The sequence below is a fragment of the Chiloscyllium plagiosum genome, unplaced genomic scaffold, assembly GCF_037043375.1.
Source record: "Chiloscyllium plagiosum isolate Xiang-an unplaced genomic scaffold, Cpla_swu_hap1 HiC_scaffold_5, whole genome shotgun sequence".
NCBI classification, from domain to species: domain Eukaryota; kingdom Metazoa; phylum Chordata; class Chondrichthyes; order Orectolobiformes; family Hemiscylliidae; genus Chiloscyllium; species Chiloscyllium plagiosum.
In genome coordinates, this window is record NW_028270143.1 from 70,267,939 (window position 1) to 70,556,296 (window position 288,358).

At 40.4% G+C, this 288,358-nt stretch overlaps 1 protein-coding gene across 6 annotated transcripts; it reads right to left on the bottom strand.

The window, feature by feature from the left end:
• Positions 1-17,591: 17,591 nt before the first annotated feature.
• Positions 17,592-150,043, bottom strand: satb1b (SATB homeobox 1b). Of its 6 annotated transcripts, none has more exons than XM_087987291.1 (12): positions 149,232-150,043; positions 135,901-136,134; positions 134,297-134,473; positions 133,021-133,147; positions 132,525-132,648; positions 130,033-130,056; positions 113,607-113,718; positions 103,140-103,603; positions 86,042-86,251; positions 78,869-79,024; positions 22,681-22,884; positions 17,592-19,390 (listed from the first exon to the last, which is right to left on the bottom strand). In XM_087987291.1, exons 2-12 carry the CDS (start codon positions 136,109-136,111, stop codon positions 18,932-18,934), a joined length of 2,268 nt encoding a protein of 755 aa, XP_087843417.1. In that variant the 5' UTR covers positions 136,112-136,134; positions 149,232-150,043; the 3' UTR covers positions 17,592-18,931. The 6 variants fall into 6 exon arrangements, with proteins under 6 accessions (XP_087843417.1, XP_087843416.1, XP_087843419.1 ...); XM_087987290.1 differs by lacking the exon at positions 149,232-150,043 and adding an exon at positions 136,958-137,706; XM_087987293.1 differs by lacking the exon at positions 149,232-150,043 and adding an exon at positions 136,958-137,701 and having other exon boundaries at positions 135,901-136,038.
• Between the last annotated feature and the right edge of the window lie 138,315 nt (positions 150,044-288,358).

A 288,358-nucleotide genomic window follows, 5' to 3' on the forward strand; every position in this document is an offset into this window, starting at 1 on the left:
ATGATGCATGAGTGATGAATAAGTTTAAAATTTTTATTGTAATTTCAATGCTTTAATATGTTTCTTTTACAATTGACTTTGGGGTAATACTGGAGACAGAGGCCCAGATATTTAAAAGAAGATAAGAAAGGTCCCATTGAGCTGTTTGGGAGTCAGAATCACTGGCTGGAGGCTGGAGATTGGGAATGGTGAGATAAACAATTAGTAGATAGAGCTGCAAAAAGAAGACGTATCTGAGGAAGTTTAGTTCTTTGACCCACAATGGGAGCCTGCAGCTCCAACCGTCATTTCATGGTAGGACACCCAAGAGTGGGCAGCTGTGTGGCAGATAGGAGTCATGTTCTGCACATTTCAATTTTCAACATCCCTCTCCCCATTAATACACCCCCATCCATAATAGACATGTTGTGTGACTTGTTTCTATTTTTGATTTTATAAAACTCTGAATTATAAAACATGAAAATTTGGAAAAGGAAAAATCACTATTTGAGAAATGAATTATGTTCTCCAAAAAGACTGTGCTCCCTTTATAGATCCCTTCCACACACACATACACACACACTTACAAATGTGACCAGTGTATAAAATATATTTACGCTAGCATCGATTGTGTAAACCTAAAGGGATGCATGAGTCAAATATATCCTGAATAAACTTGTGTGTCTCCATTAATTACTGCTTAACAAGCTTTTAACAAGCAAAATAATGCTAACATCAGATCAGCATGTTAACATGCGATTACTCTCAGGAGCACTTTTAGAAGAGTGGGCAAAGGTTAGTGCCCACTCGATTAATACTAACAAAATTACCACACCTTAACACACAATTAGTGTGTGCAGTAGCTTTAACATTCAGAATAGAAAGCAGTCCTTTGAGGTGAAATGAGATCCCTTAATAGACAAATTAAATTAAAAATCATTATAATAAACTTGTTATTTGATAAATCATTCTTAATCTCTTCGTTTGGTTACCATGCATCATTCACATAAAACAGAGATAGCCTATTTCAGTTCTACAGTTCTGGTCTTAATTTTGCAACAGTATAGAGGTACAGCAGAAACAATAATAATGACTTACAAGGAATTTATTCAAACTGTGAGGCTGTCATCTTCAGGAAGGATTGAAAGGCTAGGGTTCTTTCTATCAGAAAGAGAAGTCTGACAGTTAACATATTACTTCAGAGGCATTTAAAATTATGAAGGGGTTCAATACAATAGATGAGTGTTTCTAGTTGAGCAAAGAGTCCAAACCAAGGACTATCTATATAAGACAGCCACTAATAATTCCAATGCAAAGATCAGGAAAAACATCCTTGACTGAAATATGAGAATATGGAATTTGCTTTCACATAAAATGGATCAAGTAAAAGTAATAGGAAATCTGGGTAAGTGTATGAAGGAGAAAAAGTTAGATTAGTTACATAGAGTTGGATAAGTAAGGGCAGGGGGAGGCCATTTCAAGCATAACCACCAGCACATATCAGATGACCTGTTTATATCCTGGAAAGTCTTGAGAAATCCATTTCTGGTCTTTAACTGATGATTAAGTACAGACATTTAGGAAGATATGTTGACTTATTTCCCCTGTTTCTTATATTTAATGCCTAATTCCAATCCTGCACCTCACCTAGAAAACAGCCGCATTTACTTCATCATGAAGAGTCACCAGACTGGAAACGTTACCTCTGCTTTCAGGCCTGCTGAGTTTCATCAGCAATTCCTAATTTTGTTTCAGATCTCCAATATTGCAGTTCTTTATTTTAGTTTCAGTTGGTTTTGGCAATGCAGTAAATTGTAGGTGTGAATTACATCTGATATTTACCAGAGTTCTAGAGTTTTACAGATTTTATTTGCCCATCCATATCAGTATTTCTGAGTATTAACACTTAAAATTTAATTCCAATGTCCAAAGGTAGTTGTTGAATTGGCTAGAAATGTTAGTTTAAAATGTTCAGCGGAAAGAAAACTACTAGTTCTAAAAGAATGGTTTTATAAATTCATTTTCTCAGCATTCTTTCGCCCACAGATTCTGGCACTATCAGATTTCAATCTTGGAAATGTGTAAAATTGACTTCTTCATATTGACTTAATTGAGAAAGAAGAAGAATAACAGTTGTGCAATATCAGGCACATGAGGTTTTAGCGCAAGAAGTCTGGAAACCTTGTCAATTACTACAGTTTCAGAGAGCCACATTCAGCCTACACATGGCCTGCCGTTCATTACTGAGGACTTGAGAGCATTTTGTAATCTGATCTACCCACACGTTCCACTATAATCATGGAAGTGGTAATGGCCAAGAAGTCTGAGAACTAGATGGCTTTAGGGAAGGAGCTTCAGAATATGATGTTCAGGTGGATAAATATACAACTAATAATCATGGTCAGAGAAGCAGGCTTCTCCATCCTGGCATTATTTACACGTAGTAGCATGGTGAAGGACTGGGCGGCTATCTAATCCGTTGGCGCATTTGGCATTTGCCTCTGGCTGTTTTCGAATCTAAGATGCAGAAACAAATGAGTGAAAGCAAACATTGGACTCAAGGTGGAATTGAACTAAAAACATAATAACTAGGAGCAGGAGTAGGCAATTCAGCCCTCAGAGCCTGTAACACCATTGAATACAATCCTCATTAATCTCATCTTGACTTCAACTCCAGTTATCTCTCTGCTCACCATAACCCTTTAATCCATTAGTAATTGAAGATGAATTCAACACAGAGATGAACTTGTAGCATAGACCTGGAAGAGAAATTGTCTTCAAATGCTTAATTGATGCCTCATTATCCTGTTCTGATAGTTCAATTGGATTTTAATAATCACATTAATAATTTGAAGAAGAGTGCTGATGGAAGTTGTGAGAAAAAATATACTAGTCATTACTTTTTTGTAGGATTATGCTTTGTGCAAAATGGATGTGATATTTGGCTGCAAACAACAGCTGTTATGTCTCAGAGTAGTGCCTTGTTTCTGAAGTGCTTTGAGACATTACTGAGAGATGTCATAATGCACTGTGAAAAAGTGTTTTATTTCTAATTAAACCAATGAACTTTGGATTTTTAATTAAATCAAAATACCAATTCAAAGAATGACACAGACCCTGAAATTTTCATGATTTCAACCAACAGATACAAATTTTCAGTATATGTGGGCTGGTATGGTGGCTCAGTAGTTAGCACTGCTGCCTTACAGCACTAAGGACCTAGGTTCAATTCTAGCCTCAGGTGACTGTCAGTACAGAGTTTGTATATTCTGCATGGGTTTCCTTTGTGTTCTCTGGTTTCCTCCTCCAGTCCAAAGATGTGCAGGTTAGATGGATTGGCCATGGTAAATGTGGGAATAGGTAAGGGGATAAATGTCTTCAGAGGATCAATGCAGTCTTGATGAGCTGAATGGCCTCTTTCTGCACTGGAGAGATTCAATGTCATGCCCAGACACTGGGTGAGATTTACACAGCGGTTATTTTGTCGCTATAGCATTGGCCTTTAAAAAAGAACACATTTTGAAATCAAGGTGCAAAAGTGCCTGTAGTATTTTGGCCTTCTGACCTGCTGTCATAACACACATCATTGAAAACATCTATAGTTGGAACACAGGAGCATAGGAGCATGAGTGGACCAATCAGCTCTTCTCAGTCATTCAGTTACTCGATGAATGCTGAGAGAGTTGATGCTGATGATATGGATGCTGAGGATGCCATTGTAGCAGTGAGACAAGGCAGACAGGTCTGAGAGAACCTGACAGTGGCTGAATTTGGGAATGAAAGATTTTGTCTTAACATACCTCAAAACTAAGATCCAAAAGTAAATATCAATGCTTGGTTTCTAACTTTAAAATATAAAACCACATTGTCATCAATTCAAAGTATTTTTGTTTGCTTTGCAACAAAAACCACCTGCTCAGATTTCTGGCCAGACGATCAGTACGGAGTCATGCAGGATTACATGGGGACTGTACTTATATGATAGAAAGGTTCGTTTGCAAGGGGCATTCATCTATCACCAAGATTTAGAGGTGCTACACCATGCTGATTGATCTGTAAAACGTAACCATTGAACTTCAGTTCTCCCTTCCCAGAGGTTATGTTCCTCCCAGAAGAAAGCAGAGAATGAGGGTCTCAGTGCTCTTCAATCTGCTGCACATGACACTGACAAGAATATCCAGGGTGATTGGTGCCCATCAAGATGGTCAACATGGAAAACATAAATAATCATAAGCATTAACAGGTGGAAAGAGACCATGAGAGAGTGGTACAATATGTCAAGTGGAGTTGCACCCAGATTGACTTTGCTGTCCTTTCATCTTTCTATGCCTACCACATCATGCCACCTTAGCAGCCACAAGCTAAGTTTGAGAAACCCGTTGACTGCCTTGGCATCTTGCCTCAAATGGCTTTGTCAGGCATCCCCTGGAAGTCTGGGGCCTGGACTCCTCTGGCCTTCTGGGGCTCTCCTTCACAGGAGTGGGTGCAACCTCTTTAACTTTACTTGAAGGAAGCATTTGGGTCTCTGGTGGATTGGAACCCATGTGGTACGGCACTTCTGTAGTGTTGTGACCTGACATTTCCTGGTTTCTTTCTGTTACTCCTCCTTCCTGTCCATGCACAAATCCACCTCCCTCAACCCTCTGGAAAAGATGGGTGACATGGAGGGAGGTCAAGGTGCCTTGGCTCATTCTTGCCAAGTCAATGATTGAACACTCACATGTTGGAGTGAAGGGCTCCAGGCATTTCAGAAACATAACATTTTCCCTGCTGGACCTGTCTTTCCACAATGATTGATGCCAGTAACATGGAGGCAGCTGGAAACATGCACGCCAGAGTCACAACATCAGACAGAACTTGGGCAGACTCCTCTGACCTTCACCCTAGTCTCTGTTTGATCCCAGGCACCTTACTCTGGCATTCACCCATTTGCCACTACATCACTATTAGCTCACTATTGACTGAATCCATAGGCTCATCATCTGAATTGGGTTCATCAGGAGCCCTTTCTCCAGTGAATCTGTCACTGTCAACAACCTTGGCTTCTTCCTCTTCTAGCAACAGTCCCATGTCAGTGCTGTCTCATTAGCGTGTGACCATAACCTACTAATGATTGGCTAATGCACTGGTGGAGGGTGAGGAGAAAGGCCTTGACAATGCATAGCCTATGGCTCATTCCTTCTCTGTGGTGTGTTGTGAGGTGCTGCTGGAGATATGCTTTGAAAGTTGAGGTCTTATTCGCTTGTTCCTGACTTGGAAGTGGGATTCAGAGGTTGCATAGAAAAACATAAAAACTTGTTGATGTCATGAACCACCCTAACCCAAGGTTCTGTTAAAATATTTGATGGGCAGCTGGAAATCATTGCTTGAAGGCTTTCTCAATTTTTAGCTGTAGATATCCAACTCTCCATCAAGCCAAGGACATTTGCATTGCCCTCCTGCCAGTTCAGTGGTCTGCTCTTCAGAGTGGATGAAGAATCTGAAATCAGACATCCCCTCAAACCAGCTATGAATATTGTATGGATGGTGAATATTCTTCTCCTGTAGAAGTATCAAGAGACATCAACACTGGTACATGAATACTTTACCTACATTTAAAGATACAGGTAGATATCAACCTTGAGAACTCAGATCTTTACCAGTAAGAAGAGTGTGGTATGGAGGATGTTAAGTGTTAAAGGGCTGTGACTGAAAGGAGGTTCAGCACAGATGAAGAGTTTGTTGTGAAACATTACATAATGTGTGTGCCTGAGGTAGCTATGAGGTGTTCAGTCTGAAGTTATGTTTTGTCCGGGTGTCCTCGTCTCATGGAAGCAATTAGAGTCATAGAGTTATACAGATGTACAGCATGGAAACAGACCCTTTGGTTCAACTCATCCATGCCAACCAGATATCCTAAATTAATCTAGTCCCATTTGCCAGTACTTGGCCCATATCCTTCTAACCCCTACCTATTCATGTACCCGTCCAGATGTCTTTTAAATGCTGTAATTATACCAGCCTCCATCACTTTCTCTGGCAGCTCATTTCATATATGTACCACCCTTTGCATGAAAATGTTCCCCCTTAGGTCCCTTTTAAATCTTTCCCCTCTCACCCTAAACCTATGTCCTCTAGTTCTGGACTCCCCCACCTCAGGGAAAAGACTTTGTCTATTTATCCTATCCATGCCCCTCATGATTTTATAAACCTCTCAGTCTCTGATGCTCCAGGGAAAACAGCCCCAGCCTATTCAGCCTCTTCCTATAACTCAAGCCCTCCAACTCTGGCAATATCCTTGTAAATCTTTTCTGAACCCTTTCAAGCTTTACAACATCCGTCCTATAGGAGGGAGACCAGAATTGCACACAATCTTCCAAAAGTGGCCTAACCCATGTCCTGTACAGCCACAACATGATCTCCCTACTCTTATACTCAATGCTCAATGCAAAGGAAAACACCTTCTTCACTATACTATCTACCTACTCCGCTTCCAAGGAGCCAGGAACCTGCATTATGAGGTCTCTTTGTTCAGCAACACTCCAGAGGACCTTACCATTAAGTGTATAAGTCCAGCCTGATGTGCCTTTCCAAAAGGCAGCAGCTGACAATTATCTACATTAACCTCCATCTGCCACTCCTCAGCCCATCGTCCCATCTGATCAAGGTCCTATTGTAATCTGAAGTAACCTTCACTGTCCACTACATCTCCAATTTTGGTGTCATCTTACTAGGCATGCACATTCTCCAATTTTTGACAGAAAACCAATGATCGAACGATGCATGAACTGCTGAGTATCCCTGTTCCTTTTATGTTTTAAGTGTGAATCCTGGCAAATGTGTAAGAGGTAATAGTGAGTTTCAGTAAGGCTACATCAGCAGTTACAACGTAATGCGAAACCTTGATCGTGCATGAAGCATTGAACGGAGTTGCCTGGTACCTAATCATGTTTGTGACTATTCTGTGCAGCGGTAAGCTTCAAAGCCAACTCACACTCATAGGGGCATGAAGCTATGAGTAGAGGCTGGTACATGCCCTTATACAGTGCAGCAGATCATCATCCTCTTGTGGCACTGGAAACCAGTTTCTCTTGAGGCCACTCACGGGTGCTCATTGTTGTAGCCACCACTGTCCAGACTGCCTTTTGTCAGTCTTTTGCTGCAATTGTTAGGAAGAACTTCCCTTCTCTTCTGGCTAGATATCTTGAGGAAGGGTTTGCTGATCCACAGTACTGTTTTTTGTTAGATTTCTGACAGAGATGTGGAGGTTAATCTTCCTGGAAAAGGCAAATTGCTATCTGGGTGCCTTTTAAATAAAGCCTCTAGAAGTTGGAGCTCACAATGTCTTGGGCAGGGGAGCCAGAACATCCTGCCTGCTATCAAATTTGGCATTTTGCCAGGCATGAATATGCAATGATCTGGAAAGAATGTAATCACGCAAGAAATCCTAATACTGTGCCCAAGCAGATGTACATTGTGCTTTTAGGCCCACCTCCAAACTCGGGCTCAGAAAAAATACGATTTTGCACATCTTTTCTGCATCTACCCTGTCAAACTGTTTATGAATTTTGTATTTTTCAATGGATTGCCTTTCAATCTTTGAAACTCTAGAGAATACAAGCCTAATCCTGTTAAGCTTTCTCGTGGGATAGTCTTATCATCCCACTGATTTGTCTCGAAAACCCTCACTGTACTCCCTCTGTGGCAAGTATATCCCTCCTTATGTATAGGGCACACCGTGGTCCAGTTGTGGTCTCACTAAGGTTTTATACAATTGAAGCAAGTACTCAAGATCTCTTGTGATAAAGGCGAATGTACCATTTGCCTTCCTAATTGCTTGCTGCACCCATTTGCTAGCTACTAACACCCATGAACAAGGAAACCCTTAGTCACTTTAGTCTTCAACACTTCCCAATCTCTTGTCATTTAAGAATATCCTGCATATTCTGGAACACAAAATCACACTTATCCATATTATAGTCCAACAATCATGTTCTTATTCACTGACTCAATCTCTCCAAATCCTCTTGAAATCACTTTGCATCAGAAATATTTAACTTGAGGCCCACCTCCAAATCAATGATACAGATCATTAACAGATTTCACACTCAGTTCTTCTGATCTATAATACTCTTTCACCAATGCACTGATGTACACTAGAACGTAAGAACGTAAGAGATGGCAGCAAGAGTAGGCCTTCAGCCTCTCAAGTCTGTGTTCTGTAAGATCACGGTAGATCTGCCCCAAGTTTCAACTCTTCTTACATTGGTAGTTCATCATAGCCCTCAATTCCTCAATATTTCAAAAATCCACCTCTTCTTTAAATACTATTGGTGATCCATCCTCCACATTTCTCGAAGGTACAGAAAGAGAAATCAAGACATTACACTCCTAAAAGAGAAGAAATTTGCTTACATTTCTGTTGTAAATGAGTGCTCCCTTATTCTGTAACTCTGTCCCGTAGGTTTAAAATTCCCTTGTAGCGGAAACAGTTTCTCACATTTTTCCTACCAAGCCCCCTCAGAATCTTTTTATGTTTCCAAAAGATGGCCCCTTATTCTTTTAAACTCTATAATAAATATAGGCTTAACCTGCTTGCCATATTGTGCCTTGACTCCTTGTCTAGGCCTTAAAAGACTTACAGTACTCTGTCTTGCCTTACCTTTTAGTACAGACACAAAGCCAGGCTACTTGTCATGTTTACCAGCAATGATTAGTCAAGGGAATAGACATTTGTTGTGCAACACCATGCTCTATCAACGTCACATATGCAGCATGTGTCAACAACTTAAACTGCATGTACTACAACCAAATAGACACATCTGAAAGTGCAAGGGGAGTAGCCGTCTTGAGTTAATGGGGGACTGTTGTCAATCAGAAGGTATCAGCACAATAAGTCAAAAGCATTATCCAATAGCAGTCCAAGGACTTGAACATGGTCAATTGGACATTTGGGGTGACGAGACTGAGGAGTCAGTTGCTTAGTCCAAGGAGTAGGCCAATGTCAGTTCTGAAATTCCACTGCATCCAGTCAGGGGAATAATGATAATGAATGAAATCTGGCTATGCTCCCAAATTAACCTGCCCGCCTGCAGCTCAGAGAGTAAAAAGAAGTGATAAGGAATTAAATGAAAGAGTTGCATAGCAATATGAGGAAAATCAAAGCCATTGAGGTTGACAGGGAGAGCAAAGCAGAAAGGAGCATAAAGGTTTCAGGGGTCACCTAAACTGGAAGGCTGTACCTGCATCTCATTCGACATGTATTACCTTCCATCCCTTATCCAAATCAAAAGTGTGGAAATGAAACTAAAAATGGCTGCCACCACAATGGAGTGGGTGGATTAAGTGTTTTTTTTAAACTGAATCACATCCAGTTACAGGTTAATGACATCTGTTATGACAGAACTCTGGATGTGAACCTCATTCATTGACTTTTTGATGTTGACTGTCAATTCTGGCCATAAGCAATATTGACCATGTCATTAGACATTACAAATTAATCCTTGCCAATGGCTGTGAAGCTAAAGTAATGTCAGGCAAAAGCAAAGTTTCATCTAAGTCCAACAATTCACCAACACATTCCAAGGTTCAAGTAGCTGCTCACCTCACAACTTGGACTATAAAATGTGCACACTTTACCCAAGAGTCAATACTGCCCCCAGTGGGAAAGCAAGTTCTCATTCTTGCTCCCACATTTACAATCTCCTGATTTTTAAAAAGTTCATTCATAGGCTTTGGGTGTCACTGGCTAGGCCAGTATTTATTGCCGATAGGGCAGCTAACAGTCAACCACATTACTGCAGGTTTATTGTCATATGTGGGCCAGATCAGGCACAGATGGCAGATTTCTTCTCAAAAGGATATTAGTGAATCAGATGGGTTTTTCCTGACAATTGACAGTGGTCTCATTGTTATCATTAGAATCTTAATTTCAGATTCATAATTGAATCCAATTCTATTATGTGTCATGGCAGGATTCAAACCCTAGTTTCCAGATTATTACCAGGGTCTCTGGATTAATAATCTGGCTATAATATCACTCAGCCATTGTCATCCACATAAATGCTCTGGATTACAAGGCTAGTGACATTACCATGACACCACCATCTCCAGAGTCTCTGAGCTGCTCTTGCAGACACTGCATGAATATGACCAGTCCAGTTCACCTCTGTTTAATGGTAACACCTGAAATGTTGACAGTGAGGGATTCAGTTAAGGTATTTCCATTGAATGTCAAGGGTCGATGATTAGATTCTTCTTTGTTGAAGATGATTATTGTTTGGCACTTGCGCAGTGCAAATGATATTTGCCACTTGTCAGATCAAACCCTTATTTAGTCCAGGTCTTGCAGAATTTGAATATAATCTGCTTCAGCAACTAAATATTCATGAATAGGGCTAAACATTTTGCAATCTTTAATGAACATAGCTACTTCCTTTTTAGGATGGAAGGAAGCTCATTGTTAAAGCAGATAAAGATGGATGGGCCAAGGACACACTCCTGAGGAACCTAGCCTCTTATGACACTGTGGTAGTGTTCCACCTTTGAACTAGGTGAACTGGGTTCAAGTCCTACTTGCTCAAGAGGCGTGCAATAATATCTCTGAACAGGTTGATTAAAAGAATGTCTATTTTGAGGAACCCCTGCAGAGATGACCTGGAGGTGTATTGACGAAAATACAACAGTCACAAGCAATGTTTTTCTACAACCTCTACCATCGGGGAGAAGATACAGAAGCCTAAACACATGCACCAGCTGGTTTTGAAACAATTTCTACCCTACTGTTGTTAGAATACTGAATGGACTCACAAAATCATAACCTTCGCCTGTACCTGTGTTTTTGTTTTGCTGCTGTTTACCTATTATTTACTTATCTATGCTACTTAACTCTGTGATCTGCCTGCATTGCTCGCAAGACAAAGCTTTTCACTGTACCTTGGTACACATGACAATGAATTCAATTCAATTCAATTCCTTTGTGCCAGATATGACTCCAATCAGCGGAGAGTTTTCCCACTGATTCCAGTTTTGTAGAGCTCCTTAATGCCAACCTCGGTCAAATGCAGCCTTGATGCCAAGGACTGTCACTCTCAGCTCCCCTCTGGAATTCAGCCCTCTTGTCCATGTTTGAACCAAGGCTGCAAAGAGGTAATTGGCTGAGTGGCCCTGATAGAACCTAAACTGGGCATCACTGAGCAGGTTATTGTTGATGATGATACAAGAGATATATGGATGTCCCTATCAGAAAAGGATTGAGACACTGATCACTTTTCTCTTGGAAAAAGGTTGAGGGTGGCCTAATAGATATCATTTAAATTATGGAAGGTTTTGCTAGAGTGGATACAGAAAGAACGTTTCCTCTTGTGGGGATGGCTATCAATACAAAATGGCCACCATAAAATTAATAGGAAATTTCAATATCCAAAGAGTGGTAAGAATATTGAACTCGCTATCACCGCCAATTATTGAAGTGAATAATACTGATGTATTTAACAGGAAGCTTGACAAGCATTTCATGGAGAAAGGAATAGACGTGTCAGATGGTAGATTTAGATGAGAACAGGCATGAGTAGACCAGTATGCACTGTAAGGGCCAAATAGCCCATTCCTATGCTGCTTATTCTTTGTAGGTAACCTGTTATCACATCAATGGTAATGAATTTTAGCTTTGGTTTTGCGACTGGTATTGGCTAAATGTCTATTGTCCTCTGTTTACTATCTTCCTGCTTTGTTAAATTGACATGCTCTTTTTGTTGCCCTCTGTGGAAAGTTTTCTTGAATGTGAAGAACTCTGCAAGATCAAACCTGTAAATCCACTGTCTCTGCAGATACTTCCTTTAATGTTTTTAACAGATGCAGGTCATAAGAATGTCAGGATTTGTAGCTTCTTCTTCCTATTCTCTTTACTAAATATCTTTTTCTAAAACATTGGCAAAAATTGTGTCTTTAGGCAGCCACATCTATCAAGCTCTGTCACTGTCCAAAGCACCCTTCATTGAGCTTAACAGAAAGGATACTGAGGTTCTGCATTGATAACAATGGGCATAATCTACCTGTACAAAGCTTATTGTGCACATTCCTAGAAAGGCGTTGTCCGTCCCCATCCTCAATAATGTCTGGTGGAAAACAGATGGATGCACAATCATCATTATGGTTAGTGCCGTGAATTCGACAAAATATTTCAGGAAGATTTTGGAATGTTTAAATGAACACAGAAGAAAGAATGTGTCAGAAGAAATATTTTCATGTGTATACACACTGAATTGACAGCACTGCTATATATTATCTGGAGCTTAGAAGGAGAGCCTATATGAATGAAACATACAAGATTCTGAAGGAGCTATGTCAGTTAGATGTTGAGATAATGTTTCTACTGTTTGGGGAATCTGAGGCTATGGGTCCAATCAGTTAGGACTGAAATTACAAATACTTACTCAAAGAGCTGTGAATCTTTAGAATTGTCTGGCCCAGAGCTTTATGAAATTTCTTATATTGAATACATTTAAGGATGGGATAGGTAGAACAGGTGATGAGGGTGGTGCTGAGTTGGAAGGTTGGATCTGGGATAAGGTGCGGGGAGGGGAAATGAGGAAACTGGTGAAATCCACATTGATGCTGTGGGGTTGGAGGGTCCCAAGGCAAAAGATGAGGCATTCTCCCTTCAAGAATCGGGTGGTTAGGGAGTGGCGATGGAGGAGGCCCAGGACCTACATGTTCTTGGCGAAGTGGAAGGGGGAGTTAAAGTGTTCGTCCATGGGGCGGTGGGGTTGGTTGGTGCGGGTGTCCCGGAGATGTTCTCTGAAGTGTTCTGCAAGTAAGCGTCCTGTTTCCCTGATGTAGAGGAGACCAAATTGGGAGCAAAGGATCCAGTAAATGATGTGTGAGGGTGCAGGTAAAACTCTGATGGATGTGGAAGGCTCCTTTGGGGCCTTGGATAGAGGTGACAAGGTGCAGTGGCAGGGGAAGGTGCCAGGAGGGGAGGGTGGGTTGGTGGGGGGTGTGGACCTGACAAGAGAGTCGCGAAGGGAATGGTCTTTATGGAACGCAGATAGGGGTGGGGAGGGATATATATCTCTGGTGGTGGAGTCCATGTGTAGGTGCCAGAAGTGGCGGAGGATGATATGATGTATACGAAGGTTGGTGAGGTGGAAGGTGAGGACCAGGGGGGTTCTGTCCTTGTTGCAGTTGGAGGGGTGGGGTTTGAGAGCGGAGGTGCTGGAAGTGAATATGACACTGGGCCTTGTGTAACTATTAAGTGTTTTCTAAAGTTTACTGCTCCGTTCAGAACCTAATTTTTGCACATTAACTGTGCAAGTTTTGAATTAGATCTGTATAACATAGCACAGATCTTGATCCCTTTCCTCATGCTGGATCTTACATTAGTGTGATGTAGTTGTGCATTCTGGAAGCCACATATATTCACACATAGAACTCTGTTCTTTGCAGACAGAAAGAACATTTACATTTATTTGGTGATAAAAGATTCACCTAAGATTAACAAGCTTGGAAAGACAATGGGACCAGGTTGAGAGATATATATACTGAGTAAGTTTTGAGCAGCAGAGTAGAATAATTGATATGTGCTATCATATTACATGTATATTAATCACTTGATGGCTAGATAACAGCAAAACCTGGAATGTTTTCTCTCTCTCTCTCTCTAACTCCCACCCCCCGATTCATCCTCATCCTCCTGTCAGTTAGTGCCCTACATAATGCAAACTGGGCAAACAACAACTCACCAAGACCTCAAAGGCATATTATATATTTGTTGCTGCTCTGGATAAGGGATAACAATTAAACTAAACTTGGTCCCAGGTTAAACATTTAACAAGTCAAAGACTCTAAGGATTTTTAAATTGCATAGCCTTTGTTTATCCTGTCTGTATTACACTATCATTTTTAAATGTTTTGCAAAATTATGCATTGTTCTTAACTCTTTGGAACAAAATTTCAGCAGGCCAAATATGACTGACAAACATTAAGATGAAACTTAAATCTTGTTTTGATTTTTATGTTTTTTCTGGAACTTGCATTCACCTTTATATTAAACATAACCAATTTGACTGACCACCTATGTCAGACACTCTTCACCACCCACTACAGTCCATCAATCACGAACATTCTGAATCATGCCAAAATAGCCCTCACTATCCTCTGTCAATTACAAGATTCATTATTCATCACGTATTAGTCAAACTGTATTGAGATTTTGGACACAGGTAAGAAGACTATATTGTGATGCCTATGGTGGAGTCAAAATTAATTCTCCAGCGCCAGCACTCCAGGATGAGGTTCTGGTGATACGCAAAGGTTATGTGTACAGCTTTTAACAAATCACAAAAAGATCCTAGGTGAATATCTTACCTCAGCAAATCCCATTCCATGTAACTCATCCTTTATTAATCCCTTTCATCTTAGATACCAGTTTTGCAAATCACTCTGTGTATAGAACAGCGCAGAACAGGCCCTTCGGCCCTCGATGTATACTTCTTCAGAAATAAAAACTTTTAAGGTGTTATTGGATGGACTTCATAGCAGACTTCAATCAACTCTTAAATCAATAACAACTTAAATTTTCTGATTTAAACTCAATTTTTTTAGCACCAAATTCCCGCTTTGCTGTGTATTGCTTTCTTAAAGCAATTCGCTAATTCAATAAAACATGACAGATTTAAAAGGGATAGATTAGTTTCAGGAGCTCATCACCTAGTAATAAGTATCAAAATTATGTGCAGTAGTCACTTCTCAGTAGTTCCTCTGCTGGGAAGATAGCTTCCTCTGCTGGGAAAATAGCTTCTCTAATGTAAATACACCACCAGAAGAAGGGCAATGTGGAGTACATCAACATAGAAGTTCAAGTGTTTACCAAAAGTTGAAGTGGTCTTTCTCTCCAAGTGAGCAATAAGAGATTCATTTTAAAAGCAGCTTGCAATGCAGCTTTGGAATTAAAGACACTGCTGGATTCAAAATGAATGAAGAATTCTGTCAGTTTGACCCCTATTATTCCATTCATCCATACTGGGCCTAATCCATTAATATATGGGTAGGTAGCAAGTGGGAAACTATTTTATTTGGATACTGTATTATTGTCAGGTCAAGCATAAATGATTTTAAAACTATTATTTACTTCAGCAGGAACAAAAGATGAACTCATCATTAGCAATATGGTTAATACCATTTTGATGCTTATTTCAATGGTTCTGCTTTTAGGGGAAGTGGGGTAGGGGTAATATCACTGGATTGTTAATCTGGAGGTCCATGGGTGACCATGAAACGATTGTGAACTATAAAAAGAACTGGTTCACTAATGCACCTTAGGCAATAAAATGTGATGTCAGTTCAGAGTCAAATAGATCATTGCTGACTCTTCACTGGCCTCTGAAAGTATGCTGAGAAGCTACTCAGTTGTATCTAATTGCTAAAACACCAAAGTGAAAACTTAAATTGAAGGACAAGCTGGTCAACCTTCGCATCAATAATGCACAGTCATTCCTGTTAACCTTTCAAATGCCTCCTAACATCTAGGTACTTGTGACAAAATTGGTAGAGTTGCCCCACAGACTAGTTTGACATATGCATACCTTGCAGACACCACCATTACAATATCAGAGGTAGCAGTGCAGTGTTATATAATTGGAAGGGAGATGCCCTGGGAATCCTCAACATTAATTTGGATCCCATGATTTCTCATGACATCAGGTTAAACATGCACAAATAAATCTCCTGCTCAATATAATCTACCTCTGCTTGGCTAATGAATCAGCATTCCTCCATGTTGAAAATCAGTTGAAGGGAACAGAGGGTGATGGGTTACAGAATACAGTCTGGGAACTTCAATGTCCATTACCAAGAGTGACTCAGTAGCACTGCTAGTGACCAGGTTTGTTGTGTCCTAAGGGTCATAACTGCTAGACGAGGGGTCTGCAGCACATAATGAGGGAAGCACTTACTTGATGTTGCCCTCTCTAAATTACCTTTCATAGGTGCACCTCTCCATGCCAATACTGGTAGAAGAGAGAGCACTGCACAGTCCTTGTGTAGGCAAGGACCGGTCTTCACTTTTCAAATACCCTCCACTATTTTATGTCTTATTCACACCATGGTAAATGGGATAATTTCTGAACAGATCAGGCAGCTCAGGACTGAGCATCCATGAGGTGCTGGCCACCAGCAGCAGCATCTGAATTGTATTCGATTACAATCTGTAACCACGTATCTCTTGAAATCTATCAGTGCTGACAAAATTCCAGTTGAAGACTTGTGCTTCAGAATTAGCTGCACCTCCAACCAAACTATTCCAGGAAAATGATAATACTTGCAACTATCTTGTAATGTAGAAAATTGCCTGTGCACAAAAAGCAGGATGGTTACAATCAAGCCAATTACCATCCTATCATTCCACTCTCGCTCATCAGTAAAATAATGGAAGGGGTGGTCAACTGTGCCATCAAGCAACGTCTGTTCAATAATTATCTATTCTGAAGCTTAGTTTGAATTCTACCAGTGCCACTAAGTTCCTGACCTCATTATAGCCTTGGTTCAAGATGGACAAGTGGAACTGAACTCCAGAGGTAAGATAGAAGTGACTGCTCTTTACATCAAGACAGAATTTGACTGAAAATGGCATCAAGAAGCCCAAGCAAAAGTGGAGTTAATAGCAATTTGGGAAAACTTTCCACTTGTTGGAATCATACCTAGTAAAAAGGAAGATGGTTGCAGTTGTTGGAGGTCAATTATCTCTATCCCAGGACATCACTTCAGGAGTTCCTCAGGATAGTGCCCTAGGTCCAAACATCTTCAGCTGCTCTACCAATGACTTTCCTTCCCCACTACTGATGGCTTGGGGTTATCATTGACCCAAAACTAAATTAGACTAGATATCTAAATACTGTGGTTACAAGAGTAGATCAGAGGCTAGGAATTATATGGTAATTAACTCACTCGCTGTTTCACCAAGACCTGTCCACTATCTACAAAGCACAAGTTGGGAGCATGATGGAATGCTCTTCCCCTGCCTGGATGGGTGTAGCTCCAACAACACACAATAGGCTCAACAGTTCCCGGACAAATCAGCTCACTTAACTGGCATTTGATCCACAATCTTCAAAATTCACTCACTTCACCACCATCGCATGGCGACAGCAGTGTGTTCCATCTATGAAGTGCACTGCAGCAAATCAAGGCTCATCAATGAGTACCTTTTATTCCCAAGGCCTCTACCATCTTGAAGGACAAGGGCAGAAGAGGCTTTGGAACACCACTACTTGACAATTACGCTCTAAGCAATATATCTTCCTAACTTTTTCTATATTGCTGTTCCTTGGAATTGGTGTTACAGTGGATAAACTTCCAGTTCTTTTACTTCTGGGAGCTGGGCAAAGAACTGATCTGAATTAATTCACTGTATGGAGAATATTCAAAGTAAAGTCGGTTCATGTCAAGTCAGTGCTCTAAAATATGATTAATTACTGCTTTAGGTTAATCTACAATCTCACTTAAAAAGACCACAAGCACTTCAATTATAAGTAATGTGTTAAGTATCTGCACATCAAAAATAGCCACAAATAAGCAATGTATTGGCTAACAATTATACTTCAATAATAATGAAGATAGAAACAAACAAGTATTATCATATTATACAAAGATAGTTTAATTGTGCGATTAACAATTAATAACCATCCCCATTTGAACATTTTTGCATAAAGAAAACCTGTGATGCTTTAAAAAAAAGTCTAACATGGTCAGGTTTAACAAAATAATTTGTGATCTCATAGTTCCACATTGCAATATAACTCAGAAAAACAGGTACACTTGTGATCTTCATACAGAAATTTATACTGAAAAAAGCTTCAATCCATTGTAAACTGAAGGAAGACACATTGCAACACATCTATTTTTCTGTGAAGTTTATAAGTTATCTAATGTATTTTATTTTTTATTGACCTATATTCATTTGCATGATGGTTTAACATTAATATAGAAAATTGCATACACCATAAAGAGTGAAGCCCATGGTATGAATTGCTTTGATAACATACAGCAGTTTTTAGGCAAATTTTAAAGCACAATTTTTCAATTGAAACTTTTAAGACACTTTGTATCACTGCCCATCAAAATACATTTATAAATAGAAAAAGTCAGTATGAAAAAGCACTATGTTACATGTAACAGAAAATTCAAAAAATTAATTACATCATGAGGCTAACTTTTCTGAAAATAAATAATCTAGACTACACAAAGTTTAAAAAAAAATTGTGTTTCACATTTTAAAATCAGGTAATGACAAGACTCAAAGTTACAGTGATTGCTCTCTTGCAGAATAATTGAATGATGGCAGTGCCATATTACACAAGGCAATTATTGGCATATTTTCCATTAACGCTGCGTTTTACAGCGAGCAGTTTCTTCATTTTTTTTGCAACTTTAACAATATATAGCTAAGCACAAAGTATTCTCATTTGTAATTTTGTTAATTTTGAAAAGGCCAGATTTTCCTTTTAAGTTGCAAGAAACATACTGGTTTGGGTGGAGAATTGAAACTGGAGTGTTTGATCCATTCAGAACTGGCTATCCTGTGATCAGTTGTGGAAAGCTTCTGAATGAGCATTTTAAGTTTGACAGCTAATACAGTCAAACATCATACAGTGTCAGTTTCCTCTGTTGATGTGCCGTACAAAAACTGTCATTAATCAGTAAACAGCAGTTACAAAAAATGTTCAAGGCAATCCCAAATACTTCATATGTAGCTGCTTGTTTGCTTGAAAGAAAAAATGAAAAACTTCTAGTGCAGTCTGCATTATCCACAGGAGATTTGTTCAGTCTTTTACTGGGACTCTTTATATTTATTTGTGCAAGTTTGTAAAGACAAATTGGTCTTTCTGATGAATAATGCAGGAAACAAGACGGGTTTTCATGTAATTATACATCTGTGGCACAGTTACAAAAAGAAAATGTTCATATGATATCAGGGTCAGTCTTTTGGTTCCTGATCAGGATCTAAGTTATTTGTAGTCCCTTCTCCAGACAATGTCTCTTCCACTTTAACTGAATATATTTCTTTTGAACTTTTGCCTTCCTCGCTTTCCTCTGAGTCCTCCGAGTCTTCCAGCAATTCCTCTTTTTCATACTCAGCCACATCCACCTCCAAACCTGCATGGTCCTTCAGCTTACCATGATGCTTTAGATGGTAACGTTGGTTTTGAAAAAACTTTATGATGGTATACTTGGGCAGGTCAAGTTGAGCTGAGAGTGTCTGAATTGCTTCTTCATCTGGGTACAAACCCACATCTTGAATAAAGCTCTGTAAGATCCCCAGGGCTTCGACAGAAATTTTAGTGCGAGATCTGGGCTTATGCCGGCTCTCATCTTCTGATTCTGCTGGTGTTGATGTTGGTTGTTTAGGTGCAAGTCGGGGTGCTGCTGGCTGTTGCTATAAGCAAAGATAACTAATCATTAGACTGTTCATCACACATTAACATGTTAGCATCATTGAAATGCTGAAATAAGCTAAAACAACTTATATACATGATTGGAACTAATGACATAGGAAGAGAAAAGGATGAGATTCTGAAGGGAGAATATAGAAAGTTAGGAAGGAATTTAAAAAGGAGGTCCTCGAGGGTAGTAATATCTGAATTACTCATGGTGCTGCGAGTTAATGAGAGTAGGAATAGGACAATACAGCAGATGAATGCGTGGCTGAGGAGCTGGTGCAGGGAGAAGGGTTCACATTTTTGGATCATTGAAATATCTTCTGGGGTGGAGGTGACCTGTACAAGAAGGACAGATTGTGCCTGAATTGGAAAGGACTAATACACTGGCAGGGAGATTTGCTCGAGCTGCTCAGGAGGATTTAAACTAGTAAGGTTGTTGGGGGGGTTGGGACCCAGGGGGATAGCGAGGAAAGAGATCAATCTGAGACTAGTACAGCTGGGAAAAGGAGCAAGTCAAACAATCAGGACAGGCAGAAACAAAGCAGAGAACAAGGTAGGACTGATAAATTAAACTGCATTTACTTCAATGCAAAAGGCCTAACAGGGAAGGCAGATGAACTCAGGGCACTCAGGGAATATGGGACTGGGGTATTACAGCAATTACAGAAGAGTGACTCAGGGATGGACAGGACTGGCAGCTTAATGTTCCAGCATACAAATGCTACAGTAAGGGGAGAGCAAGAGAGGAGGGGAGTGGTATTTTTGATAAGGGATAGCATTACAATTGTACCTAGGGAGGATATTCCTGGGAATACATCCAGGAAAGGTATTTAGGTGGAACTGAGAAATAGGAAAGGGATAGTCACCTTATTGAGATTGAATTATAGACCTCCTAATAGTCAGCAGAAAATTGAGAAACAAATTTGTAAGGAGATTTCAAGTATCAGTGAAGGAAAGGCTGGTAGGTGTAGGGAAAGCAGGATTACTAAAGAAATTGAGGGCTTGGTTAACAAAAAGAAGGAAGCATATGTCAGGTATAGACAAGATAGATCAAATGAATTAATAGAAAATATGAAGGCAGTAGGAGTATACTAATAATAGAAATTAGGAGGGCAAAAAGGGGACATGAGATAGTTTTGGCAAATGGGGTTAAGGAGAATCCAAATGGTTTTTACAAATACATTAAGGACAAAAGGGTAACTAGGGAGAGAATAACGCCCCTTAAAGATCAACAAGGCGGCCTATGTGTTGAGCCGCAGGAGTGAGGGAGATACTAAAAGTGTATTTTGCATCAGTGTTTACTGTGGAGAAGGACATGGAAGATGCAGAATGTGGGGAAACAGATGATATCTTGAAAAATGTCCATATCACAGAGGAGGTGGTGTTGGATATCTTGAAACGTATAAAAGTGAATAAATCTCCAGGACCTGATCAGGTGTATTCTTGCATTCTGTGGGAAGCTAGGGAAATGATTGCTGGGCCCCTTCCTGAGATATTTGTATCATTGAAAATCACAGGTTAGGTGCCAGAAGACTGGAGGTTGGCTAACATGGTGCCACTTTTTAAGAAAGGTGGTAAAGGAAAGCCAGGGTACTATAGACCGGTGAGCTTGAAATCAGTGGTAGGCCAGTTGTTGGAGGGAATCTTGAGGGACAGCATTTACATATACTTGATTCCTGAAGAAGGGCTTATGCCCGAAACGTCGATTCTCCTGCTCCTTGAATGCTGCCTGACCTGTTGCGCTTTTCCAGCAACACATTTTTCAGCTCTGATCTCCAGCATCTGCAGTCCTCACTTTCTCCCATATACTTGGAAAGGCAAGGACTGATTAGAGATAGTCAGCACAGCTCAGTGCATGGGAAATCATGTCTCATGAACTTGATTGAGTTTTTTGAAGAAGTAACAAAGAGGATTGATAAAGGCAGAGCATTGGATGTGATCTATGTGGACTTCAGTAAGGCGTTTGACAAGGTTTCTCATGGGGAAACTGGTTAGCAAGGTTAGACCTCATGGAATACAGAGGAGACTAGCCATTTGATACAGAATTGGCTCAAAGGTAGAAGACAGAGGGTGGTGGTGGAGGGCTGCTTTTCAGACTGACCAGTGGTGTGCCACAAGGATCAGTGCTGGGTCCACTGCTTTTCGTCATTTACATAAATTATTTGGATGTAAACATAGGAGGTATAGTTAGTAAGTTTGCAGATGGCACCAAAATTGGAGACGTACTGGACAGTGAAGAAGGTTACCTCGCAGTATAATGGGATCTTGATCAGATGGGGTCAATGGGCTGAGGCATGGCAGGTGGAGTTTAATTTAGATAAATGCAAGGTGCTGCATTTTGTAAAGGCAAATTTAGCAGCACTTATAAACTTAATGATAAGGTCCTAGGGAGTGTTGCTGAACAAAGAGACCTTGCAGCGCAAGTTAATAGTTCCTTGAAAGTAGAGTTGCAGGTAGACAGGATAGTGAAGAAGGCGTTCAGTAGGCTTTCCCTTATTGGTCAAAGAATTGAATATCGGTATTGGGAGGTCATTTTGCAGCTGTACAGGACATTGGTTAGGTCACTTTTGGAATATTATATGCAATTCTGGTCTCCTTTGTATCGGAAAGATGTTGTGAAACTTGAAAGGGTTCAGAATGGATTTACGAGGATGTTGCCAGGGTTGGAGGATTTGAGCTATGTGGAGAGGCTGAACAGGCTGGGTCTTTTTCCCTGGAATGTCAGAGGCTGATGAGTGACCTTATAGAGGTTTATAAAATCATGAAGAGCATGGATAGGCAAGGTCTTTTCCCTGTGGTAGTGAAGTCCAGAACTAAAGGGCAAACGTTTAGGATGAGAGGGGAAAGATATAAAAGTGACCTATGGGGCAGCTTTTTCACACAGAGGGTGGTGCGTGTATGGAATGAGCTGCCAGAGGAAGTGGTAGAGGCTAGTACATTAGCAACATTTAAAAGGCATATGGATGGGTATATGAATAGGAAGGGTTTAGAAGGATATGGGCCAAGTTCTGACAAATGGGACTAGAATAGTTCAGGATATCTGGTTGGCATGGATGAGTTGGAACCAAAGGGTCTGTTTCCATGCTGTACATCTCTATGACTCAATGACTCCAGGTGTTTTAATCCCATTGTTTTGGCCTTAGTTCAATGCAGAAGACACAGGAGTACTTATTTATTTGACAGGTTTCATGTTAAAACAGCAATTCATCAAACTGTTATCAATTAGCAGTAGGCTAAAACCTTTCCTAGGGATTGTCTTGTAGATTACTCAGTAAGGTATACTAACCTGAATTGGCTCTGCAGAAACATGAAGGATGTGGGATGGTCGGTCTCCATGGTGATGGATCATGTTGCTTTCTTGCTCATAAATGGCATCTCTCTCAGCCTGAGGAAGGCTCAAGAACCTCCTGATCATTGATAAGTTTTCCCAAAGAGTCCTATTCTCTGGGGAGGGGTCTTCTTTCCAACGTAGCAGTTCACATAACCACCCCTTGGTAGAAGAATGTGAATAGAGCAAGACACATTAGTTTCCCACCATATTCTCGGCACAATTTATCAAAATATCCCAAAGAGTAAGTAACCATTGAAAGTAACACACGAACAAAAGGAAAAATCCTGCATTTATATAATAAATTTCAATGTTTCAGGGAGTTCCTAAGCATCTTCCAACTCTTCAAATTCTTTTGGAGATTACAGTCCCGGTTGTAATGTGGGGAACTGTGACAGCCAAAAAACCCCACAAAACAGCAGTCAAATAGTGACCAGATAGCCTGCTTTAACTGATTTTGGTTGAGAAATCACTACTGGTCAGAACACAAGGGTGGACTCCTTTGTTCACCTTCTAAATACTGCCATGGGATATTAAATGTCGTCTTAAGAGGGCAACTTGTGCCTTGGTTTAACGTGTCATATAAAAGTAGCAACTCGGACAGAGCAGCACGCCATTGGTATTTTGTGTTCAAGTGCATTGCAGTGGGACTTGAGCCTACAACTTTCTGACTGAGATGTAAGGGTCTACAAGTCAAAACATCTGTTTGGGTGCAAATTGAAATGCTGTTGGCAGGAGACCAACCAGCAACTGAACTGCTCACAGCCTGCAACTGTGCAGAAAACATTATGGTTAAAATTGGAACTTTGCTAACAAAGCAACAATAAATTCATAACAAAATAATATTTAAAAATTCCCAGTAAAAATCAAAATCATTAACAATGGCAGAGTGACTCAGTAGTTAGGAGGCCTCACAACACCAGGGACCCATGTTCGATTCTAGCCTTGGGTGACTTTCTGTGTGGAGTTTGCATGCTCTCCCCCTGTCGGCATGGGTTTCCTCCCACAGTCCAAAGTTATGCAGGTTAGGCAGTTTAGCCATGCTAACTTGCCCCGTAGTGATTAGGTATGCACAGGCTAGCCATGGGAAATCTGGGGTTATGGAAATGAGGTGGGGGACTGAGCCTGGGTGGGAAGCTTTATTGAGGGCCGGTGCAGACTCGTAGGGATTCTTTGATTCTAATGGGAAGAAGTGGTATAGTGGTAATGTCATTGGATTAACAATTCAGAAGCCCAGGCTAATGCTCTGAGGACACTGGTTCAAATCATGCAATGACAGCTGGTAGAATTTAAACTCAATCAATAATTTTAAAATGAACTCCCTTCCTAACAGCACAGTAGGTATCCCTACACCCCATGGGGTACATTGGTTCAAGACATCAGTTCAAAACAATGGACTCAAATCACTGAGCAATGAGAGATGGGCAATTAATGCTGGCTTACCCAGCATCACCTATGTTCTGTGAACTGATAAAAAAAATGCTGTACACTATTTGATTCATAGATGTAACCTTATCTTAAGAAGAATGCATTACAACATAGAACGTAGAACAGTACATGACATACGGTCGTTTGGCCATCGATGTTGTGCCGACCTTTTATACTACTCTAAGATCAAACTAACTTACATACTCTTCATTTGCCTATCCACTTAAATGTCCCTAATGTATCTGACTTTACTACCACTGCTGGCAGTGCATTCCACGCATCCACTACTCTCTGTGTAAAGAACCTACCTCTGACATCTCCCCTAAACCTTCCTCCAACTGCCTTAAAATTATGACCCCTCATGGTATTAATTCAGGCAAAAGTATTCGGTCTATTGAGCCTATTTGTACCACATAACCCAGATACGGTTATAATGTAATTTTCATTGCCCTGAAAGGCAATTCCAGAATAGGTGTTGTACTTCTTAGGTCAATTGTCCTTCATACCATAGCTGAAGCACCTGAACAACGATTACTGTTGCAGACAGCATTTGATAACAACAATCTACATTCTCTGGAACAGATTCTCTTACAATCCTGCACTATTACCTGCAAAGTCTCTCAAAATCCCCTGCATCAATCTGTTACCCTCTCCTTAGATTTATATGTTACCCCTTTGTAATGTTATTAGCAGCTGGATTTCCTCTATCAAGGCAGGAAACTGTAGTTAGAACTCCTTCCAGATCCCGAACCCATCCCCATTTGAAAACTGTCTCTCTTTGCAATTTTGATTGGGAACCTCTTAACAGAGATGGAAGCATGTTCCTTGTCCAAATATGGGTCATGAAAAGACTCTGAATTGTAGAATGATACAACACTGGAGGCAGCCATTTCGTCACATGTGAGCATGACATGCCTCATTTACCTCATCCAACTTTCCTGTAGCCCTGCAGATGTCCACTTTTTAAAACATTTTCATCAACAATATTGACCTTTAGGAATGTTGAAGGGACCCACACTGATTCCAGCATCCTTTTTATTACAATAGAATTGTAAAAATTGTTCATGTTGATTTTGACATCCTTTACAAGATTCATATTTTTTGGTAGTTCCAGTTATTTGTTGGGGCACTATTTGTGGTTCTTCGTATTGTCCTAGTTACCAGACTTATGCTCTTTTTAACTCACGCAAATTCTTTCTCTCAGTCTCTCAATAACTTGGTTCGACTGGGCCTGTATTCATTAGAGTTTAGAAGGATGACAGGGAATCTGACTGAAATGCATAAAATTCTAACAGTACTGGACTGACCAGGTAGAACCAGGGGTCACAGTCTCAGGATACAGAGTGGATGATTTAGGACTGAGATTGAGTAAAACTTCTTCACTCAAATATAGTGAATCTGTGCAATTCTCTCCCAAAGGCTGTGGATGCCAAGCCACCAAATATATTCAAGAAAGAGACAGATAATATTTCAGATATTAAAGGCAATAAGGGGTACGGGAAGGAAGTGAGAATATGGCATTGACACAGAAAATCAGTCATGATCATATTGAATAGTGGAGCAGTCTTTAAGGGCTGAATAGCCTAATGTTGTTCCTAGTTTCCATGTTTTAAAGGTAATCACATCCCCAATTAGCTGAATGTTGCGCTCTCCACCACCTACCTTGGTCTTTTTTGCCTTTTTTGTGGACCATCTTCTCTTAGAATGAAGCAAAGGGAGGGATTAAATGAGGTGGAAATGGCTGGCATCACTATGAATGCTAGTGCAGGTGCCGGAAATGTGAGGTGTCCCGAGTGATTGAATAGGTGGTGCAGAGGCCATGTGAGTTTAGTGGTGTGGGCTAGCGTTAGGTTTAGGGGTTATTGGGTGGGTCAGAGCAAGTGAGGGAAGTTGTTGCGTGGCATAGTAAGACCATGAGCCTTGGTGAAGATGGGTGTTGTAGTAGAGATAGTGTGACTGTGAGGTAGCAAAAAGAAGAAAGTGGCACTTAGTCTCATAGAGCAGTGAAAGTAACTGAGCTTCTCCCTGCATAGCTGGGTATTCCTCAAACTACACTGACCTGGCTGGCAATCTCAGACTAGGCTGGCAGGATATGGTGGCATGGTCTCCTCTACTGGTCCTGAGGGAGACGGATAGCTGTCCCTTGTAACGCTCAGTCCACCATGAGGTCTGTGTTCCCTCTAAGTTTTGTGTCTGCACATTCTGTGCATTGACTTCCGGTTTCAGTAGCAGCTGCTGTGCATGGACCTCGTAGATCTGCACAGCAGGAAAAAGATATACAAAGAACATCGCTTGAACAAACTGAAGTGTCAACTTCTCTTGTCCAAAACATCTGTATCAATTGTTAGGAAATGTTCAGGGCTGCCCAGACTGACATTGTTCACAGCCTGACATGGTGCGTGGCTGAGCTGTAAAGATGCTGCCAACACTGGAATCTTGAAGGTCTTGTTAGTGGTGAGCACTGCTGCCTATGGCCAGTGGTAGGAAATGACAAATGCGATACCGAAGGGATGTGGTGCATAGGTAATAAAGTTAGCTTGGGGAGATAGTGTGAGAATTCTTGTTAGGCCTCAGGGAGAGAAAACCTCCAACACAACTCACTAATATCAAAAGTTAGCCAATTTCTGATCAAATTCAGCCCCTTGAAATTTATACTATACTGAAGATTTTTTTGTTTATATACTATTATTCTATTTCTAAAACATTACTATTACAAGCAAACCTTCAATGTTATCATTGCATTCACGGTTAAAAGGAACTGACTGACTGGCTTTATTTTCTTGGTGTGTTCTGAAAGTTCACTGCCGAGCCAGTTAAAATAGTGGCTGTGGCATTTGCTGCTGTTTAAAGCTCAATGTTAATAGATCTAGTTGTAATTTTCCATCAACTGAAGTAAATAGCTGGAAATCTGTCGACAAGAGTGTAAGTTAAAATTTCCAGTCTCTCTGTTTATGCAATGTAAAGGCAATATGAAAGTTGAATGTTTAATAAAATATTTCTTCCAAAGCTTACAAAGCCTTCTTTTCTGATATTGGTAATGGTTTTTGATTGACATCACATTAAAGGGAAATCAAGCCATTGAGGTAGCTGAGTTAAATTCTATTACATAGTTAGGCCCTTGCTGGAGTATTATACCCAATTAAGGAAGGATATTGGGAAGTACATAATTCTAGTAAATAATTGCTGTATGCTCTTCAATTCCTTGACATCTTTCTTAAAGCTTGATGCCAGAATTAGACAGAATATTCTAGGTACAGTCTAGGGACTAATTGTAGCTAATTGTAGCTGCTGAGCTTAAGTCAGAAATTTCCCAACTCACTGGCCTACCTCAGTAAAATGAGCTAACAAGCCATCAGGTTTTTGCTCCAAGTTGGGGATCTGAGTACAGGATAGAGTTATACAGCATGGAAACAGACCCTTCTGTCCAACTAGTCCACGTCGACCATGTTCCCAAACCAAACTAGTCCCACTTTCCTGCATTTGGTCCATATCCCTCAAAACTTTTCCTTTTCGTCTACTTAAAAACCAGGGGAAATTCACAAAGAACGCCTGCAACTCAGGTTTAAGTTGCAAAATCCATGCTACTCTCATTCCATCATTTTTGTTAGTCACACTCATTGATCCTGGAAGCAATTGCTAGGAAGACACCAGAATTTGCGAGAGCTGGTTAATGGATTATAGGCCCTCTAGACTGCACATTCCCTCAGCTCCTTTCCACCCAACATGGATCTTAACAACCCATGTCAATTCAACATTCCCAGCATATCCCATGGCCTTCCAAACCAACTCAGTGATCCCACCCAACCCCAACACACCAAGTCTCAACCATGTGAAGATCTCACAAGCCAAGTGAAGAGGAAATAACATACAATCCAAATATCTATGAGAGCTCTCACTCTGCACATTTTCTGAAAAAGCTTCCATTCACGTAGCCAATTCAAAGTTTTAAAATCATAACTGGTTAATCTCTTGTAAAATCAAACTCTTATTCATTCCTCGCATAAAAAATCCTTTAGACACTTCTTTAAGCTTTCAATTTTCTTTTTCACTCATGGCACAGGTGCAATGCTGGCTGGACCATCCTTAGTTGCCCTTGAGAAGGTGGAGGTGAGCTGCCTTCTTGAACCACTGCAGACTATATGTTGTAGCTTGATCCACAATGTCCTGAGAAAGGGAATTCCAGGATATTAACCCAATGATATTGAAGGAATGGTGATATATTTAAGAAGGAATTATATGTTACGTATAGATAATTTGAGGTCAAGTGAATCTCTTGAAGAGTATAAGGGGTGTAAGGGAAATCAGAAGGGCAAAACAGGATATGAGATAGCCTTGGCAGGTAAGATTAAGGATAATCTAAAGAGATTCTGTAGGGATATTTAGGCAAATGAGTAACTAAGGAGAGAATCAGCCCCCTTAAGGATCAACAAGGTTGTCTACATGTGAAACTACAGGAGATGGGAGATATACTAAACAAATATTTCACATTAGTCTTTACTGTGGAGAAAAAAACTTGAGGCTAGGGAACATAGGGAATTAAATATTGATGTCTTAACAACAGTCCACATTACAGAAGAAAAGTGCTGGAATCTTAAAAAAACTTAAAGGTGGATAAATCTCTGGGATCCAGGATATGTATCCCATGACGTGGTGGGAAGTTAAGGAAGGAATTGCGGGGCCCCTAGTGGAGATATTTGTATCATCTACAGCCATAGGTGAAGTGCCAGTGGACTGGAGGGTGACTATGTTGTATCTCGGAACTACAGATACGTGAGTCTGACATCAGTCGTGCGTAAATTATAGAGTCATAGAGATGTACAGCACAGAAACAGACCCTTCAGTCCAACTTGTTAATGCCGACCAGATATCCCAATTCAATTTAGGCCCACCTGCCAGCACTTGGCTCATATCCCTCCAAACCATACCTATTCATATCCCCAATCAGATGCCTTTTCAATGTTGCAATTGTACTAGCCTCCACCACTTCTTACTCCGTACATGCACCACCCTCTGTGTGAAAAAGGTGCCCTTAGGTCTCTTTTATATCTTTACCCTCTCATCCTATACCTATGCCCTCTAGTTCTGGACTCCCCCACACCAGGGAAAAGACTTTGTCCATTTATCCTATCCATGCCCTTCATGATTTTATAAGCCTCATCCTCCGATGCTCCAGGGAAAACAGCCCCAGCCTATTCAACCTCTCCCTATAGCTCAAATGTCCATACAGCTGCAACATGCAATGGCGGCACGGTGGCACAGCGGTTAGCACTGCTGCCTCACAGCGCCAGAGACCCGGGTTCAATTCCCGCCTCAGGCGACTGACTGTGTGGAGTTTGCACGTTCTCCCCATGTCTGCGTGGGTTTCCTCCGGGTGCTCCGGTTTCCTCCAGTCCAAAGATGTGCAGGTTAGGTGAATTGGCCATGCTAAATTGCCTGTAGTGTTAGGTAAGAGGTAAATGTAGGGGTATGGGTGGGTTGCGCTTCGGCGGGTCGGTGTAGACTTGTTGGGCTGAAGGGCCTGTTTCCACACTGTAAAGTAATCTAATCTAAATCTAAATGACCTCCCAGTTCTGTACTCAATACTCTGACCAATAAAGGAAAACATACAAAATGCCTTCTTCACTATCCTATCTACCTGCAACTCTACGTTCAAGGAGCTATGAACCTGCACTCCAAGGTCTCTTTGTTCAGCAACACTCCCCAGGACCTTACCATTAATTGTATAAGTCCTGCTAAGATTTTCTTTTCCAAATTGTTGGAGGGAATTGTGGACATAGGATTTACATGCATTTGGAAAAGCAAAGACTGATTACGGATAGTCAGCATGGGTTTGTGTGTGGGAAATCATGTCTCACAAACTTAACTGAGTTTTTTGAGGGCATAACCAAAAAGATTATGAGGGCAGAGGGTAGACATTGTCTGCACAGACTTTAGTAAAACCTTTGACAAGGATCTGCACAGTAGAATAATTAGTAAAGTTAGATCACATGGGATTCAGGGAGAATTTGCCAATTGGATACAAAATTTGCTTGACAGTTGGAGACAGAGGCTGCTGTAGAGGGTTGCCTTTCAGATTGGAGGCCTGTAACCAGTGTGTTCTGCAGGGATCAATGCTGGGTTCACGTTTCTTTGTCATTTATATAAACAGTTTGGATGAGAATTTAGGAGACACACTTAGAAAGTTTGCAGACGACACCAGAGTTGTTGGTATAGTTGACAATGAAGAAGGCTGTCTAAGATTATAAAGGGATCTTGATCAATTGGGCCAATAGGCTGAGGAGTGACAGATGGAGTTTAATTTAGATAAATGCAAGGTATTGCATTTTGGTAAAATAGACAAGGCTGAGACTTGGAGTTAATGGTAGGGCCGGCAAGTCTGGTAGGTGTAGGGAATACTGGATGACAAGAGAAATTGAGGTTTTAGTCAAGTATAAGAAAGAAACATATGTCAGGTTACAGACAGTAGGGTCGACTGAATTCCCAGAACAGTATGAAGGCAGTAGGAGTATTCATAAGAGGGAAATCAGGAGGGCAAAAAGGGGGCATGAGATAGCTTTGGCAAATAGGGTTAAGGAGAGTCCAAGGGATTCTACAAATACATTAAGGACAAAAGGTTAACTCGGAAGAGAATAGGGCACCTTAAAGATCAGCAAGGGCATCTATGTGAGGAACCGCAGGAGATGGGGGAGATAGTCAATGAGTATTTTGCATCAATATTTACTGTGGAGAAGGATATGGAAAATAGAGAACGTAGAGAAATAAATAGTGCTATCTTTGTCCATATTAGAGAGGAGGAGATGCTGGATGTCTTGAAATGCATAAAAGTAGAAAAATCCCCAGAAACTGATCAGGTTTACCGTAGTACTCTGTAGGAAGTGAGGGAAATGATTGCTGGGCCCCTTGCTGAAATATTTGTATCATTGATAGTCACAGGTGAGGTGCCGGAAGACTGGAGGTTGTCTAACTTAGTGCCACTATTTAAGAAAGGTGGTAAGGAAAATCCAAGGAACTATAGACCGGTCAGCCTGACATCAGTGGTGGACAAGCTGTTGGAGGGAATCCTGAGGGACAGGATTTACATGTATTTGGAAAAGCAAGGACTGATTAGGGATAGTCAACATGGATTTGTGCGTGGGAAATCGTGTCTCATGAACTTGATTGAGCTTTTTGAATAAGTAACAAAGAGGATTGATGAGGGCAAAGTGGTGGTCGTGATCTGTATGGGCTTCAGTAAGGTGTTCAACAAGATTCCACATGGTTAGCTCACACGGAAGAGAGGAAGAACTAACTATTTGGATACAGAACTGGCTCAAAAGTAGAAGACAGAGGATGGTGGTGGAGGGTTGCCTTTCAGACTGGAGGCCTGTGACCAGTGGTGTGTGACAAGGATCGGTGCTGGGTCAACTGCTTTTCATCATTTACATAAATGATTTGGATGTGAGCATAGGAAGTATAGTTAGTAAGTTTGCAGATGACACCAAAATTGGAGGTGTAGTGGACAGCGAGGAATGTTACCTCAGATTACAACGGGATCTTGATCAGATGGGCCAGTGGGCTGAGAAGAGGCAGATGAGAATTTAGGAGACATGCTTAGAAAGTTTGCAGATGACACCAGAGTTGTTGGTATAGTTGACAATGAAGAAGGCTATCTAAGATGGAGTTTAATTTAGATAAATCTGAGGTGCTGAACTTTGGAAAGGCAAATCAGGACAAGACTTTTACACTTAATGGTAAGGTCCTGGGGAATGTCGCTGAACAAAGAGACCTTGGAGTGCAGGTTCAAAGCTCCTTGAAAGTGGAGTTGCAGGTAGATAGGATAGCGAAGAAGGTGTTTGTAATGCCTGCCTTTATTGGCAAAGCACTGAGTATAGGAGCTGGGAAGTCACATTGAGGTTGTACAGGACATTGGTTAGGCCACTTTTGGAATATTGCATGCAATTCTGGTCTCCAGAATTGGAAGGATATTGTAAAACTTGAAAGGGTTCAGAAAAGATTAACAAAGTTGTTGCCAGGACTGGAGGGTTTGAGCTATACGGGGTGTCCCTATAGAGGTTTATAAAAGCATGAAGGACATGGATTGGGTAAATAGACAAGGTCTTTTCCCCAGGGTAGGGGAAAACTAGAGGGCATAGGTTTAATATGAGAAGGGAATGACTTAAAAGGGATCTAAGGGGCAATATGTTTAGATTAGATTTCATACAGTGTGGAAACAGGCCCTTCAGCCCAACAAGTCCACATCGACCCGCTGAAGGGTAACCCACTCAGACCCTTTCCCCAGCCCTGTGTTTATCCCTGACTAATGCACCCAGCGTTATGGGCAATTAAGCATAGCCAATTCACCTGACCTGCACATCTTTGGATTGTGGGAGGAAACCGGAGCACCCAGAGGAAACCCACGCAGACATGGGGAGAATGTGCAAACTCCACACAGACAGTCGCCTAAGGTGGTAATCGAACGCGGGTCCCTGGTGCTGTGAGGCTGCAGTGCTAACCACTGAGCCACCGTGCTGCCCAGTTCCATACACGCATGTACGGTCCATGTATAGAATGAGCTGCCAGAGGATGGTTATATAAATAGGAAGGGTTAAGAGGGATATGGACCAAACTCTAGCAAATGGGTCTAGATTTATTTAGGATATCTGGTCGGCATGGATGAGTTGGATTGAAGGATCTGTTTTCGTGCTGTATATCTTTATGACTCTATGACTCTATATCAATTCAGTGGCAATTCGGTGGGCGGCACGGTGGCCCAGTGGTTAGCACTGCTGCCTCACAGCGCCTGAGACCTGGGTTCAATTCCTGCCTCAGGCGACTGACTGTTTGGAGTTTGCACGTTCTCCCCGTGTCTGCGTGGGTTTCCTCCGGGTGCTCCGGTTTCCTCCCACAGTCCAAAGATGTGCAGGGTCAGGTGAATTGGCCATACTAAAAAATTGCCCGTAGTGTTAGGTAAGGGGTAAATGTAGGGGTATGGGTGGGTTTCGCTTCGGCGGGTCGGTGTGGACTTGTTGGGCCGAAGGGCCTGTTTCCACACTGTAATGTAATCTAATCTAATCTAATGTAATCTAATCTAACAATAACAGGTCAGAGGCTAGGAATACTGTGGCGAGTAAGTCACCTCCTGACTCGCCTATGCCTGTGAAACACAATGTGAACTCAGCACCACCTGCTCAGATAATTTCAGCTTTCGAAACTCAGTCAGTCTTTTTGACATGATATTGTCTGAACTGGTTAAAGAGGTGAATGGATTTCTAGGTGCTCTATAGAAGATACTGATTGGGAAGGCAAAGAGATCAGGATTAATTTATAAAGATACTGAATACAGAGGAACCTCGATTATCCAAATATCAATCTCTGAATATCCAAAGGAGATTTCGAGGTCCCGATAGAAACATTACATCAAAGAGTGTTTCCAACACTGATCGCGTCTTTTGTTTACAATGATTAAAAACAAACTCGGTTACTGAAATGCTGCTGAGAACAGTCCTGGACATCGATGAGAGCCTAGGCACTGTCTCCAAATGATTGTCTTCCCGCTTTCTCTCTCTCCCCACACTTTCCCTGGGGTTCTACACAGGGATGTACCTAAACCACCCCTTCCTGGGTGGATGGTGGGTGGGACAGAGGCAGACGGGGCAGCGTGGTTACAGGTGTCGGGGGTGGGGGTGTTGAACTGGGCAGGATTGGGGGGATCACCAGGGGGCAGGGCTGTGGGGCTCAGATGGCGGCGGGGTTGGACGCGGTTGGGGGGCGGGCTGTCGGATGGGGTGAGGGGGCTTGCGCTCTGTGTGCTGCTGCCTAGTCTCCTGAACGGGTAACGGATTTAGCAAATTCTCGCTGTGTCAATCCCATTGACTTGATTGGAGCGGGGTGGGGGGATGGTGGTGGGGAAGCTTCAGCAATGCTGCAGGTCCCTTACACACAAGTGTGTGTCTCTGCTCAGAAACAAATCCTGAGACAGAGATAGGGAGCAAGGCAGGCAGACCGAGGAAAAAGGAAACTTCAGAGGACAGGCATTGAATCAATTAACCAAATGAAATTGTGCCCGCCCATCTCGTTCAAATAATCGAGGTTTCTTTGTATACTGGCCATACCAGCTATATTGCATTCTTCTTTACAGAAAGCATCTTGGAGTCATGGAAAAGATACAGAATAAACTTGCTAATATGATGTTGGAGGTAACAGGATGTGATTAGAATGACAATACTGAATAAATAATGTCTATTTACTGATGTAGAAAGAGTTAAGCAAAGATTCAATTGTAAAACCTAAATGCCTGGTTGGGTTGTCCTGTGGATGAATAATTCAAGCAATGAATTAGTAACAAGGGACAAAAAGATTTAGATTAATTAAAGTGTTATAGTGTTCTAATGTTCCCAATACCAAGGTTAATTGGAATACACCATGACCAATAAAATATCAGTTGAATCACACTTTTTAAGAGGAATAGGGCAAATACTTGAAGATAGATGTTTGATAGAGCAAAAACAGCTCTGTTATGGAATGTAATGGCCAAATGACATATTTATGCATCAAATATCTATATTATAAACATCGCATGCTTTTTCCTACTGTATCATTCACATTTTTACCCTTACGTTTTAAATCTCACGTCAAGCAAATATGCAGAATATGTACGAGTCATATTATTTAACAATTAGAGACATTTATCTCTTTTCTTAAGATTCTTGTTCCTTTCCATGTTGCATGTGAATAAAGTGCAACAGAATCACAAATGGAAATATCACACAGGTTGTACATTTTAATAAAAAGAGTCCATGGGACAACTGTTAGGCTATTAACAAACATGGTCTTAGTCCAAGTTCTATAACTCTCACAACAGGAGAACATCCAGTTCAATAGATGGTCTAATTACTATGTCAGTTCGTTGGTGCATTGTCTCTCCTATCTTGAGAATTTCCTACAAATAAACTGCAAAATATAGACTTTGACGTCAGCTGTGATTAGTGAAATAGAATTGTCAGAACAAGATTGGCAGGTGTAATGGTGATGATCAACTATTTCCTTTTACCCTTCTTTCTTACATTGGCTAGTACCATAATATCTGAATTACGGAAATATTAAGCCTTGATTTTAATTCAGGATGACAATTAGGCAGTATCTGAGGGCTCAGATCTGCAGTCCCGATTACTCTATTAGTGTGCAGCCTGGGCAGGTTTTTTTCTATTTTGTGTTTTCACTCAATACCTCTATCTGTGTATTAACCAGAGCATCATAGGATGAAGGGGCAGAAGAAAGCCAGTCAGCTCATTAAGTCTGCTCCACCATTCAATGAGATCACAGCTGACTGGAAAATCTTAACTCCACTTCTCTACTTTTCCCCATAATCCTTAATTCCCTTAATGATTGAAAAACTGTCTATATAATATATAATCGGTCTAGAAACAGACCCTTCGGCCCTACAAGTCCACACTGACCCTCCGCAGAGTAACTCACACAGACCCATTCCCCTACCCTATTACCCTACATTTCCCCTGACTAATGCTACACATCCCTGAACACTATGGGTGATTTAGCATGGTCAATTCACCTGACCCGGACATCTTTGGACTGTGGGAGAAAACCGGAGCACCCAGAGGAAACCCACTCAGACACAGGGAGAATGTGCAAACTTCACACAAACAGTCACCCGAGGCTGGAATTGAATCCGGGTCCCTGGCACTGTGAGGCAACAGTGCTAACCACTGAGCCACTGTGCCACCCCTCCTAATAAGCCAACTTCCACAGCCCTCTGTGGTCAAGAATTAAAAAGATTCACTACCCTCAGAGAAGAAATTCCTCATCTCATAAAAATATGTCAATAACGCCATCAGAAAAAACTTTCCTACTTTCAGCTAAGTGTTTTGTTGACCAAGGCAAAGATGAATTGATAATGATCATTAAACTTGCATCCAAACTGAACTGGGCAATTTCAAATTATGCTGGAAAGAGTACTAGCTCTAAACTAGCTCATTGAGGAAGGGCGTTTTGCTTCATGTCCCAATTCCAAATAAAGTATTTTGATTCATTTCACACAAAAACTTTTATGCTATACATAAACTATACCTCAATAAAGGTGATGCTTGAGTTGTCCCAGCCTTGCCCTGTACTAACATTCATCATAATCCAGTTGTTATTTGGGTCATACTGTTCTCGCTCCTTGCTAATGTTATTGTGTGAAATGTTCGTTTAGCAACAAAGCATCACAGGGCTAAAGAGAGAACTGACACAAATGTCATTAATTCATCTACAAGTCATTTGTCAGGCAGCATAAAGTTAGTTTTCAGTTTTTTCGGACTCACCACCTCAGTTTCTCTCACCAAATAAATTTGCCGTTTCCTTACTACTTATCAAAATTCTGTGGTTCCTCAGTGTCATTCATCAAATTCAAAACCACTGAAGTAATTATTTGTCCAACAAACCCAGAAATAAACACTATAGCCTACGGTTACTCCAATCTCATAAGTGATATTAATCAGCAGTTCTTGACCTTGTAACAAACAAGAGTGTATTTTTAATATGCCACAATTGCTCAAAAATGTGCAGTAAATGCAATCCAAATGATACAAATTAACCTTTTGAATTCAAGGCGTGCTTTTTGTTCAGTTGGATGAGTGGTGTTATTGACAAGTATACCCTTCCTTCTATGCAATGCAAATTTCTGTGATTAAAAAATGATTTAAAGTAACATATTTTTCATTATAAATCAATTTGACCACCCCAGAATCATAATGTATGACTACATCAAGATTAAAATGAACATTGGAGATGTATCATTAAGACATATAATTAGGTTTATAATTTAAGAGGTAAAACTAGATGTAGGTTTGCTTGCTGAGTTGGGAGGTTCATTTCCAGATGTTTCGTCACCCTACTAGATAACATTTTCAGTGGGCCGCATGCGAAGCAGTGTACATGATTCCTGCTTTCTATTTAAATGAATATATAAACATATATGAACATATAAATATAAAGCAGGAATCATGTACACTGCTTCGCCTGAGGCCCACTGAAGATGTTACCTAATAGGGTGACAAAACGTTTGGAAATGAACCTCTCAGCTCAGCGAGCAAACCTACATCCAGAACCTCAACCTGAGCTACAAATCTTCTCAAAACTCACTAAGGGTAAAACTAGTTAATGGCAGTTGAGCAAAAAGGTCTTGTGAAAGACAGAAGCTGAAGTGTGACCTTATAGAAGTTTTATAAATCATGAGGGGCATGGAAAGGGTGAATAATCAAGGTCTTTTCCCCAGGGTAAGAGAGTCAAAAACTAGAGGGCACAGGTTTAAGGTTTGAGGGAAAAGATTTAAAAGTGACCTAAGGGGCAACTTTTTCACGCAGTGGGTGGCGAATGTATGGAATGAGCTGCCAGGGAAGTGGTGGAGGCTGGTACAATTACACATTTAAAAGGCATCCGGATGGTTATATGAATAGGAAAGATTTTGAGGGGTATGGGCCAAATACTGGGAAATGGGACGACATTAATTTAGGATATCTCATTAGCATGGATGAGTTAGACCAAAGGATCTGTTTCCGTGCTTGACATCTCTGAGACTCTATGACTCTGCTTAATTTTTTTTAAACTTCGAAGAATATCAGACAGCATGCAAATGAAAAATTCCTTTTAACAAATTTATCAAATCTATTTTTTTTCAACCTTAAGTGCAATTTATCTTAATTACATTAGTTAGCTCATGACAAAATTATCTCTGAATAATGTCAATTGATAACGATTAATAGTATTTCACTTTGTTCCTCAGAATTGATTTGGTCAGAATTTTGCCATTTGTAAACTCATAATTGATATTACTGCACCGCTATTATATTTTGGTTGCGACTATGTAGTTCATTTCAGCTAAAAATTATTTTTATGACCTTTGAAATTCTGTTGAAATGATTAAATATAAAATTTGAATTGTCTTTGTTGACTGTTTATATGTTTGTGCATTTTTGAAGTGCCAGGCCATTGGTCTTATCATGTTTTTTATAAATTTAACTCGAGTACTAATACTCCTGCTCACTCTTATTCGTTAAATATTTTTCAATTTTATTTGACTACATTTGTTCCAATGAAGAGGACAGAAGACATGCTTATTTTTAAAAAATACCTTTGTCTTATTATTATTCTGTCACTCAGATGGACATAATGGAAGCTGGGCACTGAGCTATCGGGGTGGGTGAGGGGAGGCCATCATTCATCCTTTAGGAGTGTTGCAGACTGGGACATTTCAAGGTCAAGGACCATGTGCTGAGGGATGCACGAAAGCTCGGGGCAGCTACTGCCAGGTGCAGTGGGAAAGGACCACTGCTTGAGGTCTTCCTGCTGAAGTTAAATGGAGGCCCGTTCAGTCAGCAGATCTTCCTCATGCCTCAAATGCATGTAAATATAGTCTTGTACAAGGTTTGTTTGGATAGAGTCAAACTCCAATGTTTGATTGTTTCCTTCATATTCTACTGTACAGAACCGAATTGCGTTTGTGACTATGTATTTGTAAAGATATTTCTTATGAATAAAGTATATTTTTGAAATTTAAAAATTAGGAATAGGCAATCTTATGACTTATTTCACTGATGTTTTTGGGAGACTGTTATGGGCAAATGACTGCTCTGTTAATAAGTAACAGGTGTGGCTAGATTTCAAAAGCTTTGAATTTGTGGTCAAAGTACTTTGGGACCTCCTGAAATCATGAGAGTGCTATATAAGAGCAAGAGTTATTAAACAAATATGATTAGAAAATAATTATAATGTACTAATCACTATTAGATATAACACAGGCACATTTTTGAGAACAGGACTTGTGTTTTACTAAAAACAAATATTTTGTGGAAACTTCACATCTTATATTCAGTAGGAAAATTTACTGGAATAGAAATTCAAGGAGAAAATCAACATTTACGCTGCTTGAGAGTGCTGGTTGGTTGGAAAGCGAAAATTGCTAAAGGCATTCCCATTGAGAACTAAAGTCATGCACCTATATTCTTTTTTTCAAGTCTGAGTTCTTTCAGTACTCTCACATTACACATTTTGCATGAATCTAAAACTGCTGTAGTTTGCATCAGCTCAAAGTATATTCATTCATTTGGAAGTGAAACAGCCAAATTGGGGACTTTAGGTATACTTGAATTAATTTGGAAATCATTTTGAAAAGATTGGGTTGACACTGGCTTCAGTATAACTTTAATGGACTAACTATCTGTTTTAATGGACAGCTCAAGCATTTGAAACATACACTTTCTAAGCATTTTGACATGAACAAGGAACTGACTAGTTCTCAGCTTTTTAGAAATGGTAACCTGCATCAGAGTGCTGAAGCATGTGTTCTATTCATACATGTAACAATTCCTTGCATACCAATTCACTTTGCAGCACAATGGTGGGAGGGTGACTTGACAACAAAACCCTGCTCTGCTGTAGTACTGAATGTAGTGGTTTCACAATAACTATAACTGTATCCTTCTACTTTATGGTAATAGCAAAAACTACTTAAATAATCAGCTTGATGTCTTCAGTTAGTACTTCATGTTAAGACAAGTAAAAGTGTCTTAATGATTTCAAGTCCTTCCTATAATCATTGCTGCTGCAATTAGATTTCCTGAAGGTGAAGGATAAGATTGATGAGAAACAGAACAATATTCATGTTTTGCACTCAGTGTCAGGTTGAAACTCGACTCTAACAATACACTTTAAGGATGTTTTGAGGACAGCAACATTTATTGTGCCAGTGAAACATTTCTATTTCCTATATCAGCCACAATGTTGGCAGTAATATATTTTGGACTTTGCGTAGTATCTTCAGTCAACACCAACTCTTTTTTACTTATAAAAGAACAAATCAAAACAAGAATCCATCTATTTATACTGTTTTCAAAGGATTTCAGAAAAGTAAGGAAGTGAGGACACTATCTTTAGAGGATACTCTTTTGCACACTTATACAACCCCCAAGAAGATGGTACCCTTCCTTTCTGTTTTTCTGCACAGAAATTAAGAGCCATCTCTTCGCCTCTGCCTCACACTACCCAAGGTCACACAATCGGCCACCAGGTACTGCCCAAACTTACCTTGGTCCTGGGATTTATTGGGTCTTCAACCTGGGTCTGGCTGCAATCCTGGGCATTACCAAGATGGAGCTGGGGTGTTGATCAGACTGGCCAATCAGATTGGCTGGCAGTTCCAAAGGTTCGGACTTCTTCCTGCTGAGGACCAGAAGTCCCACTAACCACTAATTCAGTCTGGCTGTAGCACATGGCTACTGCCCCCATTGCTCTCTGCAACCCCTGTAACCTTCTATGAGAAAGTGAGGACTGCAGATGCTGGAGCTCAGAGTCGAGAGTGTAGTGCTGGTAAAGCACAGCATGTCAGGCAGCATATGAGGAGCAGGAGAATCAACATTTCAGGCATAATCCTGAATTCAGGCTTATGCCTGAAGTGTCAACTCTCCTGAAATCAGATGCTGCCTCACCTGCTGTGCTTTTCCAGCACTACACTGTCAACCCTGTAGCTTTCTGCCCAATGAAATGGTCTGTAGTTGCTTTGTCTGTCTTCATAACTACAACCTCCCGAAACTGTTAAAGAACAAGTGAAACTCTTTGCTATCCTTTCCATTACCTTGATATCTTTGATAGAGTATGGCAATAAAACCAAACACTACATGTGACCAACTGCAGCCTAACCAATCATTTATCTTGATTTAACATTAACTTGTTGCTTTGTACTTGATGTCCTATTTATAAGTTAGGAACTAATATATTTGTCTAACATCCTTTATTAATGTCTTCTCAGACTTTTAAAGGAGTAAAAACACCTAGAAAATTACCCTTGCAGCACAATAAAGACAGCAAAGAGGGACGACACAGATTCTTGGCTGAGACGTTTTTCACTGAAGTTTAAGAGGTTAAGTGGGGGGCTTATAGAGGTTTAGAAAATCATGAGGGCCATAGATAAGGTGAATAACGAAGGTCTTTTCCCTAGGGTAGGGGAGTTCAAAACTAGTGGGTATAATTTTATGTGAGAGGAAAAAGATTTAAAAAGGATACGATGAGCAACTTTTCTCCACAAACAGTGGTTCAAATGTAGAGTGAACAGCCAGATGAAGTGATGATACACGTACAACATTTAAAAGACATTGGGGTAAATACATGAATAAGAAATGTTTGGAGGGAAGTGGGCCAAATGCAGGCAAGTGGGACTAGTTTAGTTTGGGAACTAAATGGAGACATAGAGATGTACAGCATAGAAACATACCCTTCAGTCCAATCCGTCCATGCTGACCAGATCTCCCAAACCAATCAAGTCCCACCTGCCAGCACCCGGCCCATATCCCTCCAAACCCTTCCTATTCATATACCCATCCAAATGCCTCTTAAATGTTGCAATTGTACCAGCCTCCACCACATCCTCTGGCAGCTCATTCCATACACATACCACCCTCTGCATGAAAAAGTTGCCCTTTAGGTCTCTTTTATATCTTTCCCCTCTCACCCTGAACCTATGCCCTCTAGTTCTGGACTCCCCGACTCCAGGGAAAAGATTTTGTCTGTTTATCCTATCCATGCCCATCATAATTTTGTAAACTTCTATAAAGTCACCCCTCAGCTTCCGACGCTCCAGGGAAAACAGCCCCAGCCCGTTCAGCCTCTCCCTATAGTTCAAATTCCCCAACCCTGGCAACATCCTTGTAAATTTTTTCTGAATCCTTTGAAGTTTCACAACATCTTTCCGATAGGAAGGAGACCAGAATTGCATGCAATATTCCAACAGTGGCCTAATCAATGTCCCATACAGCCACAACATGATCTCCCAACTCCTGTACTCAATACTCTGACCAATAAAGGAAAGCATACCAAACACCTTCTTCATTATCCTATCTACCTGCGACTCCACTTTCAAGGAGCTATGAACTGCATGGACAAGTTGGACTGAAAGGTCTGTTTCTGTGCAATGACACTATGATTATGACTTTCTGACTTTTGTAGGACTAGAAGGAATTGGGGTTTTCCTGCAGATTCTGTAAGAATAAAATACACTACAAATCGGAACATTTTAACACCCAGCCTATTTGCCAGCACCCCCATTCTCTAGGGCCTACCTTCCTCTTAATTGGAATATACACAAAGGAAAACTGTAGATGCTGGAAATCTGAAACAAAAACAAGGTGTTGGAGAAACACAGCAGTTCTGGCAGTACCTGTAGACTGAAAAATAACTTAACATCCTGTGAATACTGAACCCCAATCGAGTTCTGACGAATGGTCACCAGACTTGAAACACTAACTCTGTCTTCTGTTTAAAGATGCTGCCAGACCTTCTGTGTTTCTCTAGCACTCTCTGTTTTTGGTCCTGTCAACTGGGTTGTCTCTGAGATAAGATCTCAAGTCAAAGGAACTGAAACAGCCCATGGAGTCTGCACTGCCAATCAATGAGATCCTGCCTTTTCCCCTTAAATCTGGATTTTCCTGTTAATCTCTGTGAATCTACATTAGTTACAAATTATCATCCTGAAAATACTAGTTAGCCAATCCTCTACGCATGCAAATATATGGCAACACTGTTGGGTTCCTATCAAGCAGCCCGACAGGTGGTACTTTACAAACATCTCTGGAAAGTCCAAATATATTAAACCCACTGCTTCCTCTTTATCTAGTCTACTTTTTACCTTTTCAAGAATTGGAATAAATTTGTTAGGTATGACTTCCCCTTTGGGAAGCCATTCTGACTTCCCCTTTGGGAAGCCATTCTGACTTCCTCTTTGGGAAGCCATTCTGACTCTGATCATATAATGCATTTCTAAATGCTCTAATAGAATATCATTTATAACAGATTGCTTAAATGACACAATCAGGAGTTATTTGGCTGCTGTGAGGAGTTAGCTTAAGGGTCTGTATCTTGCTGTTGCCCATTAAAAATGTCCTACCTTTAGATTAGACTGGATTTCCTTCTGGCTTCTGGTCAGCCAGTTGCTTTGCTGACCGTTAACCTTACGATAAAATTCACTCACTAATTTCCTTTTCACCGCCTTACTGAATTGCTGTCTCCATAAGCAAACCTTGCTGAATCATCAATATAATAGTGAATCTCATGCTGGGGGCAGGATTTCCCTGTCTGACTCTGCTAGAAGTCATCTTATAGAATCTTTCTGTACTTGGATTTGCTGAAAAGACTTTTGCAATTGTTTCAATCCCTGCTGAAATTGCAGAGTAAGTTTATAGATATGAAAGTTTGTGATCACAAACATTTCCTAGTCCCCTATCGAAATAGGATCCATGATTACTGCACTGGCAGAATTTTGGAGTTTTGGGCTCTAAAACCTTCATGTAATAAAGCCATTTCTAACTGTTTATTCAATTAGGTATAGTTCAGAAAATTGATTTTAAGATAGTAATCACATATAACCTGCCCAGCATTACTGGATATCTGGGTAGACTTTGGGTTACTACTTTTTATTAGAGAGAGGGGTTGTCTCCTGTTTCTGCAGCGAACCAGGAAGATTGAAAAGAGTCACCTAGTCATTACACTAACTTAACATAAACTGATTCTAGAAAGTTAGAATCAATTAAATACACTATCAGTTGCTGTCCAGTATACAATTTTAATTGTCATGACACTTAAATAATCATCATCACCTCGATACGATCTTTGGGTCGCAAGGCTAGTACATTCGAGTCCCACCTCAGGAATGTGATGGCCATGTAGATGTATCATAACATTTCCAAACAGGTTGTTTACATAAAATAAAACCTTGGGCAAGTTATTAGATAAGGTTACAAGAGGCTGAATGCCTACAGTCATCGAGGTAACACACGTGGTAACTCTCCTGGGAGTTCAATGACTGAAAGTAGGCCAAGAAAACTGGATTGTGCAGCTAGATTTCATTTAGAAAAAAGTAGCTCAAATGTACTTCACTCGCTGGATAAGATAAATTTAATTTAGTAAGTTGCAGTGCGTAAATATTTTACTAATGTCTATTTATAGGCTGGCTCTCTCTATTTATGTCACAGCACAAGCCATACCTATTCACCTGACAGTTGAGGACTTTTTCATCTTTAATAGCTAACAAGGCCATTACTAGACAAAATGTTCTTCACTTTTTTAGAGCATTCTGCACAATTACTAAGTATGCTATATTAGAATTTAGTCTCACAAACTCACTTAAGGTACACAGGACTGTTTGAACAACAACTGTAACTACACTCAAGCACTTGCTTTCTGATGAGTATCCAGCAATCAATTGCTAATTACGAGTGTGTAGATACTTTAGTTAACCAAAGAGCTAAAGCATCTCTTTAGTGCTTTTTCTGGGGATTTGAAAGCTACAAACACATACAGCTTTGTGATGTTACTGTTAAAGCACATATTGGTTGGCTTCATTTCAGATAGCATGGAACGTTTAGCACAAATAAAGAAATCATGAGGGAGTGACTTGATGGTTCAGACTGTGTTTTATTAAGGGGTGTATTCTGCATTAAAAACATTTTGAAAAACTTTATTTACAGTTCAAATATCAGGCATAATTTGTATTGAGAATAATTAGTCAATGCATAAAACAAAAGCCATTATTTGTCTTCTGTGCAAAGTCAATGCCACAAAAATGACACGCCGGCCGAAATTTTAATATCACAGTGGAGGCTGCTAAGATGAGCCGGACTGCAAAGGCAGACCCCATCCAGAGTCCAAACAGGAAGTTTCTCCTATGATCAGTGTAGATGGAGACTGCCAGGGTTTATCAATCTTGACATATGGTAAAGACCTCATCAATTGTAGGTAACTTGCATTGGTGACTGACAGAAACTCTTAAATGACCACTCATTGAGCTCTGAGTTAGAGGGCCATTCTCCATCTTCTCTGCTGCTAGTAAATTGCTGGGGCAGCAGAAAGACAATAGGCAAACCATTTCCCACTCCTCCTTCAATTTTATAGGCCACCAACATCCATCCACTATTCCCAATTCCCTACTATGGCAAAACAGTGCACCTTTAACATAATGCATCTGTGGATCATCTAACAGTTACCCTTTGTCAATACTAAATTTGATAAGTTTTCCACCACTGATCACATCCTCAGATTTTGGTCTAATTTTCAACTGATAATAATATAGGCATTTATATAACTTTACAATCTATTTCAAAGTATTACACAGAATCATGGAATCTCTACAGTGTGGAAGCAGGCCATTCAGCCCATTGAGTCCAAACCGATCCTCCGCAGAGCATTGCACCCAAACCCAGCTCCCTACCCTATCCCTATAATTCTGCATTTCCCATGGCTAACCCACCTAGCCTGCACATCCATGGACACTATGGGTGATTCAACATGGCCAATCCACTTAAACTGCATATCTCTGGACTATGGGAGGAAACTGGAGCACCAGGAGGAAACCCACACAGATGTAGGGTGAATGTGCAAACTCCACACAGTCGCCCAAAGCTAGAATTGAACCCGGACCTTTGGTGCTATGAGACAGCAATGTTTACCACTGCCACCATGCTGGCCCTAAATGATTAATTCTTTTGGAGCACAAGAACTATAGTTATGTAAACAAACTGGAGTTTTTACAATGTTGATAACATTGATGTAAGAGCACAGTAAATGACTAGCAAATCTGTTTGTCTCCTCAGTACTACATGCTCAGAACATGTTGTATAGGAGAGCAAGACACATCCTGGTCTTCTTGACTCTTCACTTGTTCAGATTAGAGTGGTGCTGGAAAAGCGCAGCAGGTCAGGCAGCATCCGAGGAGCAGGAAAATCGACATTTTTGGCAAAAGCCCTTCATCAGGAATGGAGGCAGGGAGCCTCGAGGGTGGAGAGATATCCATCTCCAGGGTGGGACAGGCCAATATTTTAATCGGTGTGCCAACATCCCGGTTCACTCCTTTTTTGGCAGCATTCAAAAGAAGAGCAGACTCAAGAAGCAACAACCATTCCTCTATTTCAGAGAAAATTACAAGTTGCTGTACTTCATCCAATCTCTGCTTCCGTTAAGCTTCGTCCACTGCGAATGTTCTATGTTTACCCAGATCTTGTGCAAAGTCTTTTGGATCTTTGAGCAACCTTGAGATTGTATCACAGAGCTGCTCCTCACTGGGCATGAATAGTACAGTGTGGGTGGAGTTAAGACAGAAAGGGAGAAACACATGGGTAACTGGACAGAAGTCTGAAGCTTAGCCATGTGAAGATTAGGAACACATGTGGAAAAGTATGTGAAGTGGACCTGAATAAACTGAGTAAACTGTGTGTATACCATGTGTTCAAGCATTTAGTCTTGATATGCAATGAACAGTCATAGAATTGTAGAGTCATACAGCATGAAATCAGATCATTCGGTCCAAGCAGTCCATGCCAAACATAATCCCAAACTAAACTAGTCCCATCTGCCTGCTCCTGGCCCATATCCTTCCAAACCTTTCCTATTCATGCATCCATCCAAATGCTTTTTAAACACTGTAATTGTACCCACATTCACCACTTCCTCAGGAAGTTTATTCCACATACAATTACCCTCTGTGTAAAAACATTTGCCTCTAATGACTTTTCTAAAGCTCTCTCTACTCACCTTAAAATATGCTCCCTCATCTTGAAATTCCCTATCTTAGGGAAAAGGCAAACACCACCAACTCTATCTACACCTCTCATTATTTTGTAAAATTTTATCAGGTCACCTCTCAACCTCCTATATTCCAGTGAAAGGAGTCCAGCCTATCAAGCCTTTCTTCTTAACTCAAACCTTCCAAACCCTGCAACATCATGGTAAATTTCTTCTAAACCCTCATTAGCTCAATAATATCCTTCCAATAACTGGGTGACCAGAACTGGACTTAGTATTCCAGAAAGGCCTCATCAATGTCCTGTACAACCTCAATGTAATGTCCCAACTCCTGTACTCAAAGGACTCAGCAATGAAGGCGAGTGTGCCAAATGCCTTTTTAACCATTCTGTCCAGATGTGATGCAAACTTTAAAGTCTTATAAAGGAGCCCATGCCTGAAGACAATTCATGATTTTGCCTTCTCCTTGACCAAACTTATAAATGTGAGCATAAAACTACAGAAGGTATCTCTAACCACATTTACAGCCAATAGTCTAGGGCATGGGGAAATGTTCATCTTAAAGTTCCATGAATGAGTACCAGGAGTCTTAAGAACAAAATAGCAAAGCTATTACTAGAGAGGGTCTCTATAATATCACAGATATCTCAGACACTTAATTCAATAATGTCATGGGCTCAGCAGCATAAATCACAACAAAGCTAATGTCATAACAAAGAACCAAAAAAAAACTAACTGAGGGTTTCGTCTTTTTACGTAAAAGAAATTTAAATATAAAAGAAGTTATTCAATGGTAAAAAATCCTGTGAATAGGAATAAAAGATATGAGAGGAAGTAAGCTTAAAATATGAACATACATCCGAACATACAAATCAGGAGCAGGATTCAATCATTCAGCCCCTTAAGCCTGTTCTGTCATTCAATATGATTGTAACCTCAAATCCATATTCTTGCTGACTTTGATAGCCTTTCACCCATTTGTTTAACAAGAATCTATATACCCCTTCCTTAAAAATATTGAAGGACTCTCTAAAACCCCCTTTTCAGGAAGAGTTCCAAAGATTCACAACCAAAGACAAGAGAAAATGAACAGACTCATCCCTGATTTAAATAGGTGACAGTTGATTTTTAAACAATGACCCTTAGTTCCTGATTGTCCCATAAAAGGAAACAATCTGTTCATACTACCCTGTCAAGGTCCCTCAGGATCTTATATATTTCAATCAAATCACCTCCTATTCTTTAAACTGCAATGGATACAAACCTGTCCTGTCCAACCTTTCCTCAGAAGACAGCCACTAACCCTATTAAAGGCATTAATTTAGAAAATATTCCCTGAACTGTCTGAAATAAATTTATATTCTTCTTTCAACAAAATGACCAATACTGCGCAAAATACCCCAGATGTAGTCTCACCAATGTCCTACATAACTGAACCATAACCTCCCTAATTTTGTGTTCACAAGGAACATTTGAAAGTATGAATGGGATGAGACAAAGCCAGCCTGAATTTATGAATGACAAATCAAACTAAACAACTCTAGTTGTGGTTTTTTGAGATTGTAACTGGTAGAACAGATAAGGAAGAACCGGTGGATGTGGAGCATTTGGATTTTCAGCAAGTTTTTGACAAGGTCACATGTAAGAGGTTATTTGGCAAAATTAAAGCACATGGCATTGGGCGAAATATATTAGCATGGATTGAGAATTGGTTGACAGACAGGAGGAAAAAAGGATGGGAATAAGTAGGTCTTCTTCTGAATGGCAGGCCATGACTAGTGGAGTAACACAAGGATTGCTGCTTAGGCTCCTGCTATTCATGATATACATAAATGGTCTGGATGAGGGAACCAAATGCAGCATTCACATATTTGCTAAGGACAAAACTGAGCGGGTTTGTGAATTATGAGGAGGATGCAAGGCACCAAGGTGATTTAGACAAGTTGAGTGAGTGGGCAAACACATTGCAGATGCAGTACAAAGTAAACAAATGTTAAGTTATACACCTTGGTGTGAAAAACAGAAAGGCAGAATATTATTTAGATGGTAATATATTGGAAAATATGGGTATACAAGGGGATTTGAATATCCTTGTGCACCAGTCAATGAAAGTAGATAGGCAGGTGTAGCAAACTATTAGGAAGGCAAATGGTATCCCCAACCCAATCTAGTCCCATCAGCCAGCACCCGGCCCATATCCCTCCAAACCCTTTCTATTCATATACCCATCCAAATGCCTCCTAAATGTTGCAATTGTACTAGCCTCCACCACATCCTCTGGCAGCTCATTCCATGTACATACCACCCTCTGCGTGAAAAAGTTGCCCCTTTCTTCTTGGGCTATTCCCTAACGGTAAAATGTTAATAGTCTATAGATGTTTTAAAAAATATTTTCATCTAATATCAATATTTTACTTCATGAAGAGGTAATTAATTTTTCACAAAACCCAATCTTTTTCAGGACATATGGATTCTTACTTCACATACTCAAATCTAATTACAGATTTCTGTTTGGAGCCTGATGACCAGGCTGGAAGAATCTACAATGTACTGGCTATTAGCTGGAGAGTATTGTCTTGGCTTTCTGTGATATATGCAAACTGGATAGCTGTTGTCCTCAGGCAGGCTGCCAGGGCAGAGCTTCTTTAATGGATGAATTTAAATTTTATATGCTGAAATAAAACTAAAATGGCACTGTGACAACTAATATTATGCTCCGGTATTTTCTCATGCAAAAAAACGGGATTATAAATAGGCATTTTTAGAGAGTTTGCGAAAAAGTATGCAGTTCAAGATGAAAATTGCCAGAGAAATTTGAAAATATAAGAATACATAACTGAAGAGAAGAGCAGAATTTTATACTCTTCCTGTCTGAAGCTACTGGGTGAACGAGTAAAATCCAGCAGGTGCAGTGACCATTGTGCAGCTGTCCACTCACTCCCAACCTGTCCCCTATTTAATAGGGAGCAGTGCTACATTCCTGCCCTTGGGCCCACTGAGATATTTAAATATCCAATTAGTGGTTACAAGGTGGACCTCATTTGGAATTTCCCTATCCCCACTGGGGTCAACAATTCCAATATCATGCAAGTCCATTTAACTCCCATCAGCCCACCCTGGCTTTTCAAACCTGGTCCTCCAAGTCCCCTTCACTGGAGCCTTCAGCCAAGTCCTGTAGATACCATGGACTGAACTTCAATCCAGCCTCCGTCAGCTCCTCTCCTTTGTGGACTGACTGTAGTTTCATCAGTGCCCATCACTTGTATCCAGTGCTGCTGAGATGACAGAGTTGCCAGCTATTTAATTGGCCAGTACTTCTCTAAGGAGAAAGTGAGGACTGCAGATGCTGGAGATCAGAGCTGAAAATGTGTTACTGGAAAAGCGCAGCAGGTCAGGCAGCATCCAAGAAGCAGGAGAATCGACGTTTCGGGCATGAGCCCTTCTTCAGGAATGAGGAAAGTGTGCCAAGCAGGCTAAGTTAAATGGTGGGGAGGAGGGACTTGGGGGAGGGGCGTTGGAAACATGATAGGTGGAAGGAGGTTAAGGTGAGGGTGATAGGCCAGAGTGAGGGTGAGGGCGGAGAGGTCAGGAAGAAGATTGCAGGTTACCTGCGTTTCCAACGCCCCTCCCCCAAGTCCCTCCTCCCTACCTTTTATCTTAGCCTCCTTGGCACACTTTCCTCATTCCTGAAGAAGGGCTCATGCCCGAAACATCGATTCTCCTGCTCCTTGGATGCTGCCTGACCTGCTGCGCTTTTCCAGCAACACATTTTCAGTACTTCTCTAAAGCAGGACTTCTTCCCCAGATTGAGGTAGAACTCTTGACCTAATAACCTGCTGGGGATGGGGAATGCTGACTCTTCAGGTGTGAGGTACAAATCTTCCCACACAAAAATCTTGCCCATGTGGGCAAATCTGTTTCCCAGTGCCTTTAGAACCTACATAAAAGTAAAAAGCTAATTTTGATGCGATACTTGCACTGACCATCAGCAATTACAAACAGTTCTTTTCAATGAGGAGAAAATATTGCGAAGTATCTCATTTCCATGAAATTAGAACAAATGAAGTAAAAATGATAACACTAAAAATTCAGGTGTCTGCTACCTATTCATATTCTGCAGCAACCTTGGTACAGATTTTGCAAACATATAAATGGTAAGGATATTAGTGTTCACCATTATAATCAAGAAAAATTAGATGGCAACCTCGAGACTTTGCACATGCACATTTCCACGTGGTAATCTGGAGCTGTCAAACAGAGACACCTCACTCCTCCAGAGAATGTGTAGCAACAGTTTTCACCAACAGACTTAGCACTGAAATCAATGCAAAGGTTGAGTTGGGATCATTGCTTACTAGTTCCCCACTAAGAACACAGAAATGTAACAACAAGTACACTCAGATGTCAATGAGTACCAAAGAAGCCTTTTCAACACCAGCACATTTAACTTTACAAGTCTGGACTTTTAGTCCATCAAACGTTAAAAATTTCCAATGCATTTTAAAAAATAGCCTGTTTTGTCGATGTCTACCTCTTTTTCATCTCTTTCCTAACTCCATCTTTCTACCTAACCTTTATTCCTCTTTCTGCATGGGTAAATTCTTCCTTGTTTGAATTCTGCACATCAAACTAATTAATAGCTGCAGAGTTAAGACAGAAGGCAATTTCCCAACACCAGCTTGCATGCAAATCTTCTGACATGGTCCCAACCCAGGCCATTTTCATTTCAAGAGGATCAAGATGGTGACAGCTACATATCATCCAGCAGTGGTAGTCTATTAGGCCAATTAAGTGGTCTTTCAAGACTACTCTGCAACTATGACTGGATTTGGAGATGCTGGTGTTGGACAGGGGGTGTACAAAGTTAAAAATCACACAACACCAGGTTATAGCCCAACAGGTTTAATTGGAAGCACTAGCTTTCAGAGCTAGTTGTGTGGAAGGTGGCACAACCACCTGATGAAGGAGCGGCACTCCGAAAGCTAGTGCTTCCAATTAAACCTGTTGGGCTATGACTGGAATATTCCAATGGGCATTTGGCTCTCTCCCTACTGAGACCAATTCACAGCCAAGGAATGGAGTTGGCATCAGGTGGTTGGCACAATGTACCATGACGTCATGACCCTAGTACAAAAGTCCAGCCCTGTGGATTCTTCAATCTGATTGATTAAAGATTCATGCTCTTCCTTGCCTTGTTCACAGGCATTGTACATGTCCCGTAGATTAAACATCAAAGACAGGAGTTTGTGTTTTGGTTTTGGACCAAAGGTTGTGAAAATCAAATGCAGCACTGGGAGCAACCTAACATGGATTTTGGTTTGTACTCTTGAAACTGGATGTCCAATAAGAGATCCTCCAGCACTGAAAGAATTGATGCCTACCATTACAGGTAAGGGAGCATTGGAACAGCCTTCATTGTGAGGTAACCCTTCTGCACTTTTAAAATCTTTGGATGATGGGTCACCAACGTGCAGGGGAATTCCAGTCAGCCTTTTATCAATGGTCTTAATAGGTCTTGTATTTGCCTTCACTAGATATCCACTGTTTGTAGCAGGGTAGATCTTCCAACACTGATCAAGTTTTCCCAAAAATGGTTTGGGAATGGTAAATGTTTCAGAGATGAGAAACTAGCAAACCAGTTGGCTATGTGGAATTAAGCAGCCACCAGCAAATTGAGCAAGATTCCTGCCCTAAATTTGACAGTCTGTGCTCAAAAACCCACGAAAATGTTGTGGCCAGCTTTCAGTGATTTGAATATGTGAACCAGTCCTTTATCACTAATCTCACAACTTAGGCCATTGGTACTTGTCTGCTCTGCATTCACAGCACAGAAAACACATTTTGGTCCCATGCCCACTATGAAAATCATACAAGGGACACAACTGATGGCTGCCTGTAACCTTTTGTAAGTTCGGACAATGTGGAAGAAGACGGAATAAACTCATTTCTGTATATGCATTCAGTGTATTTGTTTCAAAAAATTAAGAACACTGGGCTACTTCACTGTTCTGAGAATTTTGCTGGAGATTTTAAAAAATGTGGTCAGTGTCCAGATAAGTTATGTTTAAAAGACATGCTGTTCATTCATGCAAGGTAAAAAAAGATATGAGCTTGCCTTCTACTGAGAAAGAAATACGTAATTCATTTACCATGCATTGACAAATAAAAAAAACGAGGAAGATAAATAGAGCAAAATTATGCACAAATGAAGTGCTGTATGTGTAAATCATAATGGCCTACAAAAAGACAAATAAATAGATCCCTTCTGCAAGGGACCCAGGTGTTGAAGGTAAATAACTTCAGATTTGAAGTTTGGTCAATATCTTAATGGATTCTAAAGTTAGGTGTGATAAATAAGTAATTCCAGGGGATGGTTAGAATACCCTGATACAAATGGTGTGAGATTAAAAAACACCAGTTTTCTTATTATTTTATGCTGAAGGAACTGGGACCTGTCTACAGTGGGCTTGAGATAAATACCTACTCCTGTTTTTAATGAGGAGCATTATAAAACTAAGTGCATCAGCCTCAGTGTCTGGCTTAAGTGTATTTTTTAAAAGCTAGAACTTTAATTGCACAGGAAAATGCGTGCACCTGCAGAGAGATAGTTAATTAGCTGACAATAATTCTATCATTTTTAAACCAATATTATCAAGGTAATGTTACAGTAGATTTAAAATTAGATGAATATGCATCAAACTAAAAAAAAGCTTAATTTTTTTTCAGGGGAATGTGAGGAGGTTCAAATCTAATAATTCAAACATCTGTACTTTAAAATAAAAATGCAATCCAGATTTTAGAAAGCTAAAAGCAATATTTCATGAAGTCACAGATATAATTTTTCAAGCACAGTTCCTAAAAATTCTGTAATAACTATCTGTTAAAATTAATAAGTTGCCTTTAGAATCAGAACATTTATTACAATGCAGCTATACATAAAATTAACATGTCCCAAAGGTACGCTCTACAAACTATGATTTTAAAATTTTCAGGTATCACAACCTTTCAGGCTTTGAATTCTTATTGGATTATCAAATCCTGGATTTTCATGTCTTTAATGTTGAGGGTAATTTACTGTAGTTAGAGAAAAGTATTGTGGTTCTGAATGTTTCCACAGAATTCTAAAATGTCGATCACATTACATATGAGCCAAAATCATATGAGCCACCTACAAATGTTTGATTAAGAGTTGATTTATAAGCTCCACTGGGCCTCAGTTAATTTTTTATATCCTGAAAGCTAGTACTTCAATGAAATAATATTTATAGAGACCTGTATTTCTCCTGTGTAATTTTAACATGCACCTTGGGGGATACAGCAGGACCTGAAAAGACATGACTATTCATGTCACTGAATATTTCCTTCTTGTGCTTTGCTGTCATTTGGCATTGATAAAGAAGCAATATACAAAATTATGTATTTTTAAAAATAGAAAACTCCCAGCATTTTGGAAATGGAACCCAATTTTCACAGGACAAAATTACATGACTTAAAAAATGAGGCAAACACAGGACTAGCAGATCATCACGAAATGGGCAAGCTGAAATAAATTTATAATGTTCTGAACTAGATCGACTTTGATCTGTTCACATATGAAGCAGAATTTACATAAATCTGATTTGTTCAGATTTAGGTGACAACCACCAGCCTTTTCACATACGTGCTATCATGGCCAAAATCTGAAGTTATGTGCCTGTCAACTGGATTGTTATAAAAATTTGAAAACAAGTTATGTCTTAGATACACCTTGCACCCTTCCAGAATGAATCCAAATCTATATTTGGATTCAACTAGCTTTGCACACCTTACTTCACAGTATGTGATTTATTGCAGGACTATTGAAAATAGTGAAATTGAGGACGATCGATTTTTTTAACAGTATGCTTAAATTGTTTAATCCTTTCCAAGCTGCAAAATTAACTCTGAATTTCATCCAGGTTATTTGAGAGAAGGCACCAACAAGATCTTCTGTTTCTTAAATCCGTTAGGAATAAGAATTGCTGTTTAGGAATAGAAAAAGGCAACTTTCATATTCATGAAGCTGTGAGTTATTAGCAATAGGAAATAGAATACTTTCTAGTCTAGGTACAGAGGTGTCATCATCAAGAATTCCCTGGTCAGGTGTAGAACACACAGGTGCAAAAATGCCAACAGGCTGTAGCAATAAAGAAACTTAGCTTATAAAGGCTTTTAAAAATTGAACTGGATGTCAATGAAATATGCATAAATTGTCTTTGTCTTCTTTTATGCGGTATGGTTACAAAGAGAGCCATGGCTCCTGACAGGGTATAAAACAACTCCTCAGATGTGTGACAAAACATTTGCAAAGCTTATGTAATATCCTATGATGATTTGCCATCCCAATATTTATATACCGGTTACATAATCTATCCCAGCATTGGATTGAAAATCTTTGCCTCAATTTACAGAGTCCACTGAGAGCTTCTGATCTACCTTTCACTTGGTTAGTGTTAATAGAGCCTAAAGATAGGCCAACTCTGAATCTAGTGCCAGGTAAGACTCTGCCCACCTCATATTCCGTATGCTTTTGCCAGTTTGTCAGTCTCCATAATGCAGTTGAGTAAAAACATGGTGCCTTTGTCTCAAGTGTCAATTTTTAGCCAATGATCTCCTTTGCATGTACTTACAGTCATGTCAGATAATTGAAATTTTCTTGCTTTGAGAAAGCTACCCAATCAGTCATCATGATTCCTGAAATAAAGAAAAATTGAATGTATTGATTTAATGGGATGCATGGCAAAGAGGGGAGCAGTTCCTTCCCTTGACTGTTAGTGTGTGTGCTGTGGTTTCAGATAGCAGTAAAGTGGAGTCTTAGATCTGACACCAGTGAGTGGAGTTAGTTCTCACAGAAATAACAATAAGGCAGGCCCATGATCCCAGTGCTGTAAAGACCGCAAGAGAAATTATACCAAAAACTGGCTAAGTGTCAACTTTGGAGGAGTTGCATGAAGGGGTTCTCTCTGTGAGCTCTAGTGAGTTATTTGATTCAATTCTCTGGTGCTCACCCCAATGTGTGTACACCATCCTTCTGTGGCATCACGTTCATGCCATTGGGCGCATACCACCGGTGGGAATATTTGCCATGGCTAGAACTATCCAGGAATTTGGCTGTAGTGGCCACAGTTAAAAGCCATCTATGCATCAGGTTAATCACTGACAAGCACAGCTAGCTTTTCACAGTGCATTTAATGGGATGGGAAAAACAGAATACCTTCTGAGGACACATATGTGGTAGAGGCGACACTTTGCTACAAACAGTAGTTCACATTCGTAAATGTATTGCTATTTTATATCAGCACCTATCTGACTGATTGTCATTGTAACTGCAGCGACAAGAATCACACTGCATTACCTACCCGTCCTCAACATCATACCATCTTAGAACCCTGTCCAAGGGAGTGCTACACTTTCCCAAAGGCCCAGTGTAACATTATATCTTGTCAGTATCTCAATGTGGGAGCAATACATGTTGGAAAGCCTTCAAACAGTTGAAAACATTAACATGCAAAAGCAAAGAAAATAACAAACAATAAAATAACTGTATTTGTTTCTGGGAACGGGGCCACTTGCCTTTTGATCAACAACATATTTATAATCAATGAACAATCCACTACACCAAGCTCACATTTATTGGAACCTAATATCAATTGAGTCCAGTCCGGCACGTATTGCCCAATATTGCACTGGTCCGTCATGCAGAAGGTGATGTCCCTCCAGCGCAATGTCCTCTTCTTCCTCGTTGGAGGACTGCTGTGGCCTTCCCAGCTCCTCAGCCTTCATTACATCACCATTATGCCTGCTCAGGTTGTGCAGGACACAGCCATCAAGTATGGAGTATACACTGTCTGAACGCCACTGTAAAGTCTCCACTGACTTATCCAAGCATCAGAAATTCCTCTTCAGGCTTTTCTCTGCTCCATGATAGCCCTGGTGCAAGCATGAACTGCACTGTACTTATGCTCAACCTCAGGGGGTTGCATAATGAACTTGTCAGTCATGGTTGCAGAGAGTTGCCATTGACTCCCAGTAAGGTATCAAACCCTTGTAATGAAGCAAGAACATGAAAGTTCTCAAGGATCTAGGCATTGGAGCCAAGCTTCTAAGGTACCTGCTATAGATGTCTCAAATGTGACATCAATGATCACAGATGACTTGCATGCTGATGGAATGAAACACTTCTCAGTTGAAGAAGTCAGCTGCAATATGACACTGTACTCTCAATGTGATATGTGCCATGCCATGCACCTGAGGGAATCACTCATGTTAACAAAGCCTACAGTTCAGTCTACATCACTGACCTCATTGTGGGGAAACAAAACAAAGTGGTGTGATCTGGAAAAAATAGCATTGCTAAAAGCCTTGATAAACTTGTGGCTTGAGGACTGAGTGATCCTTTACAGGCCTCCATTGGAGAACTGATAGCTACTAGTTACATAACAAAATTAATGTAGCTGTCACTTTGACAGGATAGCCATCCAATCCTTCAAGCCACAAGTCATGGTCCAGCAGATGACACAGTTCTGTGACAGAGTACCGAGGCATCCTCACTCTGCAATGGATTGCATTCATCTGAAGGAAATGGCGCCAAGGATGAATGACTCCGGGCTTTCTGTACCTTCCCCATATCCTGATGGGTCCTTCATCAATCATTTATTCAATGCAGAGATTGTTTGGCCACTGGATATTATTGCTGTTTCTGGGCTTGCTGGTGCATCTGTTTCACCAGAACTTCTCTGCACATTTGAATCTTCAGCTGCAATCTCTTCATATCCACTTGGTCCTGGATTTGCTGCCACATTTATCCTGAGTCTTTGTTGCACTACTGCCACAATGAAAATGAGCCATGCTGTGGCTATTGGAGCATTGGATATGGCTCCAATGCACCTGTGTGGAGAATATCAGAAATAGAACAGGTACTTTGTAACATAAGCAGGGAGCATTCGCATCATATGCAAATGACAGTTTGGCATTGTCCTCCAGGCAGGTGCACACGGAGACGTCGACAAGGATGGATCTTTGTCGTAGTGGGTTTTAGTGCGATATATGCACAGCAAGGTCTTGCACTGCAAACATTGTAGGACATGGTAAGTGCCATAGGACTACTGAAACCTTGACCCTCCCCATTCCCATATCACTAAAGAAAGTCAGCAATGCATATAAGAACATGTTGTCAAATACATACAGTTCAAGATGAGAAGAGTTCAGTTCCGTGACCTTGTGAAGGCTATGAGACCTTGAATTGTTTTGGTGAATTGTGGCCCACTAGTGATATTTTTAAGGTTGTCAGTGATTATTTCTACTTCACAATGACCACGGTAATAGTCAATGTTTCTGGTGATCCGAATTTGTATCCCATATAGTGAGACACTTCATGCATATCCTATGCAGGTTACTACAGATGCATTCACATCTGTGGAGTGCCAGATTGATACATTTGCTCTTGAAGGACCTCACATTACTCACTCATAAGCCTGCATACTCAGACACAAAACAAATATTACTCCACCCACTGAAAGTGTTGTAGCAGTCATCTTCCATTCCCTTTGTGCATTTGCAATTCAGATGAAGATGAAACACAACACCAGCTGTTCTTCAGAAACAGTCATAGGCTCAGTCTGGTAACCTGGCACCCCATTCCCCCAAATCTTCATGTTCCTTTCTTCTTTGCACTCCTTATTGATCCCATTAGTTTTGGCCTTCCAAATGTTCCCATCCAACTCTTTCATTTGCAATATCATCTCTCTACACTACCCCAAGCCCCAGCCCTACATTTTAGCCATGCCAACCAGAATGCTGCACTGTGTCCAAGTTGAAGCTAGGGTGGTGGTGACCATCAATGAGACCTCTCCTGCAATAACTCATGTTCAACAACACCTTCTTCACTATTCTATCTAGCTGCAACTCCACTTTCAAGGAACTACGAACCTGCACCCCGAGGTCCCTTTGTTCAGCAACACTCCCCAGGGCCCCACCATTAAGTGCAAATGTCCTGTCCTGATTTACCATACCAAAATGCAACACCTCATATTTATCTAAAGTAAACTCCATCTGCCACTCCTCAGTCTATTGGCTCATCTACCAAGGTGCTGTCATACTCTGAGATAACCTTCTTCACTGTCCACTATACTGTGAATTTTGGTGTCATCTGCAAACTTACTGACCATTCCTCCTTTATTGACATCCAAATCATTTCTATAAATGATGAAAAGCAGTGGACTGAGCACCAAACCTTGTGGCACACCACTGGGTCACAGGCATCCAGAGGATCTCCTACCTTCAAACCAATTTTGTATCCAATTAGCTAGCATCCCCTGGGAAAGGAACATGATTCATTAAGGATTGCTGTCCAAGGTGAAAGCCCAGAGGAATGAGTGGTAAGCTGGAGCTGTCAGGTACCCACTCAGATTTCCAGGTCAGAAATTATCAATGTTTCTCTTTGCTGCATAGGAGCAGAGGAAATTACACATAAATGAGGTGAGATTAGGGAATGAGTTGTAAATGCATGCAGTTCGGCCTCTTGTCAATCAATAACATGATTTTAATCTCATCTTTCAAACCCTGGGAGTAAGATCAGACTTTGTTTCTCAATGGTGTTAATCATATTTTTCCAATCTCATCATGTCTATATTGTTCAGGTCACTAGGAAAATTCACCCTGCGATTCAGGGCAAATCTCACAGTTAACTTAGCTCACAGTATTAGAATAGAGGGTGAAGAGCATTAATTTTCTCCAGAAGGTAAAAGGATTTGTTAGGAACAAGTATGCCCTTGACTAGTACTGAATTATCCTTAAGACTATTTTAACTAGCAATACGGTGATCACAGGTTTTTTTAAATTGACACTGTTTAGGAACAACATCTTTAGGTACCAGCACAGTAAAAAAAGGACAGACCAAAGCATTAATGCATGTAGTGCAGTGTAAAGATTGCATCAAAAGAAAAAAAAATGGCCGTTTTGAAATACAGAAATATTACAGGTGCAGATAAGATGCCCTGAAATTGTTGTTGAGCTATATGGCTGGAGGAGAAAGTGAGGTCTGCAGACGCTGGAGATCAAAGCTGAAACTTTATTGCTGGAACAGCACAGCAGGTCAGGCAGCATCTAGGGAACAGAAGATTCGACGTTTCGGGCACATGCCCTTCTTCAGGAATGAGCAGAGAGTGTTCAGCAGGAGAAGATAAAAGGTAGGGAGGAGGGACTTGGAGGAGGGGCGTTGGAAATGTGATAGGTGGAAAGAGGTCAAGGTGAAGGTGATAGGTCGGAGTAGGGTGGAGGCGGAGAGGTCAAGAAGAAGACTGCAGGTCAGGAAGGCGGTGCCGGGCTGGAGGGATTCGGCTGAGACAAGGTGGGGGGAGGGGGGATGAAGAAACTGGTGAAGTCCAAGTTCATCCCCTGTGGTTGGAGGGTTCCCAGTCGGAAGATAAGACGCTCCTCCTCCGACCGTCGCGTTGTTGTGGTTTGGCGGTGGATGAGTCCAATGACCTGCATATCCTCGGTGGAGTGGGAGGGGGAGTTGAAATGCTGTGCTACAGGGTGATTGGGTTGGTTCGTCCGGGTGGTCCAGAGGTGCTCTCTGAATCGCTCCGCAAGTAGGCGGCCTGTCTCGCCAATATAGAGGAGGCCACACCGGCTGCAGCGGATGCAGTAGATAATGTGGGTGGAGGTGCAGGTGAATCTGTGGCGGATATGGAAGTTTCCTTTGGGGCCTTGGAGAGAAGTGAGGGGGGAGGTGTGGGCGCAAGTGTTGCACCTCCTGCGGTTGCAGGGGAAGGTGCCGGGAGTGGAGGTTGGGTTGGTGGGGGGTATGGATCTGACAAGGGAGTCGCGGAGGGAGTGGTCTCTACGGAAAGCTGATAGAGGAGGGGAGGGAAATATATCCTTGGTGGTGGGGTCCGTTTGGAGGTGGCGGAAGTGACGGCGGATGATGCGCTGTACATGGAGATTGGTGGGGTGGTAGGTGAGGACCAGTGGGGTTCTGTCCTGGTGGCGGTTGGAGGGGCGGGGCTCAAGGGCGGAGGAGCGGGAAGTGGAGGAGATGCGGTGGAGGGCATCGTCGATCACGTCGGGGGGGAAATTGCGGTCCTTGAAGAAGGAGGCCGTCTGTGTTGTGCGTATTTTGAACTGGTCCTCCTGGGAGCAGATGCGGCGGAGACGAAGGAATTGGGAGAATGGGATGGCGTTTTTACAGGGGGCGGGGTGGGAGGAGGTGTAGTCCAGGTAGCTGTGGGAGTCGGTCGGTTTGTAGTAGATGTCCGTGTTGATTCGGTCGTCTGAGATAGAAACAGAAAGGTCTAGGAAGGGGAGGGAGGAGTCCGAGACTGTCCAGGTGAATTTGAGGTTGGGGTGGAAGGTGTTAGTGTAGTGGATGAACTGTTCAACCTCCTCGTGAGAGCACGAGGCAGCGCCGATACAGTCATCAATGTAGCGGAGGAAAAGATGGGGGGTGGGACCAGTGTAGTTGCGGAAGATGGATTGTTCCACATACCCTACGAAGAGGCAGGCATAGCTGGGGCCCATGCGGGTGCCCATGGCTACTCCTTTTGTTTGGAGAAAGTGGGAGGATTGGAAAGAAAAGTTGTTCAGGGTGAGGACCAGTTCAGTCAGTCGAAGGAGGGTGTCGGTGGAAGGGTACTGGGTGGTACGGCGGGAAAGGAAGAAGCGGAGTGCTTTGAGTCCTTCGTGATGGGGGATGGAGGTGTACAGGGACTGGATGTCCATGGTGAAGATGAGGCGTTGGGGACCGGGGAAGCGGAAATCCTGGAGGAGGTGGAGGGCGTGGGTGGTGTCACGGACGTAGGTGGGGAGTTCTTGGACTAATGGGGACAGGACCGTGTCGAGGTAGGAGGAGATGAGTTCGGTCGTAGGTGGGGAGCTATATGGCTGGGATAATCGACAGTAAACTCCCCTTGCATTTAATCTGTGGATCAAACAGTGGATGGAATAAGCAGAAAATGTTTCACTACACTACAAAAGCATCAACTAGCTTGTTGAATTTATTAAACTGTCCAAAAAATGTAAGCAAGGTGAAATTTACTTTCAAAGATTTTTTTAAAGACGTTTTCAGATATTAACATAATTTTTAACAAAAAAATAGTAAAATCCTTTTCCTTTTCATAACTAGCTTTGGATGGTTAGCAAAGCATATTATGAAGCTGGTAATGTGGATTTCGACTCAATGGGCTGGATTTGATGGCCATGACTCAGTCAGGTCGCCATGCACTCCACCCCTCAACCACCAGTCTCAGACTATAACTACTGAGTTCGCTAAAAACACACTCAACTGCAACTGTTTTGCCATCCACTGCATTTTTTGGGCATCACACATGAAAAAGATTGGGAACGCTTTCCCTCAGGTATAATGAGGCAATAGAAAGGTGGAAGGGCAAACCTGTAGATGAGAGTATGGTAGATTATATCAGCAGATTCTGTGGGTGAAGGAGGCAGTGCCTGAATATTTTTCTTCTAACTCATTTCTTAATGGAACTGACTATCAGCAAAGTAATAAACATTGAGAGAGTAGGGGACCTTCAAAAGTATAGCCATGATCAGCTTCCCGTTTACGGAAAGTCCCCACTGCTGCATGAATCCTGATTGGGATCAAAGCAATACTTTGCCCACTAATTGGCAGTCTTCCCACTGGACAGCCACCATCTAACAATGCTTGTGCATTATCCCTTTTCACTTCATCTCCCTCAACCCAATAATGACGTAAAGGTGAAATATTGTACATTCAATTCATACTGTAAAGCATTGAGCAATTCCCATCTACTTTGGGAAATTTTCAAGTCTGCACTCAATCAGAAACTGCTGAGTTACTCTGTACATGCTGGATGTGATTTCCCTTCCTGACCCTCACCCTCTGGAGGAATCAGTCTCAGTCCCCAATATTCACAAGACAGACCAGTTACCAGCTGAAGGGTTCTCTGGGTACACCCCACTCTGGTGAGTCTTGCCAGTCTGGAACAGAAATGTGAAAGTGACGCTATGACAGTACTGAAATTTTCATTTCTCCAAGCTCTGTTCCCACTGCTGGCAGAAACTGTAAAATCCTATCATTTGTTGTTCTTGCCAATTTATCCATGTATATTAATTTTAAATATCCTACCACTTGATTTTCTTGCCAATTTATGCATATATATTAATTTAAATAATTTAATTATTTTATTTTATTCTGTAATTATGTTGTAATTATGCATTAATATAATGAAATAAAACACCCACAAATGTATTATATTGGGTGTAAAATAATCACAGTTGTAGGTTATATTGTGTCAAACAAAATGACATTCTTTGAAAGGATTAGTTTAAATGAAAAAAAGCCACATTAAGTGTTAAAATTTCGATTAAGAATTATATGTGAATCTCACACAAAGACAGAAAAAGAGCTTCGACAATACTTAGTTGTCCTTTTCTTGGCAAACGGATTGAGAAATATCACCATAAAGTAACATCTGAATTTAAAATTCAAAGTAATTTAGTGATAGTATATTATCGTAGAATCTTTCAGTTTTGTTTTTAAACTATAGCGGTATCCATTAATTTTAAATGAACTAACACAGGTTTTTACAATTTGAAAGCAAGTATGCAATAAGCTGCATTTGCAATAAATATATTTAAGATTTTAATAAATTCAAAGTCAATTATAAACCTATCCTTCATAAAACAACTAATGTAGTAATGCATTAGAACCTTATTTTGACTTTCAGTATCTCTGAGCATGTGTGGGCACATTCACTTTAGTGTGGCTCACTTGTCTGGGGGCGAGGTTTCTCTTTCATGTAATACACCTTCAGATACACAAGAAAAGAAAGTTACGACTCAGATGCATTTCCCACAAAGCCCACACAGTTTAGGCTTGGGATTTCTATCATTACAGATGTACTTTGCAACAATAATTGAGGACAACTATGAGTTTCTTTAGCACTTAGAATGGTTAAGATTCCTTTTGCTAATTTTCTTCAAAAATATACCTGATTTTGAAATTGTTTATCAGTGTTTTCAAATTAGCTGCCAGACACCTAGCCCCAGCACACCTTTGTTCCCAATCCATCCAAGGGTCTCCAGTCTGAAATGACTCTAAGCATCTTAGCATACTACTTTCTTTATTACTGTTCTCAGGAAGCTATGAGCTCTGACGTTACCTAATTTCAAGTATTCACAGCTAAACAGCCAGGCCAGTGCAAAGTAGTTTCAGAATTCATCATTGCAGGTATAGCACAAATACAGCCTTCTTCAAGATTCAGGGCTTGACTGAATACTGAAGTAAGTGAAATTCGGGTGTTGACATCCGCCTTGTACTACATAAATTTGGGTGTTGCCAAGAAACCAAAACGACTTCTCACAAATGTTAAATTTGTGGTGCAAATGCATTGGGGTGGATAAAGCAGGACATTTTACCTCCTCGTTTAATTAGATCTGTTCATGTACATTTATGTTTTAAAAGTGTTATCTCACAAACTTCCTGAGAGTGTGAGCTGATAATGGTGCAGTGAGGGCAACCGAACAGCTGGGACCTTGGTAAACACAGCGAAAAGCAGTGCATTTCTTTCACCAATGAAATTAATGCACTGAGAAATAAACAGAGCGAGGACTGAGAAGGAGGGGGAATTAATGAACTCAATGTGCAATGAGGTACTCAAAGACAAATGAAGAGACAGAACGTAAGATTGGATTAAGAAAGAAAAAAAAAGTCAGAAAAAATAAAGTTACCAGACTTAGCTTTCTGTGGCGTGTTTAACGTGCAATTAATGTGTGATTAATGTGCAAATTCAAAAAATTCATGAAATCACAAAGTGATTAAAGGTGATCATAGTGTTTTTGCAAAGCCAACAGTAGTGCAGCAAATCTGGCAAGCAACTTTTGGTAATTCCTTCCTACAGCTTTTGGGACAGTTTACATATTAACAGCAGTATGCCTCATTCAGGGGTAGTTACCTTTCCAGTCAAATGGGACCTAAAATTGTTAATAGCTTGCATTTCAGCAGTGCCTTCAATGTAAAAAAATGCACCAAAGCAGTTTACTAAAAAGTAAAGTGGTAAAGAAATAAGTGCCCTACCATGGAGGGAGAATTAGACTGAAAACAATTGTATTTTTCACATTCTTTATATTTTTGTAAAATTATTTTGTGACCAACAACTGGTGAGTGAAGATTGGTCTTTATATGGAGGAAGGATTATTGGAATGCTGCCACTGCAGGGGAAAAGGCTCTCATAACAAAATGAGTAACAATCATATTGGAATGATTATCCAAGCTCATACTCTTCTGAAAGAAGACTGTCGAATTCCTGCATTCTCCAAAATAAAAACAATTTTATACTAATATCTCAATGAATCTCTCCAAGATGCAGCAGGTTGCATCAGGAAGAATGTTCACATTTTGACTCACTTTGAAATCCCCAACTAAGCATGTCTAGCCAGTACTTCTTATTTTAAACTGCTCTAATTCTCCAAATCAAGGAAAATCTCTGATGCTGTAGGCCATATGATTGACTGAGAGCATTCTTATATCCACCTGCACACAGCTGATAACACTGAACAGCCTGGGAAAGTGAGCAATCAAGTAAAATTGTTGCTGTTTCTCTATTTCCCTGCATGCAATGGAAAGGGGTACAGATCCCAATATTTAATAGCCTCTAACTAAATATGGAGAAAGTGAGGGCTGCAGATGCTGGAGCTCAGAGTCAAGAGTGTGATGCTGAAAAAGCACAGCCGAAATGTCCGATTCTCCTGCTCCTCGGATGCTGCCTGACCTGCTGTGCTTTTCCAGTCCTACACTCTTGACTCTAACTAAACATGGGTGGATACAGTAACCTGTACAAAATAACTTACTGGTGACTTATGTGACAAGATTGTTGTTTCACTTTCATTGCCATGGTAAATGTAGTTAAATTGGTTTTCAATATTAGACCACAAATTTCTGACAGCCTACATCTGCACTATATCTTCTGACAAACTTAGATATCATATTTAAACTATTTCCCTTAGAAATAGTGCCCTCCTATCTGTTCAGCCTTTCTTTGCTCCAATGTAATAACTGCAATGTTTGTACCCTTCCTCAGGTTGGGGAGATTAGACCTGCTTTATATAATTCCAATGGAGTATATAGAATAAACAATTTGGAATTTATAGTGTCTATAAATTCACTTCAGCTTTCCTATCCTCCCAATAGTAGGCTAATTAGTAGCATTTACTTCAATTGTGTGAAATTTTATTATAGGAAATTGTGAACCACAATAAATACTGTCTGAATCCAACTTAATGTCTAGGCTCTGATAAGCTAGTGTTAAAATTACTGCCAGACTGGGAATTACCCCATTAAATCCGATAGTCAGTATCTAATTGGACTTAGCAGAAACCAATTTTGGAGAAATAAGGAAAAAAGTACCATTTGACTAATTTTCCAAATTAGAGAACAAATAAAATTCAGAGAACAAAAGAAACAAATTTTCTGACAAGCACTTACGATGTCGTTGACAGTTCACAAGTTGCACTGCAATTTTTGAAAGAACTGTAGTGTTTATGCATGTGCAAATTTACAAAATTCCAGTGTAAAATCTTTGGTGGCAAGTCAACAGAGTAGAGAACAAAGACAATTCTCCATTAGTCATATTCTATGAATAACCAAATTTACCTAATAGAAAGGGTGCGGAAAGTATACTTCACAAACTCAAAGGGTTAACCAAAGTCATCAGCTTTTATTCTATCCAAGAATTTTAAAAGATAAATGTAACACAAAAAAGGAGGAAGGAAAACAGTAGCATAGAAAGCAAAAGTAATAAAACTTATAAAAATACAGGAAATACAATTATTTGGAACATGTGGTTTGCATTTCTGAAAAATGAACAAGCTGTTTGTGGTTAAACTGTCTAATCGGCTGTTATCAACCCTACTCTGCTTTCAAGATCATAATTTACTGGATATTTCAGCTACTGTGGCACATTAACTACAGAGGAAAGGGAAAGCTTATCTTTAGGAATAATATTTCCAGTGCTGCCGTACTCATAGTACATCTGGTTCTTCTGTTAGCGGCAGTTAAATTGAAATATTTCACAGTATGTGTCAGAAACATGCATAATGGTAATTATGACAGATCTGATTAAACCCGAGTGCCACCAGCTCCCTGGTTGACTTGGGTTGTGCAGGTGTGACCTTCTGAGTCTGCGTGTGTAAATAAAATTAATTACAAGAAGGGGCTATGACTCTGTGACATCACAAAGCAGAGGAACTCCCAAGGGGGAGACCTAATGGAATATTTTCCCTCAGACTAATAATATAGTTCATATTGACTTGTGGTAATTAGTGGATCATTAAAGCAGTTTTCCCGAAGTATTTGGCTGACTGATCAGATTAGTGAAAATGTTCTTCAGAACAAGCCCCTGTGTGGTCTGCCAGAGGAAAAAAATATGCAACACAGCTTTTGCAAAGATGAAGATAAGCCATTGGTTCATCACACTCTAGTGAGCATGCTCAAGCCTATAATTTTAACATGCCAGGCCTGCACAGGACTTGTCACAGATGGCAGGCTTGACAGTTCCTGTCTGTGGCGTTGATACACAACAGTTCAGCACAGGATCAGTGACATTCTGTCTCATTAGACCCATGCTAATTATCACAGCTAGTTTCAAGGGAAACCATGTGTTGAAATGGTCAATTTAAAGGAGTTTTTGCATCAACAAACCAGTAATAAGGATTAGACACCTTATTATACAGCAAAATACTGCCTAAAAAGCTAACTTATTTTGCCAAAAGCACAGATTGTTACATCACAATGAAATTTATATTTTGAAAATTACAAAATGCAAAAACAATTTCCAACAATTTTATTTGTTTTATTAATTGCTCAGACTAGTCCCCCACTTTTTGTCTGTTGAAACAGCCACCATTTCAGCCTGGATGAGATAGTTCAACCAGTAATCTCTCCAAAGGAAAGGGCAAGATTTCAGTTACTGAAACAGGGTGGTCCATTTCCAAAACCAGAGACCATCATGACAAGTTCTTTATCCCACTTGATGCAATATACAGTTAAAGTTAATCTGAATCTCTTCACTGCTGGCTCAGTAGAGAATTGACTAAACTTTTCCAGACTATGTCAATTGATTTTGACGGAAAAGTTCTCTCGGGACCAGGACTCATGCTGCTGCTCTGGAGATCAGGAATGTGGTCTATTGGCAAACAGTTACCAGGTTTTGATTACTTTCAGCTAACACCAATTATGCAAAATAAACCCACAACTTTTACATTGGGGTGTTAATAGATGAATGGCAGCCGGAGTCTTCTTGTTACCTCCTACTTGGATGTTTCTGTTACTAATATCTATTAAGTCCCTCCCTCCCTGTAAAAACAGCAATATCAGTTTTATTCCTAGAAAAAAAACTGTGGGTGTTAGTAATATGTGGTTTATAAAAGGCAAAACTGTGCCACCCACACCATTAGAAATTTGAGTTATGAGAAGCCAGAAGTTGAGAGAATCCAGATTTCCTCTGCATTCATTGTACATTTCTGCTGAGTAACTTCAGTTTTTCATTGTAGAATTCAATTTGTGGAGTTGTAATAAAATTTTTCCTACAAGTTAAATGTCAGACCACATAGCAACAGATTTTCTATAGGCAATAACATTTAAGATGGTTAAGTGTTTTTTTAATGGCTTTTGAAAAACCTAATCTTTATTTCCACACCACATGACTGAACATTTCACACAACTGGTTTGCCAATCACCTTCACTGAAAGTTGATGTTGACAAGGTTCTCAGAAGTAACTGAAATCTTCAATAAGTATATCTGATTGTTGACCATGCCACATACATTTCCTTATTCCAATGATTCAAATATCTTGTTTTACCTTTATTTACATACTTTTAGGTTTTAATTTTCTACTCAGTAACATCTGCTTAGCATTCTAATTCTGTGTTGAGCTATTCTGCTCAGTACTTAGGGCAAACACTACCATCAATGACAGGAAACCCTGGATACATCACTTCAGAGTCCCACATTTGAAATTATACCATTCCTTGATCTCTCCAACAGTTCTTAGCAACCATATTTTAAAAATTCCAGTGAAGCAGAGCCAACATGACTGACCACTGACACGTTTTACTGGATGACTTCCATGTTCCATTATTGTGATGGTGTCTCACTAACTATCTAATGACAGTAATTCTTTTTTTTTCCCAACTTCCATTTACCAATAGTTGGTATCAGTGTGTAGTGTGCTGCACAGAGGAATAACAAAAAAAAACTGTTGGAGCACCTTGTACCGAATTAAGCTTTGCCATGGAACAGCAACATGAGCACAGTACTTGTGCATTTCTCAGAGCAGAGGAAATGACTGACTTAGCCAACATTCTATGCCAAGGTCACATGTTCTGCCCTCAGTAAATCTGACATCATCCAAACCCAGTAGCCATCACCTCTGTGCTCACTGATTCACTGTTAAGCAATGCCTCAATTTTAAAACTCATATCTTTTCCCAAGTTTCTCCATGGTCTGACACCTCATTATCTCAATAATCGCCTCCAACTCTACAACCTTCTAAGGTGCCTATGATCCTCCAACTGTAGCAACTTCAGCGTCCTTGATTTAAATTGCTCCACCAGTGGCAGCCATGCCTTCAGCTGACAAAGCTCTAAGCTTTCAAATTCACTCTGTTTATTCTCTGCCACTCTTTGTACTCTACTCTCTTAAGTAGTATCTTAAGATATTACTCAAAATCTGGCTCATCTACCCTGAATTCTTTCCATGTGGACATTTTTTATTCACTTGTGGGACATGGATGTCCCTGGCTGGCCAACATTTATTGCCAATCCCTACTTGCCCTTGAGAAGGTGGTGGTGAGCTGCCTTCTTGAATTGCTACAGTCCACCTGCTGTGGTTGACCCACAATGCCTTTAGAGACAGAATTCCAGGATTTTGATCCAGCATCACTGAAGAAATGGTGATGCATTTTTAAGTCAGGGAGGCAAGTGGCTTGGAGGGCACCTTGCAGGTAGTGGCATTCCCATGTATCTGCTGTCCTTGCCCTTCTAGATGGAAGCAGTCATGGGTTTGGAAGGTGTGATCCATGAATCTTTGGTAAACTTCTGTGGTGCATCTTGCAGACAGTACCCACTGCTGTTACCAAGTGTCAATGGTAGAGAGAGTGCATGTTTGAGGATGTAGTGCCAATCATGCTGTGCCCTGGATGGTGTCAAGCTTCTGGAATGTTGCTGGAGCTGCATCCATTCAGGCAAGTGGGAAGTATTTCATCACACTCCTGACTTGTGCCTTGTAGATGGCAGACAGACTTTGGAGAGTCAAGAGGTGAGTTTCTCACCACAGTATTCAAAGCCTCTTAACTGCTCCTGTAGCTGCTGTATATATATATTCAAAGTTTGGGAGAAGATTTGTGGCTCGGGTGCTCATTGTTGTGGTTCTGTTCGCCGAGCTGGGAATTTGTGTTGCAGACGTTTCATCCCGTCTAGGTGACATCCTCAGTGTTTGGGAGCCTCCTGTGAAGCGCTTCTGTGATGTTTCCTCCGGCATTTATAGTGATTTGTATCTGCCGCTTCCAGTTGTCAGTTCCAGCTATCTTCTGCAGTGGCCGGTATATTGGGTCCAGGTCGATGTGCTTATTGATTGAATCTGTGGATGAGTGCCATGCCTCCAGGAATTCCCTGGCTGTTCTCTGTTTGGCTTGTCCTATAATAGTGGTGTTGTCCCAGTCGAACTCATGTTGCTTGTCATCCGAGTGTGTGGCTACTAAGGATAGCTGGTCATGTCGTTTCGTGGCTAGTTGGTGTTCATGGATGCGGATCGTTAGCTGTCTTCCTGTTTGTCCTATATAGTGTTTTGTGCAGTCCTTGCATGGGATTTTGTACACTACATTGGTTTTGCTCATGCTGGGTATCGGGTCCTTCGTCCTGGTGAGTTGTTGTCTGAGAGTGGCTGTCGGTTTGTGTCATGTTATGAGTCCTAGTGGTCGCAGTAGTCTGGCTGTCAATTCGGAAATGTTTTTGATGTATGGTAGTGTGGCTAGTCCTTTGGGTTGTGGCATGTCCTCATTCCGTTGTCTTTCCATTAGGCATCTGTTGATGAAATTGCGGGGATATCCGTTTTTGGCGAATACCTTGTATACGTGTTCTTCTTCCTCTCTTTGCAGTTCTGGTGTACTGCAGTGTGTTGTGGCCCTTTTGAACAATGTCTTGACGCAACTTCTTTTGTGTGTGTTGGGGTGGTTGCTTTCGTAGTTTAGGACTTGGTCTGTGTGTGTGGCTTTCCTGTATACCTTTGTGGTGAATTCTCCGTTCGGTGTTCTCTGTACCATCACATCTAGGAATAGGAGTTGGTTGTCCTTTTCTTCCTCTCTAGTGAATCGGATTCCTGTGAGTGTGGCGTTGATGATCCGGTGTGTGTTCTCTATTTCTGTGTTTTTAATGATTACAAAGGTATCATCTACATATCTGACCCAGAGTTTGGGTTGAATTTGCGGTAAGACTGTCTTACTGTTGCTTGACGTGTGAGACAGCTCTCCCAAATTTGGCACTAGCCCCCAGATGTTAGTGAGGAGGACTTTGCAGGGTCGACAGGGCTGTTTCTGCCATTGTCTTCTGCCAAAGTCGATGCCAGGTGGTCCATCCAGTTTCATTTCTTTGTTGAGACTTCATAGCGATTGGTACAATGAATGGCTTGCTAAGCTATTTCAGAGGGCAGTTGGGATCGGGAGTCCCATGTAGGCCAGACCAGGTGAGGATGGAAGATTTCCTGCCCTGAAGGACATTAGTGGTTAGCACTGCTGCCTCACAGTGCCAAGGACCCAGATTCGATCCCGGTCTCGGGCGACTGTCTGTTTGGAGTTTGCACATTCTCCCCGTGTCTGCGTGGGTTTCCTTTGGGTGCACTGGTTTCCTCCCACAGTCCAAAGATGCGAAGGTTAGATAGATTGGCCATATTAAATTACCCACAGTGTTCAGGGATGTATGGGTTAGGTGCATTAGCCATGGGAAATGTAGTGTTACAAGGTTAGGGTAGAGGGATGGGTATGGGTAGGATGATCTTCGGAGGGTTGGTGTGGACTTGTTAGGCCGAATGGCTTGTTTCCATATCGAAGCAAATCTATTCTATAGTGAGCTAGATGGGATTTTCTGACAATCGACAATGGTGTCATGGTCAACAGTAGATTTTTAATTACAGATTTATGTGATGAGTTGAAATTCCACTATCTGCTGTGATGGGGTTTGGACCCAGGCCCCAGAACATTAGCTGAATTTCTGGATTAATACACTAGAGATAATACCAATTGGGCCATTCCTCTCCTTAACTGGTACTAACACTCAGTCGCACAAATAGTCATTTGGTGGCACAGAATGAGTATTCTAGAGAAGAAAAAATACTTTTTGGTAAAGTTTTCTGTCTTGCACGCAATAGGAAGGGAAAACAGCACATATTCAGTTTGAAAAGGGAGTGCTAGTTGATTGACAAGTGGATTCCGTTTGGCAGAGGTACTGCCATAGAGAATGTACCAGTTATTGATAACGAGCAGCTAACAACTTTGAATGTACCAATCGTTTGTTTAAGTGATGAGGTAGAATAGAAGAATAGTGTATTGAAATTAGCTGGTACTCCTGCATAATCTTGTTCCTTGATTAAAAAGCTGCATATTGCACTAGTAACACATTGCAATGAGGCCACAGGGCAGCAAGTCCTAATTCAACAATATTTTAGACTCCTTAAACTGCTAAAACGATTCTCAGTGGAGAGAAAAGGTTGATGTTTCAATACATTCCAAAACACATTGGAAAAATTGTTGGATTTTGCTGCATATTGCGAGAAATTGAGACTCCCCTTCCTGTCTAACCCTGTCACAAGAAGGCATGAGCAAAGAAAGAGATAGGTGAAAAAGCAGCTGCAGAACATGCTCAGGAAGCCTGGCAAGTCTGGCACCACCTGGAGAGAAAATCTGAGTTAACATTTCAGTTCCAATAATTTTTCTTCTTCTTCATCCTATTTTTCTGTCTCTGTCCACCGATACTGCCCAATCTGCTGAGTTTCTCCAGCATTTTGTTCTCCAGCATTTCTCCAGAATTTGAAATACTTTGAACAAAAGCAAACACAAATAGTTGTTTGGTAGCATGCAACTGGAGTTTTGCAAAAAAAAGACATCCTGTTGAAGTTTTTCAGCTTGTGCTCATCAGGGCAGCCTTAAAGAATATCAATCTTCAAAGGGAACAATAATTTGATACAAAATGAGAAGATTATACTGGTTAATTCAAGGATGTTTCAATATTTTATGATTAACATCCATTAAAAGAATTATTAGTTGCCAATATATAGAAAATATTGAGATTCAACACTTATGAAATTTCCATGTTTTATAATTAGTATACCTTTAAATACATGCTTGTACCATATTTGATATTCCTATTTTCTGAATAAGCACAATCCATTATAAACAAAAAACCAATCAATGTTCAGCTTATTTAATATAGTTTCACATGGTTATAGAAAACATAATGTGTCTCTCTTCCTGTTGAGTTATCACCATAAATATTTTCACTGCTTCGAAGGTTGAATAAGGCACTTTTTTTCTAATTCTACAACTCTGAAACCACAATACTTGGTTATAAGCATACCATAAAAATGGACTAAACTAGCATCTCAGTGCTAAATATACCTTCCAATCTTACAATGCACACAGCCTTGAATTTATTGATCATGTTATAAATGCCCAATTGTCCCCTTAAACTTCAGTGCCAAAACCAAGACATTGATTTGCCACTTTTAAATGATTTTCCAGAGAAACAGCTACTGAGGGAAGATTGCTCCGAAGTTTCCATTGATGGAAGTGCATCTCAAGCATGAATGCTAAATTTTCATTGGGACCAGGAGTATGCCTGTAATGGGAGTCACTGTATTGGCAGGGGGTTTCTGTTTGAACTTCAAAATTCTTGACTGCATTAAGAGGGCATGTTTTCATTTTTGCTTCAGGCTTTTGTCAAAAGCTAAGACTGATGAAGCACTAGATCTCTGCAAGCAGATTATTTTGACTTCTCGGTGAACTCTGAAACCCTTCATGATCTGTTGTCCTGCAAAAGATATATGTTTCCATCATGTCCACATTATTGGCAATTCAAGGCAAGATCTGACAGGTGGCACTGAATTTATCTAATGTTCCATGGCAGACATTTGAAAGACATGTTCCATTAAAGTGGACAAAAGACAGGCGATAAGGCTTTACCACAGTACTCTAATGGAAGGAAGTAAACCACACATAAATCTTCAATACGTAGAAACCTCCCTTTGATACTGGAGTTCTAACTCTGGGTGTGTTTTGTGGCAGACTGTATATTCATTCAGCAAGTGATACACATACCCTCCTTCCCCATGAAATATAATTCATTTATATAATGGCTCCCTTTCTGAACAGATATGTCTCCAAAGAAATATATCTGCGTTGCTATATAAACAGTTACAGGTAATGCCTGATGTTGTCAAATCCTTTACGAAGCAGTATCCTTGCTCTTAGCAAAAACAAAAATGATAATTTTACTTCTCTGCTGTGTACTCTGCTATATCACTGATTATGTGCTATATACCCCATGAGTGCTATAACTATGTTTACATTCACTGGTGATAAATAGTGCAGTCAATATACTGTAAATTGCCAGAATAATATAAAGTAGCAATTCATGCAGGATTTCAAGCTATGGTATCACCCATCCCTTCCGCAGATTCTATCAAAATACTATTCATATGGGCTTTCTTGAAGAGAATGAATAGTGTCGTTGGAGGCATTTTCCAAAACTCTCTTTTCATTCAAGAGTTACTGAGGCCTAACATCCACAATGTGTACAGTCATTGGTATTGAGTAACAATACTTAAACAATGGACAACTTGCAAATTCAGCTCACTTTATATTATTGGACACACACAAACACCATTACAGCCACATGTGTTTCTGTTATGCCTGTACCTTGATGGTTAACATTCCTGTGTTTATTGACATTATTTAATTGTTAGACAAATAACGAACAAAATATATTTTTATGAAGATCATTGTTCTGACTTATTCCTTTGTGTTTTTTTTTCAGTTTACTGTAGGTGCATTCTGACTCTAAAATAGCCTTATGCTATAGCCTGCATGACTTTTATGGTTACTATCTGACATGGACTTGAACTGAAGGAATACTCCAGCAGCTTGCATTCTTAGGTTTCATTCTTTTGCATCTGAAAATGGTCACCATAAGAAAAAATTCAATCACCAAACACTGCGAATTTTGTTTTTTACAGCCAAGTGCAGATAGGTTCAGGTGAAGGTGGGAAGTTAAATGGCCTGAAATTACCAGGACCGAAAGAACTGCAGATGCTGAAAATCAGAAACGAAAACAGAAGTTGCTGGAAAAGCTCAACAGGTCCTCTCTCCTCTCTCTGATGGGATTTCCAATCAAATCTTTTTTCTTGTCCACCAACATTAATTTCACTGTCGCTTCTGGTATTTGACCAGGTATTTGCTGGAACTCACTTCCACAGCCACATCACATTCCTCAGTGACTGCTGCCAGTTTGACTCACCCCACATGAATTCCAACTCAAGTTTCATCCCTCGTGCTTTGAATCCATCCAGGATGATGCTGACAGATGCTGACAGATGTTGCTGAGCTTTTCCAGCAACTTTTGTTTTTGTTTCTGAAATTATCAGGAACCCAACTTCATCCTTATGGGCGGAACGGTGGCACAGTGGTTAGCACTGCTACCTCACAGCGTCAGAGACCCAGGTTCAATTCCCGCCTCAGGCGACTGACTGTGTGGAGTTTGCACATTCTCCTCGTGTCTGCGTGGGTTTCCTCCTGGTGTTCCGGTTTCCTCCCACAGTCCAAAGATGTGCAGGTCAGGTGAATTGGCCATGCTAAATTGTCCGTAGTGTTAGGTAAGGGGTAAATGTAGGGGTATGGGTGGGTTGCGCTTCAGTGGGTCGGTGTGGACTTATTGGGCCGAAGGGCCTGTTTCCACACTGTAAAGTAATCTAATCTAATCTAATCCTACCTTCTTCAGGGCCTCACTAGGCTGGTACTGAAGCAAGCATAGAACTCATTTGGATCTCTCAGGAAAATAAGCTACTTACAAAGAAAGAAGAATTACTTTAACCTTTAGTTTTGGGGATTTTCCAAACAGAGTACTGGTGTCATGGTCTGTCAGAAACTCATCAGAGTGGTCAATAGGAAAAAACTCCTTCTGATGAAGTGGCAAATTGATCATTTACAATGAACAGTTCCCACGATGGCCATTAGAAAGACTGCTGTTTAAAGTTTTCTCTCAAACAATATCATCTGGGATTACCAACTCCTTGTCTCGAACTTCATTAACCTTTGGTTGCACTGCCCTGCTTTCAGTCTCCTTCAAGGCTTGCTGCCTATCTGTTGTATCTCTGTCACCTCTGATGAGGTGCAAAAGGGGCAAAGTCACTGTCAACAACATGAGCAGGGTCAATACCTGGAGTTGCTTACTCCTCTGCCACATCAAACAAGACAGGGCAAAGATCATGGACATCAAGCTTTACCTGGGGGGAGTTGAGACCTCTCAACACAGCGTAAATAAGCAGAGAATCAGTTTCCTCAACATGACTGAAAATGAACCAGTGCTTCAGCCTCTCAAGACAGATTACTGCAAACATGTGCAGTCTCCTGGAATTAGACCTTCTTATCCCAGGGGCAGGTAGTCTTTAATTAATGTGCTTGTCATGACAGAACTGCACCTCTACACCCTTCCCCAAAAAATCAAGATTTCTGCCTCTCACCAAGTTATGTCTTTTCTTAAAAGGTGAGAAAGTGGAGGGTTTGAGCTTGTTTGGAGAAGAGGGAAGGACACCATTTTTACAGAGTGGCTGTGAGGAATGGGTACAAGAAGGTAAAAGGGCAATATATAGTGAAAGTGTTTACTGCTCAGATGGGATGTGAGAAGTTGTCTGTAAAGAGAGGTAAAGATATATGTGCTGCATTGTCCTGAGGAAGGGTGGCAATGTCAAACTGCAGGGTTCTTAATGTATTTTGGAAATTATCTGCCATTCGGACCTAAGTTCCTGAGTCATGTTGGCACAGTGTCACCAGGTTAGAGGGACCACATTTTTGCTGGTGACATTCACCTTTCACAATGCCTACTTGTTTTGAGAGACTGAGGCTGGCCCTTTCTTCCTGTCCTTTGGATAGGTCACCTCCCTGCAGCACCTCAAATCTCCAAACAACAATACGCTGTAGAGTGAGAGATGCGGAAGACAGAATGCTCAGGTGGTCTGTACAATTCTGAAGCTGCTTCAGTCTCAAACATCCAAGAGCTGGTCAGCATTTATAACCCATGCCAGGAAATCCATCTGATCACAGAATGAACATGTCATCCCAACCACCCTGCCTAGTTGTTTGGGAACCCTGGAGGTGGGATTTAAAACTGTGATTGTGGGCAAGAGCCTTGACAAGACCTCCTCAGCATTCACTTTCCCAATCTGCAAATGGTTCTACCATTTTAGCTGGGACTGTTGATAATATTCTTTGCTATAATGCTTAAAACCTGTTCGCAACATATTCATTACCTTCAATTAATAAGTATCGCTGCTTGGTCATTGCCCTATCATACATACTGCAGAACAAATAAATATAAGATCAATAAATGAAGAAGGAGCAAATGTTGTGTGCTTTCAGTTATGTATTGGAAACAAACAATAATATGCTGAATATGTTAAAGCAAATTAATAATAACAATATCAACGAAGTATTACTGTTATATTTCTTATTGATCATGAAACGTAGGTTAAGTTTGCATTTACATAGCACCTTATTGTATGCTTAAGATGTCCCAAAGCACTTTACATCCACATAAGTTACTTTTAATTACTGTCAGTCATCATCATTCTTGATGATGCAGGAAATACCAAAAGCAGATTTGAAAGACGCTGCAATCATTCAAACAGATATGCTCTCCTGCACTAAACTAGCAGGCAGAAGACTGTCAGACAAAACCACTAAAATCTATATGATGTAACATTGAAAATGGTCATTTTTATAATCAAATGATAAAAATAAAAGTAACCCTTTAAAAAAAAATAGAAAACTACATTAAATTTGCTTTTTGATGAACGACTGGCAGCCACAAATGTAGCAAAACTACTTGGCTCGCAACTACTCTTTATAATATCCAAATCAAGCATTTTCTGCTCTGAAACAACCTTTCTTTTCATAATAGAAGTGACTACACAGTGTATGTTCTGCATGATGGTCAATTTGTTTGAGGATATCATAAAAACAAATGACTGACTGATTAACCTGTCTTTAGTGGGGCTAACTAAAGAAAGAAAGATATCTAGGACAACTTTGTACTCTCCTTCCAACATTTGCATCTATCTGAATAGACAGAAGGCCTTAGAATAAACATGTCCTCTAAAAGACAGCAGTCCAATACTCGCTCAGAATTGTGTAAAGGTATCAGTTTAAAAGACATTCCCAAGACTGAACTCAGAGATGAGTGCCACCAACTGAGCCAAACTAACAATTTCCTGCATTGAAGGTCCACATGTGGAACATAAAATAAAGAACTAACATGCAAGAGCTACTTCAGTGATTCTTGAACTCTTGACACTTTACCAGAAACTTTCAGTTCTGACTCCTAAGAGTGGTTTCCCTCAAAAAAACTGGATACCCTCAGTAAGTTTTGACACCCACCTAGATTGCTGGTCAGGTGAAAGTATTCCAACTAAAGAGAAGCACGAGCACAATCCTATTTTTCTCACTGATATTAACAATTAAAAAGCCATTAGCAAATCATGACCAAGTCCCTGAGCCGTATTAACCCATCTTCCCACTTGCAAAGATAATCTATAGTTCTCCTCTATCAAAATAGTGGACTGAAGAATATCGTACAAATCTATTAAAACTGTTTATGGTTACATTGCAAATTGTCATTTCTATAATCAAAGCAGTAAAAATAAATGTAACAATATAAAACATAAACTACATTAAATTTGCTTTTGACGAATAAGGCAAATATATTCCATTCACAATTACTTTCACCTATGAGCATTATGTGCCAAAAGACCTTTCTTATAATATAAATGACTAAACAGCAAAGGTTCTGTACGATGGTCAATTAGTCTGTGCATATCAGAAATGATCTTTGCAGTACAAGCAGACTGCACCTATTTCTTACCTGGCTCTTTGTTGCTGCAACCTTAGCAAATAATGCTTGGGACACTTTGGCCCTCTTCATTTCCTGCTGAATCTCATCGTAAATGGAAGCATTAATATTAAGTGCACAGCCTTCCGATTTACCATTCCATTCAGTTGTAATGGAGGACGTTTTGACCTAGATAAAGGTTTAATCTCAGTTAATAATATACTATAAGAAAGAAGTTTAAACAGAAAGGGGATATCTCCCTGCTGATAATGTGTTAATGGGATTCTTCCACTAATATAAAATACACATAACTTACAAAAAGCACAAGCTTGAGTGAATTATGGTGGTTATCTGGAACTCAGCATTACCAGTACATTTCTTCCTAAAGTCTGTGGGAGAGGACAATTCCTAAATACATTTAAGTACTTTCAGAATGAGACATCACTTCTCAAATTATGATTTGCATATGCTTTCTGTAATTCACTGATTACCGATTAATTATTGGTATACTGTGCAATGAAACCTATTTACTCTCACAGATTAAAAGGATACTTTGCATTCATATGTTGCCTTACTGAAATGCATTTGTTTACTGAAGTTCTCTTGACATTTTGCTGCTTAAACATTGACACTACTGCCACTGAAATTATCAGGTAATTCTTTGAAAGCTAAAACTAGGGCAAGGCATCTCTTCTAATTAATGATTACAAGATTAAGACTAAGTAAAGGATCAAAATCTTCTTTATAACATTGAACAGGAGCTACTACAGAAAACAATACAGCAGAGAACAGTTTAAAACAAAGCAAGATTTCTTAATAAGCATAAGAAGGTTCCTGATCACTGATCCAAGAATCAAGAACATTTTATAAGAATGTCAAAAATATTTCCCCTCCTCTTCCATTAAATCTCACATGAAACAAATCCGTGAACTAAATAATCAGTTTGATATGGACTACGGGGATCAATTAAATAAAAATTCACAAGGTGTTACTTGAACAGTCACCAACACTTTTACTTTTTGCCACACTGGCAATTTTGTTACCGTTTTCTTCCTCTGAACCTAATGAGGCCTAGCCAGGGCTTTCTGCATGCTGCCACTCTTTGAAAACTTGTGTATGGCCATATTTATTTATAAGTCTTGAAAGTGGGAACTAGCAGGTAACTTGACCAGGTAGATCCTGTCCCATTGATATCCATGTACCTTGAACAGGGATTAATGGAGAGTATTCAGGAACAGGAACACAGGTTTTATTTTTCGCTGCTTAATGAATGGGAATGAGATCAACTCCAGAGCCATCAGCTCTCAGTCATTTAAACTCCAATAAGGACTGGTTCAACCCACTCAATCCTTCCTCATAAAACAACCTCTTCAGTCTGGAAATCAGTCTCATGAATTTTATATAAATTGCTACCAATGCAGCAATAGAGTCATAGAGATCTATAGCACAGAAAAAGTCTTTTGGTCCATTGCATCAACGACAGTAAAAAAACCCAGCCATCTATTTCAATCCCATTTTCCAGAACTTAGCCCATAGCCTTGTATGCCTTAGCATTTCAAGTGTACATCTAAATACTTCTTAAATATTGTGAGAGTTTTTGCCTCTACATCCTGACTGATAGTGAGTTTCAGATTCGCACCACTCTCTGAATGAAGACTTTTTTTCTCATATCCCCTCTAAAGCTTCTGCCCCTTACCTTAAAGCTTTGTCCCCAGTCACTGATCCCTTCATCAAAGGGCAACGTTTCTTCCTGAGTATTCTATCAGTGCTCCGCATCATCTACTCTGCTTTAAAAAAATCAACCCCAGTCTGTCTAATCGCTCTTCATAAATGAAACTGTCCAGCACAGGTAACAGCCTGGTAAATTTCCTCTGCGTTCTCTCCAGTGCTAACACATCCCTCCTATAATGTGTATTCCAGAACTGCATCCAGTAACCTAGCTAAGATATACTAATGAGTATATCCTTTTTAAAGTAAGGAGACAAAGACTCGACATAGTACTCAAGATATGATCTCACCAATGCTCTATAGAGCTGTAATAAGGCGTCCCTAGTTTCATTCGTCCTTCTCTTGCAATAAAAGCCAATATTCCATTTGTCTTCATAAGTACTTGCATGCAAATATTTGTGATTAATGTAAAGAGACACCAAGAACCTCCTGTATTGCAGAATTCTGCAGTCTCTTTTCATTTAAATATTATTTTGCTTATCTAGTCCTGTCGAAGCAGATAATGTCACCTTTTCTAACATTATGCTCAATCTGTCAATATCTGTCTGCTCACTTACCTATCTAATTCCCTTTGTAGTCTCTTTCTGTCCTCCTCACAACTTGCTTTTCTATCTTTATATCATCAGCAACAAGAGTTTGTCCCTTCATCTAATCATTAATATTTTTCATAACTAGTTTAAGCCCAGCTCTGATCCTGTGGCACACTATTAGTTAGTTTGCCAGTTTGAAAATGATTAATTTATCCCAACTGTCTGTTTCTTGTTAGTTAATTACCAATCCTCTGTCCATAATAGGAGAGAGTGAGCACTGCAGATGCTGGAGATCAAAGTCGAAGAGTGTGTTGCTGGAAAGGCACACCAGGTCAGGCAGCAACGAAGGAGCAGGAGAATCAACGTTTCAAGCATAAGCTCTTCATCAGGACGGCTTATGCCTGAAACATTGATTCTCTTGCTCCTCGGATGCTGCCTGACCGGCTGTGCCTTTCCAGCACCACACTCTTTGACTCTTTCCATAATATACCACCCTCAATACCATGAGCACGTATCTTATGTAGCAACATGTTACGTGGCACTTTATCAAATGTCATTTACAATGCAGCCTGTCCTCCAACCACAGCACAAAAATAGATCCCAAAAATAATTTCATTGGTGCTACAAGCTAGTGAGGGTAGGAATAGGAGGATAGAGCAGATTAAAATGCATGGTTGAGGAGCTGGTGTATGGAAGAAGGATTCACATTTTTGGATCATTGGAATCTCTTCTAGGGTAGAAGTGACTTGTACAAGAAGGACGGATAGCACCTGAATTGGAAAGGGACTAACATATGAGCAGGGAAATTTGCTAGATCTGCTCGGGAGGATTTAAACTAGTAAGGTTGGGGGAGATAGTGAGGAAAGAGATCAATCTGAGGCTGGTACAGTTGAGAAAAGAAGCGAGTCAAACAGTCAGGGCAGGCAGGGACAAAGCAGAGAACACGGTAGGACTGATAAATTAAACTGCATTTATTTCAATGCAAGAGGCCTAACAGGAAAAGCAGATGAACTTAGGGCATGGTTAGGAACATGGGGATGGAAAATCATAGCAATTATAGAAACCTGGCTCACAGATGGACAGCACTGGCAGCTTAATGTTCCAGGATACAAATGCTACAGGAAGGACAGAAAGGGAGGCAAGAGAGGAGGGGGAGTGGCATTTTTCATAAGGGATAGCATTACAGCTGGGCTGAGGGAGGATATTCCCAGAAATACATCCAGGGAAGTTATTTGGGTGGAACTGAGAAATAAGAAAGGGATGATTACCTTACTAGGATTGTATTATAGACCCCCTAATAGTCAGTGCAAAATTGAGAAGCAAATTTGTAAAGAGATTTCAGTTATTTGTAAGAATAATAGGGTGGTTATGGTAGGAGATTTTAACTTTCCAAATTTAGAACTGGACTGCCATAGTGTTAAGGGTTTAGATGGAGAAGAATTTGTTAAGTGTGTATAAGACAATTTTCTGATTCAATATGTGAATGTACCTACTAGAGAAGGTGCAAAATTTGACCTACTCTTGGGAAATAAGGCAGGGCAGGTGACTGAGGTGTCAGTGGGAGAGCACTTTGGGGCCAGCGACCATAATTCTATTAGATTTAAAATAATGATAGAAAAGGATAGACCAGATCTAAAAGTTGAAGATCGAAATTGGAGAAAGGCTAATTTTGATGGTATTAGGCAAGAACTTTCAAAAGCTGATTGGGGGCAGATGTTCACAGGTAAAGGGATGGCTGGAAAATGGGAAGCCTTCAGAAATTAGGTAACATGAGTCCAGAGACATTATATTCCTGTCAGGGTGAAAGGAAAGGCTAGTAGGCATAGATAATGATGGATGACTGAAGAAATTGAGGGTTTGGTTAAGAAAAAGAAGGAAGTATACGTCAGGTATAGACAGGATAGATCGAGTGAATCCTTAGAAGAGTATAAAGGAAGTAGGAGTATACTTAAGAGGGAAATCAGGAGGGCAAAAAGGGGACATGAGATAGCTTTGGCAAATAGAATTAAGGAGAATCCGTAGGAGTAGGCGTAGGAGATGGGGGAGATACTGAACAAGTATTTTGCATCAGTGTTTACTGTGGAAAAGGATATGATAGGTATAGAATGTAGGGAAATAGACGGTGATAGCTTGAAAAATGTCCATATTACAGAAGAGAAAGTGCTGGATGTCTTGAAACGCATAAAAAGTGGATAAATCCCAAGGACCTCTAGAATTCTGTGGGGAAGCTAGGAAAGTGGTTGCTAGGCCCCCAGCTGAGATATTTGTTTCATCGATAGTCACAGGTGATGTGTCAGAAGAGCAGAGGTTGGCTAATGTGGTGCCACTGTTTACAAAAGGTGGTAAGGACACGCCAGGGAACTATAGACCGGTGAGTCTGATATTGGTGGTGGGCAAGTTGTTGGAGGTAATCCTGAGCAACAGGATTTACATATACTTGGAAAGGCAAGGACTGATTAGGGATAGTCAACATTGCTGTGTGTGTGGGAAATCATGTCTCACAAAATTGATTGAGTTTTTTGAAGAAGTAACAAAGAGGCTTGACGAGGGCAGAGTGGTAGACGTGATCGATATGGACGTCAGTGAGGCATTTGACAAGGTTCCCCATGGGAGACTAGTTAGCAAGGTTAGATCTCATGGAATACAGGGAGAATTAGCCCTTTGGATACAGAAGCTCAAAGGTAGAAGACAGAGGGTGGTGGTGGAGGGTTGTTTTTCAGACCGCAGGCCTGTGACAAGTGGAGAGCCACAAGGATTAGTGCTTGGCCGCTACTTTTCGTCATTCACATATATGATTTGGATGTGAACAAAGGAGGTATAGTTAGTAAGTTTGCAGATGACACCAAAATTGGAAGTGCAGTGGACAGCAAAGAAGGTTACCTCAGATTACAATGGGATCTTGAGCAGATGGGCCATTGAGCTGGGGAGTGGCAGATGGAATTTAATTTAGATAAATGTGAGGTGCTGCATTTTGGGAAAGCAAATCTTAGCAGGACTTATATACTTAATGGTAAGGTCCTATGGAGTGTTGCTGAACAAAAAGACCTTGGAGTCCAGGTTCATAGTTTCTTGAAAGTAAAGTCGCAGGTAAATAGTATAGTGAAGAAGGCATTTGGTATATTTTCCTTTATTGGTCAAAGTATTGAGTAAAGGTGTTGGGAGGTCATGTTGCAGCTGTACAGGACATTGGTTAGGCCACTTTTGGAATATTGCTTGCAAAGGGTTCCGAAAAGATTTACCAGCATGTTGCCAGGGTTGGAGGATTTCAGCTACAGGGAGAGGCTGAATAGGCTGGGGCTGTTTTCCCTGGAGCGTCAGAGGCTGAGGGACGACTTTATAGAGGTTTATAAAATCATGAGGAGCATAGATAGGATAGACAAAGTCTTTTTTTGGGGTGGGGGAGTCCAGACGTAGAGGGCATAAGTTTAGGATGAGAGAGGAAAGATATGAAAGAGACCTAAGGGACAAGTTTTTCACGCAGAGGGTGTTATGTACATGGAATGAGCTGCCAGAAGAAGTGGTGGAGGCTAATCCAATTGCAACATTTAAAAGGCATCTAGATGGGTATATGAACAGGAAGCACTTGGAGGGATATGGGTCGGGTGCTAGCTGGTGGGACTAGATTGGGTTGGAATATCTGGTTGGCATGGACGAGTTGGACGAAGAGTTTGTTTCCGTGCTGTACATCTCTATGACTCTATGACTGGATTTATTATGAACTGACAATGTGACTAATATTAACAATTTAGAATTGTTTCTAACACAGGTGTTTTAGACTGAACATTTGAAATGATAATAAACATTACAAATAGCATATCAATGTTATAAAAATGCAATCTTTTTAAGTTTCATGTATTAAGTACCATTCTGTGCTGACCATAATGAGTGTTCATGTTGCAAAGTGGAGCACCTTCACTCTTTTCGGCACCCAGAACTCAAAAAAAGAGGTGTAGCATGCTGCAGATTAAAAATACATTTTTTCTGTCTCCACAACAGTTTTACACCCAATCTCAGAATCTTAACCATAGCACTGTGATTTTGTCCCATTTTGTCTCTGAATGGATTAGTTTCATTCAGAGCTTGAAATTACACTGTGAAAATGTTAGCACTCAAACACTGAGTCTGTTAACATGAAATTCCATTTTCTTCAATTTTATGGAGGAATTATGTTGTGTTTCTAAACACATTACCGCTTTGATTTAAAATCGTGCTACTAACTGAACCACAACTTGTGGGTAGTTACGTGCTACAGATCCACGTTTACTATTAACTGGGCTGAGACTATTCTAGTTAATTTTACTGAAGGAACTTGTGGCCAGGAGATAAAGGAAATCTTTGTTCCATGCATGTCTGGTTCAGAAGTGAGTGAAACCTTTTGAAATCAAAGTGATTATTTTTCAATTTGCTCATTTCCCAAAATGTACTAAAAAGTAAATCTTTTGTGACTCCACCACCAAACAGAGCCTTCCACACAGAGCGTGGATTAAAGAATCAAGCATGAAGATGAGCACACCTGATCTACACCATTTCTGGTTATTCAGACACAGAAATGAATCACCAAAAAATTGAAAGCACTGCATATGAGGCACACTGACCTCCACACCTAATTTATACATCCATTTTCTGGTCAAACATGGTCGTGGTGAGAAAAGAAACAGAAATTTCCTTTTACAAAATGTGGGATGTTTTAGTCATTTGACTGTTTTCCTTTTAAAGTCATCAAATTGAGCAGCATTCCATAGAAAACATCTACGTAAATAATTATTATCACAAATTCCTTTCTTTAGCAATTATAAAATTGTAAAGTCTGAGCAACATATTGAGCTATAATATTATTTGCATGACACTATGTTCAAAAGAAAAGGTTGTCTTGAAAGAAAAAATATAGTAGAATTTCAAGACCAGCTTAAAGAATACACATAGTTGGACATCTTTGTTTGATGATTACCTGTTGGGTACGGTTAGGAGAACTTATCAAAGGTGTAGTTCCAATCCCTGAGGCTGCATTGAGACTTCTCTCCCTTTCATCCTGGTAAATACGGTCCCTTTCTGCTTCTGGCAGGTTTAGAAAATTCTGCATTGCCCTCAAGTTGACTAGCAAAGATTGTGAGGCGGTCTTTGGGTCCTCTTCTTTTCTGAGAATTTCAGACAATAGACCCTGTGTAAAAGAATAAGCAGAAACAATATAGTATTCTTGTGAACTGATCTTGACCAGGAACTGCTAATTATTCTCTCACTGGTGTGCTGGAGTTTCAGCAAGAACCTTCAATGGCAATAAGAATACATTAATGCTCAATTAGATTCGTTGAAAGAAAGCCACAATTGTAAGTCTGATGTTATAGCTGTCCTCTCTGGCAGTATACTGACATTCGTGACATAAACCAGAATATTGAAGATGATTACGTAGATCTTTAACAAAGCATATAGAGACAAAATCTACAATTGCACAATTGTGGACATTTAAATAGGAAAGATATTGCAGAAATAGTGGGTGAACAATATTGTAGTCTATACAATCATAGGAGTGTTAGAGTCACAGTAAGGGTATAGTTTTCCTTAAGTTGAACTTTCAGTACATTTTTGTCTATAAATTTCTTTTTAATAATTTTGAAACAGTACAGCTACCTCAAGAAAGTATTTAAAAATTGAAATATATGCGAACAAGAAAATATTGGGAACAAACAAAAATAAAGTCATAAGAAGACAAAATCGCACAGACCTTCTGCCTATGGAGTATTCGCTATGTAAATGTTAATGTGCATTTCGTTGCCATCTGTTAGCAGATGTTGTGCTAGCTGTAAAAATACCCACACATGAAAATGAATACAACTTATATTGGGTTAATATATATAAATGTTTGTAAACATCAGCTTTTCATGTTACACAAATCAGTTGTTCAGATTGATTCTAACTGAAATAAATATATCTTGAGCTTTCTTTCTAAGAGAATGTTTGTATCATTTTGACTTCTATCAACACATCAACTTTATTCATGCACAGGTAACATATTGTTGCATACTGATGCCAAGCTAATGTTAGAATACACTTCAGTGACTCCTAAGCAGATGCCAAATAAACCATAGAGTACTGATTCTGCAAAAAAAAAGATTTGCTCCCTGCAGACCTGACTGCATAAAATGGCTGACTACTTTTAATGTTCACTTTGAAACAGTCATGTGCTTTTAGCCACTTTATAGATGGCTGCAGCTGCATGTATGACCATTATCAGATTTACAATAACAGAAAGGTAAAGCACAAAATTTAGAGTATTAATCCCAAGTTCTTAAAAATATAATTCATACCCATTTGTTGCCTTGTCAATTTTAGTAATTTAAAAATGTATCAGTAGTGATTTCTTTGTGTATTCTGACTGATTTACAATTCAAGTAAAGACAGTGCATACAGTGCAATCAAATTTAAATTAAAGAAACCAAGATTCTTCACAAATTCAAATATCAGATAAGTTGTACTCCATGTGTATCAAAATAGCTGCAAGTTACCTACTCTCCCGCCTAAGGACAGAACCACCACTCGTTTCTCTAACTGCCGTGGTCTTGCATTTTCCTTTCAGGGACTCAGAGGAGTTACCCATTTTCAATTTCAAGTTGTCTAACATCATCATTCTCTTTCTTTCACTTGGTCTACATCTTTCTAACCTTCCTGCAATCATATACAAACATATAAATAGGTAATTACCTCCTTCAGCATCTCATTGCCTTAGAAAATAATTAATCCAACTTGTCTTTTTGTGAGGTTCACGAACAAGCTTTCCTCCTTTATCACTGAGAACTCTTCCAATGTAGTTGTGTTTTCTCCAACTAATCCTCTACATCCTGTTCCAGAATAACGTTTTGCAACTTTCTAGGGTTTGCATATCACTTTTCTCATTGTCCACATTTCAACTTTGTACAAGACTCTCTAAACTATTGTTTGATCCTTCCTTCCTGAAGATCTCTTCTCAATCCAATGCTGAGTAATTTATGTTTGGAGACTACATTCTTTGACGTGGTCACGCTCGCTCTGATTCCTTTATGGCAGTAACCATCTTCTAAGAAGGGAGTCAGACCGGCAAGTATGAAATGATGGGAAGAGCAGAATAGTGAGTTGGAAGAATGCATAAAAGAAAGAATGGATAACTTCAATGAGAAAATAAAGAACAGACTGAAGGAAGCAGAGATAAGCAAACACAAAGAGAAATTAATAGAATTATCAATATTTTCTCAACAACCTGTTCAGAGATGTTATTCTCCACCAGTGGAGCAGGTGGGACTTGAACTTAGGCCACCTGGCCCAAAGGTGGGGACGCTACCACTGCATCACAAGAACCTGCTGCAGAATTCTATACTTTTTACAGTATGTGAGGAGTAAAAAACAGATGGAAAGAGCACATTGAAGACCTATGAGTGTCTTGGTTGTGCATGCTACACTCTTGCAATGCCTCTTCCACTGTCCACAGCTGCATTCGTATGGTTCCATTCCTATCCCTCCAATCTTAACCAGAGAATCACTTCCAATGGTTTTCACTTCTGCCTCTGGGGTCTTCAAAGATCTATCCTTGACTCCATCCTGTTATTTCATCCACATACTGCAACTTGGCAACATCTTCCAGAGTCATGTGTTAGTTTTCACATGTAGTCTGCTGACATCCACTTGCTCTCACCATACCCCTCTCAACATCTCCAATGTTGCTAAATTATATAGACACCCTGCAGTGTGGAAACAGGCCATTTGGCCCAACAAGTGCACATCAACCCTCTGAGGAGTAACCCACCCAGATCCATTCCCCTACCCTATTTCTTTAGATTTACCCCTGACTAATGCACCTAACCTACACATCCCTGAACGCAATGGGCAATTTAGTACTGCCAATCCACCTGACCTACACATCTTTGGACTGTAGGAGAAAACCGGAGCACCCGGAGGAAACCCACTCAGACACAGGGAGAATGTGCAAACTCCACATAGACAGTTACCCGAGGTTGGAATCGAATCTGGATGCCTGGCACTGTGAGGGAGCAGTGCTCACAGCTGAGTCATCGTGTCACCCATAAGACAATTATCAGACAATTTATCTGACATCCACTACTGGAAACACAGAAACTTCCTCCTATTAAAGACAGGGAAGACTGGAGCAATTGTTTTTGCACCAATATTCAAACTGTGTTCCCAGCTTCCAAATGCAGTCTTCTTCCTGGCAACAGTCTAAGATTGAGCTGGTTTATTATCGTAGTAACCACCTTCTAAGAGGGAGTCTTGGTATTAGATTCAAGAACAGCTTCTTCCCTACTTTTATTAGATTCCTGAATGGACCTCTCAAATTTTAAATTTAATGTTGAACTTGTTCTTTGTGCACCTTCTCTGCAGCTGTAACATTGTATTCTTTGCTCTTTTCTATTATCCTAATATACTATTTTCTCCCTGTATTGCATGCAAAACAAAACTTTTCACTATAACTAGGTACATGTGACAATAATAAATCAAATCAAATCAACATTTGGTTCCAGATGAGCATTAGATCACATCTTCACACCACCTGCCTATTTCCACATCTGTAACAATATCCAATTTTGCCCGTGTTTCAGCTTTTGTTACCTGACCATAACAAGGCACTCTTGGCTGTCTTCCACATTTACCCTTGTCAAACTCAAGGCCATTCAAAGCCCTGCTGCATGGGTCTTAACATGTAGCAAGTCACGTTCCCTTATCTCACCATACTCACTGATCTACACTGGTCCCCACTCAAGCAATATTGTGATTTTAAAATTTTCATCTTTGTTTTTGATTTCCTCCATGGCCTTGACCCTCCCTGTCTCAGTAATCTCCAACTCCACAACTATGTGAGATACTATGCTGCTGAATTTTGTTTTTATGTAGTCTTAATCATAATTATGCTACTATTGCTGGCCATGCTTCAAATGCCTCGATCTGGTCTTCCATTACTACATCCCTCCATCTCCCTAACACACTTGCCACATTTAAGGCACTTCTTAAAATCTACTTATTTGCCAAGCATTTGGTGTAAGGTACTGACTTGGTGTCAAATTTTAGGTTATGCTTTGGAACAATTCATTATGTTAAAGGTTCTATATGAGTAGAAGTTGTTGTTCCTTTTTATTACAAAGATGGCAAGCCAACTGGCTTAGAACTCGGGAATAAGAGATTTGTCAGGGTAATTCAGGAACTCTTGATCTTCTTCCACAAAATAAATGAAGCTAGGAAAAGTGAAGGGTTTTGATGGAATCATGACAGAAATAATAAAACTACTTGTTGAAAAGGCAACAGAAGAATTGATCAACTTGTCTAAGGAGATATACAGTAATGGAGAATGGCTGGAATGTTTTATGAAAATCTCAATTATACCATGGGAGAAAAATGCAAACATGAGAAAAGATGTGAAAGCATCTTATCCCAGTTTTGATTTTATATGCACCCAAGCAATTGTTAAAAAAAAGCCTGGTAGGTAGATTAAAAGCTGAAACAAATCATGACACTGGCTGTGATCAATTCAGATTCAGGAAGGGACATGAATGAAAGACGATGTAGGAATGATGACTATGTTAATGGAAAGAAGTATGGAATACCTACAAGAGGTGTACACCTACTTTGTGGATTATGGGCATGTTTTTCATCAGATAAGCTGGCAAATAAATGAAGACAAATTTCATTTTAAGAGTTTAATATATGTTCTTCAATGTTTTAACTAGTTCAACTTCTTGATGTGTATATTGAGCAAACTTATTAATTGTTCTTTATCAATTTAATGAATTATTGTTAAAATCTTAATACCAAGAAACTCCTGCACTGATTTCCTACCACTTCTACTTTACAGTGGCAATATTATTGTCGGAATGTTTTCTAGAGGTACTATTTGGTAAATTGGTTGCGAGGAGTACATATTTAGGTAGTATTGTCACACAGACTTTATTCACTATAAAAGCTAAACATTTTATAATAAGCCTTGACAATATTATATTATTATGATCAGTGTATCAGTTCCAGACATTACTGTACAATGGTAATAAACAAAACTTTTCAGATTATTATATGGTATGCTGTTCGAAACCATCACCATCTATTAGGTTCACCATTAACAAAAGTCCCAGGCAATATGCTCAAATACCTACTTTAACAAAATTTATTGACACATCTAAACTAAGCATTTCATTCATTAAGACAGTTGTGTTCTAAAAGTAAATCACAAGGTAATATCCAAGTGCTTATATAGATCAATGACTTTCCTATAAGGATAGGTGATTTCCATTTCACAATTTAAAACAAATTACTGAATAAATTGTTAATTTTGAACAATGTAATACTGTTAAACATACTTTAAAAATTGTTGAAAGCACTCTTGGCCATTATTCCAAAATGATTTAGTGACCATATCCTAGTTAAAATAATGTCAATAGCTTAAAACTATGTGATGTAATTTGCAGAGTGTGGGATCAAAGGCAGGAGATACGCCGTTGAGGTGGGAAACTTCCTGACACAACAGACCTGACTTCATTATAATTGCTCTGCTGATGAAAATGTTGCTGTAGGGTAGAGGGGTTTAAGGAGGAATTGAGTCAGGCCCACAGAAGGTAACCATGGATATGGATGAATGTGAGGCAGGGTAGTTACAAACCCTCATCCCCCCATTCCAACACTACCTAAACCCCAATGCTTCCTCATACTCCCATGTCATTTCCATATTGTTATGCCCCTGATGCCTCAATGAAACCTTTGTAACTACTCACTTAATATTCCCTCCAAACAGACCTCAGATTTGGAGACAAATTAAGAATTTCCACAAATCTAAAGAGCTCTCACTTATACACATCTGAGCAGAAAATAAACTCTCATTTATGAAGACTAGGAGAAAGTGAGGACTGCAGATGCTGGAGTACCAGAGTTGAAAAATGTGGTGCTGGAAAAACACAGTAGGCCAGGCAGCATCTGAGGAGCAGGAGAATTGACGTTTCGGACATAAGCCCTGAAGAAAGGTTTATGTCCGAAATGTCGATTCTCCTGCTCCTCAGATGCTGCCTGGCCTACTGTGTTTTTCAAGCATCACATTTTTCAACTCTCATTTAGGAAGCCCAATTCCAATTTTTTAAATGCTTTAAGTAGTCAATCTCCTGAAAAAGCAAATAAGCTTCTATTCACTAAACGCATCAAAGACAGCTAATCCTTTTGCAGTCTCTTAAAATTCAATCAAAATGCAAATTAAACACTACCACTACTCAGAGAGACAAGTGGTTTGGAGCTTTTGAAACTTAATTAGGCATTCATAACGAGTTTAGCTGTGGTATCTGCCATGTCAACAATGAAGGTCAGCAATTGCAACTGCGAGATTTTTTTCATAGCTGAACCAGATGGCCTGTCAATAAATGCACTGTAACTGCAAATATTCACTTTTTAATTCTAAATGGCAGCTATAGCTTGTTTTACTCCATCTTGAAAGGCATGGATAATTAAATAACTTCAGATAATCACACGTAAATAGATTTCTTCCACAATTCATACGTGTTTATACCTCCTCCATAAATCAGTGATTTCTGTACTGCAGGTTAACATCCCTGGAAAAGCAAAACTGAACTCAGAACATTTTGAAAATGACCCTGTGGAATTTTGATTTACACATCACCTCTCCCCCATTAGCAAAAATAATGATCATTCATTAATTCCCAAAGATAGGTCCTTGGCAGTATTTTGTGTTAGTGGTGGTTTGCCATAGCTTTCCACTGTCACAGGCAGGATGAGTAGGCATGTTTTGAATCTACCTCAGCCAGAATGGAAATCAAACTCTCTTTGCTGGTGTTATTCTGAACCACCCACTAGCCATTTGCTGGAAATGGGGTAGGACATCTGCATCTATGTCCCACTCGTCATTTTTGAAGACCTCCAGAATTGGTCCAAATTTGTGAAAATCCAGCCACATGTCTCCAATTTTGGGTTACAGAGTTCCCTATCACAAGAACATACAGAGGAATAGAGAGTTATACTTTTAAGTTAAATAACATTGAGCACAGAATGGGCAAAAAAAAATCAGAAACCCGTAATGTAAGGAAGTGTGAGACCATTTGATTTTTAAATTAAATAAAATTGAAAATTTAGTTAGCCTCAGCCAATCTAGAACATTCCCATTTCACATAAGCACGGCAAAAAGATCTGGGAGCTGGTCATCAGTGTGAGCTATCAATAAAGGAACTAACAAAAAAGTTCATTTTCCAAACAGTGAACAGAGGGTTGTTTTATCTATGGTTAGATTGATTGTGCCTATTATGGAGAAATGCACAAACGCCCAACATTGCTGTGAGCATATGGACAAGAGTCAATTGAAAAGGGAAGTGTTCATGTGTTGAAGGATAAACATGATCGAGCAGACATTCCCTGGGCATTTATTTCTCCATGGAAAGTCAAGGAATACCAAAATGTTAACTAACAGAGCTTTGTGCATTGCACCCGAGGGAGAAATTGGCCCACATCTCCTCAATCAGCTCTGGATGCATGAATTTTGGTTTGGAATAAGTTGTTTTTGTTATTTCACTAACCCTGGCAACATCAGTCTACCCAAGGATGAACAAGAAACACATATCATAAATTCTGAATTGAAAACATTTAAAAACAAATCAGAAAAACAAACTCTTTGCTGTGAGCTTTACATTAAAGCTTTCAAAAGGGGGAGGGGAAACAAATGCCTGACTTAAACAACCAGTTAGTTTGCTTCTCCCAGGTTACATGTGACTGGCAGCAGGGTCTGTGCTAACTTTTAGATGCACATTAAAGAGGTTTAATTCAAAATAGCTGAAAATCAAAAGCATGAAAAATTGTTAATTGTTTGAAGGATAAAATTTACTAAGCATGTACAGCATACCATTGCTATAATGCACTACTTGGAAACTATCCAAATAATGCGTTATAGTAAGGTGCATGTTTTAACAAGAATCAGTAGAACACTGTGAGGGAGGGCAGAGGATACCTAATAGCAGTATAATACCTCTCGTGTTTTCCAAATCCATTCCTGTCCATGCTTTTCATCCACTGTTTAGCAGCAATAATTTTTTTTACATTAATTGTTCTTCATTCCAGCCCATGTGTACCCTGCCCACAGACGGGTCCTTGGTTCATTATCTTCCAATGCTTCATTCTGAACCATTTTAATGGCAGTGCTTTCGTCAGTAGTGGTTTGCTATAGTCTTCCACTCTTGGGGGGAGGTCAAGGAGGAAAATTGCAAGTCTACCTCAGGCAGAACTAGATTCAAACTCACTCTGCTGATGTTATCCTGAACCAAACAAGAGCCACCGAGTCAACTAAGCAGTTTTCCACATTCAGCCATGAATGGTGGTAGACAATTAAACAGCTCATTGAAGGAGACAGCTCCACAAATATGAAAATTACCAAATAGATTGCAGCCATTCAAGAAGGCACCTCAGCGTCCACTTCTCAAGGGCAACTAGGGGTGGGCAATAAACAACCCTGCTAGTAATGTGCACATCCCATGAGTGAATAAGAAGAAAAACCCCAACTTCAATGATTAGTGCAAAAGATAAGGCTAAAGCATTTGCAACAATTTTCTGTCATAAGTAGATTGTCCATTTTAGCCTCCTCTGGTGCTACCCAGAATCACAGATGCCAGTATTCAGTCAACTCAATTCGACATGATATCAAGAAATGGCTGAAGGCGCTGGTTATTGCAAAAGCTATGGGCCCTAATAATATTTCAGCAATGGTACTGAAGACTTGTGCTACAGAACTAGGCATGCCCCTAACTAATCTATTCCACTACAGCTACAACATTGGCATCTACCTGGACAATGTCAAAGATCACTAAGATATAATCCACAACAAAAAGCAGGACAAATCCAACCTGGTCAGTTATCATCCCATCCACCTGTTCTGGATCATCAGTAAAATGACCTAAGGGGTCATCAACAGAAGAGCTATCCAGCAGCACTAGATTTGCACTAACCTGCTCAATGACACTCAATTTGGATTCTGCCTGTGCCAACCAGCCCCTCACCTCATGTCAGCCTTGGTTCAAACATGGACAGAGGGGAGGGGAGACTGACAGCCCCTGTCTGATTTGACTGAGCCTCATTTGACTGATTGCAATGCCAAGGAGCTCTAGCAAACCTAGAGTCAATGGGAATCAGACAGATAACTCTCTTGGTTAGTGTCATACCAAGCACAGAAGAAAATGATTGTAAGTGCTGAATGTCAGTCATCTCAGCTCCAGGGCATCTCTGTAAGAGTTCCTGAGGGTAGTGTCTTACCACCAACTATTTCAAACTGTTTTACCAATGACCTTCCCTTCGTCATATGGTCAGAAATGGTGATGATTGCTCAATGTGCAGCATCATTCATGACTCTTCAGAGAGTGGCACAGTTCATGTCGATATAACCTTTTGGAAAATTGTACTGAATCTCAAGTCCCACTTCTCCTGGCTACAAAATGATTTAATAAAAGTCCGTAGAATCCCCAGTTTACCTCTCTGTTGGTATCAAGTTAATAGAAAACACTGACTAGGTACATGTAATTGAACAAAGCTACTATTTATTACAAATAAGTAATCTTTAATCAGAAGCGAACAGCAATGAACTATCAATATATGGCTCTACTAGTTAAAAATCCAACTCCCTTTTAAAACCCCTACATACATTCAGACAGAAAAAATAAAACAAATCATTTTATGGGTGGAGGAAAATAAAGCTGGGAAAACATAGTTCGCTAGCACCAGCCCAAAGGGTTCGTTGAGATATTTCCTTTACTTGCCAGGAACTCCTGTCCTTCGGATATCCTTTTTCCAGGTTCTTTCATTGCATTGCTGAAGGCACTGGGCAATTGGTAGACTTACTACATAGTCTCTTTGTTAATGGTTAAAGACTATAGCTTACAGCATCTGGAACAACAAAAACAGGAGCTGCTGGAGAAGCCCAACAGGTCTGGCAGCATCTATGAAGAGAAAACAGAACTAATGCTTCAGGTCCAGTGACCCTTCTTCAAAAGGAGCTCTATAGAATGGTTATGGGACTCAAGATATTAGCTCTGTTTTCTCTCCACAGATGCTGCTAGACCTGCTGAGTTTATCCAGCAGCTTCTGTTTTTGTTTGGGTCAGATCTCCAACATCTGCAATTCTTTGCTTTATGTGAGTTTACAGCAATTGGTGGGAGAAGATCACTGGCTTCCTTCAGACTTCAGCTTTTTATACTGTAGAGAAACCTGCCCTTCTAGCAGTCTGAAGGTTTCACACTGTATTGTTCACACCTACAAGCATTTAGCAAACCAGGAACCAATCAGAGCTATTATCAGGCTGCAATCCACAACTTGTCACAATTGCATAGACCATTTAATTACCTGCACATATGTACTTCGGTTTTGGGCCATCTACAAAGAATTTCCCCTGCTACTTGAACAAAGCAGCAGTGTCAACACCATCCGCACTGAGTTTCAGGTAGCTTGTTTTTAAAAAGTGCAGCAATCCTTTCCATCGCTTTGATTTTTCAACAATTATTTTCCCATTTTAGTCCATGATCAAAAATACAGAAGATGAACTGATGCAGTCTTTACAATGTCTATATGCAGCAAGACCTGCATTATGTCCAGGCTTGGGTTACAAGTGACGAGTAACATTCCTGCCAGGCCATGACCATATCCATAAAGAAAGATTACAACCACTGCCTCTTGACAATGACATGAGCACTGCTGAATACTACACCATCCACATTGCTGGGGGTTACCCCCACTGAGCAGAAACTGAACCGAAGTATTCAGTATAAATACCGTGTCTATGACAGGTAAGAGGCTAGGAGTCCTGCAGCAAGGAACTCACCTCCTGACTCCCCAAAGCCTAGCAACTATCTACAAGGCACAGGTCAGGATGGAATAATCTCCACCAATATTCAATAAGCATGACAAACCAATGAATTTCATTGCTACTACATCTACAAACCTTCACTCCCAATGCTCAGTAGCAGCAGTATGTACTTCAGAAATTTACCAAGGCTCCTCAGACAACACCTTCCAAATCAACAACCACTGCTATTTTGAAGGGCAAGTACAGCAGCTACATGGGAACGCCCATGCAAGTTCCCCTCCAAGCTGTTCCACAGTGTCAGAGGATCAAATTCCTCACAACAAAGAACAAACTGCAGCAGTTCAAGAGGGCAACTCACCACCACCTTGTCAAGTACAACTAGGGATAGGCAATAAAAGTGGGCCAGTGACGCCCATGTCCTCTGAAGGAATAAAATAAAGTCACATCACTAAAGGTCCTACAGTTGGTGAAAATTGAAAATGCTGCCGTCAGTGTCTCTATGAGTAAAAGGTAAATGGGCATCTACATCACTCAGAAACATGAACATAACAAAGCAATCCAACACTATTGCATCTTTGACCACTATCTGAGGGTCTGAATACCTATGCCTAGCATGACTACCAGAAAATAATGCCATAAGAGCACTGGTATACTGTCCATTTTAATATTTGATAGGAGAGGATTGCCTCTGTATGCAGTGTTAGAAAAATTCTGAAACATTTAAAAATATTGATCTTGCAATTTTGCTTACTACATATACAACAGTCACCACTGATAGGATTTGTGAAGAAAAATGTTGCCAGTGTTTTTCAGCCCTGAATTTCTGATCATTGGGTGGGGTGTGCAATGAATGGGAAGTGGTTTCATGGTTAAATCTATAAACTTGATTTTTTTTCTATTTGATATGGGGTGTTGGGAATCGAGCTCTGGAGAAGCACGGTGACCTCAAGTAACATAATCTAAGCTCTCCCTGCCTGCCTGGGTAGAGGACATCCTATAGAGGGGCTCCTCCTCCACTGTGGTAGTCAGACTGCAAAGTCCTTTTATAAATTCATGTTTAAAGTTGTGAGAGGGCAGCTTCATTTTGAGGCCCCTGTCCGTCACTTACTTTTACTGAAACTGCACCGGCTACTTAGCTGGAAGGCCTCTGAGCATGCTCCATTTTTGAGAGCCTGCCATTATCTTTACTAGGATGACAAGCACTATGGCCAACAATGGATAGACCCCTTGAAAAATCAGTGCACAGGATAGTTCCCAAACATGGTTCCAACCTCTCTTCATCACTCTTAGAGGGCAAACCTACTCCATATTTTAGCATTGTAATGGACAGCAAATCCCATTGTCTCAAAACAACAGATAGAAGGTTTTGCACAGAGTGTCACAGCACATGCATTGAACACTGTAACTGCCAATCACAGAGCCATCTACAGGTGTAACAGTACTGTCACAGTATTGAAATTACAAATTATACTCCCTCGATAGTTACCTTCTAAATAATAGATAGATATTAATTCAGGATAATAACACTTGAAGACCTAACGGACTATGGTTGGTTCTGCCTCATCCATGACATACTAAACCAAGCTCCATTTATATTCTCAAACAGATGTAAAAAAATTCCCAGACATGATTTGGAAAAGAGCAGAGAAGTTATCCTTGCATCCTGGTTATCTTTATCAATTAAGTAATATCTCTGATAGGTCAACTGATCATTTATCTCACTGCTGCTTTTTCGATTGTTACTTTTTTCATGTCGTTCACAGGATATGAAACATTATTGGTTGGAGCAGCATTTGTTGCCCATCATTAATTGCTATTGAGAAGGTGGGGGTGAGCTGGCTTCTTGAAAACCGCGTCCTGTTTGGAACAGAGCTCAAGGGTTTTGACAGAGCTACTATGAAGGAACATTTACATGATCCAAGTCAGAATCATGTGTAGCTTTGGAGGGAATTTGGCAGTATTCTCTTGGACTTACTGACCTTGTCTTTCTCAATATTAAAATTTGTCTATTTTGAATTTAGAGAAGCTTAATGACTATTGTATTGTTTTTTATAGATGGTACACACTACTCCACTGCAGATTGGTAGAGAACAGAGTGAATGTTAAGGCAGTGGTTTGGGTGCCAATCAAATGTGCTGCTTTGTCCCAGATGGTATCAAGCTTCTTGACAGTTGTTGAAGCTGGGCTCACCAAACCAGTGGAGAGTACTCTGTCACACTCCTGACTTGTGCCTTTTAAGCAGTGGACAGGCTTTGGGAAGAAAGGAGGTGAATTATGCACCACAGAATTCTCAGCCTTTCACTCGCTGTTACAGACACAGCACTTATGTGGCTGGTCCAGTTCATTTTCTGATTAGTGGCAACCCTTAGGATGTTGATAGTTTTCTGTATTCTGTTGTGGGATATGGCTGTCACTGGCTGGGCCAGAATGTTTTGCCCATCTCTAGTTGCCCTTGAGAAGGTGGTGATATGCTGCCTTCTTGAACTATTGCAGTCCACACACTGTAGCAGACCCAAAATGTTATTAGGGAGGGAATTCCAGGATTTTTACCAAGTGACAGTGAAAGAATGGTGACATGAAATGGACTATATAATTACAAAATTTTCTTCCCATTGTAAAACTGTTTTCCAATTTAAAATATGGAAATATGTGAAAATAATTATTTTAGAACACATTTTTGTATATTTATTTTGTCACTTTTTTGGTTTTATTACACAATTTATGATAATCTTCATTTGTTTGTTTAATTATCTTCACAGCAATGAAAGAAAATGGCTGTGCAGTGCCACAACTTGCTAACATTAAGCATGACAGACATCGAGAAACACAATAAATTATTACAAGCGTAAAGATGTAATTTATATAATATTGACTAATGATGTCAACTCCATACCTGCAGTCATATCCTTGAAACAACAAATGTCAGATAATACATGACAGTATCTTGTGGCAGAATTAAACATTCATGTTGAATTATGTTAAACAAAGATATGTCACAGGACATTTGAGGCCAATGTTGATGGGAACTGAGGTGTAACTGAGGAGTTGAATAAATACTTTTGCTTCAGTCTTCACATTAGATGCCACTAACATCACTCCAAAATTGCTAAATAGTCAAGGGGCAAAAGGAAGAGAGGAAATAAACCGAAATTAATTGGGCCAAGGACTGATAAGTCCCTTGGACATGAAGAGATGCGTCTTAGGACAATAAAGCAAGTAGCTACAGAGATAGTAAATGTACTGGTATTAATCTTCCAACAATCCTTAGATTCTGGAAAACTCCCAAAGGATTGGAAAGTGCCATTGTTTTGCCTTTATCTAGCAAGAGAAGACAAATAGGCAGGTAACTATAGGCCAGTTAGTTTACCATCAGTTATTGAAATAATGTCAGAGAATATTATAAAGAATGTAACGGCACAGCATTTAGAAATACATAAGATAATTAAGCAGAGCCAGCATGGCTTCATGAAGGGTAACTCATACTTGACAAATTTAATAGAACTATTTGAAGATAAATAAAGGGAAAGTAGTAAATGTAATATATTTGGATTTTCAGAAGGTATTTGATAAGACGCCAGATATTAGGCTTCTTGATAAGATATGACATGTTGGAAGTAGTATGTTAGCATCAATTGCGGATTAGCTAACTAATAAAAGCTAGAAAATTGGGATAAGAGGGCACTTTCAAGATGGAGAAAGTGAGGACTGCAAATGCTGGAGATCAGAGTCGAGAATGTGGCACTGGAAAAGCACAGCAGGTCAGGCAGCATCCGAGGAGCAGGGGAATCAACATTTGAGTATAAGCCCTTCATCAGACTGTGCTTTTCTAGCAGCACACTCTTGGCATTTTCAAGATGGTAACCCATAACTAGTGGTGTTCCAAGGCATCAATTTGACGGACACAATTATTTACAATATATGTTAATGACTTAGAGGAGGAAAGTTAATGTTCTATAGCCAAGTTTGTAGATAACACGAAAATACATGGCAAATCAACTGGTAAGTATGACACATAGAGTCTGCAGAGAGATACAGATGAGTTAAAGGAGTGAGAAAAAACTTGACAGGTGGAATATGTAAATGAAAATATCAAGTTGTACACTTTGGTAGGAGGAGTAGAGGAGCTGAATATTACCTAAATGGAGAAAAACTTTAGAAAGCAATGGAACAAAAGAAAGCTATGAATCACAAAAAAACTAGCATCCAAGCTCAGTGGGTATTAAGGAAGACAAATGGAATGTTGGCCTTTATTTCAAAGAGGATAGAGTATAAAAGTAGGAAGGTTTTTCTCAAACTATACAAGGCACTAATCAGACTACAGCTGGAATACTCTGAACAGTTTTGGGCCTCTTATCTGAGGAAAGATAAAGTGGCAATGGAAAAGGTTCACTAGGCCACTGCCAGATATGGAGGGTCTGTCTTATGAGGAAAGGTTGAGTACTTTGTGCCTGTACTCACTGTAGTTTAGAAGAATGGAAGCAATCTTACTGAAATATGGTTGAGCTTAGGGGATGTATGGAAGTTGAGAGATCTTGCCAAGAAAACTATTGGGACAGACACTGATCCTGGAGGCTCCTGAGGCATGCACCTGGGCCCAAAGGCAGGCACTTCTCTCCAGAATGTACCCAGTCTTTGCCTCATGCAAATTTCCACAGCTCGGGAAGGCAGACAACCGTAAAGGTCTAAAAGCTGCTCATAATGAGGTATGTATCAAATATGCTATTTAAGGCAGCTACCTGAAGTCTTGCTTTCAGGAAACTGGCATGTGGTTTGGACTGGGGAATAGATTTTTGTCACTTTAACTTGTTACATATCCCAAAGATGCCTCTGTTTTCAGTTAAGTTCAGCTCTATATCTCTCTCATTGTCACATTTGCTAAAATAATGTGAAACGATTTGCAAGACTGAGTTCATTTTCTGGTAATCAATTATAAAACATTACTCAACAAATTTTCACTAATATTATCACCATCATCAGTTCCTTAGTAAGGACATCATCACATAGTCACTGGAAAGGACAGAACCACGCATGTCCACCATGACATCAGCTTCAATGAAAACAAAAGGTACAAATGCAATAAACTTCCCTCATTCCATGATAGATATATCTGATATTTAAAATATCAGATACATGAAAATGATTTCAAAGTAATTCATCAATAGACTGCAATGGATGATATAAACTATGAGCTTTGCAATCAACATTTACAATGGTATCTGAAACATTCAATGAGATTACTTCCTTGTGACTACCCAGGTATCAGCATTTTCTACAATCCTAAACATAATGCAATCCCAAAATGTGAAATTCAGTGATATATTTTAAAAATATTTTTAAGTAGTTACACAAAACGAGACATTATCCTTTGTGAACATAAGCCGAAAAACAGAACTGATGCAGTTGCTCACCATTTTATGCCAAAAATATTCAGAAGTACGAGTTAAAGTGTGGATCATCAAAAGAATTTGCAATTGTCAACAGCTCTGAATTACTACCAAGGCTAAGAAAACATTTAAATCAAAACTACATATGAGAATAAATATCTGTGGATGTTATTTTTTGTAGGTTTCACAAGTTATTATTATGCTTTGTGAACATTTCCCACCAACATGTCCCAATTACTTTATTTGCAAATTTTGGTGTCACTAATAAAGTAACAAAAAATGGGAAGAAATGTTTATCTCTCAAAAGATGTATAAATTTTTCAGGCTTGTTAATGGATTACAAACAAATTAACAATATTAACTCAAACATGAAGTAAAAAGACATTTAAACAGATTAGTATGAGGAACTAGAAAACGTCTTCACTAATAACCAGGGCATTGTACATAAGAAGTATTTATTAGGTCTGTGCAGCACTACTAGAATAGCTCAAACTGATTTTAAAGTCTTTACTTATTCTAAGATGAATTTAAATAAATTGCAAAAGAAGGTGAAATAAATGTTGTTAGTCCTTCAGAAAGATATTCATGAATATCCTGTAATCAATACTTTAATGTTGTCTATTTATGTGCACGAGAACATGGGCTGCCAAGCTTTATATCTTCCAAAATAAGTACATCATATTCTGCAAATCAATGAATCCACAAAGATCTCTAGTCTGTTCTAACTTTTAGAAAAGTAAGGCATTTCTCTACATTAGCTCGTCAAGAATTTAATTGAATCAAACTGAACCATATCGATTCCGGCAATGGCAGCACCAGCAATGCTAAGTATACAACAGAGTAGAATGTTTTTGTCTTACCTGAGTTCGATTAAAAGCCACACGTGCAAACACAGCCTGGGAGATGCCTGCTCGCTTCAACTCATCACGAACCCACTGGTAGATTTCGGAAGACACTTCAGCATTTGATGAAGTTTGTTGTTCTAATGGTTTATTAATGGTCCGGTTGACAGGAGGGTGGTTCAGGTATTGCTGATTTAGGGATTGCTGTGCCAAGAGTCTGTTTACAGCAAATTGTTGATTTAATATCTGGGCCATAACCAGCTGCTGATTCACCAGCTGTGGGCTAAGAGGTGCCGAAACAAGTCCAGGATGCAAATTGGAAAGTTGGGGCCTGGTAGCAGGCTGACCACTATGCGGAAGCTGGGCAGGTGATGGTGGCTGGGGCAGTTCAGTACCATTCCCAGGAACTGTTTGTGATCCAAAGTTAACATGATTTGTCCCTTGCTGAGAAACAGACAGTTCAGACATAGTCTCCATTTCAGCTAGAGCAACAAAGAAAAGAAGTTTCAGAAATATGAATACCCTAAAAGTAAAAGTCTTGTATGTAATGCTCATTATGTTTTGCCATTAATTATAGTTTGGATTAATATTACAAACTTTACTGTAACTAATAGAACTATACTAAATTTTCTACAATTCTTTGAGGCAACCAATAAAAGAGGCCATGCATATGTATTATGTCACTGTTCTATAACTCTACGGGCACCTTCTTACAATGGGATATCTGCTATTTACTAACAATTGAATATTACATAAACAGGCAGAGTCTAATAATTTGTCCATCACAACCCGAGCATCAAGCTCACCCTTCAATGTCATATCTGCATATGTGCAAATGTCTTGTAACGGATTGGTTCATACCTCATATGAATAACACTCATACTGAACCCTATTTGAAAGGGCATAAAATATGTGAATCAAGCCAGAGGAAAATGGGTCAATTTACTTTCACTGAGGAACCACTAAGAAAGACAACTATACACAGTCAACAAAATGTTCGAATGATCACATAAAGAATGGGAAGGATTGAAATCATTTCAAATCTATCTCTTTGAATTTCTGTTATCATGTACTCTTTAACTTGAAGTAGAATCTCTCCTTTAAATGTAATTTGCAGTTCCAGTGCAAATTGAATCTAAAACTGCACCATGCTGGAGTGCTCCCCTTCCTCCACGTTTCTGCTCAGATGCATTAGCAAAACACCAAGCTGCCAAGAACCAGAGCTTAAAATTAAAATGTATTTTTAAAAATGTCTTTAATTAGCTTTAATTTATATATTTAAGAGCAATAACATGATAATGTTTGAATAACTCCGCTGAAGATTGGCTCATCACAAGAAATAAACATTTTATATCATTTAAAAAAAAACATTCATAACATTTTAAAACATTCCTATTGGCGTCTTTGAACCCAAAGGATTCAGCTAAATTTTCAGAGCCTATCCAAAAGTCTGCAAACAGGCACAATTAGTGGAGACTCCCAACGGTAATTAATTTACCCAGGCGGGAGGAGCTGTTTTGTGGGAGTCACCTACTTTTAGTCTGAATTCCTTTTTAACCAAGACAAAAAACCGTAGAATCGCAAGTTGCACTCAGCAGAATATGTTTTTAAAGTTTATTTTCAAATCTTTAAAATCTTTTGTGTTAGTTGTAACAAAACACAAACAAAGACAAGTGGAAATTCCAGGCCTTTGAATTCATTTATTGCCTTTAACAGTAATTGTGTGTGCTTTAAATTTCCAGATAATGGTACTTACTGTTCATCTCACAGGAACATTCTCTTCTCCTTGCCCCTCCCTAAGAGTGTCCCTGCTCAGCAGACACTGGAACAGAATTTATTTGAATTCCCCCAGGATTATTTTCAGGTTGCAAGGATTAAAAATAAACCATTTGTTTTAAAAAAGTGATGAAGACTGTACTGTCCTACTCTGGTAGTTATTCTGTATCAAACTCTCCCAGCTGTGTATTTTTGGTCCTGCTCCCTGCAGTGCAAGCTCCTCATGGGTCTTTGACCTTGATATTGCTAACTTGAGACCAAGCCATAGTCTTGACCCATATTCTCCCCAGTGTGACCAAAGCCTGAGTTCCATTGCCCCTGATGCAGCAAAGCTTTTATTCCATGGGCTTCCAACCTTGCAAGTTACTGACAGGTTAGCTAGCTCGCCGACCAGAACTTTGTTCTCACTGTAGAGGCGAAACATGTGGTGCTGGAAAAGCACAGCAGGTTAAGGCAGCAACCGAAGAGCAGGAGAATCAATGTTTCAGGCATAAGCCCTTCATCAGCACTTTGTCCTCTCACTGTAGGGACCCACATAGTGAGGACAGAGAGGTTGAAACCCTGTGCTGTTGACAAGGAGGTGGCAATTCCTTCTGTGGGTGAAAGCGTGCTCAAATAGAAAGCTTCCCCATCTCCCACGTAGCTACCAGGTACTGCCAGCAGTGAGGAAAGATGCAAATTGGCCATTTAAACAGTTCATTTGACTTTTGGACAGGAGGGGTGTCTACCACCTTCACTAGCACAATGGCAGGAAGATGGCTGGTACTCTTTCCGTTACTATCGTAAGACCCCCACCCCACCTTTCAGCCCATGCTCGGATGTTAATTCCATTAAACTCTCATTTCCCCACCAATTTTAGTTTCTAATATATCAGCAATCAAGAGCTTTCCCTGAGACTGACTGCATTTTGCAAAACTGGCATATTAAAATTTCCCTTGCTTTTCATTCCTTGTCCTCTTCCTCTTCTGTGTCTATTTTCCATTCTTTTCCCCTCACCTCTTTCTAATTTCCTCTGTGTCCTCTAAACCTCATTTCAAGTCCATCTAAACCTTGACCTGTCTGGACTAACTATACCGGAGTTACTACTTCCAACTATGATGTCCTCTGCAGTTCCCTTTGTCAAACTCTCTTGATTAAGCAAATGCTGTTCCCAAGACAACAACATCTATCTCACTGGCCGAATCTAGATACTTCCAGGCCAGACACTTGAATCCCTGACTTTCATCTGGCCTTTTATTATGCTCTCCTTACTCAACACACCTCACCTATCAAACCTGTTTCACTTACCAACTCCATCTGCTCTGTCAATATGCCTCCATCCCACTATTCTTCCTTCTCTAAACCTGCACTTGCTTAATTTCAGTTCCCTAGAACCTTATTCTACTGTCCCATATATCTGAAACTTTGAACCATATACAATTTCTTCCTTACTTTTCTGGCCTATGATTTTCACACTTTGCCACTGATCTTATTTTACATTTCACTCTAGCCCCTCACAACATAATTTCCATGTCTAATTAAAGCATGTCCTCTCGCCATCACCTTCCTAGGCAGTACTCCAGACCTAAGAATCACTTCCTTCTACTTCAGAGTTGTGGCTCCTGAGGTAACTATCCAGTCCAATGCTGAGTTCACAGATGGAGCAGGTGTTGTTTGAAGATAGGGTAAGTGGATCATCCGGGGTTTTGAATGTTCTTTCCACCGCTTGAAATAAACCTTCAGAAATGTAGTGAGGTCTAAATCTTCAGCTGATTCTTTGCATCTGTACAAGGGTGATAGGTTGCTTTTAAGATAAGTTTAGGAACTACTAAATTAATTGAAGGATTTCTTCCATTAAGTGTTCATTTGTTAGTGCAGTTTGTGAATGTCCTCCACCTGAGCTTGTCGGAGAAGCTCAAAATGGCTGACTCTTTTATAGCTATTCCTTCTCCAGTTCAGGCAATGTTCATCCAATGAGATGGTGGAAATATTGCATAAAGGGTTGATAAAAAATAAAGATAAAAGAAAGCCACTACATGGAGTTCATGTGGACTTCCAGAAGGTATTCAATAATGTGCCACATAAAGGTTATTGCACAAGGTCAGAGCTCATGGTATTGAGAGTAATGTATAGCATGAATTGGGAACTGAAGATAGAAAACAGAGTCAGGACAGCAACAAGGATCAGTTGTAGGGCCTCAATTGTTTACTCCCTATTCTAATGACTTGAGGAGAATCCAGAGTATAATGCATCCAACTTTGCTGAATATACAAATATAAGTGGGACAGCACGTTGCGATGAGGACACAAGAGGTCTGCAAGGGGATTTAGATAGGCGATGTAAGTGGGCAAAAACTTGGCAGATGGAGTTTAATGTATGAAAGTGTGGGGTCATGCACTTTGGAAGAAAGAACCAAAGACACACTATTATTTAAATTGAAACAGACTCCAATAAACAAAAGCACAGAGGGATCTGGGTTTTCTTATGCATGCTACACAAGTTAGCATGTAGGTGCAGCAAATGATTAAGACAAATGGAATTTTCGCCTTTGTAGCAGGTGGTTGGGGTTTAAAACACAAGAATGTCTTGTTACAACTGAACAGGGTGTTGGGATGGTTAATCAAGAATGACTAAACAAGTCAGGTTTTGTTTTTAATTCCTTCACAGGATGTTATAGAATTTTGTTTAAGACTGGGATGTGAAAGAATTTCTTTTCCCAGAGAGTAGCAAGTGTCTGGAATTCTCAACCACAGAATATTGGGAAAGCTAGATCACCAAGTATTTGAAGAAGAGGTAGATATATCTTTGAAGATAGTGAGGAGTTGAGGATTATGAGGAACCATGGAATGTCACTTTGCTGTGGTGGAGAGGCTTGAGTGTTCCTTTGATCCTGAGAGCAATACCAGCAGGGATTCTCGACTCCTAGCATGGCCAGCCATGACATTAGATGGGAGGGAAGGAACCAGACAAAGTGCAATACAAAATGGTGATCCAGGTAAAAGAAGCCTGTGTGATATCATCATTTGCAATGATGGATGAAGGCTGCAGCAGTAGTAGAGAGATCCCCAGTCATTAAGGTTTCCTTACCTGGAACTGGATCTTCCTTCTGTCAAGGATCGTGTGTCTGTTGATGTGCAACAGCAATCCCACATTAAAAGATTCCCTATGCAAGGTTAGAGATTAGACCTCCCCCCCCACCCCAGTGCGCGCGCGCGTACACACACACACACCCCAAGGCGACAGACACAGGATTGTGAAACCTGAAAGCCCCTAGCATCACGCTGGCTTGTAGGCAGAGTGTGACTCTGTCATTACGCCTTGAAATAGGAACAGCAGAATGTTTCAACAGTTTTCTTCATGACTGAGCAGTCCTCTTCAGGTCACCCCACATTCTGCTCACCCCACATGAGGAAGGGGATTGAAAAGGTGTTGTAAAAAATAGTCTGATTCCTCATCAACCTGGATGGTAAACCAAATCCAGCGGGTCTATCTACCTGCAGTCTGTAAACCAAAGTGATAATTAATCTTGAAAACAAGGAATGTATGATCCCTCATGGACAATGAGCAAAACAGTCATTCAGAAAGAAGAACTGCCCTATTTGCCTCAGGCACTTCAACATTGACACTACAGATGAAGGGCAGCTGAGGGAAGAAAGTGGTGGTTAGACCTTCACCTGGACAGGAAAACCTGAGGATCAGCCCAGGATGCATGGAATTTGATTTATTATCAAGAATGAACTTGCCAATTGACTGTGAGCTGCTGGTTGGCATCAATGATTGCCTCACAACTCTCGAACTCCAACTTGCCATTAACCAGCAGACAATGGTCCTGAATGCCTGCTGTCCAACTCTTGATGCTACAGATGAACATGAATAGGGGCTTCTATTCTACTCTGGACACCATAGTCACCAACATCCCTAAGGAAGAGAAAATGATCCTCCTTTGAGACATCAATGCCAAGGTTGGAAAGGAATCCCAACTCTGAAAATAAACTATTGGAAACGAAGAAGTTGGCAATTGCAGCACCAATTGGATTCTCCTGCTCACCAAATGTACAGAACACCAGCTGGTCATCACCAACACGCTGTTTAACCAAAAAGACAAGGTCAAGACTTCTTGGAGATATTCACAATCAAGACACTGGCACATGATTGACTACGTCATCATTTGACCCTGAGACCTAAAGGACATCTTCATTAACCAAAATGATGACCAGTGCAGACAGCTGTTGTACAGACCACTGGCTCATCTGCTCCTTAATGTCCATCAAATGTCACTGGAAGCAGCTGAAAACAAAGAAACAGTTCAGATAAATGCTCAACATTAAGTGGATTCAAGAGCCAAGCAGACTGTTGAACTTCCAACAATGTCTTCACAAAATTTAAATGGAGTGGAGGAAATATGGACAGAGCTGAAGACAGCCATCACCTCACATTGTGAATAAACCATTAGCTACAAGATCAGAAAACACCAAAACTGGCTCAACAAGAATTATCACATCATCTAAGATGTGATTGACAAGAAAGGGGGAAGATCTCCATGGCTGGCAAAGCAATATTACTAACGAGGCAGACAGGAGAGCTCATCAAACAGCAATGGTGGAGTTACAAAGAAAAGCAAGGGAAATCAAGAAGCAATGTTAGACTGAGAAAGCTAAGGAACTGTACATCCTTGCTAACAAGCATGACACCCAGGGCTTCTTCATTGCCTCCATGGTAATTCAAGGAGACAACACTCTTGGTTTCAAATTGGTGTGGAGTAAGGATGGAACCCTTTTAAGAGACAGAAGAATCATCAGCTTCCAATGGAGAGAATGCTTCAAAGAACTCCTAAACCAGAATAGAGTCATTGATGAAGATATGTTTGAGCAAGTCCTCAACTCCCCATCAAAGATGGCCCTAGATGCCCTTCTCATATGGTAGAATTTGAAGCCACCGTTAGACATACGAAGAATGGAAAAGCTGAAGAAGCAGACAGGATTCCAGTGAATTTAGGAGAGTAAAGCTTACCTCCCATCTTCACAGTTTAGATTAGATTAGATTACTTAGATTACTTACAGTGTGGAAACAGGCCCTTTGGCCCAACAAGTCCACACCACCCACCGAAGCGTAACCCACCAGACCCATTCTCCTACATTTACCCCTTCACCTAACACGACGGGCAATTCAGCATGGCCAATTCACCTAACCTGCACATTTTTGGACTGTGGGAGGAAACCGGAGCACCCGGAGGAAACCCACGCAGACGCGGGGCAGACACACAGAGAGTTACCTGAGGTGGGAATTGAACCCGGGTCTCTGGCGCTGTGAAGCAGCAGTGCTAACCACTGTGCCACCGTGCCACCCACATGCTCCATCAACTCTCCATCAACCCTCCATCAACTATTCTTGAAAATCTGGGACAAAGAGGAAATCACTGCTGATCTCAGGGATGCTGCCATTACCACCATCTTCAAAATAGCATACAAAGTGGACTGTGGGAACTACTGAGGAATCTGTGCATTTCCAAAACCTTTTGGTCTCCAGTTAGGTTTAACTATGAAATGTGGGTGGGCATCTCTGTCAGGGCAGGGATTGTAACGAGGTCTTACCTGGATTTACCAATCATATCAATTGTACCATTTGAGATCCAGCAAATTCAGAGGGTGGGGCTTTGCCAATACTGACAATGGACTGGAAGGGTATCTCATTTCTGTTCCCTTCCTTTTTTTTTTCATTTTCCACACCATTACAATTAAAATTAATGCATAAGCAGCATGTATGGGATACCCTTGCAATTCCACAATTGGAAAGCTTTTCTGTGGTGAAACATGCCATCAGTTTGCAATGCTGCAGCTGTGGGTGGGCTGTAAGTGTGGGCCTGAGGCTTTCTGCCCCACTCCATTGCTATTAGTATATGAATTGTAAGCATAAAGGTGACTCAAGTACTTTTTCAAATTTAAATTCCATTATAAATATTTCACATTATATGGGGTTTCACTTTATTCAGGTGTGCATCACTAGTATTTGTAGAGATCAATAAATTAAATCAATTGGCATGCCTCATGTTCGGCACTGATAGGGAAGTTAAGGACATCCTATATTGTGGAAGGAACAACCATTTGATTTGCATTCACTCTCAGATGTTCTTTTAAGTGTGCAGTGTTGTACTTTTCATTTTGTGGGACTTTGCTGAACTTGCAGGTTCAGCTGGTCTTCCCTTTGCAATATAAACAACATTGTCCAAGATCATACTCAGTCTGTGCTGAAAATATGTTGCTGGAAAAGCGCAGCAGGTCAGGCAGCATCCAGGGAACAGGAGAATCGACGTTTCGGGCATAAACCCTTCTTCAGGAATCTTCGGGCTTATGCCCAAAACGTCGATTCTCCTGTTCCCTGGATGCTGCCTGACCTGCTGCGCTTTTCCAGCAACACATTTTCAGCTCTGATCTCCAGCATCTGCAGACCTCACTTTCTCCCCATACTCAGTCTGTACCTGTTACAGGTAAATTCAAACCTCTTTAAGGATTCTGCCAGCTAACACCCTGAGATGGACCTACAATTGATCAGTGTTGACACCACTCATTTAGTTTTTCATTTATTTATATTGACTGATTAGCTCCAGCCATTCATAACCAGGATATTTCCACTTCACTTTTGTATGGCCCCCATCCCACGTTCTGGTGTCCCTTGGATCCCTCCCTAGAAGTCCCTGACCACACTCCACATGCCATCCCACCCGACCACTGATTCAACTTTGTTGGTCCTGAGCCTGCCATTTTCCTCCTCCCCTCCCTGTTCCAAAAAGTTCACCAAGGAAAACCATTGACCTCATTGTCAGCTGCACAATGCCAATTGATGCACAACACTCTTAAACAAACATGAACCAGGAATGACAAGGTTCCCATGAGCCACTTACTTTATTTTGCAGGCAGGACATGATTGGAAGTACATTTTAGGCAATGCATGTCATGTGAATGCATGTCCTGCTACATTGCAAGTGCAAACCCCACAGGCCGGTGTGAGGTCTGAAATGCCACAAACGTACTTCTGATTTTATCTCTGCATCTTAACTCATCATCAGAAAATTGAAATTCCATATCCCAATCACTCCACATGCTGCATTTCTTGCTATTACTGGCTTCATAAAATCCTCCCAGAATGGTGAAATTTAGAAATCCTGAATGAGAAGTCAGGATTTGGATTACATCAATATTTTCAAGCCACATTAGAACATTTTCAGGCAAAAGCCCAAAAGCCCTTTCTGTGAACTAAATGGTTAACGGTAAAAAGTACTACACATTATCATTCTAGATCCAGCAAAGAACTTCATCTTTTTTATGCCACCTTCACTTATTTATTAATCTGGAACTCCAAGCACAAACAATTACTGACAAAACATATGTGCATTACTTTCATAATGTCACTGTATTTATACAAAGGTCTTCCTGCAACCCCCATGAATTACTGATGAGCGATATTTTGGGTTTTAATATCCCTTTTAGGGTGCTAACTGTCAGAATATTTTCTCCCTTTTCCTGATAGCTTAAGCATAGCCAAAAGTACTTTCTCTTTTTTTAAATTAAAATACTGCTATTTTACTGAATTATCGGAAAATTCGCTGTTGCTTCACTTCAGATAGAAAATGTCCACATAATTTATTTACTGTGCGTTATGCAATACCCTTGGGGTTTGATTCTGAAAAAGCATCTGCAATCATTTTTTCATCATAATTGCTGATTCCAGTTGTTAACAATGATCATTTTGGCTGTGAATTATTCTGAAAAGTGTTGCTTCACCTCTTGGTCCTAATACGGTAATTTTCCTCTTGTAGTTCAGCACTCTGATGAATAATATTGAGGCTATGAGAAATAATTACTATAAAAATATCAGTTCTGAGTTGCTCAGAATAATACAAAAAATGGACAAAATTTACTACAGAGAAAATGTCATAATTTCTGGAGGGTTTTTCATTATCTCACCATAGTGTCTAAACCAGTGTTATTTTAGACCATGGAGCACTTGAACTAATGCCCCTTCAATTCACTATTCTGATGTTCCACTCTTTTGGTCTCAAGGGTGCAGGATTGACAATACTAGATAACAGAACTTCTACATTCACTTTCGTACAAGTGCTGACAATAAGCATTCTATAAGGTCAAGTGTGGTGCTGCTACCATCAAGGTTAGACATTGATACAGTCATGACAGTGGTTCTATAACACAACATCAGACAAATACCTTCATTTGTAGTGCATGTGATCTGCATTGTCTGAATCTGATCTCTCACATTTCTAAAGGGGAAAGAGCATTTTTCATGCTGGAATTTGCATTTCAGGCACTCATTCACAAACTTCAGGTGATGAATTAAAATGTTACTTAATTTTAAATAATGATCATGTTCTCAAGGTTAAAATTATATTCTACAGATTAAGACATCTCAATATCACTGTTGATACAAATAATTAGAACAGGAGTTTAGCTGATGGTTATCTGGAATCGCATATCTGTACACTATCACAAGTAGTTCACATTTTTGCAATTAAATTCCAAATCTCCTAATTTTTATTTTTAAGTAATTAGCATGTCATCTGTCTTCAACGATTCAGCTAAAAATATTTTGAGATAATTGTGCAAGTAATTAAAATTGCTTTATCTAAACAGACAAAGGCATGATGTTTGTCACTTACGGAAAAAGTATGTGCCCACTATTACCAACATAATGAACAGATTAGGAGTTTTCCTTGCTTACCAATCATATCTTTTGTCTTCTTAAAATGTTTATACCATCTTCCAAATTCTTGACATTTTGCTGCTGATACATTTGCATAGTAAGTGCTGTTTACAATGGAGGAAATCATACTCTGCATTATGAAAACAAAATCATCAGTCAGTAACAAAAAATTAAAGCTGATTTAAGTTTGAGGTATATATTTCCTCAAATTTTTAAGGCAATGAAAATAATAAAAGAAAATGCTTCCACTTGATGCTTTACTTCCAAAGTAAATCTAACTTAAAATCATTATTTAACTAAAAAAAACTTCTAATTTTTCTGTCTCCTTTTGAATAAATTTCTTTCTTCATAATTGATTTGATCATTGTAAAATCAGTTTCTCACAGTGGATTACAAAATATTTACAGAAATCGTAAAAAATGAGAAATCTAATATTATATAATTATTATATTTACAACTTTTTTGCAAATGTACATAACTTTTAGAAGAATCAGACACCACAAATCAAGCCCATTCTGATTGAAACAGTACATTCATATACAGTAATAATTTCAGGCTTAACAGATGGTATATCAATTAGCTGTGAGTTTCAATCAACTTCCAGGCTGTACTTACTCAGCCTTCAAGACAAAGAGTACATTTCCTTATAATATGATTAATTTCTACAAGACTATTTATTCAGGCTATGGGTTAATACAGAAGAATTCCATATTGCCATATTTGAACAATTTGCACAGAATTAATCTAAATGAGAACATATATTTCTTTATCAAATTAGATTAATTTTATATTGCTTCACTTTTCCTGTGAAATCAATTAAAGAACTGCCTTAAACAATAAGCTTTAAAAACTGTTTTTAAATTAAAACGAGATTACTCTCTATGTTTGACTGCGTTAAGTGTATGGGTGAAAGCTGGAAGTTGTATTTTACTCTGGGGTGAAAAAGTGTATATAAAAAAAGGTCAATTAAACAATATTCAACATTGTGAGCTCTCAGTTATTAACCTTGTCTCCAAGAGTTTTGTATTTTCATAACAGACCATTGTACTGTAATCCTCTTGTTTGAGAGAAGACACTATTTAAAATGATAGTGAAATGAAATGAAAAGCAGAGAAATACAAATATGAAAATCTTACAAAAATGTATTAAAAAACCCAAACTGTCACCAAGCAAAATATTGCAGATACTGGAAACTTGAAAGAAAGATGGAAAATGCTATAAAAAATACTCAAGGTCATGGAAGCATCTGTGCAGAGAAAAACAGAATTAACATTTCAGATCTGTGACCTTTCCTTTCATCAGAACTGTCCTGATGAGAGATCACGAGACCTGAAGCATTAACTCTGTTTTCTCACAAACATCTGAATTAGGAGCAGGTGTAGGCCAATTGGCCCCATGGGTCTGCTCTGCCACTGAATAAGATCATGGCTGATCTGATTACTCCAAGTTCTTGCCTATCCACAATAACCTTTCATTCCTTTGCTTATCAAAGGTCCTGAACGGCTTATGCCCAAAACATCTACTCTCCTGCTCCTTGGATGCTGCCTGACCTGCTGTACTTTTCCCCTGCCACACTTTTCGACTCTGACTCTCCAGCATCAGCAGTCCTCACTTTCTCCTTATCAAAGGTCTATATCTGCCTTTAACGTATTCAAAGATTCTGTTTCCACCGCCTTTTGAGGAACAGAGTTCCAACAGACAACCCCTTACAGTGACCCTTAGCTCTAGATTCTCTTACAAGAGGAAATATCTTTTGCACACGCACTCTGTCAAGACACCTCAGAATCTTATATGTTTCAATCAAGTCACTTCTGATTTTCTAAATTGCCCTATACAACCGTTCTTAATTTTATACACAAATCTTCTCACAATAAACACAAAACAATCTAATAGCTTTCCAAGTAATTAGCTAGATTTACATACTAACCTTTTATTATTTATATACTTGTACACCCAGATCCCACTATATCTCAGAGTTACGTAATCCCTCACTATTTCGATAATATGCTTCTTTTTTCTCCTTCCTGACAAAATGGAGAACTTGACATTTTCCCCACAATATACTCCATTTCCCAGATCTTTGCACACTCACTTTACCCATCTATGTCACTTTGTAACCTTCAATATTTCCTCTTGGCAACTTACATTGCCACCAACCTTTGTGTCATTAGCAAATATAACAATCATACCTTCATCCTCTTCAAGGCCATTTATATAAATTGCAAAAGATTGAGCCCCAGAATTGATCCTTGTGGCACACCATTCATACATCTTACCCACCAGAAAATTATCCAATTGGGTCTCTTCTCTATTTCCTATTTGGTAGTCAATCTTTTATCTCTGAGGAGAAAGTGAGGTCTGCAGATGCTGGAGATCAGAGATGGAAATGTGTTGCTGGAAAAGCGCAGCAGGTCAGGCAGCATCCAGGGAACAGGAGAATCGACGTTTCGGGCATTAGCCCTTCTTCAGGATGCTGCCTGACCTGCTGCGCTTTTCCAGCAACACATTTCCATCTCCAATCTTTTATCTCTGCCAAGTACAACACACCCTACACTGAGTTTTTACATTTCACAATAACCATTGATGTGGCACCTCAACAGATATTTCCAGAAACTCAGAAACAGCACATCCACCAGTCCCCCTTAACTACATCACATGTTACATCTGCAAGGAACTGTAATAAATGATCTAAACCAGATCTTCCTTTCACAAAACCATGTTGACTCTGCTTGATTACTTTCAACTTTTCTAAATTTTATAACTTTTCTAACGCTGCTATAGTCCAATCACAGGCTTTTGAAGCACTGCTTCTTCATCAGGTCTTCGGCACCTCTACATATCGCATTTAATAATAGGTTCTAACATCTTCCCTGTGACAGGGCGGAGCTAACTAGCCTATAGTTTCCTACTTTTAGATTCCTGACCTCTTTCAATAAAGGAGTTACATTAGCTATTTTCCTATCTAATAGAACTTAACTTTCCCTTGGTCAGTATTTCCAATATTTTCTGTTGTTATTTTGAAGGCTACTCAGTGCAAGAATTTTAAAAAGCATATAGTTTGAAAGTATTTCAGGATAAATTAATTTCAACAGGATAAATAATATACTTGACGGAAATGTCTAACATTGATATATTTTAATTGATCTGCAATTTCAAAGTTAATGAACGTGCAAAACGTCAAAAACATTTAAGTTCTTTTTGGTAGGTTCCTTATTATATGACCATGCAGCTGATTGAATATTAGCAGATCTTAAAACCTTACATGATTTCGAGTCCTAGGCTAAATTGCACTCATGCTCTGTCTACAATACACTGAAAATAAATTAATGATTAGATGCCAAATTTTATAAGATGACCTAAATAAGGGTCTTGAGGGACACAATATACTGCCTAATAGCCGAAATGAAATTTAATTAAACAAAACAGGCATCGAAGACACAACTGGTTATCAGGTACTGCATTTCTTTCCATTTCTGTCAAAAGAAAACAATTGTATTTTTCCTGCTGCCAGCTGTTCACCGTTACAACTGAATAGAGTTAGCAGATTGATCTATTCCCCGGGACAGGTGATCCAAATTCAGCACTGGAGTCCCGCTTATCAGAGATGAAGGGAGTTTAATTGTTACTCTTGAACATTTGAGTTAATCTGGGGATAAAACAGGACTCTACATGGAATTTCCTCCTCCCAGGTGTGCAATGATCAATGGCCAGAAATGTAAACATTGTGAAAAGGAGACTAGATGTTGAAGCCTTTTATCCTACTCTCATCAGAACTAGTATGCAAGAAACAGACTTGGGTAAAAAAGAGGACTTCTTCATATACAGCATAAGAAGTGGATGCTGATTGGTTGAGCTATTGATGGCATGGTGGTGCAACAAAAACTGTCAATCTTAATGCTTAATTAATTCGATAAGAATTGAAAGATTGACAGTTAGCACTACTTGCTGTTTCTCCATGCCAGTGTTGATCGAATCAATCGGCACCTTCTCACACTGCTACTTAGTGCCAAAGGAGAGATAGTGGTTTGTCATGATGGGCAGCACTGACCAGTCAAGGCATTTGACATATTTCTATGGGTCAATGTCACACCTGCAACATGTGTCAACAGTTTATGTGGTAAACGCTCTGCACGTGGTCCAAGGAAATAACGAATTATGAAAGGAAAAAGGTGAGCAATCTTTACTGGGGTCAAGGGGACGACAGTCAGATAAGAGGCTTATCCAATTGCACTGAGGGTTGGTTGGTGGTTGGTCTGATCTGTGTCTTAGTAGTCTGGAGATTGGGCCCCAGCCAGATCTTCAGGTCAAGTGAACCAGTCTAGAGATTACAGGATATCTGTTGGGGTATCATCAAGACAGTCCAGTGGCTGAGCTGCAGCAATCCTACCAAGTTGGTCTGGGGTGGGCCACATCTCATTAAGAAATTTGGTCAATAATGGGCAGGGACTGTATTAGGGGGCATTCCAAGGAGTCTTGGGGAAAGCAGGTAACTCATGTTTAGCTATGGGTTTTACTTTTCTGTTTCACTGAAGAAATACTGACAGCTGTAGGAGGCAATTGAGATCAGAAAGCGAAACAATAGGAATGGATAAGGAGTTCCAGAAGAGGTGATGGGATTTCAAATAGGGTATGGTATCTCTGGCATCTACATTGGGAGGTTCAAAGGCTGGTGAGGGCATACAAATTTCTAAATTCATTGGCTCCAGGAGTAAAGTAGGGGCATTAGTTATATAAATGGGGCTGACCTAGCCATCACCACCAAACTGTGTTAGTTGCTACAGTAGGATATGCATTCAGAAGGATTGGGTGGAAACCCTGTTCCAGTGGCTCTAAAGATTACAGCTGCCCTGAAATTTTATAGTTAAAAATCACAGAATACAGGTTATAATCCAATAGGTTTATTTGGAAGCACTAGCTTTCGGAGCACTGCTTCTTCATCAGGTAGCTGAAGGAGCAGTGCTCTGAAAGCTAGTGCTTCCAAATAAACTGGTTGGACCTGGTGTTGTGTGATTTTTTTTAACTTTGTACACCCCAGTCCAACAACCCCAGAGGCTCCTCCACATCATGGCTGAAATTTTATGGCAGCAGCTCACTTTAAGAAGCAAATGGGGATCTGTGTGGCGTCTTCCAATCTTTGACCCATAATTGCACCCGGGTTGTTACTGATGCCATTATCTTAAGCTTTTCACACCAATCACAAGAAGCGTCAAACAGCACAGGCTGTGGAAATTTCTTTATTCTCTCATGGGACATGAGCATTGCTGGCTGGTCAGCATTTATTGAGAAGGTGATGGTGTGCTGCCTTCATGAACCACTGCAGTCCATGTGCTCTGGGTAGTCCCACAACCTTTAGGGAGGGAATTCCAAGATTTTGACCAGCAACAGTGAAGGAATGGTGATTTATTTCCAAGTCAGGATGGTGAGTGGCTTGGAGAAGAACTTACATGTGGTAGTGTTCCAATGTATCTGCTGCCTTTGTCCTTCTAGATGGAAGTGGTCATGGTCTTGGAAGGTGCTGTCCAAGTATCTTTGGTGAATTTATGCAGTGCACCTTGTAGATAGTACACACTGCTTCTCCTGAGCTTTGACAGTGGAGGGAGTGGATGCTCGTAGATGTGGTGGGAATCAAGTGGGCTGCTTTGTCTTGGATGGCATCAAGCTTCTTGAGTGTTGTTGGAGTTGCATTTATCCAGACAAGTGGGGAGTATTCCATCACATGTTTGACTTGTGCAATGTAGATAGTGGACAGACATTGGGAAGTCAGGAGATGAGTTAGTTGCCACAGTATCCCTAATCTCTGACATGGTCTTGTAGCCTCTTTGTTTATATGGCCAGTCCTGTTGGGTTTCTGGCCAGTGAAACCACCAGGATGTTGATAGTGAGGAATTCTGTGATGGTAACACCATTGAATGTCAAGGGTCATGGGTAGATTGTCTCATATTGGAAATGGTAGTTGCCTGGCATTTGTGAGGTGCAAGTGTTACTTGCCAGTCTAACCCTAGATATTGTCCAGATCTTATTACATTTGAACATGGGCTGCTTTAGTATCTGAGGAGTGGGTATATTGGTTCTATACATTGAGGGCAAAAGATAGTGAATGGAGGATCATTAATTGGCATTATGATAGCTATAAGGGTTGTGGAGCTATGAGAAGTTATGGGATAGATGGGAGTACAGTGGCATCACACAGTGGTCAAATTCACCTCTAAAGTACACAAGATAAGTTAATCAATTGGGCAACCAATCAGGAAAAGGTCACCCCAAACACTGGGAGATATGGAATCGATGAGCAGCTGCTCCTCCATCACAGCTTCTACATCTCTCACAGTTATCCAATCACACATTCCCTCTCTCTTCTTCTTGCAGCTCATCATAAGAAAGAGTCTTAATTGAAGGAGCAGCAAGCTTGGGAGGGAGGGGTAAAAGGTTCAGGCAAGTAATCTGGCTGGTCCTGCAGCACATAGGAGACCTCAACAAGGCTACAGCTGCCCAGGCACACTGGCCTTCAGCCTGCTTGAAGGAGCTTTCAATTGGAGCTAAGCTTTGATTTTGCTGATAAGGGGAAGAGCAGTACTGAGCCTGCACTTCAGTGAATTATGCTTTGAAGGTGCTGGGCCCAAGTTTCACCAGTCGATGCAGATGGGGTCTCACTCCAGAATTCTGGATTATGGCTGACGAAAGAGGGGAGGCCTTTAAAAGCTGCCTGCCATCCTACTGTCATTTCATCAAATGTTCCAGAACCTTAATTTTTGCCATAGAGCTCCTTAGATAGAGCTAAAATAATATCTGGCTTGTTTCCTGTGACTGGAACATAAACTGGGCAAGCCTGGAGAAATGTGCATTGAATATTTAGCACCTGTCAAAATCAAACTACATTTATCTTCACTATCTGCAACCTGTTTCAATGCAGTAACAAATATTCTCTCATGCTCCAATTAGGCTGTAACTTAAAATCTGACCACTCTATTCCTGAACTTTTGTCTTTCTAATTTTGTAAAAAAAAATCATGTTTTGCTTTCTGATTATTTTATCTTGCACATTATTCAACACTAACATGACTATGCTTGTCAGATATTAAGGACAGCTTAATGTGTTTTACTATTTTGCATTTTATTCCAGGCCTGAGTTTTGACTGGGAGCGGGGTGAGTGTGACAACCATGTTACAGGGAGGGACATTCAGAAGAAGGACATATTTATGTATCCAGAGACGAGGTAATTTCATTATAAACTAAACATTTTATTTATGGATTTCAAGTTTAAATATTTCATATGTGTAAAATCACTGGTAATTATGCTTATCTGAAGAAGAAAACCCAAAAGCAATTCAACACAACTATAAGAGATAATGTTAGTGCACGATCACATCATCAAATAAATGAGCTTGTCAGTGTGAGAGTAGCCACCAAAAATTGGGAATAGGCCTTAAAAAAGGCTCTTTAAAAAATTTACAGCCCTGGAGCATGGGCTCGCATTTGTTAGCATTTAGTTGAGATGTACCAGGTAGAGTCATGAATTGTCATTACGTTGCATGTTTGCTACAAAAGTACAGGGAATAGGATGGTTAGTTTGTTGTGTGTTGTTCTGCAGCAGGAAAATGGCATAGTCAGGCCTGGGGGAGGGGGGTTTGGAGCAGGTATGTGGAGTGATGGATAAAACAGTTTAAAATTTAAAGGAACAAATGAGACAAAACCCCAGAGAACCATGGTGGGTCCTTTAATACAGCCCAGCTTGACACTTGGGAAACCTGTGCTTGCCTCAGAGCTGAATCTAGGGGTGACTGCACCCATAGCCTTGAAACTGCTCCCATTCCCGGGAATGGGAGCAGTGACTTGGCAAATTTCCCGATGCACTATCTGCCTTGTGAACAAAACAAAAAAGACCCTTTAGGCTCACTATAACCCCTGACAGTGCATCTAATGCAAATATAACCAGGTAGCTTGCCATTCACATGTTTGTTATTCTCAAAAACAATTACAGCACAGTTAAGTAATTGCTAAAGCAACTAGTACAATGTTACATCTTTCAAACTTAACATGGAGTCTTGTGTGTCACCAATGAGTCCATTAGCCTTGAGATCACTTTGCATATAAAAATCTGAAAGACTTGTTACCTCCAACATGCAAGCTTACAGTAATGCAAAGTGTTCCACAATTTATTAAAAGACAAGCTTCAACTTCATATAATCCTAGAAATGTTTTCAATCTGGAAATCGTTTTCAAAATAATTTCGAAAAAGTAACCTCCAACACATTGTTACTATTCAGGAAGAGTACAGGGAAGTTTGTTGTATTTATCATTAAAATGGTCAATCAGCCAACAATGTGGGTATGACTGGAATTACAAGTTTCTTAAAAAATGGAGTTGGTGATCTTATGTCACCCCCACACTGCTGACTTGCTGCTCTTAAATGTAGCAAACTTAACATTATATATGTTAGTAACTAAAAAGGAATTGAAACCTGATTGAGAAAAAAACGTATTTTGAGAAATATCTTAGAGTTCAATAAATAAATCGTAGCATTCAAGAGCATTAAAAACTCTACTTAGAGAGAGATATTACCAAATAATAAAGAGCAGCATGTTAGTTGTGATGAGTTTTCTCACAGGTGACAAGACCTTGTAAGTTTTGTAATTTTGTTGGGCTGCTTTTGCATCCTGGAAATGTCTGGAGTTTACTTCATAAGTGAGCACTCTTCCTTTTAATATTATGTAGAAGAACATAATATTAATAATTGGGCAGCACAGTGGCACAGTGGTTAGCACTGCTGCCTCACAGCACAAGAGACCCAGGTTCATTTCCCGCCTCAGGCAACTGTCTGTGTGGAGTTTGCACATTCTCCCCGTGTCTGCATGGATTTCCTCCGGGTGCTCCAGTTCACTCCCACAGTCCAAAAATGTACAAGTTAGGTAAATTGCCCGTAGTATTAGATGTAGGGAAATGGGTCTGGGTGGATTGCTCTTCAAAGGATCAGTGTGGACTTGTTGGACAGAAGGGCCTGTTTCCACACTGTAAGTAATCTAATCTAACAGGTCTCTACTTGAAAGTGATTTTTTTGTAAATTTATTCATGGGTTGTGAAAGTCACTGGGCTAGGCCAGCATTTATTGCCTGTTCCCAATTGCCCAGAGGGCAATTACCACATTGCTGTGGGTCTGGAATCACATGTAGGTCATACCAGGTAATCATGACAGATTTCCTTCCCTAAAGGGTGAACCTAATGGATTTTCACTACAATTGACAGTGGTACATGGTCACCATGAGACTAATCTTTAATTGCAGATTTTTAAAATCAAACTCACGTATCACCATCTGTCATGGTAGGATTCTGGATGGAAGTTTGCTCGCTGAGCTGGAAGGTTTGTTTACAGACGTTTCGTCACCATACTCGGTAATATCTTCAGTGAGCCTCCAGCGAAGCACTGGTGGCATGGACTACTTTTTATTTATGTGTTTAGGTTTCCTTGGATAGGATTCAAACCTCTGTCTCAGTTTGAGGCTCTGGATTACTGATCCTCTAAAATTATCACTGCCCCACCATCATCCTTAATCAATGGAACTGTATGTTCCTGAAGTTCCAAACATTATTTCAAGTATTTTTGATGTTTTTAATAAAATTTTATTTTCCCTTCAGAATTGATATTTAAGTTTCTATCTTAATCATGTGCAAACATCAGTGAATGCACAACCCATCACCTTCCTTGATTTAATCTGATAATATAAGGAGTGGGGAGATGACAAACTATATGTAATAAATAATTAAGGTTCAATTGAGCTTGTTAAAAGCTCAGTTGACCTCAATATTACCCTGTCCATACCATCATAAGGTGGACATGGGTAGGCATATGGCAGTAAGCAGTCCTTTCTTTTAAATATTTTTTAAAATGTGGGTACGAAACGGAGGGTATTATATTTTGGTGCGCTTTTTGCACAGCAGGTGAAACTCACAGAAAACTGTATCTCCTCACTTTTTCTCTTCAAACACATTAAAATCCACTCACAACTCATGTCTTTCCCATCCTAAGGTTGTCAAACCCTGCCTACCCAACTTCCCTTAATTATCTGGGCCTGTGGTTCCATTGGGCCTTCATCCTGGGATGGGTTGGAGCTACCAACAGTGTCCACCACCAAGCTCTGCCACTGCCGGACTGCTGGAATTGCCAGCCAACCTCACTGAATTGTTAATGTGCTGAGAGAGACCATTCGGCTCATTGAGTCTTCACCAGCTCTCTGAACATCCTGGCTTCATACCAGTCTCCTGTCTTCTCTTGGTAACCATGCGCATTTGGTTTATTTCAATAATCATCTATCATCCTCCTAAATTCCTCAACTGAAACTCTTTCCACCACAATTCAAAATGCAAACCACTCATGTGGAGAAGTTTTGTTTTCTCATCACAGACTTGCTTCCTTTGGAAAACGCTTTAAATCTGTGCTCTCTATTTCTTCATCCTCTTGTGAATGGGAACAATTTCTGATTTTGGAACCTTCTATCTGACCTCAAAGCTGATTGGCTGGCAGCTTGATAGCCCATCTTCTATCTAGTGGTTTAACTTGTTATAGTGGTCAGCAATCCTCAGACAAGGCTACGTCACTAAGTCAGTGTGGGGGTGCCAGCACAATAAGTTGAGGGCAGTGATAACAGTCCAGAAGCCTGGAATGGTCGGGGTGGTCAAGCTTTGGTGCCTTTCCTCAGAGAGGGTGAGAAACTTAATATTAGGCATCCCACCACCCATTTGGCTCTTGTTGCCTTTTTCTCTGGGCTGTTTTCTCTTGGAATGACAGATAGGGGAGGATGAGTGAGATGAAAGTGAGTAGCAGATCTGATAGTGCTAGTGGGAGAAAGGTGGTGAGGTGTCCCCAGTGAATGAGTATGCAGTTTAGCAACCTTGCAGGGTTAGGAGGGTTGGGAGTTGGGGTGGGTGACAGTGAATGAGGGAGAATATTGCATTGCATGCAATAGTGAGAGGGGAGTTTGGCACAGGCCTTACTGGGAGGTGGGCACAGGAGCAGAGATGAAGTGGGTGATAAGTAGCAGAGAGATAGTGACAGCGCTTACCCTGATCAAGTACAGAAGGTCATTGATCTTCTTTCCGCACTGCTGAGCAGTTGTGCAGATAGTTGAGACCACAAAGACCTGGGAGACAAACTCAGACCAAGTTGTCAAGGTCTGCTATTGTGGCCTCTTCTACCAATCATGGGGGGAAAGGGTGGCCTTCTTCCTTAAAGATGATGCAGACACTAGAGATTCCTGTCTGTTCCATAATATCTAGGCAGTGGTGATTTCTACCAGTTATGCTCAGTGGTAGAATCTAGAAGATGTGACTGAATGCCTTTACAGCATGGCAGGTAGCTGATGAGGTAAGTTAGGGTTGGTAACCTATGAAAATTTGCAAGGCCTCACAAACAGATGTGTTCCAAGGAAGTCAAAACAATTGACACTTGGCCAAAAAAAACCCCATTGTGTTTTACTTCCTGGTTTGCTGCCCCACGGAATTCTTCAATCAGACCGTCTGCTCAGCCAGCTTGATGACATCACTAATCCTGGACATCAGAGAGTTCCTATAACTGGTAGCAGAATGAAATCAGTTTTGTAATAAGGGAAATTGATGCTGCAAGAGCCAACCAATGACAATCCCCATCAAGAAAGAATCCAAATATATTCCTATGATATTCAAATACTATTACCCTTGATCCGTCCATCATCAATATTCTGAGGTTACCATTGACCAGCAACGTAACTGTACTAACTATGTAAATGCTAATATTACAGGAGGAAGCCAGAAGCTGAGAATTCTGTGTTGGAGCAACTCATCTCCTGACTCCCCAGTACTATCCACCATGGACATTACATCAGGCAGATGTATGATGAAATATTTCCCACTTGTCATATGAATACAGCTCTAGAAACTCAACATCATCCAGGACTAAACAATCAGCACAAATGGCACCCCTTTAACATTCACTTCCTCCACCAGTGGCACACGATGAGTGAGAACTGTTAATTTCTTGAAAGGCATAGAATCCCCAAGAAACTAAAGGAAAGGAAACTGCTGGACAAGATTTTACTTTTTGAAACTTTTACTGAAACAAACCAGACAAATCAACATAATTGAAACATAAGTTAATCAATAAAGGAGGTTTTAAATAAAAAACGGTAAATTCCACTTTAAATAGTCAATGCAACAAACATACACCTTCTGTAGCTGGAAGTATTTGCATTACATTCCACACAAATGGGGCAACAGGTGCAATATTAGTCTTTCCAACTCACCCTCCGCTATATTGGGTCTCTCATTTTTCACTTGATTGCTTTAGCTTTGAAACTGCATCTTCCATAGTTGTACCCAATCTGAACACAGTTAACTAGAACAAGGTACACAGCTCTCTGAACCCTCCCTCACTCAAGTTATAACAGTCCTGATGGTACAGACTGCCCAGAGATTCTGATCCCTTGAATCTGATGATGTCTGGCAATACTCAAGCAATAGCAATCCACAATCTTTTGCTCTTTTAGTCTTCGTTTTCTGTTGTCTCCAACTGTATGACAAACACTGAGTTTTAACATGCAGAATTTTATAATGCCATGCAGTGGGTTTAACGATGGAGGGAGGGTAAAGGCAGTGACTAGCCGTTCTGTCCACCAACAACCTCTCATTTTATGAGGTGCAGTGAAAATCTCAGACCATCTTTCTGCCCATCTTCCTTGCGGGATGGGAATCTCTCTGTATTTTCCCATCTCCCAAAAGGTCATACCTTGGTTTAAGTCTCCACACCAGTCTCTGAAACACAGCAGACCACTCCAACCTCCTCACCCCTTATTTTCCTGTCTAATACCCAGAGCCTTTTAAAGGAACAGGAGAATTGACGTTTCGGGCATGAGCCCTTCTTCTTCCTGAAGAAGGGCTCATGCCCGAAACGTCGATTCTCCTGTTCCTTTGATGCTGCCTGACCTGCTGCGTCTTTCCAGCAACACATTTTTAAGCTCTGATCTCCAGCATCTGCAGTCCTCACTTTTTCCAAAGCCTTTTAAAACTTGTTGAACAAAATATCTTACTTCACACTGACTTGGGATTATTATCACTCATTCCTTCTTCACTGTTGAGTCAAAATACTAGAATTCCCCATTTAATAGTGAGTGTACCTTCTTCACCCTAACTGCCAATGTTCTTCTCATGGGCAGTTAGAGATGTGCAAGAAATACTGTCCTTGCCAGTGACATACACATTCCATAGATGTATAATTTGAAAGAAAAAAAAGTAGAATCTGGTACAAGTAATAAAGAAACCTTTGTGAAAATTCTGCACTCTTCAAATGTCATCATCGATTCATAGTACTTCTGTTTTATGCAATCACATTAATTTTAATAAATGAGACTGAGAGGAATTTCAGTTATGAGACATCATATGATTAACAGTGAATGGGTTACAACTATTATTTCTTTTTTAAGCAGTTTAAAGATTCTACAGCCAGACATCTCTGCACTGCAAGCAAGATTACACCGTGGGTCAGGTATTGGTATCTAAGTCAATGGTACACAAATTGTAAAACATCTGCTAAATCTTTTTCAAAGATTAAATCATAGCTCACATGTCTACGTCTATTCAATTATTAAATTAAAAATATGGTAATCTTTATTGAACTTTGTCTTCATGCAAAGTTGAGTCAAAACTTTAGTGAACATTATTGCCCAAGTTTGTATGTTTTGTTCTGTACTGCAATAACATTGACTTGGCATGTTCTGTCCTAGGATTCCTCTAGACTAAACAATATTATGGGCCAAATTTGTTGAAACCCATGGCAACAACAAAAAGAGACCAATGTATTAATAACAGTGTGTTGATCCAGAAAAAGATTATTACAGCAATTTATAAAGTTTACTAATTGATTATTAGTAAATTGGATTTTCACATATCTTTTCACTTAATCATTACGGAGAAAACAGAATGGACATTTAAGTTCTTTGGATTCAAATTTCTGTATGAAAAGTTAATTATTGATGTATAGTAATTGAGTGACTCGTGATATTTTTTAATGAACTACTCTGATATTCTGATACTATCGACCTTCTAAAATGGCAGATATTAAAATATAGATAGTGATGTTCTAATGAACGTGAAATATTCATGACAAACAGTGAGTTAGTTTCTTGTATATTTTTTTCAACAGCACCTGAATAGCTCCTAATCCTTTTCTTTGCACTTTAAAGTCACTAAAAATCTTAATAATTCAGAAGTCTTTTGCCAAAGCTAACTGTGGTGTATTAATGGGACGGTTTTGCATCAAGCTCTGTAGTATTGCTCAGGAAGTAGAGATTTGCTATTTACATTTTTGGAGGAAGATAAGAGTAACAATGAATGATCAGTTGACAGGTTTAAATATTCACACGTACCTTGAAACAATAAAACCATGCAGAGGTTAAACAACAAAAAAAATGTACTGGTACTCACATGAGATGGTGAAGTAAATGAAGAATTATTAATGCTATTAGTTGCTAGGAATGTTATTTTCAACAAAGATTTGGGATATCATTAAAAGTTGGCAACACACTTGGTGAATGCAATAGAATTCATGAGTTTCATTTTATTTATCCTACTGTCACTGTATTTAAATATATTCAGGTTAGTAGATAATTTTTAATAAACATGTTCAGACATGTTATGACACACCTCGGAAACAGCTAAGACTTGAATCTGGGCCTTCTGGCACAAACACTACCATTGTGCCCCAAGAGCCTTAATATTAAGTTTAGCATCTGAAATAAATAGGAAGAGATGCTCACGTATGAAGGAAATTATTGCTGCATTTTTATACTATTATCAAATGGATGTTCCCTATCCATGAAGTAAAAAGAGATTGCTGAGGAAAACAGTCAAATTTAATTGACCAGTTTAAATTTAGCCAAAATATTATTTAATTTCTTAGTAGCGTAAGTTTTTCAAATGTAAGCACATTTTTGTTTTATTGCTGGGTTCCAACATATATGATTAGGGAACTATGAAGAAATGACAATCAAAGGTTTGATGGTCTTCTAATTAATAGCTTATGATTTGTTTATTTGGGTGCAAAGTTATCCTTCAGGTAAGGACATGCTTAAAAGCAATATTACACTACAGGTACAACAGACCTTTAACAAGAATTTACTCTCCAGTTACCAGTCTCAGACCAGGTTCCAGCTAGGCAGAACCATGTTTACGTTGCTTGGCTCCTGACTGGCTGGAACTTTAACCATCCTGTTCAGGACAGAACTCTGCACATACCTGTATACATGCATAGGCATGGCTGTTTACACAAAAGTCAGAAATTTAAATTGTCTGAGAACAGGAAGGGGAAATTTCTGCTATCTAAAGATTTAAACTAAGTTCAGTTAAATTTATAAAATTGTCCAACTCATTCCCTGGAATGCTTTGCAAAGCTGGTTGATCACACTGCCTTGGACTTTTAGTGGTGTGAGATTACTTCCTCACGGGAATTGCACATTTCCTTGCTGCGATTAGATTGGATCTTGACTTCGAACTAACGCTGCCAGTTTAACAATACAATGACAAAACATAAAGGACTGGGGATCTGCCACTGAAAACAAATGACAAGGACAACTGTAGGTCCTGGGGGATTACACCTGATGCGCATCCAGATATTTTCTAATCAACCTGTTCAGAGAGGTTATTACACACCTCTGGAGTAGGTGGTTCTTGAAACAGACCTCCTGTCTCAGAGGCAGGGACTTGACACTAGCTACAAGCATCACCTCTGACCCTCATTTACAAGGAATCTTTTAACTTTTTCTACCTGCAACTGCAAATGATCAGATCAGCAAACATGAGTATTTCTGGGTCTTAGTTGCCTGGGTTCAAGTCCCATGAGAGCTCATAGAGATGCTTAATAACATCTCTGAGCAGGTTGATTAGAAAATATAATATATAATAGATGGATAATAAAAAAAAGCTTGTATGCCAAACATTGTTCTATGAATAGGAAGTGTTAGTAACAGAAGGGCATCCAGCTGTAAAACCACCCAACGATTCTGAAAAGGAAGATCTTCAGCATTGTGGCAGTCCCATGTAATATGGGAAAAGCTGAAAAGGTAAGCAAGCAAGCCGAACTTTAACTTATTAAATCTATTTGTATACTGCTTGGACAAGTTATATTGCTGAAGCTTTTCATCTTGCATTCATCAAAATAAATGCAAGAATGCCAAATTTTGTCCAATTACAATTTGTACCATATCAAAGAAAGGATGCTGATTTGTAAACAAGTCGGCGCCGATTGGCAGAGGCACTGCAATGTTAAAAGCAATGGGAGACTGTATATGTCAGAAACTCCCAGGTAATTTTAAAAAGGCACAATGCTTGAACATACTCATTGTTTATAGAGAATGGTTCCCTGTGCATGTTGCTTCTAGTCATCTTGTTTAGAAATACAATTAAACAAACAAATTTAAAAACTTACCTGGTTGGTCACGCTCATAAATATCTAAGAGGTTGGAAAAAGGGAATGGAAAACACAAAAGGGAAAATAGAATACTGGCTTATGAGGTGAAACAGTTTTAGAGGATAGTGGTGAGAAGACAAGTTCACTAAATAAACATGTGGAGTTTCATTACATTAAAACAACTCAAATGCTTCATTTGGTGAACTGACTTTTATTTTTCTGGAGTGCAATGACAGTCGTCATGCAAATAATGCAACACCAATTCTGCAACAGTAACAAGGAAGTCAAAGGTTATGCAGGGCAGACAGGAAAGTGACATTAAAGATACGGTCAAATTAGCCATGATCATATTGAACGACAGAGAGACTGATAGGCTGAATGGCCTACTCATACTCCTATTTTTTTACGTTGTTAACATCTTCCAAATGGCAATGAGATAAATCACTTGTTTCACTGATACTGACTGCTGAACAATGTTAGCCAGGGTTTGGAGCAAACTCATTGCTGAATAAATTGCTGTTCTTTGAACAATGCAACGGGATCTATAACAGCCTCCTGAAGAGATGGGTGGGGCCCTGGTTTGAATTCTGATAAGAGGACTGCAGCATTCAATAGGTCTGAATTCCTTCACTCCGAGACTGCCACATCAGCCTAAATTATACTTTCAAGTCTTGCTGCAGGGCTCAAATCCAGAATATTCTGATCCAGAAGTAAACAATTTAAACTGACACCGATATTATATTGGTATTAGTGTAGTGTCTGGGTCAGCACCTCCTGATGATCTAGTCCAAAGTAATTAGTTGCAAATCCAACTTACACTTGCTGATGCTTTGGGATTTTTGTTGCTGCATTTTAGTGACCTGCATGTTGAGAACAGGTCATTCAAAAACTCCTTCCAACTCAATATAAAAGTTGCTTAATCATAATTGATACTTTAATATAATTAAAACATTTTTTTAAAAGTCTGCTAATATTTAGTGTTCCTGACTACAGCTACTAAATTTCACCAATATACCAATTGAAACTTTACAGAACACCATATAGAAAATGTTCTATCATTTCAATACTCACATAACTTCTGTTCCTTGTAAAATATTTTCAGAACTTACATTTCTATTTAAATTGTGGAACATTATTGAGTTGTTTTGATCTGTCGTTATTTTCATGGTTATATACATTACTGAAACATAAAAAAGCCTGAGGATTAAGGGAAATGAATCCTCATGGCTCAACAAAAAAACTAGGATTGTATTCTGGTGATGGTCACACTTTCACAGGTTCCATGAATTTTTCAGTGGGACCAACGCATGAACAGATTGGGCAATGCCTTCCTCACTACTAAATGGATAGATTTTGCACCTCTTTTACACCCTAAACATGTGTGCTGGGAATATTAATCCTTACCCCTATATGTTACTCACTGAGTACATTCTAAATAGGACATGTTCTTAATGTTTTCACTTCATTTACATATTAGAATATTTTTTCTTTAGCTTTAAAATTTGATAGGCAGATTTTGTGAACTTTTCCAACAATGTTTGTTGTTGTTTCTGAATCACAGCATCCACAGTGCTTTTGGTTTTTATTTAGCATTAATAAATTAATGTATTAACACTTTCTTTCAGAGGTAGATGTTTTACTAGCACAATTACTAGGCTGGTAAGGATTCTAAGCTTTATAGAATGAATATGGGTGTGGATCCAAAACAATTCAACTGTTTTGAATCATTTAATTTGTATGAAAACCTTGACCATATCTATTTCTGCTTGGAATCAGAAACACATCACTGTCAAATTTTTGCTACTGTAACATCAAATGACATCTTTTAGCAGAACATATCATTCCATTGTAATGAAAAACATTGTATCTAATATTAACACTTCCAGCAGCGAAAGGCTTTTACAACTACCAGTTAGTTTGGAACACATTTAAGTTAATAAATAACTAAGAATGAGTTACACACAGTTAAGTGTTCAGCAGACATCAAGTTAAAATTCTAGGCTTTTAAATGCTACTTGAAACCCAAAGGTTACTTCAATATGTTTAGCTCACTTCCTGGGTATCCAATCTTTGAAAATGTACATTATAAGGAATTTTCAAAACAGTCACAACATTTCCAGGTTTCCAGTTTCTTTCTAGAGTACCAAACAATTAAAATGGATGTAATTTTAATTTGGGACATAATTAATACTGGTTTATCCTGAATGAGCCTGTAGTTGATTGGAGGGAAATTTCTTACAATATGCAATAGGAAGAATTCAACTTTCAAACTATGAATATTACAGATGATCTACAAATCTACAATGGTGACTGTTACAATTGAGAATTAGATACATACAAAACCTCAAAACCACTTGTAAGATTTGTGTTTGAAAAAAAGTGTAATCAATTTTTTTTTTTGATACAAAAAATGCTGTTGCAGTACTCAAAATATTTAATAAGTATTCTCCTGTTCAGGTTTTATTAATTATTATTATTGCTAAACTACTGTAGTAAATCCCTATAAATACCTGGGAGAGGGGGCATTCTTTTGCAAGTGTGCTCTGGTTCATTTCCTTCAGTAGTTCCTTTAGAGCATTTCTGACAGTTGTATGAGTCCATTGTTCAGGTGGCAAGTCTTCCAATTTTGGGCAACTGCATTATAAAATATATCATATAAAGGGAAGAAAAATTAGGACATTTCAGGACTGGTTCCTGATGCGACATTCCTTCAAGATAGACAGATTTCATTTGGCACATCAAGCAGATGCATCTAGAGATTGCTCTCAGTCTCCTGATTGTTCTGATTAGTTAATTACTTTATACAACACATCTGCTGTATTGATGCATGAATTATACATCAGCTGCATGTGGCGACTATTATTTCTTGTTACTTCTACCTTCTTGCTCCAATGCGTTTGGTAAAATAATTCAGGCATTTAGAGATGTGAAAGTTAAAGACAGAGATGAAATAGTAATGATGCCATGCAATTGTTGAGGCCCAGGGACTTGCATGTTGTGACTAACCTGTGTAACTGAATTTTCAGTGTGACCACATGATACACATCCTGCAGCATGTCTGCTACTGTGGCATCCGGTGCATCTGTCACATATGAGAGAGGGACTGGATTCCACTTCCCAACCTGGATCAGACCTGTGACAGTCAGCATTAAGTAAAGTAAGAAACATCAGCTGATAATTCACCTACAAGATGCTAATGCTTTTAAACAGGTAATAATGTACATTTCTTAAATTATTTTGCTCGATCAAAATATTAAATCACAATTCCTTCATTCTTATGAGTGGAAACATGTGACAAATATGAAGTTTGCAATAATCAATTAACAAAAAAGAGCTAATACTCTTCCCTATGCTCCAGCATTAACTGGGTCAAACATACTAAACAAATGTCATTACCAGAAGTGTAACCTCTTTTGATGTATTAGAATTAAATAGCTACAAAATTCAAAGGAAAATACATTTTAAAAAGAAGAACTCATGCAAAATTATTTCACATGTTTGTGGTTTTTTTGCTTCAATATTCTTCTGATAGAGCCACAAATTGCTAATCATAAGCACTGTGATTGAAAAAATATTTCAGCTCATTGTCTATTTTGCCAGTTTAGATACTAAGGGTAATCTAAATTTCAAATCCTTCCCCTCTCATTAGAAAACAATTTTTGAATACATTATGCTAAAAATTAATACCCATTTTATATATATAGATTTATAAGTTTATGTAATTTTCGATATAGATACAGTGTATTTAGTGTCAACTTTATTATTGCATACTACAGACCTTATGCAAATATAATAAACACTCTTGTTATACTAAAACTTATTATCAAAATCAAAAAGTAGTTATTGCCACATAAAATGAATCATTGAAATTTTAGAATTCTGTACAATAAATTCCACTAACAATGTGAAACTGCAGTGAAAAACAAACAGATGATGCTTTCTCAATAAATTGTATATCAATATGACATGTATTGTGCATATAAAATGTAATAATTTTCAACATTGCTAAATTTTTTTATTATCCTAAGAAGCCTCACTGCAGTCACAGGTAGCGACAGGACTTCCCTGAGGTTTTTTCTTTGGTATAAACTGCTACATGTTTCTATTTTTCTCCTTTGAGTTGGGAATGTAAACAGATTTTTTTCATTTCTGCACATGTTAATAACATGACCTGAAAAAACATTTAACATAACTTTTGAAAACAGTGTATTAAACACAATCTTTATAATACAATGAAATGAAATGTAGCTTTAATTCTTGATATAAATATGAAGTGGTATACCTTTAGCCTGAGCAGCAGAACTGTGGGAATATCCAAGAGAAAGCAGTGCCATCTCCACTAGTTGGTTAAATAACATGTCTTTCCGTACCAGAACAAACTCTGCATGTTCTTCCTTACTTTCATACTCAATAGGGCTTTCAAAGTGTTCCACCACACAGAAAACAGGGAGCATATTTCCTACAAGAATAAGAAATGACTTTTACATAATTTGATACTCCACATGCTATAAAAGGGTTTTTACATTATTCTAACAAGAATTATTAATATCTACTATAAAATATAAATCACTACATGTTTTTAAAAATAAATCCAATAAACTGTATATCATATCAAACATATATATGGATCACTTATAAGATAATCTGAGGAGTCTAGGTTTCTGGAGCTCCCATCAAGTTCAATTTTATAAAGTAAAGGTCAATGTTCCTTTAACTCACTAATGGGTTTGATCCACCTGTTTAACTTTACAGAATGATTAGGCGCTACAGTTTTAATGGATAAGTAATCCATAACTGTTCAAAATCATGCACTGCACAAGATTATGCTCTGTCTTTACAGTGCTATATCATTCATCATTGAAAGCTTTATAAAGATAGTCCTGCTTTTACATCCCAAGTTATATATTTGGCAGATCTAAAAACTGTTTATACAGCTCTTAGGATACTGACTAAATACGACATCATTAATTTATTACCATGTTTTTTCCAAACTGTCATCATCTTCCTTCTTTTAAAGTGGATAATCTTTCCTGATCTTTTATTTCACTAGCTGCTTCCTACTACTAATACTTGACTAAATTTCCAGGGCCAGCAACTTTATAACCTCCTAGCATTAAAGTAGTAAGTTATGGTCACCAATCAGTTCTAAAAATACTCAATGATGTATATATGAAAGGCCGCATGAAGCTTTCACATTAGGTTTAAGAGTCTATGTAAACAACACATCTGCTGTAAGAAGTAATCAAGTATATAGAATCCTTGTCTAAAACTGTACTGGTATCACAGTCTGCAAATATCACATAATGCCAGAGACAGCTGAAATCTTCTATTCAGGAATTTATGGCACTTATAACTTTGCAGGAATCATAAGACTGTTTGATTCTGCTCCAGTTCTTGATGGCAAATGTTAATATACTCTGTTTGAAAACTGTAATAAATTATATTTTTTGTGCTTTTAACCTGGCTTCCTTTATACATACATGCACTTGGCTAACAATCAATAAATAGGGTAATCAAAAGCAGAGGCCAAGGAATTTGCTGAAGTGCCTTTTTCCAGTTCTAATAGATAAAGATCTAACAATACAGACTGCTGTGTCCATTCATTTCATAAATAATACATTCCTTGTTGTCTGTAAATAGAGGAAAAATAAATGATTGTATGATAAATGTTATGGCAGCTTGAACAATAAATTCTGCTGCCTTCAAACTACGTTATTTTCATAAATATACTGCCTTGTGCAAGGACTGCATACATTTAAACTGCACTCTGAAGGAAATTTGCTTTGCAGTCAAGTTTGCATCATTGCGGGAATGTTAAAGCACCTAGATTTCTATTTGTATGTCTATATTTCTACATTAGTGAAAGCAGGTTGCACACACTGGTACCTTTTTTATTACCGATTTTCACCAGCTGGCCCGTGTGTTTGAGTGAGCCTCCAGTCACTTTGGCACCCATGCTACCCAGTCTGCTGCGGGTGGAGAGACTCCCATTCTGGTCCAGGCGGGGTATCTTAGCCGGGGGACCTTTAGGATCAATGAGATTGTTGTTTTTTTCTGAATTCTCCTTCACTTGCACTGTTTCACTGGGCTTTTCCATGCTCACCAACTCTCAGAGATCACCTACCAAGTTTAAAGAAAACCACTTCAAGATATTACTGAGGTCAGACTCAACAACAAATATAGAGGATTAATGTGGAATGTCCAGATTTTCTGCCACCAGCCTTCCCTTATTTAAAAATTGAGGTCTTGAAACCTTTATAGAACAACGTGTAGCTTTTCAGAAAGATACCAGATGCAGATCCTTCAGAACAGGCTTCAAGGATGTCAAAATGCAAGGACTGCTTCATTATCTGGAATTAAGACTACTATAGCGAAAATGTTGTCATTTTGGGTGCATACATTCTCAAATGACAGAATACTCCCAAATTTGAGGTCCAGAATTCAGACGGCAGGCCAGTGTACATCACAAAATGAATGGTCACATCTCAAAGTATTCCAATTTTGACTAGGTACAAGGTTATTATGATTACGATCAAATGATAAGACACTGGTTGTAGCATATAGATCGGATTTTTTTCATGAACTACAGCAAATTCCACTTTTCATTGACTACAGTGACATAAGATCAGTGCTAAAGGCAGCATTCTCATCCCCGCATCGCGATGGTCACCTGTGACCTAGCATTTTTTAAACAAATAATGTACAGTTTCAGCCCCTGCCTACTTTACAACTTTTTTTCTCCGTGATACCAGTTCCATGCATTTTAGAAATTCCACTCCAGGATTTCACGTTTACATGTATTTAGAAAAAAAAGACAAAGAAACAAACTAACCAAAGCGGTATGGGTATACACACACACACACACAACGCTATCGTTATCTTGTGGCATCTTTTTTCCGAAAAAAAACTACAAGAAATATAATTCCGATCGCAACCAACTCACCCACTTCTCTGCGCGGAGCTAAAAGGCAAACTTCCAAGCCATAAGAAAAATAGCAACTCTCCAGATCGGACTCTTCGCGAAAACTAACAGCCGGACCGGTTGGTTTCTGGACAGTATATAGCTCCGAAATAGTATTTGTTTTTTTTTCTTTTGAAATTGTTTTTTTTTTAAATGATCTTCGTGTTTAGTGGTGGAGAGAAGGGAAAGTGACTAGTTGGAAAAGACAGTTAATATTAAGATTAAAAAGGAGGAACTTGGGACACAAAACGTGACATATATTGTATTCAAACCCAAAAAGTCGTGGACTTTTTGCTGTTGTTTAAAAGTCCAGTGCAAGCTCTGGTGTGGTGACGGCTGCCCCTGAATCTCTCTCTCTCTCTCTCTTCCTCAGTCAGGACGGAGCCGAGCGGCTTCACATTAAATTATTAGTTGCTTTGAGACTCATCACTCCTCTTCTCTTCCCTTTCTCCTCTCAGTGCTGAGAAAATAACCCTTCCAAAACATCACGGTCTTTTTCAGGCAGCGACAGTGCACCCGGGCTCTGCCTGGCTTGGGCTGCCTTTCGATTGCATCACTCCTTGTAACTGTCAGAGCAATTTGTTCAAGAAAATAACAAAAAAAAGGGGGAGAGAGAGAGAGTGAGAGAGAGGAGGGAGGACAATTTCCGGCTGGCGCGCAAGAATTTTTAATCAGCTTGATTACTGTAAGACGGCTCTGCATTTATTACAGATAATAATACCACATGATCAAATAATTATAGCACTGGCTCAGCCTCAGGGCTGGAGAGAGGGAGAGGGTGGCTGGAGCCAGTCAACAACAAACAGGAGGAGCTTTTTTAACTCGTCACTGCTGCATGCCATCGGCAGGCACTGTCAGTGTGTGAGAGAGTGTGTTGTAAGTGAAAAACAGTGATGATGGGGCGGGGGACATGAGGAGACAGTGTTGACCGAACCGCAAACAACATACAGCAGATAGTGCAAAGCTCCTGGAAAGGATTTCATGCATAAGAACATGATAGCGTTTGTGCTGCGGGAGACGGCCAGATGGATGGTTTACACACACACACACACACACTCGCAGTCGCACCTGCACACGGACATAGACCTAAACATACGCATTATGAGCGCTAATATGCATGAAGGAAGATGCAAGATACGCATGCATAAAAAGGTATACACGTGTTTATATTTCCGTGCCTCTCCGAGTGTGTGTGTGTGTGTGCAGGTGCGGCAGTTGAAATGTAGATTTCAAAAAGTCACATTCGCAATATTTTTTCGGGCTTTTAAAAAAAACTGTTCACCTGTACTCTACCACTTAGGCTTTTGTAAGTAGACAAGAAATTGTGGCTTGGACTGTGTGTGTTAGCAAGAATCTGTATTTAGCTGACAAATATTGACTTTATTTTCGAGTCAATCCTGGCCACTTCCCACCTCCCATCCTAATATGGGACATTGTTAATTCGTTTAGTTAAAACTGGCAACATTTACAGAGCGAGCAGACATATTTAAGTTATTCAAAGTAACAACAATTTAAGTTGAAACCTGTAATTAAATGTTAAGCTCCTTTCGTTTCATATTTATTTACCCATGCAACATTTATAAACACAACTTGTATTTCAGAAGATCCATGGGAAAAGCTTAGCAAAAATTCACTCTGGTTAAGGTTAATGCAAATATAAATTAACACAATACCTCGAAAGGAAACAGGTAAGAAATCAAGGTGTTAATGCTACGAATTGGGTTATAGGGAATAATTTTTCCAAGTTCTTTTGACCATCATAACATATATGCAGCAAGTCTGCAGTTCCTTGGACTCACACTGGTAGACAAACGAAGCAGAGACAGACCATATGGTACAAAGCGATTCTGAATTCGTCTTTTATGTTTATGTATGATATATGATGTTCTGTAATGCTGGAGGAGACAAAATATTGTGAAACAAGAATCCTTTCTGATGTGTTGTAATATTTTGTGAGTTTCTGAAACATTACATACAAACATATATAATTATAGTATAAAATTAGTAGTGTTCCTAAAATAGAAAATACCAGAAATACTCAGCAGGTCAGTCAGTCGGCTGAAAACTGATGAGTTAACAGGTGTAGACTCTTCATCTTACTCATCTGTTCTCTTCACAGATGCTAACTGGCTTGCTGAGCAATTTCTGTATTTGTATTGTGTTTCCAGTATCTACAAGTTTTACAGTTATCTTACTTTAAAAGTATACTTTTGTTCTGCTATTTTAAATAAATGACAATGAACTTTAGTGCTTTGGATTCATTCATAAGACTGACCCTGTGGAAATAAATTTATGAGAAACTTTTTCTGTGTTCCTTAACTCAGCTCAAACTGTAGCAAGTAGGATCACTGCTAAGAACTCTTCCTTTAGCAAATCCCAAAGAGTGCTGTAACCCGATTTATTACTCTATATATTAAAAAAAAGTGATATGTGGACTGTTCTCTGTTCCTTAAGCAGTTGGGTAGTAAAATTCATTAAGTATAACTTTCTCTCTTTACTTTCACTCGTCAAAAAGAAAATATCTTAGAAATTGTTTGTTTTTTAATGCCCATCTATAAATTTGGATAACTATCACCATAGAAATTGTACTTGAAACCAGAATCACACATGTAGAATAAATGAATGCACTGGCAATGCATTAAAATATTCCAAAAGTTATAATATTCTAGATCTTATGAACAATTAAGTCATGATTGAGTTATGTAGGTGATCTTTTTTATTAGAGAAGTGTGGACATATGTTCTATTTGTTGCTAATTAGCAACAATATTCAACACTATTCACTTAAGTTTTTGAATATCTTAACAAAGATATTTCTCTGCTTTAAAATGCGATCTTTGAACAACCATTTATTTCAATGGGTATAGAATAAAATATTGTTAAGGAGTATATTCGGTGGGATTGTATACAATGTAAGTAACTGTTGTGTTAAGGCAATTGATCTTCAATTCCTTAGGGGACTACATTTGGAACATAAATTAGGATATGCTTCATCACAAACAAAATATAAAACATGGAAAATTGGCACTCTTTGACCACCTTAACCTATGTAGGCAAGAGAAAAAGGAGTCATTACACCTGAGAGACAGAAAACTAGGTATTTACAAAGAGACAAAACACCATTTAGTGGAGACAGGAAATAATTACACCTAAACAAGACATGCCTCAGGCCCGATCTAACAGAGCATCCAGCCTGCACTATGGGCATCAGCCAATTGCAAGCCTTAACCCCTAACATTCTGAAAAGTGTCATTATATTTGGAGTGGAACTATTTCACTCTTTATAAGCACTAAACTCACTGTGCACTTACATTTACGTTGTATTTAATTCCAAAGGTTACATATAAGGCACATATATTTACAGATGTGGATTCAAACTAAATTTAAATTAACTTAAAAACTAACCATTTAAAGCTTAAAAAGCCAAGAACAATGGCTGAGCAGCTTCCATTCCTGTTGCCTTAATCAAATATTGCATACCTCCTTGTGAGACAGAATGCTGAATACGGAAGTAATTCAGCATGCAAGTATCCCAAGATGTTCACCCTACTTGAGTCAGTGATGACTTTATTAGCTGGGTCATGTGAACTAAATGTATGATAGCCATATCCTTAAAGACATGCCCTATGGTCAACTTACAACCAGCATGAAACCAACACTACTCATGTCTGTACAAAGATTCAAAGATGTCTGTAAGTGAGAAATCAAGTTGAATGGGATTGAAATTGATACAAGATAAGTCCACATTGGTGACCACAGTGCCTGGTGACAAGCAGTCAGCAAGGACATGGATAAAGCAAAGGACAAAGGAAGAAGGAAAGCTGGTAACAGAAAAGAGAGCACACCACAAAGAAAACAAACATCAGTCAATCTTAGGCCAATGCTCTTTATCTGTGGCACTTTTGGTAGAGATTGCCACCCATGAATTAGCTCCTCTAGCTACAACAGATAATGTTCAAACCAAAAATGGCAAACCCCCTGGTGCAGGCCATCCTCTCAAGATGGATGGATGCTTTCACCCCTCACTGCTTCCTTGAAAAAGGGAATAATTTTGCAACATTAATGCACAACTCAATATAATCTAATTTGAGGAATTCTTTTGTGCACAATAAAAATTAAGAGTGTCACAAAGAGATAGAATTATATCTGACTTTTTTAAACAAGTATTTCAAAACATAAATCAATAACAATTTTGAGACATGTATTAACTTGATTTACAGGCAATATTCAGTAGAATGACTGCCTAATATTTACTATTAAGGTTTTTAAAGGAATATAAGAAATTAGTTGTATGTACTCCAATCTCTTAGCTGTATTAGTTAATCTCACAATATGGTGGCAGAAAATTCCAGGAGATAGGACCTTAGAGATTGAGTTAATCATAGCCAGTGATAGTGTGTGGGGATAAGGAGCAATCTGGTGGTAGAGGAATAGAAGGTGCAAAGGAGGAGACAGTCAATAAGGCAAGATATGGTGATGCCATAGTGAGATCTGAAACCAAGGCCAAGAATTTTGGAACTGACAAATTGAGGTATGGTAATTATAATGGAGAGGACAGGGCAGTGAGAATGTGTAAGTTAATAGAGGGTGGGTTTTATCATTTTGTATAAGTTGAAACTTCAAAAAAATTGAAGCCATCAAATGCATCTTGGAGAAGCTGAATCTGGAGATGATGAAAATATGGGCTTGGTTTTCAGCAGTGGAAGACGTGAGGTGGAGACAACAATTCTGTTGCGGTACAATTAAGTGGCTTTAGCTGTAAAGCCAGTAGGTGAACTTGGCATCACAAGGATGCTGAATTATATCACCTAATACATCTAATAAGGTCCGTGAGAGATAGCCTTCAACTGGCACCTGTTGTGCTGAAGCAAAAAGGGAAAACATTCAGTTCAGGCCTACAAAGTACCCAAGTGTGAAAACTGACCATCATACTTGTACGCAAATACGCTGAACAATTGCTAACAATAGTTTTTAAAGAAGCGACCCACTCCACCACTTGTATTTTAGTGAAATTAAAATATGCTGTGGATATAAATATGAATACAATGACATTTTCCGAAAAAGGACCCCAGGATGTTCAAAGATCTCACTCAGATTGCACTGATGAATAAATTCCAAAATGGGTGGCAGGAATTTACACAGATAAATAATTTCAGGGCATCTCTCTTGAGAAATTCAAATAGAATACTTAAATGATTTTGCTGTCATTCCTGATTTTGCTTTGCCTCTTCCTAAGTGCATGCACGTTTTGCAAGGATAGCTTTTTTTTGTGAGTTTCACCTGTCAAGAATTTGGGAAGCTTATGTGTCAGTAGGCTATTCAACAGTAGGGTCATCACGGTCAACTTCATTCCATGAACACAGGGAAGTACTTCTCACAGAACTCAACAAGGAGTGTTCTGCTTTGAGTGTGCTAACTGATTTTCACCTTCATATGCTGACATGTTAAAGTAGTCAGTTGTAGCAGCATCGCTATCATTCCTACTAAAATGAGCTAATTCAGCAGAGAGCTGGATTAATTCTCCGATATTCTTGGCTTCTATTGCTCAGCCATTTACTGGGAATCAGAACAACCAAACTACAAAAATCATAATAGGAACACAACCTATACTTGAAGACATATTCAATTCATTTATTTGACAAAAGTTCCTGTTGAATAAAAATCCTGAGATTTTAACAGTGCTGACATTAATAGTACTTCTTCCTGAGACATGCTTCATTTTTCAGTCAGGATACAGTGAGTAACATATATATATCCTTTTTCAATATTAAGTTGCTCAAGCCAAGGATATTTAACAAGCCAAATATTGCAAATACGATATATCATATTGTCCACCATTTCAGTAGAGTTAATATTAGAGTGAAGAAGCTGTGCAGATGACGGTATGACAATCCCTTTGTCTGATTAGTAATAAGTAGAGCATCAGTAAGTATATAGTCAATCGTCTTGTGGTTAAAGTGCTGTACAAAGAAAAAAATGCTCTTAAAAAGAAAAGTGTTTCAGGAAAATAATTAGTCCTACTTTGCCACCCAAAATCAGGTAAAAATCCCATCTTTCAATCTAGATTTTTGTTAATTATATATAATTATGGATGAGGAAGACCATTCTGCCCATTCTATCAATCTCTCTCCCCACCCTCCAAAAAAAAATTCAGAACCCATTTATTTCTTTAAGAATTTCACAGCTTCACTTGCACATCTCTATTCAGGGACCATTAAACTAAATAAAAGTTGAATTCCATTACCTCTTTCCACTTAATCCTGCCATCCCACCTAAACATTTTCACTGGATTGCAGGAGACTAAATCAGAGAATCATAGAATTCCTAAAGTGTGGAAGCAGGCCATTCAGCCCATCAAGTCTACACTGACCCTCTGGAGAGCATCCCACCCAGATGCGTCTCCTACTCTATCACTGTAACCCTGCATTTCCCCATGGTTAATACTCCTAATTTACATAAATAAATGGACTATATTAATCTGCACTTGTTCAGATTAACAGTCAGTACACAATTCTTTTTAATTGAACTAATTTTGACTTAAACTAAAAACAGAATTTAGAAGAATTAATTTGTCAAACTTGGACCACTGCAAACTTAAACACAACACTCATGGCCTCTGCTAAAAATGAATACACTTTCTGTCACACTTACATTTGCACATTCAACCAGAATGAAAAATGAATGTATTTTGTGTTTCTTCTCATGGGCAAGTGGGGGTGGGGGGTTATGCTAATTTACGCAAGGAATATCAGTATTAGAGAATATTAAGCCTGGTGTCAACATCAAACACTCCAAGGTCAGTTGTACACAAGAAGCAAAACTAAAGTTTCCTCTACACTTATCCTGATTATCACTCCTTCCAGCCAGAGAATCCGCTTTCTACTGATTTACCATTTTGCAATAGCTTCATTTTCCACATTTGTCCTCTGATGGTCTTACCAAGTGACCCTGCTCGCACATTATCAAATTATGATCCCATATCCATCAGTTACTGCATTTGCCAGTTTGAGACTGTTCAAGCTCATTTACATATGGCTTTTGCAATTCAGTGGAAGGAGGAAATCTTAATATCATCATTCTGGCCAAATTTTGAACATAAACCTCAAAGACTGAACAGGTGGCATGCCAAATAGCTGCACCACTCAGTCCACCTTCATCTTAATTATTAATTTTCTGATATATTTATTGGTTTGTTTCAGTTTTGGGAGATATAGAAAAGCATCATGTGTTGGCACGATCTTTGGTTGGCTGAATTGCTTGTTCCTATGCTGTACTGTTCTTTGTTCTTTGTATCCACTTTGTTAACAAAGTTCATATCCTTGCATATAGGAGTAAAGAAGACAACCTTTAAAAGTTCAATCCTGGTTGGGGAAATGTATATTGAAATTCTAAACCTTTTATGCATCTAAATCCCCAATTGCCCAGTCAAGAATCTTTCCCAATAAACAACCAGTTTATAACATCTGGAATAGATATCCAAAGGATCTGAATAGAAGCTGTTCCAGATCCAAGGTTTTAATTTACTTTAATGCTTACCCACAGTTAGTGTGCATATGGTTGTTTTAGATCAGAAGCTACATTCACAAAATAGATCATTGATTTTAACGATTGCAACTTGTACATTGACAATGGTTTGCAATAATATAACATCAAAAAAATTGGAAATATTTTTAATCAGATTTAAAAATTAATTATGATCCTTGTCATGGATGCTAAATCATCAAGATAATAAGAAATTAATTTGACTTCAACAGTTATCTATCATCCCTTTATTGATACAATATAGAAATTATGCCAAAAATCTGCACAACACGATAAGGAGTGAAACAATTGGAACTCCGGTATGGTATTTGTGTGTTGCTATGTATATTCTCTGTAGAAAATTGTAATTAGAAAACCTGATACTGGCATAATATCTCCCGAACTCAATGTTCCAGGTTTAACAACAGCATGTTATTGATCAATATCCAAAGAAATGTCAATTTATCTGCATAAGCAGTTCATTCTACTGTGTAAGTTCTACTAATAAACAAATGTATTTCAAGTTCTGAGGCGCAGTTGAATTCCTGCGTGCAATTAAAGGGCTCTTTTCATTAATTGAATTCAAACAGTGAATATATTCTGAAATATAGCAACTAGTCTAATATTATACTGCATGAATTAAATTTGATTTAGCAATCCAAGTACTAATTTTGAAAAATTGTGGATTTGAATGTTCATAATGCTCAAATTTGGACATATGACTATGGTTTTTCACAAACCTTTTCTGAAAATCCTCACTGACTTCCCTCACTTACTGTTGTGTATATCCTGATAACTTGCTTTATGCAGCAGATACTCTGAATTGCTTTTCTTTTGCTTCAGCCAAGAGTTTAACCTATTTGTAATAAACAGGCTCTTTGACCACATTTCCAGATTGTGGGATTTAAACAGCTCCTAGATCATCTTTCATTATTTTTCACAGCTACAAGATACGATCAGCAAACATGTTTCCCTCCCTTCTCTGCTTCCCAGAGGAACTGTTTGCTCCCTGATATTCTTGTCTGTTTTTCTGTCATCTCAATTTATGGCTGTCCTCCTTTCCAGTTTCCCATGGAACCAAAGCAGATGGATTCACCATTTTATACCCCAATCACTCTTCACTCTGAATTGATAATTTAAATTGTCTTTGCCCAATTTAGCACACTGCATGTGTTGCTCATAGTGCAATCTCTTCTCCAGAAGAGTCCAAATGGAGATCAGTTGCTTCTTTTGCTGAAAATTTCCATTCTATCTGTAGTGTGATCATATGGATTATCACACAAACTCTTAATGCCAAACTGACATTGATCTCTTTATTTTTGACTTATGTTTCCCTATCTGTTTCTCACATCTAAACTTTACAATTTTGAAGATTATCCTTAAGTACCCCTTTTTTAAATAATTTCACTTCCTCAGGCATTCTTTGCTGATTATCCATCACTTTTAAAAATCCTTTCCCACCTACCTATATACTGCTACAGAAACCATGAAACCTGTAAACTGTGTTTTTGTAATTATTATGAGCGCAGTGACACTTGATTTTATTCTGCCTCTCTCTCTTTGTTTTGTTCAATCATTTTATAGCTTACACTTACCTTTCAGTTTCTAGTTCAGACAAAGAGTCAATACCTGAAATGCTAACCTGCCATTACTGGTTTGCAGATGCTGACAGACCTGTTCTGCATTTCATCCTTTTCTATTTGTTGCAGTAGGGCAAATGTTGAGCAGTCATACCAAACTCCATCCTATCTAAATGGGTTTCTTTGTTACATCGACTGTAAAGACATAATGTAAATACTCAAGTCCTTTTTTGTGATCTTTGGAATGCTCATCAAGTCAAGCTTGGTTAACAGCAACCTATTGTATGCTGTGGCTGTCTCTATTTAGCCCACTCACTGATTCAGTTGTAAGAAAGGTTTGTCTTTATTATCACTTTTTATTTTCCTTATTTCAATTATTTTTCATTTCTACCATTGCTGTTTCTCTCTCTCTGAACTCTGCCATCTCTCTTCAGCTTCTAACTTTATTATTGAGTCTCTAAAATATCTAGGCCCTGGGTTGATTCACTAACACTGCCAGTACTGCATGCGAAATGAGTGTTCGCCAATAATATGCTATCATAGATTAATATCATATGAAGAACTTATTCTGTATATTAAATTGAAAGTAAGAAGATACCCCAAATTACCAAGTTGTTTTGAGGTAAACCTTCATGTTGATATGTGTGATCCTGTAGCAGATACAGGAACTGTATGGGCTTGAAATATCTCTAAGGCCATCTTCAAAGTTGACCATGTTTGCATACAGGCTTCCAAACTGTACTCTCCAAAATACCAATGTATCAAACCTCTTCTGAATGTCATGTTTACCACTTTGATGGAATTCCTCTTATTATAATTTCACTAGAAAAAAAATGTGCATAACCTGGAAGTACATTCTTGCACTCAGGTCAATTTTTTCCAGTACAATTAGTTATTGGAATGATATTCTTGCCAAGCAATTACATAAAAATATTTGTTAAACTTGATGTACTTATTTTGAGGAAATATACTTGAAAAGTGGTCTAACATATTATGTTTACTTATTTAAGTAAATTGGGTCAGTCCTACCAACAGAATGACCTCTACATGCATATATAGATATTTCATATTGAAACTGGTGTAGCATTAATGTCTGAGTTAGGTTAGGTACAAAAGAACTAAGAGAATACAGGAGTCTTGCCTGTAAGGAGTGGAAGCATTAGCTGAGACATCTGCTTATGCTCTGCAACACAGTAGGATTAACTTTAATCCAACTGGCCAGGTGGGAAACAAAATCAGAAATTGCAGGAAAAACTCATCAGGTTTGGCAGCATCAGTGGAGAAAAAACAGTTAATGTTTTGGGCTCAGTGACTTCAGACCAAAAATGTTCTTCCAGCAATTTGTTGTTTCTGATTTCCAGTATTTGCATTTCTTGTTTTCTTTTAAATCAGGTGGCAACTTCTGGGATACTGTTTTTAACACCTTGCATAATGTTGTCCTTCACTGACTTCAATGAAATTAAAATTCATGCAGAATAGAAAATTAAGCCTACTGTCTCACTGTGGGGCCATCCTTAGCAATGTCTTCTTCTGGACAGTCTCATGATAGGCAACATCTCACCTTGGACAGTGCCTTGCAGTGGACAATGTCTCACTGTGGGCAGTGAATTACTAAGGACAATACCTTACTATCAAAAATGTCTCAATATGGGCAATGGTTCATGTGGACTATGGCTCCTCATAGGGAAAGTCTCATCATGGGCAATGTCTTATGGGGAAAGACTTACAATGGGGAAAGCCTCAATGTGTGGTTGCTGTGTGTAATGTCTGACCATCATGAGTAATGTCTAGTTCTGAACAATGTCTTGTCATGGGCATTTGGAAATGCCTTCTCGTGGTAATGTCACTCGTGGATAATATCTTACGGCAGTCTCTCATTGTGAAAAATCTCTCCCCACTGATACCCTTATGCCAGGATGGAAAATGTAAGTTAATTGTCTTACAGAGCATCAAGGTGTGATCTTTCTGCTGCATCTCTCAGTGTTCAGAGAAAATGAGATTAGGACTTCCAGTCTAAGAAGTATAGTTTTGCTAAAAAGAATGTAAAAAGCCAGCTGTAGTATCTGCGTAAGAGTGTGGCTCGCGTCAAGTAAGCGGCTGGAGCAGGACGTGAACTGGTAGGGGCCAGGTCGAGCTGAGGGAGAGCCTGTCTCGGGCTATCTGGCTGCAGAACTGTCCCCTTCTGGAAAGGAACTAAGAGTGGAGTTCCTACAACCGTAATGATAATCGTTGATGAGAAGAACGTGTTAGATGTACCATTGTGTACGTTAGCGAGGCCTGTTTTTGTTTGGGCAAATCTCCTGTCAGAGATTCATTTTATTACACTCAATCGCCAGTGTGGCCGTTTTTACACTTAGCGTATAGTACTATATATGATGGGTCAGCTGAGGTAAAATGCTGGGGTCAATATTTCCATAGTTAGTGGAGACAGTATCTAATTTTAAAACAGTCAGTAATAATTCATGAACGAGGTGCGAATACGCCACACAACTCATGAAGGCTCAAGCACTAAATATTTACAGGTACCGTCCACTTGCCCGTAACTTCACACAAAGTCCATCAGGTCATAAGAAATACTCAATATACACAAGGCGGGTTTTGATTTGAGGCACGATCCCCAGTAAAGGTTACAAATTCATCCTCCTCTGGTGCACATCCTGACACACCACTCAGTCTTGCAGCTTTTCTATCTACAGTGATGACAGATACTCCCCGAGAAACGAGCGTGTTGTTTCAGACAGACTGATTAATGTTATAAACCCGAACATGACAGGGGCAACACAAATAAAGAGGATCCAGCGGAGATGTCCAAAAACGGGCATTTAAGTATGTAATTACGTCCACAAAGACCTTACTCACGTCAAGTGTTTCCTTCAGGTTAGAGTATTACAAAGTTAAAGCGGCTCCAGGACACGACAACTGGTAGTGACACCCCACACTACAGTCCCCGAACCGCTACAGTCACTCGAAGCGCGCACACACCACTCTCAATCTCTCCCTGCAATCTGACATGTTGAAAACAATTTCTCAGAACAAGGTGGCAAATTGTTGCCACAAAATCGCCCTCACCACAAACTGCACACACAGAGGCAGCCACAAAATCACCGGGGAATATCGAACAAAGGCATGAAACACGCTTACCCGGGTAAACAGTACCTTAGAATTGTCGCCACATTTAAAGTTGCAGTTCTCTCCCCCCCTTTTAACAATGTGCAGAGACATACACCGGAGCGAACACTCTGCAGCCGCCTCGATCACCAATAATCTTCCAAGTCCTGAGACTTATTGATTTGGCAAACAAAAACTTCTCCCGGATCAGCGTCTTGTGTGGTACAGTTCACAGTAGATTTTGTTTTTTTTTTAAGTAAAAGGAACGATCTTATCAGTGCGGTGCTAAAGTATTGGACGTGTCTGGTGCAGTTTATTCACAGGAAATCAGCCCAGTCAAATATGCAAACACTTCCAGTTGTCGTTATTTGTTGAATGGAGGTGAACCGCAACAGGAAAGGGGGTGGCGATGCGGAGCTTTCAGACCAGCCATCCCGGAGGCAGGGCGCACCTTCAGCGGGGAAGGCAGGTTGAGAGACACTGAGACAGAGCAGCTAGCTGTCTTCGGGACAGTCACTGGCAGAGCCGGCACTGTCACATCCCACAAGCCGCCCGCCCTAGTGATCCAAGCTCTCTGAGCACACCGCACCCCGCTTGAAACTGAAAGTGGCGGAGAAGAGCAAGCTGACTATATTAGGTGCGGCAGGAGAGGACCGCATGCTTTACATCTTCCTCTCAGCTGCAAATTAACAGCACTGACTGGGAATATCTGAAAGCAAGTGATAAAGTCAGGAATGATTTAGCACAGCGTAGTTTAGTTTGGGAGTGAACGATTGCAAAGCGAGTGAATTTCAGACCGAGATGCACCCTCGGCTGCCCTCGCCTCCCAGGCAGAAGGTTTAGTCCCAGACCCCGGTAACTTGGTAGTTCAGGAATACTCAACCTCAACACACAACCTGGGCTGCGATGCAGCAAACTCCTACACACACACTAGCTCACTATTCGGATGTGTGACGATGTATTCATTTCTGTTCTTTTTGGCTATTTGTATTGAATGCTTGAACGATCCGCTGAAGTTTTTATTACGGGGGAGAGGCAGGAAGGAATAAACGGCGTGCTCTATATGTCCGTTGGAAATAGCTGGGCATTTATTTTCTTTGCATTACAGTTTTGAAGTTCTTAAAACCCTCGATGTCATTGAACCCAAACACTGGCTTCTCGACTGGTTTCGCAAGCTCCAGTTGCCCTTTCCAGGATGTGAAAGTATTTTCCCCATCCATTTCCAGGGTGCTGAATCCCTTTTCACTGTCAGCTTGGAAAGGAGTTATTTTTCTCTCTTTCGACCCCCAGTATTTCACAATGACTTCAAGGGACCCTGTCCCACAGTCTGGTCCAGTAATGACTCAAAACCCTTAACAATGGTGATATTATTTTAAGTAGTTGGTCCAGGAAGTACATTTGATAATGTGTGATTTACAGATCGAACCCAGTGATTGATGTAAGTTTTTGCTACACTTAGGATGTCCAGGTCAGTTAGCGATAACTGGATCTTGAGCTCTCGGTTAAAATAAACATTTTATCACCAGAAGTACGTGCATTATGTCTTTGAGGACTGAGACTTAGCAGTGAACGGCGAAATTAAAATCAAATTAGCTTTGTCATTTCCGTGTGATTTGGACAAATCTTGTTCACCGTTTCACAAATATGAACAACTTTAGGTCGAGTGGTTCCTGTAATCGAGCCCAGCTCCTTTGTCTTAATAAGATTTATTAACCAGAAATTATTCTTATTGGTCCAGATTGACAAAATTGTATCAATTTCACGATAACTGCAGTGAACTCTAATATTTATTGTTACAGAAACAAAACGATACATTGATGTACAATAGATAATCTTCGACGCAGCTGCACCAAATGAAAATTTATGCTATAATAGTAACACAAGAATTACAATTATATTTTGATGTGTAAACTTAGCCTATCAAAGAGTGTTTTCTGAAAATATTAGATATTTAGTCTAAGGACAGGTAGTGAGTTTAAGTGGCAGTGCATATTTTAGACATACGTTTGTTTTCCCTCAAGGTATCATTTACTTTGTGTGTTGTATTCTACTTTTGGATACAACATGTTCAAAACAAGAAATAATTGCTGATCTATTCAGCAAGGCGCCAGTCACATAACATTTTATTATTAACCAGGCGGATCCCAGCCAGCTGTAGTTTAAATATTGTTTTAGAGTTCAGGTAACATTACCTGACTCAGAACAGTCAATACTCGTTTTACGTAATATTAGGTGCATTCCTCAATTTAAGTGTACCGAACAGAAACAAAATGACCATTACCATTAAGAGGCTTGGTTCTTGCAACCCTGCAGATAGATAGCACTGTAATTCTGCTGCTGTCACATTGGTTTCAAATGTTACTACCATTTTATGTTGAGGGCTCATCTTACATGGCTGAAATGCAATTTATTCGGTAATCATAAATTAAATTGTCATAAATGAATTTTTCACCAAAAACTGTAGTTTTCATAGATTGTGGTTAATCACAGCAAGTCTGTCCACTTGGTGGCGCACTTCATAAATATCTGGCCATGTATTCCCAAAAGATCAAGTTCAAATACAACAAATTTATCTTTTCAGGACCTCCAAATCTTACTGTAGTTGTTTATTGACTATACTACAGAATCATCTAAAATCTTTTTCTTAATGTTCTTCACTAAATATATGAACTAACCATATTATTGCAAAAATCAGGCATAAGGTGAGTGAACCACATGAATATATTGAATTTAGTACAAAGCAAGTGGCTTTATAAATGAGAGATAGCAGTTTAGATTTGACTATGCTATATTAAAGTAAGCTCTAAATTGGTCACCTTCATCAGTTTTGGATTTAATTTTCAGAGAGTTAATGATGTAGAAATTCATGCTTTTAATTGAATAATCAAAAGTTATATGGTTGGTATTTTTTGCATGATTTCTACCATAATAACTGCTTATTCAAATAAGAAAGTGAAAAATATTCTGGCATTGTAAACAAAAATTGCATCCATAAATAATTTGGGCCCTAGTGTTAGCAATTATTCCTGCCTATTCATCCTTTTATTTTTAAAAGAGTGTATAAATGCAATTGCATTTAAGCAATTCAGATTACATCAGTTTATTTTCATAGACAAAACTGAAATTGGGAATGTATTCAGGAGCAATTTTAAAAATTATTATAACATATAAATTTGATCATAGGTACTACATTGATGGGATCAAGTAGTACTGGAGCAGTATAGTGGGATTTATAAAAATTATGTGTTTTGCAAACTACATATATATAATACAAAATGGTCTAAGAACAAAAAAGTGGGACCTCACCAGATATTTATGGAATAATTACTTTCATGACTTTTAGATATCCAAAAGCACTTTATGCCAGTGAATTACTTTAGGAAAGTTATAATTTAGGAAACCATGTGCCTAGTATGCACAGTAAGGTGCCGTGAAAGAAAATATCATAGATGGTTGGATCATTTGTTTTTGTCCTTCATTGAGGAAGAAATGCAAGCCAGCACACCAGGATAACTCCCCTGATCTTCTTCCATCCAATATGACCCAAAATCAAAGAATAGATTTCAGCCTTTCACCAAAAGTTAAACCTTTTACATGTTTTCCTAATGTATACACTTTTAAACTGCTAAAAGTGATTGATTAGAATCAGTTACCATGTACATTGTTTTCTCAGTTACTTCTAACATTATTTTTAAGAATAGGGATAACATTACCTCTGTAAATGCTGCCCATAAATTCAAATCTCATTTTTTCTAAGTCCCAGATTGAATTAAGAAGTGACCACTTATTTTGTAGTCTTTCATTTGAATTTGTTACAGGCATTATCAAGATAAACCATATCTCATCATTTTATAGGGTGAAAAGCCAGCATTGTAAAAGCCCATAACAAACATACCATTGTTGAAATCATTTTCTAAGTTCCTTCTTAATTTTCCTGTCTTTATTAATAGTTTTTCAATTACTTATCACATTTATTGACTTGCTATTGTCCTTCTTCTCTTTAGGCACTCACTTCTATCCTGCACTATATTTTCTTGCCTTTCTACCAATTTTACCCTAAGAGTTACCTAATAGAATAATTAAGGGCAACCCAGTTGGATTTCTGTCACAAATGCATCTTCCCTTTGAAATTGTGCTTAAAATAAAAAAAATGTATTGTGCATTCAAATAAACATTCATTCAAATAAAGTATTTAAAATGCAATCTTTTCTTTATTCATTGACATAATTTTAAAAATTGATGGAGACATCTGGTTCCTCAGAATAAGATGAATTATAAGATTGTACCATCTTTCCAAGAACAACCTTTATTTTGTTTGAAATCATCTTATTCGAGTATTGGAAATTATTTCTTTTAAGGTTAACATGTGACCTGAAGTTATAATGTGAGTGAGATTGCTTTTTAGATTATTTTGTCTCAAGATATCAGGTATATATATGTTAACATTAAGAATAACATGGCAAATACAGTCAAAAATATTACCTATGATTCTTAAAAAAGATGCACTCACTGTTTCCAATTATTCAGGAAACTATTGATTTCAATTCAACATCACAAGGCCAGACTAACTTGCAATATTTTATCGATTTCAATAGGGAACATAGAACACGTATTGCTTTGGATTTTTCAGTCAATGGCAGAGCAATGGTGTCCATCATTAGCCCAGAGGAAAGCTACTAAAACAGTCTGGTGATTTTTGTGGTTTAACAGGACTGATGTTATCAAACATGAATGTGGGCATCACTGACTAGGCCAGAATTTATTGTAAATCCCTAGTTGTCCCTGTGAAGAGGATGGTGAGCTACCTTCTTGAATTTCCATTGGAACACTCACAGCATATTAGAGAGGGACTTCGAGGGTTTTGACTGGGCAACAGTGAAAGAACAACGGAATAGTTCCAAGTCAGTATAGTGTGTGCTTTTAAAGTTTCCATGCATCTGCTGTTCTTTTTCTGAGGTAGTAGAGGTCACAGATTTGGAAGGTGCTGCCAATAGACCTTTGTTAAGCTACTGCAGTGCATCTCAGTACACCTTGCAGTTTGGGTATGGTGTGATAAATTGTTTGAATTAATACTTAAGTTACAATAAACAACAACATGTATTAATATAGCACTTGCAATGAAATAAGGTACCACAAGGCACTTCACAGAAAGACAATAAGGCAAGATTTTGACACAGAATTACACAATAATGCATCTGCCAGAGAAATGTAGAATCACTGACAGCAATGTCAGAATCTCTGTTATTGCACTCTTGTACCCATTCAATTCCATTGAAACTGAGAGCATTGTCATGTTGGAGAACATGACTAATTGTGGTTATTACAACTGCAAGAGGTTGGCCATTGAAATGGATATTCATTGCATGATTATTGATTTGGATTTCTCTTAATTATATAAGTGAGGTATACAATGTTTTGGTAACATCTTTGGAATCACTCATCTAAGAGATAATCCTGAGATGTCAGTTGTAGCTCAGAAGTTCAGCATTATTGTTGTCATGAACATAATTGTGTCAGAAGGATGTAGGTTCAAGTTTCACCTCAGAGACCTGAGTGCAAATGATAGGCTGTTATAAAAGGTGTGTGATTATATATATATATTTTAATATCACTTACTTTTGAGTTTGGATTTTTTAGTTTGAACTTATGCATGTGTGTTTCCTGCATGTCTGAAGGCATTTAATGATTAACTTCAAAGTATTTCTATAGTAATGTTGACAGTCCACATCACAGTAGAGGAGGTGTTGGACGTATAAGAATGTATAAAAGGGGATAAATCTCCTGGTCCTGACTAGATATATCCAAGAACACTGCAGGAGGTTAGCCAAGAAATTATGGTGGCCCTGGCTGATATTTTTGCATCATCCTTAACCATGGGTGAGGTCCCAGATGACTGGAGGGTAGCGAATGTTGTGCCCTTAATCATGAGGGGCAGCAAAGAAAAACCTGGGAACTATAGAGCAGTAAGCCTAACATCTGAGGTATGTAAGTTACTTGACAAGATTCTAAGAGATAAGATATACATGCATTTGGGAAGACAGGGCTTGATTAAGAATAGTCAGCATGGCTTTGTGTGTGGGCAATCATGCCTCACAAATTTGTTAGAATTGTTTGATAAAGATAAACCAGGAAGGTTGATGATGGCAGGGCAGTAGACATAGTCTACATGGATTTCAGTAAGGCCTTTGATAGGTTTCCACATGGTAGGCTGCTCTGGAAGGTTAGATTGTATGGAATTTGGGAGGTGAAGGTGGGCAAATTGGATGCACAATTGGCTTGGTGGTAGGAAGCAGAGGTAATAGTGGAACTTTGCTTGTCGGACTGGAGGCCTGTGACTAATAGTGCACTTCAGGGGTCAATGCTGGGCCCATTGCTGTTTGTCATCTGTATCAATGATTTGCATGAGAATGTACAAAGCATGATTAATAAGTTTGCAGTTGACACTAAAATAGGCGGTATCGTGGACAGTAAGGAAGGTTCTCAGAAATTGCAGCAGGACCTTGATCAGCTGGGGAAGTGGGCCAAGAAATGGCTAATGGATTTCAATATAGATTAATGTGAGGTATTGCATTTTGGAAAGTCAAATCAAGGTAGGAGTTTCAAGGTGAATGATGGGGCCTTAAGGAGTGTAGTGGAACAGAGGGAATTCAGGTGCACGATCCTCTGAAAGTGGAGTCACAGGTAGACAAGACAGTGAAGAAGTCTTTTGACACACTGGCCTTCATCAGTCAGAGCATTGAGTATAGAAGTTGGGAAATTATGTTGCAGTTGTACAGGATGCTGGTGAGGCTGCACTTGGAAAATTGTGTTCAGCTTTGGTCACCTTGCTATAATATGAAACTGGAAAGAATACAGAAGAAATTTACAAGGATATTGCCAAGACTCAGGGGACTGAGTTATAGGGAGAAGTTGGGCAAAGTAGGACTTTTTTCTTTGCAGCATAGGACACTAAGTGGGGATCTTATAGAAGTGTATACGATCATGAGAGGCATGGATAGGGTGAATATACTTAGTCTTTTTCCCAGGGTTGGGGAATTGAGGACTAGAGAACATCAGTTTAAGGTTAGAGGGGAAAGAATAAAAGGTAACTGAGGGGCAAATTGTTTACAAAGCGGGTAGTATGCATATGGAATGAGCTGCCAGTGGAGGTGGTTGAGGCAGATACATTAACAACATTTAAAAGGCATTTGAACAAATACACGGATGGGAAAGGTTTAGAAGGAAATGGGCCAAGTGCAGGGAAATGGGGTTAGCGTGGGTGGACATTTTGGTCGGCATGGATCAGTTTGGGTCAAAGGGCCTGTCTCCATGCTGTAGGACTCGATGATTCTATGACATAGTGATTTCTTTTAAAACAATATGTTTTTGTTTACATTGGGAGAATTCTAAAGCAAATAAAATGAGCATTGTGCATTAGGCTACAGTTTAAAGGTCAGGGGTTGATTTTGTTACTTTGCTTGGAGAAATATCCATATCTTGGAAAGAAGATTGTATGTTTTTCTTTAGGTTTCAGTTTGGGGCAATTGCACAGGATTGTTGACTGAAGCTTGATATGTAAAGCACTTGCTTTTGACAAAGGGAGAAAATCATTAAAATTGTTCAAAATGGATTACATCAGCATAAGGAGTTCACTATAAATTCCCGTGCATAAGTGTTTGGTTAAAAACCTGAAAAAATTATTTGAAGCTGACAAAATTTAAGTTCAGTTTTATGAAAGCCCCTGGAAGAGACTATCAGATTCTCAAAACAGGGAACTGAAATCACAATGAAATTAATCCCTAAAAGGAGTGACAGAGAAGAGAATTTTCTCTTGCATGAGTTATGTAAAGGATGCATTTGGGATTAATGGGATTACATTTTAACTGTATTTCAAAATTGTTCAAGTTTGTGTCATAGCAAAATAGAACAAACTGAACTATTTAATATTCATTTCTTTCATGTAATAAACTTCTGTTTTATTGTTAAAAACCAAACCTGTAACATTATATGTATATGTTTTGACGAGAGAATATCTTGTTAAAATGAAACAAACAGTATGATCTATCCAGTTAGATTTCAGCCGAGGATCTGACTTCTCCATTGTAACATCAGCTGGGATCATAACAAATGGAGGATCTTGGTAGGATATTATGAATTAATTGGATTTAAAATGATCCATATCTTTCTTTTTAAAGTAATGACTACATGGCAGTTCTGAACATAAAGCAACTGTATTTTCTTGCCATTTATTGGAATTTGAAAATTGCCCTTGAATTTTTAAAATTCTTTTGTGGGATGTGGGTGATCATGGCTGGCCAGCATTTATTTATCATCCCTAGTTGTCTTTGAGAAGGTGATGGTGAGCTATCTTCTTGAACCACTGCAGTCCACCTACTGTGAGTTGATCCACAATGCCATTAGGGAGAGAATTCCAGGATTTTGATCAGTGATCATGAAGGAATGGTAGTATATTTACAAGTCAGGATGGTGAGTGGCTTGGAGGGGAACTTGTATGTGGTGATGTTCCCATGTATCTGCTGCTGTTGCCCTCTAGAAGGAAGTTATCATGAGTTTGGAAGGAGTTCACTGAGGATCTTTGGTGAATTTCTGCAGCGCTTCTTATAGATAGGACACACTGTTGCTACTGTGCATTGGTGGTGGAGGGAGTGGATGCTTGTGAATGTAATGCCAAGCAAACAAGTTGCTTTGTCCTGGGTGGTGTCAAGCTTTTTGAGTGGTATTGGAGCTACACCCATCCAGGCAAGAATTGCTAAACGTTTTGTGGAACTGGAACATATAACTTGAAATTTTTCACTAAAGCTAATCTAAGAGTGAGATAAATTAAAAGTGGATGTAAAAATTGAACTTTGTAAGGGTGAGATGCTTCAAATGGTTGTCTAATGGAGTCAATAAAACTTGAAATGAAGCAAAAGAAGAAAGAAATGCAGACAGAAGTAGAAAGAGAGATGGAATTTATAAAACTTGAACTCCAAAGAGATAGGGAAATTAAAGAACATGAGCTCGGAATGAAACAGCTTAGAACCAAGAAATATGGGAGAGGTACTAGTTAAGAGAACTGACAGAAGGACGTCATGCTAATAAATCAGAAGGGTTAAAACCAAAATAAGATATAAAGAAAGTAATATCCTGCTATTGTAATAAGACTGGATATACCAAAGCCAATAGCTGGGAGTCAGATTACAGTAGCAGAAATGTTCAAAGAAACTTCAATAAAAGGTGTATTGAGAGAAAAAGTGGGTATTAAAACTATAATGATAGCACAAAGAGAACATATTTCATTAGAAAGTATGAAGAAGGTAGAGGTGGTTCAGGACAGCCATGAATATTATTTCTTTGAATACTAAGAGCAGAATCAGCCTGTTGAATGTTCTGAGCCCTTCATCTCAAAAGGGAAGGTATTTCCTTGTGCTTTAAATCAAAGAGGTAAGCTGATCAATACACTGGGACATACTGGAGCAAGTCAGTCACTGATGCTAAATAATGATACTGTTTGTCTTCATGAGAGGTTAATGAAAAAGAAAACATTACTTGGAGGCATACAAGGAGGTTACAAAAGTCTGATTTTACAGGGTCGTATAAAGAAGCTACTTGGTAAATGGATAAGTTGTAGAGGGAATAATGAAATAAATTCTTAAAGAAAAACTGATGGTACCTTGGGAAATGATCTGAAAGGTTCAAGAATATTGCCTTCACCCCAAACGTGGTAGAACAGCCAGTGGAGGTAGAATTGTGGTCAGAGGATTGTTTCCTGACCATGCTGTGACTTGATGTCAGGTCCATAAAGTTAGACAGAAAGAAAATGAATCTATAAGTGAGGGACATATTTGAAAATTCAGTTCTTTAAAAAATTTTTTAAAATAAGTTGAAAAGGAAGAAGGTGAAAAGAATGAGGCTAAGATATTTAGCATATCATCTTCAATAGAAATGCAACAAATGGCAGAGTACTGGGAGGGTATAGAAAATGTAGGAGAAAAACATTTGGAAAAGAAATTAGGAAAGCAAAGAAAGTGCACAAAAAAATCATTGGTGGGTAGAATAAAGAAACAAAAGGAAAGCGTTTTTAAAGAAATATATGAAGGGAATAACTAGGGAAAATGTATGTCCCATGAGGGGCCATATATATAATCTGTGCGTGATATGGATGTGATCCTTGCCAGTCGGTCTTCATGTGGAAGAAGATGACGTGGCTCGACGTCAGTATGGAGGACTGATTAGAAGACATGACTAGAAATGACATAATTAGGGGGTTAATACCTTTAAAAGTGGATAGATCTGTAGGCCTGGGTGAGATGCATGCCAAGCTGTTGAGGAAGTCTGTCAATCACTGCCTGAAAGGTTGAATCAAAAACTTTTGTATCATTTTAGCAAAAAAACAGAAACATACCAAATATATAGGCAACTAAAAACAGACAAAGTCCTTGAAAAATGTAGAAACCAAATGAAGGAGCTTAAATGGGGAGTTACAAGGGCTGAAAAGTGCTTTGAAATGTCCTTGACCAGCAGGATTAAGAAGAATCCATAGGCATTTTATACAATATATTAGAAGCAAGAGGGTAGCTAGGGAAAGAGTAGACCTAGGAGAAAGTGAGGACTGCAGATGCTGGAGATCAGAGCTTAAAAATGTATTGCTAGAAAAGCGCAGCAGGTCAGACAGCATCAACCGCACAGGAGAATCGACGTTTCGGGCATAAGCCCTTCTTCAGGAATGAGGAGGGTGTGCCAAGCAGGCTAAGATAAAATGTAGGGAGGAGGGACTTGAGCTGGGGTAGGGCTGACTGCAGGGAATGAAGGTAGCGGCGCATGGCTGCAAGCATGGAGCGGAAGATCTGGAGGGAGGTCTGTTGCTGGAGGCTTCAGATTTGTTGCAATCCTATAGTAGACCTATTCAAGGATAAATGGAGGGAGATTATATTTGGCACCAGAGAGAATGGATGAGATCCTTAATGAGTTCTTTACATCAGTACAAACCAAAGACAGGGCTGTGAGGAATGTTGAGGTCAAGGAAAGGTGGTGTGAATATTCTCAGGCAGGTCAATATAATAAAGAAGGAATTAAGGTAGACAAGTGCTTAGGGACAGATGGGATCTATCCCAGGATACTGTGGGAGGCAAGGGAGGAAATAGCTGAGGCCTTAAATATCTTTGCATCTTCTTTGGCCTTAGGTGAGACTCCAGAGGACTGAAGAGTAGCCAATTTGGTTCCTTTATTTAGGAAAGGGAACAGAGATAATTCAGGTAATTATGGGCCGATGAGCCTGACATCAGTGTGAAACAGCTGTTGGAGATGATACTGAGAAACAGGATTAATTCACATTTGGAAGCGAATGGACTTGTTAGTGACAGGCAACATGGGTTTGTGTGGGAGAGGTCATGTCTCACCAACCTGATTGAGAGTTTTGAGGAGTTGACAAGAATGATTGATGAATGAAGAGTAGTGGATATTATCTCCATGGACTTTAGTAAGGTATTTGAAAAGGTACTCATGGAAGGCTGGTGCAGAAGTCTCATGGGATCCAAACTGTGATGGCTAGATGGATACAAAACTGACTTGGTCATAATAAACAGAGATAAGTGGTGGAAAGGTGCTTTTTGGAATGGAGATCAGTAAACAATTGTGTTCTGCAGGGATCAGTGCTGAAACCTTTGTTGTTTGTAATATATATACATGATCCAGAAGAAAATGTAAATGGTTTGATGAGTAAGTTTGCAAATGAGACCAAAATTGATGGAGTTACAGATACTGAGGAGGATTGTCAAAGGATACAGAGGGATATAGATAGATTGCAAATTTGGGCAAAGAAATGGCAGATGGACAAATGCAAAGGGATGCATTTTAGAAGATGAAATTCAGATGTGAATTATACACCGAATTGCAGAACTCTTAGGAGCACTGACGTACAGAGATCTGGGTATACAGGTGCACAGATCCCTGAAAGTGGCAACACGGGGGTAGATACAGTAGTCAAAAAGACACACAGCATGCTTGCCTTTATTGGCAAGTTATGTTGCAGCTGTAGAAGACTTTAGTTAGACTACATTTGGAATACTGTGTACAACAGAAGGACATGATAGTTTGGAGAGTGTGCAGAGATGGTTTACCATGATGTTGCCTGGTCTGGAGGGTTTTAGTTATGAGGAGAGGTTAGACAAATTTGGATCATTTTCACTGGAAAGACAAAGGCTTAGGGGCAACCTGATAGAGGTCTACAAAATTATGAGAGGCATAGATAGGGTGAATAGTTAGAGGCTTTTTCCCAGGGTGGAAAGATCAACTACAAGAGGGCACAGGTTCAAGTGAGGGAGAAAGGATTAGAGGAGAAGTGTGGGGAAAATGTCCCACACAGAGTGTGGTGGGTGCCTGGGACGCACTGCGAATAGAGGTGGTGGAAGCAGCCATGTTAGCAATGGTTAAGGCATATTTTTATAGACACATGAATGTGAGGTGAACAGAGGGATATAAATTGTAATAAGTAGTGGGTCTAAATAAGAACTGGAATCGCGCAGGCTTGGTGCACTGACGGGGTCTGTTCCTGTGCTGTATTGTGTTGTATATTCTTTAGATATATATTTGTGTTGGACCAAAACTTGGAAAATGGGATCAGTGTAGACAGATCTTGTTGACTAGCATGGACATGATGGGGTGAATGGCCTCCTTCTATGTTATAAATATGTACCAGTCTAAACATATTTGGAATGAAAAATTTAAAGCACACAGCCTTCTCAGATTTGAGTGAGAAACAATAACTGAGTATCATTATTTGAAAGATAAAGTATTAAGGAGGAAATAGAGACTATGTCAAATACCAAGCAATGAGGAACAGGTCCATCAGGTGGTAGTTCCATCTGAGCATTGCCGTTAACTTTTATGAATGAATCATAATGTTCCAAAGGCAGATTACTTAGATATTTGCAAAACACGAGCCAAAAATATTTTTATGATCAGGATTGCATCAGGATGTAGTCAGATTTTGCAATATATGCCACACATCAGGTAGTAGGTAAATCCCAATCCTCAATTCAACCTGAGTAAACTTTAATTCCAATAAAAGCTTTTGAACAATCCTTACCTAAGTGTAGCATCGTTACCAAAAATCAGGAATGGGTGCCAATATCTTTTAACAATTGTGAATATTCCCACAAGACTTCCTGAAACAGTGCCTTGAGGAAACATCGCTGCACATTGTGGGTCAAGACAAAGGGGCTACCTACAGGAGTGAAAACCCAGCTTATTTTGGATTCTCCTGTGCTGAGGACCAAATGTGAAAATTTACACTGTGTTGGTATGAGTGGATTTTACCACAAATTTGTTACCAACTATAGCACTATCATTGCACCTTTAATGAACTTGCTAATAAAAAGCAGAACACTTGAATGGATGGAAGAGTGCCAAAATGCCTTTGAAAGTTGTATTGACAACTGCACCACACCTAAGTTTTAACCACATCTAATCATGAGAAGCCATTCATACTGGCTGTTATTGCCAACAATATCAGTATTCGCGCTCTTTCGCCGCAAGACAATGAAATGGGGATTGAACAGCCTGAGAGTTATTTTTTCAAAGAAATTAACCACGTCAACAAAACTATTCTACAGTGAAGAAAGAGACATTGCATCGTCTTGAGTCTACATCATTTTGAAATACACATCAGCAACAACATGGAAGAAACATACTTATTCAGACCACAATCATTCGATTATTTCAATGGAACTTAATTCTCCAACCATATTATTTGAAAAATGTGTCTGGAAAAGAAAATGTTATAGTGGACACTTTACTGAGAGTACATTTAAAGGAAACTGAGTGATGTAGTGCCCTTGAATGTATCGAAAATCAGGGTTGCTGTGTAACACACTGCATATTTAATGTTGTTTGTTACTATTGTTAGTGTGACATAGCTATAGTTTTAAGGCAATTGTTGATGAATAATGAAAATGCCTCTTAAAGCTATATTTTCAGTTTTCTTCATGAGAGAGGTGTAATGTAAGGTGCATGGTGCATGTGTATTTTTATATCATCTATTTTTGAGTTCGGATCTTTGGATTTGAACTAATAGCATATGGGTTTTTTTCTGTGTCTAAAGGGTTTTAGTGATCCACTTGTAAGTATTCCTTGGTGATTTATTTTGAAACACCATGTGAGAGAAAGACATCTTGGACAGTACTAGGTTTTTCTTTACATTAGAAGAATTTGACCAGCAAACAAAATAAACATTGTATATTAGGCACTGGTTTAGAAGGTCAGAGATTGATTTTCTCTTTGATTAGAGAAAACAGCCACAGTTTGGGCAACTCCATGAACTTCCTTACTAAAAGCTGGATGTGTAAACCAATTTCTCATAAGAAAGGGAGAAGGTAGTTTTGAATTATTAGAAATAGATTGCTTCAATATAAGAAGTTTAGTAATTGTTCTAGACCAGAAGTGTTCAGTTAAAACATTGAAAGAGTTATTTGAAGCTGAGAAAATTTAATCACATTTGTATGAAGACTCAAGAAAGAGATTATCCAATTCTCAAGATGACAGCTGAATGCACTGTTACATTAGGCTCTATGGGGTGAGAGAGAAGAAAAGTCTGCCTAGTGTAAGTACTGGAAAGGGTGCTTTTGGGATTTATCAGATTATATTTTTAACATGGGTTTTAAAATCTTTAAATTGGTGTTATGTTCATTTTATTCAATTTTAACATTCCTTTTAGATAACAAACTTTCTTTTTTATTATGAAACCCATTGTGTGTTTATCTTTTAATGAGAGATGACCTTGTTGAAACCCAACAAAAACCAAAATATGATCTCTCAAGCCAAATTTCTATCTGGAATCTGACTTGTCTGTGAATTTCATCAGCTAGAATAACACAGTACATTATTGAAGAAGTGCTTGCATTGTTTGATATGCTATATTCTGGAAGAGAACTTAAATCATGGACTTGTAAGCCCTCTCAGATGAATGCAAATTACCTGATGATGTTATTTCAAGGCTGAATTTTTACCAATGCTACCATTTTTGGAGACTAAGTGTTCATGCTCATAATCAAATGGACAAGAACTAAGTTGAATTGACTTCCCTGTCCATTTAAATCCAAATACTGATCACACTTACTCCCAGACAATAGTTCTCAACTTAACTGTTAACAGTGAACTAACTTGGAGCACAGACCTTCATCACAAATTCATACTGGCTGCCAGATTTATGCAAGAAAAGTGTCACGAAGTAGTTTGCACATGTGCAAATGGCTTTTGGTGCCATCTGGAATGCATTGAAATAACAATGTGCTTGTTTCCAAAGAGAAGCAGAGGAGGATTTCCCAGTGTACTGTCATATTTTATCCCTCAACTGACATCATTAATGCAGACAGATCATCTGGTCATTATCACATTGCTGTTTTTGGTTACTTTCTGCATGCAAATTGGCAAGCATGTTTAATAGTTAGTCAATTTCAAAGTGCTATATCAACAGCACTTTGTCATGTCATGAGGCCATTTTTATTGGTTTCCTCGCTTTATATAACTTGAAAATTCAAAATGGTTTCAACTGATAAGTCAGTTCCCAGATATACAATTCTCTCATTAACACCTGGCGCATGACCTACTTACAGCTGACTGTCAAGTTAACTGATTTTCAGTTACACAAATTTAAATGAAAACTGAAATTTCACTTTGATAAAAAGCACACGCTATGCATACTTCCCCATAGCTTAGATCCGTCTGAATTCCCAGACTGACCAAATTTCCATTTTAGAAACTGTTATTCTCCCTCAGTTTCCAAATCACTCTGTTACCTACTTAGCAGTCTTGGGTCATCTTGTTTTAAGAAATACAATCTATACTGTTAACAATTAAGTGCATTAACAAACCTACTGCACAAGCATTGCAGAACACACTGTAAGTTCTCTTAAAGGAATAATTGTTCAGCATGTGGAAATTATGTGCAATATAAGTGCAAGATGCAAATAAAAGTTGTTCATTGCAGTATTGTAACAACAACAACAAAAATTACAGACTATAGATTAATAGCTTATGCAGCAATATTGAAAAATATATTTTCAAGTATTTAAAATCCAAACTGAAATGTTAAATGGGCCAAGATTCAGAACTACACAGATGATTCATTCATATCCAAGGCTTATTCCCATTATCTGTGGACGAAGGGTGCATAATCCTCCCAGATAAATGTAGAATAATAATTTCAAATACTCAGAGGATGAAGCAGGGACGCATTCTCCTAATGTCAGATCTATGACTTCTGAGTGGGACAACTAAGGAAAGACAATTTAATTACAAGATTCTCACAGGGCCAGCTCAAACATCAACAAAATATGAAAGGGCACATCAGCCACAAAGGTCAATAACAATCCCTTGAACTCGTTCATCATGTCTTTAACTATTGGAAAATATGAACTGCCAGGAGACTTGAGGCAAATGCTAGAGCTGTTGTGAGTTATTTGTGTGTTAAATATAGCCCTTGTATTAGAGTGAGCACATTTAATTGGACAGATTGATTTTTATCAAAAATCTCATGGTGACACTACTGCATGATAATTTAACTCTGTCTGCAGAGGTCAAAAAAACCACTGGCTTTAACTCTTTCAATTGTATACACATCCACCTGAAAAGATGCGTGGATAGTCTCAAGTTCCGCTACATCCCATATGCCATGTTAGTCAGACTGACCTTGAGTGAATTCTACTCCCAGTAGGTCAAATATTAATAAAACTAAACAAATGCAACATATATTGAAGACTTATTGTTCCAACAACTCAAACTTTGCCAATTGCTAATGCTGGAAAAATCAATGTTGATTTTCATGATAGAACTGCGTCTGTAATCCCGAAGTTTCAGAAAAAGGGAGCAGAGAAATGCATTCCGTGCTGGAGCTACGCTGTTGAGGAGTCAGTCCCCAGACACCTGGATAGTCTATGTTCAAAATGATTCTATTCTTTTTAGAAAGTGAAGATGAAATGAATCGGTAATCTGCCCTTCCTAGAATTTGAGTTGATCTGACCCTTATTTGAAATTGTGTTGAACAGTCATTACGTTACAATGATGTCCATGTTTCAACTGCATTTCATTAACTCTGAAGTGCTTTCAGATGGTCTGAGGTCAATCCTATAGAAAGACAAATATTTCTTTTTCATCGCATTTCTTCTGATGCTTCATAGAGAAATAACATAGGCGACTCTTGTATCACAGTTCATCTCACGAAACTAAACTCACCAAGCCTAGCCACATTTGGCATCTTTGATTAAATCCAGGTTCTGAATTTTATGTCTCGTTAATGATGTGTCAGCTTCCCTAGCCCAAAAAGCTGAAATTTTAAACTTCCCCTATCTCTTGCCCCCAGCCCTCATACCCTTCATGTATTTTTTTTATACTTCCTTTATTTTCCGTTCTGTGTTTAATTGACATTAAGTTCATCCACTCATTCGTCTTTGTTAATTTTTCAATCGTTTAGCCTGTCTGGAGATACATTGTTTGCCCTGTAAATGCCCGGCATCTCAGATGTCCATTATAGCACATGTTCCAGCAACAGGGTTTTGAAGTGAAACAGGGAAGGTGAAAGCCCAACCGGGCGAGATTCCCACCTCCAGTAAATCCTTTCCAGCCCACTATCTCGTCATTGCTCAGCATCCCTCTTCAACCACCATCCCCACCCCCCTCCCCACAGACCAGTGAGGTCAAAGAAATGCAAGATTACATCTGAATGCTTCCGTGAGTTGTACACTAATCAGTTACCACATCATGTTATATGGCAATAATATACTTTTTCACCAGTGCCTAAGATAATTGTTTAGTTTGACAGCGACACGTCTCTTTTTTTCCCCTACATCACTGTTTAGGTTAACATTTATTGGTAAATAATAGCATAATAATTAATGTTGCAAGTCAATTTCAACGCACAAATAGACCAACAAATTCAAGAAATGAAGAACTATGCTGAGATACATGAAATCTCCAGAAATTACTGGATGATTTGCATTGCTCAGCTGTTCGCTTGTTGTACAAACGACATTTTCCCGTTCGTATTGTGAGCGACTTATTTGTAACTGTTGGTTCCAGCCGGACATAAACTGTAGTGATCCAGTAATTAAGACAGCCGTAACTCACCTTCCCTTTCCAGCATTTTGTTTTCAGTCCTTACATCTCATTGATACACTCCTGGTCACTGAAATCTGTTGCCTTCACTATTCGATCATTAACCTGCACTTTCAGCAAATTCCAGAGCTTAAAGAGTTTGGAGCTATAGAAAAGGTGTAAAGAACAGGGCCTACCTCGATTTGTTTTCCCACCAGCAACATCTGGCATTGTCTTATCATGTCGGAGTACTGAAGAGGAAATGGTTTCTCAATGTTGAGAATTAATAATGTTGCAGTTCCTCCTCAGCTCAGATGTGACAAACTATTTTTGTTTATGTGTCAAAGTAAACAAGATGGACTTAATTTTGAAACTTACATTTCACTTCGAGGTATGTCATGAAACTTGAGGTTAACCCACATTCTGGTGCTCTTTCTTGCTGTTATACTATTGGTGCACCTGCTGTCAGAGCCAGTGAGGCACATGAGCAGGATGTTGCCTCGTATTTGCAGGGTTATAGATACTCCAAACGCTTTCAGGCCCATTTGTTCACAGTTTAGAGACTCTCGGTGGAGCACTATGAGTTTCAAGGGAGAAAATGTAAGCAACTCATTTCATCCAGCTGCATGCACTATAGCCTATTCTCCCCAATAAAACTACATTTATTGCAGTAACTCCGTGGATCACCGCTGAAATCACAAGATTCTGAGAAACTTCATGAGCTCCATATTGTAATTCTGAATTGACACAAAAGAAATCCAGTGAGACCATGCTTTCCATATGGTCCACTAGCAACATTTTGAAGGTGAGCACCGACCAAGGCAAGTTATGACCTCGCCACTAAATCTGCACTTTTGAAAATTTATCTTTGTTTTCTGAGGATGATGACTCAGCCTGAGCATTGGTCACATGCTTAGCATCAGTTCCATGGAGACTTTCTCATAGAGACATCCTTCAACTACAGGCCTTTGGGTGTTGCCATTTATCCCTATCCATCCACTTTCATTGGGTCGGTTGGTGAGTGACTAATTGACTAAAGTGCTGGATGTGTGGATGAGTGACTGCTGGAAGAGCTGTCTGGGTGGGAGAGTGAGTGACTGACTGAGGGGCTGTGTCAGTGTGGGCAAAAGATTCACAGATATGAGTGGAAGGCTGACTGACTGTCTGACTGTGGGGTTTGGTGGGTGAGTGAGTGAGTAATGTTGGGGGAGGGTGCTGTCTGGATGGGTGAGTGAGTGGGACAAGTCCAAACACTCACCATTTCTCCCTTCCCCTCACCAATCTCCTCAGCAAATTCACAAAGCAGGCTATTTTAATCCTATTTTCCAACACTTGGCCCACAGCCAAGAATGCTTTGACATCACAAGTCTACACAAAATTACTTCTTAAATGTTATGAAGATTTCTACCTCGGCCACTCTTAAAGACAGTGTGGTTCAGATTCCCACCACCCTCTGGGTGAAAAAATGTTTCCTCACATCTCCACCAAGCTACCTTCTCCAGCTTCAAATCTATACCCCTGATCATTGAACCCTCCATCAGAAAAAAAGTTTCTTTCTGTCTACCCTATCTATATCCCTCATAATTTTATACATTCTCAATCATGTCACCTCTCAATCTCCTCTGATCTTAGGAAAACAACTCCAGATTGTTTAATCTCTTTCCATGACTGAATTTCTCCAGCCCAGGCAACATCCTAGGAAATCTCCTCTGCAGCCTAACGTATCACATCCCTCTCATAATGTGGATTCCAGAACTGCACACAATACTCTATCTGCAGCCTAACCAATATTTTATACAGTTTCAGAATAATGTTCCTGCTCTTAAACTCTATGCCTTAATAAAGGCAAATACTTCATATGCCTTCTTTATCACTTTCTTGACCTTAAAGGACTGTTGTATATGCACATCAAGGTCTCTCTGATCTTCAGTGCTTCTCAGAGTCCTGTGTTCAGCATGTATTCTCTTGTTGTGTTTGTTCTGCCCAAACATATCACCTCACACTTCTCTGGATTGAATTCCATTTGCCACTGATCAGTCCATCTGACCAGCCTGTCTATATCCTCCGTATTTACCATCCCACTAATCTTTGTATCATCTGCAAACTTAGCAATCAACCGTTTTACATTCAAGTTGAAATCATAACAGCAAGGGCCCCCACCCTGACCCCTGTGGCACCTCATTGGGCACAGACTTTCAGTTGGAAAATCATGACTCAAACATCACCCTCTCTTTCCTGCCACTCAGGCAATTGTCAATCCAATTTGCCAAATTTCCTTGCATTCATGTGGTTCTTTACTTTGCCGTCAGTCTCCCATGTGAATCCTTATCAAAAGCCTTGCTGAAGTCCAAGTAGACTGCATCAAAAGCAATGTCCCCTTCTACATGCCTGGTCATCTCTTTCTAAATTCAATTCAGGTGGTCAGGCATGACCTCCCCTTAACAAAACCATGGTGCCTTTTCTTGATTAATCCTGCCTCTTCAAATCCAAACCCAATGTATGACCCCTATTTTCATGTGAATTCCTTCGAGGCCTGTTCAAAATGTGCCCCAAAAGAACCAAACTGAAGTCAATGTCCATAAAACAGCTAAGCTCAACTCTGTTATTCACCCCTTCCCTGGAGATCAAGATTTGGACCCCAGTCTTTTTCTCTCTCTAGCTCAGCTTCTTAACTGAAAAGGCAAAAAGAATGTTTTAACTGTTAGCTCTGCTGCTGAGCACTTTTGAATGGGCATATTAATCAATTACTTGTTGGAAAATTCAACTTATTACTTTAGATGCTTTTTTTCTGAAATTCATGGTTACAGTTGTGGTATATCTCATCTTTCTGAAATTTATTTACCAGTCTCCCCCAACAAGAAAATAATTGAAATGTAACTACCCCCTTTCTGCGAGTCATACAAAATGTTGGGCAGCCCTGTTGTGTGCTTTCCCATCGGTTTGTTGCCTCTAGACTATACTGAGCAATATAATTACACCTTTTTTGTTACAAAGCTTTAGTCAACTGGATTCAGTCCTTGTCCATCTGGAATATCCTCTGCCTCCAGCACTATAATGTTCTCTAGTCAAGGGTGCTACCTCTTTCCCTCTCCTTCCTTTGCTATTTCTCTTCTTTACGTTGCATCCAAAAGCGAAGAAAATCCAATAGAATTTACAAATGATGGGACTGGATTAGGTCCATCATGTCTACCTTAATGTTGAACTTTAGTTTTTGACTGGATCTGTCACTTTCAGGCTGTACTGATTCTTGCTGTTCTTTTTTTTGCCCTTCCATGTGCCAGATCATTGTTAGCTCATTAGAGATAGGAGCAAAATTAGACCACTTGGCCATCAAGTTTGAGCTGGCATTCGATCATGTTTCTTAATTCCATTCTCTGCCTTCTCCCTGTAACCCTTGATTATTTTAACAATCATGAACCCATCTATCTCTGTCTAAAGAAATTCCATCTCATCTCAATTTTAAAGGGTTGTCCCTTTGCTCTGAGGTTGTGGCTTGAGATCATTGTCTCTCCTACTAGTAGAAACATCTTTTCCATGTCCACTCAATCCAGGCCGCTCAGTTTTGTCTAAGTTTCAATAAGAAGCTCCTCATCCTTTAAACTCCACTGAGTAGAGATCGACAGTCCTCAATCGCTTTTCATATAATAAGCCTTTCATCCCCGGATCATTCTTGTAAACCCCTTCCTAATCCCATCTAACCCTTCGATATTGTGCCCAAAACTGCTCACAATATTCCAAATGTGGCCTGACCAGAGCCTCTTACACCCTCAGCAGTACATTTCTGCTCTTATATTCTAGCTCTCTTGAAATGAATGCGAACATTGCATTTGCCTTCCTAACTGCCAACTGGACTTGCATGTTAATCCCAAATCCTGAAGTAGGACTCCCAAGTCCATTTGTGTTTCAGATTTTTGAAGCCTTTCCTAATTAAGAAAATAGTCTATTCTCTAGCCTTCAGAGTTCCTACCAAATTGCATGTTCTCAAACTCCCACACATTTTATTTCATCGGCCACTTCTTTGCCCATTCTCCTAGACTGTCTAAGTCCTTTTGCAGCTTCCCCACTTCCTCAACACTATCAGTCCCTCCACTTATCTTTGTGTCATCTGCAAACTTAGCAAAAATGCCCTCAGCTCCTTCGCCCAGACAGTTAATATATAATATGACTAGTAAATATATAATGTGCTGAGTTGGCATTGCCCTCTTGAACTGTCCTATCTGTCCATCTTCCTTCCCATCTATTCACTCCACCTTTCCCACCTATCACAATCACCCCCCACTTGCATCCACCTATCACCTTCCCAGCTACCTTCTCCCCAGCTCCCCCCCACCCCATCCCCACTCTCCTATTTATCTCTCAGCACCCCCTCTCCCATTCCTGATGAAGGGCTTATGCCCGAAACATTGACTCTCTAAGTTTTTGGATGCTGCCTGAGCTGCTGTGCTTTTCCAGTGCCACACTTTTCGACACTTAAATGGACCACGGCAAGTTAATCTTTCCCTGCCACTCCAAATGTCTCTGCAGCCCAGATGATATATCCTGAACTCGGACACCAAGCAGATAACACAGCCTTTGAGACTCTTGAATCTGGCAACAGAGAACAGTTTCTATTGACTATACTATCTCTGACTGTTGTTGTACAACAACAACACATAAATATGTGCCACTCTGCATCTGCAATTTAAAATTTTATTTACCACATTCTGCACATTTACATGCATGTGCAGTATCCCTGAGTTAAACTTTATTATTTTCTCCCTTATTCTGAATCCACTTTAGATTTGTTATTTCTAACTGTACTGTTGTTTGTTTTTCCCATTGTTCGGTGATCTCTGTAAACTCTTCAGGATTGCCTCCTGGTACCACACCTCTCTCTATTAGTTTAAACTCACTCCAATAGCATTAGTAACTCACTTCACAAGGCAATTTATTCAGATTCTGTTCAGCTACAGTTCATCCAGCCTACAGGTAGGGAGAAGCTTCACTTTTGAAGAAAGTGAAATATTTGTGGTAATGGCTTTATGGTAATTGACCTGTCAACTGCCTGGTTTCTATTGGTTCCACTGCTATCAGCAAAATGCCATTCAGCCTGGTTTATTATGGCAGCTTATTCAAGTAGTTGCTTTACTTAAAAGCTAATTCTGTCTGGCCACATTGAGTTCTTTGATGGAATAGCACAGAAGTTTGATCAAGATAGTGCATTGATGTATATTTGATGGACTTTAAGAAGGAATTCAACAAGCTGCCATACACTAGACTTACTAAGAAAGATTGAGTTAAAAATCACACAATACCAGGTTATAGTCCAACAGATTTATTGGGAAGCACTGGCTTTCGGAGCGCTGCTCCTTTGTCAGGTGGTCAACTACCTGATGAAGGAGCAGTGCTCTGAAAGCCAGTGCTTCCAAATAAATCTGTTGGACTATAACCTGGTGTTGTGTGATGTTTAACTTTGTACACCCCAGTCCAACTCAGCATCTCCAAATCATAAGAAGATTGAAGCACGCAGGATTATGACGCAAGTAGCAATAAGGATAAAAAATGGTCTTTATTGACAGGAAGGAAAATTGTATAGATGTTTTTGTTCTACTTATGGGAGTGGCACACCCCCTCCATTGTGGGGTAGAACTAGATGATGAAGTACAAGACTCTCTTAGCGTTTTTGTACCTGGTACAGATTTGTGCCTCATTTCTGTGTGATAGTGGTAACCCAAGATACCAAAAGTGGAATAAGCCCCTGATGTATATACTTTTTGAAACCCCTAATGAACATCACCTTCAATTCTCACCTTTGTGTGCAGCTGCATGAAGCCTGAACCCCCGGTTCACAAGCACCAATTGTCACGATGTGCTCAGAATCAATCTTGAGAAAAGATGGGTATGGCCATGCTGTGCAGAATGTTTCAGTCAGTTGGGTTATGCTTTGTTATTGTCCCTTGTGGAGAGGTTTTTGCAGAAATATGTGTTTGACCTCCTCGCATTCTGCCCTCAAGCATCCACTTCTTCCTGAAATGTGCTTTTGTGAAAAAAAGTCTGGAAAGAACTGAAGTATTTGTTTGTTGAGATTCATCTCAAGCAGCTGTGTGATGTAGGACTCTGGTGTCTACACTTTGTTCTGAAGGAGAGATTTCAAGATAAACACTAATTGCTGGTGGAGGACCATTAATTTGGTGAAAGATGCAGTTTGGTCTGCCTGAAACTTGTTGGTCTGCCAATGCAAAGAATTGTCCACAACTGAGTGTTGCAGACTCGTGCATGGTAACACTACATGCAGGCAGTGTACAAAAGCTTAGGGGAGGTGTCACAGGGCTCAAAAGGAAAAGCATAGGGTATGAGTTCCACATGTCATAGGTTATAAAGGGATGAGTAATCTTTGTCTTGGAATGTAACTGGTATGTGTTCATTGCAATTGTGTTAAGGCACCCCAGAATGCCACATGCTGCATGCTAAGAACTTGAACTGTGATATATTTGCGGGACTGGCTCTCCAATGCCAGCACCTTTCCTTGCCACGGCAAGAGGTAAAAAACCTATGCCCACACCTCCCCCCTCACGTCCAACACAAGCCCCAAAAGGTCCTTCCACATCTCGTAGAGATTTTCTTGCACATCCAAACACCTCATCTACTGTGTCCGTTGCTCTTGATGTAGTCTCCTCTTACATTGGGGAGACAGGATGCTAATTCACGAAATGTTTCAGAGAACATCTTTGGGACACACGCACCTCTCATCACCCCGTGGCTGACCACTTTAACTCCCCCTCCCACTCCACCAAGGACATGCAAGTCCTGGGCCTCCTCCACCGCCAAACCCTAGCCACCCGACACCTGGAGGAAGAACGCCTCATCTCCCACCTTGTGATTCTCCAACCATTCAGAATCAACATTGATTTCACCAGTTTCCTCATCTCCTCTCCCCTCATTCATCTCAGATCCAGTCCTCCAACTCGGCACCGCCTTCCTGGACTGTCCCACCTGTCCATCTTCCTTCCCACCTATTTGCTTCACCCTCCCCTCTGACCTATCACCATCACCCCCCACCTGCAACTACCTATCGCCTTCCAAGCTACCTTCCACCAACTCCCACCCCCCCCATCTATTGATCTCTCAGCCCTCTTTCTCACCCCTCCACCACATTCCTGATGAATGGCTTATGCCCAAAATGTCGATTTCCTGCTTCTTGGATGCTGCTTAACCTGCTGTATTTTTCCAGTGCCACACTTTTCAACTCTGACTCTCCAGTATCTGCAATCCTCACTTTCTCCTGTACTTACAGTACTGTCCAATTTGAATAACATATCTGTTTGGAATCCTAAGAATTGTATGGGAGTTTTTTCAGACTGGATGTAAACTGCAGTGGTATTCCCTAAGTATCAGTTTCAATCTATTATTCTTTTTAATATTTATACAATTGGATATAGAAATCAGTATTGCAAAGTTTGCAGACAACTCAAAACTAGACAAAGTAGGAGATTGTGGGTAATATAATGATAGGCTTAAGGATGACATCGACATGATGATAAATGACTGAAATTGTGGTGGACAGAGTTTGATATAGAGAAGTATGAAATGATGCACTCATGGAAAACTAAAGGTCAAGAACTGTATAAATAGCATGGTTTTCAAAAGTGTCAATAAGAAGAGAGATTTGCTACCCAAATTACTGTGATGAATTATCTGAAGAATTTCAAATCTAAGAGTATGGTATTACTAATTTTGCTTTGAACTCGAGTAAGTTATTGATGACAGTGAGAGGTCTTGCTGGCCAAAGTACTGGTATAATGTGGGATCATTAAGTGCATAGTCTCTTCCAGACTATATTTCTTTGTCAGCCCACTTGATTAGCATTATGTCCACAAACATTCACTACCCCCACCACAGAGCATGTTAGCAGCAGTTTAACCATCTGAAAAATACACTGTAGAATTCACCAAGGCATCTTAGACACCATCTTCCAAATCCAGAACTATTTCCATCTGAAGAAAACAAAACAGCAGATAGAAGGGAATACCACCAACTGGAGGTTTCTCTCCTCACCATCCTAATTGGAAATATACTGGTGTTCCTTCAGTGTTGCCGGGTCAACAGCTTGGAACTCCCTCCCTAACAGCATTTAATGTGAATTACGTGGCAGTGATTCAACATGGGTGCTTCACATCACCTTCTCAAAGGGTAAATAGGGTTGGCAATAACAGCTGACTCAACCAGTGAGGATCATATCCCATGAATTTTTTTTTTTAAATGGATTCATTCTTTAACCATTTCATATGCTTCTCAAAAGTCTTGCAAATTTTTTTCTGTGACTGGCAAATAGTCATAGAGTCATACAGCATGGAAACAGACACTTCGGTTCAACTTGTCCGCACTGACCAGACATCCTCAATCTGACCTAATTCCGTTTGCCAGCATTTGACTGATATCCCTCAAAACCCTTCCTCTTCATGCACCCATCCAGATGCGTTTTAAATGTTGTAATTGTACACCTCCACCACTTCCTCTGGCAGCTTATACCATTGATGCACCACTCTCTGCATGATAAATGTTGCCTCTCAGGTCCTTTTTACATCTTTCCCCTCTCACCTTAAACCTATGCCCTCAAGTTTTGGACTCCCTCATTCTAGGAAACAGACCTTGGCTATTCACCCTATCCATGCCCCTCATGATTTTAGAAAGCTCTATAAGGTTACCCCTCAGCCTCCGATGCTCCAGGGAAAACAGCTCCATCCTATTCTACCTCTCCCTATAACTCAATTCTTCCAACCCTGGCAGCAACCTTGTAAATCTTATCTGCACCCTCTCAAGTTTAACAACTCCTTTCTGTAGAAAGGCAAATGGTTTATAACTTTTGTGTCTGGAATTCAAACTCTTTAATTCAATCTAAATCTGCTTGCTGCTGCATTAAATGGTGTCTTTAATGGTGGGACTGCTGTTGTTTTATACTTTCACTGTTCATATTCAATTTAAACTTTTTAGCATCAGTCTGAATTTTTGAATTTTGTTGAAAACTGGCTATTTCTTATTCATAAAGAAGAGTTATTGATGATTCGTGATTAGTTACTCACCTGAATTGTAAATCAATTTACATAACCTGTTTTACATAACCTGGTGAAATTGTTTTGCGTGCCTGCATATAGAACATAGAACAGTACAGAACAGTATAGGCCCTTTGGCCCCCGATGTTGTGCCAACCTTTTATCCTACTCTAAGATCAAACTAACCTACATAACCTTCATTTTACTATCATCCATTTGCCTATCCAAGAGTCATTTAAATGTCCCTAATATATCTTACTCTACCACCACCAATGGCAGTGCATTCCATGCACCCACCACTCTCTGGCATTTCCCCTAAACCTTTCTCGAATCACCTTACAATTATACCCCCTTGTGATAGCCATTTCTGCCCTGAGAAAAAAAGTCTCTGGCTATTCACTCTATCAATGCCTCTTATCATCTTGTACACCTCTATCAAGTCACCTCTCATCCTTCTTCGCTCCAATGAGAAAAGTCCTAGCTCCCTTAAACTTTCTTCATAAGTCATGCCCTCCAGTCCAGGCAGCATCCTGGTAAATCTCCTCTGCACCCTCTCTAAAGCTTTGACATCCTCTCTATAATGAGGGTCTAAAGCTCAATCCCCCACTAATGAAAGCCAACATACTGTACACCTTCTTAACAACCCTATCAACTGCCTTTAATGCTGTATTCTGTATTCAAATTCAAGCTTCCAAAATTAATCACTTCACACTTGTCCAAGTTGAACTCGATCCGCTACTCAGCCCAGCTCTGCATCCTGTCAATGTCCCATTACAACCTGCAACAGCCCTCCACACTATCCTCAACTCCACCAACTTTTGTTTCATCGGCAAACTTACTAATCCACCTTTCCACTTCCTCGTCCAAGTTATTTATAAAAATCACAAAGAGCAGATGTCCCAGAACTAATCTCTATGGAACACCACTGGTCACTAAGCTCCAGGCTGAAAACTTTCCATCTACTACCACTCTCTGTCTTCTTCGGGCCAGCCAGTTCTGTATTCCGACAGCCAAATTTCCCTGTATTCCATGCCTGCTCACTTTTTGAATGTGCCTACCATGGTGAACCTTATCAAATGACTTGTGAAAACCCATGTACACTGCATCCACTGCTCTACCTTCATCAATATTTTTTGTCACGTCCTCAAAGAATTCAATAAGGTTTGTGAGGCATAACCTGCCCTTCATAAAGCCATGTTGACTATCTTTAATCAAACTATGGTTTTCCAAGTAACCATAAATCTTGTCTCTCAGAATCCACTCCAATAATTTGCCCACCACCAACATAAGACTCACTGGCCTGTAATTCCCAGAATTTTCCCTATCCCCTTTCTTGAACAAGGAAATAATAGTGCCATCCTCCAGTCATCTAGCATGACACCAATGGACAGTGAGAGCGCAAAGATTATTGCCAAAGGCACAGCAATTTCTGCCCTCACTTCCCATTATAACCTTTGGTATATCATGTCTGGCCCAGGGGACTTATCTGTCCTTATGTTTTTCAAACTTTTCAGCACATCCTCCTTCTTAACATCAATCAGAGCATATCAGCCTGTTTCATGCTGTCCTCACAAACATCAAGGTCCCTCTCAGTGGTGAATACTGAAGCAAAGTATTCAGTAAGGATCTTCCCTACCTCCTCTGACTCCAGGCACGAGTTCTCTCCACTACCCCTGATCAGTCCAACCATCACTCTAGCTATCCTCTTGTTCCTCACATAAGTGTAGAATTTCCTTAATCTTATCCGCTATTGTGGCTAAAGGCTAGTTTTCAATTATGGCTTAACATTTCTATATCCAAATAAATGATCTAGGGATATTGTAGATCAGTTTATGATTTCTATCTTTCTGCACATGTTGGAGTATTGCTCCCAGTCACATTGAAGATATATCAGCTGTTGCTAAGGTTGATCATAGCATGATAAGATTTCCGATGAGAGCAGGAGTTACTTGCTATTGTCAAAAGCCTTTTCCAGATCAATATTCCAACACCATTGCTCACCTTGGTGGGCAGTCTCAAAAGCTCATTAATTTCTATTAAGTTTGGAAATAACTTGCCAACTTGATTCACCATCCCAAGGAATGTATGAAGTTCAGTACTGTTCCTTGGTAGTTGAAATTCTACAACAGCCTTGCTTTACCAAGAATTCACTGTGTTTCCTGTGACGTGGAGTATGTGACCAAGAAGTTTTATTTCTGTCTTCTTGACCATAAGATTCATTTCAGCTGCTGAATTCAACTCTTGTTTTACCTTTTTGGCTGCCTTATTCATTGCCACCATGTTTTGTTGGGTGTATAGAGTCTAAGTGAATTTAATCTTTTCAAGTATGGCTGCATGAATCCATGGAATCTTTTTTAAAGAACTCCACAACTGGATCTATAAATACATTCTCTGAATATCTTGTCAGAGTGCGAGCTCCATTCCAGTTCTTTTAATATAGCCATGTGGCAAGGATATCATCATTATATCGTTATTATCATTATATATGCTGTGATGGTAATCCCATTACTGTACAACCATATTGTCAAAATCACTAGCAAAGGATCTAGAGGAGAGATTAAAATAACTATTTTTCATTGAAAATCATTAGCACCTGGAATATCTGTCCAGGTACATTTATAGAACACCTGGTTCGTTGTGCTGTTTCAGAAGAAGTCCATTGGTTAAATAATCTATTGGGTTCAGGAAAAGTTCTTCCTGAAAAGTGTATGCAAGTTGACTTTGATAAATAATTGTAAAACTGAGTTGGACAGGTATTTGAGCATGAGGAACTTACATGGTTATAGGCACAAAGCAAAAATGTGGGACTAAGAGCACAGCTACTATTTGAAAGAGTCAGCACAGCATGTAGGACACTTTCTGTGCTGTAAGAGTTGATGATTCTATGATGTGTAAAGTCAGGTAATGGGATGTACTTGATATTTTGTAATAGAGTAAAAAGGACTACTGGATTCACACCTCACCAGATTTTCATTTTCACTGACTTCAATGTCAGCATATTCCTCTTCATATGAAGAATAATCAACATATGGAATAGGCTCTTTGGCAGAGTGAAAAAAAAAACTTGTTCTCCTTTGAAGAAGTGCCATGGACTTCCTTTTACATTCACTTGTACAGGCCAACTCAGACTGTCTGAAAAATCAAAAGATAAAATCTTGAAAATTATGTCACTAAAGTGTCAGCTCACATTAGATATTCAGAAGCTGGAGCAGTTGTGATGTCACACCTATCCTCACTATAAGTGAGAACATTATCACTGAGAAAAGTTAACATAATACATGTGTATAGGCACATATGCCACCAGTAAGCTTGTAAGTACATATTACAAAATAGCATTAACCCTTATTTAGATCATCAATAATAACATTATGATCTACAACCCAATAGATTATTTAACCAATGGACTTCTTCTGAAACAGCACAACGAACCAGGTGTTCTATAAATGTACCATTAGTTACTAAATGTACCCTCACATTCTTACCACAGTTTTTAAAATGGCACACCTCTAACAATGCTAATATATGAAATAACATACCATCAAAACTTATTGCAAGATAGCAAATGATTTCTGATTAAAAATCAAATCCTACTATTTGTTGCTTTTAATTCATGTATAGTATTTGAGTTTTATATACTGTTTTCTTTTATTTGAAGCCCTTCTGTACCAGCGACAACTGGAGCAGGTTCTGTGTCCTTTGATACATGAATTCATGAATCATTTGAGAGAGTTAACAACCATTACAGGGAGTTTATTGGGGAATGATTTGCAGTTGATTACTAGTGACATTATGTCCATTGCTATAGTAAATGACAAAGATTAGGGTGATGCTACTATGAATCTACTGTTCAAAGGTTACTGTGCTGAAAGTGGAATAGAATTTTACCCACAGCACTTGCACTGAAATGCGAGAGTGGTGGTATTTTAATAAACATGTTGTCTTTCTTGAATATGTACTACATTCTCAAGTTCCTGGAATGCTGTGAAAGAGTTGAGAAACACTAATATTGCTGGTAAAGGCACTAACATGCTGTGCTTCCGCATCAATCAGCGTTCCATTACAAGGAAAGTGCAGGTTGCGTTCTATTTCAGTGAACCAGTCATTCCAGTCATAAACAGATGGCTCAATAAACAGACTGAACTGGCGAGGCCAATCTACTTTGCACTCCAGACAATTTTACTTCAGTGGTCATTTGTAGCAGACCGACCAGCATGCCACGAGTGAGCCATTTGATTCATTTGATTTGCTCAGTGTTTCTCCCTCTGTTTAGAAGCCAGATCCTATTTTCCTCACTAGTCTCATGGCATCAGAATGCGTCTGCCGTGTGACCTTTCAGTTCAACTGTTTCTGGCACAGTTGAAGTCTCACTCTTAGAAATGAGCTCCATCTCACACATCTTTTCAAATCTGAGTTTGTGCTGCTCATCTTTACTGCCAACAACCGTACCGCATATCACACAACACATCACAAATGCAGTGCTGTAACACCATGCATAATCGAGTTTGTACTCTGCTTGGTTCTCTGCCTCACATCGCATTCAATAATTGACAATGATGGTCTGAAGCAAGGTCTACTCTTTAGTTCCCTTTCATTATTTCATGCAAAGCCGTTAACCATATTCTGTAGCTGTATATATATACTACACAGGTTTTATCGCTTTAAAGAATTCCCTGTTTCAGCAGCTCAAGGTGGCTGATCTGGGTGTTTCAATGAGTCAGTTCACAACTTTACAAAGAATTCAATACCCATGTTGGTTTTGATTACAATAAACAAAACCTACTGAAGTATAAATGTAGTTTGAAATGTAACGTCTGATCCTCAGAATTGCCAAATCCTCTTTGCAAAACATTTATTTTTACTTTTTCATTTTTGTGTGCCATGCTTCAAGGTAGTTACTAGATCCTTATTCTCTTTGGTCCTTATCCAAGTGGTCATTATTCATGGGTCAGCCTAGAAGGCTATTTAAGTCTGAGATATTATATCAATGGCAAAAAACAATTCTTAGTTTGTGCATACAAGTGTTTACTTTCCAATACAGATAATTTTATAGCAAACAGGAGTAGCTGGATTGGTGCTAACAAGATGAGTAGGATCCATTACTCAGTGATCCTTATTTTCAGTCAATCATCAGATTCAGGGTCTGGGAAGTTGCATTATCTCTGACAGCAAGAAGATTGAATTCACTTGCAGCTTCTTCTTTCAGTGTGTACAGAGTTTTAGGTTCTTTTCCTTGAACATTTCATACATCTAAGAGGCCAGGAACATTCACACCAATTTAGAACCTCTATCTTCCTCTAGTTTTATTCTGTAACTGAGCACAAATCTTGAACCAGAAGTGGAAATCTCACTGTCCAGTGTTATATTAGGTGGGATCTTTAAACACTTAGACCGAGGAAACAAAATATTAGTAATATTTATAATCTTCATCTGAAGAACGGTGATCAGGCCAGGTTCCATACTATCAGCACGTCACCAATGATACAATTTGAGGAATATGTAGGTGTTAAAAACTGTCTACTTTTGCAAAAACAAATACTTATTTTTGCCTTTTAACAAAGCTGAGTTACCACAAATCCATAGGCGACCATTTTTATCTAAGGGGTGACCTTACAGAGGTTTGTAAAATCATGAAGGGCATGAATAGGATGAACAGCCAAGATATTTTCCCCTAGAGGGTATAGGTTTAAGGTGAGAGGGCAAAGATATAAAAGGGACCTAAGGGGCAACTTCTTTATGCAGAGGGTGGTGCATGTATGGAGCAATCTGCTACAGGAACTGCTGGAGGCTGATACAATTATAACACTTAAAAAGCATCTGGATGGGTAGTAAATCGATAGGACAAGTCAGTCACCCTCTGTAGAGATTGCCTGATTTTTATGCCCAATGGAAATAAATATTGGTTAGAATCTATAATGGCTGAATATTCTGCCCAATTGGGTTGCAGTCTAGGTTATGAAGGCAAAATTACCTCAGGGAAATGAAACCAGAACAATTTTGTGTAACGCACTGTGGCACAATCCCACAAATATCTCAAAAAAAGAAAACATCAGTATATTACACTTAAGGGTATTATTGCCTAGATTTTCAAATTGGTGGGAAACCAATTATTTTCGATGAGTTGACATTGGAATAACATTGTCAGGAATGTTAAAGGCTGCTGGCTCTATCTGTTGACTCCACAACGAAATAGAGTTATAGTGTCACAGAGATGTACAGCATAGAAATAGACCCTTCAGTCCAACTCTTCCATGCCGACCAGATATCCTAAATTAGCATTTGGCCCATATTTCACTAAATCATTCATATTCATATACCCATCCAGATGCTTTTTAAATGTTATAATTGTATCAGCCTCCACCACTTCCTGTAGCAACCTATTCACTCTAGGGGAAAAGATCTTGGCTGTTCACCCTATGCCTGCCCCTCATGATTTTATAAACCTTTTATAAGATCACCGCTTAGCTTCCAACACTCCAGGGAAAATAACCCCAACGTATGCAGCCTCTCTCTGTAGCTCAAATCCTTCAACCCTGGCAACTCCTTTGTCAATCTTTTCTGAAGCCCTTCAGATTTATCAACATCCTTCCTATAGGATGGAGACCAGAATTGCACATGATGTTCCAAAAGTGGCCTAATCAATGTCCTGTACAGCTGCAACATGACCTCCCAAATCCTATACTCAATACAGTGACCAATAAGGGCAGGTATATCAAATACTGCCTTCACTACCTGCGACGCCACATTCTTAAAGTTATGAATCTGCACCCAAAGTCTCTTTCCTCAGCAACATGCTCCATTGCCTTACCATTAACTGTATAAGTCTTGCCCTAATTTGCCTTTCCAAAATGCAGCACCTCATATTTACCTAAATTAAACTCCATCTACCAAACCTTGGCCAATTGGCCCCTCTGATCAAAGTTTCATTGTACTCTGAGGCAGCTTTCTTCTCTGTCCACTACACCTCAATGGAGTTATCTACAAACTTACTAACCATACCTCCTGTATTCACATCCAAATCATTTATATAAATGACAAAAAGCAGTGGACCCAGCACCAATCCTTGCAGCATACTACCCTCTGTCTTCTACCTTGTAGCCAATTTTGTATCCAAATGGTTAGCTCTCCTTGTATGTCATGAGATCTAACCTTGCTAACCAGACTACCAAGTGGAACCTTGTTGAATGCCTTTCTGAAATCCATGCAGGCAACGACCATCGCTCTGCCTTTATCAATCTTCTTTGTCACTTTTTCAAAAAACTCAGTCAAGTTAGTGAGACATGATTGCTCACACACAAAGCCATGTTGCCTATCCCTAACTAGTCATTGCCTTTCCAAATATATGTAAATCCTGTCCCTCAAAATCCCCTCGAACAACTTACCCACCACTGAAGTCAGGCTCACCATTTTATAGTTCTGTGGCTTTTCCTTACAGTCTTTCTTAAATAAAGGAACCATGTTACCCAACCTCCAGTCTTCTGGAACTCCATCCATGGCTATTGATGTTACAAATATCTCAGCAAGGGGGGTCAGCATGCTGATGCCTTCTCCGAGATCAGAAGATTGATGTGCATGTTGAGGTTGCTCCGTGATCTATCCTCATCCATTCTTTCAAACAAAACTCTATAGTTTATCATTATGGTATTGAACTGCGATGATCCATAAGAAGCATTAGCACTGAAATACTCATTGTAAGATCTAGTAAACAGCAGTGTACAAATTTGTTGTCTGTTTAACTGCAAAACAACTTTAAATGTAATTCATTGACGATGAAGGATTTTGAAAGTGTGAAAGGCACAAAGATGTCATTTCTATTGAAGTTATTTTGTTTTTCCCAGACTGTACTATCTGATTCTGAATCCACTTTGAAAATTTATATAAAGTACACATATTTTTACTGCATCCTTTCTAGTTACTAATAAAAAGGTTTTTCACAAATCCTAGCAACATATACCAGATTCCATTGGCCACTAAGAGTTACATAATTAATTAACTTCTACCTTTAGCTTCAGCACTGACTTATGGAGATAGTTAAAGTTCTTAAGTTTTAGAAACACTGTTGTTGGCTTGAATCGACTTTTTGTATAATTATTTAAAAGTCTGTGACAGTAAACTCCCATCATCTTTTACCAGAAGGAGTCTGTCAGCAGTGGGTGGAACATATTGTTTGATTTTAAATATTGTCTTTTTGTTCAATATTTTATATCAGTTGGAGTCACACCTTTACTACTTGGAATTATTTTCTTATTTTTCAATGTATCATTTTCCATGCCATGGTTGATGGATTTCTACTTTGCAATGGAAAAGGTTTCAGAATTGTCAAGCTCAATGTTTTACTTTATTAATTAAGACAGCTGCACCATTGGTTGCTCAAACATCCACCAGACTTACATAATGAAAAGACCCCACAGGCATTCTTGAAATATCACTGAAGACACCTGATGACATGAAATTCAAACCCGACGGATGTATGAAGTAGAAATGCTTAAAAAAACTGGCGATTACTGTGTGAGATAGATTTTCACCTCAATTGATACCAAAAGGGTGTAACTGTTAAATCTATTTCCTTGATACTCACCTATACTTCACAAGTAGGAGAAAGTGAGGACTGCAGATGCTGAAGATCAGAGCTGAAAATGTGTTGCTGGAAAAACGCAGCAGGTCAGGCAGCATCCCAGGAGCAGGAGAATCGACATTTCAGACATGCCCGAAACGTCGATTCTCCTGCTCCTTGGATGCTGCCTGACCTGCTGCGCTTTTCCAGCAACACATTTTCAGCTCTATGCTTCACAAGTAGTTAAGAATAACTAAATTTCATAAAGCATTGCAGTAGTTTTCTTTATTCTAGCACTAAAAGGTGGTGGGTATTTTATGTTGACAGTCCATTCTCAGTATAATGCTCTTTGACCCCTGTGGCTGCACTGTAACCATATTGGGTTCAAGCGATGGAGGTCAATTTAAAAAATAATGTTCCATCACAGTTGGCAATTTGACAGTCACTGAAAATTATTACTCTCAAACCAGCAGGGAAGCACACCTGGTTTTGTTTCCAAAAACAAAAATAAATGATAAAAGATTGAAGTTTATAGGCTTCATCTGTAGCATAATGCATCAAAATCAGTTTTACGTGTTACATTAGAAAAGGCCTGTTACTTTCTTCATTGTATTGTCATACGGTCATTGACTGTGTGTGGTTTTGTTATTCATTTTCTGTTGAAATATTTATCTCTGCAATGAACAGTGGGTCAAAGAAATCAACTTATGCCTTCAATTATTGCAGGGTGTGGCCATGATCATATACCGACGTGTCTCAGCAAGTTCTTTGTGCAAAGGGAATGACATTATCTCAGCACCTGACGAGCAAATCACTTGGCAGCAAAAAAAACCCCTCTGGGTATTATTAAATTATCAGGTTCACCAGATTGCTAAAAAAAGGACTTATTAACCTGATGGAAACAATTGTCACACATTGTAATCTACCTACTTACAGATGTGCACTCTCAGCAGAGTTTTACCCACTGGGGGCGCATTTCAGGAATGTAGGATGTTCCATGATTTTCCAAGAGTACAAACTTGTAAAATTGTCAGTGATGTATACGTTTAATTTCTTGTCTAATGCAAATCGGTTAGAATAGGGCTCTGATGCTTCCAGGAGATAAGTCAGTAGAGGAGATTCAAGAGCTCTGCCCCAAACAGAGCAAGAAAAGCCCTGGTCAATCCCACTATGTCCTGAGTTAGTTTATTTTTTAGCATATGAGCGCAGGCTGAAGAAGAGGTTACCAGCTGCGATGGCTATTTCATGACTTACAGGACAATTGTGACCACATATATAGCTTAATTATATGCACACTTTACAGAGCAATCACTGGGCAAAATATTAGAGAATAATCAGAAGCCATAAAGCCTTTTTCCAAGAAGTTATTGCATCCAAAACAAGTTCAGAAAAATTGGCATGGTTTTTCTGGTTGCATTGTTAAAATGGGGGGGGGGGGGGGGGTGGAGGGGGTGGAGGTGTACCAACTGCTGGATTGGACAATGTAATTTCTAATGTATATTTCTAATCAAGCACTTGCTCAGACAGGCCACATGTCAAAGTGTGTGGTGCTGAAAAGCACAGCCAGTCAGGCAGCATCCAAGGAGCAGCAGAATCAATGTTTCGGGCATAAGCCCGAATCAGGAATGAAGGACAGGCCACATGCTTAGTTTGATGTCTTTGTTCACCAACAGACACAATGATATTTTTTAAAGATGTTAGTTTAATTTTCACAATTTCTTCCCCCTCTATGCAACAATGTACCTCATACATGAAGCATTTAAGAAAATAAAGTTATAACATACCTAGTTGTGAGATACACTAGAACATGCCTCATTTTCTTTCCTCTTTTTCAACTTTAGTTTCTATTTATCTAATTCCCTTTTCTTCATAGTCAGTTTTCTCTCGATAAAAAATACTTCTTTTTTTTCCCATTCTCATCTGCTTACTAGGGGCACAGCTCTGCAGATTGCAGTTGGTAGCTCAACCAAATGGCTATTATTCATGTCTGAGATTTTAAAATGGATATAGCTATTTGGCAGGAGGAGCATCAGATCTAGGCCAATCCTAATCTCTCGCACACTGCCAACAGAAGTCACTGCATAGCAACAGGAGAAGGAATGTTGGCTGAGATTTGCATTAACCAACCCAGGGACATTAACAGGGTCACTGAATGAAAATTTGTATATTCTGATTGTGTACAGGGAATGCAATGTGGACCAAAAGATAGAATCTGTTTCGATTACTGACAGCTAAAACAAACAGACCAATAGAAAGAAAAGCCTTTGCTTATTTTCTGACTCAATTTTTGATCATGCATTTCCACCAGAACAGGTTTTGTTTTATAAAATAGTCCCATAAATTGTACTGTATCTCCTTAAATGTTCAGTTGCCATGTATGGGCAGAATCTTACCAGGCCCAGGACAAAGTGGGCGATGGTGAGATATCTGGGAAATTCCCGTGAAAGGCAGAGCAAACCCTTTCTTGATTTGGGAGCAATGATTTACATTTTCCAACAGAATTCCAGACCTCGAGACACAATTCTCACTTTTGAGCAGTGAGATGCCTATTAATGGAAATTCTTGTTCATTATCATCCTGATTACCCCTGGATCTTAGTTCATTAATATGCAGCATCCTGTCATAACATGAATGAACGGTGAGAATCCCAACATGAAAGTGGGAGTGGGTACCTGGCCATGCCAGTTTGCAGCTTACTGTTATGGACTGACATCATGGACACCTGGTAGCAATATCTCAGGGCACGGTGCAGGGCAACAGCCACTCGCACTTCACATCCACAGATGCTTGTATTTGTTATGTACCAACCTCTCAGCACCATCATGGTGCATCTTTGATCCACTTACAGTACTCCTCTGCACTATGAGACTGCGCTTTGGAAATCTCACTGCAAGACACTTGACCACTGAGGCCTACATCCAACCCATGGATTGAACCAGGTCCTGATGACTCACTCACTCTCTTAGTTCTCACTCACTTTGTGCTTTCCTGGATGCTCAGAGCATGCCTTTTTTATAATGTTTTGTCCCCTCAGCCAGAAGGTATTGTGGTATTGCCCTTCTGTTTAGTGATGACACAAAGCCAGGCAGATTGTCATGGTTGTTAACAGTGAGCAGTTAGGGAAGTTGACATGTTGTTGCATGGCATATTGCTATGTCAGTATTACAACAGTGAATGCACAAAACACTACATGCGATTTAAGGAAGCAGCCATGTCTCAACGTCTGAGGGGAGCTGTCCTTACTGATGCCCCTGGGTCACCCGTCAGTCAGGAGCACCTGGCACAGTAAGGCAAGGTCCAATATCAATCCAAGAGGCTTGAGCTAGATGTCCAGTTGAGATTGTTACGATCAGGGCTCTGTACCTACTTAGAATGTGATTCACAGTCAGCCAAGTATGTCCAATACAGCCAGTCTGCAGTTACAGCAACTTGGTGAAGGAGCTGTACAGATCTCAGTGAAGGTCTGATCATTATCACTTGGCACTGTCCGCTAACTTAGGGCAAGGTAACAAGGTGTCTCGAGTGAGTGAATAGGCAGTGAAGACGGAATGCATAGTTAGCAGGGTGGGAAGGTTGATGTGGGGTGGGAGTGAGTGAGAGCTGATGTTACATGCAATAGTAAGGTTGGGAGAAAATGAGTATCAGATGGGTGTAGCAGCAGAGATAGTGAGTGTTAGGTGACAGAGGTAGGATGGTGGTATTTATTCTGGAGAAACAGAAAAGGTCGTCGCTGGGTGTTTCCCAGACTCCGAAGGCTGCACTGACCCAGGAAGCAACCGTCTGCAGTCCTCACTTTCTCCCTGGTGAACACCGGTATTTTAAAGCCAGAGATGCCAGTCCATGGATTGCCCTGGGAGTGGCCAGTACTCCCAACCATGACGAGTGGGAGAATTAGGTTAGCATCATATGAGTGGGGAAGGGTGGGTAGTTAATCAGGTGATTTTAAGACAAAAGTGCAAGAAAAGTCTCTAGGCCACGCCAAAAGAAACTCTCTGTGAAACCATGATTGGCCGTGGTCAGATTGAATGGCAGAGTGGGCTCGGGTGGTTGAATTACTCACTGTTGCTTCTAAGTTTGATTTTTTTTTAAATGGCACTTTGCAAAAGTATGGTTAGATTTAGACTGGCATCTTTACTGCTTGTCCAAAATTAATTTAAAATAAGCACTATAAAGGAATCTTGGATTTGTATCCCTCAGGATGTCACAAGGTTTTACAGTCAAGTAAGTAACTGTGAGGAATAATAATGTGTAATGTCTGTAAGGATTACAGCAACAACCTGCCAAGACAACAGTTCCCAAACCTGCAACCTCTACCATCCAGAAGGAAAAGAGCAGCAGATAATCATGAAATTACCTCCTGCAAGTTCATCTCCAAAGTACCTACCATCCTCCTTTGGAAGTATATCACCATTCCCTCAATGCCACTGGGCCAAAATGCTGGAACCCCCAGTGTTGTGGTGTTACTTACACGTGAAGTGCAGAAGTTCTTGTCAGCAGCTCACCACCACCTTCTCAATGGCAATTAGGCAGAGATGATAAATGCTGACCTTTCCAGTGACATTCGTGTGACAACCGTGCTTGAGCACAGCAAGCTCCCACAAACTGATGGGATAATGACCAGGTAGTCTGTTTTAATCATGGTAGTTCAGAGATAAATATTCACGAGCACACATGGGGCTTGAAAGATAAGTGTTGCTGTATCTCTGTGCCTGCAGGAGATGAGTGCTCATAAGGCCAGTGAATCGCAATGTATGAATATCAAAGGAAGGTGGAGTACTTCTTATCGCCATGGTGATATCAATGAGTGAGGAAGAAACCATGGATGTTGGCTGGACATGTAGGATATGTCACTGAGGATGAGGCATGTGTGGAAGCTGTGAAAAATGTGCACAACAATATTTGTATCTGTTATTTACTCAACAATATGCGACTAATGGCACCTGAGCAGGCATTCAGGCATTAAATCCCTCAGCAAACTCCTAATCAAAGAGAGGCAACGGGAATTGGTGAAATATGCTGCTGTTTCACTTAAGTCATGTATTTCCTGCAGATATAGCAGTAAATGAGAAAGAGGTAGTATGTCCTGCATTACTACAGAGATTATTAGGACTCGGTTAGCCCCAGATCTGTCTCGCACACGTTCCTTTTTCACTCTGAACAAGTCACCCAGTGGGTGTGCTTACTGCACTCTATCTAACATTAACCTTTCCAGACCTTTCAGATATCTCCCCTCAAGCCTGTTATCCCATCATAATTATTGTTGTACATTGGATAATATTTTTATATTTACCAGTCATAGAGATGGGTAACACGGAAACAGACCCTTCGTTCCAACGCGTCCATGTTGATCAGATATCCCAACCCAATCTAGTCCCACCTGTCAGCACCCGGCCCATATCCTTCCAAACCTTTCTTATTCATATACCCATCCAGATGCTTTTTAAATGTTGCAATTGTACCAGCCTCCACCACTTCCTCTGGCAGCTCATTCCAAACACGTACCACCTTCTGAGTGAAAAAGTTGCCCCTTAAGGCTCTTTTATATCTTTCCCCTCTCACCCTAAACCTATGCCCTCTAATTCTGGACTCCCCCACCCCAGGGAAAAGACTTTGTCTATGTATCCGATCCATGCCCCTTGTGATTCTAGAAACCTCTATAAGGTTACCCCTCAACCTCCAACGGTCCAGGTAAAACAGCCCTAGCCTATTTAACCTCTCCCTATAGCTCAAATCTTCAACCCTGGCAACATCCTTGTAAAACTTTTCTGAACCCTTTCAAGTTTTATAACATCTTTCCAATAGGAAGGAGACCAGAACTGCACACAATATTCCAACAGTGGCCTAACCAATGTCCTGTACAGCCGCAACGTGACTCCCAACTCCTGTACTTAATACTCTGACCAATAAGGGAAAGCAAGCCAAATGCCTTCTTCACTATCCTATCTACCTGCAACTCCACTTTCAAGGAGCTGTGAACCTGCACTCCAAGGTCTCTTTATTCAGCAACACTCCCTAGGACTTTACCATTAAGTATTTAAGTCCTGCTAAGATTTGCTTTCCCAAAATGCACTCTCTTCTCTTCTCCAAATCTTTTACATCACGAATTTAGATAACCAAGAGGTTTAGCCATTCTACCTAGACATAAAACCATAAGATATCGGAACAGAATTAGGCCATTTGGCCAGTCAAGTCTGCCCTGCCATTCAATCAGGGTGAATGTTTTTCTCAGCCACATTCTCCTGCCTTGTTCAATAACCCTTGATGCCCTTACTAATCAAGAACCTATCTAGCTATTAAAAATACTCAATGATTTGTCCTCCACAGCCCTCTTTACCAATGAGTTCCACAGTTTCACCACTCCAGCTGAAGAGATTCCTCCTTATCGCAGTTGTTCTCTTTAGACTTGGAAGAATGGAATTGACCTGGACTGTATTGAATGGAATGGAATTTATTGTCACATGTACCGAGGTACAGTGAAAAGCTTAGCCTTGCGAGCAGTACAGGTAGATCACAGAATTAAGTAGCATAGATAAGTAAATAATAGGTAAACAGCGGCAAAAACAAAAAACACAGGTACAGGCGAATGTTAAGAGTTTGTGAGTCCATTCAGTATTGTAACAACAGTAGGGTAGAAACTGTTTTGAAACTGGCTGGTGCGTGGGTTCAGGTTTGTGTACTTTCTCCCCGATGGTAGAGGTTGTAGAGATGGATCCAACGCGTCCATGTTGAGATGGATCTTTAAGAATGCTGGCAGCCTTTCCTTGACAGCGGGCCTGATAGATCGTTTCTATATATGGGACACGGGCTTTGTGATTATCTGGGCTGAGTTCACCACTCTCTGTAACTGTCTCTGATCTTGAATAGTACAGTTGCCATAGCAGGTAGTGATACATCTCGACAGAATGCTCTCGATGGCACACCTATAAATGTTTGCAAAGGTATTCACCATCATGCCAAGTTTCCTCAGCTGCCTGAGAAAGATGTTGTTGGGCCTTTGTAACCAGTGCGTCCACACGAAGAGTCCAAGAAAGCTTGTTATGGGTGACCACTCCCAGGAGCTTGATACTCTCCACCCTTTCCACCACTGTGCTGTTAATGAGTAGGCTGTTAATGCTGCTAAAAACCAAGCGTGAGACCTTCAGATCAGGAGGCCCACTCAGATATAAGGAATCCAAGTCTGACCTTTATAGAGCCATTAAGACAGCCAAGGACCAATACCGATCCAAACTAGAGACTCAGACAGACACCCGGCAATTATGGAAAGGACTGAATGACATCACAGGTTCTAAAAATAGACAGAGCAAGATAGCAGATGATGACATATCCCTCCCAGATCGTCTCAACGCCTCCTATGCTCGCTTCGAGCAGAAGTTTGGCAGAGTGGTAACACCTATTCCGACAATCTTGACGAACCTATCCCAACAGTCACTGCATCAGAAGTCAGATCAGTTTTCCTTCATGTGAATCCAAGGAAAGTGATGGGAACAGATGGAGTACCAGGCCATGCACTGAGAGCATGTGCTGATCAACTGGCAGAGGTCTTCTCGGACATCTCCTGTATTCTTGATGGTCTGAAGTCCATGATTCCCTCTAAAACTGAAGGGTTATTAGCCTCTTTCGTGTAGAACTTAACTGATGAACACCTTGTCTTTCTAGCTGTCATTGTGGTTCCTGAGATAGCAGGTAGCTGCTTCCTTGCAGTATGATGGATCTTTACAAGTTGTTTGTCTCTTTTTAGTAGTGTCTTCCATGGGAATTGTACGCACCACACTACACCAGTGAAATCTGGATCTTATTCTGCCTGTAAACCTGAACTGAACTAGGTAGATTTATTATGTCAACTTCTTGAATGGTTTGGGCTCTCTGTTTCACTTTCAGTGATTGTTTCACCAATTAGTCAATCTTGTTCACTTGCTCAATTATGTTAGCTGGAGATTCTTTTGTGCTTGTGATGATATTCTTTGTTTTTGGGGAGACTATAGAGGGTGGGGAGGTTGGACATTTTGTTTTACCTTGTCCCTTTCTGATCATCGCTCTCCTAATGACAGATTTGAATTTAGAGCAGATAGTTTTTCACTGTGATGTGTTGCAGCATGACTCAGTTCAGTTGCAGATGTTTGCATTGTCTATCTATCATTATACTTCTTCAGTGGTGTAGATAATATAGTTGTTGTCTTTGTTTGTGTCAAGCTTAAACTATCAATCTTTGGAATCCGAGCTGTCCTCTGTTTTGATCACTATGGAACACATTAGAATCAAAACAATATAGTCACAGCTCTCATTCACAGTGCAAAACATGTAAAACATTTCACTCTAACTAACTTCAAAAGATTTTGCTTGTTGTTTAAGTTCACTTGAGTTTGTGGAGCACAACAACATTTTCTACCTGCTTTCCTTGGCCATTGCTTGTTTGCCCACTTCCACCTTTTGAATAAAAGATTGAGGACAGTACATGCCCTTTTACCTGGAGACACACTTCCTGATTGTGAAATACGTAATGGTTCTCTAGTATTTATTGTCGTCTATGTTGGAGTGTTGCTGGTAGCATACTTTTACTGTTAAATGCTGGAACATGTAACTACATTTCTGTATTTTGTCAACCAAGGTTCTCTATTGGACAATAACACTTGGTTGTGCCATCATGTTGTCTGTGGGTTCCTTCAAGTCTAAAGTAATTGGGGATATCCATTTTCTGGTCTAATTAGAAGATTCTTGTTGTGTAAACAATATGAAGTTTAATACATTTACAGATTATATAAATATAACCTACGTTACTCCATAATTTTGTTAGGAGCACATTAGCTCCAGGTCTTTCGCTTACAAGCTCTTTCGTTACTCTGAACAAGATCCTGTGCCATCATCATAGTGAGAGTAGTGCTGACTGCTTTCAATCAAGTATTAACTTTTCAGAGCTTCTCACATTGGTCCCACACCTCCCATCTCAAAGCTGCATGGTCCTTCCCTGCTCACAAATGCCCAGGACTCCTGGCTCTGGTGTCCACCGCTTCCACTTCATGCAGATTCTTGCATTCTCAGTGGCACCTATGCTTAGCTTTGATACCTCTGGGGTTGTTAGAGCTAGGAGGAAATCTGATTTGTCAGCAGCTCTCAAGGGCAGAATTTCCTGTCCATTCAAGTTGAAACTTCCACTCTCAGCCTGCTTAGCCCACAGACTATGTGCTATTTCTATAGGCTGGACACTGTTTCAGTCAGCTACCAGCAAACATTTGTAATTGCAGGAAGCCAGGACTACACACCCCCATGAAATTCTGCCCTGGCAGTTTCACTGGGGGATAATAAATTGATAATTATTTGTTAACTGCAGAAGTTTTTAATGATTAATGATAGTTAAATATGTTGACATTCAATAGATACGGCTAATATTTATTTTAATTTAAGAATTGACTGTGACCAAATGTAAAGCCAACTATGGTGATACTTGAAAGTGAACATCTTAAGTCTGGTGTGGACATTAGGTCTTGGCATATAACAATAACAAGTAGAGAAAGATGGCAAGATCCTGTTAGGAAATGTCAAGCATCTGGTAGAGTCCTTCTTGTTTTAGTGCCATATTGAAAATGTCCGTATCTGCTGACCAAAGAGTTAAGCCAGAAATATCATCATACAATGAACTGGCACCATAACATCATCTTCATCTACTGGCAAATGTTGAGGCACCCATCTTCAGTTGCCTCATCAATGACCTTCCCTCCATCGTAAGGTCAGAACTGAGATGTTTGTCAATGAATACACAATGTTCAGCACCATTCATAACTCCTCAGATACTGAACCAGTCCATGTTCAAATGCAAGAAGATCTGGACAATATCCAGGCTTGGGCTGACAAGTGACGTTTAACATTCATGCCACATAAATGCCAGGCAATGATCATCTCTAACACAAGACAATCTAATCACCACCTCCTAACATGTTACCATTGAATTCCCCCACTACCAGCATCCTTGGGTTTACCATTGACCAGAAACACATCTGAACTCACCACATAAACACAGTGGTACAAGAGTAGATCAGACACAAGGAATACTGCAGCAAGTATCTCACCTCCTGACTCCCCAAAGCCTGTCTACCATTGACAAGTCACAAGTCAGGAGTGTGATGGAATACTCCCATTTGTCTGGACGGATGCAGCTCCAACAACACTCAAGAATCTCAACACCAAAGCAGCCCATTTAATTGACATCACGTCCACAAGCACCCACTCTCTCCATAATAGCAGCAGTGTATACTATCTACAAGATGCACTGCAGAAATTTGGCAAAGATTCTTGGACAGCATCTTCCTAGCCTACAACCACATCCATCTAGAAGGACAAGGGCAACAGATTCATGGAAGAACATCACCTGCAAATTCCTCCTCAGGCCACTCACCACCTTGACTTGGAAATGTACTATCATTGGGTCAAAATACCAGAATTTCCTCCCAAAGGGCATTGTACAGCATATGGTCTGCAATGGTTCAAGAAGGCAGCTCATTACTACTTTCTCAACTAGGGATAGGCTATGATCCAGCAATGCCCAAGTCCTATGTGTGAATTAAATAAAAAGAATTTCATGCTATTCACCTTGTCTGAGGATTGATTTGATAAGATCAAGTACTGTTCCCATCTGGAGAGCCAAATCAGCAATATGATCAACTGGTGTCTCAATATAACATAGCATCCATAAATTACATTATGCAGTGAAAGAGTGCTGACTGACATAACACATGGATCTCCCAGAACAAACCATAGGTGAAAAGGTTGAGTGCCAGCATTATTTATAAAACTACAGTCTCTGGATGTCTACCATTTCCCATTGCCATCAACCCCTGCTTCAGCGTACTGTTATCACCTGTCTAGAGAGAAGCGGTTTTTTACAGACATTGATATTCAAACATCTCCATAAACTGACCCCCTAATGAGACATCCTTTGAACTGAGCAGTGTCTTCTGCAACAATTAGGCTGCCATTTTGATCCCATGCACCCTCTTTGTTCAAATCCAATGGCTTCCTCAACTTTGTGGAAGTCCACAGGTCATTGTACAGCTACTCCTTGAGGCTGTATCCCCATCATTTGTCTCATTCTCATCTTCACTGAAGAGCCAACCTCTGAAAACTTTGAGCCCATTGCAACCCACTGGTAGAAACACGGTAGTGATGGTAACCTGCACTATAAAGAGCCTCGCAAGAACCGTGCCCTATTTTCACTGCCTTTTAGGAACCTCACAGAATCCACACAGTGTGGAAACAGGCTATTCGGCCCAAACAAGTCCACACTAACTCTCCAAAGAGCATCCCTCCCAGACTCAGTCCTTCTACTATATCCATGTAACCCTGCGTTTTCCATGGCTAATCCACTTAGTGTATACATCCTTGGACATAATGGGTAATTTAGCATGGCCAATCCACCTAATTTGCATATCTTTGGACTGTGGGAGGAACCTGGAGGAAACCCACACAGACATGGAGAGAATGTGTAAAATCCACACAGTCGCCTGAGGCTGGAATTGAACCTGGGTTCCTGGTGCTGTGAAGCAGCAATACTAACCACTGAATCACCGTGCTGCCCTTTTTCACTAATAGCACTTCACTTTGACCCCACTTTCCATTATGCTTCCAAAACTATCGTATCATTTCTTGCCGATCCAGCGTGCAAAGACCTTCAAAGTGTGGTTGCCTATGCTCTCCACAATTTAACTGGCATTGAGCTCTGTCCTCATTTGAGAAGGCAGAATTTGGAGTGTCTATGAATCACTGCAATATTCGTAAAATCAGGAAAGAGTAGGAAAATGTCTGCTAAACTGCTATTCAACAGCTTTAATTGCCTGCTGTCTGATGATCTATCTATCATTGATCCATCCTACCACCCACATATCCTGAAATTGGTTGGAGGTGGGAACATGCTGGTGAGGTAACCTCTTGTGAGTCATGCAATTTTATCACACCCAACCCGCTACTGGCCCTGCCTCCATTTTCTCTGTTACAGAACTGGCAATACTCTGCCCAATAGGTCAGCCGAGATTTTGTGCTCAAATTTCTAGATTGGGACTTAAACCTAGATTGTACTATTACAGAGGCAGAAATGCTTTGTAGAGACAACTTAATATTAAATGACCAGTTTCTGGAGGACCACTGATGAAGAAGGCCAACTATCAAGGAAGAAATAAGGTTCTCCAACCAATAAAAAGAGTTTGATTTTATTTTATCAAAAATGAAATAAATAAATAACAGATTTGAAGGATGCTGCTCAGATGATGGTGTCATTTTTAGTGGAGGTGCATCTGAATGAGACATGCTAGAAAAGGTAGAGGTGGTGTCCTAACCTTCAGTATGTAAAAATTATCTGACCTGAAGAGAAACAAGAATGACTGTACAGAGATTGTTGGCATTTATCAAAATAACTTCTGCGAATATTTGTAGCTGAGAGGTGCAATAAAATAAGTAATGGGGAACAGTGAAATGACCTGAAATTAAACTAAGTGGAAACAGTATAACAATGAAATTTGATAAAACACTATCATAAAGGTTTTTTTTCCCAAGCATTGACTGCTGTTTTGACAGACTTAAAAAGAGAAGTTCTAACATTATCAAAAAATGACAGCTCCCAGTATTGTGAATTTCTTCCCTTGCAAAATCTTTGATCAGAACAGATCTTTTAGCCAGTCCATAGATCAAAAGAACAAAAGAAACATGCAGTACAGGAACAGGCCCATTGGCCCTCCAAGCCTGTGCTGATCATGCCCTTACTCAGTCTGCATCCCTCTATTCCCTCCCTATTCATCTAACCATCCAGATGCCTCTCAAATGTCACCAACATACCTGCTTTCACCACCATGTGGGTAAGTTTACATTGAGGCATTTATATGTGTTTTGTTATGATTAAAAGCAGCAGTAATTGTGAATATTCTTCAAATGCAAACTTGCTTTCTATCAGACTTTGCCTGAGTTCAAAAACACAAAAGTTTCTCCTCTGGGAAGCTTGCCGTTAAGTTGATGTATTGTTGATGTATGAAGTAATACTGCATTTTATTTTAATGTGAAAAAAACCGGTGTAACATCTGGATTTGTTATTGCTACAGATGCAAGAGGTGGAATGCTCTAATTTGCCATTGAGACTAAAATCTTCGGGGTCTCAATGCCATCCATGTCTTCAGCATGCACATCAGTATAACCACCAGAGAGCTAGTCTCCTAATTGACAACGTCCAAGCTCATGATCTTAAGAGAACAACAGACAAGTTTCTAAGGCTAAAGGCCCAATCATAGAGTCAAAGAGTCATTGAATTGTACAATATAGAAACGGAATCTTTGGTCCAACTCACCCATGTCGACCAGATATCCTAAAGTAAACTAGTTCCATTTGCCAGCATTAAGCCCATATCTTTCTGAATCCTTCCTATTCATATACCCATCCAGATGCATGTTAGAATTAGAATTAGAATCCCTACTGTGTGAAAACTGACCCTAAGGCCCAACAAGTCAACACCAACCCTCTGAAGAGTATCCCACCCAGATCCATTCCCCTACATTTACACCTGACTCATGCACCTAACCTATACATCCCTGAATACTATGGGCAATTTAGCATGGTCAATTCACCTAATCTGCACATCTTTGGATCGTGAAGGGAAACCGGAGTACCTAGAGGAAACCCATGCAGAGACGGGGAGAATGTGCAAACTCCACACAGATGGTTGCCTGAGGCTAGAATCGAACCCAGGTCCCTGGTGCTGTGAGGTAGCAGTGCTAACCACTGAGCCACCGTGCTGCCCCATGGGCATTTTAAATGTTATTGAGCCAGCCTCCACCACTTCCTCTGGCAGCTCATTCCATACACGGACAACCATCTGCATGAAAATGTTGCCCCTCACGTGCCTTTTAAATCTTTATCCTCTCACTTTAAACCTATGCCCTCTAGTTTTGGACTCCCCTACCCTGGGAAAAAGACCTCAGCTATTCACCCTATCCATGTCCTTATGAGTTTATAAACGTCTAAAAGGCCATTCGTCAGCCTCTGACGCTCCAGGGAGAATAGCCGGAGCCCATGCAGCCTCTCCCTATCGCTCAAACCATCCAAACCTGGCAATATCCTTCTAAGTCTTCACTGAACCCTTTCAAGTTTCACAACATCTTTCCTATAGCAGGGAGACCGGAATTGAATGCAGTATTCTAAAAGTGGCCTCATCAATGTCCCGTACAGTTGCAACTTGACATCCCAACTCCCATTCTCAATGCACTGACTAGTGAAGACAAGCGTACTGAACACCTTCTTTGCCACCCTGTCTATCTGTGACTCCACTTTCTAGGAATTAAGTATCTGTAGCCCTAGGTCTCTCTGTTCAATAACATTCCCTTGGACCTTATCATTGAGTGTTTAGGTCCTGCCCTGATTTGCTCTACCAAAATGCAACACCTCACATTTGCTTAAATTAAACTCCATCTGCCATTATTTGCCCATCTGATCAAGGTCCCATTATGCACTTTACTGTTTAGGTAAATGACAAAAAACAGTGGACCCAGCATGGATCCTTGTGGCACACTACTCATCACAGGCCTCTAGTCCAAAAACAACCTTCTACCACAACCCTCTGTGTCCCACCTTCAAGTCAATTGTGTGTCCAATTGGCTCGCTCCAACTGAATTCCATGTTCTCACCTCGATAACCAGTCTACTAACAATCAACAGAATACACACCAATATCAGGTTGATGTTATCAGGTGAATCCTCAGTAAGCTCATCTTGATGAAAGACAGATCTGGTAGATTTGCTGCCACCATTCTCCATTCTGATAATGATGCACAGGACCTGTTTGGTCTAGTGTGGGAGCAGAAACGTGCCTTGAGGTCTAACAAGAAGATTGTCTTGTCTTAAAGAAAATGTAGTTTCTTGCATGATATCAGCTGGTACAAGCTACTTTGATTTGAGAGACATTGTTACAGAGACTCTGTGGGAGACCTTAATGTTAAGTGTTACTCTCTTTTTCCACCGGTTTCTGCCCACCCACATTCATGAGCCAACATCCTATTGGATGGTGTTTAATTCACTCTTCATGTTAACTCCTTCGGGCTCTTATACAATTGTAAACAATCTCTCCCTAAGCTTTGCCTTAATGTTACATCTTTGTGTATATAATTGCATTTACCACCACCCCATCTCTCCTCTCGTCTCTAAGTTCATACATTCAGGCAGTCTTGAAACTTCTTTTGCACAGAATACATTCTCACTGTTCTTGGAAGATTGGTTGGATTGAAGACTTCAATTCTGGTCTAGACAGTGTAAAGTCTGTAAGTCATCTGCATTATAACATTCCTCATTGCGCCCATCCGAATCAAGTATTGGTAAATGATTGATTTGTGATGGAATCAAGTTCCTGTGGTCCCTTGAGGAATCCTTTCATTTGTGTGAACAATATATGATCATTACTGGTCTTCAGTACCTTGAGTAACCTTACCTTTCCTGCTTAAAGCCCCTGTATTCATATCATTTGTCTTTAGCCTAAATGTATCAAACACCTTGCAGCAAACATTCACTATAGTGAGTGGCCTGTGGCTCATAGTAGGATTCCTCCTTTTCTACTTCTTGATTAATGCCAACAGTATCACTATGAAGATAACTTCTTTGATAGGACAGCAGTTATGATGATGATAAGTCACACTGGAGCGGAGTTAACAAGAACAGCAGTGCTTTAAAAACATCAGCACTTTTCTTCAAAAGGTTTTAGTCCATCCACAACCCCCATACCTGGCTTTCCTAATCGACTGTGGGTACCTTAGCAAGCTTGTGGCATGTTCAAGTCCAGAAATTGGTTCAAATTCTCATTAGCAATCTTCATTTCATTCTCTGACAAATCACAGCAGGAATCCCATGTACTGCAAGAATTTCACACAAAATTCCTGACAACTGCATCCATGCATTGGTAATAAACTTGTCACCTCCATCTGTTGAAAAATAACCAAAACAAAAAAAACAATGACTTCCCATCAAGAATGAATAACACTTATTCCCATGAGGTGATGGGAAATTGATATGTCAGAAGTTCACATTTCTCAGCCTGTGAATAGCGCAAATTTCACAGCTGGCTTCAATCTTCAAGCTCTTTTGAGATCCATGGTCATCCACACTGATGACAGAGCTCTGACTCTGCACTGGTGGTCCCCAGTTGTTCCAGATGAATGATGTCAAGGAGATCTTCCCACAGTGAAGTTGGAATAACCAGTTTTTCATTACACACCATTGAGGTTTCTAGTGTTGTGTAATTCTGTTGGTATTCAAAATGGGTTTTTGTAGCCAATCCATTGGGACTTGGGTATGACTAATCTTTAGCCCAATAGTGACAAATAGGGACACGTTCTCATTTTCACTTCTGTTATATTTGTTTGAGTCAATTTTGGTTTGCTGGAGCATAGGATTGAATTTCATAGACAACTCCACATCATGCCTGGTAAGACTACTGGCTGTTTCTCTAGAAATTGCAACCACTTTTGCCATCTAATAAGTCAATATCATATCGTTCATCAAGGTCTCAGTACCCATGGAGGCATTTTGCTATTTAGTGGTCTGTCTCTATGAATACTTTCAGATCATAGAAGATCACGAAAACATCCACATAACAGAGATCCTCATTCTTAATCACAGCATTCTGTGTTTATGTGCCCAATAAAGACCATGAGGCATAGTACACTGGTTTTCAAAACCTGCCTTATTTGTCCTGGAAGAGCATTGCTCTTAAGCTTGTAGATGAAGTGTTAGCAGCTTTGATGGTTTGCAATCATTCTGGCATCTATGAATGTCTTTTGAGGGCCTTGATCTTTTAGAAAGCATCTTCCTGATATTGTTTTCAACACTATCCTTGTTGAAGAGTTGCCTGAAGTGGTCTGTTGTATTTGGCAAATGGGGCAAAATCTTTGGAAATTGGCTTGCCGTCCCAAAATTCTTTGCAAGTCAGAAACTGATTTTTGGAGTGGGAAACTCCTTAACAGACTTTGTTTTCTGTGAGTGTGCCATTATTCCATTAATGTCTGCGTTGTGTCCAAGAAAACCAAAAGGGACCTTGGAAATTCATACTTGTCGGGAAGGGTTAGCCCTTTGGCCTGTATACATTTTAAGACGCTCTGACCATGTTCCTTGACAATTTCACTATGTGTCAATGTTGCAGTCATGTACTACATGATTCATTGTAGACCTTAATAATGTTGAACATAGTCTGTTGAAAACCTGGAACTAAGACAATCCCAATTGAAATTTCCCAAATTGGGTTATGAATGTAGCAAGCAATCTATTGCTTGTTTAATGGCACCTGGCAGAATTCACAGTCCATCAAGTTTAATGAAAGCTCTATTTTTAAACAATGTTTTGAGCTGTACAAGGTTGAGCCATTAGACTTTGATAGATGAACAATGCCAAGCACCACTCAGTTGGTTTTGTCACCTGGACATGATAACCACACCAGTCAACTTACGTTGTTCCTCAACTGATTCATTATAGATCGCAGATCTTTCTGAGTCTGTCAACCCGTGGTGGGTTAGCACCCCTCTTTAGTGTAATGATGTATTTAGTATTGAGCCTCTCTAATCCTATAAGCTGTTTTTGGTACTCCTCTTCAAAGGATGTCTTTAATATTTTATTGCTCAATCTCTTCGACCTTTTGAACATTACGATACATATTCATACTTGGGACTGAGAATTCTTGATTGTGAATAATGCCTAAGTTGTTGCTGCAGAATTGCTTGTAGCATAGCATTAATCTTAAATGCTATAACTCATGTGTCCTGCTGTGTTTCTTCATACATGGCAGATACTCTGATAATATAGTGACACTCATCCTTGTATGAAGCTTAAAATCAATGAAATGCCCATTGACTCTAAATACCTTCTTTCAAAAAGCGAGGCCACCTTTTCCCCTTCGGATTGATTTGTATTACCTCAAGTCTTCTGTTTCATTCATAATCTGAATGACTTTCACTGAAATCAAATCTTCTTTGGACAATAATAAATCTGACGAAATTCATCATCAATTTGAACAACAATCCTATCTTTTATGAACTATAACTTCAAGGCCCTAGAGTTGCATGTTTTCATTTACCTGTCAAGACCATTAATAAAATTATTTATGAAATTTCCCTGATGCTAAACTCTTTTATTAACTCTTGCTCTTTCAAGAATTGTATTTGTTCTGAGGTTAAATTTATTGCTAAAGGCTTACAAAATCTTTTCCACCAAGATGACCAATTTTGTGTTTTATGTGGTCCATTTATGAAATGAAACCTGCCAGTCAATATTATTTCTGCCACCTTGCCATTCTCATATTGTTATTATTTTTAAAGCTTTTAATTCTGCAGTTTAGCAATGCTGCTACTTTGTAGTGCTATGCTGGAGGGTTTTCCTGCACTTTTATAGTCAAAATGGAGGACTCCATCTTCTGAAATTAAAATGGAGGATTTCTTACTCTTACAAGCAATATGGATGATTCCAATCTATTTGTGGTTTTTCGAGATGAATCCTGCTAATCACAGCCTTACTAAATGATTCCCATTTTGTTAACAGCTGTACTGAATGAATCCTAATGCCAGCAGCTTTAATAAATGATTCCTGTTCACTTAACAGCTTTACTGAATTAATCCTGTTTTTCATAGCTCTATAAAATGAATCCTGTTCCTTTAATGGATTTCTCTAAATGATCCTTGCTGTCTGAGGTGCTACGAACAATTTCTGTTGCTTCATGGTTTATGCCCACTGTCCCATTCTCTGCAGTTTGAATAAATGTTTCCTGCTTTACCCAGTTTTAAATAATGGATCTCAGACATTTTCTGGGGCCTGAATTGTCTCCTATTTCCCTTCTTCCATTAGACTTTGCTCACTTAGGAGACTAATTTCTTCTTTAATGACTTTAATTCTGGCTTCACCATGTTCAGATGTCTGTGATTGTGTTTTAAAAATGTTCTTGTGGCCTCTGATTTCTTTTATTGTAGCTGTGCCTAATTGTGTCTGCTCACTTATGGTGTCAATCTCACTCACTGCTGCACATCACATATTAATGTTTTTTTAAACTATTGACTATAGATTCCATCTTTTCGAATGGAATAGGATTTTCCAGAATCTTCCACAAAGTTCTCTTCTTCAGGGTTCTCAAATGTTCAGCCTTTTCAACTGCTGGCTATCTGCTCAAGCAACCTTCTTAAAGTTAAATCAAACTCAATGCTGCCTGTCTTCGGTACATGGGAGCTAAATGGAGTGCTCACTGCTTGCAACCATGTTGTAAGCTAGATTCTCACCACAGCCCATCACATAGGAATATGTATAGGCCATTCAGCCTATTGAGCCTGCTCTATTATTCAGTACAATCATGGCTGATCCAACATTACAATACCTTTTAGTTATGCCAGCCGCGTGACCCTGCACACCACCAATAATCAGAAATCTATCAACTTCCACTTTAAACTTACTGAAAGACAGAGCATTCACAGTTTTTTATGGTAGAATCATAATGTCACAGAGATGCATAGCATGGAAACAGACCCTTCGGTCCAACTCGTCTATGCCAACCAGATATCTCAACCTAATCTCGTCCCATTTGCCAGCACTTGGTCCATATACTCTAAACCCTTCCTATTCACATACCAATCCTTAAAGCTTGTAATTGTATGAGCCTCCTCCACTTCCTCTGACAGCTTATTCCATACATGTACCACCCTCTGCATGAAAACGTTGCCCCTTAGGTCCTTTTTAAACTTTTCCATCCCTCACCCTAAACCTATACCTTCTAGTTCTAGACTTCCCCATCCTAGGGAAAAGACCTTGTCAATTTACCCTATCCATGTCCCTCATGATTTTATAAACCTCTATAAGGTCACCCCTCAGTCTCTGGCACTCCAGGAAAAACAGTCCTAGCCTATTCAACCTTGCCCTGTAGCTCAAATCCTCCAACCCTGACAACATCCTTATAAATCTTTTCTGAACCTTTTCAAGTTCCACAACATCCTTCCTGTAGGAGGCAAACCAGAATTGTACACAATATTCCGACAGTGGCCTAACCAATGTCCTGTACAACCTCAACATGACCTCAACGTCACCGCCTATACTCAATGCTCTGGCCAATAAAGGAAAACGTACCAAATGCCCTCTCCACTATCCTAACTACCTGTGACTCCACTTTCAAGGAACTATGAACCTGCACTCCAAGATCTATTTGTCCAGCAACACTCCCTAGGATCTTACCATTAAGAGTGTAAGTCTTGCCCTGGTTTGCTTTTCCAAAATGCAGCACCTCACATTTAGCTAAATTAAACTCCCTTTGCCACTCCTCAGCCCATTTGTCCATCTGATCAAGATCCCGTTGTACTCTGAGGTAACCTTCTTTGCTGTCCATTACACCTCCAATTTGGGTGTCATCTGCAAACTTACTAACTATACCTCCTATGATTGTTTCCAAATCATTTATATAAATGACAAAAAGCAGTGGACACAGCACTGATCCTTGTGGCACATCACTGGCTACAGGCCTCCAATCTGGAAGGCAACCCTCCACCACCGCCCTCTGTCTTCTAACTTTGAGCTGGTTTTGTATCCAAATGGCTAGTTCTCTCTATATTCCATTTGATCTAACCTTGCTAACTAGTCTACCATGAGGTTGAATGCCTTACTGAAGTTCAGATAGATCACTTCTTCAAAAAACTTAATCAATTTAATGAGATACGATTTCCCACGCACAAAGCCATGTTGATTATCCATTATTAGTCAATGTCTTTCCAAATGCATGTAAATCCTTTCCTCAGGATTCTCTCCAACAATTTGCACACCACCGGCATCAGGCTCACCAGTCTTATAGTTCCTTACCTTGTCCTTACCACCTTACCTCAATAGTGGCACCACAAAAGTCAACCTCCAGTCTTCCAGCACTTCACCTGTGGCTATTGATAATACAAATATCTCAGCAAGGGGCCCAGCAATCACTTCCTTAGCTTCCCACAGAGTTCTAGTGTACACCTGATCAGGTGCTGGGATCTGTCTTAAGACATTCAGCACATCCTCCTTTATAATATGGACAATTTTCAATCTGTCACCATCTATTTCCCTGCATTCTATAGGGAATTTCAATGTTTCACAACTTCTGAATTTAAGAAAAAATTTGCATCTTTGACTTAAGTAGCATCCTCCTTATTTTTAAATTCAGATCCCCAGCCAAGGGCAACATTTTTACCTGCATCTACTCTGTCTATTATTCTAAGTATTTGGTAAACTTCAGTAAAATCACCGAGGTAAAAACAATGACTGCAGATGCTGGAAACCAGATTCTGGATTAGTGGTGCTGGAAGAGCACAGCAGTTCAGGCAGCATCCAAGGAGCTTCGAAATCGACGTTTCGGGCAAAAGCCCTTTGAAGGGCTTTTGCCCGAAACGTCGATTTCGAAGCTCCTTGGATGCTGCCTGAACTGCTGTGCTCTTCCAGCACCACTAATCCAGAATTCAGTAAAATCACTCCTCATTCTTGGAAGTTCAAGACAGCATCGGCCCAATTTACTCAATCTCACTTCTTCTTTGGGAACAGGTCTGGTTAACTTTAGTTCCTCTGTTTCTGTGGCAATATCTTTCCTGAGACAAAAAGACCAGAACTGCATACAGTTTTCCAGATGTGGTTTAACCAACTCCTATATAATCGAAGCAAAGCTTCATCTGTAGTTGTGATAAAGGCTAAGATTCCAATTGCTTCCTGCTTGTTAGCCTTTAGTGACTTATTGACAAGAACACCCAAGTCCTCTTACACACCTGCACTTTCCATCCTCTTTCCATTGAAGAAATACACTACACATCTGTTCTTCCTACCATTATTCCACAATATGTGGGCGGCACGGTGGCAGTGGGCGGCACGGTGGCACAGTGGTTAGCACTGCTGCCTCACAGTGCCAGAGACCCGGGTTCAATTCCCACCTCAGGTGACTGACTGTGTGGAGTTTGCATGTTCTCCCTGTGTCTATGTGGGTTTCCTCCGGGTGCTCCGGTTTCCTCCCACAGTCCAAAGATGTGCAGGTCAGGTGAATTGGCCATGCTAAATTGCCCGTAGTGTTTGGTAAGGGGTAAATGTAGGGGTATGGGTGGGTTGCGCTTCTGCGGGGCGGTGTGGACTTGTTGGGCCGAAGGGCCTGTTTCCACACTGTAAGTAATCTAATCTAATATATTCTATTCATGAAGCTTGTCTGAATCCTCCTGAAGCTACTTCACAAGTACTTCACAGCAACCATTCTCACTTAGGTTTGTATCATCTGCAAATTTGGAAATATTACATGTGGTCCCCACCATCAAATCATTGTTCTATATTGTGAACAACTGGGGCCCAAGGACGACTTTCGTGATATCCCACAAGACACAACCTGCCAACATGAGAATGACCCACTCTCTGCTTTCCGTCTATTAGCCAATCATTAATCCATACCTTTACCTGAGCTCCCATCCCATGTTTTTACGTTTTCTAACTGACCTCCTATTGAGGATTTTTATCAAAAACCTTTCTCTCTTGCTCTTATCTGAAGTACAGAATGACATTCGCTGCCTTTCAATTTACAGGAATCATTGCAGAATCTGTAGAATTTTAGAAGATCATCACCAAATCATTGACTATCTATTTGACCACCTCCTTCAACACTCTGGGATATAGACTATCAGTTCTAGATCAATCTGGATGATTTGCTGCCACCATGGTATTTCCTGGTAGAATTTACAGGTGCTGCTCGGTGTGTGGTGTTAGTATGATGTGGGAGAATCACTTGATAGGCTTATGAAAAGAGGTATTTGTCTTCATGAGATGCAGTTTATTGCATGATAGCAACTAGGTACAAGTTACATTCGTAAAAAGTCATTATTATTGAGACTCTGAGGAAGTTCTGAATGCTAGGTTTTACCCGTTGAGATCCAAATTTAATCCCTTTCTGAGGCAATGTAACATCATGAAATTAGACAGTGCTTAATGCAGTTCTCGGTGTTAATCCTTTCAGGCCACTAGAGCCTTATACAACAGCTGACTGCTCCACCGGAGAGGTCAGTACTACAAAGGTTTTTTCCAATGAGGTGGAGGGGAAATCTCTCCACAGAATCTATTCATGAATTGTGGCTTTTCATCATAATGAAACATTTTAGCGGGTTTTGAGAAGATTTGTAGCTCAGGTTGAGGTTCTGGAAGTAGATTTGCTCGCTGAGCTGGAAGGTACATTTCCAGACATTTCGTCACACTACTAGGTAACATCTTCAGTGGGCCCCCAGGTGAAGCACTGTTGATAATTCCTGCTTTCTATTTATATGTTTGGGTTTCTTTGGATTGGTGATGTAATTTCTTGTGATGCCATCATTCCCTGTGGTGATGTCATTTCCTGTTAGTTTTCTCAGGGGAGGTAGATGGGGTCTAAGGCAATGTGTTTGTTGATAGAGTTCCGGTTGGAATGCAATGCTTCTAGGAATTCTCGTCCATGTCTCTGTTTGACTTGTCCCAGGATGGATGTGTTGTCCCAGTAGAAGTAGTGTCCTTCCTCATCTGTATGTAAGGATATTAGTAAGAGAGGGTCATGTCATTTTTTGGCTAGTTGATGTTCATGTGTCCTGGTGGCTAGTTTTCTGCCTGTTTGTTTAATGTAGTGTTTGTTACAGTCCTTGTATGTTATTCTGCAAATAACATTAGTTTTGCTTGTTGTCTGAATAGGGTCTTTCCAGTCTAACAAACTCCAACAAGCAGACAAAACGTGTCCAGAAACCCTAGCCACTCTCCCCTATATCAAAGACATCTCAGAAATGACTGCCAGACTACTCAGACCCCTTGGCATCATGGTAGCCCACAAACCCACCAACACACTAAAACAGCAGCTAATGAACTTGAAAGACCCTATACAGACAAGTAAAGGAACAGCCCAGTAGGGCAGTGCTGCATGAATTTTTGTGGAACTCAGCTGTTCTTGACAACACAAAACTGAATAAAAATGTGCATTTGGGCTCCTCTTTGGCTGAACTGTACACAGACATGGGCTGGATTTCCCATCAGTACAATTGGAGGGCTTATTGGCTGCTTCAAATCCACACTGGGAAAGGTTTATTTGCTGGATTCCAAAATAAATAGCAGACTCAAAATATGAAGCGTGCTCTTGATACTATCACCTGAGCAAGTTGTTTTCAGGCTGAAAAGTTAAATTTCCACAATACCAATACTCAACAACTAGCAGAAGCTTTGGCTTCTAAAAGCTATTTTTGAGGTAAATATGATCAAAAATAGAAATACAATATATCATCCTTTTGAAGTTTTTAATTTAAAGTCTGGAGTAAGTCTGTGTAGTATGTCAAGGTTAATTTGACATCTATTTATACGTTATCATTGTTTAGGTTACTGGACCAGATGAAATCTTCTTTTTTGCATTACTTTATTCCATGAGCTTTAATGAATCTAACATTAGCATAAACAATTACGATCGTGACTCACTCCAGCTCAGAGCACCACACTGAGATTTTACTTCCCATGTTACCATGACAATACAGCTCCCATGTGCAGAACAATGGATAAGTGCGTTACTTAAACACCACAAAAGTTCTTCAGTTTTATATTACCCACAGTCCCCAAAACACAACTATAAGTCCAATTTAAAACATACATCAAAAATAAAAATACTAATCAATTATCAAAATACACACTAAGCTTCTGTTGGAACTGCCATTCTTTTGGCTGTAGCTGACATCAAATCACATTTGAAACTTTGCCTGTCTTGTTCACTTATTGAATTTATGCAACATTCCAAATGTCCTTGATTATTAAAATGGTGAGAGTATGACTTTCCCCACCCTAAAGTAGTGAGAACAGCAGCAAGCACCATGACATGGCAAGAATCCAAAATCAGATTCTTGCCATTGAATTAAACGGGTGCAATTAAGTGCTTCCTCCTTAGATGGAAAGATCAAAGTCTTGCATCATGTGACAAAAAGACTATTTGCATGCAATTACATCTAATTAATTATGCAATTTACCATATTAGCACTTCCGCTTCCCAATTGACTTCTCCCCGAAAGAGATACTCAGTGCTTCAAAAACTCAACAGAACAAAATAGGTGGTACCTGTTGCATGGGTTCCTCTCCTTTGAGTTTGTGTCAGTTCACAGCTATTCTAGCCACTTTCCTTATTTTCACTTTTGGTGGAACCACTACAAATGCTGCAGGTAACTCCATGCTCAAAGGGCCTGATGTCTCCTTGGACTTCCCATTCATACAGATGGGCAACGGTAATGCATCTGCCTCAGAACATCAGAATGCATGTTATTGGGCAGCCTCAAAGGAGTCCAGACCCTGGAGGTTCGTCACCTGGTGTCTTATTGTTAACTTGTTCTTGAGGCAGGGAGAGATCACAATCAGTCGGGCTGTCCTGCTATGCTGGTGTAGGGGTTGGGCTATGGTCAGGGTGCACTTAATCTGTGGATTTTTCGTGTGTCTATTCATTGTGTCATCAAAGCTGCTGGCAGTTCAAATCCGGAGATCGGCCTCATTGTATTTGGTTGCCAAAGGAATGAACATAGTTACAGGGGCATTTGCAGATTAAAGGGTGCATGGTCTCAAAGGGGATGTTAAGACAAGTCATGCTTATTCCGGCCACAATATGGGGAGGATGCAGGGGCAGCAGGGGAATTGGAACTTGAGAGCCATGCATTCCAGATGTAAAGGAGGCATATTAACGGCAAAGGACGTAAGACTAATAATATCTTTAAGAACATTATTTGGCTGGTTGGTCCATGGGACCAGTTATGGTATTGATTTTTCTATTGAATGAGAGCTATTAGCACTGTTTGTCAAATGGGTGTCAGGCATCACTAAGTGAGATCATCAATTACTGGGATCAGTATGCAGTTATGATCCACTGAAAGCTGCTCTCCTCATGGCTGCAGCTAAGTACAGGCCAGTTAAAAAATGCCATGTGATCCATTGCAGTAACAGGCTCCTGCAGCTCAAGCAGCAGAAGCACTATAAAGCCCCATATATTCCTTCACCTTTTTACTCTTTCTCCATGGTTATCCACTTGATCAAGGATACCTTGGAGAGGGTGCAGAATGTTCTCAAAGGGGAGAGAAACCAGCAGGAGATCGTTGGAACTAATGACATCGGAAGGGAAAAGGATGAGATTCTGAAGGAAGAATATAGAAAGTTAGATATTAAAAAAAGGAGGTCCTCGAGGATAGTAATATCTGGATTACTCCTGGTGCAATGAGCTAGTGAGGGTAGGAATAGGAGGATAGAACAGATGAATGCATGGCTGAGGAGCTGGTGCAGGGGAGAAGGGTTCACATTTTTGTATCATTGGAATCTCTTCTGGGGTAGAAGTGACCTTTATAAGAAGGACAAATGGGACCTAAATTGTAAGAGGACTAATATACTGGCAGGGAGATTTGCTAGAGCTGCTAAACTAGTAAGGCGGAGGTTGGGGAGCAGCCAGAGCGCTAGTGAGGAAAAAGATCAATGTGAGACTGGTACAGTTGGGAAAAAGAGCAACTCAAACACTCGGGGCAGGCAGGGATAAAGCAGAGAACAAGATAGGACTGATAAATTAAATTGCATTTATTTCAATACAAGAGGCCTAACAACGAACACAGATCAACTCAGGGCATGGTTAGGAACATGGGATATCACAGCAATTACAGAAACATGGCTCAGGGATGGACAGGACTGGCAGCTTAATGTTCCAAGATACAAATGCTATCGGAAGGATAAAAAGGAAGGCAAGAGAGGAGGGGGTGTGGCGTTTTGGATAAGGGATAGCATTACAGCTGTACTGAGGGAGGATATTCCCGGTAATACATCCAAAGAAGTTATTTGGGCGGAACTGAGAAATAAGAAAGGGATGATCACTTTATTGAGATTGTATTATTGACACCCAATAGTCAGCGGGAAATTGAGAAACAAATTTGTAAGGAGATTTCAGTTATCTGTAAGAATAATAGGGTGGTTATGGTAGGGGATATAAACTTTCCAAACATAGACTGGGACATCCATAGTGTTAAGGGTTTAGATGGAGAGGAATTTGTTAAGTGTGTACAAGAACATTTTCTGATTCAGTATGTGGATGTACAGAGTAGAGAAGGTACAAAACTTGACCTACTCTTGGAAAATAAGGCAGGGCAGCTGACTGAGATGTCAGTGGGGGAACACTTTGAGGCCACTGACAATAATTCTTTTAGTTTTAAAATAGTGATGGAAAATGATAGACTGGATCTAAAAATTGACATCCTAAATTGGAAGACGGCCAATTTTGATGGAATTAGACAAGAACTTTCAAAAGTTGATCGGGTGCAGATGTTCACAGATAAAGTGTGCTTCCAATTAAACCTGTTGGACTATAACCTGGTGTTGTGACTTTTAACTTCATAGATAAAGGGACAGTTGGAAACTGGGAAGCCTTCAGAAATGAGATGACGAGATTCCAGAGACAGTATGTTCTTGTTTGGGTAAAGGAAAGGCTGGTTGGTATTGGGAATTATGGATGACGAGAGAAACTGAGGTCTTGGTCAAGAAAAAAAAGGAAGCATATGTCAGGTAGAGACAGCAAAGATCAAATAAATCCTTAGAAGAATATAAAGGTAGTAGGAGTACACTTAAGAGCGCAATCAGGAGGGTGAAAAGGGGACATGAGATGACTTTGGCAAATAGAGTTAAGGAGAATCCAAAGGGTTTTTACAAATATATTAAGGACAAAAGGGTAGCTAGGGAGAGAATAGGGCCCCTCAAAGATCAGCAATGCGGCCTTTGTGTGGAGCCGCAGAAAATGGGGGAGATACGAAATGGGTATTTTGCATCAGCATTTACTGTGGAAAAGGATATGGAAGATATAGACTGTAAGGAAATAGATGGTAACATCTTGCAAAATGTCCAGATTAATGAGGAGGAAGTGCTGGATGTCTTGAAACGGGTAAAGGTGGATACATCCCCAGGACCTGATCAGGTGTATTCGAGAACTCTGTGGGAAGCTAGAGGAATGATTGCTGGGCCTCTTGCTGAGATATTGGTATCATCGATAGTCACAGGTGAGGTGCCGAAAGACTGGAGGTTGGCAAACATGTTGCCACTGTTTAAGAAGGGCAGTAAAGACAAGCCAGGGAACTATAGACCAGTGAGCCTGACCTCAGTGGTGGGCAGGTTGTTGGAAGGAATCCTGAGGGACAAGATGTACATGTATTTGGAAAGGCAAGGACTGATTAGGGATAGGCAACATGGCTTTGTGTGTGATCAATCGTGTCTCACTAACTTGATTGAGTTTTTTGAAGAAGTAACAAAGAAGATTGATGAGAGCGGAGTGATAGATGTGATCTATATGGACTTCAGTAAGGCGTTCAATAAGGTTCCCCATAGGAGACTGATTAGCAAGGTTAGATCTCATGGAATACAGGGAGAACTAGCCATTTGGATAAGAACTGGCTCAGAGGTAGAAGACAGAGGGTGGTGGTGTAGGGTTGTTTTTCAGACTGGAGGCCTGTGACCAGTGGAGTGCCACAAGGGTCGGTGCTTGGTTCTCTACTTTTTGTCATTTACATAAATGATTTGGATGCGAGCATAAGAGGTACATTTAATAAGTTTGCAGATGACATCAAAATTGGAGGTGTAGTCGACAGCGAAGAGGTTTACCTCAAATTATAATAGGATCTTGACCAGATGGGCCAATGGGCTGAGAAGTGGCAGATGGAGTTTAATGCTGCATTTTGGGAAAGCAAATCTTAGCAGGACTTATACACTTAATGATAATGTCCTAGGGAGTGTTGCTGAACAAAGAGACCTTGGAGTGCAGGTTCATAGCTCCTTGAAAATAGAGTCGCAGGTAGATAGACAGTGAAGAAGGCATTTGATATGCTTTCCTTTATTGGTCAGAATATTGAGTACAGGAGTTGGGGGGTCATGTTGTGGCTGCACACGTTAGGCCACTGTTGGAATATTGCATGCAATTCTGGTCTCCTTCCTATTGGAAAGATGTTGTGAAACTTGAAACGGTTCAGAAAAGATTTACAAGCATGTTGCCAAGGTTGGAGGATTTGAACTATAGGGAGAGCTGAATAGGCTAGGACTGTTTTACCTGGAGCGTCAGAGGGTAAGGGGTGACCTTATGGAGATTTATAAAATCATGAGGGGCATGGATAGGGTAAATTGATAGGTCTTTTCCCTGGGTGGGGGAATCCAGAACCAGATATGTGCAGAGTCAGAGAAAATGGATGAGGTTCTTAATGAGTACTTTGCATCAGTATTCACTAAAGAGAGGGACATGGCGGATGTTGAGGTTAGGAATAGATCTTTGATTACTCAATTCAAGTCAGCATAAGGAGGGAGAAAGTGTTGTGTATTCTAAAAGGCATTAAAGTGGACAAGTCCCCAGGTCCGGATGGGATCTATCCCAGGTTTCTGAAGGACGCATGAGATGAAATAGCTGGGGCTTTAACAGGTATCTTTGCAACATCCTTGAATATGGGGGAGGTCCCAGAGGACTGGCAAATTGCTACTATTGTCCCCTTGTTAAAGAAGGGCAGCAGGGATAATCCAGGTAATTACATACCTGTGAAGTTGACATCAGTGGCAGGGAAGATACTGAGGGATAGGATATAAACCTAGTTGGAAGAATACAGGCTTATGAGTGATAGACAGCATGGCTTTATGCATGGAAGGTCATGTCTTACAAACCTAATGGAATTATTTGAAGAGATGACAAAGTTGATTGATGAGGGAAGGAATGTAGATGTCATATACATGGACTTTAGTAAGGCATTTGATATGGTTCCCCATGGTAGGCTGATGAAGAAGGGATGTCAAATGGGGTCCAGGGCATTCTAGCTAGATGGATAGAGAGCTGGTTGGGCAACAAGAGACAGAGAGTAGTAGTGAAAGGGAGCTTCTCAAAATGGAGACCTGTGACCAGTGATATCGCACAAGGATCCGTGCTGGGACTACTGTTGTTTGTGATTTACATAAATGATTTGGAGGGAAGTGTAGGTTTCCTCATTAGCAAGTTTGCAGATGACACTAAGATTGAGGTAGAAGAGGCAGGCACGGTAGATTCATTTAAGATGCGTCTAGACAGATGCATGAGTAGGTGGGGAGCACAGGGATACAGATGCTTAGGAACTGGGTGACAAGTTTAGAGTCATGGAGTGATTCAGCATGGAAACAGACATTTCAGTCCAACCAGTCCATGCCAGTCATAATCCCAAACTAAACTAATCCCACCTGTGTGTACTTGGCCCACATCCTTCCAAACATTTGATATTCATTTACTGATCCAAATGTCTTCTAAAGGTTGTAAGTATCCACCACCAAATCATCCCATACATAAACCATTCTCTGTGTAAAAAGTTGTCTCTGAACTCTTTATAAAATTTTTCTCCTCTCATTGTAAAAACATGTTCCCTATTGTTGAAATCCCCCACCACAGGGAAAATACGCCAATGTCTTAGTCAAAAATTGAAAACAATCCCAGCTCCAAACATTTACAAAATATGGATCTTCCTTGAGTCCAAAAAAGCTTGTCCCCTTTGATCAATGATCTCCAAAATCTACTCGCATATCTGCTGTGAAGGATGCCCCCAAATAAACTCTGAAGTGCAAATGGCTCACACCAATCGGATCAAAGCAACATTTCGTGTGTTACCCCACACAAAAAAACAAGCAAGTTTGTTGACACGAATCGCTCCGAGGAAGTCCACGATGGATTCTTCCATGGAAGTTTAGACAGTGGATTTGGATCAGCTCAAACTTGGAGGGCCGAAGGACCTGTTCCTGGGCTGTAAATTTTCTTTGTTCTTTGTTCTTTGTACATACTGTGTCAAGAAACCCTTGTGAATGGTCCTTACAGATTTTGCTCTATCCCAGTCCCAGTCAATATAGGAGAAGTTAAAATTGCCCACCATAACAACCCTGTTGTTTTTTCATGTTTCTAAAATCTGTCTATATATTCTCTCCTTTATCTCCCGCTGGCTGTTGGGAAACCTGGAACATACTCCCAGCATTGTGATTTCACCTTTCCTATTGCTGAGTTCTACCCATCCTGCCTCACTGCTCATATCCTCTGATGTATCCTCCCTCAGTACAGCTGTATATCACACCTCCTGGCTTTGATGTTTCCTGTCATGAGCCTGTCTCCTTGAGAGGAAGGAGTATCTAGACAGAAACTGAAGCCTTTCACCTCCCTCTTGCCTTAACATTGAACATAAACACCATGACTAAAGTAATGAAGTGCAGGTCGGAGCACATGTCTGACAGCCACTGAGTATTCTGTTGGACCTGGACCTATTCATTCACAGGATAATGGCATCACTGGCTGGCTGAGCAGCTGTTGCCCATCTCTAAGTTAAGAGCCTCGAGTCAAATGCAGGGATGACCGTTTCCTTTCCTAAAGGGGCGTTAGAGATTAGGTTTGTCCTGAGCATTGACAATGGATTTATGGTCATCATTAGATACTAAATTCCAGATTTTTATTGAGTTCAAATTCCACCGTCGGCCATGGTAGGATTTGAACCAGGTCCTCAGAATGTTATTTAGGTTCCTATATTAACAGTCCAGCTGTAATACCACTGGGCTATTGCTTTCCCCACCTTTTCCACAGAGACAGCCAACATTCCAAACAAAAGGTCAATTTGCCCTGTCGCCCAGTGTTAATGCGTCCTTTAAAAAAAAATCAAGGTCTGGATATAGATTCTGATCTTTGGCAAAAACCAATTCGCTTCTTTCTTTGGCCTTATCTAATCTGTTTACTAAGTTTTGTTGAAGTCTGCCCATTTGTCATTGGGGTTTATTGAAATGCAGATTAACTGAAAGGGATGCAAACATTCATCCATTTTCACCTTTAGTGATAGTGGTAATGAATATAGACGCTTCATTGTATAACTAAATTTTATAAAGAAACAAATGCTTGTCATGTTACAGAGGATCACCCAAAGGTTTACACATGGGAGGGAAGCCTTGAACCCAAAACAGATTGAAAACCCCTGGTCTAGTAGGCACTGTGGTGGTTGAGCCCCTCTTTACAAATACACTGTGCAGCTCTGTTCTGCTGGCTCACCATAGCTGAGGGTCCAAAAGGTGGGTGAATTCATTCTGGTCTCCTTAAAGTACATCATATACCAATTGGCAGACAAAACTGACACCTCTCACTACATTCCCAAGAAATCCCAATTGACCATTTATTCAGGGCATAGATCTGGCTGTATTAATTCCTTCCCCATTTCACGTCTTGCTTGTCTGGGCCAATTACAATTAGGCGGTCAGACCGCTCGAGGTCCTAAGAAATTGAGAGCCTTTGCTTCTATCGGAATATTGGATAAAATTTCTATTGTCTGCCTTACAGTTTCTCTCTTTGATTGATAAATATGCCTCTTCTTTAATGTGCTGCCTAATTGTTGCATTGCAGTTTTATGCATGTTTATTTACTGATTTTGTCTTCAGGAAAATGTTAAAATTAATATCTGTTTTCCAATTAATTTAACTCATCAAACTTAACAGACCATTTGCTTGTTATCAAGTGGAGCTCTGTTGACACATAGGGATACTAAGTCCTGTTATAGCCTGCAGGATCTTAACCTAATAGGAGTTTTTAAAAATCTATTTATGTGATTGAGTAATTAAATACTAAATAAGAAAATATATATCCAATAAGCTTTTATTTCATGAAAAGAAAATTCTCCTGCTAGAGTTGGTGTTTGGAATTTTATCTTGACAGATGTATGCGGCAGGGAGGATGGTGATCGATCTGGTGTTCTGTTGGTGGCTTTGCCAGGGTTGGCCAACTCTTACATGGTATTACCATCCCACTTCCAGGCTTGCTGACCATTTAAATAGTGCTGGCCTGATGATAACCTGCATCGTGTGAGTGAAGAGTTTGTATTTAAAAGGGATGAGTTTACAGATCAGGGTAGGTATAGGTATGGTTGTAAGGATCAGCGTGTCTGCCGAAAACCTTGCTTGTTAAATCAAAAACATGAAATGTTCATGTGATAAGGTTGCTTCCCATTTCTCTAATTCTTCCCTGAATGTTATACTGGGGATAGAGATAACCTGAGGTTGAATTTTCTTCTACATAGAGGAGGCGAGCCAGCCAAATGAATTAAGTATGAAGTGAAGGAGGCTGTAACCAGCAGAGGGATGTGTGTCTAGGGTTTAGACACAAATCCAGTCGGGGGAAAGTCATCTTTCTTTGTACTTAGGAGGCAGACACCAGTAGTAAACTTCAGTTATTTTGCACCAAGTAAAACAGTGACATATAACAGTCAATGTCATGTTGAAATTGAAAGAAATCCGATGTCCATTTGGCACCTTAAGTTGATCAATTTAAGTATCTCGAAATGGTCTTGGTGTAAACTAGTCGTAGAGTTTATGCTGTGAGCTAATATGATGACACTGTAGCTTTCAGAGGTATATTTTGACACTTTTTTATGAAGGAAGGTTGAGACAGAGGTGTAAAGTGGTCTGCTCAAAGCCACTTGTGATTCCTTGGGATTCTTTTAAAAGTTGGAACAATAGAAGCAGCCTGAATGGGTGGGCTCAAACTCCCACAGAACCAGGATTTTGAGTTTGGCTTTCAGTTGCTGTTAGGGTTGTAAAAGCTGCTACATCTCTCTCTGCCTTTGCTACAGTGAAAAACTTGGGTTCTCTTCTTGCTGCTGAAGGTAACTTACTATAGGATAAAAAAGATACCTATGAGGTGGAAACTGAAGTAAAAAAGCTCAGATGTTTTCACTGTAATAAAGTAGGCCATATGAAGTCACTTTATTGGTGGTTCAGAAAAAGCACTGAGAAGACAGTGGGAAAAAGCAATAGTCCTTGTTTTGCCAAAGTGGTAAAGGAAAGCGCAGTGGAAGCTAAAAGCTGCAAAAGAATGTACAACCTGGTCAGGGATTGGTTGAGAGGAAAGTCCTGGATCTCTTTAGAGAAGTTACTTGCAAGGGTAAGGTTTACTCACTTGTATGGGTAAAGAAAACAAGATTTTAAGAAACACCGGAGCAAGTCAATCTTTGATGGTGAGAGATGAGAGACATATAATTCACAAAGAGTATTACCAGAAGAGGTGGTAACATGTGGAATTCAAGGTGAAAAGAGCAGTGTTCCATTACATAAAGCAAGGTAAGAGACTCCAGTTAAAAGCAATGAACTGGTGGTAAGGAAATTCTTGGTTCTGGAAATACCATTTATCCTTGGCATTAGTTTGGTTGGGGTGATGCCTACTGTGGGTGAGAAGCCTGTGGAAAATCAGGGAACTCAGGTTCTACAGGAAGCATATTCTGGGATTTTTCCTGACTTTGTGGTAACAAGGTCACAAAGCCACAGGTTGAAACATGAGGAGGAATCAAGGACTAAAGTGAAGGAAGTTGAAGTTCAGAGATTATGTTTGATCAAATGGTTGAGAAAAAAAACAAAAGCAGGTAGAGGACAAAGTGAATATTTTTAGGTCAGAGAAATTAGCTGAATTTCAACAGAAAGATTAAAAACTAAAGCAGGTGTATCAACAAACACGTACAGAGAAGAATTGAGTGCATCCCAGAATGTTATTTTAAAAACAGAGTCTTGATTCAGGCAGATGAGAAATGAGCGGATGTCCATTAAGTGGTATTACTGGTGTGTTATAGAAAGGAGTTGTTGCAGGTAGCACATGAATTACCATTAGGAGGTCATTTGGAAGTAAGGAAAGTTCAAGCCAAAATACAAAACCGTTTTTATTGGCCTGCACTGCATAAAGATATGATTTGGCCTTTGCCAGATAAGTTGTAAGTGTCAGGTAATTGGAAAACTTCAGGCAGCAATAAAATCTCAGCCAGCACACTTAATACCCATTCCCACATTTGAGGAATCTTTTACAAGCATCTTAATTAATTGCATTGGGCCAAGACCTAAACAAAAAAATGGGAATTAGTGTGTCTACTAAATTTCCAAGGCCATTCCTTTACACAGCATGGCTAAAAGACTTGTAGAAGAGGGACAACCCACAGAGGTACAATTGGATCAACCGTCAAATTTTACATCAAAATTATTCAAGAAAATTATGGATAGCTTAGGAATAAGAATTCAAATCCACTGCAAACCATCTAGAATCACAGGCAGCATTAGACCAGTGGCAGCAAACCTTACAGACTATGTTGATGGTTTCAAGTCAAGACTATCCAGAGGATTGAGATAAAGGAATTCCATTTGTACTTTTTGCAAATAGGGATGTACCTAATGAACCAACTCAATTCAGTTGACTTTTATTTGTTTTTGGGCATGATTTGATTTAATGTATTTATTGTCACATGTATCTTGTTACAAAAATACAACGAAAAATGTTGTATGGTGTCATCACTCTTCAGCGCCATCTTAAAACACAGAAAACTAAACCAAAACATATAATATAAAGGCAGAAAAATGAGGAAAAAAACAAAAAGTGTTCAACTTTACAATCCTTCTTGTTAAGTACTCCATCATGGGCCATGGGCTTGGTGGAACAAATGTCACTACCCTTTGGTGCTGTCTCACCTCCACTGATGTCCTCGCTAGTAAGAGTCCTCACTGGACATCGTTAGTGCAGACACCACCGATGCTGTCAGGTATCACATCAGCCTAACCTCGACTCCAGTGCCACCGTGAGTTTGCTTCAGGCCCACCTCGCCAATGCAGCCGCTGCTGTTGCTGCCAGGTCTTATACTTGGCCCAGATTTGCCTCTACCACCACCTCCTTGAATCTGTGCTGGATGCAGACATTGCTGGGAACACAAACTCACTTCTGCCACAACAGGCATCAGTCGGCGGTGGGACCGCCTGACAATGGAGAAGCCGCTTGGAACCCGAACTCGCCTCAGACATCACCGCCATGAGTCCTTGCTGGTACCACTCAATCATGTGTTGCTGGGCCCACTTGTGCCCATGCTGCTGGTACCACTCAATCCTGTGCTGCTGGACCAACTCAAGTCTGTGCTGCTGGGCCCACTTGATCACGTGCTGCTGGCCCACTCAATTACGTGGTGCTGGGCCCACTTGATCCCACGCAGCTAGGCCCATTTAGTCCCACACTGCTGGGCCAACTCAACTCTGTGTTGCTGGACCTATTCGATCCCACGCTGCTAGGCCCACTTGATCCTGTGCTGCTAGGCCCTCTCGGTCCCATGCTGCTAGTCCCATTTTATCCCATACTGCTGGGCTTACCTGATCCTGCGCTGCTGGGCCCACTCAATCCCGTGATGTTGGCCCACTCGATCCCGTGATGCTGGGCCCACTCGATTCCACGATGCTGGGCCCACTCGATTCCACGATGCTGGGCCCACTCGATTCCACGATGCTTGGCCCACTCGATCCCACCCTGCTGGACCCACTCGATCCCACCCTGCTGGGCCCACTCAATCCCACCCTGCTGGGCCCACTCAATCCCGCGCTGCTGGGCCCACTCAATCTTGCAATGCAGGGCCAACTCATTCCCGTGCTGCTGGGCCAACTCAAGTCTGTGCTGCTAGGCCCACTCATTTCTGCGCTGATGAACCTCTCGATTCCCGCTGCTGGATCCACTTGATCCCGCGCTGCTGGGTCAATGCAATCCCGCACTGCTGAGCCAACTCAAGTTTGTGCTGCTGGGCCCACTCGATCCCACATTGCTGGGCCCACTCAAACCTGTACTGCTGGGCCCACTTGATCCCACACTTCTTGGTCCACTCAATCCCGTGCTGCTGGGCCCACTCCAACCCATTATGCTCGGCCCACTTGATCCTGCGCTGCTGGGGCCAACGTGATCCCACGCTGCTGGACCCACTTGATCCCGTGCTGTTGGGCTTACTTGATCCCACGCCCCTGGTCCAACTCATGTCTGTGCTGCTGGGCCCACTCAGGTCTGTGCTGCTAGGTCCACTCAATCCCACATTGCTGGGCCAATTCATGGCTTGTTGTGAGCCCACTCGATCCCGTGCTGCTGGGCCAACTCGGTCCCGTGCTCCTTGGCCTACTCAAGTTTGTGCTGCTGGGCCCACTTGACGCCGCACTGCTGGGCCAACTCGAGTCTACGCTTCTGGGCTTACTCGAATCTGCACTGCTGGGCCCACATGATCCTGCACTGCTGGGCCCACTGAAGTCTGTGTTGCTGGACCCACTTGACCCCGCGTTGCTAAGTCCCCATGATCCTGCACTGCTGGGCCAACTCGTCTGTGCTGCTGGGCCCACTCGAGTCCATGCTTCTGAGCCCATCAAGTCTATACTGCTGGACCCACTTGATCCCACACTGCTGGACCCACTCAGGTCTGTACTGCTGGACCCACTTGATGCCACACTACTGGACCCACTCATGTCTGTGCTGCTAGGACCATTCAATCCCAAGCTGTGTCGCCCACTCGATGCCGTGCTGCTGGGGCAACTCAAGTCTGCACTGCTGGGATTGCGTCTGCCACTGATGCTTTTGTCCTGACAGAGCTCTTCACTAAGAAGTGAGTAAAATAAAGTAAAAGAGTGAAAAAGAGAGAAGAAAGTAAGGATGCCTTGCTGCAGCTGCTGAGGCCACAGTGCCTCAGTTTTGGTCTTTATGTCTGAGGAAGGGCATTCTTGCTATTGAGGGAGTCCAGCGAAGGCTCATCAGGCTGATTCCCCAGGACGGTAGGACTAGCATATGAAGAAAGACTGGATTGACTGGACTTGTATTCTCTGAAATTTAGAAGAACGAGTGGGGATCTCATAGAATTATGTAAAATCCTGATGGGACTGGACAGGCTAGATGTGGAAGAATGTTCCTGATGTTGGGGATGTCCACAACTAGGGTCACAGTCTAAGAATAAGAGGTAAGCCATTCAGGACTAAGATAAGGAAGAATTTCTTCTCTCATGGAGTTGTGATCCTGTGGAATTCTCTCCCACAGGAAGCTGTTGGGGCCAGTCTACTAGATATATTCAAGAGGGAGCTAGACATGGCCCTTGCAGCTCAAGGGATCACTGGGTATGGGGAGAAAGTAAGAGTGGGAAACTGAGATTGCATAATCAGCCATTGTCAGCTTGAATGGTGGTGCAGGCTCGAAGGGCTGAATGGCCAACTCCTAAGGCTTAGGCAAATAGAAATAAGAGGAATTCAAAGAGTTTCTACAAATAACTAAGGGCAAAAGTGCAACAAGGGAGAGAGTAGTGTCCCTTAATGATCAGCAAGGCTGCTTATTTATGGAACCTCAGGAGATGAGTGAGATACAAAGCAAGTATTTTGCATCAGAGTTTACTCTGGCTAAGAATATGGAAGCTCAAGAACTTGGGGAAATAAGTAGCAATATTTAGGAAAGTGTGGATATTGCAAAGGAGGAGACGGTGGATGTCTTAAAATGCATAGAGGTGGACAAATCTCTGCGACTGGACCAGGTGTACCCTAGAACTTTGTGGGAAGCCAGAGAAATGATAATTTGGCCCCTTGCATTTGTAACATTGACAGCTGTGGATGAGGTGCCTGAAGACTTGAGGTTGGCTAATGTGGAGCCAATATAAACCAGTGAGCCTGATGTCAGTGGTTGGCAAGTTGTTGGGGAAGATTCTGAGGGACAGTATTTCTGTGTATTTGGAAAGGCCAGGACTGATCAGAGATAGTCAACATGGCTTTGTATGTGGGAAATAGTGTCTCACTAACTTGATTGAATTTTTGCAAAAGTGATGAAGAGGATTGACGAAGGCAGAGTGGATGACGTTGTCTATGTAGACTTCAATAAGGTGTTCAACAGGGTTCCTCATGTAGATTGGCTAACAAGGTTAGATCACGTGGAATACAGTGAAAGCTAAACATTTGGATACAAAATTGGCTAGAAGGTAGGAGACAGAGGATGGTGGTGGAGGGTTGCTTTTCAGACTGGAGGCATATGATCAGGGGTTTGCTGCAGGGATTGGTGCTGGGTCCTCTGCTTTTTGACATTTACGTAAATGATTTGGATGTGAACAAAGGTTAGTAAGTTTGTAGATGACACCAAAATTGGTGGTGTAGTAGATAGCGAAGAAGGTTACCTCAGAGAACAATGGGATCTTGATCAGATGGGCCAACGGGCTGAGGAGTGGTAGATGGAGTTTAATTTAGATAAATGTGAAATGCTGCATTTTGGAAAGGCAAATCAGGGCAGGACTGAAACACTTAGTAGTAATGTCCTAGGGAGTGTTACTGAACAAAGAGACCTTGGAGTGCATGTTCATAGTTCCTTGAAAGTGGAGTCATAGCTTGATAGGATAATGAAGAAGGTGAATGGTATACTTTATTTTATTGGTCAGAGCATTGAATATAGGTGTTGGGAGATCATGTTGCAGCTGTACAGGACACTGGTTAGGTCACTTTTAGAATCTGTATTAAATTCTGGTTTCCTTGCTAAGAAAAGATGTTGTGAAACTTGAAAGGGTTCAGAAAAGGTTTACAAGGATGTTGCCAGGCTTGGAGGATTTGAGCTATAGGGAGAGGCTGAATAGGCTGGGGCTGTTTTCCTTGCAAAGTGTGTGAGTATTTACAAGGATCACTCTTTTACTTGCATGTGCTGGTAACAAATGGTTTCCATTGGGCCATGGGTTGGAAAAGCATTACTTGCCTTCTCTCCATACATTCTCCATAACCTTTCTTATCTCTTTGCCTCACTCAGCTTCACGTTGTCCTTATTAGTTAATCTTTACACCTCCTGACTTAACAGTTGGTTTAAGCCCTGATTTGCTTTATAACTGTACCTTTTCACCTTGGTTTTTATATTCCATTTCCTTAAAAACATTCTTTCTAAAAAAAAATTAATAACTTAACAGGAGCTGCAAGAGGCTTCTGACATTATTCAATTATTTTTTCTTTGTGAACTGCTGAGTTTATTTAATTAATTTTTATTCAATTCACTTGCCCATTATATAGGAAAGTAAGGAGCAGGGTGAGAATCATTTGAAATTGCTGGGAACATGTTGTAAGATGAAACATTGAGATTTGGATGCGAGCATTACATCATTTATGTAATGACAAAAAGTAGAGGACCCAGCACCGATCCTTGTGGCACTCCACTGGTCACAGGCCTCCAGTCTGAAAAACAACATGTCCATGCCGTGTCTGCGTGGGTTTCCTCCGGGTGCTCCGGTTTCCTCCCACAGTCCAAAGATGTGCAGGTCAGGTGAATTGGCCATAGTAAATTGCCCGTAGTGTTAGGTAAGGAGTAAATGTAGGGGTATGGGTGGGTTGCACTTCGGCGGGGCGGTGTGGACTTGTTGGGCCGAAGGGCCTGTTTCCACACTGTAAAGTAATCTAAAAAAAAATCTAAAAAAAACCCCTCCATCACCACCCTCTGTCTTCTACCTTTGAGCCAGTTCTGTATCCAAATGGCTAGTTCTCCCTGTATTCCATGAGATCTAACCCTGCTAATCAGTCTCCCATGGGGAACTTTGTCGAACGTCTTACTGAAGTCCATATCGATCACATCTACCACTCTGGCCTCATCAATCTTCTTTGTTACTTCTTCAAAAAACTCAATCAAGTTAGTGAGACACGATTGATCACACACAAAGCCATGTTGCCTATCCCTAATCAGTCCTTGCCTTTCCAAATACATGTACATCTTGTCCCTCATGATTCCCTCCTACAACTTGCCCACCAGTGAGGTCAGGCTCACTGGTCTATAGTTCCCTGGCTTGTCTTTACTGCCCTTCTTAAACAGTGGCACGTTGGACTGGAATTTCTTTTGCCATTTCTTGTGGGTTTCTTCCTTTAAAATGTGATATATTTTTGGATACAGATTTACCTGCATCCATTACTGAAAGAATATGTATATTCCATCTCCAAAGTGCTCATCATGACCAGGGGAATTCACAAAATAGTTTAGAGTCGATGTGATACTTTTGCAATGTAGTCATGCTTCTAAAGGAGGAAATGCAACAGACAATTTGAGCACAGCAAACTTTCACAATCATCAATGTGATCATGACTCTCCAAACTATTTTATTTTATCATTGACTATTAGCAAGGACACTGGGAATTACACCCCTACCTTCTTCAAATAGTACCATGGGCCCCTTTTGCATCTACTTTAAGGGACACAAGTGGCCTCAGTTTAAAATTTTATTCAAACGACACAATCTCTAACAATGTGCCATTCTCTCAGCACTGCACTGCACCTTGAAGTTACTAATCAAGTCCTGAAGTGAGACTCAGTACAGAATCTTATGATTCAGAAGTGAGATTTCTACAAATCCCAAGTCTTGATGAACCATTTTGTTCAAAATGACATTTGCAGTTTCTATTACAATATTAAGGCTACACGTGTCCGTTCAATGAAGAGGTCTTTACCACTGACTTCTGAGGAACAAGAACAATAGTCAAATCTTCAAGTTTGGCAGGTGTTGCTTTCATTACACCAAGGATATCTTACAATGAAATAAAAACATATTACTTCTCCTACAGTTAAGTGGGATTCCTCAAATTGCATTCAATTGGAGGCTACAGCTTGCAGCGACATTAAGAGAAAGTGATGGTTGTAGACAGAGGTTGCAGAAGGATTTTAAAAACATTTGTGTCTTGCATCAGGATTACACTGGAGTTCCACTTGATATCCTGTGAGTCATAGAGTAATATAATATGGAATCAGACTCTTCAACCCAGCCTGTCCATACCGACCAGATTTCCTAAACTGGATTAGTCCAGTTTGGCTATATTTGGCCCATATCTTTCTCAGCCTTTCCCATCCATGTAATCCAAATCTCTTTTAAATGTTGTAATTGTACCAGCCTCTACCACTTCGTCTGGCAGCTCATTCCATATAGGCACCACACTCTATGTGAAAAAGTTACCCTCTGGTTACTTTTAACTCTTTCCCCTCTCAACCTCTATAAGGTCACCCTCAGTCTCTGATTCTCCAGGGGCAAAAAACTTCGCCCATCCAGCATTTCCTTATATCTGAAACCCTCCTGTCTCAGTAACATTCTTGTAAATCATTTTTGAATCCTTTCCAGTTTAATAATATCCTTCCTATAGATTAGCGACCAGAATTGTCTACCGTTTTCCAAATGTGGCCTTACCAATGTTTTGTACAATTATAACATGATGTCCCAAATCCTGTACTAAAAGCTCTGGCCAATGAAGGCAAGTGTGCCAAACACCACCTTCATCACTCTGTCATCCTGTGACACCACTTTCAATGAGCTGTGTTCCTGCACCCCTAGGTCTCTGTTTGACAACACTCCTAGGGCCCAACCATTAACTGTGTAAGATCTGTCCTGGTTTGTCTTACTAAAATGCAACACCTCAAAGTACTCTAAATTAATCTTCATCTGCAATTTCTGAGGATACTGGGAAAATCATTTCCTGATTCACATGAAACGGATCTGAGTACCAGATATGGAATTCTCAATGGACTATCCATTATGTCTAAGAGAATGACCACTGTAGGAAGGTTGAAAAGTAATAACAGAAACTTTTAAAGAAGCATTGTCTTAAAATATATTGCACTCCTAGATCTGTAAAGAATTTATGGGGAATACAGTTCCAGTGATGATTCTCAGGAGAAGCTCCAGGTGAGAAGAAAACATTTTGAAAGAAGGTCTTTGGGAAGAAATGTGAATTTTGATTAAGATTATTATATAAAATTGGGAGATAGAGTCATAGAGTCACAGAGATGTACAACACAGAAACAGACCCTTCGGTCCAACTCGTCCTTGCCGACCAGATATCCCAACCCAATCTAGTCCCACTTAGCAGCATATATCCAGCTCATATGCCTCCAAACCCTTCCTGTTCATATACCCATCCAGATGCCTTTTTAATATTGTAATTGTACCAGCCTCCACCACTTTCTCTAGCAGCTCATTCCATACACGCACCACCTTCTGCGTGAAAAAGTTGCCCCTTAGGTCTCTTTTCTATCTTTCCCCTTTCACGCTAAACTTATATCCTCTAGGTCTGGACTCCTCCACCTCTATTTACCCTACCTATGTCCCTCATGATTTTATAAACCTCAATAAGGTCACCCCTCAGCCTCTGGTGCTCCAGGGAAAACAGCCCCAGCCTGTCCAGCCTCTCCCTATAGCTCAAATCCTCCAACCCTGGCAACATCCTTGTAAGAGAGAAAGTGAGGGCTGCAGATGCTGGAGATCAGAGCTGAAAATGTGTTGCTGGAAAAGCGGAGCAGGTCAGGCAGCATCCAAGGAACAGGAGAATCGATGTTTCGGGCATAAGCCTGAAGAAGGGCTTATGCCTGAAACGTCGATTCTCCTGTTCCTTGAATGCTGCGTGACCTGCTGCGCTTTTCCAGCAACACATTTTCAGCAACATCCTTGTAAATCCTTTCTGAACCCTTTCAAGTTTCACAACATCCTTCCAATAGGAAGGAGACCAAAATTGCATGCAATATTCCAACAGTGGCCTAACCAACATCCTGTACAGCTGCAACATGACCTCCCAACTCCAGTACTCAATAGACTGACCAATAAAGGAAAGCATACCAAATGCCTTCTTCACTATCCTATCCACCTGCGACTCAACTTTCAAGGAGTTATGAACCTGTACTCCGAGGTCTCTTTGTTCAGCAACCCTCCCTGGGACCTTACTATTTAGTGTATAGGTCCTGCTAAGATTTGCTTTCCCAAAGTGCAACACCTCGCATTTATCTAAATTAAACACCATCTGCCATGTCTCAGCCCACTGGCCCATCTGATCAAGATCCCATTGTAATCTGAGGTAACCTTCTTTCCTATCCATTACACCTACAATTTAATGTCACCTCCTATTTCTGTGCAACTGTCCAATCTGTCTGACAAAGTTGTTTTGATTTTAAGCATCAGATTATTGGGTTTGCAAGGGACTGCAGTTATCAATATTCTCCAATGCATGCACCTAAAGCTATGATAATTTGAACAGTACCAATTTATGGAGAAAGGTCAAGGAAGTTTGACTCAGTCGACAATTTCTTTCTGTGTTGATGAGTTCAATAATTATGTCAATTTTGTAATTATTTGAAGAAATAGAAATCTGCATTACGAAGAACACTTCTGATGGCAGTTTCTCCATCATCAGAATCACTGTCTCTGCTGCCATGTCTCATTGCTGCAAACTTTCTTTCATTCATCTTTTTCTTTGAAATTCTTTTTTCTTTCACTGGATTATCAAAGTCTATCTCTTTGATGGGAACATTGTATTCTCCCATGAGTGCAATATGGAAAATAATGATGGCAATGTTGAATGATTGCTGGAGAATAAAATAGGCTGACAGGATGGACAGTTGCATTATAAGTGCAGATAAGTGTAGAGAAATAATAAATAAAAATAAGAAAAAGAAATACATTTTGAGTAGTAAATGTATAAGCTGAATATGGGATCAGACATGTCAATAAATGTGTCATTGTTATTATAAATGACCAATAAAACAGTAAACAAAATCCTTGATTTTATACTTAGAGGCATAAAATACATATTTCAAAAATTAAAAGGGAGGTTAGACAATAAATCTGTACACAAGAGTATTAAGAATTTAAAATTCAGTCCTACAAATTGCAGTTGATATCGTATTCATAAATGCTTTTTATGGTGAATTGGAAACTTGTTTGAAAAAAAAACTGTTAGGGTGAATTGGGAATGGTGTGGAGAAAGGGATTGGCCAGCCTAGTTTGTATGTCGTAGAGCAAAATCACTGGTAAGACCTTGATATGCCAAACAGCTCGTATTTGTGCTGTAACATTCTATGATTTTACAATTCTAAAGTTGCAATGTGCTCTATTTATCAAGTGTGAAATCTGCTTGGCTTGGGAAAGCATCTGTTACATGGATATATTTACATTTGAACATTAGGCTTAGCTGTGAAGTATGTTGATATTTAGTATATTTTGAATTAGGTATTATTTTTCCTTTTCTCTTCATGGACATTCATCAGTTAGGCGGAACGTTATTCATCAGCCGTTGTTAATATTATTCTGCATTATTGTTGCATAAATTGCTAACAAGAGGCAGAGTGTGATGGCTTGCATGAATTTTCACTTTCTCTCAACAATAGATTTCTGCATCTTCATACAGAGTTTCATTGAGCAAACTGAAAGAAGTGAAATGATTTGCTAGTGGTCAAAGAGTTCAAATATATGTCCTGGACTTTGAAACTTTAAAACATCTACCTCTAATGATGTTCACCTGGACAGCATCTGTGAGCTTTAGAATGTAGTTCTATTTTATTATGCAATTTTGCCATTCAGAAAATTCACTCTAATGGTGAACAACTAAAATATAAATTCAATGTATGATTAATTACGTATCTGGGTAAGTATAGCTTTAATTGACTGAAGATCAGAATTGGCAGAGAATTAAGGACAAAACTTGGTTGAGGATTAGTTATAAGTTAAAAGTGAAATTACTTACTGAGAGGTTAAACTTTTCCTTCTTCTGGTAGGGATAATCTCCACTTGTAGAATCTGCAGCACTATAGATTTATTTACAACTACCACACAGAGGTAATTTGTATAAGCTTTGAAAGAGGTCATTTATTGTCATTTCTGGATGTGTCAGAAATTGCACTTTGTAGGTTTTGACGTGTGAAGAGGGTCAGTAATGGTACCTATTCACTTGCTTTAATGGAGCTTGAAGGAGCAAGAATGCATTTATGAAGTCCACAGAAATAATCCTGGCAGTTGTCAATCTACTAGCCCCATCAAATGCCACCCCTTCTATCTACCATGGGGATTTACCATTGCTATACTAACTGCTGTGTACATACCGCCACGAACAAAGGTTGAGGAAGCTCTGGATGTGCTGTACTCCACCATTAACACCTTGGAGAAGGAACACCCAGAGGCGCTGTTTATTGTAACTGGTGACTTCAATCAAGCCAATCTAAGGAAGGTGTCGCCCAAGCACCACCAGAACATTACCTGCCCCACCAAGGGCCTGAGCGTTTTAGACCACTGCTACACCACTGTGAAAGATGCCTACCGCTTCATCCCCCACCCTCATTTTGGGAACTCCGACCACAATGCCATGTTTCTTCTCCCGGCTTACAGGCAAAAGCTCAGGCAGGAGACCCCCTTTTGGATACAGGTCCAGTGCTGGTCGATGGAGGCAGAGGATCAATGCCAGTGCTGTCTGGAATCGGTGCCATGCTCAAATAGCCACCACCGTCACAAACTTCATCAGCAGGTGTGTGGACTGCTGCATACTGAGGAAGTCAATCTGGGTGTTCCCCAGCAGGAAACCCTGGATGAATCAGGACATACGAACCTGCTAAAAACCAGATGTGAAGTCTTCAGATCAGGAGACCCACTCAAATATAAGGAATCCAAGTATGACCTTTGCAGAGCCATTAAGACAGCCAAGGACCAATACCAATCCAAACTAGAGACTCAGACAGACTATGGCAAGGACTGAATGACATCACAGTATCTAAAAACAGACAGAGCAAGATAGCAGACAATGAGGCATCCCTCCCAGATCATCTCAATGCCTTCTATGCTCGCTTTGAGCAGAATTTCAGTGGAGAGGTAACACCTATTCCAATAAGTCCTAATGAACCTATCCCAACAGTCACTGCATCAGATGTCAGATCAGTTTTCCTTTGTGTGAATCCAAGGAAAGTGATGGGACCAGACGGAATACCAGGCCGTGCACTCAGAGCATGCACAGATCAACTGGCAAAGGTCTTCTCGGACATCTTCAATCTCTCCCTGCAGCAGGTCACTGTTCCTCCCTGTTTCAAGAGGGCCAACACCATCCCTGTGCCTAAGAAGGCTCATGCAGTATGTCTCAATGACTACTACCCAGTGGCCCTAACCTCGGTGGTCATGAAGTGCTTTGAAAGGCTGGTCATGGCATTAATCAACTCCAGCCTCCCCACTACTCTTGACCCACTCCAATTTGCCTATCGGACCAATGGATCCATGTCAGGTGCCTTATCACTTGCCTTTCACTCCTCCCCAGAACACCTTGACACCAAGAACAGCTACATAAGAATCCTACTCATTGACTACAGTTCAGCCTTTAACACTATTATCCCTCAAGTCAGATTACTAAACTTAGTGATCACGGACTAAACCCCAGTTTCTGCAACTGGATCTTCAGTTTCTTGACCTACAGGCCACAATCAGTGAAGATTGGAGACAATGTGTCATCCTCACTAACACTCAACACAGGAGCCCCCAGGGGTGCGTACTCAACCTCCCACTGTACTTGCTGTATACCCATGACTGCGTCGCCAAATACCAGACTAATGCCATTTATAAGTTCGCTGATGACACCACCATAGTTGGTTGAATCTCAGATGGCGACGAAACAGATTACAGACAGGAGGTGGAAGACCTGGAAAAATGGTACACTGAGAACAACCTAGCTCTCAATGTGGGCAAAACCAAGGAACTCATTATTGACTTTCGGCGGGGTGTTACTCATGCCCCCCTACACATTAACAGCATAGAGGTGACACTCTCCAATCTCCTGGGAGTGGTCATCCACAACAAGCTTTCTTGTACTCTTCATGTGGATGCACTGGTTACGAAAGCCCAGCAAAGTCTCTTCTTCCTCAGACAGCTGAGGAAATTTGGCATGACAGTGAAAACCCTGGCCAACTTTTATAAGTGCACCATCGAGAGCATTCTGTCTGGATGTATCACCTATCTGGTATGGCAACTGTACCATTCAAGTTTGGAAATGGTTACAGAGAGTGGTGAACCCGGCCTGGACAATCACAGAGGCCAACCTCACATTTATAAAAACCATCTACCAGGCCCACTGTCAAGGAAAGACCGCCAGCATTCTCAAAGATCCATCCCACCCAGCAATGTTTTTCTACAATCTCCACCATCAGGAAGAAGGTACAGAAGCCTGAACACATGCACCATCCAATTTTGTAACAGTTTTACCCTACTGTTGTTAGAGTACTGAATGGACTCACAAACTCTTAACATTTGCCTGTACCTGTGTTTTGTTTTTGCCGCTGTTTACCGATTTACTTACCTATGCTACTTAATTATGTGATCTGCCTGTGTTGCTCGCAAGCCAAAGCTTTTCACTGTGCCTCGGTACATGTGACAATAAATTCCATTCCATTCCTGAAATCCCTTCCTGATCAGCACCTTTCTTTCTGACAGCTCTGCCCATTTTCTTTCCCAAACCTGGTGAGCTGCACTGGGGCATCTGTTGTCCTGCAGCTCACCTAGCGAAAGCAAATTAGTTCAGAGCCTCAAATCATGAAGGGCACTTTGCCATTGAAGCGGACACTAATCAGTATTCTTCCACCTGCCGACCATCCAGAAGTCACAATAGACCCACTTATCTTTAATTTTCTCAGTACTGTGAGAAGTGCACTTCACTTCTAAGGTCAGCATCCCACACTTCCTGCTAAAGTTGCTTTTGCACTGTCTCACATTAATGTGATACTTTTCTAATAAGCCTTGATGACAGCTGAGCCTTTCCTGCGCACAGCTTGTGACAGGTTTGGTGTTGTTCACTTCCTGTTCTACAGAAATTACAACATACTTACAGGATGGAACCAAAAGCAATTAAATAAAAGGACGGAAAAAAAAAGTGGGAAACAGAACAAATAAAAGAGAAAGAAATTAGAAAACAAATGTTTGATAAAAATTCAAACTGGAATAAAATTTTCTAATTCATACACATTGAATGAAATTAAATCATACGGAGCTGTTGTGTTTATTATTCTTTCCTTTCCTGTTTCTTTAATTATTTTGTTTCTGTCTTCTTTTTAATTTGTTCGAGTTAACCGTAACCTTGACCAATAAACCCAAAGATCAATGCTACTACTGTGTTCAATTAACCGATCAAATCACAAAGGGTTTGACTGTGTCAAGATTTTAATAATCAACAGTTAAAGGTTTACAAGCTCTTAGATTTAAATGCAGTATGTCTGATCTTTATTACTGCTGAGGCAAGCCAGCTGTCCCCACTATTTTCTAAATACTATGTTTTAGAACAATTGAATCATAGCCATTTGTAATCCAGTAGGATGTCATTCAGCCATGTATTTACAAGTGTTTTTTTGGGACAATCTTATTTTGTTCAGACAATCCTAAACTGCTCTAGCAAACAGGACATCAGAGCTTTGGTTTCCGGCAGAGAGATCAAGTCCAATGCAAAGAGAATGGAGTCTGCATCCCCACCCCCGAACCTGATCTTGCTGAATCCAACACTCACTTCCCAACACACCTGAGGTGAATGCCCTATTTGTGTGAAAATAGTCCACGCTATGAAAGCAAACCAGAGGCTGACCTGCTGTGTGTGCAAAGCAGTGAAAGAAATGGAGTGACTTGTGTTCTATTATGCAAGGAAGAGAAAGATGAAAAATCAAAAATGAACCCCATTGTCCTTCCATCTAGTTCAGTTGGCTGGAAGGCTGATTTGCAATGCAAAGTAGACAGGCAGGAGGCTGGAAGAACACAGCAATCCAGGCAGCATCAGGAGGCGGAGAAGTCAATGTTTCGGGTGTAACCCTTCTTCAGGAGCCTATTTCTCCACCTCCTGATGCTGCCTGGTTTGCTGTATTCTTCCGGCCTCTTGCCTGTCGACATTGGATTCCAGTATCTGCAGTTTTTTTGACTCCTTGCAAAGCAGAGTGACATTTACAGCATGGCTTCTGTTCCTACACCAGCTGAGGTTACTATAGATGACTCTCCTTTTCAACCTCTCCCCTTGCCTGAAGCATGGTGACCCTCATGTTTAACCACTCCCAGTTGTCTCTCTCTGACAATGTTTTCTTTACTTTAGTGTTCCAACTTCCTTTACTTCAAATGATTTATCCAATTTCCTGATAAAAAATGGCTGTTGCAAAACATTCCATATTTCAACCACATTCTGCTCGACATTTCTCTCAAACCTAACTCCCTCATAACAATAGTTCTAAATTGATGAGTTATTTTCCTCATAGTAATAGTTATAACTGATGACTTATTTTCATTGACACCCAACTGAGAAGCTAGCTTCACTGTATTCGACGCCCTTCATAATTTCAAAGCCTCTATGACGTATCCTCTTTACTTTTGCGACTCCAGTGGAATATACTGTTACAGATTTTACGCAATCTTTTTTTTTTATATCTAGGTCATAGGAAAGAGCAGTTTTCAAAGCTGTTAAACCCAGAGTTGAATATCAAACCCCACATCCTATCTATCATTGGTGGCTGAATATACAGCTTTTTCAGCTGTTAATCTTTGGGGCTCCCTATCTAAACTCTCCCTCTTTCAGCTTGTCATCCTTCCTTTCAAAGCCTTTTTGAAAGTATAAACTTTGCTGAGATTTTAATTGCCATCTTTAATCAATATACTAGTTTGGAGTTGGTCCCATTCTAAAAATAATTTCAATTCATTAAGTGCAATGAGACATTTTCCTATGCAAGTGGCAATACATAAATTCAATGTTGCAGTAATGATGGCTGTATATTGTAGGGTTAACAAATTGTTGCTGCTAAAATGTATTCTATTTCAATACAGATTGGTCACCCCAGCAGAAAGGTGAAATAATTACATGTAAATTATTAGGACTGAGGTCTGATGAAGAGTCACCAGACTCAAAATGTTAATTCTGCCAGCAATTTCTGTTTTTGTTTCAGATTTCCAGCATCTGCAGTTCTTTATTTTATCCCAAACTGTACAACTGTATTACCAACCAGGAACTAACTTGTATGCCTCAGCACACGGTGTGCTGAGGAGTGGTTGAGATTTGGTTATGCAGTTAAACAGACCTAAATTTAATTTACATACTGCACAAATGATTTTTGAGGTAAAATGCTTATCTGTTTACAAATTTCTGTTTTGGTGCCTATACCTTTCTTGTTACACACAGTAATAATGAAATCAATTGAAAAAATGGCTGCAACAATGGAGCTTGTCTGCCTCTGATTTTACTGGGAGGATTACTTGTTTGATGAATTTATGAAAAGTTGCCTCTTTCTGTGAATATCTTATGAGCCACCAATTGACCTGGTGAGTGTATTGAGTGGGAAATTTTGATAATGTCGATGTTTCATGTTATAACATAAGTGCTGTATTTCTCAAGTTAAATTTAAATTACACTATCCTGACTGTCATAGAAATTTAATTCCAGAGCAATTAATCTGTCTTGCTAAGCAGAGCAGAAGCCAACATAACTGGTGCTGACATTGTGCTATTTCCAGGTCAACCAAATGATAAAATAATGGGTGGACCCCAGGGGCCTGATTATAACTCTGTGTAAGTGAATGGCATTTCAGTGCATTACTCCAAGCCCAGGATCTTAAATACTTTCTCAGGGGACACCTCGAAAGATTAATGCTGTTGTGGATTTTAAAGGCCGGGGGAAAAAACTTCGCACCATTCTCCTTTCAGTTGACTTGAAGAAGGTCTAGTACTGCAGAATGGTTGTCACTTCTGCAGCAGGAAGCCTCCTACCCACCACTCCCTGACTTATTGGTATCATTAAATTCTCCACCCAAGGCACAATTTCGAGATAATTTCTATTTCCATGGCTGATTCATTCTGGCGACCATGTGAAAGTGTTTGTGACTTCTTGCATCTTTGTCAACATGCTTTAGACATTATGATGAAAGAGGATAACACATTTCCACTTTCCTTGTCCGTACTTTCCATCAAGTCAAAGCAAGAAATGTGGTAAGCAAAGGGCAACAAGCTGCATTCACATAGCATCTTTAACATAGCAAACTGTTCTAAACTCACAGGAGAGTTATCACACAAAACATGACATCATGACTGAGAACAACCTATTTTCAGTTTCTTTGTCCATACTTTCCATCAAGTCAAAACAAGAAATGCTATAAGCACCATATCATTAAATCTTGGTTGCAACTGTTCAGCTCAGACATTTTTATTCTAGTTCTGCTGATTTGCTGATTGTTCAAAAACTTCAAATAAAATTGCAGAAAATTATCCATTAATTTGTGTGCTAATTGAACTGTGTCCTCACTTTCTGAACTTGCTGTTGATATGGTGCCTGGAGCATTTTGAAGATTGTTAGTATAGGTTGTCCCTTTCTCATCCCTATTGATAATATTTCTCATTTTTGTTACTCCTCAAATGTGCACCATCTTGCATCGCATTATACCTTTGCTGCCTTCTCCAGATATGCAAGTGTGGTGCAGGATATAACATTGCCATCCTTTCCATCACTCTGCCCACTAGCATAACCAGGTTCCTGTTAGCAAATGGAGGAGCTAACGTGCCATTCTATGCCATTTCCTCAGGGTAACACTGCAGTGTGATTGCTGCTCCTGAAGTGCAGTGGAGCTTAAGTAGAAAGAATTTTCACTTTTCACCTGTCATTCTGATTGGACTTGTGGATGAATGCCTCAATGTTCTCAGACATTTTTTGGATAAAGGGAGGGATGGGTATGATGCTAGTGAGTGGAAGAGGCATTGGTGGGATGCATGAGCTGGAGATGTGATAAAATGTCCCTAGTGAATAGAAAGCACAGAGGGCAGAAAGGATTTGTAGTTTGGGAGGAAGAGATGAGTGAGAGCTATTGAGAGAAAATGATGCATGGTACACCAAGATGTTGTAATCCATGAGCTTTGGTGAGAGAAATGGGCAGTAGCAGAGCTACAGTTAGTGATGGTTGTTGTGAGTATCAGGTGGCATAGCCTCCTTTGCAGGTTAAAGCACTGCCGTCCTTTCCATCACTGCCTACCAGCACATATTTGCCAATGTGGAAGTCAAAATAATTTTGAAGATGGTCTTGTGTGAATAAATGGTTGCAAGTTTATAAAGAAATCCAGCATGCTAGAGGTTCTGCAGTTATTAGTAGAACTCAGAATGTGGTGATTCCACACTGCATCAAGAAGGGCTTCAGGGACAAAAAGTAGAAATCTCCCATCTCTTGACAAAGTGTTGTTTTCAGTGAGATTCATGGAACTGGTCCTCCATGCACTATATTAAAGCTCCTCACTCAACCTTCCACTCTTCCTCTCATTAGTTATGCAACTGGTCTTTTTGATGCCCATCTTGTGGCTTTGGGTAGCAGGAGACAAAGGTGTACTTGCTCCTGCCAGGACTTTGCAACATCCATGCAATTGGCTCCATATGTAAATACCAGCTCCACTGCACTTCAGGAGCAGCAATCACACCCGCAGTGTTACCCGGAGGAAATGGCATAGAATGGCACGTTAGCTCCTCCATTTGCTAACAGGAACCTGGTTATGCTAGTGGGCAGAGTGATGGAAAGAATGGCAATGTTATATCCTGCAAAGGAGGCTATGCCACCTGATTCAGACAGCCTGGACTTAGATGGTGATCTGGGTCAGTGCAGAGTGCCCAATGAGGCACAATTCTCAGCAGCACAACAAGATAGTTAATGATCGTTTGGGTCCCACAAGAGTAGATGCAATGATCTTCTCTCTGCTAAATCATACACACAACAACCATCACTAACTGTAACTCTGCTGCTGCCCAGTCCTCTCACCAAAGCTCATGGTTTCCAACATCTCTGTATCCCCACCAATGGCTCTTCCACTCACTAGCATCATCCCATCCCTCCTTTTGTCTCATGATAGGACACATTGGCTCACATTCAGATGGATATTTCTATAGCAGCTGGCTGACCTACCGACTGATCAGCAGAACCGAGAATGGCCTAATTCCTGGACAACAGCGACAGACTCCCAGACTCTAGTCAGACCAAGTGCCTCACTGACTACTGCTAGCTCCTTGGACTGGAACCAGACAAGTCCAATGCCTGACATGACAGTGTCCCAGACTGAAAATACTCCATCTTGACCTTGCTCAGGAAGGGTCCTCTTTGATTTGCAGATATGGCCATTTGATTGAATCACACGCAGTGTGCTGGCTACCTAAACTGCCAATACATGATGTGGTGTGACATTAATGTAACATGGTGCCATACAGAAACATGGCCACCACCACGTCTGTTCAGTGCTTTGAATCATCGTAAGTTGCCACCTCTCCCTGTAAAAGCAATGTGAGCCACAAATGTTGGCAGTCTCCGCAGAAGCTGTCAGTGATTGAGTGCTGAGAAATGAAATGAAGAGTCAATGAGTGCATCCTTTGTAGATGCATGAGTTGTACATTTCTCCTTCCACAAAATGATCTGGTAGAAGTGTGCAAACCATCCCGGAATTCCAAGGTGAAGTCTTGAAGGGCTGAAGTAGTGTGTGAATTGGTCTGAAACCAGCCATGCTGATGTGGTGAGGCTGCTGGGTTGCCATTACCTTGGACGAAGGGTAAAAGAGGACACTGACCAATGCAGCAACATTGTAATGAATACATAGGTGGATGACGCTCTATAGAAGCAAGTGGTGTACTGCTGCCAACAGGTAACCACTCTGACTTACATACCTGGAATTGACACTGTCTGTTTTCTCAGGCAGGGACATGAGGATTTGAAACTTAATAGAAAAGATGTGAGTTCAACTCAAAAGGAGGTGCAAGAGCATGGAAATAAGGTCACCACTGCTTATTAGTAAGATTTAGGCCGGACTGTTTATAACATAAGAGGAAAAGTTGGAAAAACTTCTTTCAATGTTGAGAATGTCATTTATGTCATTTTATGTCTTTTATATCATTTTCTCCCAACTTTCTTATAATTTCCCACATTGTTAAATGGAGTAGAAAATTCCAACCACACATTTAGATTCCAGTGAGGAAAACAATGTTCCTGGTGAAGTTCCAATTCAGTGGAGGGTATTTAGAAGTTTGAGTGTTCAGTTTGTTTTTTTCAACATGTAATAAGCCTGACATTTGCCGGGACACAGAAACTGCTTTCCTTCCACAATATTTGGAAAGAGCAGGTATAAGTAAGAGTGTATCAGAACTGCAAATTCCTGTTTTAACATTGTAGTGATTATAACGAGGTCAGCCAGGTGGACATCATCGAATATGATTTCCCTAATTGGGGCCAATCAGGGAGTCCTGGCTGACAGGTATAAACAGGAGTGGCAAAGGTTCTGATGATGGTGAGACCTATCTCTGATGGAGTTTGATCAGTGTCAAGGACTCTCCACATGAAAATAAAGAGTGACCAAGTGTGGGATACTGGGCATGTGGAGTTATTTTTTTTTAAAGCAGTAACTTTATCTTCACTTCAGCAAATGAAAAGACTCTGGTCATGATGTTTCTCACCTTGGAGGTGGTAAGAAGGGGAAGTAGTGGGGCAAGGTGGCCCTGGAAATAAATCCACACTTTCCTCACCATTTCACTAATTATTTCTAGGACTGAAGCTTTACGGGTGACTTTCTTGACCCGCCACTAACCAAAGACCTTCAGTGGTCAATTGATGGCTAGTTGAGGGCCTCAACTTGCCACATCCCAATCAGCTGCCTCATGGATGAGTGAGATATTTGGTTTTTTTCTCACTTTAAAACTTGTCTGCTGGGTTGTAAAGAGGCCCCACACAACTACCATCTGTAAGAAGATGACCAAACTTCTTACCAATGCATCTCCTGAGCGGGTGGCTTCATTTGGCAGACTTTAGGACCTGCCAGCCTCGATTGACCTTTTGCATTTAGCAACCCAGGAAGCCCAAGACAAGCATGACAAAGCAGCCTGTTCATGTGTCTGTGGAAAAGAGCATGCCCCTGCAGCAGAATGGATGACCTTTAGGCTCTGGCTGTAGCACCAATGCATTAATAGGCATGGCACAACAAGGCAAAGCATAAATGCTGTGAGCATGCAAGTAGTTACTAAGTGAATCAGTGCGAAGAGAGCAAGTGGGCAACTTTGAGGTGCAGGCTGGTTGAATCTCTGAGCTGTGTGCCTGTTTGTGTATGCAAGGTATCCTTGCAGCAGTCTGTTAATACTTGTTCCCAGTGCACCATGCAAGGCAGGTTTGATTGGATTTTATTGTCAAATGTACTAAGATACAATGAAAAGTATTGTATTGTGTGATATTCAGGCAAATCTTACCTTGTATAAGTACATCAGGGTAATAGAACAGAATGCAGAGTATAGTGTTACAACTACAGTTAAGGTCAAAGAACAAATTTAATATATAAGAAGTCTGTTAAAAAATCTGATAACAGAGGGGGAAGCTGTTCTTGAACCTGTTACTATGTGTTTCAAACTTCAGTGTTTTCTCCTGACAGAAGAGTGTATTACCATGGTTGGGGGAAGGGCTTTGATTATGTTGTCTGCTTTGCCAAGGCAACAGGAAGTGTAGACGGAGTGAATGAAAGGAAAGCTGGTACTTCCCAAGCATCTGCAAGTAGATCAGAGAGATGAAGTGAGGATTCTGAGGGGATCCATGGATGGAGGTGCATGCAGCTGGTCCCCATGGATCAGGTCCTGAGATGCAGTTTTCTGTTCATTGATGTATAGCCGGCACGGTGGCTGGCACTGCTGCCTCACAGCGCCAGATACCCAGGTTTGATTCCAGACTCAGGCAATTGTCTGTGTGAGTTTGCACATTCTCTCCGTGTCTGCGTGGGTTTCCTCCGGGTGCTCCGGTTTCCTTCCCCAATCCAAAGATGTGCAGGTTAGGTGAATTGGCCATGCTAAATTTCCCATAGTGTTCAGGGATATGTGAGCTAGGTGCATTAGTCAGGGGATAATAGGGTAATAGGATAATAGGATAGGGGAATTTGTCCGGTTGAGTTACTCTTTGGGGGGTCAATGTGAACTTGTTGGCCGCAAGGGCCCATTTCCAGACTGTAGGGATTCTATGAGTATGCAGGCTCTTTACAGTTATCAGGGAGTTGATGTCATCAGGCCCCCACTCTGATCTCCATGTTGATCATTCTGATTTGTTCAGCATGTCTGGTAGGTAAAAATCTGCCTATTAATAAAGAAGGATGCACAGTTAATAAGGCTAACAAGCCTAACGGGACCTCTCTCAAATATGCACAGTAGGAGACCCTAAGCAAGGATTATGATACTAGACCAACGAGCCACAGGCCAGGGTGCCCTCACAATGCTACTCTTCTCCAGCTTCCACCCGAAACATATTAAAACAGCCATCCCCTACGGACAAGCTTACGCATACACAGGATCTGTTCAGATGAGGAGGAATGTGACGGGCACCTGGAAGTACTCAAGGATGTCCTCATAAGAAGGGGGTATGATGCTCAACCTATCAACCACCAGTTCTGACGTGAAACTTTAATGACTTCCTCAGGAGCTTGACATGAGCTGCAACTGACAGGGTACCCTTCGTTGTCCAGTACTTCCCAGGAGCTGAAAAACTATGCGATGTTCTTCACAGCCTGCAACACCTTATCAATGAGGATGAGCACCTCGCCAAGACCTTTCCCACACCTCCACTTTTCACCGTCAAACAACCATCGAACCTCAAACAGATCATTGTTCACAGCATGGCTTTCAAGACAGCACCACACAACCCTGTCACGGTAGACGCTGCAAGACATGTCTGAGTGTAGAAATGGATGCTACCATTACACGTGGGGACACCATCCACCATGTACGTGGCAGGTACTCATGTGACTTGGCCAATGTTGTCTATCTCATTTGCTACAGGCAAGAATGCCCTGAAGCATGGTACATTGGCAAGACCAAGCAGAGACTATGGCAACGGATGAATGGACACTGCACAACAATCAACAGACAGGAGTGTTCCAGTCGGAGAACACTTCAGCAATCAGGGACATTCGACCTCGGACCTTCAGGTGACCATCCTTCAAGGCAGACCTCGGGACAAGTAACAATGCAAAGTGGCCGAACCAGAAGCTGATAGCCAAGTTCGGTACCCATGGGGATGGCCTCAACTGGGACCTTGGGTTCATGTCACACTACAGCTGACCCCACTGCACTAGGCACACACAAACACACACACAAACACACACACCTACAGACCCATGCATCTTATTTTGCTCAAAAACTGCATGAATCCATGTAAGATTCTGTAAATCCCTTTTTTAGATTAGAATCAGTCTGAACATTGGGCACAGACAGCCTCACAAAGGGCACCTCACACCTTCAAAGCATATCTGGGTCAATATGGCAGCTATTGTTAAAGTTCACTTGAGAATGTAACTTTAAGAAATTTCTGGAATTTACATATCTGAGAACTGAAACCAACATGCCCATTCCAAAAGATGAGAAACTTAACAAACAATCTGGGTCTTTTTCAATACAGTACATAATTTCAGTTACATCACACTGTAAACTTTTGCTATAAATTCTGTGTCCTACAATCTTATACTCCACAACCACCTGATGAACCTAGTGCTTCCAAATAAACCTGTTAGACTGTGACCTGGTGTTGTATGATTTTTGACTTTGTACACCCCAGTCCAACACAGGCATCTCGAAGTCATATTAGGAAATGCTAAGATTGTAGGTATCTGGAACAAATAGGTCCCACCAATCTTTCAGGCTGGTTCCATGCAATTCCTGGTGGAGCAATGGCAGAAGCTCCTAGAAAATGCTGGAAATGCACCTTTTCTAAATTTTCCATCACGACTTTTCCACAATTTTGCTTTTGCACTTTCCCATTCTGATTTATAATTCTGAAATAAAGATGTGCAAAAGCAGTTATGTAGGGGAATTAATGAGCCGCTATCTGGAGTGCTATGTACAGTTTTGGTCTCCTTATTTAAGAAAGGATGTAGATGCATTAGAAGAATGCAAAGGAAGTACATTTGACTGCTACACTGGGAAACCATTTAATAAGGATAGGTTGGACAAGTTGGGCCAGTACCTATTGCGGTTATAGAAGAATTAGGGATAATCTTATTGAAATGTATATGAACCGGAAAGACTTAACTTGGTGAATTTTTTTAGATTAGCTTACTTATAGCGTGGAAACAGGCCCTTCAGCCCAACAAGTCCACACCGACCCGCCGAAGCGCAACCCACCCAGACCCATTCCCCTACATTTACCCCTTCACTTAACGCTACAGGCAATTTAGCGGTGGCCAATCCACCTAACCTGAACATTTTTGGATTGTGGGAGGAAACCGGAGCACTCGGAGGAAACCCACGCAGTTACGGGGAGAATGTGCAAACTCCACACAGAGAGTCGCCTGAGGTGGGAATTGAACCCGGGTCTCTGGTGCTGTGAGGCAGCAGTGCTAACCACTGTGCCACCGTGCCACCAAATGAATGCTGAAAGGACCTTTTCCCTTGTGGGAGAGACTGGAAGTAGGAACCCAGATTAAAAATGAGGAGTTTTCCATTTTAGACGGAAATGAGGAGAATTATTTTGGGAGAGTCACAAATCTTTGGAATTGTCTTCCCCAAAGAGTACTGGAGGTAGAGTCATTGAATTTTTCTAAGGGCAGATATAAATAAATTTTTGACTAACGAGAGTCAAAGGTTATCAGGGCTTAGTGGAAATAAGGATGTGGCCACAATAAAATCAGCTATGATCTTAATGAGTGGTGGAGCAGGCTTGAGGTGACAAATGCTCCTTATTTGTAATTAATGTGTCATAAAGGAACTCACAGACCAGTGCAGGCTCTTCACTACAAAATAAAGTAAATTAAAAGTGGGAAAAGAAAACAAAAAGAAAACAGTATCCAGTTACAGTAAAGCATAAAAGGGAGACAGAAGGAATACACAAAATATCAGAACTAATAAATGAGAAGAAACCAAAAAAACCCCCCGAATGATAAATAAGACCACCTCCCTACCCTATTAAACAGTCAAATCAACAGTGATCCGCTTTTGACATTAATTGTTGCTGTTTTGACACTCCACACATTTGAATTTCCTGTATTGGTTACGTTCAGAACAGCTGTTAGCCCTTAACTCCCATTTCTCGAATCTCAAGCCCTGCTCTCCAACACATTCAGGACCCCCAGATAATGAGTGACTGTTAACTTCTGAGCTATTTCCGTTAGCTAATAAAATTGATTGAATATTAACATGATGTACATTGCTTCAAATCAGGCTTTTGTATCATGAGTGGTAGGTGTCTACTGACAGTGATTTTGGCCTTCGAAATAATAAATTGCATGAATAATAATAAAACATCAGCATTGTTTTGTATCAGGCAATCTAGGAAGTAAGGCCACAGAGTCCATTGTTCTATCCTTTTATACTCTTGTAACAGAAAATTTTCTTTTCACTTTTCTTATATTATTCAGTTTGATCTTTTTGACAGTCTCCCAATAACAATGACAACCTGTGAGCCTCATTAAAACAACAATTTTTCAGGTTGTTTTCTTCTTTGTTTTTTCTCATGATTTATTATCTTCATTCAACACATGAAAATCATTAAGTTTGGATGTTGTCAAACATTATCTGTCAGTATGACAGCATTCGCTAAGCCTCTCCGCAAACTCTGCACATCAGTTACTCTAATTATATTCTGTCTTTTTAAATTTGTATAACTTTGTGTTTCACAATTGTTAGTGAATAGCCCATGAAATTTTGTACACCTACAATTCTCAGAACAAAAGTGCTTGCCCAAAATGATACATTTGGAAGCAATTTCAAAAGTCTTAGAAGGTGCTGCATTTTGGGAAAGCAAACCTTAGCAGGACTTATACTCTTAATGGTAAGGTCCTCGGGACCTTTGTTGCTGAAAGAGACCTTGGAGTGCAGGTTCATAGTTCCTTGAAAGTGGAGTCACAGATAGATAAAATAGTAAAGAAGACGTTTGGTATGCTTTCCTTTTTCGGTCAGAGTATAGAGTACAGGAGTTGGAAGGTCATGTTGCAGCTGTGTAGGACATTGTATAGGCCACTGTTGGAATATTGTGTGCAATTCTGGTCTGCCTCCTACAGGAAAGATGTTGTGGAACTTGAAAAGGTTCAGAAAAGATTTACAAGGATGTTGCCAGGGTTGGAGGATTTGAGCTATAGGGAGAGGTTGAACAGGCTAGGGCTGTTTTCCCTGGAGCGTCGGAGGCTGAGGGATGATCTTATAGAGGTTTATAAAATCATGAGGGGCATGAATAGAGTAAATAGACAAAGTTTTTTCCTTGTGGTGGGGGAGTCCAGAACTAGAGGGCATAGATGAAGGTTGAGAGGGGAAAGATATAAAAGAGACGTAAGAGGCAACTTTATCACGCAGAGGGTGGTGTGTGTGTGTAGAATGAGCTGCCAGAGGATGTGGTGGAGGCTGGTATAATTGCAACATTTAAAAGGCATCTGATTGTTATATAAATAGGAAGGGTTTGGAGGGATATGGGCCGGGTGCTGGCAGATAGGACTAGATTGGGCTGGGATACTTGGTTAGCACGGACGAGTTGGACTGAAGGGTCTGTTTCCGTGCTGTACATCTCTATGATGCTATGACTCTAAGACGAATTTCAAAGACATGATGTGTACTCATGGTCTTGGATGCGCAAAGGTCAGGGCAAGATGTTAGGCTGTGTAAGGCAAGGACTAACTGCTGGCTTTATTTACATCTGATTGTGATTATGCAGCTCACGGATTCCTCTGGTTGTCCAAAGGAAATTAAAAACATAAATGTGATTGTTAATTAATTCTTAGAGTGATGCAGCGGAGCAGGAGTTAATTTGGTCCACCATGTAACTGCTGACTCTTTAAAAGAGTTAACAAATTAATGACACTCGCCAACAAATTTGTCCCCTTTTCAAATATTGAACTAATTTCTTAGAAATCCTCACCCACCCCCACAGATTGTTTTGGTTTTACATTTCACTTGAAGGGGGGTATCTCCAACAGTGCATTCCCACAGCATTGTACTGGAGTACCAGCCTGGATTATGTGCTCAAGTCTCTGGAGTGGGACTCACATCTTTCTGACTCAGAGGCGAGAATGCTACCAACTGAGCCACAGCTGACACCCAACCGAGCTACAGCTGACACAGCTCTTAAAGGCAGGTTGAATTCAAATCTTGGAGATTGCTCTGCTGTAGTACAACGATTGTGAAAAATGAGTCACAATCAAATCTTCATTCACCATGCAGGCAAAGCTCTAAAGCAGCTTTCTGAGCTCCAGAGTGACAGTTATCACTGATTCTGTTGTTGCCTTGATGTTTAACCTCTATATCACTCTTGTTCTGGGCATCCATTACCTGATTGGTGGCATTCATATTGCAATGACACAAACCAGTAACAATCTGTGCTGAGCACCAGTGAGCAGTCAGGAATGATCGCATATCAGAGGGCCTGCAGGACAAAGACTGCCAGAGGGTGATATCTCAGAGATTGCTGCTTTGCTGATACACCTCTGGTTCCGAATGCTCTACGGATACCATTATACCCACCTTCCACGGGGTCACATCTCATAAAAGTAGGAGACAAACAGCAAGAGCAACTGTTATTTGACACCAAGGTTAGACACAATATTAAGAAGAATTTATAGTAAGGAAGAAATAATTTTCTTAGACACCCTTTAATCCAATGCTTGACCACAACAGCATTTGAGTTTAATTTTACGTACAAGTGAAACCTCAGTGATTTGCATGATAGCAGTAAACTGACACTTCAGAGTGATGACAGTGATAGAAGTTTTGAGATTCATGTGCGTTGTTCTATTTGTGGTCATCCTTTGATATGAAATGTGAGCAGCTGGCTATTTTGGCAAAACTCTGTGAAAGCTGCTGAGGGTGATCCATGTGCAGTGACCATGACCATCACAGACTGTTCTCCTAGTGGAAGTTGTTGTCTAAGGAGTGATATGGAAAACATCACTGCGGTCATCCTCACAGGAAGTCATGCAGTGTTACAAGACATAATCATGATCTTGTTTTCTTTTGCAGTCTTGTAACAAGATGAAGTCAGAATAAGATGTATCTTTAAGAAAAAAGGTGTAAACCTTCCAATCTGGATCCCTATTTCTGAAATGGATCAAACAAAAGTTGCCCACTTACCATCCCAGGGCTTTCTGGTCAGACATCTGATGCAGGATCCATCCCAGTAGATGCAAACCATTCAGGCAACCTCGGAATGGATTATCACAGAGAACAAGCCTTTTTTATTCAGCTGTGGGGCGTGGGTAATATTGACTGGCCAGCAATTATTGGTAAAAACAGCAATTATTGCCCATTCTTGAACTGAACGGCTTGTTAGGCCATTTCAGGTGCAGTTCAGAATCAATCACATTGTAATGGGTCTGGATTCACATTGTAGGCCAGACCAGGTGAGGATGGCAGATTTCCTTCCCTGAAGGATATTTATGACATATCCAACAATCGGCTATGGGTTCTCGGTTGTTTGCAGATTTTTGATTCCAGATATTTTTGGGTTTTTTTCATTCAAATTTCACCATCTGTAGTGGAGGGATTCAACCCAAGATCCCCAGAAAAGAGTCGAGAATACCAGCAGACCACGGCCTATGTCAAAGTTGCCGTTTTCCAGCAAGTGAAATGTTTAAATGTCACAAAGCCACTTTGACAGCTACTGAGGAGAGGAAATGAATGTATAATGTATTTGGGTGAGGAAACAAAGTGGCATGTAGATGAGTAAGAAGATAGTGTGGTAGATGGGTAAAGGGGTGGGCACCAGGTGGATGATGTGGTAAGAAGGCAGGTGGGTAAGGGGGTTAAGGTGCCTGGTGTATAAAGAGCCAGGATGCCAGATTGGTGGGGGTAAGGTGGTAGAGGGTAGGGTGGAATGTCGGTGAGAGATAGGCTTCCAGGTAAGTAAAATAAGGTAAGTAGGGGGATAGGGTGCCAAGTGGGTAAGGAAGTAGAATGGTAGATTGAAGTAGAATGGGCGGCACGGTGGCACAGTGGTTAGCACTGTTGCCTTACAGCGCCAGAGACCTGGGTTCAATTCCCGCCTCAGGCGACTGACTGTGTGGAGTTTGCACGTTCTCCCCGTGTCTGCGTGGGTTTCCTCCGGGTGCTCCGGTTTCCTCCCACAGTCCAAAGATGTGCAGGTCAGGTGAATTGGCCATGCTAAATTGCTCGTGGTGTTAGGTAAGGGGTAAATGTAGGGGTATGGGTGGGTTGCGCTTCGGCGGGTTGGTGTGGACTTGTTGGGCCAAAGGGCCTGTTTCCACACTGTAATGTAATGTAATCTAATCTAATCTAATAAGGGGATAGGTTAGCAAATGCTTGAGAGGTGCTGGAAAAGCACAGCAGGTCAGGCAGCATCCGAGAAGCAGGAAAATCAATGTTTCAGGCAAAACAAGGGCTTTTACCCGAAATGTCAATTTTCCTGCTCCTCGGATGCTGCCCGACCTGCAGTGCTTTTCCAGCACCACTCTAATCTAGGGTCTGATCTCCAGCATCTGCAGTCCTCACTTTTGTTTAAATGCATGAGAGGGTAGAGGTGTTGGAGGTCTGTAGGGTTAAGGTGCCATTCATTGTGAATCTGTGGGAGGATGACCTTTGAAACGGGAGCTGTAGGGATGATGAGGACATGGGGCAACAGGGGTGATATTTGTGTGGGTTGGAGAATGGGGTATCTGGAGGGAATGTTGGGTCAGGTATTCAAAGGGGTTCATTGTGAGCAATTGGTGATCCACTGGAGAGTTAGGGAGGGAGGATGTGGTATCAGTTTCATAGATAGCCAGGAATGAGTGCAGGTTTTAATCTTCTAACTTATCTTGGGTAAATATCCAAGTAAGTAAGTCAGAGTTGGAGCCTTTTCAGAGGGTTCCAGATGCCTTGCACTTGTTTCTGAGAAGTTGAAATTTCCAAGGAAATGACTGTACAACTGGAAGGCTGCTGACTGCATTGGAGAAGGTGCAGAGGAGATTCACCAAGGTGCTGCCGGGGATGGAAATTCTCAGTGAACAGGACAGCCTGGATGGGCTGGATTTGGTTTCCTGGATAGTCTGGGAGGTTAAGAGTGTATGTGATTGAAGTATACAAAGTTATGGGAGGTTTAAATAGGGTAAATTGTGAAACTCTTTTTCCCCATGACAAACATATCCAAGACCAGAAGACAATAAGTATAAGGTAAGGAGTAAGTAGTACAGAGGCATTCTGAGGAAAACATTTTCCACCCAGAGGGTGGTAGAAATTTGGAAAGTGTTGCTGAGAGGATGGTCGGGGCTCACAGCATTTAAGAAGTATCTGGATGAGCACTTAAAATACCAGGGCATGTTCGGTTATGGACCAAATGCAGGTAAATAGGATTAGTATATTTTGGTGAAAGTGAGGACTACAGATGCTGGGGATCAAAGTCGGGAGTGTGGTGCTGGAAAAGCATAACAGATCAGGCAGCACCCGAGGAGCAGGAGAATCCATGTTTCAGGCATAGGCCCTTCATCAGGAATGAGGCTTGTGTGCTGGGAGGGCTGAGAAATAAATGGGAATGTGGGGCTGGTGGGGGAAGGTCTAAGAATGCAATAGGTAGATGAACGTGGGGGAGAAGGTGATAGGTCGGAAAGGGAGGTGGAGCAGATAGATGGGAAAGACGATAGACAGGTCAAGAGGGCAGTGCCGAGTTGGAGGCTTGGGACTGGGATAAGGTGGGGGGAGGGGAAATGAGGAAACTTGTGAAGTCGACCTTGATCCCGTGGGGTTTCAGGGTCCCAAGGTGGAAGATTAGATGTTTTTCCTCCAGGCGTCGGGTGGTTAGGGTTTGGTGATGGAGGAGGCCAAGGACCTGAATGTCCTCCCATTTATCTCTCAGCGCAACCCCCCCCCCCCCCCCCACTGGCCAACAAGCCTCATTCCTGATGAAGGACTTATGCCCAAAACATCAGCTCTCCTGCTCCTTGGATGCTGCCTGACCTGATGTGCCTTTCCATCACCACACTCTCAACTAGTATATTTTGGTGTTTGTTGGTTGGTCGGCATAGACAGGGTGGCTGAAGGGCCTGTTTCTGTGATGTATGACTCTTGAATTTTGAGAGATGCTGATACTCATCCTGCCTGAGACATCCAGTTTCGAACTATCTAGAGAGCCGGTGATGTAGGCTAGGTGATTTAGGAGAATTTAATTATGCTTTAGTGGCACAGCAAGACCAAGAGGAAGTTAAGACACAATTCCCCAAATCCTGTGAATCAAAGGTTTCATGATGAAAAACCTCTTTATTTAGCCAATGATTATGACATTGAAATGCACTCCCTATATTTGGTGGTTTAAACAGACTGAAGCAGTGGTTTTCAAAAGGAAATTAAGTAAGGAACAGAAAGTGAGGGTTGGATGGAATGCAGGATTCTGGGGAATGAAATGAGCTAATTTACACTTACAGAGAGTTAGTAGGGCCTCAATGGGCCCAATTGCCTCCTCCAATGATGTAAACATTCTATGATTCAATTTTCTTTGGAGAAGTGCAGTCTTCTGACATTTTGACGCGTGAAGATTAGGTATAACTAACAGTCGAGCAACTCCAATCACAGGGCATCTCTCTGTACGTGACAAGTACTTCCATGATGACTCATTGTTTTCCTCCTGGCACATCTTGGTCAATATTTCCCCCTTCTCAACATCGCAAACCGATCAGCAGCGTAGCACTCTTTGTAGGAGTGTGCTCGAGTGCTGACTCATTTGCTACTTTACAACAACGATTACACTCATATTGTATTCCATTGGCTTATATTGCTTTGGGAAATCCAATGGTCAGGAAGGTGCGGAAAGATTCTAAATAGAAATTTTTTGTGACTCAGATGAAAAGATTGTTTTATGCTTAGCTAGAATCTGAGGAACATCAAACAGTTAAATTAAACATGGAGAAAGTAACACCAACATTTAGCTGCAACAAAAAAATGCATCCCCTCCCCCAATACCAGAAGTGTCTCAGTGATACAGCTGTGTTCTCCATTTTGCCACATGCTCAGTAACAGTACTTGTTAAAACATGTTGCAGAGCAGATGGACATTCACACTTAGCTTGATTTAACAATGATAAGGCAAGTTTCAAATGGTTGTTAAATGACAAAGAATATTTTTAGAACAATTTAGCTGTAATCTTTTACCAGTGCTAAGTTTTACTGCTTTATTTTATGAAATTAGTGCCTCAAGCATCATGAGATGATATGGTCACTCCAAACTCAGGTGCAGCTTGGTCATACATCACTGATGATGCTGGTATACAATAATTACAACCAAACCCTGAGTAAGATTCTCCAGTTTGTTACAGTTGCAGCCAGGTTACCCCAAAGCATCGAACTCCTGAATGAAAAGTGATGAATTGGCTCTCTTTGGTTATTTAACTGACCTCTACTGATCACAACAAAGTTAATATAAAAAGGATCACTTCTCTTCTGGAAACGTTTCTCCTGGACCTAAATAGACTTACATTTTGGAAGATACCAATTTAGTTAGGCTTTCTTGAACAAACAAAGAGAGTATTAGTTAATTGCAAACCTGAGAAGAAAACGTAACACAACACATATAGAGTAAATGTGTGGACTTAAATATTAAAAATAGATGTACAGATCATTCTCTGAATTGTTCATGAATTCTTGACATTAGCAGTTGATTCAATTTCAAAACTTTTGGTTTTACAGGTTGATTGAAATGTCTTTGTTCTGATTCCTTTTGAACTGACAGGCAGTACTCAGACTAAAGTCATTCCCATTTTGTTTTACCTGGAGAAAAAAGATGTTTAAAGTTGCCATTCTCAAAGCTGTGAATCTCACAGGACTCTGATCCACACAATACAATGTCGATCGGGGCTAAGAGATAAATGGGAAAAGAGTGGGGTTTGGAGGAAGGTAGCTCAGAAAGCGATAGATGGATGAAGGTGAGGGAGAAGGGGATAGGTCAGAGGGGGGAGTGATGGACAGGTCTGGAGGGTGGTGCCGAGTTGGAGGCTGGGGACTGGGATAATGTGGGGGGAGGGGAAATGAGGAAGCAATTGAAATCCACATTTATCCCATGTGGTTGCAGGATCCCAAGGTGGAATATGAGGCGTTCCTCCTCCAGGTACTGGGTCTGGACATGTCCATCACTCCCCACTCCGACTTATCACCTTCTCCCTCACCCTCATCTACCTATCACTTTTTTAGCTACCTTTCCACAAATCCCACCCCCCTCCCCATTTATCTCTCAGTCCTTCCAGGCCCACAAGCCTCATCCCTGATGAAGGGCTTTTGCCAGAAATATTGACTCTCCTGCTCCTCAGATGCTGCCTGACCTGCTGTGCTTTTCCAGCACTGCATTCTCGACTCTGATCTCCAGCATCTGCAGTCCTCACTTTCTCCAGGTTTATTTGGAAGCACTAGCTTTTGGACCGCTGCTCCTTCATCAGGTGATTCAGGAGCAGTGCTCTGAAAGCGAGTGCTTCCAAATAAACGTGTTGGACTATAACCTGGTGTTTGATTTTTAACTGTACACCCCAGTCCAACACCGGCACCTCCAGATTTTGCATATTCCTTTGGATAAAACCGATATGCCTGCAGGGGGTGATTTATGCTGAGATAGGTGGATGGTCAGCCCTATGTTATCTCGTTGTGTTAAGTCCCTTCCTGTTTGAAGTCACCCTGACTCTTTACAGCTGCAACATTCCATTGGCTTCACATAGGACAGTGAATCACAGGATTGCCAGTCAATCACTGAATTTATACCTGACGTTTTCTACTTTTGTTGCAATTATTTAAAAAAAACACATTTTGGAATTATAAGTAAAAAATGCCTATAAATCTGTCAATATTCTAATCCATTATGGTAATGCAAGTGTAGCCACTTTATGTACATGAGACTGTTACCTAGGATTGACAGAATGACATGAGTCCATTATGTTCCACTGTGTTGAAATCAAACAGAGGCACCATACACTCATTCAAACATGATACCAATAGTGCACACATTAGCAACTCACCATTGACTATGTCGAGACCGCTGATGTATATTATCAGAAATCGCTCCCTCATGACCTAATCCATTTTGACTTTGCTTGGTAAAAATTGAAAGGGTCTTTATTATTTTATCACAATGGTTTATTCTTGATCCTTTTGTTTGCACAGCACAACAATTATCAGTGAAAACATGAATCAAAATGAAGCAGAAAATACAAGGAATCCCACAATCCTTAGTTTGGTCAGGGTGCATTGGCATCGGCAAAGGACAACACCTTCTCAGGCCTGTATAAACAGATCCAATTTAAAAAGATAATTTTAAAAGTTTGCAGTATATGACATTACCTCCTCCCTTAGTTAACTTGTAAGAGTTTAGTTACCTTTTGTTTCCACATCAATGTGTGCCATTACTTAGTATACTTGCTATACTCCATTGTTAGTGCTTAGCAGGTTGGTTTAATGATTTCATGTTCTTATTGAGAATTGCACAGAGAATGTCTAAGCATGCATCACAGTTCTTGAGCACCAAGTCATTACATGTACCTTGCACATCTATTGAAGTTTGCCTGAGCTTTGTAAAGTGACTGTTCTGTTTCATTTTCTTGGATATGTTTATCAAAAACATATGAGCAAACCTAGTGGGAAATGGAAATGTTTTGTTCTGTTTTTATTGCAACTTGCATTTTTCTGTCATTCTGAAATTTGTTAAGGGAAATAAATCACAAATTAGAAAATGTCTGAAACCTCAGCATGCCAGTTAGCATCTCTTCTATTCAGATAATATCATGGGTGAGGACCCAATTTCTTCAAAACTCAAAACTAAGAGACGGATAGACATCTTAATACTAAAGCTGATTCACAGAAGTACACAAGATCAAGATCTACCCCAGTGATGTCACATCCTGTTGCATCTTAAGTAAGGTGTAAATTTGTGCCTGTTCAGATGGAAAACAAATGGTAAAAGAAATGACCTGTTCGTACTGTGGCATGAATGAGGCAGAGTACGACTTGAGAGGGGATTGAAGCACAACAAATTCATGCAGAAGATCTGAAGAAGGATCACTGGACTCAAAGCGTTAACCATTTTCTCTTCACGGATGCTGTCAGACCTGCTGAGTTTCTCCAGCAATTTCGTGTTTTGATTGTTTCTGATCTTCAGCATCCTCCATTCTGTTTTATTTTCACACAGTGAGGTTTTAGAGTAAAGCCTGCCTGAGTCGTTATCCCTTCTGAAAATCCAAGTTTTAATTTTGCTTTGGGAAGAAATCCTGGGTATAATATAACTTTGCAATAGTTTATGATTATTCTGAAAAGCGTCGATAGCCACTTAAAGGACCTTTGCTTCCATTCAACAGTTCTCTTTTCCTTTGCAGTTAGTACTGGGAGACGAGCAGCCAGCAGGCACTAACCTCAGTTAGTTTATGACTTCAGCTGTTGAGGCAAGGAAACGATTGGCTCTGTCACTTGGTGTTGTGAGTACCCTATCAGCAGTCACACAGACCTGCTCCTAGGTTTTGTGGTTCTCAATATCCTTTCTGTGGCCAAGTGCTTTGGCTTAGTCACTGGCAGCACAGAGACCATCAGGCACTTAAACTTGACATCATCATTTGTCTTGAGGCCAACATCTCACCATCACATGATCAATTGTTGTGCTACTCTGGACTCTATTCTGAAGCTACATAATTCATGGAGTTCAGGAAGGAAGCCTGGTCTTTGTTATCACCAAAACAGACACAGCAGACCTACTCTCAGGATTCTTAAGATAGGCCAGTGGTGAAAATACTCATGAATGCCCATAAAACCCACACTATTACTGTTCAGCTAAAATGCACCATGTATATGTTTCCATTCCTTCTTAAATCCAGGTCTTTAACTGAGAGGACACCTTGTTAAGGTACCCTCCTGGTTACTTATAATGTACACCAATTGGCTGTTCATCTACACTCAGGGCATTAGTGACACTATATCTTGATTACTATGTGCACCTTTAGAATCCTTTTTTTCGGAAGAATATAAGTGCACTGGAAGCAGTTCAGAGTGGGTTTACTTGGTTAACATCTGGAATGAGCCGGTTATGAGTCTTAAGAGGAACGCTTGAATACATTGTTTTCTCTGGAGTTTTGAAGAGTGAGGGATGATTTGATTGAACTGTTTCGGATCATGAACGGTTGTTAAAGGGGAACATGTGAAGGATGTTTCTTCTTGTGGGTGAGATCACGAACGGGAGGACTGTTTTCAAATTAGAGCCTGCCTTTTTAGGACAGAATGAGGAGAAACCTTCTCCCCAAAAGAATTATGTGACTTTAGAACTTTTTTCCTCAGAAGGAGGTGGAAGAAGATCGTTGAATATTATTGCAATGGAAATGGTTGAATTCTTGTTAGGAGAAGGAATTAAAGTTTTATTGAGAATTGATGGGAATATGGAATTCAAGACACAACACTTGACGTACACAAAAACAAACATGATCTTGTTGAATAGTAAAGCAAAATCAAGGGGCCAAATGGTCTGCTTCTGCTTCGAAGCCATTCAAGTCCATATGGACCCTCTGAAGAGCATCCCACCCCATCCCTGTAACCCTGCATCTCTCATAGCTAATCCACCTAACCTACACATCTTTGCACTGTGGGAAGAAACCAGAGCACACTAACATAGGCATAGGGAAAAATATGCAAACTCCACACACACAATCACCCAAGGGTGGAATTGAACTGGGTCCTTGGAGATGTGAGAAAGCAGTACTAATCACTGAGCCACTGTGCTGCCAGTACAAGTATGTGGAAATTCAAGGCCTCTGAGTGGCCCAGCAACTACCTGAGCTCATTCACTACACTTAATTAGATAGAAATTCCTTTCTTTGCTGTTAGAGAAAGGGAGTAAGGATCTCAAAGGGCTAATATTGGGGTTAAGACTGAAGGTTCATTCTAATGAAGTCATACGGGTCTGATAGAACAATTGAGGATCTCAAAGAGTTAGACCTATCTTCAAAGTCCACCTGATATTCTCTATAACAATGACTATCATGTTGTTGTAAGTTGTACTTAGTTGCTAACATGCAATAAATTATATCTTATTTTAAACAAGAACCCCTTCTCATGATACTAGTAGTTGGGTTTCCTCTGCCTCCAAGACCAGGTGAACTCTGTCGATCCCACCATAATAGAGGAGAGTGATACCATACTCTATTCAATAATGAGCAATGGTGTTGACAGCCTCATGCAACATGAAGGTCTGGGATGGGATTGTTCATACAACATGGTAGCCGTGGTACAGATTCTATTTTGTTGCCTTGTACCACATGCTGACAATGGTGGCGATCTGGAGAATCATTTAAACACTGCTTTAAAAATTCTGCTAATGCAGATGGCCAGCAGCAGGAAGGACTGAAAATTCTAGAACCCTTCATGGCTAAATTCTATAAGGTAGAATCTACGGTCAATGTTTTAGTTATGCAGGCATCTCTAGCTCAGTCAGAATTTATTGGGATTAAATATTGCTGTGGGTCTGGAATCGCATGTTGGCCAGACCAGGGAAGGACAGCAGCTTTTCATCCCAAAAGGATATCAGTGAACTAGATGAGATTTATGACAAACAATAGTGGTTACTTGGCCACCATTCAGCCAGCTTTTTATTCCAGACTTTTATTGACTTCAAGTTTCATGGATGGGAGTCAAACCCATGTCCCCAAGACATTAGTTGAAAAGTGTGGCGCTGGAAAAGCAGATCAGGCAGCATCCAAGGACCAGGAGAGTTGATGTTTTGGGAATTTCTGATGAAGAGCTTATGCCCGAAACATCAACTCTCCTGCTCCTTAGATGATGCCTGACCTGCTGTGCGTTTCCAGTGCCACATGTTTTGACTCTGATGTCCAGCATCCCCAAGACTTTAGCTTAGTGTTCTGGATTAATAGGTCACCCACCAGACAGAAATTAAACAGTGTCAATTCCTGAGGTGAAAGTCAGAGCAGGTACCTGTTGACTCCAGCTCGTCACTCACTCCTCTGGCCCTTCAACCTAGACAACAGCTCCTAACATCTGAGACATGCTCCATGGGTAGCGACTGCTGGTATCGCAAAGTGCACATAGAAAACCCTTCATACTCTCATGGTACATCTTATAATTCAATCCGGCACCTCAATGCTGCACTTTGGAGCACAAAGTAGATAGGCAGGAGGCTGGAAACACACAGAAAGCCTGGCAGGATCAGGAGGCGCAGAAGTCAACATTTTGGGTGTAACCCTTCTTCAGGACTGGGGGTAGGTGTGGGGGGAGCTGCAACTAAAGGGGGTGGCGGGAGCAGGATGGTGGAGGGCACCACCTGCTTGGTCAGTGGGAGGAATTAATCTGATTTGTGACAGGGAGCGGTGCAAGGGAAGGGGAGAAGCTGAGAGGGGAGTCGAGGCATAGGGAGGAAGGTTATTTGAAATTGGAGAACTCAATGTTGAATCCTCTGAGTTGTAGGCTGCCCAGGCAGAAGATAATTTGCCGTTCATCCAATAGGAGCTGTGGTTTGTTTTGGCAATGGAGGAGGCCAGGATGGTCATGTTGGAAAGGCAGTGGTTGGGTATTGAAATGAACAGTGACTGGGAGGTCTGGTCGGCCCCTGCGGACCCGGCTGCGATGCTCAGTGAACCGTTCCTTAAGTTTACAATTGGTTTCCTCGATGTAGAGAAGATCACACTGGGAGCACCTGATGCAATGAACTAGGTTGGAAGAGAGGCAGGTGAAACTCTGTCTCACCTGGAAGGACTGTTTGGGGCCCTGAATGGAGGTGAGGGGGGTGGTATACTGGGAGGTTTTGCATCTTCACCACTCTTGCCACACCTTCCCCTTTATCTGCAACTCCCCTCACACCCACCCCTAGTCCTAAAGAAGGGTTACACCAAAAATGTTGACTTCTGCACCTCCTGATGCTGCCTGGTTTACTGTGTACTTCCAGCCTCCTGCCTGTCTCCTTGGATTCCAGCAGCTGCAGGTTTTTTTGTGCCTTTGGAGAACACTGGCACTTTTGATTGGAATGCTGCTGGCTGAACACTTTGCATGCCAATACAGGCACTAACGTCATGAATTAGCTGGGATGCACCTCAAAGGCTGCTCACATGCTTTTATGGTGCTCACTCATTTTGTGTTGACTTGGTTGTTCACTGCATCTCTGTCTAACCTTTTCTTTTTGAACTTTCCCCACTCACCCAGCACCTAAAAGTTCACAGTGGCTCTGTCCTGCCTTGCTGTTTAGCACAACACAAGGCCAGGCAGCTTGTCATGTTGTTAGCATGACCACTCAAGGGGGTGGACATGTTTTTGTGTGGTACCATGCTACATAAAGGGCAGTATCCACTATTAGTCCAGGGGCTTCCACACAGTCAGTCAGCCATTTTAGATGGTCAGAATCAGGGGTCTATACCTCTGTAAAACAGGGAAAGGTCCACGGTCAGTTCTGGAGCATACTTCAGTTAAAGTCAAGGAAGATAGTCATCGGGAGCCACTGCTATGTTAGAGAAGTTAGAAAAGTCAATTTTTAAAACCAGAAATTTCTTGAGCATGCAATCTTTGTTTCTGCCTTGTGAAGAGTGATTGAATTAGGTAAGCCTCGCCCGCACAGATTATTGATTATCCACATGAAACATTCCTCAGTTCTTCAGATATACTAGTGAGAATTAAATGAACATCAATTACCAGCAATGAGGATATAAATTTAAAAGTGTGAGGGTGCAGCATTTATTGTTATTTATATTTCAAGTGGTTGGTCAAATTTCATGTCTACACAATATTATGTTACTGCTATTGGCTATTTGATTGAAATTTTATTTAAAATTTACAGTTTCATCTGAATTATGCTTTGGCAAGATCACATGATGATTTTGCTGATACGTTTTACAAGGTTAGACAACAGATGATGACACCAATTGTTAAAGTTCACTTGAGAATGTAACTTTTTAAAAAAGTTTTGCGATTTACATATGAAAGAACTGAAACCAACATGGTCATTCTAAAAGATGAGAGACTTAACAAACAATCCAGATCTTTTTCAATATACAATTTCAGTTACATGACACTGTAAACTTTTGCTATAAATTCTATGACTTACAATCTTATTCTCCACAACCATCTGATGAAGGAGCAGTGCTCCGAAAGCTAGTGCTTCCAAATAAACCTGTTGGACTATAACCTGGTGTTATGTGATTTTTAACTTTGTACACTCCAGTCCAACACTGGAACAGAGGAAGCTATAAGTGGTTGTGCATTTGGCAGATGCAGGAATTTCACAAATCAAATGTATTGAAAAGTATGAATTACAATTGTAGGTTTTAATGACAGAAAATAGCAAATTTATTAAAAAGCAACCTACATTGTAGAAGGAACTCCAAAAATAACTGAAATATGATTTATTTCATAACACACTTTAAAAAAAAGATGAACTATATGGAATATGTTTTCTTTTTCAAAGATACACAGCTTAGTTTATATTAAATAATGAAGTGAAGAAATCAAAAAAATACTTTCACTTATTTATATTGTTATTACTGGATTACTGCAGCATTAACTTTATACTCACCAAGAATGATTCATATCATAATATTATGAAGTTCTCATTCTTCTGACACTGTCTTGTTTGAATTGTTGTATCATTAAGAACTTATCAAATTCTATATTATATCAACCAGAAAATGCACCAAATGTTGTAAATGGAAATACTTCAACTTTACATTATTGGTGAAAAGTCTTTCTTCTTCAGAGTGCATACAGAACCTGTCCCTTTGTTGTAAAATCACATCCTGGGTTATATCTGATACATCATGCCAGGTGATGAGATTCACCACTGAAAACACCACATTGCAAAATGACCATTTTTACTCCCAATGTTCCCAAACACTAGCTATGTATTCACAGCATATGAAGTTCAGTACTGTTACAACCAAAAGTGTGTTGTCCCTCTCCCTCTATTTGATTCACTCTACTCCACTATTTACAATATAAATTTAAATTCTTTACATAGTTAATGATATAACCAATAATGTACTTTACCTATATTTTAGAATAACAAGATGCATGAATCAGGTTTCTTTAATTAACAACAAATTGGCTGCTTTATTGTCAAAACAGGACTTACTGGATAACCATGTAAACCTGATTTACAGATGGGTTGAAATAAGAATGTAGAAATATCTACCTTTTCAAATAACTCAGGACTTGCAAGCACACCAGCTAAAAGAAGCAAAACCTTTTCCTTTGAAAGAAAAAAATGATCAATAATGGAAGGGAAAAAGATTGCAATATGCAATGTTTGACATCTTAGCACATGTAGATGGATGTCATTAACCAGAGGTAATTGTCCCCATAGCCGTCCTCTGATTTGAGATCAGCAGCCTTAGATATACTTAACCTACCCAGCCTCCACAACCCTCTTTGGTAAAGATTTCCACAGATTCACTCATCTCTGAGAGAAGAAATTCTTCCTCATTTCGATCTTAAGCAATATCCCCTTACTCTGAGATTATGACCTCTAGTCCTAGACTCTCCCAAAAGAGAGAACCAAACTCTTCTCAACATTTATCCTTCAAAATTCCCAATGTCTCTCTCTCTCAATTGATTGCACAAGATTCTGTTGGTCTTTATTCTTTACTTTGAACTGCTCTGTGGAGTATGGACTGAATCCCTCTTCTGTGATGGATTTGCTCATCAGCCTCTCTTGGATATCAATTACTGTTTATCTTGGTTCTTGAATTTGAACTCTTACTCATTAGTTATGCCATTATCCACAGTCACTGCTGGATCCCCAATTCAACCTGCAATGGCTCACAGTAAACACTCTACTTGTCAGTAGCCTCTTGCTTCCACCAGCACCATAGCTGATACTCTGATTCTTGAACATGCCTACATTTTCTTCAGCATCACACTTGGCTCCTAAACTTAAATAACGGAATGTAGACACTGCAAGCTGATGCCATATTGGGAAGTGCAAACTGAAAGGTCCAAATTTGCTGATGAACTAACAAAAAGATTCAGTCCTTATTTGAGCACAAATCAGAACCGATGCAACTTAAAAATGCTCCAAATAAAAAGATAAAAGCCAATTTAAATAATCAATGTAATAAATGCTAATGGGGTTCTGTTTCTCTTCTTACTCTCAAAGTGATGCTTTTTCATAGAAAGCTTTTCTAGGCTTCACTTTGCATGAATTCTGTTTTTTTCTGTCTCTGTTTTCTGTTTGTGTCTACATCTCTTTATTAATCAATGTGCCCTCCAATTCACCTGCTCAGAGCTCTCGTTTGGGTTTATCTGCCTTTGTATGGTAATGTCCTTACCATTCTGTCTAGGTCAAATGTTGCTGCAGCACCATTATGAAAGCCTCTTGTGTGGCTTCCTGCACCAGAAAGCCTCCGGTACCAGATGCTACATTGGCAAAGTCAGTAACATGTGTTAGATGTGTGCAGAATGAACAGATTATGAGGGCAATCAACATATAATACAGCTTAAACGTCAGCATTCAAAATCATACGCTACTTCAAAAAAATATTGTTTAAAGTTGTCAATATATAGCTCCCATTGAGTAGAAACTCAATCACTGAATGCTATTTCTAGTGCTTCTACATCGACCACACCCTTTTTCCAGGGACAAACAATGCTGTGGGCCATTACCTGTGCAGCACTTGTATTTTGTAATGATATAAGTGACAATGTTACCCAGGCTGGGCAGGTATCAAATGAACATATCTGACGGGTACCACATCTAAATACTGAATGTACTATAACCACAAAGGGTTCAAATTTCTGAAGGTGCAGTGCGCGATCACGTTCATCACATTATGCAGGCGAACGAAAGTCTCCTGGCAGTAGTCATGATGCCTTTATTCAACACCAGTTGCTTTTACTTCAGTGTGTGTGAGACCACATCAAACCAGAGGGTGGTTGCAGGAGGATCAGCGTTATCCACTGAACACCTGGTTTCTGATGCTGCTGTGCACGCCAATGACACGTGGTGACAGCTCTGCTAACACATATGAAACCTCACTCAGCAGACCATGAGAGTGCTTCAACAACCCTTCCACTGCCTGAGCTTCACCTTCAGGAAGTGGAATTCTTTATGACTGCAGTGTATCTCAGTACATAGACGTGGCACCCACAAAGCCATATGTGTGTACTTGACACCGCTGCACCTTGGATGAGATTGCCATAGGTATCATTGAAGTACATTGTGCAGGCTGTGCAGATAGCAGCACTCTTTCTCCCTGTGGATTGATCTCATTTGTTTAGCATGACTAGAGACAGTGTTTTGTGAACAAACTTCTCCCCCATGGTAACAACAGCACACGTCATTGGGAATGTTGTCATCAAATCAGCCTTATACAATGACTACCTTATCTCGACATCAGGAGGGCACAGTATTACCACCAGGGATGCGACAACTAGCTAGGAGGCAGAAGAGGGAAGAGGAGAAAGTGGAGGAGCAAGATCAGGAGGAAAGGAGGAAGAAATAAACCATCTCCTTCCCGGCTTGGATTACCATGATCATTACATCTGACTACAGCGAAATTGAACACTAAGCCAACACCCATACTCAATAGCAATCCTGCACCTTCCCATTTCCTGTGACATTTTAAAACAGTGATTTCAGGTGCTATAAGTGCAACTGGCTAGATCAATATTCATTGCACATCCCTCATTGCCCTGGAAGGATGGTGGTGAGCTGTCTTCTTAAGTCATTTGAAGACTTCGGGATGTAGGGGCCACAGTCTGTTGGAAGGGAGTTACAAAAATGTCACCCCGTGACGGTGAAGGGACAACAAGATAGTTCTAAGTCAGGGTGGAGTGTGTCTTGAAGGAGAACTTGCAAGTGGTGATGGTCCCATAAATCTGTTGCCTTTGTCCCTCCAGATGGTAGAGGGTCATGGGTTTGAAAGATACTGTCAAAGGTGTCTTGGTGAGTTACAGAAATGCATCTTGTTGATGGTACATACAAACAGCACAATGTATAGCTGAAGGGGGTGGGGGAGTGGATTTGTTGATAATGGATGAGATGCCACTCAAGCAGCTGCCTTGTTCTGGATCATGTTAAGCTTCATCCGTGTGATTCTTCCAGTCAAGCATGACCTTATTGAAACATCAAAAGGTTTTTAATGGGACTCACCAGGGTAGATGTAGGAACGTTGTTTCCTCTTGTGGGAAAATCTAGGATGAGAGAGCATAATGCTCAAATAAGAGATTGCACATTTAAGAAAGAGTTTGAAATGTAATCAAGGCCAGGATAGACAGATTTTTAATCAGTAAGGAAAGCAAGGTAAAAGATAGGAAAGTGGAGTTGAAAATGATCAAATCAGCCATTCTCATTGAATGTAAGAGCAATAGGCTGAATGGGCTACTTCTGCTGCTATGTCTTAATTGGACACTACTCCATCACAATCATGACTTGTGCCTTCTTGATAATGGATGGGCTTTGGGGAGTCAGGAGGTGAATTAGTTGCTGCAGAATTCCTAGCCTCTGACCTACTCTAGTAGCCACAGTATGTATTAGGCTGGTTCAGATAAAGATCTGGTCAATATTAACCTCCAGTGATTGATAGTGGGGCATTAAACAATGGTAATTCTATTGAATGTCGGGGGATGGTGTTTAGATTCTGTCTTGTTGGAGATATTTGTGTGGTTTGACATTTGTGTGGTTTGAATTTTCCTTGTCACTTAAGCTCAGGCCTGGATGTTTGTCTGATCATGCTGCATTTGACATTAAGGCCACATTCAACTGAGTGTGGCATCAAGGAGCCTAAGGAAAAAGTGAGGTCTGCAGATGCTGGAGATCAGAGCTGAAAATGTGTTGCTGGAACAGCGCAGCAGGTCAGGCAGCATCCAGCGAACAGGAGAATCGACGTTTCGGGCATAAGCCCTTCTTCAGGAAGAAGGACTTATGCCCGAAACGTCGATTCTCCTGTTCCCTGGATGCTGCCTGATCTGCTGCGCTGTTCCAGCAACACATTTTCATCAAGGAGCCTAAGCAAAACTGGAATCAGTTGGTATCAGGGAGCAAACTCTCCGGTAGTTAGAGTCATACCTAGGGCATAGGAAGATGGTTGTGGTTGTTGGACGTCAGTCATCTCAGTTCCAGGACAACTTGATTGGGTATTTTGAAGGAGCAACAAAGAAGATTGATGAAGTCAGAATGGTGGACGTTGGCTATATGGACTTCAGTAAGATATTTGACAAGGCTTTGCATGGTAGACTGGCTAACAAGGTTAGATCACATGGAAACAGAGACAACTAGACATCTGAATACAAAAATGCCTTAAAGTTGGGTGACAGAGGGTAGTGGTAGAGGGTTGCTTTTCGGACTGGAGGCATGTGACCAGCAGTGTAGCACACGGATCAGTGCTGTGTCCACTACATTTAGTCATTTATGTAAATGATTTAGAAGAGAAAATAGGATGTATATTTAGTAAGTTGACAATGACACCACCCATTGGTGGTGTAGTGGACAGCAAAGAAGGTTACTTCAGAGTACAAGGGGACCTTGATCAGATGGGCCAATGGGCCAAGGAGTGGCAGATGGAGTTTAATTTAGATAAATATGAGGTGCTGCATTTGGAAAAGCACATCAAAGCAGGACTTACACACTTTATGGTAAGGTCCTGGGGAATGTTGCCAAACAAAGAGACCTTAGAGTACAGATTCGTCGTTCCTTGAAAGTGGAGTTGGAGGTATGCAGGGTTGTGAAAAAGGCATTTGGTGCACTTGTTTTATTGGTCAGTGCATTGAGTATAGGAGTTGGGAGTTCATGTTCTAACTATACAGGAAATTGGTTAGACGACTGTTGGAATATTGCATGCAGTTCTGTTCTCCCTGCTCTAGGAAGGATGTTGTGAAACTTGAAAGGGTTTCGAAAACATTTACAAAGAATTTGCCAGGGTTGGAGGGTTTGAGCTACAGGAAGTGGTTGAATAGGTTGGGGCTATTTTCCCTGGAGCGTTGGAAATTGAGGGATGACCTTTTAGAAATTTATAAAGTCATGGGGGGCATTGATAGGGCAAATAGACAAGATCAATTCCCCAGCGTGGGGAAGCCCAAAACTAGAAGGTATACATTTGCGTTGAGAAGGGAGAGATTTAAAAGGGACCTAAGGGACCAATTTTTCATGCAGAGGGTGATGTGTGTATGGAATGAGCTGCCAAATGAAGTAGTGGAGGTTGGTACAATTACAGTATTTAAAAGACATCTGGATAGGTATATGAATCAGAAGCTTTTAGAGGGATATGGGCCAAGTGCTGGCAAATGGGACGAGGTTAATTTAGGATATCTGTTCGGCATGGACGAGTTGGACCAAAGGTTCTGTTTCTGTGTTGTACATCTCTCTGACTCTGCAGTGGTTCATCAGGTTGGTGCCCTGGGCCCAACCACCTTCAGCTGCTTCATCAATGACCTTCCCTCCGTCATAAGGTCAGAACTGGGGATATTTGCCAATTATTGTGCAATTTTCAGCATTATTTGCGACTCCTCAAATACTGAAGCAGAACATGTTCAAATGCAGCAAGATCGGAACAATATCCAAGCTTGTTCGACAAGTAACAAGTAGCATTCACACATTACAAATGGCAGGCAATGATCATCTCCATTAAGAGACTATTAAACCATAGCCCCTTGACATTTAATGGTGTTATAATCACTGAATCCCCACTTTCAACAAACTGAGGGTCATCATTGACCAGAAACTCAACTGGACTCGCATATAAACACAGTGGTTCCCAGAGCAGATCAGAGGTTAGGAATACTGTGGAGAGTAACTTCCCTCTTGACTCCCTAAAACCTGTCCATCATCTCTAAGGCACAAGTCATGAGCGTAATGAAATACTTCCCACTTGTTTGGTGGGGAAGCAGCTCCAATAACTTTCAAGGAACTTGTCAACATCCAGGACAAGGTAAACCACTTAATTAGCAACAAATTCATAAGCACTCCCTCCACCTCTACAATAATGCTTAATAATAGCAGTGTTTATTATCCACAAGATCATAGAATCCTTGTGGAAGCAGGCCATTCAGCCAATGAGTCCCTCTGGAGAGCATCCCAATCAGACATACCCTCGTCCCCTATCCTGCATATTCCAATGCTAACCCACATAGCCTACACATCTCTGGACACTATGGGGAATTTAATATGGCTAATCCACCTGACCTGCACACCTTTGAACTGTGGGAGGAATTTCGAGCATCCACAGGAAACCCACACAGACATGGGGAGAATGTGTGAAGTCCACACAGACCGTCACCTAAGGGTGGAATCGAACCTGAGTCCCTGGTGCTGTGAAACAGCAGTGTTAACCAGTGAGCCACAATGTCACCATTTTATTTTCAGGGAAATATAAAAAGATGTAAAAAAGATGCACTGCAGAAATTCACCAAAGATCTTTAGAGAGCACCTTCTAAACCCACGACCACTTCCATCTGGAAGGACAAGAGCAGCAGATAAATGGGAACACCACCTCCTGCACATTCCTGTCCAATCCACTTGCCATCCTGATTTGGAAATACATCACCGTTCCTTCACTGTTGCTGGGTCAAAATCCTGAAATTGCCTCCCAAATGGCATTTTAGGCTCACCCACAGCAGGTGGACTGCAGCAGCTCAACAAGGCAGCTTACCACTACGCTCTCAATGGCAACTAGGGATAACCTAACAATGGTGAAAGTGAGGACTGCAGATGCTGGAGATTAGAGTCGAGAGTGTGGTGCTGGAAAAGCACAGCATCCGAGGAGCAGGAGAATCGACATTTCGGGCAAAAGCCCTTCATCAGGAATGAGGGTAGGAGCTGAGGCTTTCTTTTTAGCGGCAAAGGGACATGTTCCTGGACACTAGGCCAATGACAGAGCAGTTAACATGAAGGACTGGAAAGTTGAACACATTTTCTTTATTTATTTATTCTTCTGTCTATATATTATATGTTTATGGGGTTTTTTTTGTGTGTTTTAAGATGGCACACCAAAGTAGTGACACCGTACAACACTGCTCACTGTATTTTGTAATAAAATACATGTGAAAATAAATAAACCGAATGAAATAAATAATTGACCTGTTCAGACAGGGTAAGTAGGACTTGTACCTGGACCCATATCACCACTGTGCCACATGAGCCCCAAATCTGGTTATTCATTTTGACTCTCTTCTAGGAGAGAAAACAAGACCTGCTATAAAGTTATGGCCTGACACAGCTCCAGACATTTAGTACTGAAAGGAGATTGCATTTTAAGCTTGTATGTAGATAAGTATAGCAGATTTCATGTGGAACTCACATTTTCCTTCCCAAGAATAATCAAATTCATTCTTGGTATTACTGTACTATTGTAGAAAAGGATTACATTTTGAACAGGACTGCACAGTAAAAGAGCAGACATAAAAAATCTATTAACCATAACTAATGATCACATTAATGATTCACATAGCCCACAACAATTATCAGATCTGTTACTGGCACAGACTTGTCAGTTTTACATCTTCAGTACAGAGATAAGATTTTTAAAAAATTAAACATTCCTTGTTCATTTCATTTTGTCCGAGCAGCAATTGTTGGAATTAAATATCTAATTTCTGCTTTATCCCTTGTTTTTGTGACATTTCACTTTTCACCTTAAAATATTCAAAGATCAGTTAAATCTTTGTTGACAGTTTTACAGGTTTGCTTTTAGTGGCAAAAATGTTAACTATTTATTTTGAAGATCAGTGCTTTCATCAAGGCAGAACAGCTAAAGGTCTTTGTGAGGCAATTATATATTTAAAACTAAAATTGTGTCAACAGACTGGATTTTTATCTTTTTTCAAACTATAAGTAGCAGGAATCCACACTTTTATGATGAATTTTGCTTCATAGAATCCCTACAGTGTGGAAGCAAGCCATTCAACACATCAAATCCATATCAAATCTCCAAAGAGCAGCTGACCCAGACCCACCCTCTTACATTACATTTCCCATGGTTAACCCACCTAGCCTACACAACCCTGAACACTGTGGGCAATTTAACATGAAGCCCACGGTGGGTCAGTGGTTAGCACTGCTGCCTCAAAGCGTTAGGTTCGATTCCCACCTCCCACTGTCTGTGTGGAGTTTGCACATTCTCCCCGTGTTGCGTGGGTTTCCTTTGGGTGCTCTGGTTTCCTCCCACAATCCAAAGATGTGCAGGTTAGGTGAATTGGCCATGCTAAATTGCCCATAGTCAGGGGTAAATATAGGGAAGGGAATGGGTCTAGGTGGGATACTCTTCGGAGGGTCAGTGTGGACTGGTTGGGTCAAAGGGCCTGTTTCCATATTGTAGGGAGTCTAATCAAATCCACCTAACCTGCACATCTTTGGACTGAGGGAGGAAACTGCAGCACCAGAAGGAAACCCACATGGACACAGGGAGAAAATCCACACAGACAGTCACCCAAGGCTGGAATTGAACCTAGGTCCCTGGTATTGTAAGGCAGCAGTGCTAACCACTGAGCCACCAAGCTTGTGGAAGGGTAAGAGCACATGATTTTGAAGTGTTTACCTTCTGAGAGAGCAATTTTCTCAACTGGTGACAACCAATGAAAAACCACAATGCTGAAGCAAAGTACTGCTTAAAGAAGTACAGTGGATTGAAAATCTGAAATAATAGAAAAATATGTAACTACCCGGAGTTATCTGTGAGCAAAGATGTGGTTAATATTTCATTTTGATGATCTGTAATCAGAACTTTTTTTAAAAAATAGAGCTTTAGCAGGTTTTAAGCAAACAAGAGAGGGAGTGGATGAAAGAACAAAAAGAAAGATCTGTTATAAAATGGAAATCATGGGACATTAAATGATAAAAGGAATATTGGGTCAAGGCAAATGGGAGTGATAATAGCTCAGACAAACAAAGGATAGCACTAGATGAGGTGTAAATGACAATGGTGAAGCCATTACCAATAGCTGCCATCTGAAAAACAGAAGTGGTAGTTATGATATGAAATTGATGAGCTCAGTTTTGAGGCAGGAATGCTCTAAATTTCCTGACTAAAAATTCATGAGCTGTTCTCAAGCTTACACTAAATTTCATTGGAAAAGTGGAGCAAACCAAGAATAAAGACATTCGAAACACATAAAGAAATTCCTCAGCAAGTCTGGCAGCATCTGTGAAAAGAAATCCGAGTTAATGTTTCTGGTCCAGTGACACTTCCTCGGGATTGATAGTACTTAGGAAAATGTCAATATTTATGAAGAAATAGGGTTTGGGGGGTGGGGGGATGGGGGTAAGTGGGGGGACGGGGGAAGTGGGGCGTGGTGGGTGGGTGAGAATTGTAAGTAGTACATGATAGGCGATCGGGGAAAAAGCCCAAAGAGACAGAGAATGGGTGGACAGACAAAGGATTGATAATGATCTGGCTAGGAGAGTGAATAGCGATTAATAGAGACTGTTAGTGGCTAACAATGGGTTGTATGTAATAACAGACAATAGCAGATAATCAGGCCTGGTGTGTGGGGGCAGGGGCCAGGCTGTCGCAAAGATGTCACTACAGTTGTTATGGGGGATTTTAACATGCAGGTAGACTGGGAGAATCAGGATGGTATTGGGCCTCAAGAAAGAAACTTTGTGGAGTGCCTCAGAGATGGATTCTTAGAGCAGCTGGTGCTGGAGCCGACCAGGGAGAAGGCAATTCTGTATCTGGTATTGTGTAACGAACCAGAATTGGTCAGAGACCTCGAAGTGAAGGAGCCATTGGGAAGTAGTGACCATAATACATTAAGCTTCAATCTGCAATTTGAGAGGGAGAGGGTACAGTCGGAAGTGACAGTACTTCTGTTGAATAAAGGGAACTATGGAGCTATGAGGGAGGAGCTGGCCAAAGTTCAGTGGTGCAATACCTTAGCAAGGATGACCGTGGAGGAACAATGGCGGATATTTCTGTGTATAATGTAGAAGTTGCAGGATCAGTTCATTCCTAAAAGGAAGAAAGATCCCAGGAGGAGGCATGGGTGGCCGTGGCTGACGAGGGAAGTAAAGAAACATATAAAGTTAAAAGAGAAAAAGTATAACATAGCTAAGATAAGTGGGAAAACTGAGGACCGGGAAGCTTTTAAAGAGCAACAGAGGATTACTAAGAAGGAAATACGCAGAGGAAAAATGAGGTACGAAGGTAAACTGGCCAAGAATATTAAGGAGGATAGTAAAACCTTTTTTAGGTATGTGCAAGGCAAAAAAATGGTTAGGACAAAAATTGGGCCCTTAAAGACAGAAACAGGAGAATATATTACTAGGAACAAAGAAATGGCAGAGGAATTAAATGGGTACTTCAGATCTGTGTTCACTGGGGAAGACACAAGCAATCTCCCTGAGGTAACAGTGGCTGAAGGACCTGAACTGAAGGGAATTTATATTTGCCAGGATTTGGTGTTGGAGAGACTATTAGGTCTGAAGGTTGATAAGTCTCCGGGGCCTGCATCCCAGGGTACTGAAGGAGGTGGCTCGGGAAATCGTGGATGCGTTGGTGATTATTTTTCAGTAGATTCGGGGTCGGTTCCTGAGGATTGGAGGGTGGCTAATGTTATACCACTTTTTAAGAAAGGTGGGAGAGAGAAAGCAGGAAATTATAGACCAGTTAGTCTGACCTCAGTGATGGGAAAGATGCTGGAGTCTATTATAAAGGATGAAATTACTGCACATCTGGATAGTAGTAACAGGATAGGACAGAGTCAGCATGGATTTATGAAGGGGAAATCATGCTTGACTAATCTTCTTGAATTTTTTGAGGATGTAACTATGAAGTTGGACGAGGGAAATCCAGTAGATGTAGTGTACCTGGACTTTCAGAAAGCTTTTGATAAAGTCCCACACAGGAGGTTAGTGAGTAAAATTAGGGCGCATGGTATTGGGGGCAAAGTACTAGATTGGATTGAAAATTGGTTGGCTAATAGGAAACAAAGGGTAGTGATAAACGGCTCCATTTCGGAATGGCAGGCAGTGACCAGTGGGGTACCGCAGGGATCTGTGCTGGGACCGCAGCTTTTTACAATATATGTTAATGATATAGAAGATGGTATCAGCAATAACATTAGCAAATTTGCTGATGATACAAAGCTGGGTGGCAGGGTGAAATGTGATGAGGATGTTAGGAGATTACAGGGTAACCTGGACAAGTTAGGTGAGTGGGCAGATGCATGGCAGATGCAGTTTAATGTGGATAAATGTATGGTTATCCACTTTGGTAGCAAGAATAGGAAGGCAGACTACTACCTCAATGGAATCAATTTATGTAAAGGGGCAGTACAGAGAGATCTGGGTGTTCTTGTACACCAGTCAATGAAGGCAAGCATGCAGGTACAGCAGGTAGTGAAGAAGGCTAATAGCATGCTGGCCTTCATAACAAGAGGAATTGAGTATAGAAGCAAAGAGGTGCTTCTGCAGCTGTACAGGGCCCTGGTGAGACCACACCTGGAGTACTGTGTGCAGTTCTGGTCTCCAAATTTGAGAAAAGACATTCTGGCTATTGAGGGAGTGCAGCGTAGGTTCACGGGGTCAATTCCTGGAATGCCAGGATTACCTTACACTGAAAGACTGAAGCGACTGGGCTTGTATACCCTTGAGTTTCGAAGATTGAGAGGGGATCTGATTGAGACGTATAAGATTATGAAAGGATTGGACACTCTGGCAGTAGGAAACATATTTCCACTGATGGGTGAGTGCCGAACCAGAGGACACAGCTTAAAAATACGGGGTAGACCATTTAGGACAGAGCTCAGGAGAAACTTCTTCACCCAGAGAGTGGTGGCTGTGTGGAGTGCTCTGCCCCAGAGGGCAGTGGAGGCCCACTTTCTGGATTCATTTAAGAAAGAGTTGGATAGAGCTCTCAAAGATAGTGGAATCAAGGGTTATGGAGATAAGGCAGGAACAGGATACTGATTAGGAATGATCAGCCATGATTATATTGAATGGCGGTGCAGGCTCGAAGGGCTGAATGGCCTACTCCTGCACCTATTGTCTATTGTCTATTGTCTATTGATATGGGGGAGTTCATACCCTAAGTTATTGAACTCACTATTGAGTCCAGAAGGCTGCAGGGTCCCCGAGTGGAAAATGAGGTGTTGTTCTTCCAGCTTATGCTGAGCTTCCCCTGCAGCTGCTGAAGACGTAACACCTGTCCATTTACTTCCTCCTTCCTCGATATCCAAGGACCCAACCATACCCTCCAGGTAAATCAGCACTTTACCTTCACTTCCCACAATCTAGTCTATTGCATTCGCTGCTCACAACATGGTCTCCTCTACATTGGGAAAACAAAGGGTACACTGGGTGACCACTTTGCAGAACACCTACGTTGCACCTGCAAAAATGACCCTGAGTTTCCAGTTGCCTGTCACTTCAACGCACCACCTTGTTCTCTGGCCAACATATCCATCTCAGGCTTGCTGCAGTACTCTAGCAAAGATAAGGATAAGTTGGAAGAACAACACCTCATTTTCTGCTTGGGGACCCTTCTGGACTCAATGTCAAGTTCAATAATTTTAGGGCTTAAACTCAACTATGTCCTAGCTCCCACCCCTGCACACCAGGCCTTGTGACCACATAGTCTACTATTACACACAACCCATTGTTAGCCACCAATGGTGTCCATTTATAACTATTAACCCTCCCAGTCAGATTGTTATCCATTCCGTTGTCTGTTCAACTGTTCTGCTCTCTCTTTGGGCTCTATCCTCAGTCACTCCTCAGCCCTACCCCCACCTATCTTCTGCATAAAGATAGACAGAACAGTTCTGAGGAAGGGTCACCAGACCTGAAATGTTAACTTTAATTTCTCTTCACAGATGTTTCCAGACCTGCAGAGCTTTTCCAGCAATTTCTGAGTTTGTTTCTGATTTACAGCATCCGCAGTTCTTTCGGTTTTTTATAAAGATGTTAGAGTGGGTAAAAACCAGAAATTGCTGGAGAAATTCAGCACGTCTAGCAGCATCTGTTGAAAGGTAGTACAGTTAACATTTTGAGTCCAGTGACACATCTTCATTTCCTTGTCTCAGATTTCCAGCATCCGCAGTTCTTTGTTTTTTTTCGACATTGGAGTGGGAGTGGGCAGAAAATTAAACAGAGTAACAAAAGCAAAATGCTGCAGATGCTGGAAATCCAAATCAAGCTCAGAAATGCTGGAGAATCTCAGGTCTGGCTATATCTGAAGAAAGAAAAAATAAGTTTAATGTTTCAGGTGTACCATGACTCTTACCAATAAATGCAGCCATAATTAAAGTGGAAGGTGACTGGAACCTTGGGTCATGCTTGTGGATTGGTTGGAGGAGGTGTTCCATAAAGCAAGCACGTTGAGTGGAGTTTTTTCAATTGCAGTTAAAGTGTTTTGTCTGTTGAGATTCGTAGCTTCAGTCCATCACCTCTCACGACAATTTTTGTCACTAAATCTTTCACTTATAACTTTGTAATGAGGATATTCTGTGTCATTATTGTGGAATTAGGTGGCCAGAGAGGTGGAAGTAGTAGGGGTGACACTGTGGCTCATTGCTGCCTTACAGGCCAGAGACCCAAGTTCAATTCCACCTTCAGGTGACTGTCTGTGTCAATTTGCACACTCTACCTGTGTCTGCGTAGGTTTCCTTCAGGTGCACTGGTTTCCCCTCACAGTCCAATTGGTGGATTGGCCATACTGAGTTGTCCCTGACATCCAAGGATGTGCTGTCTAGATGGGTTAGCCATAGGAAATGCAGGGTTACACAAATAGGGTTGGGTCTGGGTGAGATGCTCTTTGGAGGCTCCATGTGGACTTGATGGGCTGAATGGACTGTGTTCACAATGTATGACTGGATTGTATGGCTGCTGGGACCTACTGCTGTTCATGCCACTGGCACCATAATCATAGCCCAGGTGTACACTTTGGATGCTGCGTTCCAAGAAATGCCCATCACATAAAATGTGATGATGCTGGAAGAGAAGTTCACACCCCGCTTCATGGACAAGGACCTGGAGGTGCTGGTGGTCAGGATGCCAGTCCTTTTTCCAGCTGACTGCTACAAGACTCCACGTCAATGGGCCAAGCTATCCTCGAGCCACTCAATGGTGTGCCCGTGGTGACATGGGGATGCTCAGCAGTGAAGGAGAAAAGAAACCAGGGTCCATGCTCTGCAAGATGTGAAGGTGCCACTTTCCCCATTTTGTGACCTCATACACACAGGGTCAGCACACTCTCCAACTCTGTCACTGCACACTCATCTCACAAAGTCTCATGGCCTACAATTGCCTTGTTGCATATCTCCCGTCCACTCACCCGCCCTATTCTTTCTACTAATTCTTCCCATCCTCTGTGCTTCCTACTAACTCACATGAAATACCTCACCACCCCTCCTGCTTGCGTTACACCATTAACTGATTTTCCATTCACGTCTATCACATTTAATGCCTCCCTTTCTCCTCCAGCAGGAAAATGGGTCCATAATTAGATGGAGAGGGCCTGGTTAAACTAGGGGTGATAGACATCGGATTACCGCTCCCGACAAGGATATAATTCTGAAAATAAATTTCTGGAATTGCTGGAAATACTCAGCAGGTCTTGCAGCATCTGTGGAAAGAAATAGGAGTTAAGGTTTCAGGTCTAGTGACCTTTGTTCAGAATTGAGCTTATCCATTAATTTCTGTTTTAGCTTCAGATTTCCAGCATTCACAGTGCTTTCGGTTTTTTTGTAATTCTTGAAATAGTTGGAGAAGAACACAGCCTCTTAAGTGGGACATGGAGACCAATGGCCATCCAACCACAGAGCTTCAGTGTATAGGGCTATCCATCTTAGACAATTAATTCCCTCTGTTCTGCTTTGCAGGCACTGGCAGTATTCGGAGAACCTCTGTGAAGAGGCAGGACTGGAGACCCTCAGCCTCACTTCCACCTCTGAGAAGGATTCCCCTAAACTGTAGGAGGATGCAGAGGTAAGACTTTCACCTACTCCTCCGCCAGTTCACAGAGATCCAACTGAGGTGAAAGTTGTCCTGAAGAAATGGACCTGAAATGTTAACTCTGATTTCTCTCCACTGCTACAGCCAGACCTGCAGAGATTTTCCAGCACTCTACGTTTTTTGTTTCCGATTTCCATCATCCGCAGTTCTTTCAGTTGTTTGAAGTGAAAGTCTATCTCGATTAAACTCGGGAGCACAGTCTGGATAGCGCATCACTGATGTGTCTTCACAACTGCTCGAGAAAGAAATGCCTCCGGTCTCTACCAATCTGGCCTGTGATCCCCAAACCCGCAGCAGTTCAAACCAGGTTAGGTGAACCTGCATTCGGGCAGCAGATTCTCAGCAGGTCTGGGCCCTCAAGGCCCAAAGGCATCCAAGGGTGACTGCCCAAGTCTTCCAAGGTAGCAGAGTTAACCACAGAACAAGCATCTTTGCCCCAGCTGTACTTCAATTCATGAAAACCTGCTGCCGGCACTTTGGTTTTGTTGCAGGGTACTTGACAAATGAATAGAGGACTCGAGGATAACAGCTAACAATTTGTTTATTTTGTGCACGCATACAGAGAAGCTTTAATACATGGGTCAAAGCTCACTCTGTTGAATTACAGAACACCTTCAAGCTTTGTACACATTACAGCATGCAATTTACAGTTACAATTATAATTTGTGCACTTCAACATCTATGTTTCAGCTATTATTTGTGTTTTCCAAGGTCTCTGTATACAATGTTTCTTCCTCACCCAAGTCTTTTGATAGCTATTGATAGTCTGGATGCCTTGTTTGTTAGTCCTAGCTTCACTTATTGCTAGCTGTGTGGCTAAAGCTTTAACTCTCAATTTATCAAACCCCTTCAGTGACTCCCTTTTTAGCTGTTGTTACCATTTAATCATGTAAAACCCCTAAAGGCTTACCTACTGTCCATATAAATGTTTGCCTGCTGAGTGCATTACCAAATTGTATGTTAATCTGTAGCTGGCTTTTCAATTTGTTTTCAAAGGTCATATTTCTTCTCTCCATCACATCTGAAGATGTGGATGGTCACTGTCCATCTGTGGTGGTACTGTCTACTTACACATTACCTTGCGCGGTAACATTCTCTAACAGAATTTGTGGATCATTAACGTAAGGCATACAATATTATAGATGACCTTTCACTCTGAAAATATATGTCCACTTGCATTCTTAAAATGTGTGCTTTGATACAATTTTGACTGTTAGATCTGATCAAGGCACAGCCACTTGAGAGATTGGTGGTCTTTTCATACATGAAGAAAATTGGAATTGATCAGCATTGCTCATCTCTCACAAGCTTGACTGCAGACAGCCACAGCTATCAGTTATCCCTGAACCATCAGGTTCAGGATTCCTGCCGCTGTGATCTCCATAACACAAGTTTATTGAAAGAATTCCTCAGCCCTCATATCTAGCACAATCAAGACTCACGTTTGGCCCTCAAACAGTGTGGTATGGAAGCTTCCCAAGGATGTCATTGTTGTGCCTTCATAAGAAGCTTTGAAGCTGTGACATTGTCCAATTGTACTTTGTCCAACCAAACATATAATTCTGCATTGTTTGTAAAATTCTGCCAGTAAGCCACCATTACACATACACATGTACATTCTTGGTCAATGAACAGCTTTCCGATGAACTGCAAGCTGAAGGCAGACAGTTAACAGTATTGAATTAGCACAGGCATAATAACTGCAAATTCCACTATCCGGGGCTTCAAATTCAAGAGTGTTCCTTTGCCTCTGAAGAAGAAAACTAATTCACTTAGACCATTTGTATGAAGTGTCAGCCATTTTGAGCAGTACTAACATGGCAAGTTTCCAACCTTGTGTTCTTATGAATGCGCTTCAGGCTTTGTTTGGGATGCAAGGCTTATGTCATCCCAACACCCTTTGCTGCTGTCCCTACAGCCCTGATGACACTTAGTCTGGCCCCATTTCCATCGGGCTCCTTCATATTATAATAAAACAATATTACAATAATAGATTATCCCCAGCTGATGACTTTGGAAATTCCTTGAGAGCTTTACACCCTCCACACACAGAGACCAGAATGACTGTGATCTACCAGGAAACCAACATATTGGAGCTCCCAGTCCCTGACTATTGTCTGTGAGGTCCAACAGAACTGAGACAATTTTTTTTTTCACTCACTGGGTTGTGAGTCTTTGAAGCTGTCTTCCTGAAAAGGTGGAAGCAGATTTAAGTTTCCTCCTGCTCCTTGTACTAATATTCATTTCTATCTCGAATTGTCCTCTATCACTGTTGCCATTCCCTCCCTGATCCAGTGCAATGAACCCCTACCCCAAGGCTTGCGTTGCCTGCTTTCCTCAGGGAACCATGGATTGTCCTCTGATAATTCTCCAGACCATTATCAAGCAATTCCTCAGGACTATTTGTGACATGAAGGACATCTCCACAGCACCCCAGATGACCTACCTGCAATCCCCAGTCTGGTTACCCTTGACTTATAGAATTGACTGTCGCCCAATTCCAGGACAGCAAGGACGCAGATTCCCAGATTCTGATCAGACCAAATGCCTGATTGACCATGGCCAACAACCAGACTGAAATTGGATGCCCCCCCCCCCTTGGCTGACTGTGCTGCAGCCCCTGACTGAAAAGGCAAGCTGAAAACCAGAAAGTGCATCCTCTACAGATACAAGAGATGTGTGTGTGTCCCTGTGTGCAAAGCAATCTATGAGGCTCATGCATGTTCTAAGTGTCCGTGAGCTCCAAAGTAGGCTGTTGAAGGCCTGAAAGTGGTTTTTGAATTAGTCCTAGAGCAGGTATGATGTTGTGGTGAGGCTGGTGGTCTACTGATGCTGACTTGCATGGATGAAGAGTTGAAGAGGATGGTATTCATAGAGTATGCAAGGATATTGTGATGAAGAAATAGTTGGACGACAGCTGAAACAAGCCATCAGGTAGGTGGATACCTATTCTTGCAAACATGTCAGGAATTTGCACCAAGTACTTTTAAGGTGAAGAAGAGGAGAGTTGGAATTGGCCTCATAATGAGGTGAGTTGGAGTTTTAATAAGATGCATGAATATTGTAATTGCATTTAATTGTGAGATTCTGAATTTGAGATACAAGGCTTGAGGGGAAAGCTGCAAAATGTTTGCAACATTGTGATTTAATTTTTTTTCTCCATATTTCGCACCATTGATGCTTGCCTGATAAGAGGAAAATTTCATCGTAAAGCAGTTTTGATCTTCTCAATGTCGAGGAGACTGTATTCTGAATAATATATACAGTGCACAAAATTGAAAGAACTACAACAAAGTCTCTGTCGATGGAAGATTGTTGTGCTGACTTGGATCTCTGACTTGGATCTCAGTGGTCAACCTGAAAATAGACTGCGATTCTGCTCATAATGTGGATTGTCACCCGCAATTACGTAGCTGTCAGCCTATAAGCACGACAGCAGCTCAGGACCTGGCCAACTGTTTTGCAATAAGGCAGGAAGGAAGTGTTCATGCCTGCCTTTTGGGGTTTGCCTGCAATAACTATAAGGTAACAACTGTGCTATTGGAGGTGTAGCCAACTCCAGAATAGAGGTGTAGACTTGGCCTTCTTGTCTGCTACTGAACTCCAAATTTCATTACAGCTCTTCAGAACCTTATTTTGTCCAGATCTTTAACTACTATTCAGATGAGATGATCCTTCCGGCACATGTCTCAGAGAAACTGAAGGCTGAAGTCATCATTCAGTGATATCTCTCAGTAAGCTTCCTCGATGCTGCCTGGGAATAGAGGAAAGGTGGCCTTCCGCAGTAACAGCCCCTGCCTGACCAGGGAAGCCTGGTGGTCGAGGTGTGGGTTAGCAGCTGCGGACTCATCTGGGTCTTTGAAGGGGTGACAAGTTATTATGTTGCATTAATGGACTGGTGTAAACAAAAAATGCGAGCAAACGGGTCAGACTATTCAGCTGCTGTTTAGGCATTGACATAAAAAATGACGGAAACACGCCGTGCCCAGATGCAGAATCATTCCCGATTACATTCTGATGACATAATCAGGACAGCTGGCTCCTAGATTAGTTTTTTTTTCGTAAAACTGAAAGTAGTTTTGATGAGGGGTCACGGGTGGCACAGTGGTTAGCTCTGCTGCCTCACAGCGCCAGAGACCCGGGTTCAATTCCCGCCTCAGGTGACTCTTTGTGTGGAGTTTGCGCATTCTCCCCGTGTCTGCGTGGGTTTCCTCCGGGTGCTCCGGTTTCCTCCCACAATCCAAAAATGTGCAGGTCAGGTGGATTGGCCACGCTAAATTGCCCATAGTGTTAGGTGAAGGGGTAAATGCAGGGGAATGGGGCTGGGTGAGTGGCGGGTCGGTGTGGACGTGTTCGGCTGAAGGGCCTGTTTCCACACGGTAGGTAATCTAATGTGAAAGATTGGGTTGAGTTATTTTATTTTTTGACAGGATTTTTATTTTAGGGAGCACCCACCTGCTGTCCCCATGTTGATCTTTCTTGCAGAAAATGTTCACCCCTGCAGGGTCTCAGCTATATGGCACCTTTGCCCTTTACGCTATGGTCCTGTACTTTTGGAACCCAACAAATTGCATAGCAAAGGAAACTGGCAGGTGGAATATAACATGGGAAAATGTGAGGTTATCCACCTTGGCAATGAATGGATGTGGAAGAGCATTTCATTAGCAGTGAGAGGTTAGAAAGTGTTATGTAGTGATATGTCCACAATCGTGACTGTTCAGTACATTGAACAGTGACAAGCTGCCTGTCCTGTCCTACTGCACAAACTAAAAAATGTTGCAATTCAGGGAAATTGGCAGCTTGCAAGTAATAACAGCGAAATACTGTGCACGCTGGACATTTGAAATAAGCACAAAGAGTGCTGGAGAAACTCACAGTTGTGGCAACATCTGCGGAGAAACAGAGTTATGTTTTGAATCCAGTATGACTCTTCTTCAGAATTGAGGTGAAGCTGTAAGTTATGACTACACAGCCTGTGTGCTGAGAAGCAATCTCAGCCAGAGAAGCAAGCAGCCTCCAGGTCAGTGTGAAATGACTGTAGATGCATAACGTACATGTGTGTCTCTGATTGCAAAGCAAACTTGGCAGAAGTATGTAAATTATAAGTGATCCTGAGCTCCAAGCTCCTCAAAAATGCTCTGAAAGGACTGAAGTGGTGTGCAATTTGTTACCAAAGCAGCCATGGTGATGTGGTAAGGCTGATGGTTTGGCAATACTCATAAGCCTGGGAAATTGGTGAAAATGGTCAGACTCGATTTGCTTTATTATTGTCACATGTACCTTGGTACAGTGAAAGATTTTGCTTTGCATGCAGTACAGGCAGATCATACCATACAAGTGCATTAAGGTAATAGAACAGAGCCAAAAGTACGATGTTATGGTTGCAGAGAAGGTGCGCGGACAGCGAGATCAACATTAAATTTAAAACTTGAGAGATCCATTCAGAAGTCGAATAACAGTGAGGAAAAAGTTTGTTTTAAAATCTGTTGGTAAGCGTGCTTAAGATTTTGTATCTTCTGCCCGATGAAAGTGGTTGGAAGAAATTATACCTGGGTGGGAAGGGTATTTGATTAGGGAGAAAGTGAGGACTGCAGATGCTGGAGATCAGAGTCAAAAAGGGTGGTGCTGGAAAAGCACAGCCGGTCAGGCAGCATCTGAAGAGTCAACATTTCAAACATAAACTCTTCATCAGGAATGTGATTACATTGGTTGCCTTCCCAAGGCAGTGAGAAGTATGGACAGAGTTAATGGATGGAAAGTTGGCTTGTGTGATGGACTGGGCTGTATTCACAACTCTCTGTCCTGGGCAGAGCAGTTGCCATACCAAGCTGTGATGCATCTGGATGGAATACTTTCCATAATGCATCTATAAAAATTTTGAAGAGTCATTATGGGCATGTTAAATTTTCTTAGCCTCCTGAGGAAGTACAGCCATTGTTGTGCTTTCTTGACCATCACATCAATGTTCATGAACCAGGACAGATTGTTGGTGACCATCATTCCAAGGTATTTAATGCTGTTGACCATCTCCACCTCAGCTCCATTGATGTAGACAGGAATGTGCCCTCCACATTGTTTCCTGAAGTTAATGACCAGCTTATTCATTTTGCTGACGTTGTGGGAGAGATTGTTATCTTTACACCATGCCAACAAGCACTCTGTCTCTTTCCTGTTTTCTGTCTTGTCATTGTTGGAGGTCTGGCCAACAATGATGATGTCATCAGCATGCTTGTAGATGGAATTAGGACAAAATTTAACCACACAGCTATGAGTGTACAGGGAGTATAGTAAGGTACTGAAAATTTTACCTTTTGGGGCATCGGTGTTGAAGATTGTAGTGGAGGAGGTGTTTTTGCCTTTTCTCACTGATCCCAGTCTATTGGTCAGGAAGTTGAGGATCCAGTTGTAGAGGGCAAGGCAGAGACCCAGAACTTGGAGTTTACAGATTAGTTGGAACTGTAATGCTTACTACAACTCCGCCTTCAATGAGCAGGTGTCCTTGGAGCATGCAGGGAAATGATGGCTGTGATGGAGCTGGATAAAAGCCAAGAGAAACAAGTGGCAGTTTTGCTGCCAGCTATCTGCTCTGACTTTAATGTTGGGAATTGGTAGCATCTTGTTTCTTTGGAAAGACTGGAAACATCAGGAGCTGCATAGACATGAGACAAGATCAAGTTGACATTCAAATACGTGGAAATAAGGCAGTTGCTGTTCTTTAGCAAGAATCAGAACCTACCATTCAGGGGAAAATGGGAAAACATTTTCTTGGTATTGGGAATCTGATCTTTTTCATTCAGGGCATTTTTTCCCAACTTTCTCATCATTGTCCATGCCATGACAGACCTGAGAAAATCCTGCCTGTGAACTATTTCACTCCACAGATGCTGCCTGACCTGTAGAGTATTCCTGAGTAGAGAAGTAGGAGGCAGGGAGGGCACAATAAGCCAGGCAGTATCAGGAGGTGGAGAAGTCAACATTTTGGGTTTAACCTTTCTTCAGGACTCGGTTCTTATTACAGCAACCATCAGCTGCTCGCACTCAATAATCTGGTTTTTGTCCTCATCCCTTTGTCTTAGACAGTACCATGTGTAAAATGTGAGGAGTGCTAGAATTTAGTTTCCTATTTGGACTATTTGCACCAAAACGTGTTCCAAAGGATTCTGGGTAATTCGAGATGGAGGACGGGAAAAATTTATGGCTGTAACAAGCTGCTCCTTTTTTGAGGTATTTTAGGTGTTGACGGTGATTTCCTTGAATTCCAGGAGCAGCACTTTGGAGAAAAAAAAGTCAAAACAATGGGACTTTTAAAAAGGAGAGGAACAGACAAAGACAACACATGGTGAGGTCATTGTAGGAGACAGTGAGAGAGAAAGAAACCCACACTACTAACTGACACAGTAGTGAACCTGTGCAGCTACTGCCTTTGCTATTTGAGTTCATGTATTGCTGGACATTGGAGTGCATCTGGGAAAATTAACAAACAGTGAAATTCGCAACTGATCTTGGAGAAACCTGTTTGGGAGCAGTCACAGCACAGAGACAGGTAAGTGAATAGTTTTAAGTGTGGCTTTGGGTCATTGCTATAAGTCTGCAGTACTGAATAGAGTAGGTTTTTTTCTTGATTATATGTTTTATTGTGATATGTCTCTTGATTAAACTTAAAAATATAAGCCATATATATTAATTTAGCCTGGAGCAGTGTTTTGTAGGGGAATAAGACGGGGCTATTTTCTGGGTCTGCAAATTGGAAGAAGCAAAAATGGCCCTTAGTAGAGTGATATGCTCTTCTTGTCGGATCTGGGAGTTTAGGGAGAGTTTATGTGTTACTGAGGATTATATCTGCAATAAATGCCGTTGGTTGTGAATCCTATCAGATTGGATGGATCGGTTGGACAGACAGTTAGAGGCAATGAAGAATTTACAAGAGCAAGGGGGTGTGATGGATGGCAGTTGCAGGTACAGTCACATAGATGGGTTAACTCCAGGAAAGGTAAGAGAAGTAGGCAGGTAGTGCAGGAGTCTTCTGTGACTATCCCCATTTCATACAAGTATGTTGTTTTGGAAAATGTAGGGGGTGTGGATTCTCAGGAATGAATAGCCAAGTTTCTGGTATTGAGACTAGCTCTAATGCAATAAAGGTAACGTCGGGTTCCAAGAGATCAATTGTGTTAGGGGACTCTCTAGTCCGAGGCACAGACACATGTTTCTGTGGCCAGCAGTGAAAGATCAGAATGGTGTATTGCTTCCCTGGTGCCAGGATCAAGGATGTCTCAGAAAAGGTGCAGAATGTTCTCAAGGAGGACAGGGGCCAGTAGAGATCATTGTACACATTGGAACCAATGACATAGAAAGGCAAAAGATTAAGATTCTGAAGGATGAATACAGAGATTTAGGCAGGAATTTAAAAAAAGGAGGTCCTCGAGAGTAGTAATATTTGGATTACTCCCGATGCTACGAGCTAGTGAGGGTAGGAACCAGGAGGATAGAGCAGATGAATGCATGGCCTTCAGAAATGAGATAATGAGAGCAGAAACAGTATATTCCTGTTAGGATGAAAGGAAAGGCTGCTAGGTATAGAGAGTGCTGGATGATGAAAGAAATTGAGGGTTTGAATTAGAATTAGAATTCCTACAGTGCGGAAACAGGCCCTTCGGCCCAACAAGTCCATGCCAGCCCTCCGAAGAGTAAACCACCCAGACCCATTCCCCTCCCCTATAATTATCCCTGACTAATGCACCTAACCTAAACATCCGTGAACAATGTAAGCTATTTAGCATGGTCAATTCACCTGACCTGCACATCTTTGGACTGTAGGAGGAAACCGGAGCACCTGGAAGAAACCCAACTGACACAGGGAGAATGTGCAAACTCCACACAGACAGTTTGGTTAAGAAAAAGAAGGAAACATATGTCAGGTATAGACAGGATAGATCAAGTGAATCCTTAGAAGTGTGTAAAGGCAGTAGGAGTATAATTAAGAGGGAAATCAGGAGGGCAGAAAGGGGACATGAGATCACTTTGGCAAATAGAGTTAAGGAGAATCTGAAGGGTTTTTACAAATACATTAAGGACAAAAGGGTAACTAGGGAGAGAATAGGGCCCCTCAAGGATCAGCAAGGCGGCCTTTGTGTGGAGCTGCAGAAAATGGGGGAGATATTAAATGAGTATTTTGCATCAGTGTTTAATGTGGAAAAGGACATGGAAGATATAGAATGTAGGGAAATAGGTATTGATGTCTTGAAAAATGCCCATATTACAGAGGAGGAAGTGTTGGATATCTTGAAACACATAAAAGTGGAATAATCCCCAGGACCTAACTCTGTGGGAAGTTAGGGAAGTGATTGCTGGGCCCCTTGCTGAAATATTTGTATCATTGATAGTCACAGGTGAGGTGCTGGAACACTGGAGGTAGGCTAACGTGGTGCCACTCTTTCACAAAGGTGGTAAGGACAAGCCAGGAAATTATGAACCAGTGAGCATGACGTTGGCGGTGGGCAAGTTGTTGGAGGGAATCCTGAGGGACAGGATTTACATATACTTGGAAAGGCAAGGACTGATTAGAAATAGTCAGCATGGCTTTGTGCGTGGGAAATCATGTCTCACAAACTTGATTGAGTTTTCTGAAGAAGTAACAAAATGGATTGATGAGGGCAGAGCGGTAGATGTGATTTATATGAACTTCAATAAGGTGTTCGACAAGGTTTCCCACGGGAGACTGGTTAGCAAAGTTAGATCTCATGGAATACAAGGAGAATTAGCCATTTGGATACAGAACTGGCTCAAAGGTAGAACACAGAGGGTGGTGGTGGAGGGTTGTTTTTCAGACTGGAGGCCTGTGACCAGTGGTGTGCCACTAGGATTGGTGCTGGTTCCACTAATTTTCATCATTTATATAAATGATTTGGATGTGAACTTAAGAGGTACATTTAGTAAGTTTGCAGATGACACCAAAGTTGGAGGTGTAGTGGACAGCGAGAATGGTTACCTCAGATTACAACAGGATCTGGACTAGATGGGCCAATGGGCTGAGAAGTGGCAGATGGAGTTTAATTCAGATAAATGTGAGGTGCTGCATTTTGGGAAAACAAATCTTAGCAGGACTTATACACTTAATGGTAAGGTCCTAGGGAGGGTTGCTGAACAAAGAGACCTTGGAGTGCAGGTTCATAGCTCCTTGATTGTAGAATCACAAGTAAATAGGATAGTGAAGAAAGCATTTAATAAGCTTTCCTTTATTGTTCAGAGTATTGAGTACAGGAGTTGGGAGGTCATGTTGCGGCTGTACAGGACATGAGTTACGCCACTTTTGGAATTTTGCCTGCAAGTCTGGTCTCCTTCCTATCGGAAAGTTGTTGTGAAACTTGAAAGAATTCAGAAAAAACAAGGATGTTGCCAGTGTTGGAGGATTTGAGCTATAGGGAGAGGTTGAATAGGTTGGGGCTGTTTTCACTGGAGCGTTGGATGCTGAGGGGTGACCTTATAGAGGCTTATAAAATCATTAGGGGCATGGATAGCATAAAGAGACAAGGTCTTTTCCCTGGGTTGGGTGAGTCCAGAACTAGAGGGCATAGATTTAGGGTGAGAGGGGAAAGACATAAAAGAGACCTAAGGGGCAACTTTTTCACGCAGAGGGTGATGTGTGTGTAGAATGAGCTGCCAGAGGAAGTGGTGGAGGCTGGTACAATTGCAACATTTAAAAGGCATCTGGATTGGTATATGAATAGGAAGGGTTTGGAGGGCTATGGGCCAGGTGCTGGCAGGTGGGATTGGATTGGGTTGGGATATCTGGTCGGCATGGACGGGTTGGACTGAAGGGTCTGTTTTTATGCTGTACATCCTTATGACAGTATGACTCTTTGACTCTATCTGTACTGAGATTGCCTTCTGCATCCATATATTCATTTTCTTGTAGGTTCTGTTTAACTTCTCTTCAAGTAATGTTGATTGATTAATCAACATTAATCCTTAATCCTTTGAAATGTTGAGATTTATATTGCTTACAAATCAAGGACATGGTAAGTTATTTTCTGTCACTATGAGCGTACATTTGGTTTACTACATGGGCCACTTTCTGGATGTTTTCGGTCAAGGATGAAATACTAGACGTCTTAGGGGATCGCCAGCTGTCTCCATTCAATGGACTGTAAGTTTTTCAATATCAGACATTTTTGTAGATCTGGCTTCTGCATGACTCATAGGTCCTTTAGAAAATAGGACAAATAAATTGTAATTAAGCTTATTTATTCAGACATCCGGCCTGACACCTGAAACTGTTCAAATTGTTTTTCTGAAGTATTAGTGAAGACCAATTAACTGAACAATCATTTTGTGGTATAGTGTTTGTTCAGTAGAAATGACCAGAATCAGGTTATTACCAGTTGCAGAAACACATGGTTAGTTAAGAAGAATGTCATAATCGTGTCACTGAATTTACAATGAACAATTTTGTAAGTAGGCCTTTCAAAGCAGCGGATGGAATAGATCATGCATTGTGTGTGTGCGAAAATATTTCAATTAAACAATTAAAATAATAAAAAAGACTGCAGCTTAAATTTGAATCAATCAGTGACTTAAAAACTAAAATCTTTCTAGTAACTGAAATTCCAAGTATTTATATCCTTACAAATGACTTAAGTAAATGCATTATAACTGTGGTTGATGTGAAATTTAGCAATGTTATGGAAAAAGTCCATTCTCAGTTCCACATTTGACTGATAATCTCATTTGTCATCATTTGCCAGTCACTATTAATTAGTACAATATTTGCACTTTGTGTTCATCCTATAAATAAAATTTAAAATTAATTTTAAAGGAGTTTCTCCCTTTTTCTGCATTTAAGTAATATATGTTCAACATGAAAAAGCTGATTAGATATGTGTGGTCAAAGATAATCATGTAAGTGGAAAATTCCCCAGATATGTTCTGTCTACAGAAAGGACAAATCCAACCCAGTCAATTACCGCCCATCGGTTTATTCTCATAATAACTCATTATTACTCTCATAACAGCAAAGTGATGCAAGGGTTTGTTGACAGTACTATTAGACAGCATTTACGCACCACTAACCTACTCACTAAGAATGAAACAGAAAGTACTGGAAATTCTCAGCAAAACTGGCACTAACTGTGGAGAGAAATAGTTAATGTTTTGAGTCAAATGTAACTCCACTGGGTATTCTACAGTGACTGATTCACTGTCTGATTAGGGCGGCATGGTGGTTCAGTCATTAGCACTGCTGTCTCACAGTGCCAGGGATCTGGGTTTGATTCCAGCTTTGGATGACTGTCTGTGTGGAGTTTGCACATTCTCCCTGTATCTGCGTGGGTTTCCTACAGGTGTTCCAGGTTCCTCCCATAATTCAAAGGTTAATTGGCCATGCTAACTTGCCTATAGTGTCCAGGCATGTGCAGGCTAGGTGGATTAGCCATGGGAATTGCAGAGCTACGGGCAGCAAATCTGGGTGGGATGCTGTTTGGAGAGTCGCTGTGGACTCAATGAGCCAAATGATTTGCTTCTACACTGTAGGGATACTGTGATCCTCCAAAGCCTTCTCTTTCACACAAGTCAAATGTGTTTGGATATTCTTCAATTGCCCAAGTGCAGCTTTAACAACACAGACGAATTTTGAGCACTGAGAACAAAGCAGCCTGCCTATTTCCACTCCATGCACCATCTAAATCATTAGCACATTGAACAAATTTAAGGGTGAGATAGATCTTTAATGAGTAATGGGTTAAACGGTTATAGAGAGAGGGCAGGAAAGTGAAATTGAGGCTGAGGTGAGATCAGCCATGATCCTATTTAAATGGGGAAGCAGGCATGAGGGGTTGAATGGCCTACACTTGCTCCGAGTTGTTATGATCTTATGTTAAATCCAGACCCAGCAGCTGCCAAAAAATGTCCATTTGAACTGATTGCAGTTGGAGATCCCCTCAGGATATGAAGGAGGAAAAGGAATCTGTAGTCTATTCTTCTCAATATCATCTCCCCTCAATGAATAAGGTAAATTGCTGTTGCAGACTGATGATGCTGTGGGAAAGTGTCACAAAACTATGTCATATAATGGAGCAAGATTTGTGAACTGAAGGGGTGAGTGGCCATCCTTTCCTGGTGATTGTCAAGGTGACAGCAGTATTCATTTTATTTTATGTAACAAGCTTCTTCCAA

Bases quoted from the DNA above. Each gene is read 5' to 3' on its own strand.
- satb1b (XM_087987291.1), bottom strand. From the start codon at position 136,111: ATGGAAAAGCCCAGTGAAACAGTGCAAGTGAAGGAGAATTCAGAAAAA. The intron at 134,474-135,900 runs GTACCAGTGTGT...TTATTCTTGTAG, and splicing joins GAAAATCGGTAATAAAAAAG to GAAATATGCTCCCTGTTTTC. The intron at 22,885-78,868 runs GTAAGAAATAGG...TCTTCTACCAAG, and splicing joins TTGCAGCAACAAAGAGCCAG to GGGTGGTTATGTGAACTGCT.